The sequence below is a fragment of the Xiphophorus maculatus genome, chromosome 20, assembly GCF_002775205.1.
Source record: "Xiphophorus maculatus strain JP 163 A chromosome 20, X_maculatus-5.0-male, whole genome shotgun sequence".
Classification (NCBI taxonomy): Eukaryota; Metazoa; Chordata; class Actinopteri; order Cyprinodontiformes; family Poeciliidae; genus Xiphophorus; species Xiphophorus maculatus.
The window spans coordinates 17,690,274-17,961,873 of NC_036462.1; the positions used below are offsets into that span (position 1 = coordinate 17,690,274).

A 271,600-nucleotide genomic window follows, 5' to 3' on the forward strand; every position below is an offset into this window, starting at 1 on the left:
CATCACCAAAACTAGTTTCTGCTTGTTGATTTTATTTTTTTAAACAAATCATATGTATACGCTACAGAACATGTTGACGTTCATTCTATTTTATTTCCCCTTCTCCTGAAACAAGAGTCTGCGCCTATGACCCTCTATAGTCTTCCGCTGCGGGTCGTATGCAGTAATTGATATCTAAGGGGTTAAAAAGGGATTTCTTAGGCCTTAGTTTTTCACTAAACCACAGTTTGAGCCATTATCCACAAATGGAGAAAACATGGAACAGCGGTGAACCTTTCCACCACTGTTGATCTGCCAAACAAAATTGCTGCAACATCAAACAATATACAGAGATTGGGAACAAATGGGAACCATAGGAAAGTTCCAAGACCAAATCCACAGGTGACTAAAAGAACACAAAGACACATTTCAACTCCACTAGCAAGCATCCAGATGTCTTTGAAGTGTTTTTGGCTGTGGTATAACCTTAAACAGGTTGCCTTTGTGACTGAATAAAAACACTTTTGCAGAGAAGAAAGGGGTCAAAACTCACAGAAAAAAAGACTGATTGCCAGTTATTACATATACTTGATGGCACCAGGTTTTAGGTTTAAGAAGGTTTATTTTTCCTATATTAGATCTAGTTGACTTACATTTCAATTAATAGCTGCAAACATCATTGTTGTACAGCATATTTGTTTTTGATCAGGTTATCTTCCTTTGATAATATTTGTTTAAAAGTTGATTTTACATAACAATGCCCCCCTTAACCTTTTAACACATTTCAGTGTGAAATTAAAAAGCAAAGACAGAAGTAATTTTTTTTTTTACAAGACTGTCTAGTTTTTTTTCTCAATTATCTTTGGCAATTCCAAAATCTTATGGAACAAATGTATTGACACAGGTGCATCTCACAAATTTAAAATAAAGTTCATGTACTTCAGGTATTTAATTAATAAGATGAAATTGTGTCGATTGTATAGATGTATTATACAGAGACTTATATATTTCCAGTAGTTATATTTGTTCATTTGTATTATGAGGGTTTACAACTTATAAAACAGTTTATCAAAAATATTAAAATATTTACAAAAAGTAGTTTTAGTAGAAAAATGCTACGTTATTGACCAAAGAATTACGGGGAAGACTGCTGATTTGACAGTTGTCCAACAGAAAGTCATTGACTCCCTTCACGTGGAGAGCTCAAGTCATATAAGGTCATTGCTAAAGTTGCCAGCTGCGCACAGAGGACTGACAATAAAATTAGTTTGTATGACTGCCTACAAACCCTGACTGTAGATTTAATTAGTGTTTCAAAACCCCGGTCCTCAAGGCACACTGTCCTGCATGTTTTGGGTATTTCCTTGCTTCAGTCCAGCTGATTTCAATTGATGACTGATTAACAGCCGTTTGTTGAACTGCAGTCAGTTGAATCAGGCACATTAAAGCAGGGAAACCTCTAAAACATGTAGGACAGTGTGCCTTGAGGATCAGGGTTGGGACACACTGATAGATAATTTGAAGTGAAGTCATGATCATGTGTCTTACCAGCCACACGTTCCTCTTTAAGCCTCTGAAGAAACTCAGTCACGATGAATAGTTGTTTACTATCTACAGCAAATAAATACAGTTGGAGGTGTTCTGTCAAAAAGCAACTCCTTCTGCCCTGAAACTCTTCACCATGCCGTTTAAATACTCAGGAAACTCCTCCTCTCTTTGACCTCTACAAGCACATGCAAAAGAAAAATATAACATAATTACTAACATTTCACTTTTAGCCATAGGGGAAAGTAAGTCCACCCTTGAGTTGTACTTTACTTATGATGACATTCTAGAAAAGCAATCTTTAGTCTTAAATTGGAGGGACATTTATAAAGATGATTACCTCATGCCATATCATACCAATGAATCATTGGGTGTTTAACATTTTTCATGCCCTCCCTTTGTATTTTGGTTTAGTATTTGTTAAATCAGTATCAGTACGGTGAGTTTTGTTTTTGTTATCTGAGATCATGTTGGCTTAATTTTAGAGAAAAAAACCCCAGAGCATTATTTTAGACTGTTTTCCAGGAGATGTATGGCGCTTAATTTAGAAGAGGTTAAGCTTTTGTTATACCATCAATAAAAGTTGCACTTTACTTCCTGTGAGAGAGCCTCTATCTGAATCATCTAGAGAGACATGCTTTTCAATTAAATTTGATCAGGTGTAAGTGATATTTAATGTATTTTGTACCCCTTGGGTATTTTTTGTTGTCAAGGAACAGTCTTAAATATACCAGCTTAGTTACAAAGGATGGAGAGAAACTGAAATCAAAGTCCTTTTACAGATTCTCAATTGGTTTTGATTTGGCTTTGATAAAATAAGACTAGACTTTTATTAAAACCATTGAATTGTAACTCTGCTTGTGTGTTTCTACACCTTTGTATACCTGTCATATTCCTTGATCTGGATGAGGCTATTTTTGTTCTCTAATATTCTCTAACAAACCTCTTAGGGGTAAGTAGGCCATGAAAACAAATGTATATCACACTTTTTTAGAATTTAAATTTGTGAAAAGAAAATAAGTAACACTGTATAATTTTTGAGTATGCACTGATTTGTGTTGGTCTAGCACAGAAAATCCCAATAAAAAAACATATAGGTTTGTGACTGTAAAGCAACAAAGTGAGGAAAAGTTCAGGAGCTATGAATACTTCTGCAAGGCCATTTTAGTTTTTTTTATTTATTGGAGCAATATTAAATAGGTTGAGAATGGCTTGATTCTGTTCCACGTCTTCATTTGAGTCCAACTTGAAGAAAACATGGACAAGACTCATAGCTGATTTTTATACTTTTTCAGGTACATGAGCTCAGAACCTCTCTATGAGGGGATGCTTTCAAATAAAACCAGATCCCATTCCTCAGATGTCCATACGTTGGTCAGCAAAGCCAGGATGGGTGGTTTCCCAAGCCATTTTTAACGAAAAGAAAACTCTGTTATTTCAGCTGTCAGAAAATAAACAAGGAAGCTTAATTGCACGCTCACATCTTCCCCAAGTCATAAAGTTACAATCACCCAATATCAGTGAATAAAGCAAAAGGCTCACGCAAAATAAGATCGGTTCAAAGAATTAATTATGTGAAGTGTATCTTGGCAAAGATCTCTTCTTGTCTTTTAGGGAGAGCAATATCAGCCAGCTTTGTAGAAGTTTCTTTCTCATACCAAGCACAGGAGGCCCAAAGTTCCCTCTTAAATTCATCCAGACCTTGTTAGCAGAAGCTTATGCACACAGTGGTTTACCTCAGCAATTTCCCCCTTCAGCTGGAGGTCAAAAGTGTTGTTTTCACTGCAAGTCCAGCTTGTTGATTGTTTTAAACCCATTTCCAAAAATGCTGAGTTCTTGACAACTGCTGCAAAGTTTGCCAAATTTACTACTGGGCCAAAAAAAAAAAACTAACCACATGGATTATACTATGCATAATGATGTTTATTTGAACTTTTTTGAAAAAGTGCATTAAAGATTTTTAGTGTAAAAAGATATTTGTCTGCTCCCAGTGGAAATGACTGTTAAGTAAATATGTCAATGTTTAATCCTTTGAACATGAATTTGGATATGCATTTCAAAAAATTAGAACATCATTGGGAAGCTTATTTCAGTAATTAAATTCAGAAAAGATCTCTTTATCTCTCTATCTCGATATATATATATATGAAAGTCACGACATTGACGATAATGACTTAAAATTTATGAAAATCAAAAATTCAGTTCCTCTGAAAATCTGAGTATTGCATGGGCCAGATCAAAGAAAGAATTTTGAAATACAAATATATCATTGCCTCCACAACCTTTAGGAAACAGCTGTTATGACATTTTTAGGGAAGATGAGTCACAAAAACATAATGCCTTAGTAAGCTGGCTGGCTGTCGACAGAGTGCTGCAGCATATTCACGGAAAGGTCAGTGGAAGGAAAACATGGGGTAGGAAAAGCTGCACCAGCAACAGGGATAACCACAGCCGTAATAGGATTGTGAAGAAAAGCACATGAAAACACTTGTTAACCAGAAAAACATTAAATTCTTACGTGGACTAAAGAGAAAAAGGACTGGACTTCTGCTCAGATTCAATATCCTACTTTCAAATTAAAAGTGAACTGCAGTATTTGTGTAATACTCTAATTTCTGAAATACTGAAAAATTTGTTGAGTCACAATCAACAGAATTAGTGGAAAAATAAATACTTGGGCTATATGGCTGTGTAATAAATTAGTACACAAGACTCTCGTGATAAAATAAAATGAATGAATTAAATAAATAGATTTCTCAATATTATTATAACCTTTTGAGATTCAGTAGTTTAAGAACAGAAACATAACAGACCAACACCTGAATTTGTAATTAAAAAAATTGTTTTAATAAATTAAATGTGAAATACATCCTGCCAAACCAGCAAAGAAAAAAAACAAAAAAAACAGGATCTTCTATTTGACTCAATGCTGTTGTGTACATGTGTAGTATGAAGTCACTGAAACAAGTCCTTCAAATGTCACAACATGATATTAATCCTTCCTTAGATTAGTTTGGGTGGCTACTGATTGCCAACTCACAAAGGCCGCAGCCCAAACCTCCTGCTCCATGCAAAACAAAGCAAGACAAAATAGTGTCAAAAAAAAAAAAATTAAATGTGCACAGACAGGTTTCCCCACATTAGATAAGACCATAACGAGTACTGCTTTTATTCTAAACTCATTGAGTTCAATGAATCATACAAGAAAACAACTTGCAGCAAAAAAATATTTAGAACTCTTAAAAGGTTTCATCCTTTGTCTGCACGCATTCACACTGACATGCACACAAGCCAAGAACTCCATGAAATGAGAGGATTCAGCTTTTCCTCTCCATCCCAGCTGGCGGTCCATCCCGTGTCTAACTGCACACAAGCCACAAACAGGTCACATGCAGAGGCTCGGCACACAATGCATCAGCCGCTCCACACAGGGGCTTCAGATAATTTAGGAGATCACGTTATTGAGAGATGTTTCCGGCTTCCATCTGCAGGGGGAAAGAAAGACAAGAAAGCCGGGACGGAGCTGACTCAGCGGCTCATTCGAGTCCCTCAAGGACCGTCAGGCTTCACAGAGGATAACGGGGAAATCTACATGGATGCACGGGAAGTCCAGCTGTACAATTCCCTGAAAGGACACAGAGGGAATTTAAATGATTTGCAACAACAACTGAACTAGTGTCTACTAAATATGCACAAATCAATTGGCCAATTTTCTCTTGATAAGCTCTGATCAAAGGTCAACAAGGGAAAAACAGTATTTTCCTCCTCCACTATTCACTAAATTTACAGTCCCTAGAATTAAAAATAAGAAACAAATTAGGCAGGTCAAAGACTTCAAAGAAAATAAAACTAGTCTCCAGCAGTCAGGGAAAGTCTGAATCTTGCATTTAAAGTGCATACAAGTGAATTCACATTTGATTATAATACATTCTCTCACCTGAGGTGTTAAGTTTTTCTGAACCCTTTTCAGTTTGGCTCTTTTACGTCCATTTTTTGTCACAATTGTCTCCTCGTAGAACTCGTGAGCCAAGTCACCGTCCTCATCAAAGTACATAGAGCTGCAGCAAAAAAATATATATATACATACATAAATTGGCCTTCTAATCGATCTCTTGAGATCAACATAGTTTTTTCTCCGTCTCTGCAATGAAAACATAATCAGTTTTTCTTAGAGCAAGAAAAGGAAATATTAGCTTAACTTATTTATACCAGGTCATTAAAAAAATCAACTTACTGAACTCTTTAATAAAGAAATATTTACTCTCAAAATTTGAACTCACTTTAATTTGATTATACAATCCAACTCAGTTTATGACTCCATTATGATTCCTCACATTTATGGAGACTAAGCATATATTTACCTCCGTCTGGTAAATACGAAGGGAGTCGCTCCAGGGAAACTTCGTACTCTAGCCAGTGACTGCTCGTTTCCATCTTTGGCTGCATCATCCCCGTTGCCTGAGCCAGAGAAAGGCCAAAATCCTTTGGATTTGGAGCCACTACCCCCCATCTTCAGCTGCAGCACATTATTTTCCCTGATTCACAGGGCAGCCAGTGGTGATTTACTGTTCTCGTACGGGAGTAAATTGGGTCTTCAGAGTGGAATAGCTAAAGAAAAAAAGAGATTGAAATGTTTCACTTGAAGCAGAAAGCACACCAAGGACAATTATTCTGTAAAAACAGAACCATTAAAGATTAAAGGTTTAGATAAAGATCAGTGAAAGTGGGTGGTTTGGTCATAAAAACACAATAAGGTAAGTCACTGAATGTTCATTCAAAACAATATGGCCACCAAGTTACAGAAGCAAAACAGATGCTGCTTCCATCAAGAGTGCAAATGAAGCAAATCTCAAAAGTCCACAGAAACACCACTGTCAATATTTAGCTGGGAATTAAGAAAAAGAAAAGAATATTAAAATTGTGCATTTTTGGGAGTTTGCATACTTGTCGGAGGCATAAAATCACAAATACTGCTCACACCCAAATTTCCAACACAAAATAACTGCATATTAATATTAACTACAAGTCTCATAAAACCAGCAGAGGAAAAATAAATTACAACAGCAAAAGTAACAAATTCAACTATATTGTGAATATTTAGGGTCTGAAACATAAATTACAGACACATTTCTCATCAACATTCCTGTCTCTGATAATGACAAAAAGGAAAATTGCCCATCCTAACATTTTAGTTTCTGCTGCTCCTTTCCTTTCCCAAAAAGCATTTTTTGATTTTCTGTTTTACACACTACCTGGTAAGACATTTGTACTGATTTATTGCTTTTTGCACTGATTTTAAAATTTGGAAGCAAACATATGTTGGCAGATTATCTCACTTTTTGTACTTCCACAGTTTTTTCCCCTGGTAGGGTGCCTCTTCTATCTTTCTGATACTTTTTATGTTACTGTTAACAAGTTCACAAATAATAAAAAATACTCTTATTTTTTAAAGGTATTCTAGAAAAGCTAACATTAATTCTTGCAATGACAATAATAACAATAAATATTCTGATTAAAATATTCAGTGTGATATTTGGCTATTTCCTTTCCTCTCCTTCTCATCTCAGATGAGACGTCAATGTTGTTTGTGTGTGGTGTGAACACCTGCTGCTGTGAGATTCTATCCAACTGGTTAACTAATACATTAGCATGTGAAACGCAAGTTCATGATACTTGGAATACATTAATCAACAATTATTGCTCTTCAAATAGTCCTTTGCGACATGGATATTGCAGACACCAATATTGCAATGACAATATATAAATGATATATTGTGCAACATTTTTATATCATATACTTTAGTGTTTCATTTCTTGGGTATCATACTTCAAATGTCCATCTCTTTAAGATAAAACATAAAAGAAAAGAAAAAAAATAACATGTTAGGCATATGTTTCTATATTTTTCTCTTTGCATCCAGTCAATATATCATAATATATAGTAAGAAAAAGCAATATACAAAATAGAGAGCACATAGTAATAAAACTCTAATCGCCTAGAACTGCCTCTGATTTATTTTCCTTATGGATAAGACAAAAGGCACAAGAGGACGTCATTAGGGTTGCTGCAAATATGCCAAGAAACCACACACGGGCCAAGAAGCGTGACAATGCAACCTATTAAAGCCACAATATGTTGAGACAGCAAAGCACTGACAACTGTCTGTGTAATGCCACGCAATGTAGCAAAGATGTGGTTATAAAATCCAAGCTACGTGCTTCGAGGAAAGATGAACAACATAAATAAATGTCTTTAACATTGGCAAAGAAGTAGCTAACTTATTTAGCGGCTTTATCAAAACAGTTAAGAGACTGACCCTGTTCTATAAACTTAAAGTAGACCAGCTTCAATGTCGTTTTATGACCTGAGAGCTCCCATCGCTGTTACCTAAAGACAACCAGCGCTCTTTCTAGCATTTACTAGGTCAACACGCTTCTAAACAACATAACGTTCACCCACGTTGACGAAAGCTAACGTTAGCGGATTTCTTAGCTATTGTTGGTAGTTTCAGGGTAGCTGTAAACCTACCTAAACCGAAGAGCGTTGTGTTCACAGAGGCAAATATTCCTCTGATGAATTTGTCCGGATGAGTTGTCAATATCACCAGCGACCAAAGAGCTCGTAACATCAACAGCTATTACATTAGCTATTTGTGCTAACGGTACTGCTTCTTCAGCCGCCCTTCGCCGTATTGTTCTGTGCGTTACCGCCACCACGTGGACGGGAGGGATAAATGGAGGTCGTCTTCTTTTTACCAGCTCCATCCAGATGTTCTCTTCTTATAACAAGGACAGATGTCTTGGTGTGGAAAGATGGTCACACAGATAATTGCTTCATGAAATTATAGGTTTTATATTGGTCATATTCTCTACCTGAGTGCTTGGATCAATAAAATCAGAGAAATCATACTAATTATCAATTATAAAAACTTAAATGGATGTTTTTTTCATTATAGAGGTGGAGGGTTTTTTTTTTTGGCAATTCCCGTGTTAATAAAAGCAGGACAATAAGTTCCTCTTTTAATTCAGTACCACAATCTCCTTGTTTTGCTTTGTGGGGAAGATAGTCCCAAGTTTTCCTTCTAGGTTTCTGGGCATGTTTATTTTATTTCCATGTAACTTTGACTCTATTGATGCATATTGTAAATACTTTTTCAAGAAAAAAATATAACTTAAAATTGAAATGTAATGTAGAGCAATCAGTGCCTACATGACATTTAAATTGTATGTTTTGAACATACCATTAATGCAATTAGTTTTTATTCCTGATTTTTGTATTCATTCCTTGATGTTACAAATGTCGCAAAACATCATGTTTAATTTGTTTTCCACTATATGCAAGCATATTTTTCATATATTGTAAATCTACATATTTGCACATCATGTGGGGTTGGTTGGGGTGGGGGTAATCAAAATAAAAAAATATTAGAACATGTGTTGCCTCTTGATTTTTTTACATTTCCAGGATGACAAAAAAAACAAAATTTTGATACATCAGACGCTGGTAGCTGTCGTGGCACATCCACTTATTAGGTTTACAGGTGAAATACTCTTCCGCTCAACATCAGGTTGATTTGGATAGATTTTCCCCTAATTACAGAACATGAACTCAATTACAATCTGGATTTATTTACTCGAGTTATGTTTACTAAAGTTTAATTAATGATATAAAATACTGTTGTAATTAAAAAAAACAGAAGAAATATGAGAGGGAAAAGTTTGCAGCAAAGCATACACTTTGAAAGGATCATAAACTTAACATCACATGACCTGTAATTTATTGTGATCAGTTTATTAGATCATTTGCATATAAATACACGTACTCAACTCCAAATCACAGCTTTATTAAAGTGCCAGTATGTGATAAAAGACAGCGTGGTCTGGTGCTTTCAGTAGCTCACATTAAATGTAAACACATGTATTTCTGCTTCATTAACAAACTATAATCTGAAACATTGTCATTGCCTGAGCTCTTTCCTTCCCTTTTGCGTCACCCGTAAAGGTTCCCATTTCCGTGGCATGAAAAGATTATTCCTAATGTTGAACTCCAAGGTTGACTCTTTGTCAACCAGGGGTAGTTACGCGGGCCATTGCGTGCCTTATCATGTCTCTAGCATGAGCATAGCGATTCACAATCTGCCGCACATGCTCTTCTTCCTCGCGCTGTAAGATTCGCAAGAAGTTGTTCAGCTCGGGAAAGCTGAAGGCATCCCACTGCAAAGGAAAGACATTTTGTTTTAAGATCACACAAACCACCCATAAAATAAAGAGTTTACTCTGATCAGAAAACTCACATTTACATCCCCTGTTTCATTCTCCTTCAAAACCAGACTCAAGACTGATTCACTGGGTCCAGCACATAAACGCAAATACAGAGGGCGCTCGTCATCAGACAGCTTACGCATGAACACTACAAGAAAGCACAAAAAATATAATCAACGGTTTTCTTCTCTGCTTTAACAAAATCCTGATGTGAGGAATCCAACCTTGACTTTGCTTTTCAGCACGTTCAAACAAGGCAAACTTTGCCGGATTGTCGACCACAGTGAACTTGTTCAGCAACGCCTCGATGACTTCTCGCACTCGAGTTTCTGAGCTCACATGAAGGTGCTTTGCTGCATCTTTGGGGAGGTAGAAAGACGTCCGCCGCCTTGTCAGTCTTTCTTGCTGATCGTCCTCCTCTGTCCAGCTCTGGTTCCGAGAAGGTGGGAGGGAGATGGGGCGGAGTAACTGAAAGTGGACCTTTATGAAACCAGTGTACGTCCCATCTTTATTCTGTTAGAAATACAGATTCACTAGAGTTAGAGGGCATCATTTCTGGAGACAAATCTGCAAGTTAGAAAAATATTATGTAAAAACTGTTCAGAAGTTCACAAAAACACATCCTCAGCATAATAAAAACATAACTATGCATAAATGCAGCTGAGTTAAAGAACCTCTACCAACTTTGCAAAGAAATGTAGTCAAAAATCCAGCCACAATTATTCCAGAAGCTTGTTGATGGCATCAAAAACATTCAGATGCTATCATTAAGAACCCATAATTATACAACATTCATGTTTCTAAGAGGACCAGGACAAGCTTAGCATAAGGCAGAATCAAGTTTGCTGTGACTCACATCCACCATGTAGAGATTGTTGTTGATCTGAGCGTTGTACTCCTTCACCTTCTGCTGAATCTTACCAACACTTAACTCTTGTTTACCCGGTTCAGTCTGGTCATCCTGAAAAGGGCGAAAATGTTGGAACCAGTTACGCCAAAGGAAATCGGTTGAATTAGGATGGAGGGATGCAACAGAAAAGAATGGAAAATGGAAAAGACAGATAACTACACTGCTCAAAAAAATAAAGGGAACACTTAAACAGGTGTTTAACACTTAAAGTGTTCCCTTTATTTTTTTGAGCAGTATATTTCGAAGGCTCATGGTTGCACATCTGTGAAAGAAAGATGTAAGCCTGTAAATAATAGTTTGGTCCCTGAAAGTAAAATGAAGTGCTTGATTTATTTCTTCCTGTGACATATTTGGACAAGTATGTTTTTTAATATTGTCACCACTATTTTGCAAGGATTTTCTCTAGATGCCCACTAATCTATCTTCTCTTTGCTCTGTTCCCGTTCAGTGTCTCCATCAGCTCCACCCTAATCCTCCAGTCAGATTTGCTTCAATCAGCCAGTAAGCCAAAGTTTCACTTGAGGTTATTTTTTTAATCTGCACAGAAAACTTCAAGGATTCATTTTTTGATTCATTGCCTTTTTGATGAAGTGTTTATCAAGAATTAAATATAATAAATCTAAAACCTCAGGACATCAAAATTGAATCCTAAATGTATTTTAAATTCAAAGTCACCAGCTCAGAAACCCTTTGCTTACCCAATTCGCCCTAGCAGTAATGCATTTATTAACTATGATCTCAAATCTAAAGATTAGATTTCTTTTAAGACGTGGCGTCAGTGGCCTTCACTGACAGTAATTACACAGGAGAGTAAAGGGAGAAAGAAATGAAGCAAATATCCCTGGGACGTCTGCTCTACAACCAAAAAACATTCATTAAAATGCTCAAATCTCATTTATAGTTTATTAAATTAGGATATTATTTTCTGAAAATTTTGTATTTTTATTTTAAACCTGATGTATCATAGAATTTCCTTACAATTTCCGATAAAAGAGGAAAAAATAGCAACAAGAAAGACTTTTCTTTCATACGGAAGTCTATGGTTCTAGTTTCTTTCTTAACTGAACTTTAATTCCCGGTTTTACTTGTTCCAGAGTATCCTCAGCTTCTCAAAAAGACCCCCGTTTTAATCCCAGCAGGGGAATAAAAGGCTAATCACAACTGTAGAAAGTGACCTAATTTGATTAAAGTCCACGTCTTAAGTATCTGGATGGATTTCAACAAACCAAATGCTGGGTTTGTTTCTCAAAACTAAAGAGCTGACGTTGAGCTTGTATACATAGTCACAGACGACACTAAAAGCAGATAGTTACAAAGTAAAAATATATATTTAAAAATATAACACCACTTTACGACAATATGTCTTTTTATCAATGACAAATAAACAGTAAATAAACTGGTCAATTATTAAGCTGCAACCAAGGGAGGTAAGATGTAGTAAAGGTCAGAGAGGGAGAAAGTGACAAATGTCTTAGCATTAGTGATTGTGCAACTTTCTTATACATGCCTTATAGCTGATAGAGGATTTATTAAATGTTAATGATGTAATATCATATTTGTTAAATAATATATAATATTATATTATAAAACACTAATAAAACTAATATATCAAACATTAATGACAAGAGGTGAGCAGCAAGCAGACATGGTGGTGTCCATCTGCTTTGCCATATTAACATCGCAAATGGTCATTCAAGCATAATCAATTTTTTTGTTTTTCTCCGTTAGATTCCTCAAAAGTAAATGAAAAATCCAGCTCATTAAGGAATTAAAAATAATGACAATACTGGCACTGTGAGAGCAGTGAAAGGTGATTAGTGTTGAATAGAAATTAAACATTTCAAATTTATATTACAAAGAAAAAATAGAAAACTACGTTTAAGGTTCTTTCCACTTCACCGTGATGCACTACCATTTTTTAATTTTTGATCTAACATCAAAATGAAATACATGGAAAGGTTTTAGCTGGCAAAACGTAAACACTTAATGGGTGAATGTTATTCTGGAATGTTCATTATTATGTTCTGTTTTATGAGTTGTGTCGCTTTTTACCACGTTTGTGTCCGTCTCGATGGAGTCCTCACTGTAGTCTGTGTTCTCCGTTAACACACTCCCCTGTGTGCTGCAGTCCAGCTGGATAAACGGTCGGCAGCGGTAGTGACAAGTGTAGCTGCAGTCTGAAGGAGAGAAACAGATAACAAAAGGTGTGGTTTTGGTTCCTCTGTTTTCCTTTAACTTTGGGTGTTGCCAATCTGTGTATCTGTTCCTGTACTGTCCCACTGAGCTGTCGCCACTGTGAGTGAGACTGCATGTGACTGACAGTACAACAGAAACGCCAGAAGTAAAAGAAAACAGAGAAGCAAAGACAATCCTAGGCCCTATATGTACAAAAAACACTGAGCTGAAAGATGAAACAGGCCAGAACTTCCAACTGATAAGCTAAATGGCTTGGAGAGGAAATCTAACATCCTGAGGAATAAAACAGAAACAGCCCAAAATGACAATAAACATCCATTTCCAATGTGACTTTGGCAATAATTCTTCTTCAAAACTGCTTAAAATAGAACAGAACCAGCAAAAAGCCAAGTTTAGTCTGTATAAATAGACAGACACTGCAGTATTCAGCAACCATTACTTGCAGACATCAATTATACATTTGTTTAGATCTGGTCCAGCAGAATAACTCCAAAGCTTTGAAACAACATAGGAACAGGATGTAAAGCATCAGGCTTTCAATTTGCTTGAAGCCTGAAAATCTGACACTTTTGCTGGTCAGATTTAAAATAGATTTAAGTTTAAAATAGATCAAAATTAGACGAAGTACTCACTGGCACAGCGTAAGATCTGCTTATAGAGACCCCAGATGAATTCTCCACACAGGTCACACCAGCTGAGGTGTGTGTAGCTATAGGGCTGGAAGTCATGGCCCACTGCCCCCTCTCCCAAGTGACGGACCGGTCCCTCGATGCTGACGCTGTCTCCAACCAGACGGACAACGCGGCCAGCGCCAGGCTGACTTGGATTGACAGGGGCACAGGCGATGTGTGAGGATGGAGCGGCTAGCTCGATGGAATCGTTCACACTGAGGTCCTTCAGCTCAATCAGCTCACAGTTAGTCATCCTGTCTTCGATGCAGAAACTGAAATATCATGCAAACACTGGGTGTCCATGAGGGCGTGCAGGTGTGTGTGGAGCCAAATGAGGAAGCAGCAGAGTTGGATTTACACCTTTCCATCAGACTGAAGCATCATTTTGGATTCAGTCCCCTTCCAGAGTCAGGGAGCGTCACCGTTTGAAGCTACAAGACATTAAATAACAAAAAAAAACTGTAATGGATTTTGATAAAGCAACTTTTCTCTAATATACAGTGTCAGAAATGTACATACAGCATCACATATTTATTACTCTATGACACCCTCACAAATATTCGGTCAAATTAACTTGTAAGGCTGTATCTCAATCACAACATTTGCTACTATGAAGCTTGTCTGCAGTCAAATTCTATATCTGTTATAAACTGTTTTTGTGTCTTTATTTGATTTAAAAGTTCAAAATAATTTATATTCATGTCTATAACAATTAAACATGCAATGGACTGTCACTGCACCTACAGTTAACATAAAGAACAAACGTGAATCTGTTTCTGACTCTATCTTTAAAAACAGAAAAACAAAGGATTAACATTTGTCATCCGATGCCAGGAATCACAGAGTTACATAAAATGTGGGACAAGATGATGGGTATAATCCAGATCTATCCCTCAGGCAGTATTTACACTGTTCTTTACAAAATGTAGCAAACAGGAGCAACAAAAACTGAGTCAGTCCAACTCAGGCAGAAAACTGAACAGTTGATGGTAATATAGATATTGTGAAACAGAGTCCAGTCCTGGAAACCTGGAAAAGACTTGAGAATGTTGTGGAAGTTCACCCTCCAGAAGGACATCCATAACATACAGCCAGAGCTACAATAAAATGCTTTAGATTAAACATGACAATGTATTGAAACAGCTGGCAATAAACTTACATGTATTTGAAAGTTTATATTCACAGATGTTGCAAAGCCAATTTGGTTGAGTTTGAGCTATTTTGCAAAAAGGAATGTGCAAAATTTGAATCTCTAAACTTGTAAAGCAGATGCATACCCCAAAAGAAGGTAAAGACCTTGTCAAGAAAACTGGCATAGGGTGTGAGATCTTTCCGGGTGCATGCAGAAAAGGTGCATAGAGGCCTGAGAGAAAATAAGTAATCTTGTAGTTTGATTAAAAGCTAATTAAATTGAATATGAAGAAATAGTAAAATGAATACAAGTAATCACATAATAACCTTCTGAAATGTATTATCTGAAATGATTTCTGTAATGAATTAACTGTGGAAAGATTATGGTTGATGAATTATAATAAGTAAGAGATGTGATTGATTGTTAACTAAGGATCAAACTTGTGATAATGTGAAGTTGTAATCATTTGAAATTAATTCAAACAGGTTTAACAACAGATTTAATGTGTTTAATGAGTTATAATACATAATAGTGGGTTATAGAAAAAGAGAGGAATACAGCACAGTCCTGAAACAGGAAATGTCGCAAGCAGTTCTGAACAGATGGTCAGAGCGCACAGGATGGTTGGAGTGTTGAGTTTGGCTGAAGCAACGGAGAAAGGGGAAGCACGGGACTTTCCACTATGGTCAGCAGAAATAGATTGGGCAATGTGAGGACTTTTTCATAAGATATAGCAGATGTGAAGCAAGTCACGTAGACCAAATTTCCCCATACACACACATGGGGGAGAGATGCATAAAAAGGGGCTGAAAAGAGGAACCAGCCGTTCCCAGTCCGACGGCGCAGAAGGAGAGACAACTTGCTGAAGCAGATTGAGCCACGGACCGCACTTCAGAACCACGGGGGAGCTCGGACTTCACACCGCCAAGAAAGGACTGGGTTCCATCGCCCCATCCCTGGTTCTTCATTCGATCGTCGGTCTCGTCTCAGCCCAGCAATTACAAACTCTGCAACAAGACTTGGAGGAAGGACAAAGCTCCCTCAGGGATGAGGAACTGGGTTTTGCAAAAGGATTCGGACCCGTTCTGCTTTGTTTCTTTTCTAAAGAGGGTTTTTTCCACACAAGGCAAAGACCTCAACCAAGGATGCTAGAAATTCCTGTTGCCAAAGATCCACCATCGTCTGGGTATGAGTTGAATCTGCTCATTGAAATTCCATCTCAGAACTTGCGACTTTAGTCAGGGAAAAGAGGACAGGGTAGTATGATTGTACATGTAAATTTTATTACACTGTTTTTGAATTATTTACGATTGATTATTGATTTGTATGTCGCATATCCCTGCTTAAGCTTGCTTAATAAATTTATACTATAAAATTCTAAAGAGGTTGGTGGACATTGGAATTAATAGAGTCATTTAATCTTCGTTCAGTTCTTTTAATTAAGGTAAAACTAATGTACATGATTCCAGTAAATAGGAGGCTTCATAATTTCCTTTGGTGAGAATAAATAATGACCCTGGGACTTACATCTAAGTCACTAAACATAATCTAGCCGGTTCCAAGTGCAAGTTATGATTTAGAAAGTGGGCTACCGTTAACAGAAGTGGTTATTGGAATTATGCAGCTGTGAGGGCTACTCAGCTGATTGTTTCTTAACTGTAAAGGGTCATAACTTCTGGATTGGAGGTAGTTAGAGCTAGACGAATCACTTTCGCCACCAGTTTAAATAGATTATCTCTTATAGAGTACTTTTAGGGTAATACCCAGGTCTCAGAGATTTTCCGGACCTGTTAGACAGAGAACTGGTCAGTAGGCAGCCCTGGGTAGTAGTGAGGAGTGGGAGGGGCTGACTATTGCAGGATAACCTTCAACCTTTAGACTTTTACTTAAGAGACACATTTTTAAGATCAAGAATTATTTTTCTTTCTGCTTAACAACAACCCTATATGTTTGTCTCTCAAATAAATACCCAATAAAATGCAATAAACCATGAGGTTACAAAAAGTAAAACAGTTCAAGGGATGCAAATACTTTCGCAAGGCAGACTTTATCATTTATGGAACAGCACATAATTTTTTAAGTCATAATAATATAAATGATAAAAAAACTGAATGACAAAGCAAATTCTGAAGGTTTTGAAAACCTGATTTTCTTTTCTCTCTGCAGCAGGTGTAGGGAGGATTTAAGAGTCTGGGTGAGGAGGGATGTGGTTTCCTCTAGAAAATGAGTAAAAAGCCAAAAAAATATTTCTTAATTAATGCAGCAAATTCCTCTCAGTTTCTCAAGGAAGAATAAATTCGTTATTTCTCTGCTGCCACAGCATTATTTTATTAAGATGGAGAATACAGCAGCCTCTAAAACTGTAGTGAACGTATTTTCTCTTTGGAGCAAACTTATTGTGACTAGAATAAGAACAACCCGGGGCTGTGTTTGCCAAGTGGGTCACCACACGGTGCAATTATCCACGCAGGGCAACAACAACTCATTGTAAGCGACATCATTTAAGCCCATATGGTGTCATACTTGTTTATTACCTTCTCAGCTCAGACTTGTGCCTGCAATATTTTCACGTGATAAATTATTCACTAATTGAACATTCAATCGTTAAAAGCAGCCGAGACAACGCGGTCTAATCCCGCAGCTCAGAGTCTGGGAACGGGACAGGGAACAACTCCACGGACAGATACCCTGACCAACTGTTCACAGAAACCCCCTTACCTCGATCACTCCATCCACGCAGCTGTTCGATGGCGATATCTGCATAATAGACGCACTTTTTGTCCTGGAGTTATCAGCGAAGCGTCCCCCACCTCATCTCCCTGCGCGCACTTTGGGTTTGCGCATGCACATTGTGAGACTGGGATTATCCCTTAAGCCAAAATGTGAGCTGCATAGAAGTGGACGGAGAGAAGAGAAGGCGCTGCTGGAGGAATCATCTCTGCTGCACGCATCACATGATGTACACAGAGACATGATTTAAATAGATGGGGCTGAGGAGACAAGCTTCTGATGTTTTATACCACTTTATAAAAAATTAGATTAAATTAAAACCATTCATTGTGGTTATAGATAATTCGGGACTTCAATGATGAGTAAATAAATGTACTTGATTAAATTGTAGATTATGTTTTGTTTCATGGTTAGACTTGTCTTTCAAGTTTATTTTATTAATTTATTGGTCACTTATTTATTCTGCGCTTTGAGATCTACAACTATAAAGGGCATTATAAATAAAGTATATTAGTGTTATTATTACTTTAGGGTTCATGTAATTTATTTTAAATGACGAAAAAATAAATAAATGCAGTATTTACGAATTAAATTTCACGTAATCTAGTATTTACAGATCATACACAGTTCATTTTGCATGTAAGTAAAACAGGAGGAGACATTTTTGTTTCCAAATCGCCCACTTTTATGCGAGAAGGCTGTTAAATCTTTGATTAAGGATATGTGGAAATCATTCAATGAGGAAAAAGCCCTCGGGCTAAAATATGGCTAATGAAAAATAAAATGTGGTCTTCCTGTTTTCTACATTCAAATCAGACCTTCATCAGCGTCTATATTTACCTCCAACACTTAAACCAAATTAGTGTTTTAACACAACAGCAGCAGCAGCAGTAGTAGAAGAAGAAAGTATTTATTGTGTGGGAGTAAGCTTTTCTATAAGCCCTTAGAAAAGTCTTTGGCTGTGACAGAATTTTGATTCAGAATTGAACTCCTGCTTCAGACAAGACTGCAAGACAAAAGTTAAGAGGATATATTTTCTTAGATCGGGTTATAATTATAGAAAAAATTATTTTTCATCAGTTGGAGTTGGTTTGGAACATGAAAAACTAACAAAATTCTCTTCTAAGCATTATAGACAAATTACCTGATCCATATGGTTATTAATTCCCAGAAAGTCCGTTGGAAGGTTTGGGAGCCCTTTTTTATTCCTGCAGAAAATGATTATGTTCATTCAGCAGGTTTTATTACAGAGTTTGTACACTGGAGGCCAGTGTGCAATGTGTCCATGTGTCTTCAGCTCATGTTAATGAGAGAAACATAAAAATAGTTTCAAATGATTAAATAAGACTTTTTATTTATTAACAAAATGCTAAATTCCAAACCCCATAAATTACTTCTGAAATGAGACAGAAGTGTATTTGTAAAAACAAAAAAAACAACACATACATTTTTTAAAATCATTTTATTCACATTAAGATGCAAAAAAAAGGAGAAAGGAGAAGAAACTGCTGAATGAATGAGCCCCAGTGTGTATGTGTGTGTGTACGTGTGTGTGTAGGGGTGCATGTGTGTGTCTGTGTGGAGGCCCTGCAGAGTCACAAGCTTATTAGAGAGTAATTGGAGCACAATAACCAGTGCACTGAACTTTGTGTCTGGTGGATTTGATGGTCCAAATATGAGAAACTGTTCATGATGGTATTCTTAGATTGTACACACTTTGGTTGAATGGATGTAAATGAATCTAAAGCCACTCGGCAAAAAGAACCCAAGCTTGCTTTCAATATGAATCATTGTATTTAGAGGACCACAAACTTATACAGTCTTCAAAAGCACCATGTTGCCCGTGGGCACCATGTTCTAGAATATAATCTAGATCAGGAATCCTCAAATTCAGGCCTTGAGGGTCGATGTCCAGCAACTTCTGGATGTGTACTTGATTCAACACACCTTAATCACAAAGCTGAATTACCTCCTCAGTGCTGTCAGGTTCTCCACAGTGCTGCTAATGACCTGATTATTTGACTCAGGTGTGGTGGAGCAAAGCCACATCTAAAACCTGGATTGCTCTAGGTCTAGGAGGAGTTTTAGCCATTCAGAGTAACTGTGGACTGTTAATATGAAGGACATATTTGACCGGAGTAATCAGCAGTACAGTTGCAATTGGATTTGAATCTTACTGGTTTCATTAGATTGGAATTTTCTGAGAATCTGTGCGAAATAAATGAAATAAAATGGACTCATTTGTGTCTAAAAGAAAAATCAACATATATATATTTTTTTATTTAAAAAAATGTAGGCGAGTAATTCCTTACAGAAATAATTGTAAGGAAAGGAAGTGAAGACACAAACGACCTTTATTTTGAAAAGATTAAACGGAAGCTGCGTTTTCCCATTCCTGCAACGGGACATCAGGGCGACGTGTACGAAGAGTACGAGACACTGGACGTTTTGTCAAGTTAAAGTTATATGACTGTGATTTAATAACGATGGTCATCTGATGATCTTAAGCAGAGCTGAGCTACAGTCAGGGAAGGACTTTTAATTATCGTCACTTCCGCTTTCATTGAGTTGGAGACGATCTGACGTGATAATTTATAACATGATCCACAACAAGGAGGCTGAATCTGAAACTCGGTTTTACGGTTTTATTAGAGCAGTCTCTGTAGGACTGACTCACATAATCTCCATAGCCTTTCCTGTTTTTATTGCATTTCTCTCCCTACCTGGAACAAGTGAGTGTGGTTAAAGTTGACGTCTTTTTTTTTTTTTTTACGTCAGTTTGCATATCATTTTGTTGATCTTTAACCCCGCATGTTTTCTTTCAGGTGTGTTTTCATGGCATCCTTTCCTGATGACAGTAGCTGTAAGTTGAACCTAATTTATAAACTCAAAAAGCCTCAATACGAACTTTACTTTGTTTATTGGGACATGACTGGTTGCATGATTGTGAAGTAGAAACAAAGTTGGAGGGTATTTTTCTACCTGCTTCGCATAATTATAAACTGACTCAAAGGAAGCTGACTGCAGTGGATTTTATTTGGGAGTTTTAGAGTAATGGGGGATCAGTTACTTTTTGATGCACGTTCATCAAACATTTTGAATGTCATTAATTGTGCACTACTACCAACAAAAACCTAATTGAATACACAACAGTTGAAGTTCTGACATTACAGTATGTAGGACGGTGAATGTAAGGCACCAAGTAGATCAGAGGTCAGCGACCTTTTCCACTCAAAGTTTAGCTGCTAAAAAATAAAACTCTTCTAGAGCGGCAAAACATTATCATTATGTATCATTATGAAAGCTAGCAAATTAAACTAAAATATACTTCTATTTTCAGATTTTAGAACAAAATAAAAAATTATAGAATGAGGTGAGCCTTTTCTATAAATATTGAAAATGAAGACTTGTAGGTATTATTATTATGTTCAGATTTAGCAAAGAAACTTTCAGAAAAACTCTGAAATACATTTCCTTTTTGGCTTTGTAAGAGCCACAGTGGAGGAGCCAAAGAGCCACACGTGGCCCTTGAACCGCAGGTTGCAGACCCGTGAACTAGATGAATCACTGGACAGTTTAAGTTCTTGGCAAAACTTGCTCTGCACAAATGTTTCAAATTTTTATTGGTACAGTTATTTAGATTTTAATTGATTTGTATACCACCTCTTTTCTAACTTACGAGTCAATAATGATTTTCCTTCTTTTTGTTTTAGTTTGGCTTCTTTATGACGGAAGCCATCCTGCTCTTTTCGCCCTACGGCTCCTTCATCAAGAGGTTTCCACACAAGACCAAAGGCCGTGTTCACTGGATCCTGCAGAGCCTCTGTGGCTCCTGTGCCGTTCTGGGCCTGGCTGCCGTCTACTACAACAAAAATCTGAACGGTAAAGCCCACTTCACTTCGTGGCACGGCCTGCTGGGACTAATCACAGTGTGTGTTGTGTGTGTGCAGTCCTTGGCAGCCATGCCTCTCATTTACCACTCTCTGGCCAAAGACTGGTCCCTCGCCAAGCTGAAGCGCTACCACGCCGCGTCAGGACTCGTCACCTTCCTGCTGGGCTGCACCAGCCTGCTGCTCGGGCTCTGCTCCTCCTGGTTCACGGCGTCAGTAGGGGGGTACGCCTGGTACCTGGCAGCAATCTGCCCCGCTCTCAGCGCTCTGATCATTATGAATCAGGTCTCCAGTGCTTACGTTGCTAAAAAGCGGCTGCAGTCCTGACGGAGGCGCGTTGGATGAACAGAGCTAAGCTCACTGTACTCCTTTAAAGACTGAAATATTACTTCTCAGTTCACAAACTTTCCTGCCTTTTTTGATTTTTGATGCAATTTTTTGTTGGTGATCTTTCCATGCTTGAATGAATAAAAAGTCAAAATATGAAGAAGAGAAACAAGAGTCCTTTTTATACTTGCATACTAGTACATGCTCTTATAAAGCAACATGCATTTTTTTTTAGCGTTATGCACTGCGAGTATGCTCTGCAAGCAGAACAAATAATTCAAATAAAAAATGAAAAAACAGAAATATATACATCATTTTCAAGTACAAAAATACAATTTTGGTGGTCAAAGTGGAAAAAAATAAAAACATTTGTAATAACTGCAAGTATTTCTGTAACTGATTATTGCTGAATCTACTTGGGAATTGGTGAGATAGTTATTTAAAGGTGGAATACTGACTAATCTGATCTCACACAAATATACTTCACTTTTTTGCTTTGTTTATTTTTCTTGCACATTCTAGCACTTATACATATATACACAAAATACACCACTGGTCCTACTGACTGCACTTCATATAGAAAACTTTTAATTTAAATGAAATAAATTAATCTTAGAACGTTGTCCCTTTTAGTTGAGACCTTTTATAGCATGTCATGTTACGTATGACAATAAAATGTATGTACATTTTATTGTCATAAGTGTGATTCTTTTATATTTATTTTAAATAAACAATGAAAATAAAGTCTATTTAATATTTGAATTTAGAAAACCTATTTTGCTCTCTGAAAGGTCTCAGGTTCAGGAAATGTTTTGTCGGGTGTCTTTTCCCTCAACTTACAACAGAGGGACTTTCAATATGGTTGGACAATCATTTCCATTTTGAACATAATATGCCAAACCTATGTTCATAAATAATTTTTTTAACCCAGTTTTATCCAAAATAAATTGTTAGCTTTCCTACTACAGATTCTGTTTTTTAGCAAAATCTTGCTTTTCAATTACATTTGGCTCCTGGCGTGTTAAGTGTGTCACATTTGAGAGTTGTTTTTTCCCCCCTACATTTTGAATATATTTTCATTTTAATTTTTGTGTATTTTCGTCCCAACAATGTGAAGACAACTATACTGAAATGACTAATTGGTGGCAGGTTGCTATACCAGGATGTAAGCCTTAGAATAAAACTGTTTAGAAATAATTCAGACTGTATTAGAAGATTATTTTATTTTTGAAATAACATTGATATCACATAGTTTTTATTTGATTTAGGCTGCATGTATGAAATTTTTACTGGATCAGCCATTAATGGGTCATAGTGAACAAAAGGTAACAAAAAAATGCAGTTACAAAACCATATTTTACATTATAAATAAGAACATTTCAGACATCAAAATGAAAAACTCGATCGTCAAGTGGATTAATCAGAATTAGACGTCATGAAAAAAAACTATTCTGTAATAAAATATTCTATAAACTATAAAAAGAAAAGAGAGGGGTCAGTATAATGTACCTCGCACAGTTAATATGAAGAAATGTTCCTTATGCAAAGTGGTAGCTCCACTTTTTAAATCAGAAATCACAGGTTCTCGTGACACGCAGGAAAAAAAATCCACATAATCTTTCTGACAGACTTGAAATAAAGCAGCCGGGAGGAGACAGAGGAGCCAGCAGCCGACAGAAATCAAACAGTACTGAAACTGCAGGGACGCAGGTTCCCATACTTGAAAACTGAAATATGCAACTCCAATGGGGAATCATCTGTTGTCTCAGCTTATCCAGTGTTTCCTAAAGGCCAGTAATCACTGAGTCTAACCTAGTTTACCAGCAGAGGAAAGTGACATTTCCTACATCTAAACACCTCGAAGGCAACACAGAAACAGACACAGAAAACGAGACCTAAACAGCCATAAAGCAACCGACACTTAGTGACACTCCTGACAGAAGCTACGCACACAGAATCTAACGGCGATCATCACATAACGGCACTGTCAGTTTGTAAGGCCACCGCATCAACTCACCTGGCTCAGCCACTCTCACCGGCAGTTTTACTGATATAGAAAAGTCATCAGGTTCAAATGAAGGGGGCGACACTGACTGAAGGTTTCGTTCACTCAAGCTGTGCCGATTCAATGCTTCCTCTAAGATAAGGTAATATTTGTTCCAACAGACCTCCTGTAAATAAAAGCCTCGGTTTGCAATGTCGGGTTTAGGTTAAATGACTAGAACTGGTCAGAAATGTACACTCTGTGGTGTGAAAGGAATGGGCTTTAATAATGATTTGAAGCTGCTTATATTTTGGTCAGACTGATGATAGATACCTCTAATGAGTTAATAAAAATAAGTATATTATGGATTATCTCAAATCCACACAAGGTCAAAATTATGCATACACCCAGAGAAACCACGCACATTTTTGTAACCATCAACAAACTTAAAAATGGATATTTGACCACATTTCCAACAAGAGTAAAATTATTTGGTTAACAGGGTTCGACTTGACTTTTAAGCATATTCCATTGTACTCACTTAATGTCAGTCTGTTTCATCAGTTCTCATATACATTTTTATTTGTCGTCTATGATCATTTTCCTGCTGGAATACCCAAATTTCAACCGTCTGACTAAAACTCAGTTGCTCAGATGAAGTAAAATTGGTTCAGATGCTGAAAAACAACACTGGAACCACCAAAGCTCAGTTCTCTCATGAACTGAAAGTTGCTGGAACACCAGTGTTACCGTCAACACTGTACCCTGTTTAAAACTGCCAACCATTGTTGAGAAGAGGTTGATCTAGAGGAGCAGAGGTGAGACTTTTCAAAACAAAGAACACCATAAACTGGTGGCGGCAGCATCATGCTGTATGGATGCTTTGCTGTAAGTACATGGGTGGCAATTTCAATATTTTTTAACATCACCTGAAATGAAAAGCTAAAACTTTATACACTTCGCATTTTACAGTAGGATAATGATTGCAAGCACAAATCAAAACTGGTTTCGGAATAAATAAAGAAGGCCAACATTAAACATTTGGGATGACTTTGATGCTAACCGAATCATTTAATTAACTTTTACAACTTTTAATAAGAAGTGTGGTCAAATATCCAGACAGCATTATGACTGAAGCTTGCTTATGGCTGCAAAAAGCATGAGGTCAAGGTGAAACCTTAGAGTTCATAATTTCATTATTAGCGCTCACTGAAAAAACAGTAGAAGTAAACCAAAAAAAAATAAGTCTTAAGTATGTATTATGTCCATCTTGATGAGGAGTGCAAGTGAACTTCTGACCAATCCACAACTAAAAGGTAAAGGTGAATGAGTTAATGACGTTACTCCTTGGTTTGAGCTTCATTTGGCTTTCAAATTTGCTGCTTGTTCTCACAACGCCAGCTGTCGCATACATAAAAACAATTAGCTAACTATTCATTTCAAAACTCATTACCGTTTTGGGCTGATAAAGGAAAAAAAAAAATAAAATAAAAATAACAAAGAAAGAGTTTACACGGTACAAATCCATGTCCCCGCCCCTGTGTTGTTGACAACATGAAAGTACATTCGTTTCAGTTTGGAGGGAAACAAAGAAAATCCTAAATATTTAATTTTTATCCTCACTTATCAAAGCCGGGATGAGGTTTTCATTATGGTCACTGTTGTAATAAACAATCGCTCTACGACCGAAATCTACACACTGCACGGTATCGACTTGCAATATAAACAATGATAAAGACTGTTATTTACAAAGTATCCACATTTCCAATAACAGTGTCACAAGTATCTTTTAAACAGGGGGTTGCTACAATGTCTATCAAACTGCTAAAGACTAAAATATGCCTAAAATTCCTGCTTTTCAAGGTAATCTTTATAGTGTATACACACTGGATTGTGTACTTTGTGACAAACGCTAAGATCCCTTTATCTACAGAGATAACGGAGAACACTAGTGTTCAGCAGCAGAGTGTTAAACCTGTCCACACTCAACTGTTTTACAATTCATCGTGAGAAAAGCCAACAGGAAGCAGCTTTCGTCACATATTTAAAATGTTAGGAGCAAAAACTGAGCGCCGACACTTTGTGTAAAAATGTAGCAGAGGCTGTGAGAGCCAACCCCAGAAAGATTCGACTGGTACTTGTTTGACACATCTGTTCCCGACGCTCCCACTGACCAAGACGCAGACATTCAGCATAAGGATTTTGTTGCACTTTGTAGGGTTTACGGTTTGATTCTCGTATTTCGGGACAATGATCAGTGTGTGTGTTTGACTGACAAAGAGCATTAGAAATGGGAATTACTCATCCCTAGTGAACTTCTTCACATTTCGTCACTTTACAACCACACATTTGATGCATTTTATTGGGATCTTGTGTTTCGCACCAGCATAATATAGTGAATGATTGAGAAGTGGAAGGAAAATAATGCAGGTTTAAAAGTTTCCCTAATGACAATCTGAAAAGTTGATCCAAGGGAAGTTGAAGTTGATCCAAGCTGATTTGAAGAAGGATGGAGCTAAATACAGACCAAAAGTTATAATGGAATGGTTTAAATCAAATCATGTAGGTCTAGGCCTAGTCAAAGTCCAGACATAAATCCAATTGGGAATGTTCACTGTCCATCCATTCTGATGAAACTTGAGCTATTTTGAAAGAGAAAAATGGGCAAAAACTTAAGTATTTGATATGAAAAACAGTCAAAGAAACTGAAGCTGTAATCGCTCATAAGGGTGGAAATACTAAGTATTAACTCTGAGGGAGCTGGACAGAAATGCATACCACACTTCAAAAGATTTTTATTTGTAAAAACAAATTCACGTTTTAGTTTCCTTCGACTTCACAATTATGCAAACGGGTGTCTCTATTGTATAGAATCGCAATGAAATACATTGAGGTGTGTAACTATTAAATGACAAAATGTGGAAGGCTGTAAGAGGTATGAAAACTTCTGCAAGGCACCGGATAAAACAGAACCTGTGTGACCTCCTTATTACAAAGAACTGGCTCAGAAGTAGCCAACTTTATGTTTGAGGAATAACTTATTCACATTTAATCCATTTTAGATGTAAACTCAGAGCTGAGTTTCACATTTCCTCTTCTTGGTCACATTTGGATTCTGAAAACACTTTCAAACCATGATGGATAAAATTATTCCAGGCCTTTCGCCTCTCAGTTTTATCGTTTTTGTATAATAATTCCCATTTTTAATGTATTTTGATTATTTTCTGACTGTAAAATTGTTTAGAAACAAACAAACAAAAAAACCTGTAGTGGGACTTTCTGAAGTCCTACTGTCCCGTCACCTCTATGACGTCATCATCAGAGCTGTCCCCGCCGTTCACCGCGCTCGGGTGTCTGTCCGGCTGCGTCAGCGCGGCCCCCAGGAGGCTGGAGGTGGGGTTGGTAAAATGAGAGAGGAAACTGGGCGTCGCAGAGTTGGAGTTGGGCACGGAGAAGCCCCCCGACCCTGAGAGCAAAGGGCTGGGGAACATTCTTGGTGACGAGAGCAGTGGCTGACTGTAGCTGAGAGGAAAACCTGAAGAAAGCAGGCCGGCCATGTTGGGGTTCATCAAGTACGGAGGCAAAGTGCCAGAAGAAAGGGAGGAGGAGGTTGCTGTCGATGACATGGGAATGGTGGAGGAGGCGGCAGAGAACGCCGAGGACGAGGGAGGGAGGTGTCCGTTCCCCGCAGCCGGCTGCCTCAGGAGGTCCGAGCTCACCGAGGGGAACATGGACTGCAGGTCGGCCAGCGTTTGTCCCGGAGATTGGAGGAATGAAGATCCTCCCCCAGGCATTAGAAGCGGCTGACTCACATGACCCAGGTTCCCCAGGTTCAGACCTACCGGTGGGAAACTGAGCCCACCAGAGTTCACCGACAATCCGGGGAAATGAGCTGTGACCGAGGTGTGTTTTCCTCCTGTCTGCATGTTGTCCTGGCCACCGTCACGCTTCCGTTTGCCACCGCGCTGCGCCTCTGCGGCTGAACTCAGCAGGTCATTGCCGAGTTGTCGGCACTGATCGCTGGTCTGAGAGCCTCCCTCGTCCCCCGCTGTTGCAGACTGCAAATCTAGAAGTGACGACGATTCATTCGCCCTGCCGACAGTGACGTTGCCTGTAGACGACGTATAATGGCTGAGCTCTCGAAGGAAATCGGAGCTCAGAGGAGACGGGGGCCGCTGGTCGGCGGCGGGGGAGCGCCGCGACTGGTCCACTGGAGACGAGCAACCGTTGCTCACTGGGTGGATCAGGGAGCCTTGGGTGTCTGCTGAAGAGATAGAGATGATATTGAAGAAGATGTGGTAGTAACCCCAGTTTACTTTGAAAAAAAAAAGTCAGATAATGGCAGGAAATTACATATTAATATAAATAATGTAGAATACACACATATAGAAAGCATAACTTGATAGTGTCTATCACAAGAACCTTCTTCAAAGCAGAAACAGAGACATCTGATTAGCTACTGCGTTGTTTGTTCCCCTGCGATATAAACAATCTCTAACTTCTGAGGTAGTTTTAATTTTTACATGGAGAAACAGAATATCTGTTAGAAATCCCCCCCAAAAATCCATGAAAAATAATAAAGAAATCGCTTAGTGAAACAAAGATCACTTCCAAACAAAACACCACTTATAACTTTGCTTTGTTTATCTGCAGAGCAGTAAGGTGTTTACTGTCTTGTAGGAACATTAGCAGCATCTTCCACAACTGATGTTAAAGAAAAAGGTGGAGAAAGTGTTTCCATGGAGGAGTGTGTTTTACACACGCAACTTGTAATCAGTAGTATTTGTGCTCCACTTGAGCACCAGATCAATTCAGAACCCTGGTTGTCTGAAGGGGATTTAATTATTACTATTTTACAGGAACACATGACCTTATTTTTTCCCTTTTATGTAAAGTATTTGTTCCAGAGTTTTGATGATATTCTGCCTCTGTACAGCAAATAAAATCACCCTAAAAAGATTTGCATTGAATTAAGGATTAATTTTTCTTTCCAGGTGAGTAAACTTACAAAAATGAGCAGAGGATCATTACTCATTACCCCCACGCTGCGTGATTAAAACTTTAATACAGGCTTTACTTGATGTACATGGCAAGGAAAGAGCTTTAAGATTACAGCAATGTGTGTAGTATAATCCCTTTTGACAATTAAAAAGCAAAGTGATGTGGAAGAAGTTGATGAAACAGGAAAATGTTTTGCACCTCTAGATGGAGCAGATGCTCCAGCTGCCGGCCTGCTGATCTTTCCAGATCGAATAGCAAAAATCCTTCCATCATTCGTCCTGATGTAAGTACCTGTATTAGGGAAAATTAAACGACTGAAAAGGTCCAGTAAAATGTTCTGTTGGAAGAGGTTTCTTGATGAAGATGTTACCTTTCGATCCTCTAATGACGTGGATGCTCTCTCCTGCGCTGATGTGAGCCTGAACGTCTGTGGAGCTGTTTGCTCCTGGGATTACAATGTCTGTGGATCCAGGTGAAAGTTGCACGTTACAATGCGATTAAACTTCAAAGTGTGTTAAACATTTTACTGCTGGTAACGTCTTAAACATTCGAATTGCTATAAATCTTTCATTTGCAATAGTTATTTGTTAAATACCCGTTGTGGTGACAATCCTTTGCACGTAAACTCCTGCTTTCTGCAGGAAGTTGAGAGGAAGGCTGCCGGCAGAGCTGGAGCCGGCCATTCCCATGCTGACCTGCCGAGGCATCATCGGGATCGGGGTCGACTGGATGGGCCTGACGCTCGCAACTGGCTTGTCGTCTGGCCGTGTTATATGGCGCCTGGAAATACAAACACAAACTTGAGCTGCACTTCCAACAGTAAATGACTAATAAATGATTATGTGATAAGAGGTGTAAAGATTAATGGATTACAGATCTAACTATCTAAAAATAACATAATCAACTGAAAACGGTGAAGCCTACCAGCCGCGTTGGTTAAACGCTGCGATGCTCGCCAGCGAGTGTTCACTTGTTGGGTAGTAGGGCGCATACGACGGGCGGGAGTACGGTACAGAGGCTCGCTTCTCGTCCTCGTAGCTCTTTTTTGCAGCTCTCTTCTCTGCTTTGGTCAGTTTCGACTCCTTGCGGTCCATGAGCAGCGACTCGTGGTGGAAAGGTGGCTAAAGGGACACATCAGACCAAAAAAGATGGACTTCAGCTCCACAGGAAAGACGTCAGGGATTTAAAGCTACTGATGTTTGGAGACTTCAGATTACTTACTTATTCACCACCACAAAACCTAAAATCTTTTCATGTTAGATTTTACTGGATATACTGGAGAAATGTGTGTTTTTTTAATGTTGCGTGCTCTTGCAACCCATTTCTTATTTTGAAGCCAAATTAAACTAAAAAATGTGACTAAAGACGCAAGGTGCTTCACATAAAGCATACAAGCATTATCAGAACTTACAAATAAATGTTAGAAGTAAATTTTCTCTCCATAAAAATAGAAAAAACACAAAAAATAATGTTATTTTTAAACGATGTATTATTAAAATTAATGTGTTTTATTTGAATTTTGATGTGATAATTACAAAGAAGTGCAGTGTTGTGAAGAAGAAAAAATTTGTCCTAACAAAATCTGAAAAGTATTCAATACTTTCACAGCTCTCTGAGTTTCTACCAGCCTCATACATCTAGAGACTGACTTGTTTTGACAGAACAGCAACATAATTCTGCCAGCGATATTTCAGCACAGACAGATTCGGGGTTGGACAATTGCTGTATTGTTGTTATTGATGAGCTCAAATATTTTAAATCTGTAACTGAAAACTATTAAATTTCTGGATTTAATTAATTATAAGAACAGTTGGTGTTTGTTACCTTAGTCCCAAAAGTAACAAAAAGTCACAGACTAACGTACCCTCTACTTCAGGTTTGGACATTTTGTCGAAGTGAAGACTTTTATTTAATGAGGCCATCAAAAAAAAGATGCTGTGTTTCCTGAAAGAAAACAAGAGCTGACTGACTTTGTTTCTGCAGCGTCGACTTCAACATTCCAGTAAATTTTGCAGACCTGAAAATGTCCTTGTTTATTCAGTTTGGAGATGTTTTAGATATCTCTGTGTTTTTGCGCTCCTCAAACAAAGAGATGCATCAACTCAGCCTATCAGGACTTGAACCCCTTGGCTCATTCTGCAGCAAAACACCCAAACCTCCCGTTATGTTTGAAGAGCAACAAATCTTGGAAAATGCCTGAAGCTTCTGAAGTTGTTACACAGAGTAACGCCTTTCAAGTAACTCTACCTTGGTGATGAGGTTTGGGTAAAGCTCACAAGCTCGATATATCACCGACTCCAACTCTCTCTGCGATTCCAGTGAGCTCTTCTCAGCCTCAGGCTCCTCTTCTACAAAGTGCAGCAGCGACTCAACTTCTTTACGGGTGAAGTTCAGCACTGGGTTCAAGTCATCAACCACCCGGTCTTTAAAAAAGAAAGATAAGAGAGTTCTGTTTCAGAAAACAATGGCAACTTTCTAAGAAGGATGAAAGCTGTGAAAGAGTTAATATCCATCAAAAGATGTGAAGCTCTTACCCGACATGCCCTGTTTGGAGACCTGTCTGTCATAGATCTTCTTCTCCAGGGTGAAGTCACAGACCAGGCGGTAGATGTAGCAAGGCTTCCTCTGACCGTAGCGGTACACGCGACACACCGCCTGGGCGTCGTGACACGGGTTCCACGATGCGTCAAAGACGACAACACGGCTGGCCCCGATCAGATTCACCCCCAAACAGCCCGCTCTGCGGAAGACAACGACATTTAGCATGGAGAAGAAGCACGAGCTCCGGCTACAAGACGAAGCGGCCTACCGTGTAGAAAGCAGGAACAGCCACGCTGATTTGTTCTCTGGGTCATTAAACTGATTGATGAGACGTTCTCTCTCTGTTGCAGATGTACTCCCGTCCAGTCCTGCAGACACACATCAGCGCTGAAACAACTGAACAAGCTACATAACTCAGAAAACATTAACGGAGATGAAATATTGAAAAAGAAAAAAATAATCACTTGCTATGTAAATAAAAAGTGATCAGAGATGAGCAAAAGTGAGTGAAGCAAAAATGTGAGAAAAATAGCAGATTTTAGTGCAAAACGCTCCATGCTTAGCGACTGGTCTGGAAAAAAAAGAAGCAAAAGTTGGACAGCTTACGGTAGTAGTTGAGGTTGCGAACCCAGTTTTGGTTTTGGCTGTCGCTGGGGACGATGCCGGGGGGCATGGGTCTCTTTGAAAGGAAATCCTCAATGACTGTCAGAGTGTTTAAACTTTGGCTGTTGGACACATTAAAAATCCATCAGAACACTTACTAAGCTCAGAGGTGCAGCCAATAAAACAGGCATCATATTATTTAAGTTGTATGCAATGAATGGCTGGACTGTGAGGACTTTTAATATCCGTATGTTCCAAAAACTGGGCTGTACTGAAGGAATGTTGAATTACATATTTTAAAAGTTAAAATCCTGAGCAATCATCTTCTAAACATTTTCCAATTTATTATGAAGCAGGATTTACTTTTTGGCTTTTTTATTGCTTTCCTCTTAAAATGCATCTGGTATGTAAGACGGTGATTTGGGCATCTTGCTCAAGTATTCTTTTTATCCACTAAACGTTTCCACGTTTTGTCACATTACAATCAAAAACTTCAGTGTATTTTAGGGACATTTTAATGTGATAAACTGACACAAAAAAGTGGATAATTGTGAAAAAATACTTCAAGTCTTTTAGGATACATCTTTAACAGCTTTTCACATTAAAATACTGAATCTTTTGCCTATTTTTCTTAGCAGAACAGCTCAAGATCCGGTCAGGCTGGAAGGAGACGGTGTGTGTGATTGATTTTCAAGTTTCTCTACAGATTCTTGAATTAATTTAGATCTGTACTTTTTTGTTTCTCTTGATGTCGTTTGTTAACTAACGTCTTCTCAGGACAGATGTACTTATACACAGATTATGTAACACACAGATGGACTCTTTATATGATTTCTGAAGGCAACTGGCTGGACTGGCTGATTTTCATTCGGGGTATGAGAGTAAAGGGGGTAGTGAGAACTATTTATATGCAAAATGTTTTAAGAGAATATCATATTTTATTTGTTTTAGATGTAAAACAGGAGTAACAGAAATGCTTTTTCACACTTTTTCAGATCTGAAATTGATTAAAAACCAAATCCTTACTTTTTCTGCACAGTAACCATGTTACACTCCACTTACTGTCCAAGAAAATAGATTTATGTATAGATACATGAATGTTTTTCTTCTCACTTATGCAGGGCAGAAGACTTACCTAAAGACCAAAATCTTGTCTCTTCTCCTGACACTTTCTTCAATCAAGTGGAAGAGCAGAACAATCTTAGCTGAGTTTTCTAAAACTCCCGTCCGGTAGTTTGACATGATGTCTTTTGCCTAAGGAAGAATTAAGTGCAGAAAGTTGTCTGGATTTCCTTTGTATTTGCATTTCTTTAGCTGCATCTAAACGCCTGGCCTGGCCCTGACCTACCCATTCATATGTGATGACCTGATTGGCTCTATCTTGAGACGGATTGAGCGGCGGCAGGCTGTTGTTGCCTTTGCTTGAGTCGGCCACTTTGGTCTTCAGGCTGGCACTGGGAGCAGGGCAGCGTGGGTTACTGGCCGAGGTAATGTCATCCAGGTCCAGATCCTGCTCATTGGCCTGGTTCTCCTTCTCCAGGGCTTCATAGAGGACGTCAGGGTGATTCCAGATCTGTCCAGAAAACACAAGTTAAAGCTTTATCAAGGAATACGACATGGAGGTAGCTCTCAAAACGAGACAAAAACAGTCTGACCTTGCAGCAGACGCAAAAAGCTTTAAGTGGGTTGAGGCCGAGCCAGCCGCTGTTCCCTGCCTCTCGAAAGCGCTTCATGAACTCGGTGTACAGCGCCTTCTGAATGGGAGAGAGCCGCACCAGGATCACAAACTCCTCCTTATTTGGGAGGTGGTGTCTCAGCACGTCATGACCTCGCCTGTCAAAGACAAAAGCGACACAGACACACAGATGTAATAATAAATACCCTTCAGGGAAGCGTTTCCAAGTGAGAAAGGCTTACCTCTGAACGAAGCCCTCCAACAAGCTGTGCAGCACGTGACTACGATAGCGCATCAAGCGGACATCTTGGGGTGTGCTGTCCACGCACTGACCGTTCAAGATGGGACGCTCAAACATGTTGCTGAACTCCTGGCGCGTGCCTAGAAAGTCTGGTCTGACGAAGTCCACCATGCACCAGTACTCTGTGAGGTTGTTCTGCAGCGGGTAGCCCGTCAGAACCACCCTGCGCCTGGAGCGGATGTTCTTCAAGGCCTGCGACGTGCTGGCGTGGTAATTCTTAATGCGGTGGCCCTCGTCGCAGATCACCACGTCAGGACCGGGCCGTGATATTGACTTTTCAATCCCTGGTGGATGAGGCGGTGCAATTATTAACAATCGCTGTCTAATTCATTCGTCCTCTTTGAACTTCTCTGTATTTTGTTACGTTGCAACCACAACCTTCAACCATTTCATCTGAATTTTATGTGATAAAACAACGAGAAGTAGCACATGTTCTGAGGAACATTTACAATTAAAAATCTGAAAAGCGAAGCATGTGCATTCAGTGCCCTTTACTCTGATGCTCTTAATTAAAATCCTGTTCCACAAACTGACCCCAAAATTCACCTGTGAAAAGTGTTTGAATCCTTCCTGATTTTCTTTTTTGCCATGTCTAAGAGTTTCAGAACATCAAACCAATTTTAATATTAGTCAAAGTAACAAAAGTAAAAACAAAAAAATCAGTGTTTAGATTATTCTTAATTTAAACACTTAATAATAAGTGCTTGGGTAATGTTTGGCAGCAACAACTGCTATCAGTCAATATCAATAATGATTGTTTATTTTTTTGTTTTAAATATGTTAAATACTGTCAATTGGTGATGTGATTTTTACCGTTTTATCCAGGCCGTTTTTTTTTTAAACTGTCATGAGGCATGGAATCCGGAAATTGCTGCTGCTCAAGTTGCTCAACAGGTCCTTGCTAGGTAACCAAAGAATGAGCGAGATAGTTGATGCCACCAATCTTGCTTAGCTGGGTTAGCTTGAGCAGCTAAAGTCTTTCCTCTGGGTATAATTTTCAGTCTTCAGACGTCTACAAATGGTACTAGTTGTGCACGACTCTGTTGTTCTATCAGGCAGAATCTCTTATCTACATCAATGTTTATCCTTCTAATGTGAAAATGTTAAAGTGATATTACTACTTTTGCAAGGCGCTGTATATTTACACACATTACTTATCGTCATGGTTACCTTTCATGAGCTCTTGTTGCCTGTCCTCTTCATCCAGGTCAATAATAACCGGCCCAGCTGGTTTTTTTGTTTTCCTCTTCTTCCCCATCACAAAGCTCTTCTTCATGGACAGCAGGCGGTACATCTCATAGCCCATCAACAACACACCTCCGTCTCTGGACCACTCCTCCACAACCTTGGCCCTGGCCATCGTGGTTCTGAGGGTCACATAGATAGAACAATTAATGGATAAAATATTTCAACGTAAACGATCACACCGGTACATCGGTCGCCACGTTACGTACTTGTGTTCATCATTGAGAATGTGAACTTTGAACGTGCGGCCAGTGACGAACGTAGGGTCGGTGTCAGGAGGAAGTGCTTCCTGGGGTGGGAGCCAGAGATTAAACTCTGTCAGCCAGTTCTGGAGCGTGTTCACCTGGTGTGCGGAGAAATAAAAACATTGAGAGGTGAAACTCAGAAGACAGAAAAAATAAGAACGTAATGTTTTAAAATATGTTCATTACTTACAGGGACGATAGCTAGAACAGTGTGGGCCTCTGTGTTCCTCAGAAGAATGTCGATGAAGGAAATGACCTGCAGAGTTTTGCCCAAGCCCATGCTGTGAGCGAGGATGCAGCCAAAACCACTGCTGGTCTTGTACCGGTCCAAAGACTCGATCAGGTTATCGTAGAGAAACCGGATTCCCCCAATCTTAAAAGGAAAAATGAGGCTTACCACACACTTCCTGCGAGTTACACATTAAGCTTTACATGAAGAAGAGTAGAAAGAGGTCACAGTCATACTTGGTGAGGTTTAACGGCTCGGGCCAGCTGTGGGGTGAGGTAAACATCTTTCTCCTCTGGAGGGTGGTTGATGTTCACCAGGACTCGACCCTGGGCGTCAGGCAAGTTCAGCGCGTCGTTTATGTGAGCGCCGCTGCTCTCCTCTGAGCCGTGGGCGGCATCGGCTTCCTCGTCAGCCGACTCGCTGCTTATCTGCAGGGTGTCTTCGTCCCCCGAACTGAGCTCAATTATATCTGCAACATCATTAAGGAAATAAACACCGTTGGTGCGTCATCAAAACCCACTTGAAGGGTGGGCGATATGGACTTAGAATTTCATTGTGACAATGACAGAAATTATGACACAATCTAGTTATTACTTCTTTTTCAGGTAACCATATGACTATGAATGCATGGCACCACAAACACACATATTGTTCTTGAAAAACATTCCAATTTAAAAAACAGGCTTCTTCAAGACGCCACTTAGTTAAAGAAGTGACTGGCACAGTGACTGCATTTAATTATAGTTACAAATTTAGTGATGTTTATTGATGCTCTCATGAAATGATGGAGAAAATAGTAATAACATTTCTGATAATACAGTTCATTTGAATTCTCATTTAACATCATTAATTGATGTTTATTGAGAGAATGATAAATCAAAATTCTTATCATGATTACACATTTTTAAATGCACACCCCTAGTCATACTGCTTGAAACTGGTTAGAGCTGCAGTATGTACTCACCATCCCCAATGGCGAGGGCGGGCAAATTTATATCCGCTTTTTCATCTTCCTCGCCACTACTATCCAGACAGATCACATCCTGTTTACCCTGGAGAGCAGGAACCAACTGAGATACTTCTGCTAATAAAGCTGCCGTTTCCACTGTTGCAAAAATCGGAAGAAAACAGGAGATTTACAATTAAAATATTACAGGACAGTCATTAACAATTTCTTGATTACAAACAGTCACCCAGTTGCGCGTCCGCTAGAGATGGGGCCGGAGTAGGAAAGTCTTTCCTCTGCTGCTCCAGTCGTTTCCGCCTCTCCATCTCCTCCAGCTGAGCTGCTTTAGTTCCAGCCTCAAGCTGGTCCTCTTGCAGCAGCTTTCTGTGAGCAGAAATAAAAAGAAACAAACCTGTTCATGCACTGAAAAAGACATTACACAGCTCACCTCAACATAAAACACTCATACAGACATACCTGATGTTCTTCCTCATGTGAGCTGGCTTGGCTGGTTTTGGAGGTTTGGAGCTTTTTGAAGATTTGAGTGATTTTGTTAATTTAGAAGCTTTGTCCTTCTTTGTTTTTCTAGACGCGACTTTGCTCTCACTCGAGTTCCCCGCGCTGGCAGGAGGCTGAGATCGAGAGGCGGGTCTGGAGGACGGCCGGGATGGAGGCTCTGAGGAAGGCTCTCCAGAGGTAGTTGAGTTGGAGTCCCTGCCATCCCCATCGGCTCGACTCTGGGCACTTGCAGGTCGCTCTTTAACGAGAAAAGATTTATTACAGTTAATAACTCCCAACTATCCAAGTCTACATGATATATATTCAGACCAAAAGACAGTTAAATTAAAACACATGCCATTGTTTCAAGGGAATTTGTGTTACACAATTTTAGTCATTTTGAGGGTATGACTTTGATTAGACCATTGCAACACAAAGTCCTTTTTAAATACGGTTTGATTAAGAGCTATTTTAAGGAGTTATGGATGAATACAAAATATTGCCACTCACCAAGTCCATCATCTTCGTCGTCTCCATCATTTTCCTCCTCGTCTTCCTCCAAGTCTTCATCCTCCTCCTCCTCCTCCTCATTTTCCATACACTCCTCTTCGCTGTCAATGCTGCCCTCCAGGTCACTTTCCGAAATTGCCTCTTCAGACATGTTGTCTTCCAGGGCTGTCAAAGTATTACCTACACGCCTTCATCAGGAACTTAAGAGAAAAAAAGTCTTACCCTTCTGTCCCAGTAATATGCATCTAAAAGAAATTTCATTTATATCAGTGGTCTCTGTGAAAATTAAGCTAGCATCTGAAAACATTCAAAGTAAGTGACTGACCAACAAGGAGCTAAAAAATTTATCTTCTCAGAGCTTGAAGATGACATACTTTACAAATTGTTGAACATGAACAAACCTTGGTCACAAACATTTTAAGTTGTGCAACTATTTTCCAGCCTAACAGGAAGAAAATGGAACACTTTTGAAGTCTGGTAAGAGTATTTAAAGTAACATTTACAATTATGTTAAAATATATTCAAAATAAGATTTCTGACAATTTTACTGTAAAATGAAGGCCAAGCTGTAAGACATGTGGTGGGTTTATTTTTATGAACTATTTACTACAGTTAGAGACGTTTGCGGTGTAAATGCCAGATTAGGTTTCTCCAATAAATAACCTGAAGCTTTTTCTAAACTCATTCACTTAGTCATTGTTCCAGAAAGCTACTTTTTTTTCCTAATTCATGTCATCTACACATGTCAATTGAGTATGTAGGATTCCTATCAAATGTACACAGGATTTGAAAATATCATCTTAATTTCAAATGAGCAAAGTCTGAAACTACACTACTTTTGTTCTGGAAACTACTCATCAAAACAAGTCATTGTTATTGAATTCTTATTTCATGCCATTAAATGCAAACTGTTACTGTCCAATCAACTGATACGGAGAGTTTGTTTTGCATAAACAAACAAAACACTAAACAGAAGAAATCCAGAAATGGATGAGTGAAACATAAGTGTAAAAAAATGGCTTAATAAATATTGTGTTACTTTATTGTTATTTCCACCGATTAGTCATTCTGATGCATCCTCATTTTATTTTATCTTGCTGTTTGAACAGGTTTAGCAATAATAAAAAACTATTTATTTATTTATCCAAATAAAACATCTTGGCTGAATACTACAAGTAGGCATGGCCTGATATGAGATTCTATGATCTCCTTCAGTAAAAATACCACAGTTTTATGACATAACAGGATTAGCACAAAATAAATAAAATAAAAATAACATGATTTTATCAGTTTTGTTTAAAACAGAAGGACAACAACTGTTCCTACTCAAGTCAAAACAATGTAGCTTTATAACTGTTACAGCTGTAATTTTGATACATGGACTTCAGTCAAATGTTTCATTAAATAACTGCAACATTGAGCATTTATTTTTCCACATTCTTATTGCTTTAAATATATTTGCCATTCTGATCTTTATAGACTAACAAAAGCTAACTGGTATGATTAGGAATATTTTCCCCCAAAAAACAAAACATAATTTCCATTTGATTTTTGATGGACGTACATTATGCTTAAACTATGTGTTTAAATGCTGTATGTCTGAATTTTTAGCTAACATCCTTAATTTTGGCATTGTTTCAAATGTCTCGCTATGTTATTGTAAATTAACTTTTTAAAACATATGCCAACACAAATAAGACACAATTCTGGTCCTTTCTCTCAGTGGGGTCACTACACTACGACCCACTGCCTCAGAGATAAATGAGAAACCTAGCAGTTAGCATTAAACCACTTCTGCTGTGATGTATGGCTGTTATTGTTGTGCAAAAAAAAAGCAAACTATCGGTAATTGATTCGCTATTCAACGAGGAACACCGCTGCGTCCAGACATATGGCGCTTTCTCAAGCTGAATTAAATCTCTATGCTCGCTAATTACTAAACAACAAAGGTATTTTCAGCCGCTCGAAAACAGCTAAGCTCTTCGTGTGCTGGAGAAGCAATGTTTAACTGCACACTGAGCTACAAGAAGAGATACATTATCCCACTAATATTGATGTCCAGTTGGATGTCCCTGCTAGACAATAATCTGATAAATGTGTGGGTGTAACGTAGCTAAAGCTAAGCTAAAACACAGCGAGGCTAACACGCTCGGCTAATTGATGCGCATCAGCTGCCCTCAGATATCCAGGTGTGGTTAGAGCTCACCTTCTGTGCGCTCTGCCATTCGGGTAGTCAGCCTGCTAGTAGATGCAACCAACATTCAGTCGAAAAGTACAGTGATTGTGTGAATGAAACGATAAACGTTGCTAATTTCCATTTTTACCAGTGTGAATATAAATACTGCCCCCGAAAACGGAACTCCAACGAAGGTTCCTGAGCCCTACTTTCAGTGAAGATGGAGAAAGATGCAGATTTTTACATTTGTATCGCAAATTACACTTCCGACAACGCTTGTAAATATCAACAGACGTAATCAAGCTGACGAGTGTGTTTATACGCTCTTGCATTTTCTAAGTTCATAAAAGAAGCCACGTTTTGAAAACTTTATTTAGGAACAAATAAGAGGGCAGTGAAAAAAAATTACTGTTAATGCTTAATAAAAAAAATATATTTATTTGCTGTAATCTAACCTTTTTATTATTGCCAACCAGATTTATAAATGTCTCCATTGATATTTTTGAAGATTTGGCATTAGTGTAGAGCTCTTTGGTTGGAGGCTTCTTGATGAAAATCTTTTTCTGCCCTCAAAAGAATCTTTTGCCGCCCCAAAATGGTACTTCCAGCCTGAAGACACATAGGGGTATTTTAAAAAATATTTAAATGCTTAACTGCACAATGTAAAGACAGCCGTTTACCTCAAACTGCTTGCAGGGTACAAGCAGTTTTTTCTTCATCCTGTTTTTCTTTTTTTGTCCTAGCTGGGCATAAGTTGCAATTTTTCCAGAATATTTAAGCCAACATTTATTTTATTTTATTATTTTTACTTTAAAAATAACCAAAATACTAGTCAACAGTGTTTAATGAATAGACAAATATAGGGAAACAATTGAACAAATGAGAGAAAAACATGAAATACAGAATCTCTACATAGATTAAAAAGTACATAAATAAGAAAACACAAAGTGTGAGCCATGCTCAAGCTAGAAAAGTCAAGGAGATATAGCTCTACTGCTGCCCTTAACTCGGTTTTCTTTTTCTTCAACATGTAGAAATCACTTCTGGACCAATGTTTCCGACCTTTTTGCATGTACTTAGTTCAGACTTGTAGTTGGTCATGACAGAAAGCTGTTCACACTGAGCCAGGTTCTGCTGGAGGTTCTTACTGTTGAAAGGGATTCCTTCATTCACACTGTCGCCACAAGCTTGTTCAGTATGAGGGACTGTTTCACATCTGCCTATTCAATGCAATACATTTTTCGCTATTGTCAGATTTTTACTCAGAAAACAGACAGGTGGAAAAATAAATTTTATAGAATAATGCTGGCTTCTTAGACAGACACCTTTTATTTATGTATTTTTTTTTAACAATGGCTGTTAAAATTCTTGGTAATGGTTTTGACAAGACTTTTGTCTTGTCAAGTTTCACAAAATTACATTTTGTGAACCAGACATATACATACAGTCTGTGAACATTTGAATTGAAGCAGAAATCGCTACCGGTTAATAGACTGTATTTACACAGAAAGACATATTTATGATCAAATATGGATATTCAGTTAGTATGTGGGAATTTACTCATAGAAATGCTGCATGAAGCATTCTTTGTGAATCATTGTTTTACATTAAACTAACTATTTATACACTAATAATTATTCTATATGGTGGCAAACAAAACTTTACTATTGGTGTTACAGCTGCCTTTTATGCTTGAGGAAGCCATGTTGGATTTAGAAACTGAGGTTGGAATTAAATTTTTGCATTGAAGCTTGTAGGGGTTTTTCCACCAGAAATGTTCCAATGCCAAAGCACAACATGTGCTGTAAGTTGTTTCCTGACTTGTTCTGTAAGAGTCGTTTGGGAGAAGAAAAATCCAGCTCTTTTTGATGAGGTGATCCGAATCCCGGTTAGGTCGGACTGTTTTTTGTGTGACAACCATCTGTCGCCTTCTGATGACGTAGTTAGTCTGCGACCAGTTTTGCCTATTGTGTTTATGTTGATCTGTTTTCGTTTGTTACGCGAGAGGAAGCTGAGTTCAGCTGTAAAACATCTTCCACCGCCTCTGGACATGGACTGGAATGTATCTTAAATATTAAACTCCTCTCCACACGCTCAAAATGAACAACAAAGGCTGGCTGGAGTTGGAGAGTGATCCAGGTGAGAAATATCGGTAGATATTTAGGCTAACAAACATTAGCTTCCACATGTAGCCAGCTGGGCAGTGCAGCTATAATATAAACGTTTAGAAATTAGCCTTAATGTGGAACAACAAACAACTATCATGTAAAATAACGTTTAATATTTTGTTTTTATAGCTTCTCGGTGTATTTATTTGCAGTTTCAACTGACTTGTTTTGTTTTTGCAGGGCTGTTTACTTTGCTGGTGGAAGATTTTGGTAAGCCTTTAGTTTATAGACTAACATTTTCCCAGAGCTGCTACAAACACTAACTCTTTACAAATATAAAAAACAAATCCTAGCTTTTTAACGTTTCTCTTTGGGACGTTTCTGTAGGTGTCAAAGGCGTCCAAGTTGAGGAAATCTATGATCTACAAAGTAAATGTCACAGGTGTGTAGCTTGGTCAGTTAGGTTGCAAAACAACAACCTTTCTAGAATACACATTTGATATATACATATAAAAACATAGAAATGTTCATACATTTTTTGACAGCAGTGAAAGCGTGTGTCATTTCCTTTTCAGTCCTGTTTATGGCTTCATCTTCCTTTTTAAGTGGATTGAAGAGCGTCGGTCCAGGAGAAAAGTCAACACCTTGGTGGATGAGACCTCAGTTATAGATGAGGAAATTGTAAATGACATGTTCTTTGCTCATCAGGTAACTGTTCTATACATGGATATAACACTATGTTTATCATTGTAGCATTGTTTTATGTGTTTCTTTCAATAAGTAATTCTTGAATTTTTGTGTAGATTACTATGAATGAAAATGACACATCTATATATACATATTTAAATGGAAAGTATGTATGTCTGAGTAGAACAATAATAGTTAAATTAGTTGTAAATTGAAGATGTTTAATGTCACAATTTGGTACTCATTGTCAGCAAAAGAAGTTAAAGAAGTTTTGGAGTTTAAGTAAACCATTCAATAAAATAGTTGATACTTTGAAATAATGCTGAAGTCATGCATCCATGTTAAAAAATCTGAACAGTTACTGTATTTTGAAACAATGGACGTAAAATTTCTTTTGTTTAAAAAAGTAGATGCTCATATATGTTGATTTTTGTTAGAGTTAATGACTGAAGATTACAAAGAATATTTAAAAAGGCAACTTTTTTTCCCCCCTAACTGTCTGACATTAATTCAAACTAAGCTTTTCCTACTATGGATAACTTCTACTTGATAAATGTCAGAATAATAAAACAGGCATAATTAAAGTGTTTACCAACAACAGTTGCTGTTACATTTGGAGGAAAAAGGGAGATGCTTGTATGCCTTACAACACCATCACATCTGTGAGGTAACGATCTGGGGAGCATTATGTTGACGGGGCGATATGGGCCAGTGCACTTCACAAAAAAGATTGTATTATTATGTTGAAATATCTAAGCAACACCTTCCAATGTCAGGTAGGATGTTAAAGACTGTGTCCTAGTGATTCTTGGTTAATTACTATATTTAAACCATCAAATTATTTACAAAGTGGCTTTATAGCACCAAAGTCAATGTGCGTAGGATTCATCCTATAATGTGTAGGTACGATCAAAAGGCAAAAATGGTGTACGTAAAAAAAACAAACAAACATTAGATTTATAAATCCTTGTGATTTATAAGCAAGCACTTTACCTATATAGATCACAGCTGCACACTGAAGTTTGGGGTTGTAACATGTAAAAAAAAATCCACTGTAAAAGCTCCTTTCTACATGTAGATACAAACCACCCCCTGCCCAAAATAATAATAATAAAGTAATTCAACATTTTTATCCGTTTGCCTTTTTCTAGCTGATACCAAACTCATGTGCCACTCATGCTTTGCTGAGTGTTCTCCTGAACTGCAGTGGAGTCGAACTCGGCACTACCCTCAGTCGCATAAAGGCTTTTACTAAAGGCTTCAGTCCTGAGGTAAGTTATTCCTCCACTCAACCAATAACCTCTGCTTTCAAAGGATTTGTTTTCCACATGTTTTTTTTTTTAAAAAGCTGTTAAATATTGTAATTCTTACAACTAAATAAAACAGCATGACTTTTCATATGAATGTTACTAAAATATACATTAAAACAATACACAATATTAATTATGGTATTCTATTATTTTGTAGCATAACCAGAGGTGAGAAATTGTACCCAAGTAAGAGTAACGCTACTTCACTATATGTTTACTGAAGTACAAGTAAAAAGTGATCATCTAAAACATTACTTTAAAAAAAGTATTTGGTAAAAGGCAGCTTAAGTAGTTCTGCTTAATCTGATTTAATTTCTGAAAACAAAATTTTCATAGACAAGATAGAAACTTCTGTAAATTTTCTGGCATTTAGAGTAATAATAAAAAATAAAATAAATTACATAATTACAAACATAATTTTCCACAATAAAGAACTTTTTAAACTCTTACTTACAGTGGGTAAAATATAAATGTTAGAACTGTGCAAAGTACTTCCAGTGACTATATCTACTGTATGTTCACCTGACCTCCAAGTGGCACAACAAGCTCAGAAGATAGAAAAAAGTAGAAAAATAAAACTGGTGTCTCACCAGACACGTGTACTTTTGGTTAAAATGTGTTTGTTCATCTTTCTGTGGAGTAACCTGAGGTTGTTAGAATAGCCAGAAATTGTACTCAGGTAAGCATAGCACTTCTGCAAAATATTTCTGAAGTAGAAGTTAATAAAATACAATGCATTAATACTAGTCCTATTTGTTTTAAATGATACTTAAGTAAATGTTTTGTGTGAAACTCTTTTAGCTACATTTGTTCTGTTTAGTGTTTCCTTTTCTTTCAGCACATTCTGTATTTTTTCAACAAAATTTTCACATTGTATATATTTTTTTGCTTCCAGAGCAAAGGCTATGCGATAGGAAATGCTCCAGAGCTCGCCAGGGCACACAACAGCCACGCCAGGTAGGTTACACTTACTTTAGAAACTCTCAGATGGCCTTGGGTCTGAAGAGGGGGAAAAAAAATCCTTTTCTGATCTGAGATGTTGTGTAACATAACATGCTTTTGTACATTTATCACTTTCTCAAACTCCCTGTTTTGATGTTTCCATGGAGACCGGAACCCAGGCACCTTCCGGAGAAACAGAACGGGATCAGTGCGGTGCGGACGATGGAGGCCTTCCACTTTGTCAGCTATGTGCCAATCAAAGACCGCCTCTTTGAGCTTGATGGGCTCAAGGCTTACCCCATTGATCATGGTGAGATATATATATATATACTGTATATATGCATTATATACATAGTGCTCCACTCCTTTTGCACACTGACCTTGAGGTCTGACTCTAAGGTGAAAAACATTGCAGAACAAAATAAAACCCCATAAAAGCTGAACTCACAGTTTCCTAAAAAAACATCACGATGATTCTCAAGACTTTTGATGAAACATTTTATGGACTCACAAGACAAAATGCTTTGGAAAGTGAGCTTCCTGTTGCATCTGGCATAAGCAGGTGTTAATAAGACGGTCTAGGACTGTTTTACTTCTTCAGGGTGAATTGTCATAATTGAATGGACGATGAAACCTGCTTAAGAAAGTCCAGGTAACAGTTTGTGAAGTAAAACTCGAGTGTACCCGGGTTATATAACTCCGGACTCAACAAAAATCTGAAACCAAAATTAAGGCTTTGGAGTGGCCTAGTCAAAGTCCAGAATTGAATGAAATGAAGATGTCACAGTTAAAAAGCTGTAAAACAAAGACTTGCTGGTTTTTAAGTTCGGAGAAAAATAACATTTTCATTAGGTCCAAATTGGTTTGAATAGCTCTTTTGTCTTAAGTAATGTAGTTCAAAATTTATGATTTCATTTATCATTCACTCTGTTATCTACATTAATACTGGCAATACCAAATTCAAAGTAAAACTAAAACAAAACTATTTATGAGCAATTTTAACTGAAGTCATGTATAGTCTCATTAGGAATTTCGGTGTCGAAGGTAAATACAAATTAAAAGACCAGTCTGTCTGGAAATATAGTAGACCTTTATTTTAACTTAAGGCATTTATTCACCTTATAAATTATGTTTTTAGTTGAACTTTTTCATCACATCTAGAGTTGTTCTGTGAGCTGTTGGAGTTGTTTTGCTCTTAAATGATGTAGATTTATAACACAATCCTTTAGGGCCCTGGGGAGAGGATGAGGAATGGACCGACAAGGCTCGCCGTGTTATTATGGAGAGGATTGGCCTGGCCACTGCTGGGTGAGTCATGCACCATTTAGCAAAAGCAGTAGTGCTTTACCTTCTATGCCAGCCCTTCGGGCTTAAATCTCATACTGCTGCTCCTCTTCCTTTTTCCAGTGAGCCGTACCATGATATCCGCTTCAACCTGATGGCAGTGGTGCCTGACCGCAGAATGAAGTATGAGTCCAAGCTGGAAATTCTAAAGAGGAACCGACAGATCATTCTGGAGGGTCTGCAGAAGGTCAGGAACTGAGCCGAACTAAGTTTCAATACTAAATCACTTCTTGACTCAGTGGAAATGCATTTGTCACGTCAAACTTTACCCAAGCAAAATCTTCCTGAGCATTCCTATAGATTCAGGTCCTTGTCTTAATGAAAATCTAATAATAATTTAATAAAATATGATGTCCCGTCTTCAGATGATCCGGCTCACTCAGCCTGAGGTTGTCCACGACAAGAAGCAGCAGAACACTTCGTCTCCAGATGAAAACACCATCAAGAAAGAAGCAGATGCAGGTACTTTGCTGACTCCATTCTTTCAATTCACCTGTCTTGTCTTTATGGAACAGTGGCAAGAAGAAAGCCAATGTTCAAAGAAAGTCATAGGACATCTTGTTTGAAGTGTTCAACTAGCTAAACAGGAGGATGTGCTCTAATTAGATGAGACTATAATTTAACTTTTTGGTCTTGATCCAACACTCTTTGTAATGGAAAGCTACACCTTTACAATGAAACCTGGTAATGATGCTGTGAGGAGGCCTGTCTGTAGAAGGGGAAATAGAAGCTGGTCAGCGTTGCTGGTTGGAGCTAAATACAGGCCAGTCTTTGAAGAAAACCTGTAAAGTCTGCATAGGACAAGAGACTGGTGGACGTTCCTCTTCCAGCAGGATGATGACCTTAAACATGCCGCCTGACCTACAGGGAACGAGTTTAGATTAAAGCATAATCTTTCTTCAGAGTGAGCCAGACTGCATCTGGCTCACTCTGAAGATTCATACCAGACTTAAATTTAATTGAGAATCTTTGACAAGACTTTGCTGTTCATAAACCCTCTCCATCTTCCGTGCCATCTGTCTTCGTCTCCCATTGTATAATCCATGTCTGGGTTTCTCAGAAACGTGAAACTCAATCAGTTCTAATTCTAGATTCAGTGGACGAGTCGGGGGTTCAGTCCAAGGATGGAGCTGGCCCCTCTGGAAGCTCAAAGGTCATGGGAAAACCCGCTGCCCCCACAGGAGGAGGAGCCCAGCAAGTCAACCCCATCGTTCAGCGCCTGCCTGCCTTCCTCGACAACCACAACTACGCCAAGTCCCCGATGCAGGTGAGAACAAGCGTGAAGATATTCCAGGCGCTTCAATTGTAATGAAATTAAATTACAGCTTTCTGTCATCAATCATGGATTAATCAGGGAGTTGTTGGGTTTGGAGTTTTGTAAGGAAAATGCCATCAAATGTTGAGCTGTCTCGAAAAAATATACCGAAATATATCACAGTATTGCTTTTTTTTAAAACCCTGCAAACCTCTTATCTTCAATTGAAAACACAATAACTTTTAAACTCAATACCTTCAGTGAAAGTTTCATTTAAACTTAACTCTGAACAATTACCCTTCAAAGTCCTTCCTTTTGTATGTTGGTGTGATGCGGAAATAAAACTTCCCTGACTGTAAGCGTTTTTGCTCTGATTCATAGGAGGAGGAAGATCTAGCAGCTGGTGTTGGACGCGCTCGGACAGCTGGCCCTCCTCAGCCTCCGTTCTCAGATGATGAAGACGAATTTGATGAAGACGAGGAAGAAGCAGCAGGTTCTGCCAGTGCTTCCAGCAGGCAAGAGTTTTAGTTTCTACAAGCTTTGATTTGTTCTCAATATAAATCCAGCTGTTCAGTGAAGGCCTCAGAGGTCGAGGTTGGTTAGAGAACATAACTGAACAATCGGTACTGTGAAGTGGAAGGACGACAGCAGACAGGTCAGAGAAAAAGTTGGTAATTAGCGGCAAAGATCCATAGCTGGGCGGAGAATCTGTCTGTGGAGCAACTGTTAGTCATGCGCTTCACAAAAATTGTCTCCATAGAAGAGCAGCAGGAAGAAAGTCAAAGACAACCTTGGGAAATCTTCATGGCACTTTGCCACATGTCATGTTGGGGAAACGGCAATCAACGTGAAACAAGATTCTGTGGTTAGAGGAGACAAAATGTAACTTTTTGGCCCTGATAAGAATAGATGCAATTCTGAACAAATTACTCCCACTGTGAAACATTCTGGTAACCACATCAAGGTTACCACCAAGGTGTCTGAATGAGAAAGTGAAGCATTCAAAATCAGAGTTAACCAGAGTTTTTAAATTTAACTTTGTTATATTTTTTTACAAACAAGATTTTCCTTTAAATGAGACAAATCCTTCCAAAAATCAGAGAGGTTTGTGGTTGCGATGTGGGGAAAAAAAGTGTTAAAGTTAAAAAAGAATTCTAAATATTTGAATAATGAATACGTTTGTTTTGATAAGATCTTTAAAATATATTTTTCTTTTCTATTTATTTTTTAGATTCAGACGAAAGGCGAGCCTGCGGTCCAGAAAGGGACGGGTTGGAACTGGGATGGAGAGCCAGATTGCCCTCAATGTTTTGGCAGAGAAACTGAAGAAGGAAGCTCAAAGAAAAGATGGTGTAAACACCCCGCTGTCTGTGCGCACTGAAGGTCGCACCGGGGGGATCTGCATCACGTCCGCCTCGCAGCCTTCCCCCACACCCAGCAACGAAAGCACAGATACGGCCTCTGAAATTGGCAGCGCCTTCAACTCCCCACTGCGCTCGCCGGCTCGCTCTCAGGCGGCCACGCGTCCCTCGAGCCCAGTCGCTTCCCATCTGTCCCGTGTGCTGTTCGGAGAGGATGAAATGTTGAGGCTGGACTCCAGACATAACCGCGCCGTAAGAGAACTGGGACCTTCAGTCAGTGCATCGCTGTTGCACTTACAAGACGACGGAGTCATTTATGCTCTCCCTCCATCTGGTGAGAGAACAGGAAGTGAATGTTGCAGTCTAGTTTTCTCAAGTAAAACTTGAGTTCCTAATTTGTAAACCACATGCTGCATCTGTCTTCATTACCTGTACAGGAGATTCTGCTGAAGGCACGAAGCTCTGCACCCTTGAGAAGGTAAAACTCAAAGTGAAGGAAGATGAAAAAGACCCCATAAAAGAAGGAGATGAGGGACCATCTGTAGCGGTGAAGAAAGAAGACGAGAACGAAGATGGTGCGGAGTTGAAACCTGGCAAGGAAAAGCTCAATGTTACAGAGTCTGGAGCAGACAGCAAGCCACCAGGGGATAAGTACTCTCCAAAAGTAAGTCCTTTGTTGTAAAGTGCTGCACTACATATCCTTACAGGGCATATTTGGACTGTATAGCACCTTTAGATCTTTTTTTGCTTGTGCTGCTGGTAAGAAAGCTGATGCCTGTGATGGGTAGAAACACGTAAACACAAGCAGGGAGTCACCTCATTGCCTTTTGCAGGAGCTGCTTGCACTACTCAAGTGTGTAGAAGCTGACATTGCCAATTATGAGGTGTTTCTAAAGGAGGAAGTAGAAAAGAGAAAGAAATTCAAAGTAAGTGCATTTGTTAATTCACCTTGAATTCACTGTTTTTGGTCAAAATTTGTTTTAATTGACTTTGAGTCTAAATGTTTATTTTATTTGTGCAGATAGATGATCAGAGGAGGACTCACAATTACGACGAGTTTATCTGCACATTTATATCAATGTTGGCCCAAGAAGGTAAAGAAAAAAAAGTTGTTTTTGACACTTGTTGCTGTTTTTTTAATCTTTCTTCCCCCTCTTATTAAAATATGTCATTAAAAACCCTCTTGTGGTCTAATTAATGAAAGTTAGTAAAAGTTTTGCACAGCTTCTTGCTTCTAGGCTGTTGGCTCAAGGTTAAAAACAAAACATTTTCAATATTTAAACAAGATCGGGTGGTTATTTTTATTCTATGAGATTTGGTGTATTAAAAAAGATTAAAGAAGCCCCACTTTCCCCAATCTTCAGGATATTTAATGTTAAATTGTAATAATGTGTTGGTCTTGGGCTTAATTTGCTTGTAAGGACCTTCACTCTTATAAAAATCCTTAAAAAATTAGCTGCCTCAGGCTCATTTAACCTACCATATAGAAAATTCACATATCTCATGCCCCCAGAAAGACTTCACAGGACATGTATTATTTTTTTTTACAATGTTTTACAAACAGTTCTATTTGACCTTTTAGGTCAGGATATCTGTATTTATTTTCATGTCAGAAATAATAAAAAGATATTCAAAAAAGTGACAAAGATGGAATTGGATGGGTGGGTGGTTAATATATTTTACAAGTGTTGATCTTTAACATTGTGTTTCTTAGGCAGTTAATGTTTTTATTGCTTAGCTATGCAGATTGACCACAAGCCCAGGACCAAGTGTATTTTCTGTAGGTCTGTGTTAAACCATTATTGTCAAACTCTTGGACGTTTCCACACTGAAACCTGTTATGTGATGTCTGGATGTCTGCCCTAAGCTTTTGAGCTGTGAAGAATCTCACCAATTGGACAAAAAAAAAATCTGTCACACACTAGATAAACCTTTATCTCTCCCTATCTGTTTGACCTAAGATTAACAACAAAAAAAACTACCTTCCACTTATGCTAATATTGTCCTCTTACCTTCCCTGATATTTCGGTGCATATCCTACAGGCATGCTGGCCAGCCTCGTGGAGCAAAACATCTCTGTGCGCCGCCGGCAGGGAGTGAGCATCGGCCGGCTGCACAAGCAGAGGAAGCCTGATCGAAGGAAACGCTCCCGACCTTACAAAGCCAAACGCCAGTAATCACAGTCAAAGTCAAATGAACACCAACCAATCACTGCAAGGAATAAAATTATATTGCTTCACTTCTGAAAATCATTCCTTTCGACAGTATTGTGCTGTATTTTTTTTGTGCTTCATGAAATCTGCTTTTGGTCGTGCTCTCGTAAATGTTTGTTCGTGTGATGCTTGCATTGTTTTTATCGTCAGTACTTTCAAGCAGGTTGAGCTTATGTAAAACCTCTTCAACTGAACTGTTAACTAAAAGTCAATATTTTCTCAGTGCCAATGAAGTATTGAATGTTGTTTTTAGTCAAATACAGTTTTTGTTTTTTTACTCTTTCAGTAAATTTCTGCGTCAACACATTCAGTGGAGGAATTTATCATGTTATTTAAAACTGACAATATGACTCTGTAAGGGTTTGAAATGCCTTTCTTATTTTAAAGGTCTTTACTTGTTTATGTATCTTTAGGGGATTCTGCAGATATACACACACACAGGTTTTGTGTTTGTACCTGTTTTGGATCTCAGAGTGAGTTAAGTTGAATTTGTGCTGCTTTATATTTTTGTATATATTTACATGTTATTTGGCCCGTAGACTAAATTTGGTAATTCTCTGTGCTTGCCAGTTTATTCTGAAATAAAGTTAGTTATTAAAGCACATTAGTCTAAGCCAAATTTCTTTGACTTTTGGAGTTTTGAATGTGTCATCCCAGCAGTGGCTGATAAAAAAAAAATCAGAAGAGTTTTTATAGGTTTGTGCACTGGGTGATTTTGTGAATCGGTTGTAGTGACAGTCGCCGTACACTAGGGAGAGTAATCATTCAGACCAAGTGGGACCATTTCAGATCTATTTGCTATAAAGCTATTCATATTTTTTAAAAATATTGATCGCTTGGGCAGATTTTTAAAACTTCCAATTTAGTTTTTGTTCCGATTACATGTTCCTTTGTCATTAATTTTCCTCTATTTTTAATTTTCTGAATGATTTTTAGTTTGTCAGTTTATGCAACACAGCGGTGTTTTTTTCAACTATGCTATTTAAATTAGTATGAATACTAAGCTGTATATTTTTTTGCGTTGATATTAATTTACAATTATTAAAGGTAGAAAGCTTTAGTTTTGTGTAAATGCAAAGTTGTTTTGTTTTTGGCTACTTGACAAAATACAGGCTGTGACAGACCACATAAAGGTCATAATCAAGCATTTAACTCATAGTTTGTGTAAACTATGATTATTACTTATGGTGGTGCACATATTTGTACAGCTCTACTTGAGGTTGCTAACTATTATCAACTTATCATGGAGAAATACTATCCATCCCTCCATAATATGAAATTAAAATAAAACAAATTCAGGAAACTATAGGCAGTATTTTAATTAATTTTAATAGGTTTTAAAGTTTAAACCAAACATCGGCATTTTAATTTATCATAGTGTTAATTTATAGACAGAATGTTTAGTAAGCCGAAAAACGATCACTGACACAAGAAATTTGTAGCGTAGTGTAACCCAAAACTTAACAAACTTTAACACACAGGAGAGGAAGTGTTTGTCTTCTTGCTGTACTGTCAGATCTGGTCTGGGATGCTGCGTTGGTCCTCCAGGCTAGCTCTCAGGAATTACAGATGTCAAAACTTCAAATCTGGAGCTATGTGTATGTAGAATGAACCTGAATTTGTTAACTCTATAGATATGTGAGCAGCACATGTAAAAGAGTAATAAATTATTTAAAATATGTTATAACTGAACAATGTCCTTGTAATCATACACAGGACAATATTTGTAGTTTGATATTTACTTCTTATTTAGTGCTGGTAATTCATCATTAGTAATTTATTTCTACCACTTGTGTCTGTGCTGGAGTCAGATTTATGCATGCCATAACTGTAAATTTGCTAATCAACGAATGGCAATTTTCCATGTGTGCTTGTAAGCACAACCAATTATATTGGTCCCTCCTTCCAGACGCTCCTGAGTTTAATCTATTAATACTGTAGTCAAGACACACCTGCCAGTCTTAGTGGTAGTCTTTGAGTTGGTCAGCATGCGATGCCATAAGACAGGGGTGGCCAAATCCAGTCCTTGACAGTGTTAATCTCCATCTTAGAACTCTGCAAAGCTTGACTGTACTGTATATTAATGACTCAGCTTTGCCATTTGATTCAAGTGTGGAGTAGAAGGGACACAACTAAAAGTTGCAGGATTCTGGCCCCCAAAGAATGCAGTTTGAGACCACTGATCTGAGGGTTGCAAGATGCTAGCTCTTGAGGACTGAACTTCTACCTCCATGGTGGGACAAAAAAACTAAATAAAATCATGATCATTCTGTTTGCTCCCAGAACACAATTTCTACTGCTTATTATTAGGAATGCCTTAACACCTCTTAAGATGATTAAGAGGTGTGAAATTCACAATACGCAAAGAATCAAGCTTGGAATATTTCAAAGAGATACAATTGATGCTGTGATTGGTGGTGATTTACTGATAATGGTACAATAAATTAAATTCTGCTTATAGACCGACTTTGTAAGTTCTTTTATTATTGTGAAAACTTAGCATATCATTCATAATTATAATATTTACTAAATTTTAATAATGAAATGGCACTCAATCCGGATGTAGGGGGTTGAGAAGGGTGGTTGCGTGCTGTTTAAGATAGTTGATCGCTGTGAACGCGCACGTATGAGCCTTGCAAGTCACCACCCATTGCGTCAGCGCGCTCCTTCGGCCTCGCCGTCAGCGCGCGTGCTCCGTGCGGGATGCTGGATTGTAGGTGATGATGGCGGAAGGGGAGCGACGCTGAGTTCCATCCGAGTTTTTACCCCAGCTGTAAAAACCACCCACAACCACCGTTTCTCTCCGTCGAGACCTATCCCGAAGCAATGGGGAACGAGGCCAGCATGGAGGGGGAGGGACAGGCGGGACAGCCCGGCGCCGCCGTCCCTGCAGCGGGGGCTCCGACTTCCATTTCAGCACCACCGGACTCTGGACAGCTCATCAAGCCCAGCAATGGAGCGCCAGCCGGAGGAAGTGGGACCGCGTCCGGGCCGGGGATTAACAGGTAGCCGAGATAGCTTGGGAGGCTTCGCTATCCAAAGTGTGGGCAATGAAGCGAAATCAGGGAGGATTCATGGCAGCGTGCTGTAGCGTACATTACTTCAACCAGCAGCGTAGATATAGGCTCAACCGACTGCGTGTAGATAGACATGAATGGGCGCTTAATTATTTATTTCAATACCCTTGTCAACACTATTAACAACCTCTTCTTGAAACCTCTTTAATTTGGGCATCAAGTCTGTCATTGTCGATTTGCTTTAAATCGATAAAGTAAACGGAAGCAATCGTACGTAAATGTAGCTTTAAGCAATTTCAACAGGAATTTCTACGCCCTTTTTTCTACGATGTCTGCCCAGAGGATTCAGTATCATGAATGAAAGCGACAATTTCAGGCAGGACCGAGTGTTACAACTTGAATCTTAGAAGCATAATTTTCACCTCATATTCAAGGTGATGAATTTCAGAATTTAATACTAAAAATAAAATGAGGCGGAGAAAAAAAAAGCAAAGTGTCTCCAATTCGTATTAGAGGGGTGGGTCGGTTCTACTACAGGCTTGTTTGACGTGATTTCCAGTAAATACAGGGTCATTCTGAAAAACACACCTTCCTCCTTGCCAGCAGTAGACGTCTGTCTCCCTGATGACAGCGTTGTGTAGGATGTCACTGCTCCCATCAGATATCACCAACGTCATTGAGCGTGCAGGACCAAAACATATGCCATTGCCGTCTTAGTTACCAGATCTCATTCTCAAATTAATATGCTGCGGGATTAAAATTGCAGCTGGTCCGAAATGGGTCATTTAGTCTAGAGAAAGTGCTGTTGTATCTCCTCCCTAAAAGAAATCTTGTGCCATTTCAATATTTGTAACAACACTGCCCTCCTACTAGCATTCTCATATTTAAACCCACATTGATGGCTTAAGATAATGCAGCGTAAAATGATCAAATACTAACAGGGAACATGTCTGTGGTCGCATGTGGCAGCTTGGATGTCAGTATTTTCGGTGTGGGTGTGTTAGGGATTACCCTTCTAACAAGATCTGATATTGCCTAATTACACAGTTCAACAGTTGTAAACCTTAACACACACAGACGTTGCTGCATCGTGGATTTGCCACACCTGCTTGCAGTCTCTGTGCAACAGTTTCTGAGGCTGGCGTGCAAATAGATTTATAGATTTGCTGCAAGCGTTCCTTCGTATGGTTAAATTACAAGGTGAAGAGTTGATGCTTTGTTTGAGACTATGACTTATGGGAGGGAGAAATTCTGAGGCGCAACATTTTATGAAAGCCTTCTGCCTTTATGTGTAGTGTCTTGCAATGCCTCTTGAAATTGTTCACATCGTTGCATTAGGATTGCAAACTTTAATATATTATGGCATTGTATCTAACATACCACCATAAAACACTGTAGTGCACAACTGTGAAGCAGAAGGAAATGAAACAAAGGCCTTGCCTTTTTCAGAATTACAAATCTGAAAAGTGTGGTGTGGATATGCGTTAAAGCCTCCCTGAATCAATAATTTGTAGAACGACCTTTTGCTGTAATTACAACTGCAGACATTTTGGGGTAAACCAGCTCTACCTGTTTTGCACATCTAAGGACTGATATTTATTTTATTCATTTAATTTTTTTTTTCAAAATAGCTCTAATTCAGTTAGACTGAGAGATTCTGCATATATCAATTTTCAAGTCTGGTCACAAATTCTCAACTGGAATCTGTGATCAGAAGGAAAGGAACAATTTTCAGCTCATGAAAATGGTTTGAACTAAACGTTTATTCTCTTTGTTGTACTGGAAGATGAGCCTCCTCCCGAGGCTCAAGTTTTTTGTAGCTATAGCAGGCTTTCTTTCATTGTTGCTCCATATTTTGTAATGTCTATCTTCCTTTAAACTCCCCTGTCTTTGCTTAGGAAAAACATTTTTTTCTCCTTGACACTTTTCCCTGAAGTCCAGATCTGTGAATTTCATGTCAAATAGTTGCCTGTCAGTTGCATCTTCCACCTGAGCTGGGGTTCTCTGCAGCTCCTTCAGAGTGGCCTTTTTGTTTGCCTCTTTGATTACTGCTCCTCTTTTCTGGCCTGTCAATTAATGCAAATTGCCATGTCTTTATAGGTTTGTAGTTGTGCTATACTCTTTACATTTTCCAGAGGATGGATTGAACAGAGCTGTGTGAGATGTTCAAAGCTTTGAATGCGTCATGTTTTTATGACCAAACCCTGCTTCAATTTATTCCCTTCTTTCATCCTTGATCTGTCTGCTGTGTTCATTGATCTTCATGAAAATGTTATGATTTGTAATTGTGAAAAAAAATTTTTAAAGATCATGTTCCATCCTCTGCATGAATTGTGCACCTCTTCATGGTGGTCAGTCACATAAAATCCGTGGAATGAATACTTTTGCATGTATCTGTACTGTATCTTTGTAGAAAAGATCTCTGTGTCTTGCCTGTGTATTGTGAGGGGTAGATTTAAATGCTCATAGCTTGCTTGTTATCTCATGATTTTTTTATATCTCGATTTCTAGTGTCCCCCCTTAGGATCCTCATAAAGAGAGTGCAGAGACTGAGCGCGCTAACAAACAGAGAGGCAGAATGAGAAATGAGCAGAAGGAAAGAGAGTAACATCGAAGCACATGGCTGATTTAAATGGTTTTCTTGAGATCATGAATCTGGCTTTAACATATTCCTTTGTGAAGAACCCGTAAGAATTTCAGCAGCATTAAGACAGTGTCTGGCTCTAGACTTGATAGACGACTTTCATTTTAATTGAAATGAGTTGCCTGGTAATGCGAATGGGGATATTATATCTTTTATATTACCTTACTCAAAAGTGAAATCCACAGGACTTTTTTGCTGTGTGTTAGACCAAATTACATTACATTCAGTCACAGTAAGAGAGCTAAATCCGAGCCTTTCCAGTAGTCTTCTTCTGGCATATCTGGCCTACCCGTCTGCTCCAGTGAGCACCACAATAATTGTTTTCTACTCTTATCATAACAGCTTTCTCTAAGTGCACAGTCATCCCAACGTTGACCATTACTGAAGAGCATTCTGACACAAGCTCCACATATTTCCTGTTTACAACAACATACTCAGTGTGGTACTGCTGCACCGATCTGCCACAACATTTCTAAGCACTATAGCAATCAAAAAGGCTCCCTGAAGCAAGTAGTAGTTTTGAGATTCTCATTAGCATATGTTCCTAAGTTGTACCTGATTTTTACTCAAAACAGGGAATCAAGCAAGTGCTGTAGGCAGATCTTATTAGCCTAAAAATGGGTTGAATTCCTTAAATAATGCGTAATAATAACCCTTACACTGCACTCGTCCATGATTTTTTAACTGAATTTATAAATTCTGTCAGACTTTATATTGCTGTATCATGTTAATAAATCACGTTTGAAATTGGTTTGCCTTCCATTTTCAGTACTGCAGCAAGTGAGGATTTTAAACAGGGTTTGCAAACATTGACTTTGTTTCTTAAAAACGTGTTTATAGGTGGAGATAGTGATATTAGGAAATCTGTTTGTGTTCAGGATACAACTGAGGAGGGAATAACCATTTTATCAGAAAAGATGTTTTAGTGAATTTACAACTTGAAACATCTCTAGCTTTCTTGATGCGTTTTAATACAGCCAGTGAACATTTTGGCTGCAACATCAGCTCTGGTTTAACACTAGAGCTGAAACTAAAGAGCAACAGACATTAGCATCATGATGTGAATAAAAAATATGCCACTATTATGTTTTTATTTTAAAAACAAATCAGCCACCCGTGACATCTGGTCTACAGAGGATCTTTTTGGAATCTGTCCTACTCAGAAGCATCGGTACTTATAATAAAACTAGCCACAGCTAGAGCTCAGTAATTTGCTCTGTCTTGGTGCACTTCAGCACAACACATCCAGTGTTTTAGAGGTGACATTTGATGGGCATCAGCTGCTTCAGGACACCATAACTCTCCTCATGTGCGTTTCCCTTGAGTGTGGTTTTCATGAGGAGTTGTGGATGATCTGCAGCTACGTTAACATGAGTGATACATGGACGAGTTTTTATGACACTTAACTCTAAGGTTATTTTTGCAGAAAATTGTCTTAAAAACAGATAATTATCAATGCTTTACACATGTCAGTTGTTTTAATTGTCTAGACTTTAAGCTAAATTAGCAAGTGATGGTGCTTTTGTCACAATGTTGCAAGAGTGGAGTCTTACGAGGATAAATTTGTTTGTCATACTTATGTTGGGAGCATTTATACCTTTTTAAACTGATACAAAAGTACAAGTCTGTGTTAATAATAGATGCCTTCATGTTGTAGGACGTAATGCTCAGGCAGTACGTCCTCATGATTAATTTACCTTCAGCAGTGAGAGGACTGCAGCCTGCATAGACTTGACATGCGGAATGTTTATGGTGTCCTCACATAAATGATTTGAAAAGCAATTCTTTCTCATTATTTACGATGCTTTTATGTGCAAAAAATCAATACCTACAATACCTGGGAGAGACTGGCAGCATACTGACACTGATCCCTTGTTGGAATAAAAAAAATAATCTAAAATACACAAAAGATTGTGGAGTCTTTATTATAATCTCTATGTTTTTTCCTGGAGTTTTATTTTCATATATTTTATGCATTTTAAGTGGCTCCGAAATGCTGTGGCTTAATCTGAACTCTGGTCATCTTTCATGCAGCACATTGAGTAGTTCGTCTGCATAATTACAGTGGTGAATTTATTTTGATGTGCACAGATGATATATACCTTGCCACTGATTCAGAAAGCAGCCACTACACTCCCTGTAATGTAAGTTTTTTTTAAAACAAACTTTCCTTCTCTGATTTAAAACAGTCTCTATATAAATATAAAAAGTGTGGTAAGCTGTAACTAAAAATGTTTTGGTGATGATTGAAGCACTTCTATCCACTTTCTAAAACACATAATGATTAGTTTAATTTCCCTTGTGCCATTTTAATATAGACTTTTTAACACTTAAGACTAATAGCAAAAAATATAGCTAGTGTTCAACTGCAGGTGAGATGTGTATAATGCATATATAATGCAAAACACATGAGTGCATTATTGGCATGAATTTCAGTTGTGTACAACTTAACTTTATGTGTTTAATTTCTTACCGTCTTGTGTCAATGAAAGTAATAGTGCATAACTTATGATATATATAGCAACACATAAACATTATTTTTGACAGAAACAGCTAAAGACTGTAATTTGATGCTGTTTTTGGTGTTTGTTTATATTTGACTTATATAATATTTTTTAAAAAATGACTTTTTTTTAGTTTAAAGATTTGTTAAATGAACTGCACAATCAAATTAAAACTCAGTCTTGGTGAGGAAATGAAATCAAACATTTGTTTTCTCCTACATTTTGACATCAATAGATGCCGGCTGCTCAGCCTTCACTCTTCAATCACATTTATTTGTTAGACAGAAGGCACATTCGTGTTTTCTGTTTTGCTGTAACTAAAATGTTCTCGGGGTGTTTTTTTTCCCTAATGTCTAACTCTCCACAATTACTTGGAGGACAAAATTAAATCAGTCCTGCTGGTTAATTACGAAGCTGAAAGTATTTTCCTCTGGGTAAAAAAAATGCTTTCATCTGATGTGACATTTAATGAATGTGCAAACAACAAATATATCCTGCTGCTGATGTTATGTTTGCTGAGCAGATTTAGGGTGTCGACTATATCTCTTGTATTTATTTTAAAACTCACAATGAATGCCGCTGCCGCATGCAACTGAGATACGTTTCTGCTTTGACCTTTAAATATTACTAAATGGAGTGCACAGGATAGCTTTTCAATCCAAAGCCTCAATCTGCCTGTTTCGCTTACAGTGAAAGATGTACAAATCAATAAGAAACATGTAGCCTTGCACATAAAAGACATTGATGCAGATATACAGTATCCAGCTAAGGTTTAGCACACATATCAGATTATGATTACCGCTGCAGAATACATTTTTTATATTTTGAAAGGAAAGATTTACCTCGTTTATAAAGCAGATGAGCCAGTTTATTGTCTGGACTCTCAATGTGGCGAAGCTTTAGAAAGCCTGGATTTATGTTTTTGTTAACATAATTAATATTTTCAATGAAAAGAGTCTGCAACACAATTTGGAGGATGAAAGAGTAACACTATGCATTTAGCTAATTAGATTTTAGTGAAACAAATAATTTTTGTTATTCGAAAAATCTTCTGTTATTATGTGTTTGGATTACGTTGCTCAGGAGCCTTTTATGAAAGTCTTCAAAGCAACAGCGGCTTTTGAATTGAACATTTATTGCATCCTTTAAAAAGTATGCATATTCCTTCAATACATTGCCATTTTGCTACAACCAACAAATTCAGTTTATGTTATTGGGATTTTATGTGATAGACAAACACAACATAATCTATGATTGTGAAGTGGATCAAAAAGTATGCACAGTTTTCAAAAATTTCCAAATTTTGCACCTTTTGTACAACTGTAAGTCGAAACTAGAGAATAAAATATCTTCTAAAGTTCAGCATCAGTCTGACTATATGGAGAACATCAGTGAACATGAATTTTATTTCCACAGATTCTCAGATGGACTTTTGACTGGGACATTCTGACACAAAAATAAGCATCTAATCAGTTTTAATCCATTATTCTATTATTTAATACCTTAATTGTGCTTTAAACTTCACAACTTTTACCCTTGACTGTGTTCCTTTGTCTTCAGGATGTTGTTTGTGCTCTAATGTTCTCTTGCAAACCTGCGAGACCTTCACCCTCGGTGGGATTTGTACTGAGATGAATTTACACAGATTTTATTTCATGTTATAAAAAGTAGAAGAGTGGAAACTAATGGACGGCTCACTTTCAAGGTTTGCAGAGTTACATAGTTTAGAAAACCAAATGTTTTTTCCATCCACTTAACAGTTATGTTGAACTTTTGACTTCGTCTATTACATACATCCCCAATAAAATACATGCATGTTTGTGTTTGTAGCATGACAAAATGTGTTATAGTTTAGGCAATGGGAATACTTCTGCACCGTGATTAATACCTGTGCAAACAACAGTTGCGTTGGCAGGAGACACTCTTCCTTCTTTGATACAAAACGTATTTTCTGGGTTTCATAACTTTGTTTGGTCTCACTTTTCTTGTTTGAAGCTTCCAGCACTACTGTCTGTTTCTCATCATGTCCACTGCTTGCTTGTTAGTGTGCAGCTTGAGGATACACAGTAAAGCAAAAACAAAACCACCTGGAAACTCTGCCAAGGAAAATATAAGGCCGGTGACCAGTGAAAGACTAAATTAAATTGGAAAACATTTCTCTGAAGCATCATCTTTAATCTATTATACATTATATTTAAAAAAACAAAACAGTGGACTACAAACCTATCATAGCAGTTATCAAAGGTTGAAGTATGATTATTAGTATAATTGTTTGCCTGTGAAATATCTGTGTAAATATTTATTATGCAGGGTAAAAGTTGGCACATCTGGTAATTGCTTACTTTGCTTGGAAGGAAAAACAGACTCTTCTGTTTCAAACTGCTTCAAGTTTTTTGAAGTTGCATTTTTCTGGACTTTGGCTGCTTTTTCACAAAATTACTGTCTGGTTCTTAGAGCCAATCATAAAAGCATATTGCACAATGTATAATTTCAAATGTATAAATTTAACAAGTGGAGAACAAAATAAGTGCCAGACCTAAAAAGCTGCTTACTGCAGCTGGACAGCAAGGACCTGAGAGAGACATTGTGTTTTACTTAAACCATTTACACTGTGTCATATTTTCAGATATTTGCCCTTTAGGAATCACTGTGTTGGTCCTAAAATACAATTTTATAGGTGTCAAAGTCATGGATTGGGCTGGGCCTCTGCAGCTAATATTCGGCCAGATTCTACTCAGCAAAAAATTATTTTATTTTGTTCTTTAGGAGCAATTAATTCACTGTCTTAGGAACTTTAATAAGTAATCATATTTAATTAAAATAATAAAAGTAACAGAACAGGTCACGGTTTGAGGAAATAAAAAGACTGAGGCACAGAGATCTTCATGCAGTGAGATATATTTAATAAAATTCGCAGACTTACAAGAGCTCAGAAACAACACAAGACGCAAAGGAAACTGAGGAGGATATATATATAAAAAACAGAGATGAATACTTCCAACAAAAATGGACGAAACACCCTAAAACTCAAACAACCAATGTTCATGACAAAACATTTTCCTGCATAATAAAAGCTACCTTCAATTCGGCCAATGAAGGAAGTGTTCCTGTGACTGTTTGCAAGACACAAAGCGCGTAAAAATCCAATTTAAAATTGGATCTTTGCTGGGCTCTCTGTTTTAGATACAATAGTTGATTTTTAATCCTTAATTCTTACAACATGTCACATATATGAGAGTCAACGTGCTTAAGAAAAATAAGTAATGTAAGCATTCCTCTGATGACGGCAACATTCGTACTGAAAGTATGTACTCAGTTGCTTGGATTGTTCAGTAAATGGTTGCAGGAGCTGTAGGAGAAAATGTTATAAACATTGACTGTGACACCTTTCTTGTTTTCCCAGCTGTTGACACCAACACCTCGTTAACTAATTAGCAAGGGCATCATTGCATTCTGGTCTAAGCATTAGTTAGCAAGAGCTGTCTCTCCCCTGCAGTATCTACTCATATCTTTTGAATCTTTTCATATTTTGTCACAACAGAACTGAACATGGGATTTCATGTGACAGAGCAACATAAAGTTTAATGCTTAATTGTGAACTGGAAGAAAAATGATGCATTGTTTTTAAAATGTAATTATCTGAAAGGTGTGGTGTGCATTTGACACAAATGACAAAAAAGGTTTTTGTAGCTCTGGCTGTATGCTTATTTGTGGATGTTCTGCTGGAAATGTAAGTCACCACACTGGTACTCTGACCCCAGAGCATGATGCTCCCACTGCCACCTTTACCATGGGGTTGATGTGTTCAGGGTGCAGTATGAGTTTTCCTTTTCATATTCTGTTTTGCAAGCCAGGAAGTAAGATTTCAGTGTCATCTGACCAGAGCCTGCTGTATCCCCAGCTTGACTTATGGTAAACTTTAAATGTAATTCCTTCTGGGTTTCTTTGAACAGTGACTTTTTTTTCTTGCCAGATTTGTGGAGTGCATATTTTTGGATAATGGACTATATTGAATTGGTGTACTCTGTACACTAACCCTCTCTGAAAAGCTCTTGAGGGAACAGTAAAACAGCTGTGTATACACTGAGAATAAATTACACACAGATGGACTCTTTTTACTAATTAGATGAATTCTAATGAGTTTCAGATTTTATTTAGAGGTATCAGCGTCAGACTTGTTAAATTACTTTTGCAAGATACTCTAAAACTCAATAGTTGATCGGTGCAGTGGGACCATTCTCCACAGTTGACACATTCAGTTATGCATGACTAGTTTCCCTTATTGCTGTTCAAATAGGAGAGTGGTGTGACTCCAACTCCTGGGACTGATGGAACGTATTCCCCCAAAATGTTGAACTCCTTTTAAAGATTCATGTTGCCCTGCAGGTGTGATGCTAATGAGTTTAATTTAGATGACAACGTGATCTTGTTAAATGTAGTGCTGCCACAGTGAAGGGTGGAGGCATCTCTCTGTTGCCTTACAATGAGAGGTTTTACTCAGCCTTCCTGTTACGATGAGCTGTTGTTGTGTAAATGACTCTACTCGTTTTGTGATAATGTGAACAATTTGTTGTGTCTTCGACAAGTGTCTACAAGTTGTTCTCAGTAGATTCTTGTTTGCCTGTATCTAAAGGAATCTTATGAAAAGGTGTCTTCCACTTTCACTTTTTCTTTGTTGCTCTCATTAAGTAAAGCCTCAGGCTTTGCATAAATCATTGGAGACTTGATGTCTGAGCTGTTCAAGAGGAGGTTTTTTAAGTGAAACTACCTGATGCTTTGTGAGAACAGCAGGAGCATAATATTTATACTTACACCTTAAGTACAGAGTGCATAACTGATGAGACTGGAGAGAGAGGTTGGCCCTGGACTGTCAACACTTGTGTTGATTTTCAGGTGTAACAGACTAATAGTGCAGATGAGCTCACTGCAGTGAAATCTGGACTCCAGTGGTGAGTTGACCAAGGTTGGAGATATGCAGCAGCTCAGCCCATTTCGAAACGACTCACAATGGTTAACATTTGATGTACTTCAGCTCTTTTAGTCCTCCATTTAGTTTCACTCTCTCTTTGCTTTGGATGCCGAGCTGCTGCTGGGACCGTCTTTGAAGACGACAGGCTTGACAAAGCAAGGTATAAGTTGTTATGACAGTGGAAATTCGCTGCTCATATTTCAGTGTCTGCTCTAACGCCTAAAGGTCTGAGTGGGTGTGAAAACGGAGGTTTAAAATACTGTTACACTGGTTTTTGTCTCAGCTTAGAAACACCTATAACAAATAAAGGATTTAGCTTTTTCAAATGTCCTGTTTCTAATTGATCCTAACATTTCTTACTCTGCACTCAAATTTGAAATGATTCCACAAAATCCAAAAAAGAGTGTCAGAAGTATTAGCCCTTGGTCAGTAAACATGTTTTTCTCTCAATTTACACACAGTATAAAAATACAGTTAAATTCCTAGGTGTTAGTTGGGAAAACTCTGTGACAAAAAACAAATAATTTAGTGTACAAACGAGAAAAATAACTGTGGATTCTCACAAAGCAGGAGAATGATTAAAAAATATTTCTAAGTATTAAGAGCTGGACTGGAATTTACAGAGAACCACACAGCACAGAACCAGACTGCTGGAGCTACCAAGTGAAAGATTTCAAAGACCCTTCAAGAAAACTAGTGCGAGATGTCTCTAATTATCCCAGAACTACTGCCAAGATGTTAGCAAATGACTTGGCATGATTACAATCATTAGAACAAACCATGAACAAACATGTCTTCCAAGGAGACATCCTTTTGCATCCTCAAAAGATTATTCATACTGGAAGCATGTTCATTGGTCAACTGATCTGAAACTACAGATCTTTGACCATGGAGATATTTTTTATGTGTTAATAAGAGTCAGCTAAGACAAAGACTCTTCATCAGGCTGCCTTTAAACTCTTGGCTTAATAAACGTGTAAGAAGCCTTGACCACTTCTAAACAATTTGTCAGCATTTCGGGGAGACTTGTGACAAGACATGAATCATTTATAAGCTTTTTGACAACACACCAACAGGTTAAATGTTAAATGTTTGCTTCTTCTGACATTGATGTTGGCATCTGCTTCGGGGCTTCCTGTTTGAACTAAAGGGATATTTCTTTAGTTTCAGACAAGCTCAGAAACTGCAGAAAATTGACGACTGAAACCTCAATTGAATTATTCTACACTGATTAAGGATAAATTAAAATCCTGTTGACTCTATTTGTGAAAACAATAAGTGGTGATTCTTCCTTTTCCAGAAAATATTTCTAAAATCTTGTCTCTTGTTCTTCATGCTAACCCAGCACTGTGTATCACTGGATGTATTGGTTAACAACAGTTACTGTCTAGTGAAACATGTTAAAATAGGCATAATAAAATCTTAATGGATGCTTTAATATACTTACAGAAGGATTTAAATACAAATATAAAATCCTGACTATTCAAATAATAAAAGCACTTCAATGTTTTTAAGCTATCTTCCTTGTATTACTGTACAGATTTTAAAAGTAAAGAACAGAAATAGTATTTCTTCACTTATTCATCATGTAATTATGCCCATCATCCCCCTCAATCACTAACTTCTTCTTTCCCATAATAACTGTCACCATTCCTTCATTCTTCTCTCAGCGGCCTCCTCAATCTGTCTCTCACTCACTGTAGAAAGATTTGCGTGGTTATGGTGCACAGTGATTGCTACTGCATGGTGACACAAGCCTAATTAACAAGCGATCATTTTGGTTTGAAGATATGTCCAACCTGTCCAGAAGTGTCTCAGCTAAAATTTGGAAATATGTGGTCCAAAATTGGATGTTTAGTAAAATAAAATGGGTTAATAAGTTTTTTTTAAGCCTACATGTCGACAGTTTTAGCAGTGAGTGGCAAATTTAAAAAAAGACTCTACTTCTTGTCAGGAACTGAAGTAAGGACCTGCTTTGTTGCAAGCATGCCACACTGCAGCGTGACTTAAAATTCACAATTACTCCATGAGTCACTTTCCATGTGCTCCAGTCATGTTTTTTTTACTGACTTTGGTTAAATTATTCTGAATTATATGAAGCAGATGTCACATTTCAGTTTTAGCTTTCAGTGATTTTTGCATGATTTACTGACTTTCAGATTCTTAAAATTATTTAACTATACTGCATATAAACCTTTTTTGTGTGGACTCAATAATAAAATCAAATCTATTGCTTAGTGGTGGATTAAAAACATACTGCTGAGCATTATTCTATAAGGACAAATCAATAAGAAAATGCTAGTTACTGTCTTCCGTGGTTCTGGAGAGCTTTCAGTTTGACTTTGATATGTTTTTCTATATTTAAAGATCTAATACTCCTGTAAATTAAATTGGGTATTGTTTGTCAGATATAAGGTGGCTGCATGCATTGTACTTGGACTGTGTTACATTTGCTGCTAATAAAATAAATGACAGTGTGAGTAGTAAAATATCTAATAAATAATATAAGTATCACCCCAATACTGATTGTTAGTCAGCTACACAACAGCATACTACAGTGCAAATGAGATGAAGATTAATTATCAGTGCTTGCAAATATTCATTTGACAGAACAGCTCTGAAATAATCTTTAGAGAATTTTAATCAATATGAGCTTGTTAATGAAATATTCAGGTTGAAAAAGTAGAAATTTCTCCCTTTAGCTGAAATTGTAATATTAAGTGTAAAGAAATTATTTTGCCCCCTGAGAGAAGTATTTCCAGTTTTGCAGGAATAAAACATTAAAATCATGACTCAAATTAATTATCTAACTTATTTTATGCCTTCTTTTTCTCCCTCCCTTCCAGACCACCTCTATCAGACCCCGGGCCTAAAGCAGGAGCGCAGAGCACCCATGGGCCCGGCGACAGGTTGGCCTCCCATGATGCCAGTCAGCATGCTGCGCCTCCAGGAGGCCAGGGTCAGGGACATGCATCCAGGAAGAATCTGCAGGTTGACTTGGGGGGCGGCAGAACCGGAAGGTCCCCTTCTGTGTCCCCGGACCGTGGGAGCGTCCCCACCTCTCCTTATTCTGTGCCTCAAATTGCTCCGATGCCCAGCAGCAAGCTGTGTCCTGTCTGCAAAACCACCGACCTGATGGGCACTGGGGACGACAAGCCCAACTTCAACACCTGCACACAGTGCCGCTCCATGGTGTGCAACCAGTGTGGCTTCAACCCAAACCCTCACCTCACAGAGGTAGGCAGTGCTCAGTTATGGGATTTCTTTTACTATTTTTTAAGCTTGTTTTATTTTTGTTTGTTTGACAAACTTTATTCATATGGTGCTCATAGTGGTAGATAAGGGTTGCCAACAACAGAAAAGAGTCAAAATACTATTTCATCCAAAACATACTACTGGAATATATTAATTACAATTTAATGCATAAAAAAAGTTAACAAAAACCCCATAAGATATTTGTAAAAATCATAACATTGATATAAATGTCTTCTGTTAAAATGTCTTTAATAGGAATTTTAATATATGTGGTAGTATATGATGTAACTTAGTTATGAGCAACAAAAAATGCTGACTGTGTGTCATTGTGCAATCACATGGGAAATATTGTTATAAAGAATAGTGTAATTGACAGCTCAAGTGCTTGAGGCATACAGAATTAGAGACTGCCTGAATGAAGAGGAGAACCAAGTTGACTTTTTATTGCTTGGCTTGTAATTTTCAGGTATAAAAATGTAAAATAAAAGCCTGTCCTTGATTAATTGAATTACAGGGCATTCTTGGAACTGTTGAATGCTTGAAATGCTTTTAAAAAAGGGATCAGAGATTGTTTAACAATCTGACAACAATTATTTCTGTTTGGTAGAAACATCCTCTTGCATCTTGGTGTGTTTTTTTATTATACAGTAAAAGTATTATATCAGTAAAATATTAAATGAATGACGTTTTTATTTTTTTTTAAACATTTTAATTAAATTTTCATTCTGTGGAAAGATTTTTCTAATCGCTGATGAAGAGCAGCTTTGATGATGACTATTGTTGCTGAGTTGGCTTTGACTGCTTCACAGTCTGTAATGCAGCAGCTGAACAGGAGGGAACATGAGAGATCAGTTACATGCTGACTGAGAGCTGTGAACCTTTTGTTCCAACAACAACTTGTCTTGATTTTTTTAATCTGTTGGATATAATTTGCAATCATAAAATGTATTTGTGAACAGAAACCAGCGAATAACAGAATTTGAGGGAAAAAACCACAAGCTTAATTAATCAGGTTGTATAATTAATTAAAACAATATAAGATATTCTTGTAATTTAATCTCGACAGTACATGTTTAGTGACGTAAAGCACTGTAAACATTAAAAAATAGGTAAAAAGCCTCAAATTAAATTCATTTTTTGTTACAGTAGCAGAATCTCACACACAAAACATGGCTGCAAAGTGACATTCAAATATATTTTTCTACCTCGCTCATTATCCTCTTCACTTCGTGGGGTGGCAAGATAAACTTCATCCAACCTCAGCCTTAATTGTCACAATTTTAGTCAATATTAAACTTTTAATTGATACTGTTATTGTAGATATCAATGCATTTAGAGAAGAAGATAATTTTGGTAGCTATTTCCAAACTTTGACTGTACTTTTTATCTTGCCATGTATGTTGTTGTACATGTGAAAAAAGGAAGTGTGCTTTGTGGAAAACAATTTGTCATAGAGTGAAAGTATATGAATTATGTATAATGCAAACTTCCATTTTGTATATTTAATGTGAATTGTGCTAAAGAACATAAAATCTAGAATGTAACTTTTAGAGTTGAGGGCTTGATTTCCAGACCATCTTAGGCTGGTATTTAGGGGGAAGTCTAATGCCCCAAGTTTTTGCACATTGCCCAAACCAGAAACCATTCCTGCTTTAGCAATTAAAATAGGCCTGGTAGAAGCACCAAGCAAAAGATCCTGAAAAAAAACTATCAAGAGCTGATAACCCAGAAGAGATGCTATGATGCTTGTAGATGACCTAGCCAAGTCAGAAACTGTAGACTGAAAGGAGACAATTACCAGAGATCAGCACATGAATGAATGAATCACTCAATCTATCAATCAATCAAATTAATTTGCATTGTACATTTCCACACTTAAATAGACTAAAATGTCATAAATCAAGAAAAAAAACCTCCATCTCTTCAGAAGAGACACCCTCCACTCTGACTGAAGTATCCTAAGGACATCTTGACGAAGATTATAAATACTGGGCCTGAATTTATTTTAAGACTTTATTAATTTTTACTAGGGCTGCCAGTGAAAATGATGGAGCTGTATGTCCATCTTCCATAAAAGCTTGATAGGATTTTAGGAATACTTGATGCTACTCCTGTGAAGACAGCTCAATATATTTTCCCTGCCATTAACAATAATTTAAATCCATCTAAGCATTTATTTTAATGAACAGGTAGCTGAGAAAGCCTTTTGCGTTGATCCTAAAATAAATCACAATGCTAATATGAATTAGGCCATTCCACAGTGTTACTGTGAATCAAGTGTGGCTGTGTCATCTGTCATAAAGTTTCACATCAACTTCAATGAGTCATGTGGCAGAACTGCAACAATGCAACGTTAGTTAAGCTGGCCTACAGGCTACAAGAGGATCCGCAGGCTTATTATGTTCTGGGTTATCGAGAGTAAATTCTTATTTTTTGTACAAATGGAGCGTTGATGTACATACACTGGGTAATGGCTGTGTTTAGGCTTGGGTGCCTCAATGCGTGAGGGTAGCATAACTCTGGAGGCTTCCATGTTAGAGGAAAAGAAAAGAAAGGCGTAGGAATCGGAAGGACAAGAAAAAAAAAACTCGTGGACCAAAGCGGAGACAGAGAGCGGAGAATGGATCGTGGCAGGGAGTGAAGGAGAGCGAGGGAGTAAAGAGAACAGCGGAGGTGGGTACTTTTCAGCTCAGCCTCAGTGAGCTGGACAGATGCTGACAGGAAGAGAGACGTTGAGGGAAAGCGCTCGGCCTCCGGAGACCTGAAGATTTACCCCCATAACCTAGTTAACATGGACTGAGCCTCGGCTTTACTGCAGCCTATCTAAAATACGCCTTATCGCTTAGAAGGGAAATTGATTAAGGGCAGATCAACGTGATGGTGTTATCGAGGATGATGATGAGTCGAACTGCGATAATAGTGATGGTGGCTGGCTTGGATAGTCAAGCTGAAAAGGTCATCTGGAGCAGACAGATTTTCTTTCTATATGGTTGTATTTCATAAATTTATGATAAACTGATGAAGGAATGTCCTCTTAGATTACGTTATATGTTTTTCTATGCTATTTGGATGAATGCATTATAAATTATTATTTTTTATATAAATATTTGATCTATATTTCAGTTGGGCAAACTAAGCTAAAATGAACTAAACTAACATCTTCTTGATTCCAAATACTTACAATTTACTTGTTCAAGGTCATAAAGGTCTTGAGCATAATTTGTCCTTATCATAATAAAATGCACATTCTCTCTGGACTTTCAAGGACATTTGCAGCATTTACTCATGCCAGGATTACTCACTTGTTGACATGTTTAGTCAGCGATCATGTCTTGTTTGTAAGAGGTCTGTTTGTTAACAAATGCTTCGCTGAAGCTAAATTACCTCTTCCAGATCACAGCAATAAGAGTAGAATCTGTTATAGACTGATTATAGATTTCTTGCTTTCATTTTTGTACTACTGATATCAACAGAATGTAATTTTGTTTTTATGGTTTTAAATACTAAGTAAAAAAAATATTGAAAGCAATGTTGGAAAACAGTAATGATCTAATATGCATAAAACATTTCATTAACTATATTTTTGGAAACCAAGTTCACTTTCCAACCCAAATCAAATCCTGTTCACTGCAAGACCTGTAAATAAAAAATAACTTAAAAACAAGGTTAACAGATCTTAAAAAGCAACATATCAACTTCAGATCTAGAGATGTTCAAAAATAGATAAAAAACATGATAATTAAAAGCTAGAGTTAAGGTCAAATTATTCATATCACTCAGTCAAAACGTTTGTTTTTGATAGCAAATGAAAATGATCTCTCAAAAGATTATACAATTCTAAGAGGAGTACTAATTAATCAAAGCTTTTCCTTCATTATTTAAATTGGATTAGAAAATTACATTACAAAAATTATTTATACACATCTCAAAAATCAGTTGAAAATTTTTTCTTCTTCCATTCAGAAGAAGCATATACTGTACATAAAAATAAAAAAAGTAAAAGCAGTCAAATATGTACATTAAAAAAGATTTCACAAAAGTGACTAGTATTTGATGGGGTGATAGAACAATAGAATTACTGTAAAAACTATTTCCCTGGTTTGAATCACTGCCGGGTAATCCTTTCTGTTGCATTTCTTACAACTTTACCTAGTAACTGCTGAGATAAAGTGGATATTTTAACCACAAACACAAGATTTTCCCACCTGTCTCTGTATTAAGCATAAAGATTTTAATGATTTATTTAAAACACTTAGTACAATATGTCGTTTTCATTTAAAATATTAAGGGCTAGCCTTGTTTACGCAGAGTGACTTGGGAGACTATTCTCGAAATATAAGTCAGTGTTGTGTCAAGCAACTTAATGGCGAGAATGCAGTTCAGATGTAAACAGCAAGCAACAAATGGATGTCATGTGCCACAGTGTGTTACGGGTCTGTCAGTCAGGCTGAAAGGAACTGTTTTATTTACAGATTTAGTCTGACAATTGAGACCTGCAAGCAATCATGCAGTTGACTTCTGTTCACATGTGATAATCTTCTGCAGGAGATAACTGGGAATAGAAATGAATATGCTCCGTGCTTAGTTACGAAGAAGTTGAGAAACCAGTGATGTTGTGGAAGAGGAGCTAGAGGTTCAGAAAGACGAGGTCGTCTGAAGACAGCCTTCAAGCAACAGAGAACATGAACACACAGTGAGAGATAGTGAAAATACCACAGACACTCCCCAGACACCGTTCTCCCACCACCATACAGGAGAACATCTGCTTTATAATTGGTCCAATTTCTATTTATAGAGCCTACCCTCCTTCTGTCTGCAGCAACGGCCTGGTCCTGAGAAGCCACAGCTGAAAGGAGAGAGCAGTGTGAAAAAGCTGTGTAGCAGCAGGAGGAGATGGAACAGGAGAGAAAACCATCATCATAAATTAACCATAATAGCTGCAGTGTTTATAACACGGCAGAGCAACTGTACAACGATTCAGCACCTGGGAAGAATAGAAAATACAAAATGTGCAAATAAATAAAACAAATAATTTTTGCACAGACCCAACTGCTTCTCCGTAAAGGAGCTGGTGACACCCATAAACCACAGGAATTTTAAAACATAGACTGACAAAATTTCAATAGTTCAATTTCAAAATCTGAAGAAGAGCTTGGAGGTCTTTTAATCCTTTTTTTTTTTACCCAACAATGAAACACGCCGAGGCTTGTTTTTAACAAACACCCCCACACATATACTGGTTCTACTTTTCTGCACACAATAATTCAGGTGGCAGGAGTATTGATACATATCACATTCAGCAAACAAAGCAAAAATAATTATTTCTTTTATACCTCCTGGAATGTCCTGCATAAATACCAACCCTGCAATGTGACACAAAATATGAGTTAAACTTATCCGTGTCTTTTCTTCATCCTTTTTTTCTGTCTTTTTTTTTTGTACAAGAAACTGCATGACGGAATCAACCTACAAAAATAGCTACTTGTCTGAACTTGAACATATCTTTATTCAGGGCAATAATTTAAAATCCAGCTGGATGAGAATCAAACATGCCATCATAAGCAATGAGAATCACAGGGATAAAAATCTCTAAAGTTGACTGGTCAGGAATTGCAGGCAATATTTTACTCAGCTTATGCTACTGCAATAAATGAATATTTCATTGTAAAGGCTCTTTATTCATTTTTCACTTTGGGTGCCAGTAATTATGGTGGGCACTTAAGTATTTATGTTACCCCTTGTTTTTACTGATTGCAACCTTCAAGACATTTTTTTATCTCTTGTCTTAGAAGAGCTAAAAGTCTTATTTTATAACTTTGAGGTGCTCCGATATGATCATGAAAAGTATAAACTATAAAAGTTAAGCTTAACCATTACACTGTGAGCTCAGCTTTATCAATGTTTAAAATGATCAGTGATGAAGTTAGAGGGCAAAGAATGTCTTTTATTCCACTTACACTCACCCTTTTATGTATAGCTTCCAGGCAAGGTCTTTTTTGCCACGTATTATAGAGAACGGAGGCAGATAAAGTCATCTTGTGATAAAAGCGGGCAGCAGCACATTGCTTGGATTTAAAGCTGCAGATGTCAGAATAGTTTGTCTGAAGCAAGGTTGAAACTGATGTTGCGCAGGCATGGTGAAGACATGTCAGACTAGTAAAAATTGCTAAAGTGTATCGCCTTACTTACACTGGACGACTCATTGATGAACTGACAAATGTATCATTGCAATTTCCTGTAGATTTCCACAACATTTTAACACCTTTTCCAGTTATTTCTATTGTTAAAAGGCCTGACTTTTTTCACATTAAAGGGCGTTCTAAATACACACATGCAGAATAAGGGGAGCAGACATAGGAAAGGCAAAGACATATCATAATGTCTCCATAAAAGGTTTTGTTTTTGAAAGTGGTCATGGAGAGTAATTAGTTGTCAGTGTTTAACTTGCAGCAGACAGCAGTCATAGTAGTCTCTTTTCAAATGCAGATTCAAGATAACCTCTATAAATATTGGGTCAGATTCAAGAACTGAATGCCAGCCTTCTTTTTGAAGACAATAACTTTTAATTGACATTTAAGTTTTTTATATTATATTTGCACATGGAGGTATTTAACCTTTTAACTTTCTGCTCAACAAAGCAACTTTCATACCACTGTTCAACACGGGGTGCCAGGATTTCTGTGCCTCCAACTAACAGTTTGCACTCTAGTCTGAATTATATTACTTGTATTTGTTTTACAAGAGCCCATACTTGCAGTATCTAATACTAGTGGAAAATGAAATATAATCAAATAATGACTTGACTTTATCCTGAGGAGGTGATTCAGCCATTTGTGTGTTGGATCAGCAACACATATAAAATTTACAGGACAGATATAGTAATTATTTTCACTATATCTTAAATATTTCACTTTATTTAAATTAAATTAAATTAAAATTTTATATAAAATCATACATAAAAATGTTACTGTTTTAATTTAGTTTTTTGATTCTTATACTACAGTTCATCATGAACCAATTTAAACTACTATTACAACCTTTTCTATAATAGTGCTTGACTTGCTGAGTAATTGTGCTTTGTAATTTGTGAAGAAAAATAAGAGAATATTTAAGATAAAGACAGATAAATTTATTTGATGCATACAGCTCCCTTTACATTCCAATTTTCACATTTGTAAAAAGTTACTTTAAGCCTTTTTATGTGTAGAACTGTGGCACTCTTTGATTTCCATACAGGTTGTGTGGTCTAAGTTATTAATATTTTAGTCTCCTGTGTTAGATATTTAGATTTAAAACCTAAAAACCATGGCCCAAACATTGCTTTAGCAGCTAAAGGTTCACATGTGTATCTTCATTTCTTCCACAGCTTCTCACCTCTAGTCAAATCCTATCTGCAGCAGTGATGACGCACCTGGTAGAAACGTCACTCTAGCGCAAGTTACAAAACAGCAGAACTAATGTTTGCCAGCGTTCAAACGTAGCCAATCGGACCTGCTATAATTATAACTTCCCCTGGTAAAAATACACAGGTCTCTGACAGAAGCTGCTGAGCTTGTCAGCACCAGTAGAGCAGAAGACCCAGAGATGAGAGAGGTCCAGCTGCAGGTGACAGAGAATTGGAGAGCGAACCAAGGCATGTTCCTCCAGTGACTATAGCGGAGCTGTTTCTTTATATCAAAGCGATGGGCCAGTTCCCTGAGCCAAAGCGGAAAAACAGATTGGAGCTGTGGTGCACCAAGTATTTTATATAATTTTACGGTGTGGACTTAATAAACTCAAAGTCAGAAGTTGTGTCAGCAGCTAAGCCATTTTTATGCTTGGGATAAGAAGTTTCCTGAATCTTAATATAGAGGCAAGGAGAAGCCTAATAAAAGATTTTTTTTTTTTTACTTAAGTATTATGGTAAGTTAAAAAATAATCCTACAGGCCTATTTTGAAATAAAATAATAGTTATAATAATAATCTTGACCATAATTTGATGGTTGGAGGGCCCAGTTCTGGACCCCTACCTACCTGTCCCCCGTGTTGGTTTGACAGTCAAGAAGCTGTTAGCCAGTTAAAACCAATCTAAAACCAGTTTTGATATGGGTTTGGGGTTATTTTCAGGCTGTAGATTTAACATAATACTTAACAATTTGGAGGCCTACTTCCAAATAAATTATTCCACCTGCTTTATGTAATGCAACAGTAACTGACACCAAAGCACGCCCTCATTATCATGCTAACACCATCATACCTGGTATGTATTAAAAAGTCTTTAGGTCGGGGCGTGCCGTGGTGGCGTAGTGGTTAGCGCGACCCACATTTGGAGGCTTCAGGTCCTCGACGCGGCTGTCGTGGGTTCAACTCCTGGACCCGCGTGTACCGCATGTCTTCCCCCTTTCCTGTCAGCCTACTTCATGAAAAGGGACTCTAGAGCCCACAAAAAGACCCCAAGGAGGGGTGTAAAAAAAAAAAGTCTTTAGGTCTTAAAGCTTCATTTTGATTCATCTAAACATATTTTTAGTCATTGTAGTGAAACAACTCAGTCTTTGTCTCCTGAAAGTAATTGCTTTGTCGATGTGGGCAGCTGATGATTCTAGTCAATTTTAGAGCAAGGGCTTTTTTTCTTGATTGACATCTTCTCATTGTTTATTTTTTCTTTTCTTAACTCACTTTATAGTGAACAGTAACACTGGTGTTCAGGTTTTTGCCAGTTAATTGGCTTGATCCTCGGTGCTCATGGGTTGTTCCCACCATCATTTAGAGTGACATAATGACCACTAATGACCACTTCAAACATTTTATACCAGAGACACTCATGATCATAAGCTGATGAACAGATCAGTAGCCAGTATGAGGTTCAACCCATGACTTTCTAACTGTGTGGCTTCTACTCTGGCTGTGAGGCACAGTTGGTGCTAAGACCAGTGTCAGTGTGAGTTTTATAAATTTCTTTTTTTTTTTGTAATTTTTGATTCTTGCCTTTGACTGCAGCCTATGGCAAATGCACAGCAGAAACATAAATTTAAAGTTGTGGATGTGACCTCTCTGGAGGTTTCACAAGTAACTTCAATTTCTGGAAATGAGTCACAGTCAGTCTTAAAGTTTTTTTTTTTTTTTGTGCATTTTTTAAATTCTGGACCTAATGCCAAAACTGTGACATAAGGACATACAGTATGTAGTAAGTTTCCCCAGTAAAAGATAGGGCTGTTTTAACTGATTTCAATGCTGCCGAGGTTGTAATCCTGAGGCTCAAAATTGATTTTCTCAAGTTTCCACAGCAGCATTAACTTGGGAGAGCAAGTTGTCCACAGTGTCATGAATAAACAATCTGTAATTTTTTAGTAAGGGCACTGGAAGTAAACTTTATAGGCAGTGAGCGTCCTGGGTATGGTATTGATCTCGGTTGCAACTTCAACTTGTGATTATTTCTAAACTTTTCAAGAGTGCTGTATGCCTTACAGCTTCTCTGTTTGTCTGTTACTTATAAAATTCAGATGAAAAGCAAATAAATGTTTTAGGGGTGGAATATTTGAAACATGTTAAACACCTGGAAGAAATTTCTGTTGTTACTCAGTGATCATAGACAGATGAGGGCTATCAGGAATACACAACGGAAACAAAAATCTAAAATGTACAATACTTTGATTGTGGAAGTGTTCACACACCCTTGATATAAATATCCTCTTGAAACATTTTTGATAAAATTTTGGCATTTAATCTATTTGACTTAACATCTCTCTTCAAACACAGATTTGAACTTGATAAACTTACAATAAGTTCAGATGTTCTAGAGGAATGTTTTTGGCCATGAAAGCTGTATTTTGCAGACAAAAGGACAAAGTTATCAGTTAGGAAAAAATAGCAAAAGTTCATAGAATTGATTATACAATGGGCCTCAATAAGTTGAGAAAAAATGGTGACAGCAGTGACACAGGATGCTTCTCCAAAATTAATGAAAAGACAATATGGAAGCTGGTCAAGGAAGCTGCCAAGAGGCCAGTAGCAACACTGAAGGAGCTGCAAGATTTTCTGCCAGGAAAAAAAGGATTTCTGCCAAGTACTGGTTGTCTTCTCCATATGTCTGCATGAAGGATCAAGACTACATGAAAGATAAAATAAAATAAAACTCCCGCCTTGCGAAAATCCACCCAAACTTTGTAGGATGTGTTATTTTGAGTTATGATCTAAAAAAATGACAATATTGCGTTACAATTCCAAAATGTATGCTTGACAGAAATACAACAATGTGCATTACGAAAAAAAAAAAAATGGAAATGAATGAAACGATGGTCAGTCAGTTTTTATCCGAAACCTCCAGTGTCCAGAAAGATGAAGGTAAATTTTATTTTCCTCCTACACAGCGAGTCCAAGAATTCTTCCAAATCAAAAAATTATATCTCCTTACCAGATAAAAAATAAGGTTTTGGACAGGTAGACTAAGATTTCTGAACTAAATCTAACAACTAACAATTATTCCAGTAATAAATTAGTTTATCAATTATTCTGATGATTTATTGACTAATCAGATAAAAAGTATTAACAAATTTTTTTATTTAACCTTTTATACAATGTTTCAAGTGTAAGCAAATAAACAGATAATTTGATTGCTTTTTAAAATAAGAATGTAAATATTTTATTGCCAAAAGTGCAATAACACACTTCTCCTTTTTCTGTACACGTGATCACTTGTGGCAAAGAATTCATCTGCTGTTAAGAAAATTCGTCAAACATCAACATGTGAAAAGCTCGGCACTTTCTGCTTTCCTTAACATCAGTCGAGGGCTAATCTGTTGATTATTTTTTTGATTAACTGATTAATAATTGGATTGCAAAAGGTGCTTAATTGGAGAGATTTTATAGAATTTGAACTGGGTGAAACTAAAACTATGCCACTTGAGGAGTTATTGGCAGAACATATTTACAGTCAAAGGTGTTTTTTTGTCTTAAATGTAAAAAGTATGTGTATATTTTGTACAGTTGTGGCTTCATTACTGCAGTATGTTCTTACAGCAAATTTCACTTTTTTTGAATCTGTATTATAGGGTTAACAATTAATTGATTACTAAATGAGTTGATGAATATTTCAATAATCACTTACTCATGATTAATCTAGTTAACCTTTTCAGCCCTAACTAAATCTGATGGAAAATCTGTGGGTTTATTTGAAGAGGGCTGTAGATAAGAGATCTCCCTCTAATCACAGAGTTTTGGAAAGCTTTCAGTAGTTAGAGTGGGCAAATATTGATAAGTCAAGATGTGGCATGTTAATAGACTCCTACACTTTTGAGCGCTACTGTAGGACCCAATCAGGAAAAAACTGAACTGATATTTTTCTAATGCCTGTCTACATCTGTTTCTGCTATATATAAAAACTACACAGCCAGAAAAAATATGTTTCAAAATATACAGAGTGTGGATGGAGGCTGAACTAAAGTGTCTTAAATGCCATTTATTTGTAAAACTCCACCATTTCCTCCTGTGCATGCTAATGATGTGCTTTCTGTTGGGAAAACTTGTAAACATTTGCTTGTATTGCAGTCTCACACAATAGTGGCAGGCTGTATTTTCCTTTCTATCTGAAATATTCCTATCTAATCATTTCACAATGTTTTTCAGCACAACGCTTCTGGGTGCAGTTATTAACCGGAACTTTAGGTTGACAAACGGTGGGAACTGGGTCAGGAATCCTGCCGAGGCACATACAAGCTGATATTTGCATACACCAAAATATTTTGCAATAAGAGCTGCCAGAAACTAAATCTGGGACACTGATTTAATTATTACTCCATAGTTCACCTCATTTAAAGTCCCAGCTTGTTATTACCACTTTAGCTTCTCTCTACAATAAAGAACAACAGAAATGAGCAGACTGTCAGCACATGGAGGAAAATAATACATGCTTATTAGATCAATTTTGCTTGACAAGCTCCTTGATTACTGCTAAAAACGGCACCTAATTTCATTACTACATTTACTTTAACGTGATCATTTCAATTCCAACACTTCCTATGACACATTCCTGCTTTTAAAATGTTTGGCTACTACTTTTGTTATTTTTGAGCAGTGTAATTTCATCACAACTAGATTTATTTCGCAGGTTATTCTGTTTGCAACTCCACAATAACGTGTACCTAAAATTAAGGTAATAGAAAATAGTTAATCAATCTCTTTCAGCTTTGCAGCTTTGATGTAAATAATTATTATTACATTAAATAACGCCCAGATTTTGGTGCCATGAACTCAATAACACTTGAATTATAAAAGCTGCACAAGCATAACAGATCATAGCAAAAATCATTGCAATGCACATGTTTTAACTTTGAGATTCTGCAGTGTGTTTCAGGACTTAATGTTAGTCAGTACACACTACTTTCCCGCATCCTATTAACAATTTGGCTCCCTGCTGCGGCTAACACTGCACCAGCTCACCTGGTGAGAGGCTCTCAATAAGCAGAATGAAAAGAAATTCATCAGCCGTTTCCACACTCCACTAAAACATTCTCACTCATCTGAGTTTGTTTAAATGGACTCCATTAGCTGCTTCGACCACATTCAGGAGTAAAGCCACAGCATTTATTGAGTAGTTGTTTGTAGTGCTGGCCGGATTTGAATCAAGCAGAGATAGACAAACTCAGAGCGAAAGACAAGGAGGGAGTGAGAGAAATAGACCGAGAGAGAAGCAATGAAAGGAATTTCAATGTCTGTGGCCCAATTTGCAAAGAATTCTTAAACCACTGCATCTCAATCATCCTGATTATGAAACTGCAGTCAACTGAGCTACCATAGGCACTTCAGGGAGATACCCCACCTTGGCAGAGCTTCTTCCTTCATCGTGATCACATATAGTTTGATGATTGGAATGTTTTTTAGGGAATGTACTGCATTGCATTTAACATCAGTCAGCAAATAATAGCAGGTGGGAAACTAACTTCATCTTAGAGAACGTTGTATGGCTGTGAATCTAAAATAGCCATAGGCTCAAATGAGGTTCTGATGGAGCCACAATTTTGAGCAAAACATCAGTGTTGCATATCATGAGTTTTAAATTATTTAATATAATGATGTAACTTCCTGTTCTTCAAATACAGCTGACTGACAGTTTGCTGGAACCAAATGGGGAGGAGGAGTTTCTATTTGTCTTTCACACTGAGATAGCGATCACAGTCTGAAACTTAGGACGGGCTTGCGGTGTTCAGACATCAGACTCGTGCTCTAAACACTCTTTTGTCAAGATTTTTTGAGCTCTTGTGAGTTTCATTTGCAGCAGATCAGATAGAAAAAGGGTTGTGAGAGAAGGAGGGACTACATGCAGCAACGGTTTGAGATTTGAGAGTCGAATCCCAGACGGCTGAATTGAGTATCAGTTACCTTCATCTATATGTCAACACTGCCTCACGACTCGACTGAGACTTCAGGTTTTAACTCATGAACAATCTTTATCCCATGTAATCAAGGGTAAATGTGACTTGGTATGTGTAGATCATTTGAGTAAATTACTAATGTTGTACCTCTGAGTTACCACTGTGTAGAAATGACAGGTTGTCAGGTCACTTTATATCTGTAATGTTCCCTGACAGCATGTGGCAGTAAAAAGACTTAATGGCAGCTTCCAGGTTCGTCTGTGTTTAATAATGCTATTGGACGTGTATTTACAGTGAGTGAGGCACAGACCACATCTCTGACAGATATTACTTTTCCTCCTGCATTTGATTTAATAACCAGAACCATTGCAGATCATGCTATTATTGGCTCAACATTAAACATTTGCTGTATTATCATAATGATGATCACATGGATTACTCTCATCGATACAGAACAGTGATATCTTAATTTACCTTCCACATATCACTTTCTAGTAGATTAGTTTTAATGCAATGATGCTTTTTCAAAAATTAAAACACTTAGTGATTCATTCATTCAGAAATTTTAAATTAATTGGAGTTAACCAATTTTTACTGGTTTTTAAACTTAACTGTTTATATTTTAGTGCAGTGAATGTGCATTTCAATTATATCCCTCCTTTTAAAGTAACTCAGAGCATTTAACAGTATTTTTCACACTGGATTAAATTTATTGAAAAGGATAAAAATTTTAAATTTGTATGTTTTTAACCCTCCTGCGACCTTATCGCGATACTCAGGAGGATCGAGGACAAAGTCACATTCAGACAGAAGATCAGATTGTCAAATTAGATCTTCTATTTCCGAAACTACACAAAGAAACCTTGAAAAAGCACACATAGGGTCAGTACCAAGTTGAGGGACTAGTGACCTGAGACTTGACTTGACGATGTCTGTTGGCTCATGACCAGAGAAAACCTGCAGTATCCTTACCATGCCATTTAAAATGCACATAAAAGTGCAGTAGCTTTTAAATATTTTCTTTAAAACTGTGTTAAACCTGAACAATAGAAACTGGACAACGCTGATTTGTAAAGATTTGATGCATTTTAGTTCTCAATCTCATGTAATAACTCATATTGTGTTGATTCAAATGTTTTATATAATGGTTAAAATATTTAGGGGAGAAAAAAAATTACTTAAACTCTGCTTTCGTTTACGTCTTACCGTGCTTTATTAAAATTACCCTCCATAGATTCAAATGGGTGCTACTAGGTGGCAATAAACCTACAATCTGTTGCCATTGAACTTCTTATGTTGGTCAAGACTTAAGAAGAACTAGAAGATTATAGTTATATATACTGTGTTTGCAATAATAAATATATTATTACGTCACTATTCAGAGATGTAATAGACTAAATAATTAAAATATTTCAAATAAAAACAATATACAAGGTCAGACTTAATATATATTGGAAATACCTGCACATATCACCAATAATTGTTTTGTTTTTATTATTTGATATCTTTTTTTGTTTTTATTATTTAATAACCAACTGTTAGTGGGTCCCCTGTACTAACAGCGAGTTCCTCATGAAGGTCCCAAGCATCTTTTTGGCTCCATGTCCTGACTCATAACCTTTGACATGAGTCAAACAACATTGTACTCTCCAGAGAACACTCTTGTCTACTAAGATAGAGTTTGAATGGAGTCTATGTTTGAATGAGAGCTGGTAAAAAAGAACTGAATATGATTATAAGCTTAAAAATTGAAGCTAGAGGAAGGGGGGATAGATAGAACAAAAAATCCGATAAGAAGAAATAAAGCCATCAAAAGGAGCGCATGATTGGTGTTTCAGTGAGCTGATAGAGGAGCAGAACAGGAGATGGAGTGTGCAGTGTGCTTGTTTTCTGCTGATACAGATCAGATTTCATAAAGATCCACATGACTGCCTCATAACAAGGGGATGGAGATAGGAATGAGATGGAGATATGAGGCAGAGGCAAACAGAGACATGAAGAAATTGATAAATAGCTGCTTGCCCTCCCTGCAGCTGCTCTCTTTGTTTTTCCGGCTTGTGTTTTTCCTGTTGAGCTTTATATGATTATCCAAACTGTAATTTGGAAAGAAAGAGGATTGGAAAACAATATAAAGGAAACATTATAACATTATAACATTATAAATAAAATTTTAATTGAATCAGCGATTGGATGAAGTGTGGTGTAAGTTAGGAGTTGCCCTGATTTGTTCACCATTCATATTACTTTGACGTTTGCCATCTCTGGTTGTCTGATGTACAGTGACAACCATGTGGGCGTCATCACTCTTTATTGTACAGACTGGCAGGAGGCCAGGCTAAGGTCCTGTTGAGCCTATGACATGCTCTGTCTAAGTTACTGAATGACAGACTGACCTAATGATTGACTGAGAGCTTAATAATATTTACCATATAACAGGTGGAGCAGGTGCTGAAGCCTTCAATGCTGTCACTATAGTTTGAAAACTCTTGTTAGATCAGATTTACAATGCCTTGCAAAAGTATTCACATCTCATTTTAATAGTTTTTAATATATCTATTATTTCAGATTTCAAAGCTTTGCATCTTCTCCTAGAGTTACCAGTTGCTTCTCCTCTGATTAATGTTCTCCTTGCCAGCGTTGCTAGCATGTCTTTGTAGCTTTGGTATTGTACGGAAAGATGGTGTTTAATACTCTGAGCTTAAGATGTTGTTTTTAATCCAATTTAAACGTCTCTGCATCTTTGTCCTTGATACTACATATTTGTTCCTTAATGTACTCTAACAAACTTCTGAAATCTGTAAAGAACCTCCGTATTTATATTGAGATTAAATTTCACATATTTGGACTCTGATTAGTAATTGCATTACTTCCAAGTGACTTTGGTAGAAATGCATTTTGTTTATAGGAGTTTCACAGTGAAGGGAACTGCATGCGAATGCCTACTACACTTTTCATATATTTCATATGAATCTAAATTTTGAATACCAGGTATTTCACAATAATACACTGCTCTATGTGATTACATCACACAAATCTATATGAAATACAGTAATAATTGTCATTGTGATGTGAGAAACTTCAGCAAGTATAACTTGTTTTGCAAAGTACAACAAATACAAAACAATAAGTGCAATACTGTGGTACAAAAGTAACAAATAAGGCTCACTGGAAATGTGAGTTTGTTGTTCTGGCTTGTTTTTTCTCATTTTCCCTGCCCTTTATAGTTTTCAGCTGTAGTCTCTGGACAGAGGGTGTGTGGACATCAGACAGTGACAGCATGTGGGTGTGAGGGTTTAAAGAACAGCAATTGGAACAAATTGGCGTCACATTTGTACATGTACATGGTATATGTGGGTGTATTTGATGCCCACATACACTAAAAAGCTGTGACATTGTAGCAACGACATACTACAGTGTAGTTCCTCCTTTGGCTCCTAAAACTGTGCTGACCTCTAAAGACAAGGACTCAACTCAGCTTTTTCCACAATATCTGGCACCAAGTCATCATTAATCCTTCAAGTTCTAAGTTTTGTTGAGCAAGGATGTGCATTGATCAGATGTCATTTTCCAGAATTTTCCACAATCCCCTAATTGTATTTAATTTTTGGGAGCTAAGCCAAGATGTTGTGCTCTTTACATTCTCAGAGGATTCTTGCTGTGCTTCAGGTCACATTATCCCTGCTAAGGCAGTCACTGCAATCAATAAATATCATTTTCTTGAAGAGTTATACTTGGACTCTGACAACACAAGTCGATGATGTGTGTCAGAGCAGTATTGGCAATATTCGCAGTTCTCACTACCCATTGCTGTACATCTCTTAAAATATGAGAAATCTGATCAGTATGCGTCTGCACTCCCTCATTCCCCTCTAATGCAGCTACACTGGCGCTTGCTAGGTTTTTGAGTGCTATTCCAGATTCAGATGGTTTTGACTTGGAGAGTTCTGCATGGACAGTCACCAGTTCACATCAGTGGACTGCTGGATCCTTACATCTCCATCAGGTCCTTGAGTTCCTGTGATCAAAGGCTGCTTATAATCCCCAATAAAAATCGGAAAACTGAAGGAAACATAATTTTCTTCTCAGGACCTCTCTTCCTCTGTCAACGAGAAAAGTGAATTCAGTGGCTTCCTTTAAAAGTCAGCTAAAACTTATGTTTTTAAATTTGCTTTTGTTTAGTGTGTCTTGGGTTTTTATTTTGTTTGTTAAAGCATTTTGTAAATTTTGTCTTGAAAATACATAAAGTTTTACTTGTTTACTTTCTGATTGACTGCTTGTTGACACACAGTTCCTGTGATTTGAATTTGAAGCTGATTCAATACTAAATCAGCTTCAGTATTGAATATTAAAACATTGTAAAGAAGACCAAAACCCAAAGACTGGGTTTCCTTATGCTGAACACACTGGTTTGTCCTGATTAGAAGATATGTTATTTGTTGCATCATTGTGTGGACATAAAATGAGCCACACCAATTACTGTTTGAATAGGAATTCAAACAGTAATTTTATGCTAGAGCATAAGTTGTGGTAAGCAGCAGACAGCAGGTTAGCTATAAGATCCCATGTTTCAGCTAATTAACCAGCTAGTGTTGACTTGCTAGATTTGCATCGTTACTCTATAAACAGGAGAAGAAGAACTAATATCAGAAAGAACTTTATTGACCATCACTGTGTCCGCAAGCCAGAAATGTAACTTCAGCTTCATATGATTTTTGCTCTGACAGCATACAGACATTAATTACAGGAAATATTACATATAATAAGTAGATTTAATGAAGAACTGATACAAAATCTAGTGGGGATTCATGTTACATTTTGCTTTGGTCTTCCACCACTACATAAATCTGTTTAAGAAAATTAAAATAAATATTTTAAAATATTTAAAATATATCCGTATTCCTGAATCAAACTGATTTGCAAATCCTTATACGTCAATTGTCAACACTCCAACATGTGTTTGTTTGTTTCTCTGCATCTAAATCAAAGCAACTATTTGCTTTGATTTGATTTTTGATTTTGAAACACAAACATTTCAGACATTTTTGTGTTTGTAATAATTGACTAATCATATTATTATAGCTTTAATAGTGCTGCTTTCCATTTTGAATACTAGAAATTGGGTCATGTCACCCATTTTGTTTAAAACATACAACAACGAGCTTTTTACGTCACTTAAATTATGAATTTGATGCCCTAAAGGCAGAGCCATCCTACTTTGATACCGGTGACTCATTGTCTATGTCTCTTTTCTCACATTGATCCAAACATTGAGCAGTTAGGAAAGAATAACTAAGTGAAAAGAAATAAGTGTGCAATCTGATTATTATGCTACAGTGTAAATTAGATGTTATCAGCTCAGGTTGGAGTTTCTGAGCCTCTCGTGTCGCTACAAGATCCCAGCACAGTGGATAGTTTGTTCCCTGCACTGTGCAGTAATTCAAGAATTCAAAAGGTCCAGGTTCATGCTGTTGTAGCTAAGCTGTGAAGTGATAATATGCCTGCAAGGTTATAATAATTGTTTTGATCTGTAATTGTATTATGATAATGTACAATATTAAGTTTATTGTACAATTATCAGCTTTCTTCAGCAGCTCATTACACAGAGAGCCAAATTGTCATGAATTGCGGTGAAGAGATGGTGAGGCAGACACAGAGAACCCAGGTTGGAGTGAATAAATGATGATTTAATGGTGAAAAAGCACAAATAATCCAAAAGTCCAGGCAGCACAGAATGAGCAGAAAGCTAAGGCTCACAACGGATAGCAACTGGTAACAATCAAAAATACAGAGTTGACGTGACAAAATGAAACAGATTCGACAAGGACCCGAAGAGAAACAAGGAACACAGGTGGGATTAAATGCACAGAGGATAATCAAGGAACCAAACACAGCTGGGGACAATCAAGGGGTAGACAGGACAACATGGAGACTCAATAGACACAGAAACCTAAAATAAACACAAAGAAAAACTCAAATCACCACACAAATAAACTTAGAGGGTATGATAAGAGGTCTTGTAATTGGCAAATGTTGATATAGTTCATTGAAGTCATTATCATATATTGGAACTTAAGGTAATAGGGCACATATTCGATTGCATTGTTTGGGTCCTATTTTTGTTGATTACAAAACACACAAAAACATGTATTTTCTGAAAATAAAATGTTTATTTTTAATTCTGTACTACAAAAGAAGTGTAACAATACTGTGCATGAGAGGTGGATCATCTCTTCACTGCTGTGTCACCCTATTTCATCCCTTCCTTCCTCCATTGCATTTCAATTTATTTATCTTTTAGTTAAGTATTTTTGAATAGTAGTTAATTATAACAGAAGCAAAATCTCACTTATTTCACTTAATTGTGCATGAGTTTTCTTCGGAAGTCTTTATATTACTTAATATTTCTATTAATTCTAATTCTGTTTCAAATTTAGGCTGACTGACTTGTGTAAGACAACAGATGACGACCCCCGATCAACACAAAATTACTCTGAGCGACCTCCTGCTGATAGATATTATTTACTGTAGTCTGATAATCCTTACAGTAGGGATGGATAGATTTAGAAAATTACTTTTACTCCTTCATGCATGACTTAAAACCTCATTCAGTACTTTTGTCCCTAAATGTATTGGATCAGCTGTTATAATGAAATCAAATGGAAAATGTAGCTTTTTTTAACCATGCACTTTTCAAAGACTTTTGAGGTCTCAGGTGAAAACAAGAATTTATACTATAAATATGTACATGACAAATAAATAATACAACATATTGGATGTAAGATATTGTAACTAATGTTACACTGTCTGTTATGTTACATTATTTCTAATCTATTATATTGGCTACACTACTGCAACATGCTCCTGTCCTCTACGTCCCTCATTCAGCTCTTTGGTCATATTATTTATTGATGGTACAAATATTTTTTACCTGGAAGAATCTTATTCTAGGACTGACCAGATATTTGTCAGGTGTTTAGCCTTTCTGTCTTAGTGCCTCCCATTTGAAGAATGTTTGAAGAATGGGTTTGTGAACTTACACTGATTGACGTAGGTAACCTTTTTTAGAGCAAACGTTAAACTTTAATCTATAAATGACCCAAAATTGGCTTAAGATGCATTTTGACCTAATACTATTTAAGAAAAAGCAAACAACAGGCTTGTAGCATCACTCTTTGTGCCCAATATCTCTAAGGGATCCCCTGCTCTCTCACAGCCTTTCTCTGACTGCATTTATAATGCATGAAGACATTATGCAATGACCATGAATCCACAACATCTACAATAGTGTGGCAGCTGTCAAAGCACCAGGATGCCAATTACCTCTTATGGCCATGTGCCATCACTAACACCTTTCACTGGCCTTCTCTTCAGCATACACCTCGATGGTGCAAAAAAAGAAAAGAAAAAAAGAAAAAAGGCAGCAGAAAAAGCAAAAGAGTCTGAAACAAAGAAGAAATGATTCTGGTTGCAAAAAAGTAGGTTAGATTGTTTAGAGGATTTTGATAAGGATGGAAAAAAGGAGAAAGGCAAGAGGTGCAAATAATACATTTGGGGGAATTGTATAATGAGGGTCAGTATTGCATTATTAAAGATGTCCAAAGTTGTCACCATCTGTCACATTTATTTGCCATGCTGTTGTAAATGGGTAAACAGTGTTTACCAATTAATGGTGATGCTGAGCTTTATGGATGCTTAAATCCCTCCTCAATGAGACATTTCACATCATTCCCAATTATGAATCACTTCAATCATTTTCCACATACAAATTTCCCCCTATTCATTTAGACTGAAGGGTTTTTTTTCAGCTGCACTGGATGAGTGGTAAACAGGCAGTCAGTCAGACAAACAATTAAACGTGCATACTGCATTACAGCAAAGAAAAACCACACATTGACTGTAGTTTACTTTGTAGTTTAACTTTCTTGGATATTTTTGGATAGCAAAGGAGAAAGTGGGGTGTTTACTTAATACCCAAGGGAAAGTAGGAGAGCATTCAAACAGCACTGAGGATAATTTACTGTGTCTGTTTAAGTAAGTCTTGTTTTTTTGTTCTCATAATCTCCTGCATTTTTTGTTTTCTGCAGTATTTCCGCTAGTTTAGCTTTTCTAATAACTCTCACAATGAGAGGACTAATTTAACACTTCAGAAAACCTGCTGTTTGAGGTCTCTTTTGCTGAGTTTCAAATATTCAGATCCATTTTAGGGGGAAACAAGCTTAAAAGTAAGGGTATTTGTGCAACACAATTTGCAAATGTTCATTGGAAAATATTGCAAAAATAATTCAAATAATCTATAATGCCAGCATACAAATTGCAGAAATTGACATGTTATTTGCAATAAAACAACTAGTGCAATTAAAAAAGTAAGTACCTAGAGGTTCTAAGTTAGGAACAGCAAGGTATACTACTGTTTAGTTGCTGATTTTATTGCATTTCACTTGAGTGCTGAACTTATGCTTGAACGCAGAGTCCTCAAGTCAGACGTTTTTTCTTTTTGCGCTACAAAGTTCATTCAAATGAATTGCCCTATTTCTCAAAATGTTACATTATGTGACTAGTAGAGCAATACTTTTATACATAAAAATGAATACAAGTATATGTAAAAAACAGAAATTCTAAAGTGAAAAGGTGTTTATGTTTTTCAGCTGGATTTGACTGTACCCACAAATATAAGATAATATGGTTTAATGTCTTATGTGTTATTGAAATTGCAGACCTGAACAGATGCTCTGAATTGTTGGAAAGCTTTGTGGCTTAATGTTGAATTTATTCCTCTTTCAGGTACAAGAATGGCTATGTTTGAACTGTCAGATGCAGAGAGCGCTGGGGATGGATATGACCACACCACGTTCCAAGAGTCAGCAGCAGATTCACTCTCCTTCTCATCCAACCCAACCTGAGCCCAAACCTGAAGCTACCAATCAGCCCGCGCCTCAACCTCAGCCTCAACCTCAACCTCAACCTCAACCTCAACCTCAACCTCAACCCACTCCTCAGAAACAGCCTCCGGCTCAGCCACATCCAGCGCCTGGCCCTACCAAACAGCCTGTTGCAGGTGGTCCTGGTCATCAACAACCCAAACTGCCTCCAGGGGCGGTCCCTCTCCCTGGAATGGCCAAGGCCCCATCCCAGCCAGATCTGTCTCGAGGCTCGCCTGCCCACCATCCCCAGCAACCCCGCCAGGATCAGACTCGCAGTGCTGGAAGCTCCCCATCACGACAGCCCCCTCCCCCAGAGCAGACATTTGGGAAGCTGTTTGGCTTTGGCGCTTCCCTTCTAAACCAGGCCAGCACTCTCATATCTGAGACCACTCAACCCCAGCAACAACAGCAGCCCCCAAAACCGGCTCCCAAACCTGGGGGGCCTCCTGGTCCAGGACCCGGAGCAGGTAAATCTCCGGGACCTCCTGCACAACAAGGGCCACAACCCCCACTTCAGCAGCAACAACGACATGCTCCCCCTGAGTCTACTAAACCCAGAGCCTCCTGTCCCCTCTGCAAGACTAACCTTAATATCGGCAACGCCACTGAGGAACCCAACTACAACACCTGCACACAGTGCCACTCCCAGGTGTGCAACATGTGTGGATTCAATCCCACTCCACACCTAGTTGAGGTAAGGCTCTGAGTCAATTTTTCTTTGCTTCTTGTTTTTCAACTACTCCACAGGCAAAAGTTAGGCTTCATTAAATTATTTATTGTTTTGTTTTTGTCAGTGGAGCCAGTTGTTGTTAGCTCACAGCAAAAAGGTGTAAATCCCAGCCGAAGCTTTTCTGTCTTGAGTTTGCATCCTCTTCCTGTTCATGTTTACTCCAAATGCTGTTAAAGGGTCAGAAAATATATTTTTTTAAAAGCTCTTTAAGATTCTTTATCATTATCCTGTTTCATACCTTTGCATTCACAGGCAAATCTTAACAAATTTAATTTTACTTCAAATTGTGCTGAGGTCCTTATTTAGTTTAGTAATTCAAATCAGAAAGTGAAACTCACATTGTTCAACTTCATTGCTCACAAAGGGATATTTTCTAAGCAATAATTTGGGATGATTATAGCTTACAGCTACTAAAAACCTTAAATTCAGTCTAAGACCAATGAAAAAGGAATTTTACAACAGAAAAGTTGGCCCACTCAATACTTGGTCAGGACTCCTGGACCTTACCAAGCTCCGCCCACAACCAACCCACGTGACCGCAAGTCTCACAAGCAAAGTCTCGCAGCGCGTTGTTTCTATGTAAACATGACTGGATTAGTGCATAATTTCTACCAGATTTTCACAATATATCAGCTACTACATGGACAGAGGAACTAACAAGTTCATGTCATCATCTGGGAGGAGGTTACTGGTTTCTCAGTCACAAGCTGGTTGCAAACCTGAGGCCAGCAAGTGTCAGTCAGTTATGGTAGATCTGAAATTTGGTTTGATGACGTCAATATGAGAAGCTACAGACTGATAGGAGGAACCAAAGAGCTCTGTAAAGGTAAAGGCAAATCTTCAGAAGCTGGGATATAATTAATTTAATTTCACATAATTACCTCGGTAGAAGCCATTGTATGAAATATATTTGTTCTATTTGATGTTTGTTGTGAATGACGTAAACTCACAAACGAACGAGGTAATTAGTCCAACGTTTAGAAACTACAGCGGCTGTAATGCGCCACAGCAAAGGTAAACAAAGGTAAAATAACCCGAACAGGTGATCAATTCAAAACCACTCCTACCTTTTTACTCTCTCTCTCTCTTTGTAGTTTAAGCACACCTGTTACCGTGGCAACCGCCTGCGCCCCGCAAGACGAGCAAAGATTACGTTAAAAACATAACATTCAGTCCGTTACGATATCAAGTTTCCAGGCTTGATATTTATTTCTCGATTATTAATCAGCGCTTCCCTGAACACAGCGATGGTTGATTGACTAGCTGTACTTGGTGCTAACGTGGCTAACACGAGTAACAGTTTAGTCCAAAGCCTTTTCTGCTAAAATAAAATCTTTAGTGTATGTCAGATACAGACACATTGCATATTAATCTGAATAGCTAACGTAAGACTGTGTAGCAGACAGGCTTCAAGGTGTAGAAGTTGTATCAGTTCTGCCATTATGCTGTACTTAGCTAACGGGAAGCTAAGTGTGTTTGTGAGACGGCCACGCACGTGACCACGTAGAATGGGCATCAGCCAATGAAAAGCGGCCCCTGTGGTAAGGTCCATGTGGTTTAACACTGAAGTGATCAGCTGAGGTGTTGAGAAGGTTGCTTTAGTAGTTTTCTTGAAGGATGACACTTTAATTACAAAATTGTATTATTTATCCAGTGTCCCTGCTAACAGTTGCACTGATATCATCAATTTAACTTGGTGTAGTAATGATGTTTGAGCAAGTGGTGCTTGTGATGCGTTTTAAGCACTGCTCTGAAGAGCTTTGATTGGTTGCTGGTCTTCCTACACTTGCCAAATTTCCTGCCAAGCTCCTCACAATGATTCCCTATCTCACAAATGCTCCACAGGGTTTAGGTCAGGCCCGCTCAAACTATTCGCAGCAGTTGCTGTTGCTTCCCAAATCATTGCTTAGAGGGGAAACTTGATGCAGGATCTCCACAAACCTCGATTTTGTGCCTCTTCTCTCTTCCTCTTTATTCTTAATTTTTAAGGAAATATTCACAAGGCTGTTATTATCTGTGCTACCTGTGTTCCTTTTTCTGCTAAACTTTTTCTTTCTCTCATCTGTCCATTAACATTCTTGGATACAACACCTTATGAACTGCTGACTTCTTAGCAATGCCCTTGCAGAGGGAGTCAGTGACTCTACTGTACAATTGTCATGTCAGCAGTCTTCCTCATATTTGTGTGTATTGATGTGTTGCACTGTGTTTGATTAGAACTGATCATTTAAAAATATTGCAATGGATGTTTCCACAGAAAATTAACTGCTATTTGAGGTGTGAGCACCATATCAGTTATGCTGATTACTGTAGAATCACAACAGGTTTTCATGAAAAAAACCCCAAAAACTTTCTCCATCCTCTTTCAGTGTGTCTTAGTCAGCACCTGCTGAGTTGTGCGCTGTCAGAGTCTTTCATCTAGGTAACAGAGTGAAGTCCAAGCTCTGACTCACCTCATCAGTGATTTTGGCCTGGGGCAACACAAAATATATGACCAGTCTGCAGAAAAAAGAGCCTTATTAAGGTCAATTAAATAGATTATCTTTGTATTTATTAGACACAAAGGGGCTATATTCTTCTTGTAAGGGCCTTCTTATTGTGCTTCATGGTGGTGGGGGGGGGGGGGGGTCTAGTTGGTAAAAACAGGGTCTTGCAATACCTTCCAGAGCCAGGCAATAACAGATTTTAATTATGCAAATCAAGTCCAATTGAATGATAGCAGTAATAACAGGGTTGCTGCAGAGCGCTGGCTTTTTATGGGAATGTCTTGTCTTTCCAGGCATCTGGTTGTCACAGGCACTAGCAGAGGCCATTCATAGATCGCTATGGAAACAGAGAGATAATTTGTCTGTCAGCCATCCCCTTTCATGCTTGGCTGCTGCGATGCAGAATGTCTCCAAAAACTTTCACACTGCACTGTTCTGTATTCAAGACAGACGCATTTGTTGGGTGTGTTGCGTTTCTGCTCCTTGAGCTATACGGTTGGCTACTTGCTTCAACATAAGGTGCATTTTCTTTTGTTGTTTTTTCTCCTGCAAACTTCAGGTGGGTTGCTCAAGAGTGTGAAATAAAATGTTGAACATTTCTAAGACTTTTTATTTTTTTATCTTTGCTGGTTAGTGATATTTTGACTGTCAGTTTGACATACTGTATTCCTCACCCATTCGTTCATAATTTTTTTTCATTTCTGTTTCTCACCTTGTTTTCTCGGCAGTGTTTCGTTAGTTTTAATGTGGGAGTGGTGATGTAGCTATAGCAGAAAAAGATGCACCAGATCTACTGCTGTGTTTGATACTTTTTCTGCTTTTACTCTTGGGTTTAAAGGATATTTGTCACATTCAGACTCGGGCTGGTATGAAAATCTGTTGATATGATAACCTCAAGCAAAAATACCACCAGTATTGACAGGATTGCAGAATAACATTAAATAAATGTATTAACACGTAAACTGCCTTCTTTTAAAAAACATAATTGCAAGCAGTACTACCACTACTGATAAAACAATATCATTTATTTTTAAAGCTGCACAAGGTATTGAGTCATAGCAACAATTAACAAAGATATCAAATCATCCAATTACATGGAAGCAAGTTAAGCCTAGTGCCACAATGGAGAATAAAAGGGTTTTTAAATGAGTCTGAACATAGCATGTAGGTATGTGTTAGCTGGTTTTAATATTTCAGGAGCTGCTGATCTGCTAGGACTCATTTCTCAGGTTTACATAAAATGGTGTGAAAAAGAGAAAATATCCAGGGGGCAGCAGTTCATACCAGAACCATCTTTAAACCTACAACACATCAAACCCTGAATCACATGGGCTGCAGAACCACAAAATGACAATAGGTTCCATTTCAATCAGCAATAGGAAGTTGAGGCTCCAAATTGCACATGCTCAGAAAAATTGGTGCACAAGTGGAAAAATGTTTCCTGGTCCAATGACTCTTAGTTTCAGCTGCAACATTCAGATGGTAAGATCAGAATTTGGCATAAACAACATAACAGTATTGTTTTATTATGCCTCAATGTATAAGCTGCTAGCTGTAGCAGCCCTTTTATTTAAGAGCTGCTTAAAGAGCGATGTTTCTCTCAGAGAAACACACTTGGATATCTGTTTTAACTGCTGAGAAATATTCAGTTCAGCTCGATTAAATTCGGGTCACTTCAGTTTATTTGTATAAAGCCAATTTGCCACATTTGTCTCTGAATGTGAAACTCAATGTTGCTTCTGTTAAGGTATTAAGGAAAAAGTAAAGGTTGCGCTTCATGCTTGTTTCAGTAAGAAATGAAAAATATCAGTGACAGAATACCACCGTCAACACTGATGCTGATGATGCGAGTTGTCAATATTTTTGTTTTCAGCTGCTGTGATATCAATCATGCCATCAATGTTTGCACCTTGTTTCTCATCTGCTTCACTGAGCACTGGATCGATGTTGATTTCACTTCTGCGCAAGTCATTGTACAAGCAGAGGTTTGCCTTCTGCACTTTAACACCATCAGCCTCTTCTCTTTTATTCAATGCACTAAAAGGCAACAAAAAGTAGCTGTGGATATCTAAAAAATGTGGTTGTAAATAATGCATCTCAATAAACTAGATTATCATCAAAAAGTGGATTGATTTTGGTAGTCCAGTCTAAAAATATACTGACACAAAGTAATTGCCAGCTTACAGATTTCAGCTTTTTATTTTGCAATGCAATGTTTTAGCATATCTAACAAACCTGAGCAAATACAAAAGTGCAATTTTTAAAGGAAAAAAAAAGATCCAAACCACCATTAAAAATTCTTAGGAAGGTTCTTCACTGTTCTCTGTTTTCTCTATTTGTCAGCAATAACTTTGAAGTGGCGTTATAAACCCTTCCAAAGTTATAGACGTCATTAACTTTGTTTCTCATCTGATCTTAAGTTTCTTTAGATTTGGACATGATCTGTTGCTTTTTGGGATCTTTTTGAAATATTCAGTTTGATTAATTTCTTGATTGTGCAGGTTTAAAAGGAATCAGGCCTGGGTGTGGTGAAACTTACCTCGGCTCTCCAAAAAATTATTTTATCACAATTAATTCATGATTAATCAATTAAGGAGAGGCTATAGTGTTTCACACGGTCAAGCTGTTTAGGTAGCTCTTTTTCCCCAATTTTACTACTTTCTGTGCATTTCACGGTATATCTGTCTGATATATATCTCAGATATATTGGTGAGGGAGTAAATAGTTTTTCACAGCACTCTTAGTGTGAAACCAAATACAGAATGAATAATTTGTTCAGAAAAAGTGCTTAAATTAAAGACTGCACTAACAGACATTTGTTTGGTTTATTGTTACACAAAATTTTGGCATCATATAATGATGACATTTATCAATTTTTTACATTATTTTCCTGACAAGCTGTTGGTGTGGGAAGTGTGTTGGTATGTTAGTTTTGCATTTAGTAGGCGATTTGGGCAAGAAATGTTTATTTTATTTTGTCAACTTCTTGACGCTAAAACAAATAAAACTCAATATCATTCAAAATGACTTATTTTTTAAGAATGTATTTATTCAACACAAATTTCTAACATCTAGTTAAAATAACAACTGATATTTATGCTACTGAATGTTTTTCTTTCCTTTCACAAAAATGGATTTATAGCAAAAGAAAAGGTTCCCTTTGAGAGCTGACAGCTAAGAAAATGGTTTTGTTCAAGAATGCCACTGCTAACTGAGAGAAAACAGCAAGAGCGTGGGCTGAATTAAAAGGCCCATAACTTTGTTATTTTGTGTGTGAAATAAATCAGTGTATAATAACTTCTAAAAACATTGATTTAATGAGCATTTATGCTCTTTTTCAGTGTCTAGCCCACCCACATAATTTGAGAATTGATTAGCACATCATTTCTTGTGATGTTTTGTTGCATATGAGAATCAGATTATACTAGAAATATGTATAAAACTTTGTTTTCTGTCATGTTACAGGTGACACAATGCATAATTAATTTGAAGAGAATCAGGCTGAGCCGTATAAAAACACAGTCAGCTCCTTTTTGATCTCGGTTGAGTTGACGAGTGGCGGCGTCTGTGCGAGAACGAGTGGAAGAAACAGAGAAGGTGGGGGCAGGAAGGGATGAGGTGAAAGATTGTGGAGAAAGTGAGAATCAGAGATAATGAGTGAATGGAAACCAAATGTTTGTCACATTGCAGAATATTTCACATCAATTAGAGCTGCAACTCATGTTTGGCTCTGAGAAAATAAGATGTCCTTGTTTTGGGACTTCTACTCTCATATTATGCTTCTCAAGTAGATTAAAACCCAAAGAGTGTCATTGCTTTTCCCTTTGGATTTGGCTGTAAATATGACATACGGTATTTTTACTGATGTGTCTGCTGCTCAGTCTGATTTCCAGCACTCTAAAGTCAAACCTCATTCCTAAATTTCTTTATTATTCTGTCATTTCCCTTTATACTGGAGCCTAAATACAGAGTTACTGGGTTGGTGCTCTACATTAGCTTTTCCTCAACAGTACATACAGATAGACTGAGGAATGTTGTAATTCATCATCCCTCAGAGCCCAGCAGTGGCAAACTGTATAGCAGTATTTCTTTCCTTGTCAGTTTTCCTATGTGGCTAAATTTTTCGTCCCTATGGTTTGGCAGGCAGTGTGCTTTGACTCTGTGTGTCTATTATTATGATATAGAAGCCTGCCGTCTGTTTATAATGAGGTGGAAGCCCTGAGTGGGTCATAAATAAAACAGTGAGCTTTTCACAGAACTCTAGAAAAGGTGTAGAGAAACAGAAAACATAGCTCATCAATATTTCAGACGGTCATTGTAAATAGTTCATGGGGTGTGGAACAGTAAGAGAACTGTTTGATTCCACATGTCAGACATGGTCAGTATGCATTGATGTCTGAGTGAGCTGTATATGTCCATGCATATATCTCTGAAGAGAAATGCACACGTGTACTTGCATGAGTCCGTGAAAAGCTGTTAATTTAACTGTTGCATAAGATTTATGGGAGCATTTAACACCATGCATACAATTATTGTTTTTCTACTTGGATCTGTGCAGATCCAAGCAGGGATGCCAAAGTCAATCCTCACAAGGGTTGGCATCATGCATGTTTTAGTTCTCTCCCTGGTTCAACACACCTGGAACAAATGATGGCTTGTTAGCAGGCCTCTGCATAACACTGACATGCTGAGGAGATGTAACTACCAAAAGGGAGAAAACTAAAACATGCAGGATGGCTTGAGGAGTGACTTTGGACACTTCTATGGCTTGGAGACATTAAGATTTATCAGACTAATTTAAGTTATAACAGAGTTGTAAGTCCCCTTGATATTTTTCACATTTTGTCACAATGCAATCATAAAATTTCTCTAATAAATAAATATTTGAGCACAGGCATTTTTTTTTTTACTAAGTTATTTACTTTGAATGCACTGGGGTTTATTTAGGGTCATCAGATGAAGAAATAGACACACTGGTTAAAACTGTCAAAAATATTTATATTTAGGTCTGGAAAAAAAAGAGACCACTTCACTGAATCTCATTGAAAACCTCCTGGTTATTCCACCAGATATTAATTTCCGAACTCTTCCTGGGTTAAAACATTTGTATTGCTGTTTCTAAATAAATATTAACTTGTTTTCTTTGCTTTATTTGAGGTCTGAAAACACTGTATCTTTTTTGTTATTTTGACCATTTCTCATTCTCTGTAAATAAATACAAAACTTTAGCTTGGAATTTTGGAGTAATTCATAGAATAAAAGAACAGTGTCCATTTTACTCAAGCAAATACCTATAAAAAGTTAAATCAGGGAAACTGATAATTTTAAGTGGTCTCTCAATTTTTTCCAGAGCTGTATTTTTCTACTTTGCAGTTGTGTACAGACTGTGGCTCAGTTAGAGACTCAGTCTAGCTGACTTGCAATCCCAAAGTTGGGGGTTTGATTCCAGCTTCCTCCTGTGACATGTTAATGTGTGCGTGAGCAAGACACTTCACCAAGTTGCCTACCAATTTGTGCATTAGTATACATGTATGCATGTTTGTAAGTTCCATTGTGTGAATGTGGCTCTAAAGTGATTTATGAGTTCAGTTCATTTATCTTGTACTTTGTGTTACTCTATGACATAAAATCCCAGTAAAACACATCGAAGTATGGAGTTGTATGGTGAGAAAATGAGAAAAGATTCATGGGTTATGAATAGATGGACTTTATGCTGAGCATCTACACAGTAAACTCACTGAAAATAATCTGAGTTCAACTCACTAACTAGTCAGTGACTCATTCTTTCACTTTCCTACTGTAAGATCTAGCCATTGGTACCCAGAGGAAAATATCTATATAGTGGCACACAAAAGCGAGCTCATTGTGTCATATGCACATCTTTGGCAGAGCGGCAGCAATTACTATGCTTAGGAATGTATATTTATAACTTCAGTCACACTGTCTGCAGTAACTTAGTGCTATATCGACTCATTTTTATATGTGCTGTGAGAGACGTTTTGCTTTTTTCACAAGTTGTCAAAAAATTCCACTTAAAGCGTTCAACCGTGAAAACATTTCTTTGTGCAAAGTAGCGTGGTGCTCATTTATATGTCACTGAGAGAGGTATATCCTATCTATGTGTCATATATTCAGGATTTCTAATTTTTAATTTTTATTCTTCCACCTGGGCTGAATGCCCTTGCAGATAAAGCAGGTATTTATAGAACATATGTAGAATGTGCGCAGATTTCTTAGATGGAGACTCAGTTTGGATGAACATGTCACTCTTATTCTCAAATGTCCTGGGAATGCTTTCTGAATGTTGGCATCAGCCTTTGTCTCCCTCAGGAGCCTTATAGAAAGCCAGATGGCTGGTGGCATCAGGCATCCAAGACTGCCGTGTTCATGCTGGTTGCTCCCAAAGTGACGATAGTGCCCCGTCACATAATTCAATCCCGTATCCGCTCCCAATCAGCTGGGTACTTCCTTCTATTACTTTAATATATCTTTAAGAAGTCTGTTTACCACACTGAAACACAATACATACAACTTAATGAATAAGTACCCAATAGTAGATTCATTTTTCCTCTCAAGAGTGTCTGGAAACATGAACATTATTATAGTTATTTGCACAAAAAGTAATTTGTACTGATATTATATTTTGTTCTTAGTTTAAAACGTGTTCATAGAGTGTCATTATAGCTCAAACACAAAACCAAAATGAAGTATTCACAGAAAGTATAACACATACAAAAACATGTCAATCAAAATAAAAGAAACCAAAATTATTTCTAAGATGGCTAGAAGGCTGTTGGAGAAAAAGACGGTTATCAACCTGAGACTGGGTCTTGATAACACTTTGAAAGAGTTTCTGTTTGCATCAGGCTTTAAGTCTCCATCGACGAATGTTCAGACAGAGGTTCAGTCATCTAGGATAGTTTACAACAGTAAAACTTCATTGTTAGATTTTGGTAAAGATGATAAAATTGTGCCAAAATATGTCAGTCCTGCCCAGAACCTAATAATGCAGACAGGCTTTCTAGTCATCTGTGTGGCAAGTTTGTTGAAAATGACTTAAAGCTGATTTCTGTGTTTATAGATAATGCAAGTATTTATGGTTTAAGGCATCAGAGTACAACTTAGCACTTTTGGGAATATGTTGATTTATGTGCTAATTATGAGCAATTTTGATTTGTGTTGATTTAGGCTTTGCATGTAAGAAGGTAGAGTGTTTACAAGTGACACAAGGGAAGTGTTTCTTTGTGTGTCAAAGATAGAGACCAGAGTCACAGACTTGAGGCAAGAGTTCCACTTTAATTGGAAAACAAAAGACTTCACACTTGACTTGTTGAGACTGGACTTAGACGTCTGGGACTCACGTTCCATTAAATATTTTTATCTCATGTAATCATGGTTGAAAGCAAGCCATCATGTCAGACTGATGCCACAGCTCTGACAGGTGATGTCCATACTCTGTGAAAGGACGTTTCATTTATTAGTCAGGGACCTTCATGAACCTTGGGCTATTACTAATTCATAACAATTCGTGTTAGTGATAGCTTTCTGATAATGACCATGTGGATATTAAACTGAACTATGTATTAAATGATATGGATAATTTTAGAATCCATTTTAAAACCTCAAATTATCTCTGACATCATATCCTGTCACTGTTACGGTAGCTTTAAATACTCCTCAAAAGCCTGAGCGGTGCTTAAAGCTATCTTAAACACCCGACTTGACTTGGAGTTTCCCCTTGTCTATTTGAGATTTACTGTACTTGCTTGTTCCCCAAAAAGTCTTGAGTATGGACTTGGACTTGCCAAGTCAAATCTGAACTGGAAGTTTAAAGTTTTGGCTTTAATTGGTCTTGCGCCTCAAAGACTTGAAACCTGGACTTAACAAAAGACTTGTGAACATCTATGTATTTGTGAAAGTTTATTTTCATAATTTGATATTACTCAAATAATAAAAAGAGATAAGAAATTAAAACCAGCTAACACTTATTCTTTTCAATCTGCTCATGTGTCTTGATGGTTTTTTTTTTTGTTTGTAAGGAACTTTGTGATTTTTATCGTTAAAGGTGCTATATAAATAAAGTTTTACTTGTTAGCTAAATACATCTTGTAAATGTAGGCATCCAATTGGCAGTCCAGTCAAATGAAATTAGATTTCTAAGAACTTTTTTTTAGAAATAAGAGATTGGTTCTGAGTACATTAGAGGTTAAAATCTGACATTTATTTGTAACTGTTAAATCTTACTGTTAGAGCAAGAAGCTCGGGAACATATAGTATAATGTCAAGGGACAGTCCACATGAGGACATTGCACTTGTGTGTTAGAGAGGATGGGGGAGGGGTGATCTTGACAAAAAAGCTAATAGTTGAGTGTTACTAATCCATGTTCAGTAAGCGTAGTGATCCCCTTGAGTACAGGGCTTAACCCCACTACATCATCGTGAGGACTCACCCACACAAATAAATGTCATCTGAGAATAGTAAGACAAGTCAGATAATTAAACTGAGACAATGGCATTTTGGCTTCAGCTGATAACCACATCAGCTTGGGAGAAATTGAAACATGGAAATATCATGAGTCCTTTTATTTCTGATAAGCGTTTGAATTTTATTCAGTGCAATTAATAACATTTAGTGTGTTATTGTGCTGCCTTGTGACAGGAAGACGACGTGCAGCAATGACTGCTTCCTGTTGAGATTATGTGGCACCCAGCACAGATGGCATGCTGGTTTGGAGGCTTAAATGCCACTCACTCTCCTCTGTGGGACCTTCGTTTTGGCATTGAGCTCTTGGCTCAGACTAAGTTGCATGCTCTTGGACTTAACTTCTCTGTTCAGATGAAATACAAAGCATCTTCTCTTTTGCATTCAAGTTTTTCAGATATTTTGTTTCCTTTTCAAATTGTAAATCCGGATTTTCCAGACAATAAGTTGCTCCGGAAAATAAGTTGCACTAGTCACATTAGTCAAGGAATGCATCATGAAGAGGGGAAAATGATAAATAAGTTGCAATTACTGAGGAATTGTCAAACATGAGTGGGACCTCTTCCATATATGATCCGGTGACACATGTTCAGTTACCTGCTTTTCAACAAACCCCTAACTTTGGCTTTTAAGTCAGCCGGGAATTTCTGACACACTATGTTCTAAATCAAGGTAGTCAGTAACGACTCTGCACCACTAGTAAAGGGTTCAGCAGAGTGGAGACACATGCAGTGTTAAACCGTGGTAATAGAGAAGCAGTTGCATTGGATGAAGCAGTAATAAAAAATAGATCCACCTGCAGTGCCATTTTTGTTCATCTTCTTGGTAACTACCAGTACATGGAGATGTAACTGAACTATAAGCCTTTCCTGGCACCATGTTCTTTAATAAGTACCCATATGTGGACTCGTACCTCCAGCTTTAGCCATCTTGCTCTGAGCCCACAATTAGCTCCTGGATTCATATTCATCAGTATGAATTAACATTTAACGCATCAGTCTAAAACTACATCATGAAGAGGGAAAATATATATAAATGACTATTAGTCGTAGGACCAGCCAAACAATGAAAAAAGTAAATTAGAACTTTGGTTCTGTTATGTAGAATAAGATGTTTATGAGATCCTCCCTGACCCTGTTGGTGCACAAGCAGCACCAATAGTGCTCTTGATGAATGACTACCTGAAAAAGACAGAGACCAGACTGAAATTGAATTACCCCTCTAGTTCTTTCCTGTTTTTCTGCAAATACCCTGTCTCTCTCACCTTTTGAGTAGATGTGCTTCGAGGCCTGCAAGTGACCTTAGCGTTGGCTTAATCACCTCTTCAGAACTCATCATCTTCAAGGCCTGGTGGCGACGCTAACGAGCTTTAGCTATGCTCCAGGGGCTCCCGCCAGTGTAATGTCTATCCTCCCTGACAGAATCACAGAGGTGGGCTGGTGCAGTCTACCCACTACTAAAACGGTGCCTTTCTGTCTTAGCACATCACTTCACCCGCCTCATTGGTGCTCCGGCTCTCCTCTTGGCCGTGCAGCACCTCAGGCATGCAGCTTTTCCTTAAGGCTGGTATTGGGGCTGAGAGTTAGGAGAAAGCGCTCTGCAAGTACTACAAGGCTAGTGAGACAAATGCGAGATTATTGACGAGCAGTTGTATACCGAGAAATACAAAAACACGTAGGAGATTGAGAGACAAAATGAAAGAGATGAAGCTCACAGATTGCTCTGATATTACATTTAACTCCTTGTAATCTTCACACTGCTGCAGCTGTCATTCAGGAATAAAGAGGATCACATCAGTTGGTGAAGGTCTGAGCTCCTGACCTTAGAAGTTGCCTCACAACTGTAGCATCACTATAAAAAGTATGGCTGCATACTTTTTATATGAAACCAGGAAGATTGTGTTCCCATTCCTCCATTAGTGAAGGCACTGCAGCTCCACCTCCAGCAGTCTTACTGTAAATATTCCCCGCATTGTGAAGTATTTATCCTCTTGAACATTTTCTATTTTTATTACATTAGAACCTCAAACTTTAATGTATTTTACTGAAATTGTATTTGATAAAGTAATCCAAAGTGACACATACATGAAAAAAAGTTAAATGGTTTCAAATTGTTTTACAAACAAAAATCTGACATCTCTATTATCCCTTTATTCAGATATGAAGACCAATGCACAGAGTAGATGTGTCAGGGATAAAATTGTGGAAAAGTTTAAAGCAGGTTTGTTATAAAACACTTTGCTAAGCTTTAGACATCTCATAGAGATCTTTTTAATCTATAATTTATAAACACAAAACCTTGGCACAACTTCAAAACTACCATGATATTACCATCAATCTGAACTGTAACCTTGGACAAGAAGAGCATTATCCAATGTATTCAACTTTAGAAGAACTGCACACATCCACAGCTGAATTGAAGTAGCATAACTATTAACATACTCCACAAATTTGTCTCTGTTGCAAGAAAGCCATATGAAGCTCAGTTTGCAGTTTCCCACATGCCTTGTAATGGAATCATGAAATATAATGGAAAAAGGTGTTCTGTTCAGATTAGACCAGAACTGAGTATCCAGCTTGTAGACTTGCTGCTTGTTCTGGTTAGTTGGATTAAGCTCTCCTATAGACTGCAGTTTAAATATGCATGTATGCATAGAGTGGAGGTAATAAGAAACATTTCTGTGAAACTCCCAGACTTGGATTAAAGTTGTCATTTTACCACATTCTGGTGATAGGTTACAGCTTGTGTAACTTGTCTTGTTTTCTGCCATGCAGTCTGTGGATTGTATTTTGTTGGCTCATGGTTGTAGCTTTTTCTTGGCAGAACTTTAAAATAATTCAGAGCAAAGGAGAAAGGCTGATTAACTTGTCCTTGAGACTGACATATGTGACAAGATGAGATGTATGGGTTGACAAGACTTTGCTTGCAGTGTAAAGTGTACTTGTTTAGCTGTGTTTACTGCAGTTTCATTGTCCTCCTGCATGACAGACGTACAAAACAGGCATACCTTTTATTAGGGACATTGTCCATATTATGATTTTGGCTTGGACAACTTTTACAAGATGCAATTCACAGTCTTCATTACACATGGTATTTACTTATTATTATCTATATGATTCTGCAGATGTTGGGGGAGTGATACAATTTGTGCCAATCCCTTCTCATCTGTATGGAAAAGAATAATAGTCTGTTTTCATTAACACTGGATGGCAGTTGTTGCCACACAGGATGGCACAAGTATGTTTCATGTTTCATACAGGTCAGGTTGGTTTTCATAGCTTTTTCATTATTAAATTAAATCATCATCTGTTAAGTGCATTTTTATATACCTGGGTTATCATAGTCTGGTTTAAACATGTTGTTAATGATCTATAACTTATTGGTGTGACAATTAAAGCAAAAACAAACAAAAAAAACTGAAGAAAGCTACTGGAGGGGAGCTATTGTTCAAAGCACTCGGGATGGGATTACTAATCTACTATTGGACTCTCCAAATAAGATGCACTGTTATCAACCTGTTCATGTTCTGTATCTGATTTAATCTCATTTAAGCTGCATTTCTGTATTCATTTATTTCACTGGCATTAGGTCAGTGGGTAAATTACAGCCTGCAAATCTGGGGATCAGTGGATAAAATGGGCAATAAAACTATGCAGTCAAGCAAAACACAAAAAGGTGTATTCACTGACATTTTATTACTGTTACTGCTGTTACTTAAAAGCTCAAAAGAGCTTTTAAGTTTTTATGGAGATGTTTCGGAGAAATAATTTTAACTTTTTTAGTTTTTCCTGGCCAATCTAGCAGAGATGAGTAATAATATAAAAAACCCTGAAAGCAGTCAGCATTAAGCAGCATCTGTCAATGTCAAAATGCTTGAAGTCCATTAAGTGTCTGAACAGAGAATTTGAGATATGCTGTTCCAATGATAAAAAATGTTGCATCTTTGCCAACAGTAAAAGAGGGGATGAGTTTCTATAAGGGCTTTCATAGAAGTACCTCCTACCTTTTGTTATAGTTTATACAACAGATATTCTGATATTGGCAGTTTAGATTATTCATAGTTTGAGCTTCAGCACATTCAGTTTGAGTTACATAATGGATACTTAAAATAATGTGCCAAGTCTCAAGTTTAATTTAGACATGTTTGCGTATGTAGAGCCTTGGCTGCTAAATGATGGATACAAAGAGAATCTGGTTTGCCAAAATCCAAATAACCTATTCTACCCAAAAGGTAGAATAGGTTATTTGAAACTGAAGCGCAATAGTTTTGAGAGAGAGCAGGATATCATTTGCATTTTTAAAAGAACATTGAGATCGCCACATTCTTCTCTGTTTTTTTTTCTCAGCAAGAAAGAAGAGTGTAACTTTGATCTGCCAGAAGATACAAACACAAGGGCAAATCTTACCTGCAGTTTGAAAAGGTACCACAGAAAAAATGTAGGTTTACATTTGAATGTTCCTATTATGAAATTAGGATTGGGCACTATACACTTTTTGTGATGTTGACCTGTAATTTTAAGCCATGGTGTTTGTATCAGGGAGTCAAAAGATCATGTATAAACTTTTTTTAGTCAAAATAGTCTTGTCAGCATAGACTGTAGGTGCTGTTAGGGGACACATCAAGGTTGTATTAAGTATGTGTGTGTTAACATGATGTGAAATTGCTAAGACATCAGCAGTGACATTAGAAGGTAATTGATGCTACCTACCTGTTCAAAACAGTTTATAAGTCCATATCATACAATTTGACTTGGTATTCTACACTGAGAAATGTTTTTCAAAAATTTAATACATTTTAAATAGTAGCTCATCTTTCCAGAAACAGAGTTTCCACAAATTCAACCCGAAGTCTAATTGCTTGGAGAGTTTTGTAAAAACCCAACAGCTTCATATCAGCCTCAGCTTCAGTGAGCAACAACTATGGATTATTTGCAATTCTTTCAAAAAGAAAAGACTTCTTGTTGTTTGGCCTCAATGCATAGCACCACATTTCACAAAAACCAAAAACAGCATATCCACTACAACACGTCATAACAACTGTCTACTCTGGTGGTAGATGGGTTATGATTTGGCCTTGTTTTACAGCCAAAGTCCCAAGATGCCTTGCAGTCACAGGGTTGATCCGGCATTCTGTATCTTTATTTTAAGATCAAATGTGAGATCATAAGTCCGACAACTAAACCAGGGTGATCATCAAAACAAATATACTTAACCCTGCTCCATATCTACAACAGAATAGTGAAAGAAAAATATTTGACGTTTTGCACTGAAACCCATCATAGTCAAGACAACCTTATTAGAGCTTTATCATCCTCCTCAACTTCCAATTTTTGAGGAAAATGAATTGTGTCATTTTGTGAGTGGTACTTATTTAAATAGATTTGGCTTGAGTTCATTACAGACCCTTTTAAATGATTTCTTTGGATTAAAAAGAAAAAAAATGAACAGGGCATTTAAATTGCCATGAGGAAACTTCTTTGCAGAATTGTTTTATTTAAAACACTCTGGTGAGTTTTCAACTATAAATAGCCTGTTTAAAGCCATGACACAACATCCCAATTAAATGTATGTCTGGACTTTGACTAGATCTCTCCGTCATGGTATCTTCATGGTAGCTCTACACCCATAACATTTGACTGTAACGATAAAGTTTTATTTATTTTTGTGTTATTGTTGCATCAGCTTAAACACTACATACACCTTCCTAAAATTACCGCTCTTCTCTTCAGTTGGGAATATTTTCCCAGTAGTCTTTAGCACCATCAGTATATTTTTAACATACATGTAACATTCACCATTGATTTTAGATGCTATTTTTACTTAGTCCCGTTCTTCATGTTGAGTGATGAACACTGGCCTTCGCCATGTCTGACCTTAACTGAGCATATACAGTGCTGTGACCTTTGCTGTGACCTCCTGGATGAGACATTGATGCAGTCCTACGGTAAATTTGTTAGACCAGACACCTCTGAGATGGTTCACCACAGTTCCATGTTTTTTGTTATGATGTAAAATGGCTGTCATTATACTTCACTGGAATCCAGAAGCCTTAAGAATTGTGCAATCCTTTTTATATTGAAAGTTGTCTGTGACTTTCTCATATTTTCACAAACTTCCTTAAGTTCAACATATTTTCATTTTTATACCTTTCATCCTGCTTCATGTCGACAATTTCTATTGAAGTAATACTCTATATTGATTCAAAAAGCCTAATGTAGATTGTGAATTTCAACATAAAAAATGTTTTTTTCAGAGTTATGTTTTGATTTACCAGAGGGTGAAGGCTTATTTAAATAGGACAATATGTGTATATAGATTTTTCTCCCCCTAATAATTGAAACCATTATTTGAAAACTAGATTTTGAATTTATTTGGGTTATCTGTGTCAGATGTTAAATTGGTTTGATGACCTGAAACATGCAAGTCCTACAGAAAAGTAAATACAGAATCTGTTCGGGGACAAATCCTTTTTCACATCACTGTGATATATTAAATTTTGCAATAGCTAACTAATAATCCCCAATACTGTTTACTGGTTGCTGTATATATAAATGTTACGTTTAGTTTGAAGTGATGCCTGTCAAGAAAATATTTTACAATGTTTAGCTCTGATGCAGTGTTACCTCTCAACTTTTATATTTAACCAAATACATTTTTAATTTACAACTTTGCAAGGTATGCTAAATATTGTTGATTCATTATAGAAGAGAAGCAGTCACTGGTCTGTAAAAAGTTAATAAGGACAATATCAGTATTTTTCAATATACAAACAATGCCCAAATATAAAACAGGACCAGTAAAATCTAATTTATATCTTCACATGTGACTAAAAATAGATAATTTTCTTCTGTTAAGATTTAAAATATCTCAGCGCTCTCCAGATGGTTTCTAATTATACTCTGAGATTCCTTTTATACAGACAAGACATTTACCCCCCAGTGTGGACAGGCCACATGTGTTTACTGGACAAAAAGAGGGCACCTGTAGCCCACGTTGAAACAAACAGAAGCAGACACAATATGTAAATAAAGAGCAGAGAACATGACCTGAGCCTCTGTTACTCTGACCCTGAAGGGACAGCAGAGACCCGCACACTTAATCGTCCATGACATATTGTTGACCTGCAGGAACACACTGGTGGAGTCACCCCAACACACCCACACACACACACATATATCACGTGCAGAGTGCCACTGTTTTGGAAACCTCTAATCTAATCTGCGACTGCACACACCTTTGGACAGGACTTATTATTAGTACACTGTAATTGCCATTTTAGAACAAAGGGAAAATTCTAACACCTATCTATATAAAACTTTTTGTTTTCAATTAATTCTGTTAACATCAAGAATGAAACCATATTTTTGCATTTATCCTGATACTAGTTTGAAAATATTACTTTAATAAACATTGTCTCAGTGCCTATAAATAAAACTGACTCAATAGCCTATAAATAACCTAGCCTGTGACCTTGACGTTGGTGGTTGGAAAGAACATCCCATAAAAGATACTGACAGTTTTATCTCTGCTTCACTTTGTGTCATTGACTTGTCATTGTCTTCTAAATCTATTGTGTAATCACTCCTTGAATTGTTCATCAGACTGTACATGAGTGTCTGTGACCATATCCCAGTCCTGCTTGCTCAGTGGATGATCCTTCATTTCCTCTCTAATCCAGAGTCCTTACCACGTGTCCCCATTGAAGGAGTACCGGGGGATTGACCTATATACCTGCTGACTCTTACTAACCTGTCACAACTATGCCGTGGTTCAGCCTGGCACACTGCTGAGACATGTGCTCGGTCATGCTTCCTGCTGTGCACTTAGCTGTGTTACACCACTGCTCATTCAAGCCTTGCATAATAGAAATTGATGCAGTGGTTTAATAGTTTCTCACAGGGCTTTGACAAAAAATATGTAGTGATCCATTTTGATTTACAGTGCCTTGAAAACCACTTAGTATACCTGAACATTTCTATATTTTGTCATATTACAACTATAATCTTCAGTGTAACTTATTATATTTTAAGTGCTATACTCATAGAAATGAACATGCAAAGTGGAAGAAAAATGACAAATGGTTTTCATAAGTGATGTGATATGAAAATTTTAATCTGTGATGTGTATTTGAATTCAGAGTCACTGAAATATTATGTTATTGAGCTACAATTCACAGCAGTAAAATTTTGTAAGGTTGTCAGTCACTTCATAGGCAAACCTTTGTCCCATTATCAAGTCTGCAGCTGCTTACAGGTTTTTGTTTTTCTTTTTACATAATTGCCCTCTATTTAGCCCTAATAGTTCCAGCTGAAGACAAAAAAAAACATCCCCACAGTATGATGCTACCATTGCTGTGTTTTCAGGGTGGTGTGCATGTTTGCTTACTGTCATAACTATAATTTTGTCTATGTATTATTGTATAGTTCAGGGGACAATGGCTTGTGGGAAACTGCTAGCAGAACTTAATCAAAAATTGCATAAATTGACACCTTTTACACACATTACATGCATTGTTCTAAAGTGTGCCAGAACAAGACACATCATTGGAGTTCATCATTGCGCAGTTTTATCAGCACTATTTGCTTCTTATTAGAAAAGGTTAAAAAAACATTGGCTGCCACACCTTGGGGCGTTGGCCGCCTATCAGATTCTGCCAGTCTGTGTTTGATAGGAAATTATGGAAGCATATTTTTAGACAAACATCTTTTGCAGCCTTATGCCCTTTATTTTCTTTGTTTTTATAATTATCTCCTAACTTGTTTGGCAATACCTCAATAAAATCCCACTAAATGGCATTGAGGTTTGTTGTTTTAGGAAGACAAAATGTGGAAAAGATCAAAGGGGTGAATATTTTTCCAACACACTATATTTTGAAATATTCACCATGTTTTTATTGATTGTAAATTTACAAAACACAGAATGCAACCTCTCTACTTTCTATTTTTACGTATGTGTGTATATACACCCATGTGGTATGGAATCATATTTTTCTTTCCCGCAGTGATTCCTTTCTGGGCCAAAAACACATTGGGATATTTTCCTCCTCACCAAAACTCCTACCTGTTTGGTGTCACACCCATGTGCAAGTGTTAGTTAATAATTCACACTGACCCTGACCTTCACTTATTACAAATTAATTATGACCTCCTTCGTTGTATGCCTCATTAATCTCTGTGAGGGACATAACTCGGAGGATTAAAATGATGATTTCTGCCTTTGGTGTTACAAAGGACCGTTGCGCTCCTTTGAATTATGCTTTGTTGCTCCTTTAAAGGATGTGGACGTGGCATCAGGTTTTGTTTTTGCCGTGTCCAAAATGATTTATATTCAGGCAACAGGATGACCAAAGCTGTGTTGATGGGATAGATAACTGGGCTGTTGTTGTATTTTTGCAGGTAAGTAGTGTAAGGAGAACAGACAAAATAAATTTGGCTCTAGAGGATGACATGTGATGTATGACTGTGCTGCTGCACATGATTTATTACGACTGTTCATACTGTAACTGTCAGAGTCCCACATCTCTTATTTTATTTTTAATATGACAACCCCAGCTATAACTTATGTGTGTACAGAAAATGTTGCACCTTATTCCAACCAACATTTTATTCTTAGACATTCAGCATTATAACATTTAAATGCACTGTAGTGTCAATGATTGGGTACCTCAAACTGAAAGGACCTCCCTCTTCCCTGCACCTAAAATACACTATCTCAATGAGATCTGTGACTGCTTTTAATGATGGCTGACATTTCTTGCTCACAGCTTGTTGTCAGGTCCTGGCAAAGGCACCATGTGGAGGACTGACTCTCGCTGTGAGCTGACTGACAGTAAGAGGGCAAAAACTGAGGCTGTGAAGCTTGCTCACAGCGCTGCTTGTACATGAGTTCTTTGACTTTTTGGGCTAGAAAATATAAATATGTTTGTATGTGTTAAAAGTACAATTGGGCAGTGGTATGAAGAATGCAAACTAAAATTGATTTTGAAAGTCTGCTGTTAAATGTGTATGTAAAAGTTTGACTTTAAGAATATAGTGTTTGGTCTATAGGTCTTGGGGTTCATGTTGATGTGTGTTCGTGTGTGAGCATGTGTGTACACTTCCAAAGTCTCTTTGTGAGTGAACTCTCTGACTCCCTCCATGGGCAGGAAGTGGTAAAGCCTGTTTAATTCTCTTTGGCTCTGAAGAACAACAATCTGTGCACTTTTTTGTAGATATTTTTGTCTTTGTTCCTTGAAGTTGAAGAAAATGGTTCTCAATTTTAGTTAATAGCCAGCATTTTTAGTTGGAAGTTCCAATGAAACACTAAAAATGACAGAATAATTTTCACTTCTGTAATTGGATAGCAAAGAGTAGATTTAGATCTGAAATTCGAACAAGAATTTTTTTCAGTAAATAAATTCAAAAGCTGTAACTCATATTTTGCAGATACTTTATGTATAGTTATTTCAAGTGTTTATTTCAATAAATTTGAACAATTTAAGCTTTCAGCTAATGAAAACCAAATATTCTAGAAAAAACAGAACATTGTGTAAGATCAATAAAATACGTTTTTTTAATACAGAAATGTTGGCCAATGGTAGAAGTATGTCCTTGTACTACATAGTGTATGCAATCAATACTTGGTTGAGGCTCATTTTGCATAATTTACTGGATCAATGCTGCAAGATATGGAGGTGATCAGCCTGTGGCTCTGCTGATGTGTTAAATAAGATGAGGTTGATTTAAAAGCCTGAAGCCTGGTGTGTCCATTGTATCAAGCTGACCTCTTGATACAATGGACACACCAGGCTTCAGGTTGCTTCAGGTATTGGTTTGTGGCAGTGTTGGCAGATGAAAAGTGCAAAAAGTTTGTCAGCAGAAGGAAGCATGAAGGTCCAGGTAATCTTCTGGCAGATAACTGATAACTGCACTGATTTTGGATTTGATAAAACACAGCGGCAAATTCATTGTGAAAACCTCACATTAAACCTCAAGCTGCTTGGCTTCTGTACCTCTGAACTTTTCCTATGGACTCTGGGATCTTGATTTTTAAATGAAATGCAAACTTGACTTTCATCTAAAAGAGGACTACGGATCACGGAGCAACAGTCCCGAGGTCTTCACATCTAGGCCTGGAGGTCTGGTGTCCTGCAACTTTTATATGTGTCTCTGCTTCAACACACATTAGTCGAGAAATCAGTTTATTGGAAGGACTGTCTAGCACTAGGACTACCAGGATTTTGAAAAATTCCTATCTCTACCAAGAGGGGCCAAATTGGGTATCTTCCTAGAACTACCGAGAGAGGGCCAAACTGGGTTATTAGCATCCAAATGTGGCCAAACTGACGACTCTGAATGGTCTAATTAGCATCCCTGTAGATGTGACCATAGCCTGAGGGACCAGCAGGGGGGAGGAGAGCCAAACTGATTTACATAACAAAGGCGCCTCTTCACACCCTATCTTGGAGGGCCAAACTGGCCCCTCTCTGGTACCTAGACGAAGATTCCCATTTTGGGAATCTTTGGTAGTTCTAGTGCTAGAACTTGATTGCATTCAGCCATTTGATTCTGGTGTGTTGGACCAGGGTAACATCTAAAACTTGTAGGACACCCTCCCTGTGGCCAACTGCAGCACACTTTGTGAATCTTTCCTAAACTTTTAGATGAACTTTGCATCACAATTCTCTCAAGGCTCCAGTTACTCCCATAATTTCTGTGCCTTTCTCTACCACACTTTTTCCTTCCTCTCAATCTTTCATTAATATGCTTGGACACAGCATTCTGTAAACAGCCAGCTTCTTTAGCTTTTTGTTGTCCATCTAACCTTGTGGAAGTCAGCGGCCATTCCCATGACTGCATAGGCCATTTGAATTCTGTATTAAACCTTTGATTCCCAAAGTCTTTAGGATCAATGCTGTTGCCCCTAAATAAGGGGGCTCTTGGTAAATACCTTCTTTATTTTTCTTATTTAATACTCTTATTTTCTGAGACATTAAAGTTTTCAAAATTAACAAAAATAATTGCATGATATACGTACTCTGTCTGAACACAAGTTTCACTTTTAAAACCAAATTACTGAATAAATTTACTTTTCAATATTTCTCAGATTTGCTGAGATATACCTGTGTTCCAGATATTTCAGACTAAAGTTGTAAAAATTAAACAATTATTTAGAGTTTTAATATATTGGTCTGATTAGTTATGTGTGACATACATATGTAATTTCACACATGAATATGCAATCTAAGATGTATTACAACTTAACATAATAGAGGTATGTCAATGATCTTTTATGTTATAGCTAATTACGTTTTTGGGCAACGTAACACGACCTATCCCACCAAATGATATCACAACATCTTAGTGGAAACCATCCTAGTATAGGCTTTTTCTAATTGCCATATCATACTAGAAACCTGCTTTCATAAAGATAAACTGGTAAACCTGCATTTCTTGCTGACAGTTAACAATGTGTGTAGAAATAAAATAGTTCTGAAACAAGACATGGAAACAAATATGTGCATAATATCACGACTAAATAAATTGAAACAAAATGCAAATCTAAAATGATTTACTTTAGAAGTAATTTCTCATTTTTTCTACTTTTTTAAATATTGACTATACAAGAGAAACTGTATAAAAGAAAGCTTTTACAATTCCAATCAGAGAGAATTTTAAACTGGTTAATGTGGTTCCCGGTTTGAAATAACTTTTTGAAGGGTTATCTGGCTTAGCTTGTCTCCATAGTCCTTGCAAGATTTGATTTTATGACCCATGACTTTGCAGTTTTGCTTTGCTTTTACTGCTTTGTCAGTATTTTCAGGGGGTAGGAGGCCATCATTTTTTATTCTATACAATTTTTCATTGTTTCTTCTTTTGGTTTAGAGCGAGAGAGAGAAGAAAGAGAAAAAAACAGCCTTTAAACCTTGCATCAGTCAAAACTGAAATTGATTTACCTATATTGAAAATCTCATTAAAATGACTGAGGCATTTTAAAGGAATTTGCATCAGAAAATAATAGGTATTTGGTAGGGTTTTTAGAATAATGACTATGTTGTAATACTATTGCTGAAAACTGTGACGATAATATTACTTACAGTTAAGGTGCATTTTCTGGACTTCTGGATGATCACTATGTCCCTCAATCTCCCTGGGCTTTGGCCTCTCAGCTACCAAACATCTGCACCAGGTCTGGGTGTGACGGAAAATTAGAGTCCATTCAACTGCAATTGTCCATCCAAGTGATGTATTGCATCCCTATGATGCAACACATCATTGGGATGCAGATGTCTATCATGTATTGAACAATTGTTTATGTGGCTTCATCACATAGCAAAAGTGGAATTAAATCACTTTCCCTGTAAAGGACATAAAATCGAAGCACAGTGAAACAGTTGATAGCACTGTTGCCTTGCAGCAAGAAGGTCTTGGGTTCAAATCCCAGACCGGTGCCTTTCTGTATGGAGTTTGCCTGTTTGGTTGCTCTCCAGTTTCTCTGATTTCCTCCCACAATCCAAAAACATGACTGTCAGGTTGATTAATCTATAAATTCTCCTTAGGTATGGGAGTTTGTCCTTTTTTGTCTCCTTGTTGCCCTGCGATGGACTGGTGACCTGGCAGACTGTATTCCATCAGTAGCGCTCATGACCCCGCAAGGAATAAGTATGCTGGGTAATTGATGGATGGATGATTCAATTTTAAGGCATTGCTAATAGTTGCATTGTGACTAGATGCTAAGATGCCACTAGCAACAATGGAGCAGCTGTCCATTGGGGTGCACTTCAAAGAGCATGTTTTTGTCAAATGAAGTATAATAAAAGGGAAGTGGTTGCTGAGAAATACTGCTTCTCTAGGTAGGCTTGCGAAGACAAGTATATTTTAAATTTTTGTTTACTTTAAATATAAAGTTTGACTATTTTTTAAAGCCTACACCTAACATTGGTAATTAGAATGTACTAATGTAATTGTTGAGCTATGATATAGAGTCTATATGGAAAATAAAAGCAAGTCAGTGTTTCACCACAATGTATGAGATCAGGGAACTCTCTACTGTTGGGTGATATAAACTTACTAAAGATTCCTGCTGGATAGATCCTGAAGTTGTGCCCTTGCCAAGTTCTACTGATGGCAGCAAAAGCTTATTGGCAATCAAGTACACTGAGCACATCTGCAGGACCAGGATTGTTTTCTCTTTGGAGTTTCTTCTTCTCTGTCTCTGCTCTATCTCCTGACAAAAGAGTTGTTTCCTTGCACATTTTCTCTTATACAGGTAGAACACATACACCTATTCATCTCAAGAAAAAGTAAGAAGCTAAAAAAATGGTGTCATGCAAAATTTTAGAGTTTAACAACTTGCTAATGAAGCATTTTCCTCTGCTGGTTTGAAATCCAGGAACTTGAGCTGTAAATGTAATTAAATCCTCTCTGTAATGTGCCCCAATCTTGCTAGCAGTCAGACACACTCATGTGAGACTTGATGTCTGTTTTTGTAAAACTGTATTAACGTTTTTTATATCTACTGTTTGAAGCATCTATGCTCTTTTGGGGTTGATCACTTACAGAAAGCTAAATAGCACTCAAACTGAAGTTTAGCTTCTCCTTATTTTCCTTTCATTTAGCTCTTAATATGTTTACTTGTTTTTGTTTTATTCAACATTAATAAAGCTGCCAAGAAGTCAACATTTTTGAACAGGTAGTTTCTTTTGATCTTTTGATGCAATGCTTTAAAAACTGATTTATAGCCCGCTTACTTTCCCCTCACTTTGATACCTTACTGCAGATGTTAATTTATTTTATTATCATAGACCAATAAAGACATTGGCGCATGATTTTGAAGTGTTTTATGAAGCCCTCAGAGCCTGATTTATTACAAAAAAATTAATGACCAAGCAGCATCATGAAGACCAAGGATTACAGTATAGGTCAGGGATGTTTAAACCAGGGTTAGGTTATAAAAGAATGTCTCAAGGTTTGAACATATCACATATTCAATCTAATCTAAATGAAAGAATATGGTACAACTGCAAACTTGTCCATCTTCTAAACCTGGCAGGCTGGGTGCAGAGAGCATTAATCAGAAAGGTCTACGGTACTTGTGCTCAGGTGGGAAATCTGCTGATGGGACACCTATCAGTCGCACACTTCACAGATCATACATCATACATGTCACAATTTTTAGATTTAAATGTTTAGAAAATATTATTAAACCATGCGTCCTTTCACTTTACAGTTACGTGATTATGGTCTATGGCTTTAAATCCCTTTAAAATCTCTTTTCTTTGTAGTTGTAACGTGAGGCAACTGAACAGTGCAAGCTGTAAAACTCAGTGTAGGCATATGGGATCCATACTTTACTTGCCGATCACCTCCACAGACACATGTTTAAGTCAGATGTGCACTCAAGCTCAAATCAGCACACTCAGCAGGCCAACAGACATTGTATGTGTGAGCAGCGCTGTAATATCTCAGCAGGCTCCTTTTAGAGTGAGATCAATCTGTGAAATGGGGTCAATCTCTCCGACCTTTACCCGCTAGTCATTCACAGTGTTCAATCTCTCCTTATTTTAAAAGTGAAAGGGCAGCGTCTCGGGCTGCGAGCCATCTGGATGGAGCATTACTACAAAAATGTCCAGGGTATTCACCTTATATCATGATCAAGCCAGTATCACACTCTGATTGCTCTTCCAACTTCAGTCATGGAACTGAATTGATATTTTACATTACATCGAATGCAACAAAAGGCTTTCTCCTCAGCTGCTTTGTTCTCTGAGACTGAAACTCTGCCAGTACCTTGATGTTGCTGGGGGTTATTTTCTGTGTTATTGATGTGTTTTCTCCTGGAGAAAGGGTACAAGCCAATTCCTGCTGGTTTTCTCAGGAATTACACACAGGGCTATGTAAGCTCCACAGACTGCATCTAAGAAAAACAAACAGATAAAGCCCTATCAAAGAAAACAACCCCTGGGTATCTTATTGTAGGAAGAGGTAATTTGTAAATGCATTTTAAGGGTTGTAAACCTGCATCTCAGTCTGTGTGCACTCAGATTTGTAAGTGCATGTGTTTTGTAGGATTTGTCTTTGGATTAAGCTAAAACATTTGCAACCTGATAGAATGATTGGCAAAACCTGTTTTTTGAAACAAGGTTTAAACAAACAGAAAATGAATAGGAGCAACCTTACATTTGACAAAAATCACACTGTTCACTATAAAATAAAAAAAACACATTTAGACTGTTTATTCTCATTAATATGCATAGGATGCATTATAAAAGTAAGATTTGTTTGGTTGACAAGATAAAAATATTGTCCTAACTAACAAAAAAGTGTGAATTTATAGTATGCTTATGTTATGTATTTGTTAATCTACAGGTGATCCATGGTGTATTAAATTTAGTCATTACTTTCTTACATTCCCAGCTGTCAATGACATAATAAACTCTTAAATCTGCAGTATGTAATGTTTATAAAGAATATGTATTTTTTTTTACATATTTGTTAAAACTGCCACCATGTCATGACGGCATTTTTTTTTTTTTTTAGAAAAAAATCAATCTCCTGCACCTACTCCCAGTTCTGCTATTGCTGTCCACCGCTCCCGACCAAAAACAACCCATCATAGCCAGGTAGACGGTCTTAGTGCTGCCAATCAATCTCATGTTCTCGCTGCTAAATGTGCTAATGGCGGAGAAATAAGTTTCAATTACAGGAAAATTATTTATGTGCTGTGTTGGGCGGGCCATGATACATAGCCTGAGCATTCTCAACAGGCTCTGTTAGCAGAAAGCAATGGGGAAAGGGAGGGAATGAGCAGCATCTTACAAGATTGTGATTTACAGTGCTAAAACCCACCTCCTGGCTCTGATTGGTTGTTTCTATTTAGCATTGGGAGTAGGCAGAGGGGCTTGACGTTTTCACAGATTATCTGTTTCATACCATACTGTCATGACATAGTGATAGTTTCAACAAATATGTAAAATATTTTTCTTCAATACTGCAGTTTAGTGCACCTGACAAGTCGTGTTTAACATCCTCCTGGCACACCCACCAAAAAAACAAAAACAAACACAAAAAACCTACTGCATTTTGTCATCACTTCTTTCTGCGTTATCCATCAGCTGAGTGTTAAGGAATTCACCAGTAGTAATTTTTTTTATAACACAGCACATCAGACTGTTATGATGCGTTTCCCAGCGAATGTCTGTAATGGACTTTTGATAAGCAAAGTGGACTCAAAAATGGAATCTATGGCCACATATTAGTTGCTTGAACAAGCATCCACTCCTACATGTTGTAATCACCACTTTTCTAAAGAGAATTAATGAAGGCATGCTGTATGTGCAAGTACCTGCGACATCTTCTTCATCCCAGAGATTGTGCTTTCAGTGGCAGCGCTTTATCAATCACTCAATCAGTCCGCATTTATAGAGCACTTTCCATAAATAGCTTAGACAACAGATAGAACATAAAAACAGAAGGCAGTAAAAAATAACAACAAGCCAAACTAACAAAAAAAATAAATATTGAGCTTACAAAGCCAAACCATGAATAATGCACATACAGTAAATATGTTGCTAAAAGTGATGTTGAGTCGACGAAGAGGAGTGCTAAAAATGAAATAAGATAAAATTAGGATAAATATATAGAAATAATATAACAATTGAAATTAAAAATGAATGAATATAATATAACATATAACAGATATTGTTTAAGTAAATAAATACATAAACAAGCAGTGTATTTAAACTTATATGTTGATACTTTTATAAAAAAAATAAAAGATTACAACAATAAAAAATTTAAATATAAATTATTGTTAAATAAAATTAAGAATAAATCATTTTGATTACTAATCTACTGGGATACGACTGAATACATACAAGACACTGATTTCAAGGTATGATAATCTTGATTAAAAACACCAAAGAAGCATCAAGTATTACATATTTATTAAATTTTTAGATATAATAATATATAGCTGCTGCTATGATTAGTGTTGTATAATGATGTTGTCTGTAAAATGTATATAATGTTATGGAGAGCACAGCCACATACATTTACAGTATATACTAATGATGATGAATTAAATAACTTCTTTCTATTAAAGATTTCCAGAAAAGTCTATAATTAAATGTTACGTCTGTCAAAAGTAGTTAGATAAAATTTTTTATTGTCATTCAAAAACAGTAGTTCATCTTAAAAGATTAATTTTTTTACAGATGTACACAGTAATGGAAGACTAAAGCAAAATATGGAATAAACATAAGCTGAGTTTAGTAGAAGCATTTAAATAAACATACTTATATTATTGCTTCTTTCCTTTCTGCTTTTACGGAATAAGAGACAAGTTAGAGGAACCATTACATTGGGATCGCTAACCCTGGTATACCTGTTTTTAAATGATGCCTCACTTCAAAACAAACAATTTTGGACAATTTTTATGTGACTAACACATAGCGAAAATAGAGTTAATTCAGGTTCCCAGTAGAGGACATAAAATAAACATGCAGTTCAAAGAAGTATTTCTATGTCATTCAGGACATTTTATTATTTGTTTCAAAAGTTTGGCTTAGGCCAAGTGAAATATTGAAAATTACAGTATTTGCTCTGTTTTCAGAGAACACTGAAAGACCATCTCGGAAGCATCAGAGGCTTCATCTTATGCAGACACGATTTTCTCTTCACTGTGTGGGTTGAGGTGGGAAGCACTGCCCACATAGCTTACTGCTGTACAAGCTAAAGCACTCTACATGAATAATTTGCTACTTGCAGCTTCGTTTTGGCCTTGGTTCTCTCTCTCTTTTACCCACGCAATCGTGTTGTGCTGATTCAGGAGCAAATAGGGAATTTTGGCATAAGCCAACATGGCAGGAAGAAAGCTGTTCTATCGGAAAGGAAGTTAGGATCGCAAAGTGGTATTTTAATTAGACACTGATTCAACAATGGGAATTTTAATTTATTCTTCATAGAAAGTTCAAACCTGGTTTGTGATGGCCATAAAGTGAGAATACATGGTAAATTTTGGCATGCATCTTCAGTAAATGTCTGCTGGTCCCATAGTGAACTAGCTGTCCACAAACACAGTTGCTGGTCATGAAAGAACCAGAACAGATGGCTGCTTCTGAGAGAGCTGCACCTGTTTATATTTAGCTTCTCAGTAGAGCACTTGAGAGATATGAAAACAAAGCAAAGCTGTCACTTTGGCAAACCAATGGCTGCATCCACGCCTCATGGTCTCACTTGAGACAACAGATTTCTGGACAGAATTAGAAAGATTTTATCTTGTACAAAAAATCGTCAGTAAAAATAGCATTTATATTTAAAGGTTTCAGTGTAGGGGCATTGTCTTCACTGCAATGTTTCAGGATACGACTGAATACATACAAGATACTGATGTATCAAGGTTTTGAATGCAACCTTGTTTTGAAAGGTTACTGAACTTGAACTCATTATCTTGCCAAACTAAGAAACCAAAATTATAAGTAAAGCACTCCCTCACTGTCACTCTCAGCTTTAACAAGTCTTCAAGATTCTTACATTTAATCTTTGTTTGAAATTAAAAATATGATGGATTGGTTCATTCTTTGTTTTGCTGCACCATCAAATGTGAAATGCATATTTTCATAATATACAATATTTAAATGACATCATTACTAAAGGAATGTGCTGCATAATTTATCACTGACATTGCATAATAGGCCTAATTGAGTTTTTATGAGGTGCTATATTTGCTGTGTCAGTGCCTCTGCAAAGAGTGGTATGGTGTTCTATCAATCGCATCCTACATGTGGTTCAGTTTGTATAATAATTTCCTTCTTATGAACTCTTAACATGTTTTAACTGGCAGAGCAGAGTCTGACTATTTGTCACCAATACCAAAGTGTGTCACCAGGTACAACATTTTTTTTATCTGCAGACATTAATATCTGTGACCTGTAGAGAAAAATAAACATATAAAAAGCTATCTATATATCCACTACCCTCATCTTAAGATTTGATGCTGTTCATAAATGTCATGCTGAGGTCTAACTTCTTAGCCCACATGCAGAACAACACCAGAAGCCGAGATTGATAAAAGAGATTTATTACAACCAAAGGGAAGGGGGGAAAAAAAACAGATAAACAATCCGGGAGCGCTTGGGACTGGATCTCAGGTCAGCTAGGGAAGAAACAGACGGTAAGTTTGGGGTCGAGGAAATTTGGAGATGGCGCTGACTGGGAGCTTACCTCCGATCGGGAGGAGAAAGGACTGGGGGGAAAAACCTGGGAAATCCGGAGTCTGTTTTGAGGCGCGGAGGGCTGCGGGCTGCGGCGGCGTTGGAGGACGGACAGGTAAGTCTGAACTGTTCTGCCAGAAGCAGGCTGCCGAGCTGTAGGTTCGGAGGGGTCCTGGGCTGGATCTATCTTCAGCACGTCTCAGGTCAATCAGCTGAAAAAGGTCAGAGACACAGATGGATCAGAATTCAGGAAGCAAACAGGAAGAGTAGAGCTGGAGTGAGCCGGTACCATAACTAGCTAACAATCTGGCAGGGAAGTGTCAGCAGCCTCCTCCAGTTATACAGCTCCTGATGGCAGAATGGTTTCAGGTGCGTGGTTCAGGAGACGCCCTCAGATGGAACAAGGCCTCCAGCGCCCTCTGGTGGATGAACAGCTCCGGATCCCAACAGTACCCCCCCCTCAACGACCGCCACCTGGCGGTCCAACCGAGGAAGGCAGGGAGGAACGATAATCAGAAATCAAAGAAGGATCTAAAATAAAAGAACCCGGAACCCACATCCGATCCTCCGGACCGTAGCCCTCCCAGTCGACCAGGTACCGCCAACCCCGGCCCTGTCGACGGGAGTCCACGATCCGGCGGACGGTGTAAGCAGGATGCCCATCAATCTCCCGGGGGGGTGGAGGGGGCCCGGACGGAGGGCACAGCGAGCTGGTCAGAACAGGCTTGATCTGCGAGACGTGGAATGTGGGGTGGATACGGAGAGAAGAAGGCAGATGTAACCGGACAGCAGTAGAACTGATGACGGACTCGATCTTGTATGGGCCAATAAAACGAGGAGACAACTTCTTGGTCATGGATTTCAGTGGGATGTTCCTGGTGGACAACCAAACTTGCTGACCAGGTGCGTAGTCAGGAGCAGGACGTCTCCTCCGATCAGCAAAACGGCGGTTCCGTTCAGAAGAACGATTTAGTGCTGTGACAGTGTTCCGCCAAATGGAACGACAGCGGCGAATGTGGTGCTGGACCGATGTAACGGCAAGCTCCTTCTCATCCGCCGGAAACAATGGAGGCTGGTACCCTAAGGAGACCTCAAAAGGAGAGAGACCGGTAGCTGATGAGACGTGAGCGTTGTGTGCATACTCAGCCCAATGCAGGAACTGGCTCCAGTCAGTGGGGTTGGTGGAGGTGAGGCATCTCAGTGTAGACTCGAGCTCTTGATTCATGCGCTCGGTTTGTCCGTTCGACTGAGGGTGATAACCAGAAGATAGACAGACTTTAGCTTCCAAGGCGGCACAAAAGTGTTTCCATACCTGAGCGGTGAATTGAGGTCCTCTGTCTGATAGGATCTCCTGCGGAATGCCATGCAGTTTGAAAACGTGTTTAACCAAGAGCTGAGCGGTCTGCAGAGACGTGGGCAGTTTTCTTAGCGGAATGAGGTGGCAGGCTTTGGAAAAGCGATCAACCACAGTGAAAATGGTGGTCATTCCTTTGGATACAGGTAACCCAGTAACAAAATCAATTGCAATGTGCGACCAGGGTCGTTTGGGGATGGGCAGAGGTTGAAGCAGACCAGAAGGGGGCTGATGAGACGATTTGTTTCGGGCACAAACTGAGCAGGCCAAGACAAACTCTTTAACATCTTTGTGTAGTGATGGCCACCAAAAACGACGGGAAATTAAGGCTATGGTTCTACTGGTTCCAGGATGGGCTGAGAATTTTGTTGTATGCATCCAATTAATTAACCTAGCTCTGACTGAAGATGGAACATACGTACGGTTGGGCGGCCCAGTACCAGGATCCGGCTCGGACAACAGTGCGTGTTCTATGATGTCGGAAACCTCCCAGGAAACTGACGCAACTGTACAACTGGGGGGCAGAACATTGGCTGGTGTCTCAGACTCTTCAGTGGAGTAGAGTCGGGACAGAGCGTCAGGTTTAATGTTTTTGGACCCAGGTCGGTACGTGATGGACAGGTTGAAACGGGAAAAGAAAAGAGACCAGCGGGACTGACGGGGATTGTGTCTTTTGGCGGATTGAAGGTACGACAGATTCTTATGGTCTGTCCAGACCAAAATGGGATGCTCTGCGCCCTCCAGCCAATGTCTCCATTCCTCCAAGGCTAATTTGATGGCGAGAAGTTCTCTGTCTCCAACATCGTAGTTCCTTTCAGCAGGGGAGAGTCTACGAGAGAAAAAGGCACAGGGGTGAGTCTTTTGGTCAGATTCGGAACGCTGAGAAAGCACAGCTCCGACTCCTGAGTCCGAAGCGTCAACCTCTAGGATGAACTGTTTCGTGATGTCCGGCTGAATGAGGATAGGAGCATTAGCAAACCGAGTCTTCAGCTTTTTAAAAGCCGTTTCTGCTTCGGGGGACCAGTGGAAGGATCTCTTAACTGAGGTTAAAGCAGTCAAGGGTTGGGCTGTCTGACTATAGTTCCTGATGAACCTCCGATAGAAATTAGCAAACCCCAGAAATCGTTGAAGTTGTTTTCTATTCTCTGGGGTAGGCCAGTCTAGAACAGCTTTGATCTTCTCCTCCGATGGTCTTACCTGTCCGCCCTCGAGCACGAATCCCAGGAAGGTGACTGATGGGCGGTGAAATTCGCACTTCTCAGCCTTTACAAACAATTTATTCTCCAGCAGTCGCTGGAGAACAAATCTTACATGTCTCTTATGTTCTGACAGAGTCCTGGAATAGATCAATATGTCATCAAGATAAACAAAAACGAAAATGTTCAAAAAATCTCTCAAAACGTCATTAACTAAGGCTTGGAAACAGGCAGGTGCGTTTGACAGGCCGAAAGGCATCACTAAATATTCGAAATGGCCCAGGGGTGTCTTAAAGGCGGTTTTCCACTCATCACCCTCCCGGATCCTGAGAAGGTGATAAGCGTTTCTTAGATCTAATTTAGTGAAGACAGTAGCTTCCTGAACCGGTTCAAACGCTGAAGCTAGGAGAGGTAGCGGGTACTTATTCTTGATGGTGATCTGATTTAACCCCCGGTAATCTATACAGGGTCGAAGGGAACCATCTTTTTTGCCCACGAAGAAAAACCCCGCCCCGAGCGGAGAAGACGAGGGGCGAATTATTCCTGCGGCTAGTGACTCATTAATGTATGTCTCCATACTTTCCCTTTCAGGTTTGGAGATATTATACAGCCGACTGTTGGGCAGAGGCGCTCCAGGTAGGAGATCTATGGCGCAGTCATATGGGCGATGCGGAGGTAGAGTGAGAGCACTAGCCTTACTGAACACAGGGGCTAAGTCATGGTAGTCTGGAGGGAGAGTAGCGAGATCGGGTGGGTCCGCCTCCTGCCGGTTTGCCGGTGACTGACCCGTCGGCACGGCAGAGCGGAGACAGGTGGAGTGACAGGAAATAGACCAGGATTCAATATGCCTCTTAGACCAATTTATTCTGGGGTTATGAAGAAAAAGCCAATCGAAGCCCAGGACAACAGGTGAGTTGGCAGCCGGGAAGACAAAAAATGATAATGTTTCACGATGGTTACCTGAAACCAGGAAATCCAACGGCTTAGTTTGGTGTGTGATGTCAGGTAGTTCCTTGCCGTCTAACGCTGCAACTCTGAGGGGTGTGGCTAACGGATAGGTCTCTATGTCTAGTTGCCGGACTAAGTTTGAATCGATTAAATTTTTCTCACAACCAGAATCTATCATGGCGGATAACGTCAATGATTGATCATCAGTGAACAGTGTAGCTGGTAGCAGCAGACGAGGAGAATTTCCAGACTGTAGATGGTCCGCCAGTCTCCTCATTTCCTCTGGCGGACCACGGCTTTTGCCTTGGAGGGGCAGGTGGAGATGCGATGTCCAGATTCACCGCAGTACAGACAGAGGTTCTCTTTGAACCTTCTTAGTCTTTCTTCCGGGGAAAGCCGAGTACTCCCGATCTGCATCGGCTCCGTTTCGGCTGGTTCTGAAGATGGAAAAGCAGAATTACTGGTCTTGTCAGAACATGATCTCACAAACGGGTGGCAACTCTTGGCTCTTTCCCTATTTCTGGAGCGTAGCCTATTATCCAACCGGATGGTGAGGTTTATCAGTTCCTCCAGGGTCTTAGGCTCATCTAAAACCGCTAACTCATCCTTTATCGAGTCGTTTAATGCATGGAAATATGCGCTTTTGAGAGCCGTCTGTCCCCAACCTGAAGCTGCTGCCTTAATCCTGAAGTCTATAGCAAACTCAGCCACCGATCTTCTGCCCTGTTTCAGTTCTAGCAGACTTCGGGAATCCGATGTTTTATCTGTATCCTGGTTAAAAGCCTGCTTAAACTCATCCAAAAAGTCATCAAACGAGTATCCGTAATCTGCGGAGTTGGGAAATCTAGCCTCGGCCCATTCTAGCGCTTTTCCTGATAGATGTGACAAAATGAAAGAAATCTTTCTTCCATCATGGAGGAAGCTCTGAGGGGAATGATTGAAGATAATGGTACACTGAAACAAAAATCCTCTACACTTGCTGACTTCTCCAGAAAATCTTTCAGGCAGGGACGGACGGAAATCTGAAACTGTAGAGCGAACCGAATCCACAGACCTGGAAGTAGATTGTGGATCCGGAACTGGAGCGGGTGCTGGGGCGACCGCAGAAGCCTGTGAGCTAGTTCCTTGCAAATAACTTGCAATCTCCTCTAATCGGCGGTTTGTTTCCGCTTGACGATTGTTTAACTCTCGCAACGCGGCGTCATGGTTCTGAATGAGAGTGTGCTGTTGTTCCAAGGTTTTCCGGAGTGTTTCCGCAGGGCTAGGTTGTTGGCCAGATTGTTCTGTCATGCTGAGGTCTAACTTCTTAGCCCACATGCAGAACAACACCAGAAGCCGAGATTGATAAAAGAGATTTATTACAACCAAAGGGAAGGGGGGAAAAAAAACAGATAAACAATCCGGGAGCGCTTGGGACTGGATCTCAGGTCAGCTAGGGAAGAAACAGACGGTAAGTTTGGGGTCGAGGAAATTTGGAGATGGCGCTGACTGGGAGCTTACCTCCGATCGGGAGGAGAAAGGACTGGGGGGAAAAACCTGGGAAATCCGGAGTCTGTTTTGAGGCGCGGAGGGCTGCGGGCTGCGGCGGCGTTGGAGGACGGACAGGTAAGTCTGAACTGTTCTGCCAGAAGCAGGCTGCCGAGCTGTAGGTTCGGAGGGGTCCTGGGCTGGATCTATCTTCAGCACGTCTCAGGTCAATCAGCTGAAAAAGGTCAGAGACACAGATGGATCAGAATTCAGGAAGCAAACAGGAAGAGTAGAGCTGGAGTGAGCCGGTACCATAACTAGCTAACAATCTGGCAGGGAAGTGTCAGCAGCCTCCTCCAGTTATACAGCTCCTGATGGCAGAATGGTTTCAGGTGCGTGGTTCAGGAGACGCCCTCAGATGGAACAAGGCCTCCAGCGCCCTCTGGTGGATGAACAGCTCCGGATCCCAACAATAAATATCTTGTAATATTTAATACCACTGCCCTGATGGCATGAAGCTGGAGGATATTTGCCTGAAGGAAGTCCCTTCCATCGCTGATAGTCTGTACAACATCCAGCTGCTGAGAGAATTGCCAGTGAATATCTGAATAAAAGCTGCTATCTGGCTAGGCTAATGCTATTTGCCTGGCATTTGTAAATTTAGCATTTGTAAATTGGGATTTACAAATGCTAAAATCCAAATGAATTTCTTCTTACTTAAACTCCAAAAAGCTAAGGGTGGTTTTGATTGATATTTCTCTAGACTTTATAAAGGTATTTCAAAAAATATTTTGAGCTGCTTTTTCATCCATTTACTTCTTTTATCAAACTAAGGCAGCATATTGTGCAATGTCTTTTTAATTTTTTAATTTTAAATGTATTCACCAGTTAATGCATGTAAAACAAACAATTCAGACTAACAAATATTAATCTATAAAAGAACAAATAACCAATTAGATATGAGAACAAATAACAACAACAGCTAAAATAAACAAACAGAAAAGGAGGTACACATTAAAATGGATGCATTTAGGATAAAGACAAAGCACAAATCATAACCAAATGGTGTCACAACAAAAGAAAATTGCATTGTTGATGATAAAATCATATTTATTTTATGTCAACCTGTGTATGTCACACTCAGTAAATAACACTCTCCCTTTCCTCCTTGGTCTACCTAGTGATAATTTTAACAATTATATGTATATAAAAAACATATTTTCATAAAAGTAAGTGCAGCTTTTAAGGTTGAGGTGGTTCTGAAATAATTCACAATGGTGTACATTTTTACATCACAACAATCTGAAATTTTAAGAGGGGTGTATTGACTTTGTCTTTGTCCTACATCCTTACTTCTAAACCCTGGAGGAGTATCTCCCACCTCTCACATCATCTTGTATCTGAAGACTTAGTCAAAATGTTCTGTCACATTCACTGTTCCTCATGGACAAAGAGAGAAATTTATGTTGGACAAAGATTTCAGAAAAAGGAGGAAACGCCCTCTGACTTATGTTAATACTTATGTTCAGAATGTGGTGATAATCAAAGCAGACTGTCCTACTATAAACTCTTTGTAGGGGCTGAATCTCGACACTAAGATTTCTGTTGTGATGTTAGGATTGTTCATGCTTACTAAGTGATTGTCATTCTTTGGTTGAATGAATGTAACTTTAAGGTGTTTTAAAACTAGTAATTTATGTTCTGCTTTTTTTGGTGCTTTGGATCTTTGCACTGCAGTAAATGTCCTCCGATTCAGTCCTCGAACACCTGAATTGTTTTTATTTAATAGATTTGACAGAGCCTGTTGGTAAATCTTCCGTTTTTATGCCTTTGAAATGTGACAGCAATAAAATACATGATTTATTAGTCAGATGGTAATCAGCAGTCGAGGTGTTTATGAGGTTATTTGTTTTGTTGAACGAGTCTGTGACACGAAAACACTCCGTCTTCAAGCCTGAGGCACAGATGATTATCATTAACGAAGGGCTGTGTTACTAACATGGCACCATTGCTCGCAATAGAACCGTTTTATTCCAACGAACAGTTTCATCGATCTGTTGCATTGACCTGAAATTGAATCTGCTTATGTTAATATCCCACTGTTGATGGGTTTTGTTCTGGATTTTTAGCAGTGTCAGAATCTATAACCATGGTCCAATGTAAGACTGTGAGGATGAATGTAAAGGGCAAATCCCTGCTTCAAGAAGCAGGAGACTTTGATATGAGCCCAATCAAAGGTCTAGTGATTGTTGCACCTCTCTACAGGCACAATCATCTGTATTCACACTGTGCTCTTTTACTGTGTACCCTGTTTGAGAGTGCTTAATGTTGTCAAAAGATTAACTCTTCTTCAAGAGATGAAAGGTCTTGTTTGGACAGGCTTTCCGGTACACAGTTGTTCAGAGTGGGTCCTACTGAGTCCTTGGCACTGCATAATCACCTATAAAGCAAAAACATTAACATTTAATTTACCAAACTAGCAATTCTGTGCTCTTGTACCAACCAGTCTCCATAAAAATTCAACTCAAAGCAGGTGGGTTTTTAGCCTCATTTTGAAGAAACTCAACGTTTCAATTGTTTTGCAGTTTTCTGGAAGTTTCTTTAAAATTTGTGGAGCATACAAACTGAATTCTGCTTCTCCATCTTTGGTTCTGGTTCTGGAGATGCCGAGCAGTCTTCAACCATTTGTCATAAGCATCTGCTCAGTGCTTGAAAGGACCCTGAATGGTAGAGCAGTGTAACATCTACATAAGTATGGTAACTACTATTGTAGTATGAGGGGTTCAGGATTGAACTTTGAGGTACCCCAATTCTGTATGCTCTGATGAGAAGTTACCTACTGGCTTGAATGTTCTTTAGGTAAGAGTTGCACCAGTCAAGTACTGTGTCAGAGAGTGCAAATATCTATGTGAGAATTGTTTAAACTAGTGCAGCAGGGGTTCAAAAGGTAGGGGTTCATCCTGTTCATCCTGTTGAGCTAAACAGGAGTTGCCCAAAAGTTTAAAGTTCATAAAGGTTTACACAAATGCAGGCCATTTACCATTTTACAGCTGCACTTTAAAACTGATTCAATTCTGTGTATTCTCTGTCCTTGAAGTCCCCATAGGACATAGATTTTTATAATTTAAGTTTATAACTTAAACTTTGGTTTTTTTATTGTGATTTTGCTGATTCCTGCCTTCTGTTGTTCTTGTTTTTCAGAAGAAAGAATGGCTCTGCTTAAACTGCCAAACACAGAGGGCTCTGTCAGGAAGTTTGGGAGATATTCCACCTCCTGTAGCCCCTTCCATGGGATCTCCTCGGGCACCTGCTCCATTCAAACAGCAAACACCTCAGCAGAAAGCACCCAGTCAAGGCTCAGGGCCTAGGATTACAGGTCCTCCACAACAGAAATCTGCGGGTCCTCAAGTAAGTGGCCCTCCCTCTAATGTGAAACAGGCTATGCCTGCTCCTCAATCGAAAGGGCTCAGCCAAACCTCCCCTCAAACAAAGAGTTCTGCTCAGCCACCCTTCCAAGCTAAGGGTCAAACACAGCCTTCTTCTCAAAGTAAAGGACCTGCTCAAATTAAAGGTCCTGCCCAGTCACATGCTCAAAATAAGGCCCCTGCACAGCCTGCTAACCAAGTGAAGGGCCCAAGTCAGGCAAAAGGGCCGACTCAGACAAAAGGATCTGTTCAGCCCTCTGCTCAGACTAAGGGTCCTTCTCATCCTTCTGGTGCCAAGGCTTCATCTAGCTCTAGTAAAGCTGCTCCTAACCATAACAAGGTTTCCACACCTGCAAAACCAGTTCCTACTCAGTCTAAACCCACAGGTAACAACCAGACCCGCAAACAACAGACCCCACAAAGCCAGGAGAAGATGAAAGTTGCATCTAAATCTCTAAAAGAAGATGCCAAAGTCTTACCCAAGAAGGCTTTGTCAGAGACTGTGACTTCCCCACACGAGATCAAGATAACTGAGGAAGAAAAGAAGTCAAGACACCATGAAGTGAGCTACCTGCAACCTCTTCGCCTTCACCTGTTACTCCTGTTACTTGATTCACCATTTTATTTTGCTTTGCTCCATTTAAATAACTGGAAACATTTTTTTTAAATCATAAAGTTTATTTTTTTATATATATATTTTTTGAGCTCATCAAAACTATTGTTTTTTTATTTTAAACACTCTTTATCACAATCATTCTTCCTACTGTCCCATCATCATTTTTGGCCGAGGAGAATTTATTCAAATTGCAATATTTATATGCAAGACAATTAAGTCATCAGTGTAAAAATGAAGGAAGAGAGATAAAAAAGCTATTGCAATACATCCAAAGTATAATGGTGAAATGCATGCATCACATAAAGAAGAAAAAATGTTAAACGGTACCTTTAGGACAAATGAAAAGCTAGTAAAAAATACAAAACTAAAAGGATGAAATAATGGTTGACCTTTATGAAGTAAACAATAATGATTTCAGTGATAATTAAAAAAAACAGTTTATATACTTCTTAACTATTCAGTAAAGTGACTCCAGAGCTAAGGAACATAGACACTCTGTCTTGTTTAGTTCGGGTCCCCAAAACACTGTGTGAAAGAGTGTCTAATGTTTGTGTAGATAGTTCATACCTGACATTAACTTTGACTTGTGTCTGCCTAAAATCATTCAGCACCTTAAAGACCAATAACAAGACTTTAAATTTTATAGTGACACAAACAGGAACGGATTGTATTTTGCAAAACTCATGTAGCCGATTTTTTTATGAAATGTTGCTACCTTATTAAATTTTATGAAGACCAGTAAAGACACAATTACAATAACCTTCAGAAAATAAATCATGCACCAATTTATCTGTGTGTATGAAACGCTTTATTCTGGCAATGTTTTTGAAATGGTAGTATGATGAATCATTAGTATTTCTCACAACTGTTAAAATGGAGGTCTGACTCCACAACAATTCAAAAGTATCTTGCATGCTCTTTGGTTTTGTCCTCATTATGTCAATTTCTAATCATGAATTTTGAGATCCGAATAAAGGCATTCTCTGTTAAGTTGTTGAAAATTTTGATACATAATCAATCAATCAATCAATCAATCAAATTTTATTTGTATAGCACATTTCAGCAGCAAGGCATTTCAAAGTGCTTTACATCATTATTGATACATTGATTCAATAACTAATGGATTGCAGTCACATGATGAAAACGAAAGACCTGAGTATGCATACATATGGTAAAAAATGCTGTAAGACTTCAAATCCTGACCAAAAAGGAACGTTCAATATGTTTATGGTCTTTAGATTTATAATAGCCAAAGTGTATAAATTTTTACTTTAATGGCCAATTGTTTAATTACTTTTAATATTGGCCATATCCATAAATAATAATAATCAGATGTTTTAGTTTATCATAACATAAACCAAACTTTTATCCAAACATAATCCCACTAATGCAGATGTCTTTGACATTCTAACTTTCTCATTATTACAATCTTTTTTTTAAACAGTCATCATCACAATCAACATCAAAACCATCTGCTTTTTTGTACTTTTAGTTTTTTATCATTGCCTTAAAGGCTAATTTTCATTTCTTGTCCACTTAACCATTTCTTCGTTTTGTTTTTGAAAAGCTTTTTGTTCTTTTATTTGTTAAACAAATCACAAGCTTTTGTGTAATGTGACACTTTGTGATGACATTTTAAGCATTCCGAGCATGTTCTTTATTCTTCAATGGGTCGAAGAATGCAATGGAGAATGCGACAAAGATGGCAAACAAGCATGTAACCAAATGACATTTGTCTGTAGATGTTTGTATGTCCAACTGTTTATGTTCACTCTCTGTCAGTGTCAATTTTTCCATCTGTGTGCACAACACACTGAAGGATAAAATCAATTTGAATTAATGGAATATTATCCTAATTGTGTAGTGAAAGTTATTCATATCCAGGTAATTTAATATCATTTGTTTGTGTTTTTTTAATTAATTGAAAATTTAAATGTTACAAAAGTAAATATTTGGGTTGATTTTATCCTAAAGTGTTAAAGTACCTTGTTAGATATTCCCAATGTAATTTTTCTCTAATATCTTACTATTAGAGACCATTTCATCTGTAATGATTGCAAATAAATTGTGTTACCTACAACCACCTGACAATATGCATAAAAATGTCAATACTGATGAACTGGATGAAATAGTGCGACATGAAATATGCAGTGAAACTTGTAATGTACCTTGTATGAGTAATTATGAAGGCCTTTTCTAGATTCTAACATCCCTTTTTTCTTTCTTTCTTTAGGACTCCAATAAATCAAGTACGCAGAGCTTAAGTGACACTGGATACTCTTCAGATGGGATCTCCAGTTCACAAGGGGAGATTACAGGTCAGATCCGGGAAGAGGGAATCAAGCTTAATGAAAGAGGTGCTTCCATCCCTTCAGACATCAACAAATTAGAGAGCTCTATGAAACCTCTGCTCGAATCAAAGACTGCCTCAGACCCAAAGCATAGACCGCATTCACTTTCTGTTGGGCAAGAACGAGACTACAATCCTGATGAAGAAGCAGGAAGGGATGAATCAGAAGATGAACTCAGTTGTAAACTTCGCCATGATTATGTGGAAGACAGCAGTGAAAGTGGTCTCTCGCCATTGCCAATAAGACAAAAGAAGTCCCATAAAGACTTAACAGATGAAGAATACATGAGGAGGCAGATTATGGAGATGAGTGCTGATGAAGAAGAATTAGAAGAATATGGAAACCAGAAAACCAAGAAGACTCATAAAACCAGTGGAGAGTCAGGCAAAGAGAGAAGGCGACTCTCTCATCAGTCAAATAGTTTTGAAGAAGACAAAAAAGTATCTGAGGGTGCTTACAAGGCAAATGAAGAGGAAGATGTTGTTATGGCTGGAGGACTTCGGCGTTTTAAAACGATTGAGTTGAATAATACCAACAGCTACAACCGAGACATTGAGCTCAGTAATGAACATGACCTTCGAGAGCCAGAACTCGAAATGGAAAGTCTGACTGGTTCACCAGAGGAGCGATCTAAGGGCGATTATTCATCCACCCTACCGGCCACCACTCCCAGCTACACTTCTGGAACATCACCCACATCAGTATCATCTATGGAGGATGACAGTGACAGCAGTCCTAGTAGAAGAGCACGACTTGAAGAGGCAAAGCAGCAAAGGAAAGCTCGACATCGGTCTCATGGGCCTCTCCTCCCTACAATTGAAGACTCCTCTGAGGAGGATGAGCTCAGAGAAGAAGAAGAACTACTAAGAGAACAGGAGCAGATGAGAGATCTGGAGCAACAGAGGATTCGAAGTACTGCTCGGAAAACAAAAAGAGATAAAGAAGAACTTCGGGCACAAAGGCGCAGAGAACGATCCAAAACTCCCCCTAGTAATCTTTCCCCTATTGAGGATGCATCACCAACAGAGGAGCTAAGACAGGCTGCAGAGATGGAGGAGCTTCATAGATCATCATGTTCTGAATACTCACCTTCTATGGACTCAGAAGCAGAAGGTTTTGAGATGATAGGTGGAAAGCTTTACAAATCAGGAAATGAATTTAATCTTCCAACCTACACATCACTCTATTCACCAACAGAGAAGACATCAGCAATGTTGCCATCTGATAAAACCTTAAAAAGTGCAGAAGAGGTATATGAAGAGATGATGAGGAAAGCACAACTCATGCAGAAGCAGGGCCAAAAAGGTGCCTCTCAGCCAGACAGTGGCCATCATCTTGATGCTGGAACCTCCCTAACCCCTGGCTCTAGCCCAACTCAAGTAACTGCACCCATGTCCTTCTCCACATCAGGCAGCATGCATGCTGCACAGCATTTATCAAAAGAAACACAAAACAGAATGATGACACAGAGTGCCAAAATTGAAGGAGTTGTTGGAGTTGCCACTACCAAAGCTCAACTTAGTCAGGCAGCCTCAGCTCGGCAGGCAGGAAATGCAGTGCCTGTTGGCAACAGAGCAGTGTCCCAGAGGTCAACACAAGCAACACCTGACCCTGGATCATCATCTTTGACCTCCAAAGTCTTTTCAATGTTCAAAGGACCTAGTCCTCCAGTCTCACCCACTACTTCTCCAACAAAAAGTCCAGCACATTCACCATCTGTTCGACCCACTAGTGGTAGTGGCAGGCAGCTACCATCTTTGCCTTCTGAAGTAACAACATCTCCAGTATCCCATACTGGAGCACCTCAAAGGACAATGTCACCTCGTCTTGTACGACAGCAGTCATCCCAAGATTCACCTGTGATGGTCATAACACTAGGCTCTGAAAAGTCAAGCCCTGCCAAGCCAATTACTGTAAACTCATCCACTTCCCCCTTATCATCACCAACACAGGGCAGTTGTAAAACCTTATATAGCTCACAGCCCCCTTCAACAAGTTCGCCAACATCACCTCAAATGCATTCCTCTCAGCAGCTTAAACATTCTTCACAAATGGGGCACAATATTGAAAAAGTAAATGTTGGTATCAATGCAGGGGCCACAAGTACGCAAACTCGTGCTTCAAAGGTTGTGGGACAAAGTCAAGTACAGCAAAGCACAAATGTTGTAGATCTGAGAGCTCCAATGAGACCAGCTCCAATTATTATGACAGATCAAGGAATGGATCTAACATCACTTGCTTCTGACACAAGAAGATATTCATTAGGAGCAGAGCAGTCATCGAGTAGACACACAGCAGTGCAGCCTCTTATTATGAACCTCAATGCACAAGAGCAACCACATATTTCTGTTTCAACTCCAACAACAGTAAGTGTCACAGTTGCTGTGTCAACCTTCATGTCTCAACCCAAACAACCTGTCATATATGGAGACCCATTGCAGAACCGTGTGGATCTGGGTCAGGGAGTTGGATCAGCTGTTTGTTTAACCCAAAGCAAAGCCCCAATTACTGATCCAACTATACCCAAAATTGATGCCTGTCTGGAAAATCTTGGCATACAACAACAGCAACTGCAGTTACAACAGCAGAAGCTCCTGCAGCAGCAACAGCTCCTAGAACAGCAGCTTCAGCAGCATCAGCAGCAGTCTTCTTTTGCTCGCTATAATTTAGCCAATCAGGTACAACCACTGCTGATAAAAAAAGACCTTGTAGTAAGTCAGACAAGCACTGGTCAGCAGCACCTGACCAATGCTGCGGTGACTGCTAATGCCATTCCTAGAGTGTCTCCTCTCGCTCCACCATCAGCATCTGTGGCCCTTACTTCTAATGTACCCCGTGAAATGTATGGCGGAGTTGCCTTAGAGCTAAAAAACAAGCCAACTGTTATAAACTTGTCAACAGGAAAACCCCATGTTATGATGGTACAACTTGATGAGAATAACACATCCAAAAGTGGCACAGTTACTCAGCTGGTAAAACGAGAAGAGCATCCCCCTGCACCACCACCTCCTCCTCAGGTTTTGGATCTAACTGGACAGCTTAAACAAGAAAACCAAGTGGCTTGTTGTGATGTTGTTTACAAATTGCCCTTTGCTGGTACCTGTTCAGGGACATTCTCTCAGAAGCCGGCTACAGTGTCCTCAGATAAAAGTCCCACCACCGAAATGTCTCAAGCAGCCCACCCTCCTCAGCCACCCCAATTCCAGCAACAACAGCCACAACTCCAGCCTCAAATTACACAAGGACTACCTGATGAACACAAACTATATCCACCAGCTATAGCTTCTGCAGGGAGATTACAGCCTTCTATGTCTGACACTAATCTGCCTTCGATGAGTGATGCTGGGTCCTATCAGAATCCTCTCCAGGGAGGACTGGCTGTAGATCTCAGCAGTATGAATCAAGGTTATGATGGTGGATACCTTGGCATGGGAGCACAGTATGGATCTTACACAGATTTGCGACATCAGGGAGATTTTACAGGCCCTTCATTACCCCTTCGTCGGTATGGCTCCATGTCAAATATCAACTCTGATTACACCAGTGCTTCACGTGATCTTACGGGCTCACAAGATTCCAATTTGGCTCAGTACAGTGCAACTACTGCTAGGGAGATAAGTCGCATGTGTGCAGCCCTTAACACTGTCGACCAGTTAGGAAGCCGTTTTGGAAATAACCCTGAATTGGCAGCATATGGTGCTGGAAGAGGTGGGCCTTTAGCCAGATTAAATCTTCAACAAAGCCTAGCATCAATAAGGGCAAATTTGCTTTATGGTCCAGACAGTAGACAAGCTGTGAATGGCCAAGCCTTAACAAATTTAATCAATGCGAGGCAAGCAAGTATACGAGCCTTATACCCTACTGCTATGAGAGGTGGTGATGGCATGATATATTCCACCATAAACACTCCCATAGCTTCCACCTTACCAATTACTACACAGCCTGCCCCAGTAATTCGTCCCATGCCCCGAGGAATTTACAGACCCTACCCTACAGGTGTAACTGCTGTACCTTTGGCTAGTCTTACCAGATTGCCTCAAATGACTCCCAGAATGCCTCTTTCCACACAAGGAGCATATTCCTATCCTTCTCCAAACCAGTATCCTTTGTCTGTCACACCAACAGGAAGTAGTGTTGTAATAAGCAGCTCTCACCAAGAAATTCCAGTATACCTCGGGAAGCTGTCAACAACAATATCTGGACCAACAGCTTCCACCATTCCCCCGACACCACCTGCAGCGCACTCAGGAACACAAAACGTACCTGGAGCTGGTATACAAATCACCTCAGAACAACAAATAGACAGATCTCAATTTACTTCACAAAGTATTGCATCTTTCTCTAAAGTTCAAGGCCAATCTTCATCTGCCCAACAAGTGCAGGCTCAAGTCCAGGCTCAAATGCAGCCGCAACAATTACCTGCACAGACAGAACCCTTATCTTTGACTCAAACCCAACCTCAAACACAACCCGCCAGTCAGCCTCAACCAGTAGTTCTCTCTCAGGGACAGACACAAGCTGAAATTACCCAGGCATCAAGTTCTAAACTGTCCCCTCCCATTGATGCACAAAAGAACAAGGAAGATGAGAAACTCAATCAGCAACAAGAACAACTGCTGCAGCTAGAGAGAGAACGGGTTGAATTAGAAAAGCTGAGGCAGTTGCGCCTGCAAGAGGAGCTAGAGAGAGATCGTATGGAGCTTCAGCGTCACAGAGAAAAAGAACAACTTCTTGTACAACGTGAGATCCACGAACTGCAGACAATAAAACAGCAAGTCCTACAACAACAGCAAGCCGAGAGAGAGACACAACTTATAATGCAAAGAGAGCAGTTGGCCCAGCAAAGAATGCAGCTTGAGCAAATTCAGACCCTGCAGCAGCAGCTTCAGCAGCAATTGGAGGAGCAGAAAAGGCAAAAGACAGCAGCAGTTGAAGCAGCAGCAGCAGCTGCAGCTGCTGAGGCGGCTGCTGCATCAGCTGCAGCAGTGGCTGCAGCAACATCAGCCCAGAGTGCCATCCAAGGAGTAGTTGTTGGAGCAGGGGCCCCTCAAGGATTTATAATCTGTGATCAGACTGGTAGAGTCCTTCAGCAAGATGGGCAGAGTGTGCAATTTTGGCAGGATGGACAAGTTGTTCAAGCAGTAGTGGCTGCTCGACCCATTCATAGCTCCACCTCTGAAATGTCTTTGAGAAGCAGTGACAAACAGGGTGATTCTAAGATGATGAAAAAGCAGAATTCCATGCCTCGGTTGAGGGATGGTTCAGAGGAGGACTCTGTCAAAAGAATTACAGACAGCTGTGTGCAAACAGATGATGAGGATGGTGAAGAAAGGTACATGAATAGGCGTAGGAGAACAAGACGAATTGCAGACTGCAGTGTACAGACTGATGAGGAAGACCAGGGAGAATGGGACCAACAGCCAGTAAGGCGCAGACGATCTCGTGTGTCCAAGCACTCTGAATCTAGTGGTGAGGCTAAATCTGATGGTTCTTCCAAGGTAATTTCAGCAAGCATAGCTATTCAGACCACTAATGACTCATCATGTCAAACAGAGTCAGACCTACTTGGCAGAGTTTCACCTGCAATCCACATTACTATGGCCGAGACCTCAAAAGTTGACCTATTGCATTACATAGCAGCTCCAGAAAGAACTCACAAAGGTGAGAGTTTAGCATGCCAGACAGAACCAGAATCACATTCTCAGGGAATAGTCGCCCCTCAGCTGAGTGTCCCTACAACTATTAGCCCATACTCTACAAGTCTCCATATAGTAGGTGGAAATACATCTGACACAGCCTCTCCCAGACTCCAAGGAGTAGCTAAGTTTGAAAGGAGAAAACCAGATCCTCTGGAAATAGGCTATCATCATCAACAAAATGAGTCTTCATCTCGCCAACCCCCAAAATCTCCCCAAGTACTGTACTCCCCAGTTTCTCCATTGTCTCCTCATCGGATGTTGGAGACAACCTTTGCCTCTCAGGAGAAGCTTAACAAGGCCCATGTTACACCCCAGCAGAAATCCTTCACTGCTGAATCTCCACAACGCCATCAGACGCTGCCAAGGCCCATTAAAAGTGTGCAACGCTCTATGTCGGATCCTAAACCTCTCAGCCCAACATCAGAGGATCCTACAAAGAATCGATTTTCTCCCTATCATCAAGTGCTGTCCAATAGCCAGGTACAGTATAACATTTTTTTGTCTGATAAGAAGCATATATTCCAGGACAGGGATCCTCAAATCCAGGCCTGGAGGGCCAGTATCCTGAAGGTTTTAGATGTGTCTCTGCTTCAATACACCAGAGTCAAATACTCAGGTCATTAGCAGGATCCTGGACAGATTGACTGCATATTGAGTAGGTAATTCAGTCATTTGACTGAGGTCTGTTGAATCAAGGATGCATCTAAAAGTTGCAGGACACTGGCCAGCAAGGCCTGGATTTGAGGATTCCTGTTTTAGAATAATGTATATACAAATGTTTTTCTTTTTTTGGTTGAGTTACATTAAGACTTATATTCAGATTTATAGCAGAAACAGAAAGAAGGCCCTAATACATAAATAGCAGTAGGTATACCTCAAGAACTCACTCCTTTCACATTCTGTCCCATTATGACCCAAAACTTTAATGTATTTGATTAGAAAAGGCCAGTAAGCTAAACAAATTTGGTAAATTAAGCTAAATACAGTGCATTTCATTTGCAACACAATAAACAGCAAATGTAACTTTTCTTCCACTTTCAAATTTTCCCCCGCTTTGTGATGTTCTGTCCTATAAAATTGCTTTAAGAGACATTCTAGTTTGTAAAAGTAGCATTAAGAAATGGGATTATGGGAACCCATCTTCCCATGGGGTACAGTACTCTGTAAATTTATCTTTACAATTTAACTGTGCAAAGATAAATGGGCAAACATACAGCTTAAACGGCATTCATATACTGTAGATTCATTGATGTATATTGATGATCATACCAGATCTGGCATATAAGAAAGGAGGAAACAGAATGTTCTCACATGAGCATCTGGCCATGCCGTTAAAGCCTCTCTGCTGTATCTCCTCCCTCATCTTCCCCCTATACTTTCTCAGTCTGTTTCTCTCTCACACACTGTGTTCATGCAGTGCCTTCTATATCTGGAAAACCCCTAAAGTGCTGCCAAGAGGACACACAATGTGAAGAAATTCTGGTGCTGCTTTGCTCTCTGTGTGATTGTTAGCAGCTGGGCAAAGTCAATTAATACTGCTTTGCACTTAGACCGAAATTAGTCTTCACATTTGTACTTACAATCTGGACTCTTAGTATTTAATACAAGGCTCATATGGAGAATGCTTGATAAAATCATCATGGATCTACCTAACATTGATATTTTGTAAGTAATACAATACCATATATTTCTTTTGGATTATTATATTTTCATATTGATTGTTTGATTAATTCTTGCCTGCATGCAGTTTTCAAATATTTATGTAGCAGACTAAATACTAAGGATATTTAATCACAACACCAGAGGGGAAATTAACCGATAGAATTAAATCTTAGGAGAATAATTTTTTTCTTGTTGTCATATACCTGTTAATTTGTCAGATTTCTTGGGCTTCAGTTAACACTTTCCAAACTACTCAGATGTAGTATTATAAAAATAGCTTGTATTTATAGGACAATTACCTTTATAGAATATATTACATTATTGTGATTGAATTTATTTTTACTTTTAAATGTGGAGTTCAACTGATTTACATTTACAATAGACCTAAATGCAACGGATATAAATTAAAGCATTACAGAGCAATTTCATCTTATCTTGAACAATAATAAACTGTATTAGAAATATTGATGCATTGGACATTTAACAGCAAGTATTTTTGACAACACTGCAGACTGATTTTTATTTGTTTTTGAGATACCAAGTGTGCTGGCCTCTCCAAATATCAGTTAAATAGTAAGAAATTTAATTTACATAAATGCATTATTGTTTGTAGCTGAGTGTTTGCTGTTGTGTGTCTGGCTCTCATGGCAGATGGCCTCCCTGCAGCAGCAGCAGAACTCTCTGATGAGGAAAGTAAAGAGGACTCTTCCCAGCCCCCCTCCAGAGGAAGCTCCGCTCCCCATTGTTACTCCAGCACAAATGTACAGCTCCCCTGGCATGCCTCAGAGGGTGCTCCCAAGACCAGCCCAAGGAGTCACCAAGGCAGGTCTGTTAAGCGAATTAAAAGCAGTGGAGCAAGAGTCATCAAAGCTACGCAAACAGCAGGCTGAGCTGGAGGAAGAAGAAAAAGAGATTGATGCCAAGCTGCGGTATTTGGAATTGGGCATCACTCAGCGTAAGGAGACCATGGTGAAGGAGAGGGAGAGGAGAGAGTTAGCCTATCTGCGATGTATGGGTGATCCTCGAGACTACATGTCAGACAGTGAGCTCAATAACCTAAGAATGGGTGCGGGAACTGGAACATATGATGCTAATGGTTTACTGACAAGACCTAGTACTGCTCCACTGAGTCAGTTTACTAATGACCTCAATGCAACATCCCAGTATCCCTCAACCTCATCTTATATGCCCTATCCATACCCTCAAACTCAACCATCTACACATCAGCCTGGTTCTACTTACCAGCCAATAGGTTTCCAAACTCCTCAATACCCTTCATCTTCTGCACCTCAGCCTGGAACATTCCAGCCTCATCCTCCAACAGTCCCTGGGTACCAGAACCAGGGAACTTATTCCTCCCGCATGTATGGCCAGTCGTCCTATCAAACTGACTTCACCATGCAGCAGCATGGTCACCAGGGCTTTCATTCACCTGGTCAGCCTATGCCAGGACAGAACCTTCCTTATCCTAGTCACAGTTCCTACCAGCCTGGCCTCACCTACCAGCCACAAGCCGAAATTCTTACTGTCCATCAAAGACCGAGGCAAACTTCTTTGGCTGAACTTGAACAGAAACTCCCTACAAATTATGAAGTCATTAGCAACCCAACAGTCTCAGTGGCCACTTCTGCTCCAGATACCAACTTTGGACCAGCTTACAGTAATGCATATGGACAATACCGCCCCCCTGAGCCTGGGCTAACTCACTCTGTGGACAGTCCCACCTCTGCATACACTTCAGATGGTCTTTACACATCCAACCTGGAGCAGAATATTCCAAGAAATTATGTGATGATTGATGACATCAGTGAGTTGACAAAAGACAACACTGGACAGCCCACTGATGCTCTTGGTCATCCTGTGGGAGGGCGGTATCGCAGTGAGAATGGCTCTGTGCGAGTAACTGGATATGAGGAGCCTGTTGATGCTTATGGAAGACCTACAGGATCAGCTGGTTACCAAAGCACAGTTGACAGTCGAACCAGCACCACAGTGAGCGGAGGCTCATCTTACTACTATGATGATTATAAGCATTCTTCTCGCTCTGGTGGCCACAAAATTTCCTCCAAAAATCTTGCTCCTGCTGTAGTCTCCTCTAAACGAAGTAAGCATAGAAAACAGGGAATGGAGCAGAAGATTTCTAAATTCTCACCTATTGAGGAAGCTAGGGATGTGGAGTCAGACCTTGCTTCTTACACAATGACAACATCAACTGCAGGCACCTGTCCAGTAGGGTCAAGATCTAAGAAGCTTCAAGATGATGTCACCTACGGCATGAAGAAAAATGCATATGATCAACAGAAATATTATGGCACGAGTCATGAGGGTCTTGAAGAGGATGACCGCATGTACAGCTCCGGAAGGTCCAGATCTACAGGATATGGTATGGATAAGATTTCCTCCAGAGACACTACAGGCCACCGCAGCAAATCCTACGAGAGAGATGCTATGGAGCGATCTCACCGAAGTAGCCGCAGTGGACGTCCTCCAATGCGAACTCAGAATTCAGAAGAGGAGAGCCCACTTAGTCCTGTAGGGAAGCCTGTAGGTATGGGAAGAAGTTCTGCCATGTCAGAGGCCCACGATGTGAGAAACCAGTATGGTTCCAGTCATTCGCTGCCAGATGTGCAAGATCACCACAAGAAGGACCTTCCCAGAAGTCACGTCTATAAACCAGATGATCCTTATCTCGTAGACGACATGCATTGTGCTGTTTCTGATAGCGAAGGTAACTGGTGCTGAATTAATTCTTCTGTGATATATATTTTTTACCACTCTTCAGGTGTGATGAAAAAACTGCATGTGAACTCTGAAGGAGAACTCCATTATTTTTGTTCTCTTGTCTCTTGTCTTATTCATATGAAAAGCCAAAAATATTTTGAACATAAGTTTTGCGTGCATGGCTTTTAAGTTTTTGGTGAGTTGTGGTCTTTGCTTTTTTTTCTGTTTTTATATTTAAGTTTTTTGTTGGAATCTGCATGGCTCTGGACTGTGGAGCATGTTTTCTCACTTCCACATGAATCTGCATGCTACTCCAATCCCCATATTAAAGCAATTAATTGATAATATGTGTATTGCTTTTCAAAAAGCCTATCATTTGGGTCAAGAGGAGACTGATTGGTTTGAGAAACCACGGGAGGCCCGCTCTGATCGCTCAAGACATCATGGGAGTGGAGGTCACTCTTCTACAGGAAGACGTAATAAACATACTTACCATGACTATGATGAGCCTCCGGAGGAATACAGTCAACAGGATGAGTACAACCAGCGTCACCCTTCCTCTTCGTCACGGGACCACCGCCATCATGGCACCAGCTCTGGCAGACACAGTTCCTCTCGTCACTCCTCAGAGGACCCCAAGTCTTCACGCTCTTCCAGGACACACCCCAAAGACCCATCTGGTCGCACTGATAGCAGGACCTCCTCATCCACACAAAGAAGGAGCGGTACAGACTCTCGGTCTGCCCACGATAGCCCTCGCAACTCAGGAGACTTCTCTCGTGAGCCAGTCTCTGGTCATCACCATGGCACTGGGGGACGGAGTCAGAGATCTCAAGGTGACCGCACAATGGGCAGGAGACAAGACCCTTCTAAGCCACAGAACCAGCAGCCACCCCAGGGCCACCCAGGGCAGCAGCGATCAGGGGGTCAGGGGCAGACTGGAAGACATTCAGGTTCTGAACAACTTGATGGTAGCCAACAGGCTCAGCAGCAGCAGCAGCAGCATCAACAACAAAGTGTGCAACAACAGAGTGTGCAACAACAGCAGCAGCCGCCACAGCACAGTCAAACTCCACAGAGTAGCCATCCAGTAACAAACACTGGAAGTGGACCAGAACAGCAGCACCAGCAGCAGCAGCAGCAAGCCAAACCTGGACAAATTGCATCACAGGGACGCCAACCAGGAGTGGGGTCTGCAACAGGGCAGCCAGCAACAGTGGTAAGTAGATCTGGTTTTACTATACCTGCATCGATTAATTTTCTTTGTTGTGATATTTTTTCAGGACCAGCTTTGTAAAACATTAAGACCATTGCAGAAAACATATGTATGTAGTTTTAGATTTAGCAGTATGTGTTTTTAAAAATGAACACTTTCATTTTATTCTACAGTTTACTGACAATATTTAGTTCGAGACTTTAGTTGCAGAAAATGGCAAGTCGTAACAATAACAAAAATATTGTTTTCAGACCTCAAATAATGCAAAGAACTGAATGTAAAGAACAATGATTGTTACCATCTATTGCTATTTTGCTATGTTAACATACAGTAGCACCTACTGTGCTCTTGCTATGCTAAAACTATTCAGATTTAGCATAGCAAGAGCACAGTAGGTCAGTATTTGGTAGAGTAGCTCATATACTTAAGTGACAGCTTTTATGTTTTTTGTATGGTCTTTGACAACCTTTCACATTGCTAAGGGGTTAAGGTTACAACTTACTGAAAACTTACTCATTATGAATGCTGGCTTATTTTGGAATTCAACAGAATCTGGATTACAACAGCGGTCATTTAGAGATTCTGATTTCCGAAAAAAAAATTGCTTGTTTTGTTTTTTGGCTTTAGTTATTAGTAATTCATCATAATAATATTTATTAAAACCATCCATTAGAAATTAAGCCTGTGTGTTACTCAACATCTTTTAATGCCACAAAGAGTGTATTTAATATAGGAAATGTAAAAAAGTAGCATGTTGCAATGTAAAACCGCCTTAGAACTTTATCACAACAAGGAAATCTGGAAGTGCACAACTTTAAAAAAATAAACCTCAGTTACTGTGACAAACAAAAGTGAATACAGTCTTTATTTCTGTACACTTTTTTATACTGTTGTTATACAAGTAAAAAAATATTTATTGGAATTTAATTTGGGTGGGTTTGTTCTACTCTAACTCATGTTTTTGTTTTGTGTTATTAAAACATAAACATGAGTAATTTCTTAAAACATTAATTTATGTTTTAAGAAATTACTTTGTTATATTATTATTCACTAATCCCAAATTTTCAAGAAGAACAAGAAAAACACGTAAACATTTTTATGTCTACTTAACATTGTGCAGGGAAAAATGGATGCTCCCCCTACTGCTGCTAGTCCGGGAATGAAACCTGCAGCAGGAATCGCAGCACCACCTCAGCCTACCAAAATAGCCACACCACCGCTAACTGGCATCGGTAAGGTTAAATCCTTCTTTTTTTTTTCCAAAGATAGTTCACTTGTTGTGTGTGCTTTTTCACTTGATAATTAATCATTAGTTATTCTACTCTCTAAATTACCTTTCAAATTTTATAAGATATTTATTTATATGCAACCTTTTCATGTGTGTTATTAAATAGCGGTGATTTGAGGTGATGTATAGAAGAAAAGTTATTTTTGAAAAAAATCCTTTTATATTTTCTGCCATGATTCCTTTTACAGAGAAAGGTCATGATTGCAAGGAGGAAAGAGATCAACAACTATCATAAAAATAGTCATTGCTCTGCTGTTTATCCATCTCGGAAGGGTTATTGGAACATTATTTGAGTGAAGTACATTTAAGGCAGTTGTAAATCTATCGAAGAGTGGTAGTCCGAGCAGATTTCCCTCAAGCTCAGACCATCCAGTGCTCAGAGAAATTACAAAAAAAATGTATGAACTCCATCTCAGACTAAATATGCCTCAGTTAGTATTTTAAATGTTACAGTTCACGTCAATATGGCTTGCTTAGAAGTTGTACTGAAAGAAAGACTCCTTACTGAAAATAATACAGCAGCAAACTTGCTTTTGCAATGTTGCATTTTAACGAAACGCAGGACCTCCAGAACGTCTTGCATTATATGACGCCAAACTTTGGACTCCAAAGGAAAGATTTCTGGCAATAATGAACAGTACCACATTTTGAAAAAAAAAAGAAAACACACTTCACTTCTCAATAATATGATTTTGCTGTGAAAAAGGCTTAATCATCTTCAAAGCATACTAAAGCCTACATATAGCTTTCAACACTTCACTTTCACCAATGCTCACCAGTTTTTCTTTGTTACTTTTCTTTAATGTGTCAGCAAATTAACATAACTTAAAGCCACAGTGTAGGAAATGTGTTGGAAATCATTTTGTTATATTTCCAGGCTCCAAGGCAGCTCCTGTTGGAATCGGTAGCAAGCCTGTAGGCATAGGAAGCGCTGCAGCTGGTCAGCCCCCAGGTCCTGAAGGGGAAAATGTTTTAACCAAAATCCTGCAGGGAGGAGCAGCCGAGCAGGCAGGAAAACTGGGAGATGGTATGATTATTTCTTTTAACTTTTGTTTTAGAACTAGTCTTTTAATATTACTAGGGCAAAAAATTCAACTTTTTTTTACACGTAGTTCTGTAAAGTATGTACTTCTAAATCTCTTTTGTCAATCTGGCAGCTCTGTCTGGCCTTGGGAAAAAGTTCACCTCATTCTGGTGAAATACTAGGAGTTGAGTAAGTACATTGCAGCTTTTGTTCTCACACAAATTGATCACAATGTACGCCTTAAATTCCTTTAGACTTCTTTCAGTGCCTTGGAAAAGATTCTAGACCTCTTGATCTTCTTAACATGTTCTCATGTTATAACCACAAACTCGAATGTATTTTATTTAAAGAAAAGGTTAAAACTTTTATACATACTGTAATTTTTTTTTGTCATAGATGAGTGTTTAAAAAGTGTGAGTGGCATTTGACTCCGAACCCCCTAAATAAAAGTGTGACCTACCACTGAAATTGATTTAATTTCAATGGTAACTTGAGTCCATTTGTGTCTGATTTCATCTCAGTATAAATTCATCTGTCCAGTGAAAGCCTCAGAGGTTTGTCGATAGCATAGTTGAGATAAAACAATAATAGCAAGCTTTTGTTCCCCGTTATCTCCTTGTTAGTTCTTGTATTATTATTTTTTCAGTAAAACTTTCACCAACTATTTCTTGCCTCAATCTACTTGCATTTGGGTCCAGCCTTAATCTAAAATATTAACACACTGTAACTCTTGAGGAGATCAGATTATATAATCTGTTGATTGGAAAACGGCAAAATGTTAATCATGAATTCCACCGATATGTGATTTATGGAAGAAAGGCAAGTTGAATGCCATTATTGAAACACAATAATAGAAGGTCTTGTTTGTGCTTTGCCCAAAACCACATAGGAGATGCAACTAACATGTGGCAGAAGGTGTTTTGGTCGGATGAGACCAAAATGTAACTTTTTGGCCTAGTTCCAAAATGCTACATGTGGAAAAATGCAACTGAACTTCAGCCCAAACTCAACATCCCAGCAGGGATAGCAAAGTTATGATTGTATGACATGATTTCCTCTGGGGCAATCCTGGATGAAAATCTGTTTGAGGTTGCAGTGGACTTAAGACTGGGGCTGAGGTTCACCTTCTAGCAAGAAAATGAGTCTAAACCTGGACATGGAGCTAAGATGGAATGGTTTACATCAATTGGTAAATGGACTGAATGTATATAGTCCTTTTCTAGTCATGATAACCACTCCAAATGTATTAGAATCACCCAATAAAACATCAGACCTAAATCCAATTGAGTGTTTGGGGCAAGATTTGCAAATTGATGTTCACAGATAATTTCCATTTAATCCTACTGGGATGGAGCAAGAAAAGGGGTAAAAATGTCATTCTTTAGATGTGCACAGCTAATAGAGACATATCCCAGCAGACTCACAACACAGAGTGCTCTGAATTTAAATGCACGACACTTTCATAAAATTTTTATTTTTGTAAAAAATGCTGAAAACCATCTTTTCCTTCCAATTTTACAATCATGTGGTACTTTGTTGCTACAACACATAAAATCTCAAAAAAGTACATTGATGTTTCTTATTGTATCATGACAAAATGTGCAAACGACTGGAATAAAAGAATTGGGTGAAGCATAAATTTCCTATGAGATGCCAAACATCACAGAGAACATAATGTATGATATGCATGTGGAATAATGATACAATGGTTTCTTGCTTCACTGTGTTTTTTTTTTCTTTTAGAGAACACAAATACAATGAGATGGACTGGTTTCTTTGTGCTGGAAAACCTACGACACCATCTTAAATATATATTTAAATCCACCATGAAAAAGAAGAATGATTCTTAATGCATCAGTCAGTATGGATGTTTTTATTATTCTTTTTTTGTTCCTTATACCATTAAGCAGGTGAAAACATGATGATACAGAAAATACTTCACAAATTTAAAATTGTATTTAATTTATGCAAAATTTAACAATCGACTGAAAAAAAATAGTGAATATTGGTACTTTTATATATTTTTTCCTTTAATCAAGATTAAGTTGTTTAATCTGGTTCTCCAAAAAAAAAAATTATGTTACATTTGGATTAATAGCTTAGCGCTTTATCGTATGTGTATTTACATAGATTAGCATAGTTTATGTCTGCATAATGAGAAGACTCAGGTGAAGTGATGACTCATTAAAGCTGTGACTCTTCACCTTTCCCTTACCCCAAATTACCAAACAGAGCTGGAATCAAAGGATGCCTTGTCAGCACTGAATTCCCCAGACACGGGCTCCCGATTGAAGTGAATTAAATAAGGGGGATCGCTTTGTCAGCAGGCTGTTGCAAGACATGAGAGGAGGACTGAAGAGGCCTGAAAGTAAGTGGAGGCTTTGAAAGAGCTGTGGAGATGTCTGAGGCATCATTAGAACAATGTTAAGTTGCTAAAAGATACCTGCAGATGTTTCTGAGTGTGCATCTGCATTCCCCAACACAGATTTACTTAGATTTTTTTATGGTTTCTATGGAGTTTAGAGTTATATTAACCCCGGAAAATAAAGTTACACTCTGCTTGGAACTATGGCTGCAGAGGGGAAAGGCCAAAGCCTGAAGAGAGTGAGTCAACAGCATCTCACTCTGCACACCTGCAATAATCTGGACCAATCAAAGCGTGCTGGAATCAGCCTCAGAAAGCTAAACATGTCTTGGCTTTAATGCCAACACACGCAAAGGCACAATCTACAGAATGCGTGGCTTCTTTGAATCATGACACATGGTACGCATCATTCATTACATAGTAGATTGAACAATTTCTGCTCTGCTGAGCAGAGCAGCAGACGTGCAGATAAAGCTAATTTAAATTCTCTGTATTTAGCTTTTATCAAAACACGTCTCGTGCATTTTATATATGAAGCCAAGGCTGAGTCAGTTGAGAATCTTATTTGGCTTCAGTTTTGTTGATTAAGATTAAAATCAACAATCATAGTTTACACAAGTAGTGTATTGTGTGGAGAACCATGTTTGAGTCCAAGCGTGGTGATGGCTTTCCCAAGGCCCAAAACGGGTCATTTACAAAATTTGGGACAAGATTTTGGGCCAAAATGTTGCCCTTCTGTTTTATTCACTTTAGTTAAAAAATGTGGGGCAACTCTGGCTTTGTTGCCCCTTCTGAATAAAGGCATCCCATAGCATGATGCCACCACCATGCTGCTAGATTTTCACAGCTGAATTTAGGTGAAAATTACATAACCCAAGTAATTATTTATAGCTGACTTCTGAAAGAAGTGCATCTTGCTGGATTTTATCTGGTATCAGAGCAAAGTAGTATGAATAAAAATTGATGCACTGCTCAGAATGTTTTTGTAAAAATTATGAAAACCATGAGTCATTTTCCTGACACATTACAAGTATGCCCTTCTTGGTCTATCAAATGAAAAAAAACATAGTTGTAATAAATTAATTAATTGAATTTTTTGTAAACCAGATCAGGTGCTATGGATGAGCTTCGCAATGGACTTCCTTTATCACTCGTTCTGATTTGAGTTGTCTTATTTAGCAACATGTGTACCAAGGTTAATCTCATTTTAATGACAAAAGTTCAAAACCTTCCTGTGACTGTCTGCTAATTTCTTTTGAGGATTTTCTCTTATAATTTGAGTAGCCAAAATTGTTTATAGCACATTCTGAAACTTTAACCAGACTGAATTTTTCTTAAATTTGAAATTGCCATATATTTTTTTAGAAAGAAGCTTTTTTTGTTTGTTTTCTTTTTTCTGCACCAGAATTAGCTGCTGGCTTATATCGACTTGTTTTCATTTGATCAAGCTGAATTCTTTATTGAACTGTGCATGCACCATTAATAATTCAATAGTGCGTTGGGTGAAGATGAGGTTCACTGCCCAAATTCATCTAGAAATAATTTTAATCATATAAATATTAGTTTAACCACATTTCAATATAAGAAAACTGTAATTTATGTTTCTTCTGTGCTAGCAGTTTATTTATTACAGCCAACATTCACATTCCAGTTGTTTTTGATTTGATTTTGTTTTTTATTTCCAGGTGAGTAATAAGGAAGTGGTGAAGTTCTGGGAGAAAGCAGCGCTTCTTTCTTCATTTCTTTCATCCTGCAGAGGAATGCTCCAGCATGGACTCTGTGAGAAAGCAGTACAATCTTCACTAACAGAAGCAAGGGTAGGGGTATATTGGACAAACTGTCCATGCATGTCGCCTCTGATTCAGCTCAGCAAAAAGGAGCCTCACAGCGCCCTCTGCAGAGTTTTAATGGTAACACCACTCGCCTCTGAGGAATGTAGGTTGCACAAGGACTCCAGATTCTAAATTGATGCTTTGGGAGCATTCTAAAAAATAAAAAATGATTGTATTGCGTAGGTTTTCCTCGTCTCAAAGGAACCAGTCTTACCCGACAATGACAACATGTACCTGGAAACGACAAAGCTTTTGACAGCAACAACAAACCAACTTGGAGATTCCTTCAAAACCCTGGAACCCTGGCTTCTCCACAGTACATTCCAGTATAGAGAGCTTGACCCGTTCTCTGAATGTGTTTTTAATTTATCGTCTCTTCGTTACTGTGTCTACAGAATGCATTGTGTAAATGTGGACACAAGAATGCACGCACAAATGGAAAAAAAAAAGAAAAAAAAATCTGGAAAAAATAAGCCCATATCAGTTCTTTTTTTCACCACTTATATAAGATGCCGCTACTCATTAGGTGTTGGTTTTTTAAAGGAAGGGACTTACTACCAGCGTGCCCATACGTGTGAGAATCACACAGATGAGAGGACCAAATGAAAGAGTGGCCACGGCTCTTTATCAGCCATTGCTAAGCCATTGTTATGGACATCCTTTTTTATTGATTTGTCTCATCTTTTATTATTTGTTTTGTTTTCTTGTTCTTTTGCCTGATAATGAATGGAAGAGCCTTATTCACTTATGTTTTTACTTGTATACCTCATGTTTTAAGATGTCCATATCATTATGAATTTCTTTTTACACTGTATACTATTGTATGTATATAAAACAAATCAGAGATCTATGATGTAAATTGTCATTTGTGTATTTAATGAGTCACTCTCCAGTGAATTTCTTTTTTTTGTTGTTGCTATGTGTTTTCTTTTTTTGTAAAAGTTTATATTTTCACTTTGTATTTGTTTGATTCTGTTATTGCATCAAATAATTTGCTTCTTGGTTTTTAAAAGCAATAGCATGCAGCAAATGGTATATAGCACAATGGTATAAATGTTTTTTTTTGTTTTTTTTTCTCAATCAGTGATGGGGGAATATCAAACAAAAATCAGTAATAAAAATCTGTCAGAGGGTTTACAGCCACAGCACCACATGTACAGACATGCATGATAATGTTTGGATGCGTAAGAGCATGCAGAAAGGCCGACACACTCTCTATATATATGTCTATTACAAGCTCATACACACACCCAACACTTTGCAATCCCAGTTCCACTTCAGAGCCAAGGCTAATTGAGTTTTCACCAAATAGACTTGTTAACCTCTTGATGATTAATGAGGTTACCAATCTACTAACAAGCTGGGCCCACTGCCTCTGTTTCTGCAAGACACACACCGAACAACACAGACACAGGAGAGGACAAAAAGCAATTATCAAAGTCAAACGTTCTATGCAATGACTCATTTTGAAACGTGGAAGTGACTCACTCTGAAGCAGTTTAGCACCGTCGCTGTACTCACAACAAAATATTAGAATCATGAACAAAAAAAGGTATAAAAAAAATAAATAAGTGAAATGAAAATGTTTTTACCTGGAATCTTGTCTGTATGAATTTGAATACTGAGTATTGATCTAGACTTGTTTTTATTTTCGTGGCATGTTCTTAACCCTCCTCACTCTCCCTAAAAAATGGGGAATGGTGGGGACTTGTTGCCAAAGGGTAAACTTGTGTAGACTGTCAGTTTTATGAATGTCCACCATCATGTTGCTTTTGAAGCATGGGGTTTTGCTTGGCTTCATCTGGTTGTTGTTTATGGTTTTTTTTTTTGTTTTTTGTTTTTGTAATCCCTCATTCAGTCGTCGTGCATTTTGGCTGACCTGTTTGGCTTGCAGTGACTGTCTGTGCTGCTATGAACCTGTACTGCAGATGGTCGAGCACTTCTCATCAATTCGTGTCAGTGTACATATTGGGTGTCAGTATAACCTGTGGGGTGAATGGAATGTTTATATTGGATATACGTCATTGTTGACTCAACCCACACAGCAGCCAAGCCATTTGAAAAGTGCATGATTAGATTATTCTTGAACGTCATAGTCGAAATAATTAAAAAAAGAGAAGTCAAGCATGATTTTAAGAAGGTTTGCCTCACAAACCTTGATTCTAACTGGCCAATGATGATAATATCAGTGAGTTGAAATGTTCAGCCAGTCATTCACAAATCAGGGCATGTCATTTGGAAAGCACAAGCCTGACTGGTGGAGCTCGGCAGAGTGCAGAAACAGAGGTTGCGTAACAGCGCCTCTGTTAAGATGTGCGGCAGAACAAAGCGGAGGTGCAGTGTGGTCGATACGCGATGAAAACAGCCTTCAGTGCAGCCACGCGGATAAGCAGGGAGGCAGACGGACACATTCTCACATTCCTTACTGTAAATACAACCTCATTCCTCTGTACAGCTTTTCAGTTTGGAGTACGGCTGTCATGTGCATCCCCATGCCGTATTTGCTGCCAACTTTTATGTATAAAAAATATTTATTATGACCACGATAATGATGATGAAACTAATAATAATGATGATGATTATTATTATTATTATTGCATAAGCCTAGTGTATGTGACTGACTTGTACTGAGTCTTTACAACAGTGGAACAAAACTCGTTAACATATCCACCCATCCAGTGTGTGTAGAGTTTCTCTACGTATCATATCAAGAAGCCTTTGTCAGGCTAACAGAAGGTTATCAGTTTTGATGGATATGATCTCCGAGGTGAGACGAGGGGGGAAAAAAAAGAAATCTGGAAAATGTCATTCACTGTTGTAAGTGCAATGGGCAAAATGTCAGTCGTGTATCCATTGTGAAACCCTTGTGTTCTATTCAGTGTATTCCTGTAAACAGATAGAGTACATTTTGGTGCATCATGTCAAGTAATGTGAAAATATTGACCCTGCAATTTCCAAACGGAGAAACAAATAAAAAGAAAAAAGTTTATTGTGACTATTGTGTGCAGACTCTATGTCAAGGTGGGTGTGTGTGGTTCGCGCTTGGTTGTAGCAAGGTAAGTTTTGTTCAAGGCTTACTGCTGATGCAGAAGAGAGATCAAGAATAAGACCTCGACAGTTATGAGACTGTTCGGATAAGAGAGGGCTTTGCTTGCAGAGGTGGTGATGATTTATCCTAGTGTGGGTGGTAGAGAGAGTGAGACGTGTGAAGAGCCATGCTTGGCAATGTGCTGGGAGAGATGGAGGTGTGAGGATGATTCTGTGCAAGAAAGAGAAATCAAACTCTTCTGTCTGTTGCTTGTGGATTTGTAAATGCAAAATTCAGGAGAGTGCTATTACTATGTTGTTTTTGTTGTGTAAAAATGCAACAACAGGGTACAAAACTACGTATTTGAAGTTGTTCACATTTTATAACATTGCCACTGCGAACTTTGGTGTGGGCAATTGCTTAATGAAAATGTAGCCACTCAATACTTTAAATCAGAAATGTTTGGAATGCTGATGTATTCACCCCCCTTTTTTCTGAATTATAAGCCTCCATAAGTCACCTAATTAGTAAGTTTTAGTTCACTTTTATCATTTCAGGAAATACTACGTTGAGATTTAAAATCCCTTTTCAGTAGGGTCATGGAAAAGGGTCAAGGAAAAGGTTTAATACATCATTTTTAATATTGTCAAATACAATCAAGGTTGGGTGAACCATAAAAACATCTGCATATTTCCATATCCTCAAAACACATTCTGCAGCTAATTCCAGGAGGATGGAGCTGCAAATTAAAGAATGCTGCTTTCTATCATCAGTCCAGGCCTTTGGGATTGTGAGAATGCAGACAGACAATATGAGAGCAGAGACTTTGACATCAGATCATCTTTGCAAGAAAGTGCTCTGGTCAAATGAAACAAAGAGTGAACTCTTCGACCAAAGTACAAAACCCATTTTGCATCTGAATGCCAACCCACCCGGTGGTGAAGCATGGTGGTGACAGCATCATGACAGGAAGATGCCTTTTTTCCCAGCAGAGATGGGGAAGATGGAGGGAGTCAAACACTGACTTAAAGGTTTAAAGAAACCAGTTAGGAGCAACAAAGAGCTGGGTGGAGCTTCACCTTCAGGACAACAGCCTTAAAGAATACCTGAAACCTTTAGATAAAAGTTTTTAAAGTGTAGGAGATCTAGCACCCCCCATCAGAAAGCAATCAGACAACTGTTAACCCTCCCGGTCCCCTACTTGGATTATTGCCATTATTTCTGTCAAATCTTTGCTGCTGCCATGTTTGATGTTCCATTCATGTTTCATTGATGAGAAATTAATGCAAAACCTGATTAAGCTGGGTTCATTTTCTGTTTGCAGTATTTCAGCTTCTGGTGTATATCTGATCTTCAGTAGTCATGCTATGGGTGTACATAAAATTTTTACTGCATTTATTTCCTTTTTTTTTCTTTGTTCTTTGTCTTTAAAATATTTCTCAGTTTTTTATTTCTCAGTTTTTGGGCACAATTACCTTCATACATGAGTTTATCTGCCTACATAAAATCCAGCCATATAATCTGTCAGTCAGAAGACTTTATGCATAAAGGATTCATATTAGGATTATTTTCACTGATGTTTTCTGTTTGTTGTTCCTTACCTGATGTACATCCACTCTGCTCCACACTAAACATGTTCCAGTGCTGATATCGTATCTACTCTAGCAAGGTTTAAATATATCATTACACTTTTGGTAGAAAAACAAATTGACTTGACTGTAATAACAGGACTTTTGAGATGCCTTGTGTGGCCAGCAATCCCATCTGCAGAAGAAGACTGCCCTCTACTGGACTAGAACAGCACTAAAGGCACAAAGTCAAAAAAAATATTGTGCAGTTTCCAAATGTAGGATAATTAAAAATATTTCTAAAATAATTATTATGTGCTGATGGTACACATAATAAGATAAGGAGAAATCAAAACTGTTGATAGCGTTATATCAGCAGCTTTGACCCACAGAGCATTCTGACCTTCCAGCTGCACGGCTGCCAACAGCAAAACCCTCCAGCAGGTCATCGCCACAGCCCAGTAGATTTCACTAGAAGAACTGTACGCCTGTCACTTCCTGAGGAAGGCAGTAAACATGGCCAGAGACTCCTCCCACCCTGGACATCATCTGTTTGAGCTTTTTTCAGATGGTACAAAACACATAAAACCAAAACAAAGATACTAAAGAGTGTTTCTACCCCAGAGCCATAAGTGCACAAAGCTCTGTGTGAACTATGTAGCATCTATATAGTGTATTGATTGGATTCCTGAGTGTTGAATATTTTAGTTATTGCTGTTTTCACTGTTTTGTTTTGTTCTATGCACCTTGAGTTCTGCATTTAAATTGTGTTGTATTTTGGTTGTGCTGATTTGTGATTTAAATGATTGGAAGGGGCCTTTAGAAAGGTTGTTCCAGATGTTTTATACTAGTTTGATTTATCTATTCTACAAACTGTTGTTTGGGATTATCGTCCTGGTGGAGATGTGAAAGATCGGATTATTGATCAGCACCCACTCTGTTCATGGTGATGTTAAACTGGTGTGGACGATGACACTGGTGTAGTATCTCCCAAAATATAATGAAACTCGAATCTTTGTGATTCCTGGATTGTTCCTGAACAACATGATCAATGTTCTTTACTCTTTGGGGCAAATGGTTCAAATTTGGGCATAATTGTGTTTCCTAACATGACTATGATCCTGAACACTTAATCATGCTGCTTTTAGCTGGGATAAAGCTGAACTTTATTGAAAATGTATAGACTATGCTTTAACATCAGCTCTCTGACAAGAACCCAACCAATTTAAACAGGATCCACCCAATTTAAACAGGATCCACCCAATTTAAACAGGATCCACCTCTTCTACTGAAAACAGTGATCAAACATGCAGAAGCAGCCATGCCAGAAACTTGTTGTTGGTCATGAAAATGTTTGCGGTATAATTTGCCAAGGCCTATTTTATCACTTATTAAGGGTGTTTGTATATTTGTGACTGTATGTGTAATTTTAAACCTTTACAATGCAAATCCGTTTTTACCTTCTGTCCCTCTTTTTACTGTTTTTGTTTCTCTCCTTTCGTTTTCCTTCCTTGTGTCCTTTCTTCCTCTGTTAGTTTTGTTCTATTTTCTGTCCTTCATTTCCTTCTTTCTTTCCTTGATTTCTCTTCAGGTCCCACATTTAAAAAGCTTGCGTTGTTTAAATATTTGCCAAATTCATAATGCACATTTGTAGTTTGCATTTAATCTCAAACCACTGAGAAATGTGTGACCCTTTAACATAAAACATGAAGGATAGTTTTCTTAGACATTTCTGTATGGGTAGAACCTCTGCTTATATACAGACGGTTGTATATATTAGCAGTCTCCAGTTATCATCTAGATTGCTTGACCTCAGTGTCCTCAGATCAAAGGCATAAATGTAAAGTCATTAAGCTGTAATTGGGGTGCCTGCATTCATCCATTTCTTGAAAGCCGTGACAAGAGCCTGTGCCTCTGAAGATTAACCACTTATTAACATCGGTGGTGACCTCCGAGAAGAACTTCATGACTCATGGGTAAGTGATGGAAGTACAGGAACTTGAGGCTGAATAGTTATCCTGCAAATTTGTCATTGTTACAGTCAAAGTACTAACATGGATAACTGGAATTGGGGATCAAAATGAATTGGATTCATTGGATGACGAGCACCAGCTTGTACCATTATTTTATGATGTAACTACAACATTTTTAAGCTGTTTTGCTCCTTAAAATCTAAGGGATAAACTAATAAATCACACAAGTGATTAAGAATCCACTTAAAAAGGCTTAAGCATGCCACAGTAAGCAGATCCATAACCCAATCAGCCTTGAATCCTGCAGGCTGTGGAGTGGATGATGGAGCTAATGTGGCTGAAGGAGAGCTGCCAGCTCAGGTTTTCCAGTCTCACCTGTCACTCATCCATGTTTACTGACAACCATCACAAACAACCAGGGCAAGAAAAATAACTGCAGGGCATGGATAGGTAAAGTGAGTAAAGATTTTGTTGGGAGAGAAAATAATGAGCACACATGCTGAGTGATGTGATGGCAGTGAGTAAGGCTGAATTGAAAAATGGTGTTTAATGGTAATTTGTTTCACCGAGTCTCTCCTCTTTTATATATTTCTGTAAACAAGCCAGCTATTTTTCACAACTTAAAACTTCCCTAATAGCTTAACTTTATACATATATACAGTATATATATATATATATATATATATATATATATATATGATGAAATCTTTAAATACTTTAGATCCTTTTAAAAACTCTCATTGCCAATTTTAATAGCGCAGACAGCAAATACACCACAATATGAAGGAAAGTAACTTGGTTACGTTTAGGAGAGTAAAACAACACTTGTTAGGTTATTGTTGTGTTTATCTGGAAGAGCAGAATTACCTAAGTCAATGCAATGTTTGCTTAAGTTACTTTTATTTGTTATGCAATCAGTGTTGTGTCTTACTTTCTTTGGAAACTTGTTCACACATCTGGTTGAAATTTCTATCAGAATATCAATACAAAATTCCAATGTGTTTGCTAAAAAAATATTTTTTTCTTGTTTTCCGTAAATGTTAAAATATGACTTAAGCAATTATGCTATTAGGCTGACGATATATAAAACTTAACCTAACTCTGTATTAATTGAAAGCCAAGAGTAACAAAGGCCAGAGAGTTTCTTTGTCAAACTGAATACATTTGTTCATACCGTACTCCTTTCACACCTTCACTGCTTGTGTCCATGACACAAGAGATTGACAGAGAAAAGCAGAGAGCTGGTGTTTGTTCAGAAATGCTGATGTCTGTCCTTTAGGTCCTGTCAGCTGTACTTACAGTCAGTGTTTATAAAACGGCACAGAGTACCTATAATTTCATTTTGCCTGAAGGAAGGAGGAAGATCGCAGCCAGCGCTGCAGCCAGGAGGATTGTTCTGCTTTGAAAATGCGTACCGGGCTGTCTCTTCACACATTTATAGAGGACACTCTCACCTCTCATGATGGCAGTTATGATGTCATGAGATCAGACAGATTTATGTTACAACAGAAAAGTGCTCAGGGGATTTGCAGACAGTTATTGTATCCTCAGGGCAGCCTGAATACTATAGGAATATGCCGGAGCTTTAGCAGATAGGATATCACGACAGTTGTTTCGTTTTAAAACGCATAGCCTTGTTCTCACATTTCAAGGCTTAGATACTTGGTTGATGATATTTTTCATAGCATCTTTTGCCACGACTGTCAAAAGAGAAAATTAGTCTACAATGTCAAAGTCATGAAATGTTGGAAAATCTGTAAATATTCATCAGTTTCTAGGCGTTCTGGGTTGAATCACACCTTCATTCAGTGGCTCTCAAAACTTTGCCACCCCTGAGAAAAATCCTTGTTTGTGGGATACAGAAAAGTGAGACCACAATAAATCATTTCTGAGCTTTTTCCAACTTCATTGTACTAAAATCCTACTCAACTGAACTGAAAACCAATCTAATCTGTTACATGAAGAAGAAGAAATATTAAAAAATATTTTTTTTAATTCTCATGAAACATTGGAAAGAACGATATTTTATACATTATCATGATACATTTTACTACTTTGCCTCTTTAGTCTTTAGATTTGTCTAAATTTGTGCTCATACATTTCATTGCTCAACCAGGACTGAGTACTGACTGACTGAGTACCCACTGAGTAGTACACTGGTAGTGTACTACTGTGATTTTACCTCAAAATGAAACAATTCAAATAATACTAATTCAAAATGAATTATAGGCTATGGTGCATCTGAATAAAAAAAGTTTAATATCCTATATCCTCTTCAGACTTTGCTGTACTGTTTTCTTTTTGCCAAGGGTCAGGCAAAGGGAGTGACAAAACCTAAAGGTCCTTTAACTTTGTTTTAAATATCTTTGCTGCTCCCCAACATCTCATATCATCTTTCGCTATTTCTGAAACCAAAACTCTTGGTTTCAATCACGGTATCTGACGGTAGGTTTTTTTTTCATTTGTTAGAAAAAAGAACACAGTATTCTCAAAGAACATTGAAATGCAGTTGCACTCATTGTTAAAAAACACAATTACAAATATGTACTCATTTACTTGTTTTACAGTGGTTTGCAAAAGTATTCATAGCCCTTGAACCTTCACATATTTTATGCTACAACCACAAAATGACATTTTTTCTCTTTTTTTCAGTTAGGATTTTTTGTGATAGACTACACAAAGTAGCGCATAAGTGTGAAATGGATCGGAAAACAATCCCATAATTCTGACATTTCAGGAAACTGGCTTTATGAAATCTACCATTGAAATAAAGTCACAAGAAGCTTCAGTTGCACTTTTCCAAACCATTAGAGTAAGCAGAATGAAAAGTAACACTGTGTACATCCCTACTGTACAACATGGTAGTGGCAGCATCATTCTTTGTGGATCCTTTTGTTCAACAGGAACAGAATCGGATGGGAAAATGGAGATAGTTCAATGCAGGGTAATCCTGGTAGAAAACATGTGTAAGGCTGCAAGAAACTTGAAAATGGGATGGACGTCCTGTGACATACTGACCAAACTACAACAGAACAATTCAGTTCAAAAATATATTGTTCCTGAAGGGAAAATAAATTACAGTTCATTCAAATCAAAACATAAACTCACATAGGAATCTTGGACAAATACGGAAAAATTTTCACAAATGTTTTCCATCAGCTCTGATTCAGTTTGAGAGTTTTTGCAAAGTACTGGCGACATTTTCCATATGTAGGCATCAATGTCAGAAGAGTTACAGCTGTAATTGCAGAGAAATGAGTTTCCACAAACCATAGAGTCAGAGGGCTTGTAAATAAATACACACCACACTTTTCAGAGTTTTGTCAGTAAAAAAACATCCATCCTTTTCCTTTCAGTTCAGTTATCCTCTAGATTGAGTTCATATATTACATAAAAAACAGATAAAGTGAAAAATTGGGAATAAAGTCCAAGGGGTATTAACACTCCTGCGGCGCATTGTAATTAAATAAAACAGGTTTTGAAGCCGAATAATTCGGGTCACCTGTATGAGTTGATCCTAGACTAGGAAACATCTGTGAAAGATGAGCAGCCTAACTCTGAATATTATCATCGGCAGCACCTACGTGAAGCCGAGTTGCAGGCCGCTCTCCCGTGCTCTTTCTCTCTCCTCCCCCTGCATGTGATCCGCCCATCCCTTCCTGCCAGCTGCCACTTGCCGTATCGCAGTGATGCTGCTCGCGGCCGTGTGGAGGTGGAGAGAGAGGCTGCCCGCTGCCCAATGACAGCGCAGGATGCTGAGAGAGGCTGTTCGGCTTGAATGGAGGCGACAAGATGCCGTCCAGAGCGACCAAGGAGACCAATTGACAACTGAAAAGGTATGCCTGTATCTGTTGATATTTTACCACTAAAAACTAATATGTACTATTTTAATGTTAGAAAGAATGACGCCTGAAATACGTAACGTGTTCGCTCGCGTTTTTTTGTGCGCGTTTTTATGAGCGACACACCGGGCTAAAAAAAAAAAGAAAAAAAAAAAAAGAGAAAAGGCTGTGTCCATTTAACCAAATCGTTCCTACTCGCTTAATTAAACGAGACAATATAAGCCAGCCGGTTCCTGGAGATTAATATTACGTTATAGTCGCGAAAAGGCGATGACAGAGCGCCGTTGTTCCTAAAAATAAAGATTTCCCCCACAGACAGGTTAGAGTGTTATATTTCAGGCGAGCATGTAGGCCCGGTGTGCTGTCAATTGCTCGGTCGTGCCCTGCTAGTCTCCATTAATTCCACCTTCAGATCAAAGCTGGCAACATATTTTAATTTATAGGAGCTATTTCTGAGCAGCAAAGTCTGCTAACGCTGGCATTTGGTGACGTGAGTGCACGGGCCAATTTGGAGGCATTAACATCTCATCCAGTCCACCAAGCGTTTGAGTCTGGAGGAGGCATGGAGGCGTCAGGCTCTGTAGTAGAATGCCTGATGAGGAGGCTGGATGTGTTGCATCTGCTCTTTCATTGAAATATCAACAAGATTCCCCTACATGCTATATATTCCCCAATGCCATATAACTCCACACATGGCGTTATTTGTATGATGGCTTTTTAAATGTCATGACTGCCTCATTGAACAACCGGCTTCTTTCTCCAAAGGCAGTGCCTGTGGAAAAATCTTTGTTTCAGGACATCTGTATCCTCTCTGCTGTTTCTGCACCACTGCACAGCCAGATTCATTTCCACGTTGCCTTCACTCTGGCATTTGCTGATCACATGTACATGTATGTACTGCAGATCTCCCACCTCCAATACAGAAAGTGGGGTGCAAAAAAAAAAAAAAAAGAACATTGTGATCCAGGTCAAAAAACTAGTCACGCTCAAAACTGTGCTTTCAAAGATTCATAAAACTGAAGAAATGAGTCAACAAATGGGTGATATGGCCCATTACTCTGGGCGGCAGAGTCTTGTGGGTGCAGCATGCAAGGTTACAAGACAATATAGCTCATTGCCCTGGTTGCCGCAGTCTTGTGTGTACTTCATAGCAATTTACAGGACAATTTAAATCACTATGCAGGGCAGCACTGTCTTGTGGGTTTGTTAGAAAGTTTTAAAGTCAATGTGGCCCCTAACCCAGGGTAGCACTTTTGGGCATCCCATACAAGTTTGACAGAGGCCTTGTTTCAGAATTGGCTGTGTTTTTAATATGTTCAATTGCAATAGCTGATATATTTTCACATTTTCAGAGCCGTGTTAATAGAGTCATCGAATATTTGTTGTTTTATCAGCAAGTGGATGCCTAAACCAAATCATTCAATCCCCAACTTATTTCACTGGTGTTTTGACAAGCATTTATAGATTTGGTAACCAGCCATTTTATAGCTCTGCATTTTATATTATTATATTGATAGATTTTGAAAATGATAAATTGCTTTAGACAAATATTTGACAAATAGGTTTACAGCAAATTCAGCCACAATGTCTAGTTACTGCTTGCAAAGATAATTAAATTTCCTTGTGCAGATCTATTGCTTGGAATAAAGTAGAAAAACAACAGAATGAAATGCTGAGAAGTCAAAGTAAAACACAATATTGCTACCTATTTCAAATCAAAGCTGTAAATTAGAGAATTAAAACATTATTTTACAATAGATGCCTGCTCCTCTGCTCTGTTAGCAGTAACAACCACATTGGCTGATTATTTATATAAAAATCCCCTTACTCTTAAGTGGGAAATTGATAGGAGTGTGTAACACTGTGAACCATTGAAAAAACCCTCAATATTCTAATCGCTAAAGTTGAAAAGGGATCATAAAAGGAAGTCTATCTTCATCTTGGCTTTGTAAAGTGAGGCTTTGGTTGCTATAGAGGTTATCATCATGAAGTTGTTTTATGAAAAGAACCAAAAGTAAACCACTTGTGGACTACAGCACTCTCCACATCAATTGAAGTGACAATATGTAAAAAGCCTTGAAATAGTTTAGTCTATTGCAGAAACAAATTCTCATTCATTTTATGAAACCCCCCCCCCAAAAAAATAACAAAACAAAAAAAAAATCATAAGTTTTAATTTGAATTCATTCATTCAGTGGGGAAGAAATCCTGCATAAGAAATAATATTTTCTCACAAAAGCATCACTCATAGCAATTCCTATTAAACAAATGTAACTGAAGCATTTTGTTTAATATATTTTTTTTAGGTAGATCAGGGGCGTCAAACTCACTTTCATTTTGGGCCGTATCAAAAATCGGAATGTTCTTAAAGGCTGGTTGTGCCAGAATATATTGATAAAACCAATGAAACTGTGAAAATATCAATAAATAGCTGTTCCTCTGGGATTTTGTGATCATTTTAGGGTTTTTTTACAATCAAAATGACAGATTTGTGGTGAACATTTAGAAATGTCTGTAAGGAATTTTTACAATATTTGTGGTAATGTATGATATTAAATGATACTCTTTATCACCTGCCATATTAGTTACGGATTCAATGTTTTTGACCAATTTTAAGAAAATTTGCAGTAAAATCGGAAAAAGTATGGAAATTTGTTGATTTTGTGTGAATTTTGCAGATTTGTGAAAAACTGGAAGGACTTATTGATGTAATTTAGAGTCTAGAGGGCCACATAAAAAGCTGCGGCGGGCCACATTTTGCCCCCGGGCCTTGAGTTTGACGCCTGTGAGGTAGATCATAATTTTGTATGCATTTTCATATGTAATAGTAGGTGGAAATAAGCAGATTTGACATGGAGGCACATTTCTGTTCCACACTCCTTCATGGGGAATACAGAAAAATATTGCATTTAAAGTTAGGCAGATTTTTGTTAAGTCTCATAAATCAAAAGGTATCAGAAATTTAGTTGAAAGGAAGTTTATCTGGTTGCAAAACACAGTGAGGAGGATGATAAATAAAATTTAAAAAAGGAAAGAGGAACAAATAATTAATTACGGTAATTAAAATCTAATCTTAGTTCAAGCAGCTGTTATAAACATAACTTAATTATAACATTAAAGCAAAAAAAAAAAAGTGGAGTAAATGAAAGGATTTTAAATCAACACAAAGTTAGAGTACATGTGCAATTAAACTTCTGACACAATTCAACTGAAATAAGGTTGAATTAGGACTAAATATTTAATTTGTTAAAGTCAGTTATAGGCCAGGCCCTGAAGATAAGTCTTTTGTTTACTTCACAAAACCCACGATTTTCATACTGCAACATTTTTCTAGATTTCTTGTGGAAATATAAATATAAGTATAATAAACCCTTTAAATTAATTTACTTTAAGGAATTTTCAAATTAGTGTCAATAAATGTGGAGGTTGCTGCATGTTTCAGGCAAACTGACAGCAGTGTAAAATTAATATCAATAGGAGAAAGATATGCAGTGGAGTATAAGTCAAAGTGTCGTCATCACATCCCAGATTATTAGCTCAGGAGCCCTGCTCTGCTCACATAATTTCCCCATATAGTTACAGTTTTCCTGGAAATCCTGTTCCACTTATGTAACTAATAGCCAAGACAGCATTAAAAATGTTGGATATATTGCACAGTCTGGAATTGACATTGTTTGTGATAAGGAAAGGAACGGTTGAAAGGCAAAAAGAAAAAGAAAAAAAACAACAATGGCAGAGTGACTCCCTTAATCAATGCCCCATCAGTGGTGAGGTACACAAAAGCTGACAAACACTGACTCAAAGATGCGTCACAGGAGATGCAGCCCAACACATGAACTGATTTATCTACACTACCGGTGGATCAAAGAAGCAAACACGTGTTCATCTTCCTCAGAAGTGTGCAGCAAGCTGGCTGGAACTTATGCTGGATGCCGTTTTGTCTGAACCCCTGCTATATCCTGCTTTTCCCACTGATATATTTACCCACCAGACCTCACTGATCTGATCTGGCTGCATTTTTGAACTCTGGTCTACTGTTTGCGATATATATTTTAAAGGAGAACAAAAAGAAATGTTCTGCAAATTCTTTGTAAATTCTAGTAATTATGAATCTAACAGGAAGGGAATATTATCCCCTTGCATCAAAGCAAATGTTGCCAGCCTTTATATGATAAAAAAAATAAAAAAATAAACGCATTGGAGAATATTTTTTGTATTAAAATACCAATAGTTCTTAATTTTGATGCACTTAGTGGAGAAATGATCAGATTTTTCACAAACTGATCACAGACGAGTACAGATCAAGGTAAATTCCAGTCTGTGGGCCTTTTCTGATGCATCTCTGATGCAAATTTTCTCAACATAAAAATCAGAAAATTTTCTCATTGCAAATTAAAATTTGTTGTTCAACTGACTTATATTTAGCATTTCTACGTCTACGCTCGCATAACTTTATCTTACAGATGGGAATGACTTTATGAATTTCATGTAAAGCACCTGTCATGGGAAATTTTAGTGACTTTTGTTTATCGGAGGAACCTGTTGACACATGGATTCCTCTTTTTATGAATAATCTCTTCATCTGTCCTTTAAATTAAAGATATACAGGAATTACTTAAAAAGCAGAAAAAAAACAAACCTTCCCCTCACCACTATTGCTGTATTCAGCCACAGTTTCTTTGATTGATATTTTGAAGATTTCTTCCACCTTCATGTGATGACGACAGGTGATTTGTCTGAGCTAGCCCAGACAGAAACACCATGGCAACCGAATCTGAGAAGTGTCACCAGGAGGAGAGAAAGATGAAAAAGTCTACACGTGTATGATTAACCACCTTTTTCAACCGCTTAGACATATCGGTATCTTTCATTCTTTGACAGCTGGGGAAATTAAAAACCCTGGTTAGTGTCTTTGTCTTGACATTTGTGTTTAATAGCATTCAGTTTTTACCCTAAAAATATCGACCACAGTAAAATAATGATGCCTTCAGATTAAATAAATCGCAGCCCGTGATGAATCTAGAAATGTATTAAAGCCAAAGGACAGCATTAAATAGCCCAGCTATTATTACATGATTAAAAATTAAGTCTCCTGTATCATATTATTTTTCTTGTTACCCAGGAGGAAGAGCTTTATTTTAAAACTTGTACATTTTTGCCATTTTATTAATCTTTTGAACATAACAAGATGAATAGGCCTTTATCATTAAAAGAATGTCTGCGTGACATATGTGGTGGTTTCTGATATTTTTCTTTCTAGTATAAGTCTCAGATAAAAGACATGTTGGGTCCAGTTCTTACAGTCATACTGTGACGAGCTGCACTCTGTCAGTAAATATTTATCAGTTAGCTTATGAGGCAAGACAGTGCTGCAGAAATGTTGCTTTATTTCTTGTCCAGTATGTCTTTATTTGTCAGAATTATTGGTCTTTCTTCCCTACTTTTCTTTCTTGTATTTCTATGTGCAGACACACACACAGAGCACCAGCACCTCTGGGGACTATTTAAAGGCTTAAAATAAATGTGTTTATTACAGTGGCATAATCTCATACTGAAACTTTAGTTTGAGCACATTCTCTCAGTGGGGGAAATACACTATTTTATTTTTACTATTCATTTTAGACTTCATCATCCTTGCTTCCATTCTGACTGTGCATGATAGCAATAAGATTTAATCACACTGTTAAAGTTTTATATTATTGCCTGGATTATACATGCAATACATTTTTAGACAAGAATTTGTTTCTTTGTAGCCATTTCCTTAAAGATCAACAACAATCTGCCTTTCTTTAATTGCATGTTCGATTATCTTTGCAATTTTGAGGGTTGGCTAATAGGAACTGTGTCATATTTATAACCAAGGGAAAAAATTAAGTTATGAGTGACTTATTAAAAAGTTTCCACTCATCTCCCAGTTTTTTAGATTATGCTACTGCAACAAAAGCTGATTTGTTTTAAAGCTTTCTCCACGTCTTTACCGGGGGTGCTAATAAATTTGCTTGATCATTTATATGATAGCTAATTAACAAAGTGCCTTAAGAAACAACACTTCTCAGGAGATGATGATGAGCTTGATATCACACACTAAACTTCTAATTGGATCTGTAATGTACGGCATGGTTGTACTAAATCTGTGCTTGAAAACAAAGATAATTAATAATCAGATGGATTCTAAGTGATTAAAAATGTACTGATGTTTTGTAGAACATGTTCCTCAACATCTAAAATGCTCTCTATGGTTATGTTTGTTTACTCTGATGAAATGATGCCTATCATGATTCAAGTCAGAGAAATGTGAGACTGTAAGGTTATATTTTAATCAGTACTGAGATCTACTATAGATAAATGTTAGCCTGTGAGACATCTGGGATGATGTTGTGAAATTCCTGCAGGCCATTTGAAAATAGAGCCTCGTAAATTGGGACAGCTTGTCGCCTACGCTGACTAATACAAATCTTAGAGCTAATATAAAATTTCCTTTTCCGTCTAGAGCTTAGATTTTTGACTGGAATGTACTGTTTTGTTTTTTTTTTCTGAAATGCTATATGTCTGACAAATGCTTCTCCCCTGTTTCCTCAGATCTGACATTGATGTGACCTAACCCACCCATTCAGACATGAAATAAGTCATCCATGTTTGGTTGAAAAAAGTCAGAGCAGTCTCATTTGAGCACGCCCCTGTTAAAGGACCCTCTGGTGGCTACTCCTCTGAATCACGGGACATGTACGGCAGTGCCAGAGCTGTAGGTCATGTAGAGAGCAGCCCTGTACGGTCCCCGCGCCTTCCGAGGTCCCCCAGACTGGGCCATCGAAGGGCACACAGTGGGAGCGGGGGTAGTGCAGGGGGCAAGACCCTCTCCATGGAGAACATCCAATCACTCAACGCTGCCTATGCTACTTCAGGGCCCATGTACCTGAGTGACCACGAGGGCGTGGGCTCCACTGCCACCTACCCAAAGGGAACCATGACTCTGGGTCGCGCCACCAGCCGGGCCATGTACGGGGGTCGCGTCACAGCCATGGGCAGCAGCCCCAATATTGCTTCAGTGGGGCTGCCTCATGCTGACCTTCTGTCTTACAGTGACCTGGGCTCCCTCTCCATGCTGCACGCCCACCACCACCAGGGGGTGCCCTCGGCTCTGCTCAGGCAGGCCGTGCGGGGCAGTGGTGGCGAGCTGCTGGAGATGCAGGCCCAGCTCAGGGAGATGCAGAGGGAGAATGAGATTCTGCGGCGAGAGCTTGACCTGAAGGAGAGTAAGTTGGGATCTTCCACCAACAGCATCAAGAGCTTCTGGAGCCCAGAGCTGAAGAAGGAGAGGATCATGAGGAAAGAGGAGGCGGCTCGAACGTCCATTCTGAAAGAGCAGATGAGAGTCACTCATGAGGAGAATCAGGTGAGACCACTCCTCTCTGAGCTGTCATAATCCACTTATTGCTGCAGTGAATTTCACTCGCTGCCTATTTGTCTGCCCATTTTGCTCTGCTTTGATCTCTGCTTTCACCATGCTGTCTTTTGCAAATAATCATAGCCATCCTCTCTTATATATACTGTAGAAAATTAAAGCAGTCAATTCTGTTTTTTACAGATTTGTAAAACCTTTCTGGAAAGATGTTCTTTTATTGACATAAATATCTCTTCATCCAGTGAAAAATCTATAAGACCACAGAAAATGCAGGCACTTCAACTGAAAAGGAGTAGAGCAGAAATCCGAAAGTTCAGTTATTTGTGGCTCAGTGAAAAGTATGATGACACTGCCGACAGGTGTATTGAATGCAGTCTGGTCCCGATATCGCTTAATTTTGGTTTGTTTTCACAGGTTCAGCAGATTGGCCCCAGGGGAAGAGATGTCAAAAGGTTTTTTTTCTGCTTACCTCAGTGTGGGGGTGTAGTCATGGCCCAGTTAAATCACTTACTGACAGGAGCAGGCACAGGGCCCAGAGACAAATGTCAAGGACACTTAAACACTCCCCGTCTGTCTTCCTTTGCCTTCTCTTCATATGCTGTGACCTGCATCATCTCACAGTGTTTACTTTGGTTCATATAGTTGTTTCTACAAAAGATTGATCATCTTTCTGTATATTTTAAGTGATTATCTTGGCATAAAAAATAGCTGGATCACTTTCTTTAATGTCAGACTTCACCTGCAGGATTATTAATAGTTGGCTAGCAGTTGGATAGCATAGCCACTGGGTTAGTGGGTTCTGTCAGCTGCAAGTGGAAATGTATGACACTCTGATATTGTGTAAATTGTGAATACAGATTGAGATTTTCAGTATAAATGTATTTTCAGAAAGAAAAGGCTGAGTTCATGATGCAGCATTGTAAGCAATGCTTTGAGCAGTTTAGAGGCTGAGTTTGGCTCGCTCTTTGTGCAGGGCTTTGTTTCTGCTCCAGCTCTGTTTTCGTACACTGAAGAGACACGATTAGTCATTACTCTACCCTGAAGGGTCCTTGTGTAATACCATCAGTGGGTTTTTCCACACAGGACTTGTTGATCTTCTTATAAAAGATGGGGTTTTGTCTCTGCACATTGCTAAAGTATTCATACCCTTTGAACATTTCAATATTTCATTAACCTAATAGTATTTTTGTACCTTTTGTGGATTTTGAGGATATTTTATGTGATGCAACAACACAAAGCTATGGATAATTGTGAAGTGGAAGAAAAATAATTCAACGTCTTATATAGATGAATATACAAAATGTGTGATGTGCATTTTTAATCAATATAATCTCAGTATCAGTCCACCCATATCTATATATAAAAATGCAGTAAAATTGTTGAATTTTAAACGTATGGAGATTTTTTTTCTTTATATAATTCTTCCTCCTCATTCCAAATTTGTGCTGCTTTGTGTTAGTCTTGAAAAAGTGTTTCAAAGGTATGAATACTTTTGCAAGGCACTTTAGTCCAGTCAATTATGCAAGACCAGAAGTTTTACATTACTATGATTTGCAAAAATCTGAGTCTGTGTTAAAGCTGAATCAGCTGTGTCACCGACAGAAGCAATGCAACTCAACTTTTCACATTTCTTTATAAAGCATTGTTAAATCCTCATTGTGATATTTTTAGTTGGAACTCATAGAGTTTAGGAGCTGAATGTGTCCTGCAGATTACGAAAGCTGTTCACTGACGGGTTTCCATGGCATCATCCTTGAATCAAAGAGAGGACTCAGTGTTGCTCTCCCCTTATGTCAAGTGATATTTATATTCCTCCTGATAGGATTCATTAATGTAGTGTGGCAGCTAATAAAAGGCAGATGTGCCTTGTTTCTATAATTGGTCTATTCTAACTTGATTTCTGAGCTCCGAAGCGTGCTTACATAAGTGTATATTTACGGTGGGATGGTTTGGTCACACCCACTGGGCTTACTGAGAGGCTGACTGAGGAGCAAATTGCCTCATTAATAATGGAGAAATTTCAAGCCAGTCATTGCATCTGTCTTCTAGAACCACTTTTTACAATTGCATCAGGTGCCTTAGGCCCCAGTTAGTTTCAGCAAATACCATGCATCATTTATCATGAGATAATCAGAATCAGGGTGTATGGGCTTCTGTTTGCAAAATCTCCTGAAATAACATTCACTTTCTGAAGCATGGACGTTTTTTTCTGTTTAAATACCACCCACAGCCTGCAGAGCCTCAATCAGAAACAGTGAAGGTAATGACTAGCAGTGATGATTAGCGTGAGACCGTTTTGTGTGGTAGATTTTCATTGTGAAGAGCAACTGGTTTTGTTTTCATTGAATTGAGCAGAATTTTTGTTGTCATGCCGAAGCTGCATGAGAGCTGCTGGAGGCGAGTGTGTGAGCTAGAGCATACCATATCTGACTGAGTCATGACCACTGCTGCTCAGCTGCCCAGTCAGCCCTGATCAACGGTTCTCACAAAAATAGATCCCGCTTTGCGCCTTCTGCACATGCATGCAAGACTTAAAGTAAATCATTCTGTATCCACCCAAATTCTAGATTTATAGACATAACGTAACATCATCAACACGAATAAGCATTTACGCTTGTGTCCATTTGAGTGTTATATAATACATGGTGTGTGACGAGTGAAAATTTAATTAGAGGTAATTCCCCTGGTGTAGCCCTGTAATCAAACAGAGCAGTGCACCGCTCATGTGTGAGAGGTGAACTCACAATTATTTGTTTACATGCATGTTTTACAATTCAACTGTGCCAACCAGGTACTGCATATCAGTGCAGGAAGTTGACTTAACTTCTAAGCTACAGCAGTCACATGATGACGCTTTGTCATGTAACAACTCTAAGCTTTTGGTGTCTCTTACAGCCTAGAACAAAAATAGTTCACATTTGTAATGTAACAGTTGAAACCTTCATGTACTTTATTGAGATTGTATGCAATAGATAAAAACTAAATTGTGAATAATGGTGAAGCGGAAGAAAAACAATATATGGTGTCTTGCTACTAATAACCTGAAAAGAGTCTTGCATTTGTTTTCATTTATTTCTTACTGTTTTATCCCCAAATAATATCATTTGCATCTAGTGAACATGGAAGAAAAAACAAACAAACAAAAAATGAATATGGCACAGGTATAATTCTTCCAAAACATGGCAGTTCATATTTCCTGACAAGTAGGCAAGAGGGTCATTAATCAGACAAACGGTAAGAGGCCCATGGTAATTCAGGACAAACTGAAGAGATTAAGGTTGTGAATCTGTTGACAGGACAACTGTTAGTCAAGCACTTCAAATATCTGGCTGCCAAGAGTACCAAACCTGTTGAGTTGATGATCTCGCCCCAAAAAAGCCCCCGTGCAGGTTGCCACAATCAAAGACGGGGACGCATCTACACATGTGTTGGGGAAACAACAGAGATGGTTAAGATCATGCAAAGGAAACCTGGCCACTAGAAAAAACCTGAAGTCATAGTTTATCTGTACCCACAACTTAAGGAAATAAAAGTAGCACTATTGATATGTTTTGTGCCACCAGCACTCACAGTGGTTACCTGTGGTCATGCAGAACCTAGTTTCATCAGCCAGTGTCTACATGTTGCCACTTGAGCAGCCGCCTATAATGGGACTGTGGACCCAGAGTTTTGGAGATGCCATTAGTCGAGACACTGTATGGGAGGACACAGGGAGTTGTATCAGGATCAATACTTGTGTAGAATCACAGAGTTCTTTATTGATTGTTTCACATTATGACAGTCTTCTCTTGGTGTGGTCTTTCATGACAAGCAGAACCCTAGCAAAGTGTGTGGGTGGTATCGAATACAAACTGGTTCCAGTATGTGACTGCCAAGCGGTTGCATGAACCATCTGGCCTCATGCTAACCTACAAAGTAACCTCTATCAAGTGCTGCTAAAGCTGCTTAATTACACAATAAACAGCTTCCTCAAGTTCAAGCATTTTAATAAGATTTGTTTAAGACAAAAAATATAAAAGACGTCTTTAAAGATGGTTTATTTCTGTGCACAGTGTGGCATTTTTTTTAACGTCTCAGACTGTCAGATTTCTGCAGGCACCCCTCTTGTAACTTTGTGCTAACTGAGGGGAGGTGATGAAATGCAGCATTTGCTTGTGTGGTGTGGGTGTAATTGTGTATTGTCAGCTATCACGACACACTACACAGAGATTAGGAACGGTGTGAACAGTAGGCTGCTGCAGCTCAAGAGCTTTAGAGTTGCTCATTTACTCTGACAAAAACACAACCTCCCATGTATATAGAGCATTACATGCAGAGCAGCTGGTTCCTGTGTCACCAGATGGTTCATTCTGGAGCAGGGGTCATCTTCTAATTGCTTAAGGGGCCAAAATAATATTTTAAGGCACACAGTGTGGGAGCCAGCCTTTTATTAGGCATGTTTGTATCAATGGCCTGTTTGTGGGAAACATTTAAATTATGGATGAAGTAAGTAGATGGGATGTTCTGTGACATCTAACAGTTTATATTTGTTAAAGAAAATTACACTTTTTCTTTAATTTTAGTGAATATCGTTTATCTGTGAATAAAAGCAGAAATGGCTAAAATTATGATGAATGCAAAATAAGATAAGAAAAGAATTTAAAAAAAAACCTGATGAGATTTTGAAATTAGGCAGCATTAATGCCATGAAATGCTGCTCACCGTATAGTGCAATCCAAAAGTTAATTCCTCTCAAGCTTTTGTCACATTTTTTCACATTATATTCCAGTTTTTCACAAACTGGAATATAATTTACTGAATTGAGTAAGTTATTGTGGTAAACCAACAAGAAAGAAGCACATCAGTATTAATTAGAAAGATAGTAAGACATGGTTTATTTTCTTTTGCAACTACGAATACAAAGATTGTGCTGCATATTTATTTTCAGCCTCCCTGAATCAATACTTTGTAGAAAGATGTCTCATTGCATTACATCTGCAAGTCTTTGAGGATATCTTTACCAGCTTTTTATTTGCTAAATAGTTCAAACTTAGAATGGAGAGTGCCCATGAGCATCAATTATCAAGTCTTGTCACATATTCTAATTTCATTTAGGTATGGGCTTTGACTAGATCATTCTAATGGATTATTTTTGATGCTTTGATCTAAAATAATCCACTGTCTTTCTGGCTGTACAGTGGACCTCTGGCTTTGGTGCTTCAGTATTCGCACTTTTACCTATTTTCACTGTTGTTGTTTTCTTTTATTTACTTTCTTTTAGCCCCATCTATCTTGTCATAAACACTGTAAAGGCACCTATTAATTAAAGCACCCCACAGTATTATGCAACCACCACCATGTTACACTGTAAAGATGGTATGAGAAACACCAAAGCCACCAAAACTGGTGTCAAATGCTGCCCTGGTGCTCAATTTATAATTTCAATATTTCAGTGCCCATTCATTCTTTTGTTTTTAACTTAGTTTTATTTTCCCTCTTCAATCTTCAGTGGCAATTGACTTGGGGGAACTCAGAAGCTCAACACTGGCAAAGGTAAAACTGCCCCCTACAAGTCAGACAGAGTAACCCCTCTGCTAAATTACCACAACGCTTTGTTAAGGCATTTATATGGCAGAAGCCAGAACCTAAGTCAGTGTGTGATGTTGTCCTCAAAAGGATTCTCTGTTTCTGCACCACAAGATTTATGACAGCCAGTTACCCCCGGCTGGCCCAGGTGTCAGTACGATAAGGAGGCACAGCAGCTCAGCGTCTCTGTTTAGTGCTGGGAAACTCTCTGGGATCTCACCGTCAAGGTGTTCACTAACAGAAAGAAAAACCCTCGTGACCACAGCACCAGTATAACCTGAGTCTTGACAAGTTCACCCAAACAGCTACACCTCAGCTGTGGCTGACGTGGAGAAACTGGACGGAAGGCTGTATAGCGATTTTAAGTGACAGTTCAATTATGCAGATGCAGTCACTGGATTGTTTTCTGCATTTTGGTTTCCAAGGCAGGAGTTTATTGATTGGTGAGGAGGAACGATCAGAAATGAGAAGGATAGATCTGAAAAAAGAAGAAAAGATTTGGGGTTTCTTCTCAGTGTGGGCACACTTTACTCCAAATCTAACTACAGTAGCATCATTTGTTTGCCGTAAAAAAAAACGTATATTCTTGTATTTTTATGCACCTGCAAAATATTTTCTGTAAATTTTGGAATTATGTATATATATATATATACACTGCTCAAAAAAATAAAGGGAACACTTAAACAGGTGTTTCACACTTAAAGTGTTCCCTTTATTTTTTTGTATATGGTTTTTTTTACTTTAAGGTTTTTGTCCAGGAATCCTTCCTTTCCACTCTCATGTATTACTCTAAGATGAGAGTAAGAGCAGAATATGCTCAATGTTAAAATTATACTTTAGCATCTTCATACTGCATTATTTCTGTTGCTCTACCAAAGGCCAATGACTCAGAGAAAGGGTGTTTGACTGAAACAACCTGTCATGGCAGCAGTCAGCAGAAAATTCAGCAGCTTTTACTGGAAATGCAAACACTGTCCCCTGGTGGTTAAACAAACACTTGGGAAATGTAAAAATGATAATCTTGTGTCTTTAGGTCAGAATTTTACTAGTCTTTATTTTTCTCCTGCTAATTTTCCTGTTGGTTGTATACTTATAGGACCCTGTAGGACTTATAGGACCCTTTTGCATACCGTAAATCTGTAGAGCAAATGTGAATAAACCATGTTAATTTTCTATTAATGTATTTGCTAGATTTTAGAATCGTACAGCAAAAAAAAAAAGAAGTTCTCAGTTGTTCCTTTTACTTTTAACTTGACTATTAATGCTTCTCATTACAAATTTTATCATTAGTAAATATATTTTAACAGTTTATTGGAAAAAATGCTAAACCCACTTCAACCCATTTTTAAAATGTCTTTCCAGAAAGGTAATCCAGTCTGAGTAAAATTTGGTTTGTAAATGAAAAATCTATTTTCTGGCAGATATTTTTACTTGTTATAAAGAAAAAAAAATTATATGTTCAGCTCTATTAAAACTATGCACATCCTTTAATCTGGCTTTCTTGAAACTAATTGGGCTAATAGTTTAAAAAAGCATAATATTCTGTCCTTTTTCTTATAACAAGATAAAATGTTTGCTATCAAAACGTTTTGTTGTAAATTTGCTTTACTGACTGCAAGAGTGATAAACCAGCAGCTCTCACTTAAGACTTTTCTGCTTTATGTTGATCATCCGTTTCTATTGCATCAAGCTCTGACGCTCTGTTTTCACCACACATCTGTTTTTCTGTTCATTCTGTTCATGCTCTGCAGCTGCTGGATGCCAGGAGAACCAAGGTTTGTCCCTATGTTTGCACCGTGTCGTGTGCACAACATAGAGTCACCTTTCGTGTGCCGTGTATTTTTTTCCAGATACCCGATAATCCCTTTTTCTCCTAACCCTTTAACCTCCGTGAAGAACTGAATGATGTCCCCTCATTCCCTCAGTTCTGCTGTCCTTCTTGCCCCTTGAATCCTGATGTTTCAACACAAAGACCTGGAAAACAGAAAGTCATGTTATTGCCCCATGCCACTCCAAGAATTCAAACCATGCATTTGTAAGGTGAATGATTTCAGGAGAAAAAGCTGTTTCTGTTCTCTAAGGACCATTTTCAGTACATGGATGGATGGATGGATCTTTGTTTCTCTACTTCTTTGTTGGAGGAAAGTTATACTTCTAGCAAAACTAAACCTGGTACAAATACATGGTACCAGGTTTACAAATATCATGGTACATGATATTTGTAAATGGTACAAATACATGGTACAAATATCCTTACAGACAATATTATACACATGGGTGAAAAATGTCATGAAAATGGTAACAACGTGAAGTGTCAAAGTTACAATGTCAATCCTATAACATTAGTTTGGTAGAGTACAAAATCCACATAAGAAAATAAATGTTGTAACAAAGTCACTGGTGACATTTTCCACCCATCAAAATAGGGCTGGACGACATGGCTGAAAATTGTATCATGATATATGTTTCACATCAGGTGATATTGATAATTATCAATTAGTTTTTTGTTTTAGATATCTGAAGTATTACCAAACTGGTGGTGTGACCTTTCCTCTTTTATCCACAATATTCCCTCGATTTGTTGTCCTCATTTGATCCTTTCACTCCACACCGTTGTTTATTTTTAAGCACGTATGAGGCATGGTGGCAAAACCTTAAACTGCTGCTAAGTTACTCAACAGGTAGTTGCTAGGTAACCAAAGAGTGAGTGAGTTGCTAGGTAACCGAATAGTGAGTGAATTAGTTGATGCCACCAACCTTGGTTAGCAGACCGTGAGAGGTTGAGCGACTAATCTCTTCCTCTACCTACATCCCCCAGAATGCCGTGTGGTTCTGGATTGGAGTTATTAGAAATTATTGAATATTCTATCCGAGATATTATCTATTGATATGAATCATGTGTCTACCACAATATATATTGTTATTGATTTATTGTCCAGCCCTATTTCCAAATAGAAAAAACAAATGAACATCTTCTGAATTAAGAATGTGTTTTGATTTTTCAGACAGTGGCTACAGGACAATATAAAACATATTCTTCAAATCTCACTCTTAGGGGAACTGGTGCTGAGTTTAATCTAGTTAATATATTAACCATTAATTACACCGTGTTCCAAATTATTATGAATTGGATTTGAGTGTCATAAAGCTAAAATGTGTTGTTGTGCTATTAAATTTATAGATGATATTGTGTGTCAGGGCTCTTTGAATCACTATATTGGGTTGATTAGTTTGTCTAATGAGCTAAATTAAAGGAAATCTACTTAAGAAGGATGTTCCACATTATTAATCAGGCCACAGGTTTCAAGCAATATGGGAAAGAGAAAGGATCTCTGCTGACGAAAATCATCAGATAGTGTAGTGCTTTATGACAAGGTATGAAAACATTAGATATTTAACAAAAACTGAAGCGTTATCGTACTGTGAAGAGATTTGTGGCTGATTCAGAACAAAGACGGGTTTGTACAGATAAAGGCATAACGAGGAAGGTTTCTGTTAGACAAATTCATCGGATTAAGAGAGCAGCTGTTAAAATGCCCTTACAAAGCAGCAAACAGTTATTTGAAGCTGCTGATGCCTCTGGAACCTCAAGCTGGAGGATCCTCCAGAGGTTTGCGGTGCATGAACTATTCGGCCACCCCTAACCAGAGCTCACAAGCAGAAGCTGCCGCAGTGGGCCCAGCCGTACATGAAGATTAATTCAGACTTGCTCACTGATGACTGCTGTGCAACCCTGGATGGTCCAGATGGACGCAGTAGTGGATTGGTGGTGGATGGCCACCACATCCCAACACGGCTGTGACGTCAGCAAGGAGATGGTGGAGTCATGCTTTGGGCCGAAATCATGGGGAGAGAATCATTGGTCGGCCCCTTCAGAGTCCCTGAAGGTGTGAAAATGACCTCAGCAAAGTATACGGACTTTCTGACTGATCACTTTCTTTCATAGTTCAAAAAGAAGAGCTGCACCTTCAGTAGCAAAATCACCTTCATGCATGACAATGCACCATCTCATGCTGCAAGGAATACCACTGTGTCATTGGCTGCTATCGGCATGAAAGGGGAGAAACTCATGGTGTGGTCACCATCCTCCTCTGACCTCAGCCCTATTGAGAACCTTTGGAGTTTCCTCAAACAGAAGATCTGAAGGTGAAATGCAGTTCATATCAAAACAGCAGCTCCAACTAAAATCATGACTGAAACTTAATGAATGAATTTTAGTCCTTCATTTGCTCTTATTATATTCATTTCTTTCTTTCTTTATTTTGTCACCTGTGTTTAGGTATTTTTGTGATCTTTAGTCCTGAAGAGACATTTTCACTAAAATTAACATTCAAGACATTTTCAAGATGTTGTAACTAATGGGAGTTTATATTTAGTTTTTAGTCCTTCCATATCCAGACTAGACAGACATGTCTAGCAGAATGTTTTGAACTGAGAACTGAGACCTGCTTTTAGAGGTTAGAATCACATCATTTCTGTCCCTTAGTGTCTAATGGTAAAGCAAGAAATTCTCCCCCTTCCTGGCATTCAAAGAAATGCTTAATTGTTGTGTCAAACAGTGCTAATTCTCTGGAATTAGTTTTTGAAGATGCTGTAATGTAAGTGCTGGTGTGTCATAGGTTAGACCTTCCCAGTATTATACATTTCGTCATTGATGTTAGTTTTGATTAAAACAAATGAAATTGGATTCTGTTTTATTCCTAAACACGTCGGGTCTTTGTGTGTGTGTACACGTCCATGTCTGTCCACGTCTCCTGCAGCATCTCCAAATGACAATCCAGGCTCTGCAGGATGAGCTACGCACACAGCGAGACCTCAACCACCTGCTTCAGCAGGAGAGCGGAAACCGATCTGGCTCGGAGCATTTCACCACCATCGAGCTGACAGAGGAGAACTTCCGCCGGCTGCAAGCCGAGCACGACAGGCAGGCCAAGGAGCTCTTCCTGCTTAGAAAAACCCTGGAGGAGATGGAGCTAAGAATAGAGACCCAGAAACAAACACTCGGTGCCAGGGACGAGTCCATTAAGAAGCTGCTGGAGATGCTGCAGAGTAAAGGGCTGCCTCCTGGGCCGGGCAGGGTGACCGAAGAGGAAGAGCAGGAAAGAGCCAGGCGCATTGCTGAGGCCGAGGCCCAACTCGGACACCTGGAAGTAATTCTGGATCAGAAGGAGAAGGAAAACATCCATCTGCGAGAGGTACAATGTAACAAACAGTATTTGAAATTTAGTATGTGTCTTTGTCACTAGATGGCAGTGCTCAGCATCATAAATTCAGTGCTCTCCTGTCTGCTCCTTGTGATACACTGATGATGTAATATGTACAAAAACTGTGGAGCACTTTTGTAAATGTGGCACCGTGAACAGAACAGACTCATATGGTTTGCATTGTATTTTTATTTATCCTTTGCTCTTGTGTAGAAAAAGTTAGAAATTATTTTTGTTTTCCAAAGGAACTGCACAGAAGAAATCAGCTTCATCAGGATCCAAGCAAAACCAAGGCCTTGCAGACCATCATAGAGATGAAAGTAAGAACTTGACTACACACAGCATCTCCGCATTTGTGTGAAAGCAAATCTTGTGTGTTCATATGCTCCCATTCTCAAGCCTTTCATTGCGTTTCCCACAGAGGCTGATGTATGTTCTGCTGAATCTATTGTTGTCACTGCAATTTGCTGCAGCTGAGTCAATCACCAGCCTGACATGACATCTCTCTCTCTCTCATTCTCACACATGGAACGGTGCTGTATCAGCTTTCAGGGCTTTTGTGCTAACTTGAACAAGAGTCAACATTTCATCTTGTTTGGTTTGTTGAAGAGGTTTGCGTCAAACTGAAACAAGAAAAGGTTTGTGACAGCCAATGTGATTCTTTTACAGTCAACTCCTCACATCGCTGACTGCAAAAACTGAGCAGACTTTGATTCTGCAAGAGCTCTGGAGGTTTATGTAAAATTTTCCATCAAGATTTTTTTGGAGGATGCATAGAGGTTCTTTAGTGCGTTTTCTGATCATGCATATCTGAAATTAAAGCTCAGGAATGAACAGTTTGGAAGTAATGTTGCTCTAGAAGGACTCGGTGAATCACTAGAATTAAAGAGCTTGCAAACCTAGTAATATCTGGTGAACTATTTCACTTTTTGTAAGCTTACAGTCAGAAAAAAGTATTTTATTGGGACAGATCAACACAAGGTAATTTGTGAAGTAAAGCAAGAAGGACAAATGATTTTCAAAAGTTTTTACTAATAACAGTCAACTACCAATTGCCTGCAGAAGTAGCCCACTTCATGAATGGAGTCCACCAAGTACAGCTGTTTTGTAATAGTAGAGGGTTTGTAAAGGACATTAAAGACCAAATATGATGATGAAGAACAAGAACTTTTGCCTATTTAGAAAAAATTACCAAATTGTGAAAATTGTAGTTGTTCTCTTAATGGGTATTGCCTTCACAAAACAGTGGCAAAACAAAGGTTATTGATGAAAGAAAGTATAAATTAGTTCAATTTAATGTCATGCTGCGTATGACCCTGAGCACACTTTAGACAGTGAAACCTTTCATGTTATGAAAGGTTTTCAAAGGCTACAAAAAGTTGACACAGGGACAAAGTTATAACCTGGTATCCTCTTGTTTTACACTTTGCTTTGTACAGAGGGTCTGGGCTCTTAGCTATTGAGAAATGATGATTGCTTCCTGGAAGTGCGAACTCTATTAAAGTTTAAAATTTTACCCAGTCCCTAACACTTGTCCGTGCTGTATTTAATGTGGCAGTCTGAAGCTATGAAGCTTACCAGAAATTAACTGCACTGTAAACATCCTCCACTTAAAAGAGAGAAGTGCTAAGCTGAACCAGGTGGCTGTTAATTCAGTGTTCGGAAGCATGACCAATGTGGACTGGATGTCCTCGTTCACTTCCTCTGCTGCCATTACCAAAACTACAGGCAGACTAAAATGGAGCAGAAAACCGACATGAATAATAACTTCTCCTTCAGTTCTCTTATTGGCCCAGTTGAAATTTTACCAGAGGAATCCAAGTGAAAGCTGCACAGTGGCACACTGTTGCCTTGCAGCAAGAAGGTTCTGGGTTCGATTCCTGGCCCGGGGTCTTTCTGCATGGAGTTTGCATGTTCTCCCTGTGCATGCGTGGGTTCTCTCCGGGCACTCTGGCTTCTGGTTTTTGGACTGTGGCTTCCTCCTGCAGTCCAAAAACATGACTGTCAGGTTAATTGGTCTCTCAAAATTCTCCCTATGTGTGAGTGTGCATAGTTGTTTGTCCTGTCTGTCTCTGTGTTGCCCTGCGACAGACTGGCGACCTGTCCAGGGTGACCCTGCCTCTCGCCCGATTAGCTGGAGATAGACACCAGCAGCCCTCCTGACCCCACTAGGGACAAGGGTGTACAGAAAATGGATAGATGGATGGATGAATCCAAGCCCAGAAAGCCCAGACTGTGAAGTGAAGTGAGTTTTGAATCAAGTGGAATAGCATAGGAAAGCAATGGCCATGCTAGCAGAGCTACAAGGGATGGTTTAGATTGTGATGAAAAAATAAGATTATCCAAGTGAAAGTTACATATTAAAATATCTTGTTCAAAAGCAGAGCAAAAACTGAACATGGACCATCTGCACTCGAGTTCAGACTCTCAGAGTGTCGTGTTTCTTTACCCAAGGACAGGACAAGCAACAAAAAAGCTATGAGACTGGCTGTGAGAGCTGGCAACAGGCTGTTGTGAGACCTGACTGCTCCTTATCTAGGAGCCATATTTGGCAGATGAGCTTCAAAGTGGCAAAGAGAAACCTATTCAAAAAATAAAGATACAACAAATATACGTTCAACACAGTCACAATGTGCTGAATACAAGATCCTGACCCTTATCAAAATGAGAACCTGATATGAAAATTCATGTTCACCAGTGCATTCCATCCAACCTGGCATAGCCTGAGTTATCAAACCAGAATGAGCAAATACTTCAGTCTGTAGATCTGCAAAGCTGGAAGAGTCATATTTCTCAAAAAATTTAGCCTTAATTGCAGCAAAAGACTGATGTGAAAATATTGACTCAGGAGAGCTAAATGCAGAAGTATGCCACACCTTTAGAATTTTATTTTTAAAAAAATTTGAAAATATAGATCACTTTCCTTTCGCTTTACAGTTATGTACCACATTGTTTCATTCAAATAAAATCTTATTAAAAAGAAATGGAACTTTTTGTTTGCAGCAAAACAAGATATGAAAAAGCTCAACACACTGTAGTAAAGCTTTTAAACTAATTATAGGAGTGAATCTAAACATGTTATTCAACATAGGAAAACATCAGAGTTTCAGGAGTCTACCCACAACAAATCTTATATTTAAGCTCATGTTCATACTATTTCTTTAATCTATTTTAGACTCCTAAACACAGATGGAGAAAAGGATGTAGCTAATAAAAAGGGCATTCAATATCACTGTGACAGTGGAGAATATCAGGAACATCCAGCTACTGAGCTGCTGTAGACACCCCCTGCCTCACTGCAGAGGCCTGACATCACTTCCTCAAAATAAATCATGACATCATCGCCGAGCTGACACAGCCCCTCTCGCTTGGCTGCACCGGCCCAGCCTCCCACAGCCTGGTCATGTGACTTCAGGGCGCTCTGTACCCTGTTGATTATCATACTGGGCGAGGGAAGTCCCGCCCCCTCCTCCTTCTCCTTTTGCTGTGGAGGAAGACCCTGCTTCTCTCCTCTCTCCTGTTCTCTGTTGATGCTGATGGAAGCGCAAATAATCCTACCTCCTTCCCTCCTTCCCCCTCATCTCCATCCCTCCCTCCCGCCTTCTCTTCTTCCTCACTCACCAGAGACGGTGCACCGTATATAGCCTGCCTGCTGCTGCCATGGAAACAGGTGTGGTTGTTTATGACAGTGAGAGGCCAGTATGCAGGGATATGGAGAGACAGAGGGATGTACAGATGCAGGGACAGATAACGAGCACAATTCACTGACCAGGTCCGTGGGATAAAATCACTCTTCTCTGAAGGTACGGCGCCTCATGTCTGTTGCAGAATTGTCACTTCATTGATGTTCTTCTTGTAAGGTGAGATGCAGCAGCTGGGCGAAGTGCATGCACACGAGCGGCGCTCTACGCATTGACATTAAACTCCCAATCATTCATTTCTCATTACAACTCATCACCCATGTTGTTCAGCAGGCTGTGGCTGACCCTGCTAATGGCTATAAGTTCACAAGTTCACAAAGAGGAAGGAAGGACGATATTAAAAAAGAGAGAGAGGCAGGAAGAAGCAAGGTTGCTCTATGCTCTGCTGGAGAGGGAGATGAACCATGGCTAATCTTAAAGACGTAGTATTATTTATTTAAAAAGCCGTGAAGCTAAAGCTGGTCTCTCAGTTGCAGTCCAGAGACTTGATTCTGCATTTATCTGCAAGCCTCCACAACTGAAGCTAGAGCTTGTTACTTTTTCCTTTTTATTTTTGTACGCCTCTCTCTGTTCCTGAAGGATCAGGTTGTGCTGGATGTGCACTCAATATTTCCCAATGGTGATTAATCCTTTGAGCCGCTGCAAAGAGCTGGGTAGAAAGCTTTTGATTTCCCCGACAGATACTGCAGTTGTTCTGAGCCAAACCAGAGAGCTTCTTCCATTCACTCTTTATCTCTCTGCATCTCCCCCTTTTACCTCTCTTCTGTCTCTCTGTCTGTCCAAATCGTTGCGGTTGCTTTCAGTCTTTACATTTATTCGTGGACTCTTGTCTGTAGTTCTGATTATTTTTGCAGTACTCGGCTAGTGGAAATGCTGGTCTTGGTTTTGAGGTGTGTCTCTTTCGCGTGTTTGTGTGCAGGATACCAAAATTGCCTCTCTGGAGCGCAACATTCGAGATCTGGAGGATGAGATCCAGATGCTGAAGGCGAACAGCTTACTAAACACAGAGGATCGAGAGGAGGAAATCAAACAGATGGAGGTCTACAAGAACCACTCCAAGTTTATGAAGACTAAGGTAGAGGCCATGTGCATGCGGGTTCAGAAACAGGATTGCTCTTTAATCTCAGTTTTTTTCAGCTGAGATGATGATCCTCATTTGCTCACAAACTTTGCTTATCTATTGTTGGAGGTTTGGAGAGGAACACAAACTCTTGACTTTTTATGATGGAAACTTTTGTACACATCATTTTGTTCTTTTTATTTGCACAATTTAAATCAATAACTGATCACAACAAATCCAAGAGGAAACAGACAAAAGGTGTGAAAACCCCTTAAAGAGCTGATTATGACTGTCACCTAACTTCAAAACACATGCTTAAATTAATACAGGGTCTCTTTAAATCTGCACACATCCCAGTTACAATGCAAGATTTCTATGACATTTACAAAGAAATCGTTCATGTTTTCTAAACTTTTTCTAAAGATAAGACATGTTCTGCATGATTTAGTTGAAAAGTATTTTCTTTTGGAGGAAACATGTAAGAAATAGAAAAATTACAATGATAGAAAAAATGTGGGCAGCCTCAAACTAACACTTTGTTGAAGTGTTGGTTTTGATTCAGTTCACAATTAATTTCTTTTGAGGAAAACATCCAAACACTTTTGATAAAATGTGTTATGGTATGATGAAGACAACAAAAACGTCTCTGCAATGATTCCAAATATTTTTCACACAGAGAAAAAAACAACAACAACATTTCACTAAAAGAAAATCACACCTGGAGTGAAAGAGGATGTTGAGACCATCGTGATCTGGACCTTTTTTATCTTTTTGTTCAAAAGTATTGACACAAGATTATATGATGGCATGTACACTTTTGAAGCCACTCTATACTGTATTGTCAAATCTTGCAAGTGTTTATATATCAGTTGTGCAATATAAGAAGCAGTTGCAGGAATTGATGATTGCTCCAAGTCAATTTATCTTCCTGCCAATTCATGTCCTCTTTTCATTACCACACATTTACAATAACATTCCTTTCTATTTGCACTTCATACCTCTGAACAGAAAACATTGTACTAATATAATGAAATCATTGAGCATGAACTTATTTTTCTCTGGTGTTTTTCATCAATTATGAAGTTAGTCTTAAATTGCTTAAATCCATCTGTTAGTGCTTATTTTCCAGCAGTCTTTGCGCGAGAAATGGGGATCACCCATGATAGATCGCCAGTTCATCAGAGGGCAACACAGAAACACACAGGACAAACAAATGTGAACACACTCACCTGTAAGGTAACTTAAAGAGCCCACTAAGCCCACCAGTCATGTTTTTCTTTTGTTTTTTGCTTTGCTTTATCTTTTACATTTTTTTATGTCATGCTTTATGTCATGTTCTTGGACTGTAGGAAGAGGGTGGACTACTCAAAAAGAGCCCATACATGCACAAGGACAACATGGAAACTTCTGGCAAAAACAGAAGTTGTGACTTTAATTCTTGACTTTCTTGCTGCAAGGCCACCATACAACCCAGAACCGCTCAAATCCTGATATTTAATTGTATAGTATTAACTGAAAATGTTATTTTTCCACTGTATTTTTTTCTTTAATCCATGTTGGTTATTAACCGTTTATAAAATTGCTGACTTTTATTAAATATGACCCACTGATCAAACCAAAATAACTCCAATCAACCTCCAGGTGGTGATTCCTATTTTTCAAGTTTTAAAACCACATTTACATAACAGGTGAAGCATAATAAATTCTATTATAGACAACTTGTTAGTTAGATAAAAGGACCCATTTCGATGTTTTCAAAAATATACAGGTATAAAATGATGAAGGGAATTAAATGACCAGCACTGTGCTGCCCACAGTGCTGGTTTAGAGGTTTCAGATTGTGTTTACAAAGAGCACCCCATAAAACAGAACTAGTCACAGAGCAGCCACAGTTTTGTTGGTCTATTTTTAAACCTCTTTTCATCAATCATGAATAGGGACAATGTATAATATATGACAAATGGCGGGGAGTCAGCCCAAAATGCATTTTTAATGAGAGAAAACTGTGTTGATGAAGATAGTAGTCCAACTGCAATGTATAGCTCACTGCTCAACCAGAAGTTTTTTTCTCAGATGTACACACACACGTGGTCATTGGTAAAAACGTCACATTGCTGATGTCTTGGTTCAGTCAGCAAGCTGAAAGGATTTTTATTGTGTGTTGAACAGATTGACCAACTGAAGCAGGAGCTGTCAAAGAAAGAGTCGGAACTGCTGGCTCTGCAAACAAAGCTGGAGACCCTCAACAACCAGAACTCGGACTGCAAACAGCATATCGAAGTTCTCAAAGAGTCTCTCACTGCCAAAGAGCAACGTGCTGCCATTCTCCAAACAGAGGTAGTACAAAAAAATCCCTCACTTGTTTGCCAACTAAACAAAACACAAACATTCCCATTTCCTCCTCGGGAAATTTTAAAATGAAACATGAAACATTTCATGCAGGTGACAGTCGTTGCACCTTGTACCGTGTCAGGACATGCTATACAAAAAAATAAGCTAAATAATGGTGGCTGTATTAAGACTGCTGTCTTGCTTATACGTGTTGTAAAGATTCAGGTCAATGAGGAAAAGTCAGATAAGCAGTTTGAATGAATGGTGTTTTTTTTCTGCTGATGCTTTAGAACAATCTTTTTTTGCAAACAAGTAACTTGAGTAATCAGATAGAAAGCTGTTTACCCTAAATAGTGTTTTACAAGCTCACAAAAAACTTTTAAATTAGTTTATTTTACCTATTCCAAGTAAATCTTGCCTCAAGGCACTATACAAGAAATGCAAATGCAATTTATATACACTAATATCAAATCAAATCAATCCGTTATTTTCTTGATTTGATTTATTTGCTTCTAACAGGTTTCTAAAAACAAGAGAACAAGAAATCAGTAAGACAAAGACAAACAAGTGTATACATAACCAAGAACAAAATATATTGTTTGCTACTACTTTTCTGTTTGAAAAGGAGCAGTTAGAAGAGAACACCAATTTAATCCTACCCCTTGTCTGCAGGCAGATACATATTCAAGCATATAGATTCCAATTTGATTGGTAAAAAGTTTATAATTTAAGGAAACTCAGCCCATTTTGCATTGAGCCATTGAGTTTGGAGCTTTTCCCCAAAACTGAGCATGTATATGGCAACAGTGGGAAGGAACAATCCCATTTTGACAGGAAGACACCTTCAGATGGACGCTCAGATAATGACTGTCGGAGCGTCAATCTGCTGCGACCAACTGAGACTAAAACTGAATCACAAATGAAAGAATTTAAAGAGGCTGTTGAAAGAAAAAATTGGTGGATTGAACCATAAATAGGTAACTTTTTACTATCTGTAAATACCTTACATTTGTAAATATCTTACAAGGGTAAAGTATTTACATTTGTTTAAGTACCTTAAATTTGATATGGTAATATGTTTTGTAATTGTGTTTCTAAATTCACAAACAAATAGCTGTAACTGATGCATTTTACAGTTTTATACTAAAAAAACAAACAAATAAAACACAAATAATATGCAGTGAATTCAGGCCCTTTATTATTGTATTAAAAACATGAACTTTTAATCTGAAATGTCCAGTTTCTTACGTAGAAAAGACATCATCTGCTGCTTTGTTGTGGGTATAATTATCCCTGAGACAAATGGTATAATTGACCAGAGACAAATGTTGGAGTCAGATCGAAAGGGTTTCTCACATTTATCCCTCCAATTCTTTACTGGGCCAGAAAACCAAGACCTGGGCTCACTTTGTGCATTGAGTATGATTCCACAAATTGCCAACAAAACCACTAGTTGATAAGAAAATTTAGTTTAGTGCTCAAATATTATTTATGGGTTCAAATGACTGCTTTTCTGTCTTGCTAGGTTCTGTACCTGCCCTGTCATTGCAAGGTCACAAAATGTGTGCGAACAAAAATAACTAAATTCATACTCATTACTGTATATCCCAGTCAGGCAAAACATTGCAACAGGTGGAGTGAGGAGCACTTGTTATCGCTCCATCATGACATCTGTCATCAGGTTAGATATATTTGGCAGCTACTGAACAGTTTTTTCCTCATTGTCAATGCATGTAGAGGAAAAAATTGGTAACCACAAGGATTTAAGCAAATTGAACAAGAACCAAGCAGTGGTTGGGTCACAGCATCTCCAAACTGCAGCTCATGTCTGCAGCGTTCGTGTCTTCCAGGTCTGCAGCTATCAGTATCAATCAACACTTGTCCAAGAAAGCAACAATGTGGCCAAGGGTGGCCACGGTTCATTAATGCATGCGGGGACAGAAGGCTGGCCTGTGTGGTCTGATCCAATAAATAGAAACTCAATTTGCTGGAGACGTTATTGTTGATCCTGATAAAAAGGATGTCGAAATATGCAATGGATCACAGTTTGCTAGATAAACGTTGTTGGGAAATAATTTTTGACCAAATGTTTGACTGAACATCTTTACTAGCACCACAACCTCAACATTTGATTTAAAGAAATAACCCAGGAGTTGTTTTCTGACTTCAAGGTGAAATATCTCTCCTAGAAACTCTCTATTTACAGTATCATTTAAAAGCTGGATGAATTGGAACGTTCTTCTAAAATATTAACGGCACTGAAAAGCACATTTGATAAAAACAATACAGTAATCACTGTAACTTTTTCTAAGCTATTTGAGTGTGTGCCATTCTTTAGGTCGATGCTCTACGTCTGCGTCTGGAGGAAAAAGAGTCCTTTCTGAACAAGAAAACTAAGCAGCTGCAGGACCTGACAGAGGAGAAGGGAACTCTCGCTGGAGAGATCAGGGACATGAAGGACATGCTGGAGGTTAAAGAAAGGAAGATTAATGTCCTGCAGAAAAAGGTGAGAGGAGCAAAGAAAAAAGTCACCCTGTTTAAAAGTTGAAGTTGAGGAAAAATAGCTGAATCTATTACATTATTTTGCTATAGAAAACTCTGACCCCACTGAGGCGTGTGGGTGTAACTTGTAGTATTACTCTAGGAGTCATAAGAAAATTTCAAACAAAAACAGTGATGCAATGGGATGTTTTATCAGATTACTGTTTCCTGGACTGCAGTCACTCACTGAAAACACAAAGCAGAGTGTTTACTCTCTCCGAGATGAGTGGGAGTTTATCTGAGAGGTCTTAGTATCCAGAAAAAAGAAAAAAACAAGAAATTTACTTCAACTGCTTACTTTAAGATGTGTCTAATTATGATAACGTGATCACTAATTGACTTTTTTATTATCTAGTTGTGTCTAAAATGTTAACTTATTATTTAACTTATTATTATGATCTAACTTATAAGTTCTGAGAGTTCACAAAGCCGGGGTTTTAGATAAACTTTTCTTCCACTATTTGCTCCCTCCTCTTACTTCTTTGCTGTACTATTTTCAATGTCTTTCTACCACAACAAGTACAAAAGTGCGAAGAAGACACAGGAAATAATTTTTATAACCAGCCCAAAACCCTAACAAGATTGAGGCATTAAATCTTTAGTAACATTACACTATAACTTTTAAGAAGGTATTTTTAAATTGTTAGATGTTCAAGACGGTTTAAAAGTGCAACTACTGAGTGTAAAAAATTTAAAAGAAAATTATATTTTTTTTAACTGATGAATATAAAGAGAACTGACTGAAGTTTATCAGATTTTCTAGTGACTGACTCTGAAAAAATTTCATATATTCACAGCTATGGCATCCAGAGTTAATGTAATGCGATTGTTACATAATATCAAACAAAAAAGAAAAACTTGTGGTGCTTTCTAGTCCATTATTACATCCTGTTAAATTTTTTTGCTAAAAATGATTTTGTACTGCTCAATAATTCATTTGAGTTATGTTTGTTGAAATTTGCAAGGCAAGCAGCATCTGTATAAAGAAAATCTTACCAATAATACAATTTCAGGGCATTGTTTTACATTTGCAAATCCCTCTATACACACTGGAACAGAAAGGAAGTAAAGCCACAAGGGCAATTGTATGTTTTTTTTTGTTTTTGTTTCTCTTTATCTGGATCTATGTGAATTACCCCCAGCTTTCACAAAATACTTCATTTCAACAATAATTTTTCACTGTTTGTGTATCACCAACGATCTTGCACAATTCCTGTAATTTGTCATTTAAATTATCAGGCTAACTGTGTTATCACAAAGACCTTCATTGTGGTTGGCAGTATTGTTTAAACAGTATATCTGTCTTTGCTTGAGTTTAAAGAATCAAATTCGTATGCACAATTTGTTTCTCCCTCCTTAAGCAAATGCAGCCACTTATGTGCCTGTCTGTTTGAGTGTCTCCTGTTACCTACGTATGTTTACAGTTTCTTATCTTAGAGATTCAGATTAAATAAAAAAATATGTAAATTAAACTGAAATTTAACAAATCAAATAAAAAAAAAAATCAAACAGAAATTTGCTTTAACATAACAACATCCCAGATGTTGTAACTACTATAAAAATATGCCAATAAAGGATCCAGATGTGAATTTTCACAAAACAACAATAAATAATTACCTGTGAAAACACGACAGGAAAATGTTGTGATTCGTTTATTTTCAGTAGGTTAGATTACAGAAACAATATCTTTGCTGGTCTGACAGCTGCAGCTCATCCAAAATTTCACAGCCAGAGTTTTTCTGCCACAAGCAAACTCACTCATATTAGACAAGTTTTTAAATCACAGCACTGGCTTCCGGTTTTCAAAGGCATTGGCCAAAGATTCTGACTAATGAACTGTTTGCTGGATCACTGATTATTGATTGAACTGTTATATTAGCAAATAGATTTAGATTTAAATTAGCCTGCTAAATCTACATTTTAAAATGCTTTTTAGTGCTGGCATACTGAGCTCTGTTTGAAGAAAAAAACTAATTGTTTTTGCTTTCGTCTTTTGTTGTTGTTGTTATCCTGCAAAGCACTTTGGATAACCTCACTTACGAATGGAGCTACAGTATATGAATAAACCTGCCTTGCCTATATTAGCAAGAAAATGAAAGCTTTCTTTATTCAAACTGGTTTGTCTCCTCACATCCTGGATGTGGCCAGGATTGTTTAACATAACCTGATGTAACATAGTGATAACTTTGTTTGCACAAGAGAAAAAAGAAATTCTGTCCCTGCTTTTTGGAAAGACGTTGCAAGTATCAAATTCACAGACTCTCTCTTTCCAACATCATTTGCTGGAAAATATGTTTTCTTTGCATGTCAAAGAACAACATTTATTAGGCCTCCATTCTTATACTGGAGGCCTATAAGATAAGAATGGAGGCCTAATAAGAATGGAGGCCTAATAAATGTTGAATGTGGAATCCAAAACATCAAACATAAGATTAATATCAAACATATTCTCAAATATAAGCAGAAAGCTCAAACACAAACAATGACCTTGACTAAAAACGTAAAAGGATGTTAGCATATTTAGTAACATAACCAGAAAGGGATCAATCAGCATATTGGAAGTTGCAGTAATAGAACTAGGACTAAGACCAGACCAGCAGCAATGATTCATTTGGACATTTGGTTCAAATAAAAACTAGAAACTGAAAGGAAGAAAAAAAAGAACAAAAAGTTTATAATTCTATAAAAACAACCTGGAAATAAACTAACCTGCACGCTAGATATGAAAGCAAAGGCCAAAATTAAAACCCACTGACCACAACAGTTTTATTCCCAGTTGAATTTGACATAATTTCACAAACCTTTAGGGTTATTAAAAGCATTATCAGAAGCATAAGTCTAACATATACTTGTTAGTACTGTTTTATTCATGTAGCAAGTGCCTGTTTGCAGCATGCTTATATATACCCTTAAACCAAAAAAGCCATATTGTAAAAGATTGTAAAAGTCCTGGCTTTTTTATTGTCTTTTTGAATACATATAGCTACTTCAATCTTAAATAATGCTTTGTGCAATTGTGATATTATACTTAATGCAGTTTTGTTCTATTTGAATGAAACAGATTGAGAACCTGCAGGAGCAGCTGAGAGACAAAGAGAAGCAGCTGGGAAACCTGAAGGACAGAATCAAGTCTCTGCAGACCGACTCCAGTAACACAGACACTGCCCTGGCCACCCTGGAGGAGGCGCTCTCAGAGAAGGTGCAACATTGAGATCTGATTTTTTTTTATTGTGTTTTTTTACATCTCTTTGTGTTACAATCTTGCACATCAGTATGATCTCATAATGTAAATGCAGAAATTATGACAAGAAATGCAAATATTGGGAAAAATGAAACTTTCTGGTTTGAGGTTCAACATTCAGAAGCTTCAACTCTGGAAAAATGAACCACATTGAAAACCTCCTGGTTTTTCCACCAAATATTGATTTCTGAACTCTTCCTGAGTTAGAACATTAGCATTGCTATCTCTAAATCAATATGATCTTGTTTTCTTTGCATTACTTGAGGTCTGAAAGCATTTTTTTCCCATTATTTTGACCATTTTTCATTTTTGTTAATAAATATAACATTTTTGCTTGGAATTTCAGAGACATGTTGTCAGTAGTTCATAGAATAAAAGAACAATGTTCATTTTACACAAACATTTGCCTATAAAGAGTAAAATCAGAAACTGATGATCTTATGTTGTCTTTTTTCAGAGCTGAATTACTGATGAATCAAGTGGCTTAAAATTGTGAACTGTGTTGGATAATCATTAAAAATTTTCCTTGCATAGAAGAACTTTAATTGCGAAGCTTCAGGTTTTCATTGATTTTCTTTGTCAAAGTAAAATAAAATAAAAAATGTTAGGAACATTTCAAGACACAATCATTTTATAATGATATATTTATGGCCTTTGAGATATGACAGATTGTGCTTCAGTCATTTAATTTAAAACAAACATGTAATTATCTTGTCATCTTTTCAGAGCAATTTTAAAACATAATTTTGATATATTTTTTTTATATCGTTACAAGATCGACTGCAAACTTTAGTGGTTGAAAAGTTGCCTTTACTGTTTATTTTAGAATCATATTAACTAGTGTGCATTTATGGTTTTGTTTCATTTTGTTAGGAGAGAATTATTGAGCGATTAAAGGACCAAAGAGAGAGAGAAGACAGAGAACGTCTGGAAGAAGTGGATTCCTATAAGAAGGAGAACAAAGACCTGAAGGAGAAGGTCAACAACCTGCAGATAGAGTTAACAGAGAAGGAGGTAGGTGTGAGATCGTCTGTGCGAGGGTGTCAGGGTGAATCCACATGCCTCTCTCTGTGCTTCTTTGTAGAACATCCAGCTCTCCTCTGTGTAAGCAGTGTAGTGCATCTACTAAGTGTCTCTTTCAGCAGCTGTCTCCTCTGATTCTGTGACCTTTCACACCTGCTGACAAGGCAAGGCTGCTGGATTTAAACGTGCTTTCAACGTCTCTGCCTTCAGTCTAGTCTCATCGATCTCAAAGAACATGCATCATCCCTGGCATCTTCTGGCCTCAAGAAGGACTCAAAGCTCAAGTCCCTGGAAATCGCCATCGAGCAGAAAAAAGAGGAGTGTAGTAAGTTGGAGACGCAGTTGCAAAAGGTAGGTGTTTGTCCTTATCTTAGTGAAAGCTCACTCATCAACATGTTTTTAGGTGATAATGTTGATCTGATTAATGAAACCAGTAAGTACCAGTTCATATGTCATATGTTTCCTGAGGTGCAAAATATCTCATTTTTGGAAGAAAAAGCCACCAGATGCACTAACTGAAGCTCTACCATCCTCTGGCACATCCTATTTTGAAAACTTGCAAAGAAAGGATTTGAGTGCTTGGTGGCTCAGTTGGTAGAAAGGGCGCACCGTGTGCAGAAGCTGGAGTCTTCAATTAGTGGTGTCTGAATATTTGGCGCATGTCTTTTCCTTCTGTCTTCACCCTTTTTCCTTTCAAACTGTTCAGTGAAGTCCTCTAGTGCCAGAACATGGAAGGATTAAGTATAATCAAACAGATATGTACAGTTAGCTTAATAAAATGAACATTTCAGAAAATGTACTCTTTCATTTTGTCACAAACTTCAATGTGTTTTATTCTGCTTTGTGTGATAGATCACCACAAAGTAGTGTATAATAGTGAAGCTAAGTAAGTTTTACAAATAAAATCTAAATGTAGATAAGATTGGTGGACAGGATCAGTTTCATATGTCAGTATTGACTAATCGCTGATCTCCCAAAGTTAAGGAAAGTGGAGCTGATTTGTTGGTGGACTCCTACTTTGAACACTTAATAAAAAACTGTTCAGTATCCTTACCTAAACAGACAAACTAGGCAAGAAGAAAACCATTGTTATAAGATAGTATCAAGAAGTCTCGTTTACATTTTATAGGAAAACTAACATTGCACATTATAATGAACATGCTATCCCTACTGTGCCACATGGGCTGGTGATAACGCTCGTTTTGCATCTGACCTGAATTTATTATAAAATTAATGGAATTAGAGAAAGTGTGAAAAAGGTTTGTTAAATTTTTGGAGAACCCTAAATGAACCAAATTTAAATAAACCAGGAAATTGTACTTTGATTTTGTTTTCACTGTTGTTTTACAAACTGTTGAACATTTTTAAACTCTGTTGTTTGATTTGTTAATTCTGTTTTGGGAGTAGGAAGATGTCACTGAAAGCTTGTCTGAACAAGAATCTTGATCCAGCGTTACATAAATCACAGCTCTTTAGGATCCTGGCTGCCATCACTTTCTCTCCTCTGCTGCAAGCTGCTGTACTTTGTCACAATGCTACGCAGAACAAGGAGTCCCTCCATCTTCTTTGTCTCCATAATCCACAGACCGTCCCAGCGTCTGTCCGTCTGTCGTCATCAGTGTTTTACTGCTGTTAACCTTTAACAACACGTTCAGTGCTGAAACTGTGTTACTTTGCAATCAACGTGTATTATGTCTGATCCTACTGTTATCTCCTCTGGCTCAAACTAAGCCCTAACACTTAACTTTCCCTGAACCCTCCCACCCCTCCTCTCTAACGTCCCTTCCTCGACCCCCCTCTGTTGGCAATGTAGCAAGCTGAGCAGCTATTCAGTCACATGAACAATCCTGTAAGTCCCTCTCTTGAGGTCTGTGAGGCGCACATTGAAAGCATGAGGACACTGAGAAGTTATTTGAAATATGCTAGATGGTGATCATGGCGAGTCCCAGCACAGGCACTGCTTTCCCCCATCGACATGCATGTTGCCCATTGCACTGTGCAGGTATTACAAGCTTCAAACTGAACAGAGAGTCCTGTGCAATGTCCTCTTACAGTGATTGATGTCTGTGGGGGTGTGTGTGTGAAAATAGTGTTACACAGTCAAAGTTGTTTTCTTTTTGTTCTGTTGTATTTATTGTCACCTGAAATTAGCGCAATTCCCACATTACTCAATAACATTTCTAAGGATTTATTTCTTTAGTTTTTATTCAAACTCAGGTATTGTTTTAGGTAACGCTAATATTTTAATCTTTCATTATTCCAACAACATTACCCTTCAGCAGAATTCTATTTGTACTTGTAAAGTTTTCAGTACAAGTCAAAACGGATGCTTAAATTATCCAGATAACCATTAAAATGTGCAATTTTAAGTCAGAGGGAAAAAAACACATTTAATCCTTTGTGTTACATATATGCAAAATAATGAAAAAAACAGGTTCAATATACTAAAGTTTTTAAGAGGGATGTACAGTATATCAGCTATTTATGAGTTCTTTCTCCGACTGTCTGGCTTCCTGTAGCTTTAAGTGTCACACGCTGCATCAGAAAATTATCCACACCATTGAATTTTTTTATTTTTTGTCACATTGCAACCACAATAAAATATTTGTTGTGACTTTATGTGACGAACCAACATAAAGTAGAAAATAATTTCAAAGTGGAGGCAAACTGATACAATTTAGGTTTTTTTGTACAAATAACACCATCATCATGCGATAACCCATAAACAAAAACGTAGTGCAAACTACTGCCTTCAGAGTTCACCTACACTAAACAGAGTCCATGTAAGTTAATTTCAGTATTAAACTAGCTACACCATGATGGCTTCAGCTCTGGAGGCGCTGCAGAGATTTACAGCTCAGGTGGAAAAATGTGTTTATGTAAGAGTGGCAAAAATTATCTTGTTCAAAAATAATTCTTCATAAGTTTGCAACTTGCCACAAGCCACATAGGAGATTTTTAAAGATGTTTTTTTAAAATCACATCCATCTTTAGTTGCTCTTTAATGATGTTGTGCCTAAAAAATAAGTTCAGCAACAACAAATGTGAGACCTATGGCTGTAATTTCTCTGGTTGTAAATTTTTTTTAAAAATTGATCACAATTAATTTGAGCATTCAAGGGCAAGTCAGATCCTTTACAGTTTGCATAAAGATAGCAAAGTTTACAATGCACTTTTAACATTTAAAATGCCTTTGTAAACACACCTATGACCTCAGCTTTCATGAACTCTTGCTATGTTCAGATTTTCCATCTGCTTCTAATACAATCCACCTGCACATAAAATCTTTACTAATGTTAAACTTTGTAAGGGTGTTTTGGATGGGTTTTTAAAACTTCTTGTTGATACATCCCACATGAGACTTGAACTTTCTGGAAAACTACAACATCCCAATAGTAGCAGCATGGTAGTGACAGTATCATGCTGTGGGGTTTATCTTTAGAAGGGACTAGGAAGCTGATGAAAGTAAAAGATGGGTGGATGTAAATACAGACCAATCCTGGAGGGAATACTTGTTAAGACGCCTAAAACAACTGAGACCTGAGACCCTCCAGGAGACACATAATTTTCCACTGCTTTGTGTTGGTTTATTACATAAAATCACACAAAAATGAACTAAAGTTTGTCATTATAATGAGACAAAACGGGGTTAAACATTAACAATAAATACTTTTGCATAATCTCAATTTACTTAAAGATTGTAGCAGATGAGCAATGACATAATTATGTTTTTATCCCCCTGTAATGTTGTTCCACATGCTAAAAATATGAACTATAAATTGATCCAACTTCTTTGTCTGCACACAGTCAGTTTATAGATGCAAACACTGTTTCAGCTCTGTTGGGTTTGCATGATTCGTTGCATGTTGTTATTGTTGCAGCGCTTCTCGTTTATCTCAGTGTGGTGCTGGTAGCGTTTGTACGAGCCGTGGGTGGAGATTGCAGCTGTGTTTTGGCGGATGGCTCTGTAAAACTTTGCACCATACGTGGGTTTGTTTGCTTCCCAAGGGTGATGTGTACCTTTGTAGTAAATTTAATTGAAAATTCAATCATAGTGGTGATGAGATTTGTCGAACATGACCAAAATTGAATCTTGGTTTTGGTTATTTGTGATCATCTTGTTTTTCTGAATATTTAATAGATTTTACCAGGTTTTTTTCTGTCCACGTAGGACAAACATGCACACTGTAATGCACTCTGCATACTAACCAAGTGACAGATGACTGTGAGACTCAGAGGGACATTTAAATTGAGCTAAATAATAGCTCTGTTAAAGCTAATGAGCCAGCACCAGTAATGATGGCCTGGTTCACAATGTTTACTCTACTCTTCACTATATTGCATTCACAGAGACAGAGAGACAGAGACAAATCTACCACAAAACCTTAAAGCACAGTAAAATATTGTGAGCTGCTCTCCATGGCTCTTTCGACTCATCAATGTGAACTGACTCTGTGCATCTTTCCTTGGTACATGGATGCAGAAAGCTCATGAGGTGGAGCAGCAGCACTCGGGCCCCCGAGGAAACCCAGAGTACGTGGACCGAGTAAAGCTTCTGGAAAAGGAAGTGAGCTATTACAAAGACGAGGCAAGCAAGTCTCAGTCGGAAGTGGAGAGGCTTCTGGACATCCTGAGAGAGGTGGAGACCGAGAAGAATGACAAGGACAAAAAGATTGCTGAGCTGGAAAGGTGAGTGACCAAACTTCCGACTGAAGATGCTGGCTAATCTCTTCTACCAGTTATTCGGGATTTTGTAAAAAATAATATATAAATATTCTTATCTGTACCTCTAAATAAATGTCTTATACTAAGAAAAGCAAGCTGTCATCAAAGATGGTTTTAGTTTTATGTCAACTTATTTAAAGAAAACAAAGTATGCCTTCGGTTTCAGTTACGTTTTGTCCTCTTTTCCAGTTTTATGTTTTTCTGCTTGTGTTTTAATATCTTAGTTTCTGATTGTTACCCATTCTTTCTCAATGCTCTTGTTTGTTATTCTAATCCGGCTGAGTTAGACATTATGGTTACAGCTATTTTTTGCAACACATTGGTTTCCGTGACACAGACGAGTTTGTTTCTGTTGATGTTGGATGTGGTTTCGATATCAAGTTATAAATTACTTGTTTCTACTTGTCTATGCTTAACTTCCAGCCTTTTGCTCAAGCGTAACTATTTATTTCTTGGATGGAGTCTGTGTGGAGTCAGTTTGTTTGAAGGCCTGATAAAGCCTATGGACTCTTGCTTTCCATACTTGATGTTCAGGACAGTGTCTTTCATTTGCTGGTCAGTGACTTGACCACCATGGTTTGTGTATTTAGTTGACTTCATCGCTGTACTGGGAAATTCTTATTAAAACTCATCAATGTCTGAATGATAGATGTTTCATCTGCCAGGAATTTTAATACTTTGTCTTAAATTTGAGATACACCACTTTTGGGACCGATTGAGATTTTGTCAAGTTCTGATGAACTGATTTTGAAATCTATATTTTTACATTACAGTTGCTGTGATAAACATTACTAACTAAAACGTTAGTGTCTATGTTCATTTCCGTAAATAGAGCCACACTTTAACCGTAGCATTAAATCCTTCACAAAGTCTGAAAACAGTTTACATGGACATTTTCCTCCTTAACAACTTCCACACCGAAGAGAGATAATACCACGACCTGCCTGCATTTATTGGTCCAGAAATAAGAAGGTTTTTTAGGCTTCAACTGATGATTCACCAGTCAGCATTAAGTGTCAAGTGTAAAATGGATTGATTTTCCTCACAAGCTGATTTGTTGTGGATTTCTCGAAGTCATTCTTTGGAAAAAACAGAAATCTTCATCCTGAAGGATGTTAGAACAGAGCAATTGATTTCTGTAAATGTGCTTCTTTCATTCTTGTATTTATGTGACATTTAATCCAGATACTCGACTCTGAAATTGTTGTTTAGTTTTGGTTCAGCTGATGAAGTGGATCGCTAAACTGACCTAAGCATTGGTCGAATTGTCTGAGCCCAATATAGATTTACTGTGACTTCTTCTTCTCTCCTGTCACATACTCTCCATTTAGCACAGATACAAGTTAGATGTCAGTGATAGTGCCCACTCAGTTGAGTTATTTGTTAAGTCTTTCACCAAATATGATTAATTGAGTTTTCTTGTCCTTTTTTTGCCATCCTTATCCACTTTTTTCATCCTGTATCCCTTCTGTCTTTTGTCCCCTTCTTTAACCCCAACCATTGGTCAACCTTGTCCTCTGTTCATTTCCTCCTTTTTCTTTCTCAAATTGGATTCTGAATCTTCAATCTGTCCGTCATCTTTTTTGAAACACCCTTCCTTCTGCACTAAATTTTAAAAAGCCCCCCATCCACTGCCCCTCGCCATACTCCTCGTTCTGGAGGCAGAGCTCCCCCTGACCCACTCCCTTCTGTGTCTGCCGCCCCTCAGCAGATAGGGGGCATGGTCTGGGATTTCCTGGGAAAGTGAGTGCTCTACCCTGGCACTTCAGCTCAGTTCGGCTTCCTGATTTTAAATCTTGGACCGTAACTGCTGCAACTGCATCTGGTTTCACCTGTGTGCCTGGTCTGCCTGCTCTCTGTAGAACGCACAGATCTTTGCATTGCAGTGGCAGTTTTTGTTTGTTGTCTGTGTTTTCATTACTTACTATTACACATGATGCAAAGACTCCTGGATTCAGTTTTTCTTTTTGCTTCTTTCTCAGTGACTGTCTGCATGTGCTCCATGAATGCATCTCTTTCAGCTTGGGCATTAGTTGGAGAGCATGTGTGTGTTTGACGTATGCATGACATATAAACTGTTGCATGATAGTTTTCTAAAAAAATAATGACTAAACATACATTTATCTGTGCAAAGGTTTTAAACAGTTTCTTATTTATTCATATTTTCTTCTCAAGGACCAGAATTTCTTGTATTTTTTTATTTTATTTTATTTTTATTTTTGTAAGTGAGACCCCCAGCCAATGTTCTTCAAGCTTTAGGTGGTCTATCAATGTTTTTCATAGAGTCTGGCTACTTTTTATCAGTTTCAGTTCTGCTTCTCAAACTATGAAATGATAACAAATGAAAGCATTGTGACTGGCTGCTTCTAGCAAAGTGCATAAGGATCCAATTTGAGTTTGGGTCTTTACATAGTTGTCTGCTATCTTTGAACACAACATTAGTTTTTGCCTTGAGCTTAAGACCCTTTTTACGCCTGAATACAAAAACATGAAAGAGGAAGAATTAAAGGGCTCTTTAATTTAACAAATGGAGCAACAAACACACCTTCACTAAAAATGTACTTTTGTTATCTGTTATTGGACAGAAAATTATAGACCTTCAGAAAGCCTGAAGAGCTGTTGAACTTAATTTTATCAAATACAGAAAGTCTGTCTCCTTGTGAAACAGCTAAAAAAGATGGATGACTGAAAACCTTTGCACAGGACTGTGACATTTTAAATATTGCACATGTTGTGGGGTTCATTTTCTTTACTGAGTAACAACAAGTACTTAATATTTCTGTTTCTTTTTTGCTTGCATATGCAATGATGAAGTGTAAAGTGCAATGATTCACATCAAGGATACCACATTTTACAATTTATGGCACAAGCAATTATTCAGGTGTTTATCAAAACTGCTGCTGTTCAATTTGAGCCCATTATTGTTGTGCCTTGAAAAAATATTGATACGCCTTGAACTTTTTCACATTTTGTCACTTAGAAACCACAAACTTGAACGGATTGTATGGACATTTTATCTGCTAAACCAACACTAAGTTGTACATGATTGTGAAACATCCATGAATATATACTTGAATTCAGCGCTCTGAGTTTGATTCCTTTGGATTTCGTCTCTAAAAGCTTAGCGCATACAGAGGTACATTCTGGTGCCTCTCCATAGTATTTTTTGCCTATGTTCAATCACATGAAACCCAAATGAGAATGTATTGAAGTTTGTGGTGGTAATTTGACAAAATCAGAAAAAGTTATGGGGTCTGAATACATTTGAAAGTGAATAATTTTCTGTGAGACCTTGGTGTGATTCTTTCTGCTCCTTTTTTATTTGTTTGAGTTGATTTTACTGCACACGTTGTTCCTACCAAGTTGAAACAGCGTGGACAGCAGCATATTTTCACTCATTACACACACGCCCACCCGCACACAGGGCATTTCTGATTATATGTTGTTTTATGGGCTGTTTGTTAAAGCTTTTGTAAAAAGTATCAGTCCCCAGCTGTTAGACCTCCGTCTCCTATGGGCACATTTCACTCCTTTTCATTCCACCCATCTATCCGCCTCATTTCTGTCTGTCGGTGACACTTGCATTTCTGATTGACATTTTCCTTTCTACATCCTCACTTCGCATCTTCTCTCTTTCCCAGTCTCTACCTCCCAGTCTGCTCCAGATGTCTTCTTAGCTAACCCTAACAGACACTGAAGGAAATACTGAGAAAAAATTATCTGCATGACTAAAGCTGCTGTGCTCCTAGTCTGTGCACCATCAGGGTGGGGATGCTGTATTTTGTCGGATCTGGATGGAGTCCTATCGAGTCTGCTCTATTAATGAATCCCCTGCATTTTCAACTAATGCCCTTCTCCCTTTGTCTCCCACTCAATTAAAATATTGTTAGTTTCCCTTCCTTCCTTCCTTCCTTTCCCCTGTTCCGCGTCCTCATCTTTTGCCCGGCTAATGTTTTGCCTGTCTGACTGCATGTCTGCCACTCCCAGGCTTGGCAGCAGATGCACAGCGCTCCATGTTGTTCAGAGAAAGTGCATCCTGCAAAAGCTGTGTCAGACTGTCACAGGCTTGTCTGTAATCTCAAGTGTTGTTGGAAGATTATAGCACAGTGTGATATCCCCAAGGTGTTTTTTTAAATTTGTTTTACATTTTGGTTCAAAAACTTTCTTTACATTTTTATTTTTGCTTTTCTTCTGTGTGTTTTTTCCTGCTTCCAATGTTTTCTTCACGTGTCCTTCATCCTATTGTCTTCTACCTTTAAATCTACCTGTCTGCAGTTTAGCTCCAAGGTAAGACATTTCCCTGCAACTCTCGTAGTCCAACTCTACTGAGGTTGATCCAAACTCCTGCACTGAAACCTTTTAGCCCTCCCAACAATGACATGAGGCTCAGTTCAGATGGGATACCCATGCTTTGTTACTGAGATCATGACTGACACAGTTTCTTCCATTTGTACTCATTATGGTTCCTTGTCTTTTTATGGGTTTGCATTGTGCCCTTCTCACACCTTAGCTCCTTTAGATTTGACTTAATTACTGTTGTGGTATGGACAAGTTTTAGAAGTGTGTAATTTTACAGGCAAGGAGGTAAAGATCAGATCAAGAAGGGTTCCAACATCAAACTGGGATTACAAGGGGACAAGAAAGGCTTAGGGCAAGATCCTCGCAAGGAAGGCTCTTTAGAAAGTGGTCACCACTTAAAGGTGAGGATTTAACTTATCTTTCATAAATAATAAGTTCTGATAATGCATGTTTAAATACCTGAAGTGCCATTTATAAATTTAAATACACTCAGTAAACAATATCCATCTTTTAAGGTGCATTGATGATGTAATAAACAACTTGATGATTTTAAATAGTAAAATGAATGTGCACAAGTTTGAATCTATTGTGAAATTATTCTCATCAATTGAAGTTTATATATATACATGCACCCTACTAATATTTGGGAAAAATACCCTGAAGAAACTTCAGAGAAGTTATATTTTTTTAGCACAAGTTTTTGCAGAAAATGCCAACGTTTTTTTTCTTTTTCAGAAAAACCCATCATACATCTTTCATCCAGTTTTCTCTAAGTGGTTTAAATTGCGTCATGATTAACTGAGCACGCTTAAAGGTCATTATTCTTAAAAAAATCCCACTGTTCAAACTTTAAAGTTTTAAAATTAAGATCATGTACAACATGAACATAGTTGTGTTAAAAAGGTATGTTAAAACATTTCTCCAAATGTTTTAATGACTGAATATGGTGGGTGTTCCAACAAGACAATGACCCCAAACATATCCATTAAAAGTATTTTTGAATGATGAACCACACTAACATTAACCTTCTGAAATGACCTTGATATTGAAAACCTTGAACATTAATGAACCAGGCTTAAAAGTGCGGTCAACACCAGTTAACAAACCAATTTAAATAAATGGTGCCAGGAACTAGTTGAGAAATAAGATCATTTTTTGTGTTTTTTTCTCTAAAAAACAAAGTATACATATAAAAGTATATTTATATGTATACTCCCATATAAATAGGAGTGTGTGTATACACATCAGGGACAGTATGTGTAATTGTGACCCTGTGAGAATCATAGGACTTTCACATTAAATTCAAAACCGTGCACCAACTTCTAGTTGTAGAAGCTCAAAATTCAGATGACATTCACGCCCATAATAAGCGTATTTGAACTTCTGAGCAGCATTTCATATGTTTGCACTGAGTCACTGTGTGTTTTCTGCTTTGTCCATTGTGCTGTCTGTCAGCTGGAGGAACTGATGAGCACGTTGGAAAGGACGAGACAGGAGCTGGATGCCACCAAGCAACGTCTCTCCTCCACACAGCAGTCTTTACAGGAGAGGGACACCCATCTTACTAACATGAGACAAGAGCGCAGGAAGCAGCTGGAGGAGATCCTTGAAATGAAGTCAGTATTGCTGCAAACTTGACAGTTTCACTTTGTCCAATTAATTTCATATGTAGTATCAATTTTATATTGTTATTTGACAAGACATTGCAGAATATGCCTCTAAAACAGCCTTTGTATCAAAAAGCAGAAGTCCCAAAGCTTCATTAATAAAGATGTTTATTGTGTATGTTGTCCTCTCTTTAGGGTTTAAATTAGGGTTAATACTACATACAAAGACACTATGCATTGCCATGTGCACATTAATATACATAAACTACTTGATTTATGTCAAATCTTTAGAGGTTTACCAAACTTTGCTGATTTCACCCTCCAACTCTTTGCATAAGTGTGTTAAGTTAAACACTTTGGCTACAAATACTTAAGCTACAAATTTACTAAGCAGTGCTTTAAATAGACTTCATCCCTTCTAATTTTAAAGAACTGCTACAGGATTATATTCTGCCCACAGGTAGTTGTGAAGTAGAGTTGAATATGAACTGTATTTGGCAGAGATTCAGTGCAGTTTTAGAATTGATAAAGGTTCTACAATTTTTATATGTGTGGGTGATACATTTTTTTTTGTCTTGATTTGTTTTCAGACAACAAGCTCTGCTGGCAGCCATCAGTGAAAAAGACGCTAACATAGCATTACTCGAACTATCTGCCTCCAATAAAAAGAAGACCCAGGAGGAGGTGCTGGCCCTGAAAAGAGAGCGGGACAAACTGATGCACCAACTCAAACAACACGTTAGTGCCATTTCAAGCATTGTAAAAAAAAAAAAAATGAAGTAAATTGCCACGCAAGTTCTTTTGACCCTCCTGCAGCTCAGGTGGAGTGCAGCAAATGTCACGGTCGGACAGTAGGGACGAGTGTGGTTGTCCCGTTAGACCGTTAAAAATCATGAAAGTGCACATGGGGTCAATGTGACAACGTGCGCACAGAGTAAAAGAAACTCATGGGGTCTAAATGACACCGTCTCTAAAGACCAGGAGAAGGTTAAGAGCAAACCTTATTCTTTCTTTTGTGTTTCATTTGTTATTATCCAGGCCTGTGATTACAGTGTTTTAACTCTGCCTAATGTGTGCTGATGACTACTTGGATCATTTAAATGTGTATTTATTTTGTCTTTCAATACAAGAGATTTCTGCAAGGATTTCTAACTTCTAGCTTGTCCGTTTTCTGGAGAAAATGTAAGATTTCTGAGTCCAAATAAACAGAAAAGTTGCTCAGTTCAATTTGCGTCTGCTCTAGTGACACTGACCTAAACTGATGTAAGCACTTGCACCATAAATTTTAGCCTTTTACGTTTCAATTGCATATGGATTGCAATTGAAACCAACACAAAGTATCACATAATTGTTAGGTGAAACAACAAGGTTACATAGTTTTAAGTATATTTTAGAAAAAAATTCTTATAAAGAAAATTTGAACACTCTGACAAGTATTTTTTATTTGACTAAGTCTGAGCTACTTCCCTGTGAATCAGTCTTAATATTGAGAGTAAACTTTTATTTAGTTATAAACTTAATCTATTGACTAGTTTCAGTCATAATTTAGTCATCAAAATAGTTTTAGTCTAGTTTTAGTTCACTAACAATGCTAAAATTTTAGTTGATTAAAGCTGCGAGTTTAGTCAACAAAATTATATGTGAAGTGTAAATACTTTTTGATCAATTGACTTGAATTATTAACACAAAATTAATCATGTTTTTAATCATTTATGACATATCGTTATTGTCTGAACATAGAAAAACAAATTTAATGTCTGTATGTTTTCTGATTGTCAATAATACAAGTTGACCTGCTCTGCCTGGAAATTGTATTCACTCCACAAATTACATATTGCATTCTTCATTATTTTTTTTAATGTAAATCACTGTGAATAATGGACAAAATTGTCAGTGTCTACATCTGCAAAGTTGGTAGAGAGATGCCCTAAAAGAATTGCAGCTTTAAGTACAGTGAAAGATAAATCTACTAACCAACTTTGAGAAAACTAAATACGAATGTACGTCCTGTTTTTTTATTTTTATTTTTTATTGGAAATCTGTACCATTTTCCTTTCACTTCTTTGAGTGACATTGGTGTGTCACATAAAATTTCAGAAAAATGTGTGACTGTAATGTGAGAAAAAGTAAAAAGGTTTAATTGGTTTGAATTTTGTAAGGCACTTTCAGAGCATCACAGTACATTCAAATCTTTTGGGGTTTTTTATCATCAAAAAGAGATGTGCTTTATATTTTTGAAGAAAATACTTAGCTCCTCTAAGTTATTTTATGTTTATCATAAAATGCGTAATATCCTCATAAGTAGAAAGCAATAAGAAAAACATATGACAGTGTTTGCTGGATTGATAATAGATTATAGAACATTTTGCTAAAGAAAAACTTAAGATGAGTGTAAATTTTAATTAGTTGGATAGATGTTAAAAACCTCAGTATATTCTAAGGTTTTGTGCTTGTCCATTGGTTAGTGTAACGAGATGGTAGCTTGAAACAACAAATCATGATGTAATAATTTTCTTCTCGCAGACACAAAGCAGAATGAAGCTGATAGCTGACAACTATGAGGATGAGCAGTATCATCCACATGCTCCTCACCACCAGCCGCAGCCTCCACATGCCCAGACTCAGCCTCAGCCCCAATACCCCCATCCTCCCCATGCTCAGCAGTCTCCTTATCCACACGCCACACACCCCCAACACCCACAGCACCTGCAACACCCACAAGCCCCGGCACAGCACCCGCATCCACAGCAACCGCAGCCCCAGTATCCTCAACACGCACAACACCCGCAGCACCCACAGCACCCACAGCACCCTCAGCATCCTCAGCACTCTCAGCATCCTCAGCACTCTCAACCGCTTCCTCAGCACCAACAGCATCCACGTCCCCCACAGCCACAGCACCCGCACCAACAGCACCCACAGCATGTGCAGCAGCACCCACATGGACATCCGGCTCCACAGCACCCTCACCCCCAACACCCACATGGCCCTCCCCCCCAAGGACCTCACCCACAGCATTCCCACCCGCAGCACCCTCAGCACCCTCAACATCCCCAACATCCACACCACGCCCAGCATCCTCGTCACCCCTCACCTCATCATCGTGGAGGGCCGGCCCGTGGACCGCCACACGCAGGTCACCGTCCCTCTCCAGACCAGGTCAGTGAACACATACTGTGCAAATGACAAAATAACAAAATTGCACATCTTTCATACAATGATGTGCAACACTTTTTAGATCAAAAGTGTTTTCCAGGGTGAAACACAGGACCAACACTGTACACGACTAAAGTTAATGTGGGGCAAAACAGCATTTAAAGCAAAAACATGTTGCTCTTTCACTGAGGCTATCATATAAGACATAAGTGATGGTGTAATTTGTGGTAGAGTAAAATCAGTCAGCAGAACTAACATTGTAGGAAATAAATCTGGTCTCTAAGTATTTTCTCTTGCACAACAGGATGACGAGGAGGGCATTTGGGCATAGCTGAGACAACCAAAGCTCTAACGTTGTTTTGAGGGGTAAGTTAAGACCTTTCTGAAGCTGTTTACATTGTATATAGCAAAAACTGAACAATGATGTGTTTTTTACTGTCATACCTGATTATTGCCTCTCATGTAGGAGATTCAGTCACTACTGGAGGAGCATGGCCATCCCAAGATGTTGAAACACCACCCAAATAAACATTTATCACCTTCAGTGAATCAGTACTTCTGAGCAGTGGGACCTTTATTTGTTTGTTTTTTTTTGTTTGTTTTTTACTTTTGTCTTTTGTTTTGTTAAGTTTTGCACATTTCTTTCTGAGGAACAGGAGGCGGTACTCAGGTTTTCAGGTCCTGCATGAAGACTGGCAGCTGAGCAGGTAATTAAAATGTGCTTCTGCACATTTGAAAATAAAAACACATAAAGAGGAGACAATAAGTACTGAACATGTCAATGTTTTGCTCAAAAATATGACGATGAAACACCATCACATCCCAGTTAGATGTGATGGTGACACATTCTTTCTCACGACCTCTCTATAAACCCTGACCATTCAAGGAGTCGTCTTCTATATACTCTGATCTTCAGTTTCAATTGTACATGCAGTAGGTCTTAGCCATCGTCTGCAGACTTTATTTCTCTAAATCATCTGACAGTTTTTTGGCAGTGTGGTTGGCATCATTTTCTTGTTGAAAATATTTAGATTCTCATCAAGAATGTTCTAGTCAATCTATCCTTTCATTAGTTATATGAAGTCTATGTCTGACCTTAGACATAGACTAAGTTCAGACATAGACTTCTGAACTATGTCTGACTGTGCTGACAGTCAAACTTAACCTGTGCTACTATACACAAGGAGTTACATTTTGACATACACAAAATGTCAGATGAGGCATTTTGGTCTCATCTGACCAGAATACCCAAGTATTTCACAGGCTAATCTAAATGCTCTGCAGCAAGCCTCAAACAAGCCTCATTATGCTTTTTTTCAGCAGTGGAGCGTTGTGCAGTGAGTGTGTTTAGAGACCATTAGGCTTAGTGCATTGCCTTTTGTTTTCTTGTAGTCAAATTATTCTGCTAATTCCAGTTCTGTTTATTGTAGTGACTCCTTGTCAGAAATGTTGTGACAGTGTCTTATGTTTTTTCCACTTCTGGATTATGATCATAATTGTATTTGCTGAAACATTCAGAAGTTTAGAAATATGGCCAATTCTAATGGCATCAGTGCATTTTGTAACAATGTGGCTGTAAAGGTTTAAAGATATCTTCTTGCTTTTTCTCTGTATGAAATGCTTCTGCTGTGTTACCTTTGTAATGAGAAACCCCTTTGCAGGACTAAACCAGCTGTGAATTATTTACACTGATATTGAACGGTTACTGTACATTTTCAGCCATTTCTTGACTTTCTTTGCAATCATTTCTTTCATGTGACTCCCCAGTGTTCAACCCACACAACTTAATTTAGTGACTAAATCTTATTTTCTTTGAACATTGGCATGTTCAGTACTTATTTATCTTGCTGTGTAAGTATAAATATCACATTTCCAATCATACTTTGTTTTTATGTTCCTCACAAGGTGAGGTGAGGGCTTCGCTTTGCGTGAATAGGAAGACCATCCTCCACAGTGTTCACAAATCATCTAAAATGATGCGCTGATGGGAGACACAGAAGACAAATTGCTGCTTTAACGGACATGACTACCACAGTTACCCTGCAGCAGAGGTGTCACAGAAGTCACCTCACCTGTCTGTCATCTGCTGAATAACCCCTCTTCATCCTCATAACAGAGAATTTATGATTCTGCCAGTAAAGTTTTTTTTTCATCAAACCACATCATTTGTTTTAAAATGGTTGTTATCTTGTTGACTGTTAAAGTCAAGCTCTGACTGGCTTCTAGGCCTGACGCTCATCCTCACTGCCCTCCTGACTCACCTAGTGACATCTGACTCCTCCACGTATCTCTAACAACCCTCGGAGCGTCTTCTGGTATCTTTTACATCCAGACAAGTTGTATTTATCTTCAAGGTCTCGTGTTAGGCATTTCTTCCTATTATGATGTCTATCTTGACTAGCATGTCATCAACACAATTAAGTCACTTTAGGTTTTCTGTTGCCATTTTTGTTGGCACAAGGAAGCACTTTTTGTTCACCTATGGAGCGCCTTGAGTGACTTTCCTGCAGTGTTTCCTTTGCTGCACAAACCTCTGGTTTTGGGGTCTCATTTTTGCCTCAAAGTAGTGGCTCTCCTCAGCATTTTTTTTTCTTCGCATTACCTCATTTTAGTCAGAGATAGTAAAAGAAAAATCAGTCTATGCAGATATCAACATAGAGATAATGCATTTTTATTTTTCCATGTATGTTTGAATTAATTCTAATAGTATTTGACCAATCAGAGGTGCCAAGAGAGTGGTCAGAAGATATTCATTAGATTCTTTTGATTTTCTGTGACTATGCACCTCCTCTGTGTTGGCAGGAACTTTCACTAATGGTGCTTCTGCTGGTGCTCAAACTAAATGGTGTCAGAAGAGCTAATCAGAGCATCTTTTAGTCCTTTTACAGTAGAGGGACTTGGTCCCACAATGGGCTTCATAAGCAACAGTACAAGACTGCTTTGTATATATACTGGTTAAAATTTGGGGGTGGGGAGCCTTTGTGAACAACAATTAAACATTTTCTCCAAATCTATGGCTGCCATTAGCCTCAGAAGAGACTGTGACGCTAAGTAGACGTTTTCTCTGCAGATCTAAGTGGTTCCAGTGACACCCCAGTTTCTCGGTGAGTCCTCTCCCCTCTCCTTCATAATCTTCCAGCAGTAGCCTGTGTGACCTCCCCACACATAGTGACTTGTTTTCTCCTACTCAACAAGGTGGCCTGTGCCTCGTAAAATCTGTACACAAAAAATAGATATGCATATATTATACATATAGAGAGAAATCTATAGAGTGTGTCTATATGTGATCAAAAATGTTTAAAACTATTAAGATATAGTATATGGGTTTTTTTTTTCCTTTATGGTTATTTTTCTAACTGGCTCGAGGTCAGAGATACTTTATTTAAAAGTGCTGATGGATGAAATTTTCCTCAGATTTGTACGCTGTGATAAAACCCTTCAGCAACTTAACATTCCCTGTCTGAAAATACAGACCAATCCAGAAAAAGAAAAAACATAAAATATATTAAATAAAGTTCAGAGCGGCAGTTTATGGGAAAGTGTGTCCAAAATTATCTAGCTGTCTAGAAAAGATGCCAATATTACATTCCTTTAAGGGGATAGTTGAGAGTTTTTGAGGAGGGGTTCTGTGGGATTTATATCAGCAGTTGGACATTTTGCTTCAAATGTAGTTTACTGAACAATTTCAGTTTAGATGAAAGGAAATTATTTCCCACTGTAGAGTCAAGATGACAACAGGTCAGATTGGATCCAGTTCCATAGAACTGTTCTGCTCTCTCAAATTAACTTTCAGCAGTATGTGCACTTTCTTATCAATCTGTGCACTTTCTTATCAATCTTTGCATTAACATTGCTTTTATAGTAGATATGGGACAATAGCTTACATGAACGTTTTTTGGTATATATGCAGCGAGCTCTGTTTCCCTGAGGTTCATTAATGATGACATTGCAATTATGTTTGTTAAAATGCAAACAAACAAAAAAACTGTTTAAGAAATTTAGGCAAAACCAATAAGTGGCTCAAGTGAATGCTATTTTATTAATCTTTTTATGCTGCATTATTTTATATGTGATATAAGATGAGTTTTCTATGGATGTTCTATGTAAAACTGAAATTAATGTTACACACAATAAAGATTAGGATAATATACCTGTGCAAGAGGCATTTGGAAAAGGATATTCACAACTTCAGTACTAAATAGTTTTCACATCATGTCAGGGAATGTGATGTCTTTAAAACGGTGTTTTCATGAACCAGTACTAATGTTTTTCAAATAGAGATGCCACTTTTATTTATTTTAAGTATGTTGTCTTTTTTTCACTTGTCTGTCAATACCTATTAATTTGTTTGGACAGCTTTTTTTGCCTTTGTATATGAAATCATCATTTGAAAACTGCATTTTGTATAAATTAAAGTTGCCTTTATTTGTTATTGAGATTTATTAATGATCTAAAACATTAACATGATAGAAAACAAAAACAACGGTAATTTGTAAAAGGATATAAGCAACTTCCGACTGCTGATAACAAACGCCCAGAATTCCACTTTTAAAAATCCCTAACTATGTCTTTAACACTTAATCAACTCAGTTGAAGACCACTTAGCCTGTGGTGACAACTTTAAACAGAGAAAAGTATTTTTTATTTTGTTTTGTAGCTCTCACAGGTAGCAGTGAGATTCCTTCTGCTGCAAGCAGAAGCTTGCACTTGTAAATGAAGACTATCACAATATCCTCCAAGGAGAGGTTTCAGTGACTCTGTCTGGATGCATTTCTCCTATGTGTATTTGTTGTTGTCGTCATGTGAACTGAAGTGGTGATGTGTGTGTGACCGTGACAGCTGATTTAGGTAGAAGAACCATCACGTTGTTACAGTATTATGAGAAAATGAAGCTGACTGTTACTAATGCCCTCCTCCTTCCTCGACCCTCCCGGTGTCTGTGTGTCAAGTGTTGGTTATTGTAAACAAATGTCTCTCCATTTCACCCAAATCTTCTCAAACCAAGGTGATCCAATCTTCATTTTTTTTTACATGTGTCATTCCCACTAAAGCAGCTCCCACCATTGAACAAAAACCAACAGGTTGTACAAGACGTTGTTTGTTCGTTTTTGTTTACAAATCTTGATATAAAGGCCTTTTTTATTGTTAGAGAGACAGCGCAAACAGACAGAGGAGCATAAATCCTCACTTCACCATCAGGGGGTACTAATCCTCCATTTTCAGGTCCTTATCTACTGAATACTTGAAGTAGGGAGTTTTCCTACCATGATATAGCATACATTATTTAAACGATAGACAACATGGAACATTTTAATTGTGCCCATGCATGCTGATTTTTACATTACGTGCCAATTGAAGGTGATGGTGTATGGATAATCTACTGTACTCTATGCAGTGATTGCTCTATTGTCGTGTCAAAAAAAAAAAAATTATCTAAAAATATAATCATTGAAAGCTGAGGAGAAGCCGGAGATTGGGAGATTGTTTCCTGTGCTCAGACTAAAGACTAACAGGCGATTCTTTATCCGTGCCTAGAAGCAGCTGCGTAGATTCACCAGTCATTTTTAAGGCCTTTAAAAGAACTACAAAAAGCCAACCATATTTTTTCTTTCTTTGCTGCAATAGTCTTTATTTTATTATTTCGTTGATGAAACTGTTTGATTGAACAAATCACTGTGACCAATGGCAGATTTTTTTTTATTATTATTTAACAAAGCAAATGTCGAGTTTTTACTTTTTTATTCATTCAGTTTTGTATTTAAGTTGAGTTTTATTTTTTTTTATCATTTATGCTTACTTAAGAATACCAGTTCGAGACAGTACTATTTGTAATGGTAAATATTTTGAGCTGTACAGTAACAGACCTAGGAACAAAACTCCATGTGTGTCCAGCATGCTGAATGATCACTGGTGTGAACGTGAGCTGGTGCAGCATCAGTCCTCATCCATTTCTTGCATCTGCATTGTGCATTGTGACTGTGTGATGTTGTGTTGGAGAGTGATGTGTGTCTCACTTACTGTGTCCCCTTAGTAGACAGCCTGTGCAGTTTTGTGAGAGCGCAGCATGTTTTTTTTTTTTTTTCCAGGTGTGGGGGTGTTGCTGGTATAAATGTATTCAGAAAAAGAGAGCAACGTGCGTGTGTGAGTGCAGATAACAGAGTGTGTGTAAGTGTTATCAATGCAAAAGAGACTAATTTATTTAAAAAAAAGAGAACTTTATCAGCCAGTCGTTAAAGAAAAGAAGTGGGCAAGTTTCGAATGACGCATGGATACTATGTAATGTTTTGTTTGTTTGCTTTTTTTAACAATAGGAGGCTGTCCATAGTGCCCCAGTTTGCTATTGTCTGTGCTGTATCAGAATAATACTATTGAGTGTTGGCCAGCTTGTTTATATCCATCAAATAAAGGTGACTTTCTTTCTGTCTTTGTTGGTGATTTAATACTCTGATTTAAAATCAGCGTGCCTCATTTTGTATGCAGCCATTGCTGCCCACAAAAGCAATGGCTGCATAGAGACTATTTTACAAACCATGGAGTTAAAAAAGATTTACATTTCTATAAATACAGCAATAACAGAATAGTGCATTTACATCACTGGCCCAGTAGCCATTTTCTACAGTATGTCTTCAAACCACTGTCACCCTGCAAACACTGGCATAAGCGTCATTGTGCTGGGTGAGTTAGTGAATGACAAGTACACCACATCACAGAGTGTATTTAAAAACGCATAAAGTATCTCATCGATGTGAAAGACCTAATGTATATTTTAAGAATGTATCTCTGAAAAATGTACACACCATGAAGCTGAATGCTGCCTTCAGGATGATTTGAATACAAAATAAAAAATGTTTAATGTAAATAGTTATGTACAATAATATAGGGGTATATCTCAAATAAACAATATTATTGTAAACTTCATTTATTTCAGTAACTAAATTCTCTAACTGAAACACATTATATAAATCAAGTACATACAATATTACATTAGACCAATGAAATCATTAATCCAGAAATAATTAAAAACTGTTTTCTTAAAGCTTGTTTACAAAAGGTGTTTTTAATCGGATTAATGAGGCTCATCAGAACATTGAAGTGTTTCTGTGGCTTGTTTTCCAGAATATATAGCAGTTGTTTCAACCAAATGGATTTATTTTCATATCTGAGGCTGAATGTGTCCTTTTTATAACGATTTGGAGCATTAGCGCCCTTTTAGGATGTTGTTTAAGACACTACCACCCCTGTCTGAGAGCCAGTAACCTGCCATGGCTGCTGCTGCTCCCATGAATATTGATGTGTAGACCAGATCTCCTTTGGCTGCCAGTGTGGCCAAAGCACAAAGCAACACCCCCAAAAACATCTGCTGCAGCACCTCCACTTCATCGTCTTGGAGATCCTCAAAGAGGCCTTTCTCTTGAGCATCTGCAGGAGAGAAAGAGAGTTGTACGCTTCATTTTCTGCTGTCAACCCAAGTGTTTGAGCGTAAAAAAATCAACATTAGACTCACTGGGCAGCTGCTTCCTCAAACAAACACTGTCCTTCCTGAAGAAGCCCTCAGCACACTGACAGCGGAAAGAGCCATCTGTGTTGACACAGATCTCGTCCAGACCATGACAGGCAAGTACTCTGTCACCACATTCGTCTATATCTGAGCAAACAAAAACATTTTGCTCATTTATTTGCATGGTTTTGCGTTAATCTTGCTAAAACTCCACGTGAGGATGCTGGAAAAGGGGGTAAACACATTTTTAAAGCTCAGGAAAATACTCAGTAAAATCATACACTGTGGAGTTTGTGAAATGCTACTTTAAAGGGGCAGTAAAATCACCATTGTTTAGCTTTCTGTCATGTTACAATGTGATTCCCTCATCAAAAACATACCTGGAGTGCTGCTTTCATTATTTCATGCATGTTTGAGAAATCCTTTAATCCCCCGTGGCAAATATTCAGCTGTGCAAAATGCCTGAGTGGACCTAGTGCCGCTCCTTTTTGGAGCTTCAGTTTCCAAGCGTCTGCCTCTCAGAGCAGCCCTCCCTAGACATCCCCCTCTCAGCTCCTTCAGACTAGCCAGCAACATTTGCAAACACTAGGTGGAACTGTGCATCTGCTCAGCTCATATGTGAGCCACTTCTCAGTGAAATGCTGTTAAAAGGCTAATATAGATGTGATGTTGTGATAACTTCCTGAAGGAGGAGTTTCAGAGAGAGCAAGAGCTTCTAAAGTGACAGAAACTCAATTACAAAGTCAAATTTCTTTAAGTCATATTTGAAACATATAGCATAGTTTAACAACTGAAGTTAACATAGTTATTTGATTGTGCTATCGAATGGCATGCTGTGCCTGGCAAATAATAATACTGCCCCTTCAACTAGAACCATCAAATCTGTGGCAAAGCACATCATGCGCACTGTAAGAATGGTAATCATATCATACTGTGGGACTTTTCATTAACATGTTTTTTTGTCAAAGAATAAATCTACTTGAATTGAAGGTATGATTCCAGAGCATTTTTGCATATTTATCAGAGGCAGTTACTTCTGTTATTCACACTGACCTAAACACTTGGAGCCCATCAGTTTGTACCCAGGAGCACATTTTCTGCAGCGAGCTGCTCCACCACCCATACAGCCAACACAGGCCACATCACAGCCTGGAAATACAAAAACCTTTCATCCCACTGCATTCTGAGAGGTTACAAACACAGTCAATGAGTGACGACATTCTAAAACATAAATTAATAGGATGAGTTTTGAGGTAAAGACTTTAGAAGCAGTAAAAAAAAATGTGTTGGCTACTCTTGGCATATATTCATTTTCAGTAAATTAGAGTAATTTAACCTCTCTTGTCAGAATAAAACTACCTTTGAAAGTAACCTTTAGCAGATATTCAAAACATTTGTTTTTAAAAATAATTACTAACATGCTGCACTCTCACAAAACTTTAACAGAAAACATGGAACGAGCGTCACACACAACACTGTCGCAAAATATATTTGCAAGTTTCAGAAAACTGGAAATGTTGCAGATCAACCATGAAGTGGTCCACATATTAATATGTGTATTCAAAACAATGGTAATCATATAGAGCACATTATATTAAAAAAAACCGTTGTCCAATATACATTTTTTTTCTATGTATGGAAACTTATGGCCCACCCTGTATACAATATGTGTCACTAAAAACATAAAGTTCTATATCTGACTGATATTCTAATTTGCTGAATGGATACTTGCACCCATTCAGTAAATAAAATAAATCCTGATAAAGAACTGACCTCTGCACTCAAAGGAGCCTTCTATATTGAAGCAGTAACTGTTTGGAGAGCAGGAACCCAGCTCAGTGCCACACTCATCGATGTCTGAAACCGACCAAAACAGAAAGACGCTTAACCACCTGAGGTGTTGACAGATACTGTAAAAGAAATGATGCTCATATTTATACAAAAAGCTTGGTATGTATTACCTACACATGTGAAATTATAGCGAGCCCATCCAGGCTTGCACTCTTTGCAAAGGTCATTTTCTTGTCCTAAACATTTGCTACAAGCATGCGGGCAGCTGTTGACCTGATGAGCAGCCAGCACGCTGCACAGCCACACAGCTGGCAGCAGCGTTCTCTGTAGCCACTTCTCTTCCATCTGAGCAAGAGATAAACCTGTCAGTGTAACATCTGTTATTAGGAGAAAGGCCCTGACATCCTGGACTGATTACATCTCCATCAAGTGGACAGCAGAACACAAACAATGTCAAAAGTAAGCAAACGCCTGTCAAAATGTCAAGGTTCATGTAGGATCATGTGGCAATTTTTGTATTATACTTGATGTTCACATTTATTTTAGAGCAGGGGTGTCAAACTAGAATAATTAGGTCATTAGCAAAGCTCTGGAGACGTGATCTACACAAGGAGGAGGTAATTAAGCCATTTCATTCCAGTGTTTTGTACCTGTGGCACATTTAAAAACTGTAGGACAGTGGCCCTCGAGGACTGGAGTTTGACACCTGTGTTCTAGAGGAAAGTAATGTTAACATTTTCCTGCATTTTTTTCCATCTGTAGTTATTTTTCCATTTCAAAGTTGTGTATCCAGTCATGTAAAAATAAAGTACATGTCTAGGCAATTTCAGCATAAAACCCTCAAACCTACCACCCAGCCACCGAGTACATTTTGGGTACAAAGTAGCCTAGCTCACAATGGGCTTCTTTGTTTTTAGACTATGTAGGGTGATAATATATAACACATATCGGCAAGACTAATTGGACAATCTATGAAGGTAGAATTTTTTTTTTTAAACTGAGCGACATAGAAACAAAAATGTGTTTATGTTTGATGTCCTGCTTTTACCCAGAGATGTGCATATTTGACACGCTGTTTGTCAGATTAAAAGTACTGTCTTAAAATAACCTTCACTCTTTATTTTACTGGTCTGGTGTAATTATTCAAATCCTAAGTGTCATGTTTATATTAGCTTTAATCAGAAAAATCATCATAACAAACAGAAACAAAGGCTTGAAAATATGAGTCTATCATTAGCTACATGTATTAGCAATTTGAGTTCTTGAAAAAATGTTCAATTTCCAATAATATTTTAATTTATTGAATACTACTGTAATGTCTGGCCAGAAGTTGTACTGTCTTTTTGATTGTAGATTTTAAAATACATGACTTCCATCAGCACCAACACGGAGTAAGACATTTAAATACTTCTAGACATTCCGGGCTCCCCTTTTTTATTTAAGAAATAGATCTTCAATACAGCAATAGTATTTATAACAGTACTTGTAAACAATAGAGTTGCGCAATATAACACAATTGCCTTTGGCTTTTCAGAAATTGCATGAAATATATAAATAAAAAACCAGTGCCTACAATTAAAATCTCAAAATAAAGACAAATATTAACTTTCTGCCAAACTGATATCTAAACAACACACACAGTCAACAGAAAGTGAATTTAAGAAAACACTTTAAGCACAACAGAGCGTCTTTTTACCTCCTCGTTACACAAGTCAAGCACACAATCCAAACGAGACGCTTTTGACTTGCTACTCTGACTATTTGACTGCGAATCACATCCAAACCACCGAAGGGAGCGGGGCTCGTTGTTATCACTTATATCTCCTAACACCGCCCTCCCGGATCGTCATAAAAACTCTTCACAAACGCATCCCTGAAACTGACACTGCTCTGAACCAATAAGATCCTCTGCAACTGGTTAAGCGCTTTTAGGTCGCAAGTTTATTTTTAGCTAAGTGTGACTGGCTCATATACTGCGCCATGACCAGTAGTTTTATTTTGTTTAAGTTAAAAGACGTGAAGCTTTCTGTTATAGTCTTGTACAGTGTGTCATTATTATTATTATTATTATCAATCTTTATATATCGTTTTAAACACTTTAAGAACTTTTTGTGTAAACACTGCAATTTCCCCTTTGCGGGACAATAAAGACTGTTTCTATTATATTACATAATAATAATTTGATTATTATTTACAATTTGAAAAATTTACAATTAGGTTATATTATAGCTTTGAAGCTAGTATTCATAGATGAGTAAAAAAAACATCCCTATTTACAATTTATTTACAATAAAAATAGAAGCCATAAATTACAATTTACCTGTCTACATATTTATGTGCTTATTGCCCTTCAGATTTATTCATGACGCTGCACGTCACCTGCTTCAGGAGCATATTTCAGATTTTCAGCAAAGGACTGAGAGAAGACCAAAACACAGTCTTTCTTTAAAGAAAGAATATTACATTATAACATTATTGTAGCACTGGTTGTGTATTTGAAATGAGGTTCTGTGAAAAGGTTGTAAGCAGTTATTATACTTGTAGAAAATCGTAGTAGTCAATTTAGTATAAATCCAAAATAGTTGGTACTGGAGGATGAAGCAAGCCCCTTAAAGAAGGGCCAGTAGCAAAGCACACCATCCTGCAACAAATGTAATCTCAAAGTGTCATAACATTTTGAGGGAACGCTATTTTGTTAGGCTTAGACCGTTTGCATTGGTGGGTTATTTACACAAAAGCTGGTTTTTAATTACACAGAAAGTGAAGGTAAGAGACAGTGTGCCACCAATGACCATCTTGTGTGAAAAGTACAAAAACTGGAACATGAAAGCATTTTCAGTCAGAGTAGCTGTCATCTATAAAAGTAGACTAAAAGTAATAGTACTATAGCTGTTTAAGTACTTAAATGTTTACACATTTCACTTTTTACACAATTAAGAATCTACTTTGACTGAAAAAAATGTGTTTAGTTTTTTTCTCTGTACTAACTTCACACAGGAACATCATTTAAGGCACACTACCTACAACCTTCACTTCCTGGTTAGATAACCATCACCTTCTCTATAAATAACAGGCCAGTTCAAAATGAGGACAATTTAAAAGATTCATGAAGCAGAAATAACCTAAATTGATCTAGTGGTTTAAAGATTTTAGTTCTTTTAAGATGGCCAAATTCTGTAATGGATTTGGTCTCTGTCAATCAAGTCTTTAGATTTGGTCAATAGAACAAACTAACCTGGCTTTATACTAAATAAAGAACCCAAAATAGTTGTCTGATGCAACTCTAAGATATCTAAGATAACTGCCTAAAACCTGGCACCAGAACCTCACTTTCAAAATTCAGGACTACTTCTTTACAAACCAAAGACTGTTCAGTCCAGATAAGCATATCCTTCATGTTGATTCTGCAGCAGTATTTTTTATATGACGTCTTTTTGTAAATTCATCCACGGTGTTTTAACAAAATGGTTTTGATAACCTCCACTTGCTTCAGATATTCCTCCTCCAGCTTATCCTTGTCGTTTCTGCCTCTTCTACAATCAGTTCAGCTGTGAGCGACTGGCTCTGAGAGGGAAGCAGAAACAGAGGAAGCCCTTGAAGCAGCTCTGGAAGTCTCCCGTCGCTGCTGTGACTCTGTGTTTGGTGGGAGTCGATTTTCACCAGAACAAAGCGCTCGGCCACCCTGCCCAGCCTCTTGTGGGCCTGAATGATGAACAATGAGGCCGTAAATAGATCAGAATAAGGTGACTTCATCTGTTGCTGATCCCTTCCTTCTCCGTTGTTGTTCAAGAGGGTCCACTCTTCAGTTTTTTCTAAGGCTTTCTGGGTGAGAACCAGCAAAACCCGACCACCCATGTTGTCCAGCTTCTGGAGTTGGGAGTAGAGCCATGGCAGAGGTCCCATTGTGCATTGATCCTTCCTGCACCACTGATCCACAGACACACTGAAGCCCTGGCTACAGAGCTGGGAACCCAGCAGACAAACTGACTCTGAAACAGTGTCATCCAAATCTGGGGGGCTCAGCAGAACTACATGGCCCTTCCTGCCAACTAGAGAGAAAAAGAAAACTAAATTCAGAGATGTGCTGCATGATTATTAACAAAAGGATTTTACATAGAAAAAAAACAAAAAACACTTACTCCTTACGAATCCACCGTGCCGCCAGCTCCACACCCATTCTGCAAAAGTCAGAGTAAATAAGATAAATATACTTGAAGATTTAGCAGAGCTGCTGATTGAATATCTATATTTCTTATATTTGATGCTTCAAAAAGTATGACGCAAAGAGGTTTTAAAATCTAATAAACATGGCGTGGTTTATAGGGCAAATGAAAGGAGCTTTTGACAGATGTGCTGGGGGCAAATTCCAACACAAACACTCAATGCTTTATCATAAAGTTATAAATTATACTGTGGGTAAGTTGGACTATGCACTTTCTTTTTTGTGCGTATTTCTTCAAATTGATTTTTAAGCATGTGCATTTAAAAAAAAAGAAAAAAGAATGACCTCAAGAAGTTAATTTGTTTTGGTAATTCAAGCTTCTAAAGAGAAATCCTGGAAGGTTTAAATAAAATATAAAAAATAAAACTTACTCTTCACATAATCACGCAGGAAATGAATCATTAATGCTGTCAGACAACCAACCAGCAAAACACCGACAATCAGGAGAGTCCAGCGCCATCTGCTAGCTGCAATAGAAACAGGTTCAAAAATAACGTTTTTACAAAATTTTCAAATAAAAAACGTTGTGGCTGAATTGTAAAAGAAAGAAAAGAAACACCATCCTGCTACCAGAATTAGCAGCTAAACTTTTCAAACTTACTGTCAGACGTGCAAAATGGACCAAATTCCTGATGTGTTCTGTTTATTTTCACCTTCACAAATAATTAAAAATAGTTGAGTTATTAAACACAGCTAACTGAGCATGTTTGCTTTATGCAGATATTTGACTGGAGGGCTTGTGTAAATATTTACCATCACACACTGGGAAATGCTTTCATCAACGTTTTCAAATGCTCCTTGTTTTACCTGAAGGGTACACAAAAGTAAAGTATTAGTCATACTTTGCATTTGACAATGTTCCAGAGCTTTGTTTACAATATCACTAGTTATTTCAGATTTGAATTTCCAGAAGGCATGCAACTAATGGCGCTCATGATATTTGCAATGTTATTGTTAGAATTTTGTACAAATTTAAGCACTAAAAGTATTTAATGAATTCAAATAAGAAATGAGCAAGAATGATACAGGAGAAAAAAATAACTTAATTAGGCCAAAAACTGGTGATGATATATTTTGCTTTTTAAAGAAAGACAAAGAAATACAACACTGTTCATGTCCTTAATGCTGTTCTTACCCAAAGTCCCATACTGTTTTGTTTCCAGTTGCTCACACCAGCAAGATTTTCGCTGCTGCTCGGTTTGAGACAAAGCGACACTTCACCATCCAGCCTGCAGGGGGCAGTAAGGTTCCATAAAAGCACTGTGTTTCTGTCACCCATTTTGCTCAGGCGCACATTCACCGAGACGTTTTTCGACATTAAGTGTTGTAAAGGAGGTGGCGATCCTTTAACTGACAAAAAAAGACATTGTTACAGATGATTTACCCTCCTCTGCTTAATGTTGTGAAAAGGATGAGAAACATTTCAAAGAGACAATGTTACCTATTTTGTCAAAGTGGCATAATTGAGAACGCACAGCTCCCTCATCATCTTTATCCCATACCTAAAGATCACAAATACACCAAAGCATGTCATTAAATTAGTAAAAACAAGAGTAACTATTGATATCTCATGGTTTAGACAAAATAATAAGAGAACCTGTATGCACGTGCAAGGTGCCACAGAATGAATGGGGATGGTGGTCTGGGCCAGACTCTATTCAGGAACAGAAATAAACAACATCACAGTGTTAATGAGAGCCGGTATTGTAGTCTAGGCTACACCAAACGTTGAATTTGCTGATTCATTTTTGCTACTATTCATATTATTCACACAGCATTTGGGGGACTTAAAACAAATCAACACAGAAGCTGTCCATCCAGTTTGACAGTACCTGAGCTTTCAAGTCTAGATTACACCTAGTAGTAGACAGATGCTCTAGAGTCTTTTCAGAGGATATTTGTAAAAAAAAAAAAAAAAAAAAAAAAATATATATATATATATATATATATATATATATATATATATATATATATATATATATATATATATATATATATATATATATTCTGTTTTTTCTTCCATGTCATAGTCATGTCATGTCCTACTTTGTTTTGGTCTAATATCAAAAAATTGAACAAAATGACAAAATGTGAAAAGGTTGAAAAGTTTAGTCTTCAAAAACAACATGTTTATCAGAATTGACACTAAGCACAAAACTGAAAACCAAATAATAACCAAAGTAATTATTTTTTCTAATTGCTTTGGTTAAAATGTCTAAAATGTACTTCAGCTTTGTTATTCTGCTTTTTGTTCAACAAGCCTCAATGAATTATGAATGAATAAATCTGATTATTTTTATGTTTTGGATATATTATTACTAATATTTCCTAAACATTACTTTGACAATTTTTCCTTAAGACTTTACACATATAGTCCCAATCCCATCCTGTAACTGAACCCATTCATAAAGGTAACACTAACCAGACAGCGTCCGTTCTCCTCGTATTTGATGCAGAGTGAGGGACGGGAATTGTTGCCCACAATCTTCAGCTCAACATAATTTTCCTTGAAAACTGGATCGATGTGGAACTTTGGCACTGAAACATTGAAAATAAAATATTGTCATGTTTTCAAACATGCTCTGGAAAAAAATTAAGAGGCCTCTTAAAATGATCAGTTTCTCTGAATTCACTCTTTATAGGTAAATGTTTGAGTAAAATTAACATTATTATTTAATTCTATGAACTACCGACAACATGTCTGAAATTACAAGCAAAAGATTTTGGATTCATTTACAGAATATGAGAAATGGTCAAAATAACGAAAAAGATGCAGAGCTTTCAGACCTTAAATAATGCAAAGAAAACCAATTAATATTAATTTAGAACAATACTAATGTTTTAACTCAGGAAGAGTTCAGAAATCAATATTTGGGGGAACAACCATGAGGTTTTCAATGGGGTTCAGTACATGGTCTCTTCATTTTTCTCCAAAGCTGTATACTGTATATGTTGTACAAAAAATAAAAACTTAATTTCAGTTAATGTTTGATTTTTCTGTTTTGTTTACCTGGACACATGGGTATGTGTTGCTGGAAGGATTCCTGGGAACACACTGTGGACAAAGAGAAACGTGTATCATATTGCTGAACATGTTTTGACCTGTTGCTCAAAGGAAATCATCCGGTTCCTTGTTATGCAATTGAAACTTGGTGGTGAAACAATGCCCTCATAAGTATTGCTACATACTAACTGTTTATTTCAGCTTACATTTTGACATAAACTGAAATCATAATAAAATAAAGTATTAAGTGTTTTACACTGTACCATTCTGTTCCGAAGGTGCATCAAGTCGTATGTTGGGGTAAACGGTTATTTGGCTTCCGAAATGAAACTCGTCTGTGATCACAATGGTTATCTGTCAAGATCACACATGTACAAAAAATCTGTGAACGAGGTGCTTAAGTTTAAACTCTTCAGCCGTACAAACTGCGTGGAAATTTACAGTACCTTGCTACTGTTCTGGTGAGCAAGAGTGGTGTAATTAACTGTAAACTCCACCTTCTTGCATCTGGGTATGGTACTGGCTGGATCATGGTAACATGCCATCACAGAAGCTATTGCAACAGAAAAACCACAGCGAAGGTGAGGCAATGAAAGGACTGAGACAGCAGTGAAACAACTGATATCTCAAAAAACAACTTCTGCTTTTTGTTTTTCTTTTGTTTGTCTAATATGTGGAAAATGAATATTAAGAACAAAAGTAAAGTTATCTTTTTTTTATTTGCTGATTGTAACTCAATCATTCTGATCTATCATTTTCAAACATCAATTTACTCAATTTCAGAGTTGACACATAGAGAGGGCCCATTTTATGTAATTTCTCTTTGAAAACCAGATTTAAACTCTCTGAGAGTCATCAACTTTGTCTCTATCCAAATGTAAATATTATAATTATACTTGATTATTTGACTGGTTGCCACCTGGATTTGAAAAATCCAGTTTGCAATCAGCAAATGTTTTGCATGCCACTTGACTCCAGAACTGATCTCAAAAATAGTCATCTTACACCTTAGGTGTTGTCTTTGACAATTAGCTGAAAATTGCCTCACTGGAAATGACAATTACCAGTTTCTTTTAATGATTTACTGACTGCTTGTCGTTGCAGATCTCTTACAATAAAAGTGGAAGATATTACTAATTAACTTTTACAAGACGTGTCAGTGGTTCTCCATGATGTCCCTCATGTTCAGATTTGTCTCTGTTCCAGTTCACCTGATTGAAATTATTATATTACGTCCTCAGAATGCCATGTAGGCCTGTTAATAATTTCGTAGTAATTTCATTCTCAAACCACCACAGTCCCAGACCGAGACCATCTCGGTTTTAAATAATTTTTATGTTTTTAATTTACCTGTTTATCCATTTTTAACATTGTTGTACTGTTGTATTGTTGTACTGTGTGTTGATTAGTTAACTTAGCTATATTTCTGCCTGTATTGTATGTTGATCTGCTTAAAGTTTAATCAGTAAGACGTTTATAACAAATTTATGTCAGGTCATGATTTCTTGATTAATGACAAGTTGTCATAACAAAAACATTTTGAATAATGTCAACTTTGTATTAAAAGTGTCATGATTTACCGAATGACACTTTATGACAACAGTCATAAATATTCATGAAGACTTACTCATGTTCATGACAGGTTGTTATGTCATGTTTATGACTGTCTTGACATGTCTTATTCACAACCCGTCAAATAAAATGTTACTGAAAAAGGTTCTTTTGATGTGTTTAAAACTTGTAGCCAACCTTAAAAGCATTTGGCACATTGCAATCTAAGTTAACCCTTTCTTATCGAGTTGTTGTGAAATAAAAAAAAGCAATTATTATTATTGTTATTTTAATCCAAGAATAGAGATTGGTATATTATTGTTACTCAAGGGCAAATTGAACATGTTTGCAGATCATGCAAACATGTTGCATGATCTGCAACATGTTTGCAGATGTTGCAGATCATAGCAAAGGGGTTAAATAAAACCTTACATCTCTCAAGTGTTGTGTCCTCATTGTCATCTTCCTCATCAGTGCCAGAGTGGTTGTCGTTTTCCACATCTTTATCCATAGGGATGTTGCGGATTTCTGCCTCTAGCACAAGACAAAGTGCACAGTTTCTTTCGGCCTTACAGCAGAGCTTGAAAGATGCTTCAAACTGAACATGGTTGTCCTTTTGTTCATAAAGACCGTTTCTGATGGTGCAGTCAGAAAATGCCTTGAAAAGAGACAATTGAGAGGAAGAGATGTATGTTTAGTCAATAAAACTAAACAGACAGCAAATTTTGTTTGTTCTGTTAATAACACTGCTGTAGGACAACATGCTAGCAGATGGTTATATCTCGCTATCAGTTTTTGATTACTTTTTTAATGAAACAGTTTATCTGTGACAAGGGAAATTAAAAGTCGAAGGCAGCTATGTCGACAGTAAAAGGAAATTAAAAAGTGTCATCTTGACTGTCATCCAAGCGCTACTTCACAAAATACCTGTTGGCAAATAACTGCATCCCTGTCATATTTTATGAACTCCAAGCCGCAGGCTGACGAACACAGGCTGAAGACGATGCACCAGAGGGAAGATTTGAAAAGAAACATTTTGCATCAGAGCTCCATATATGAGGCCTACAGCATCTTTCTGTACAGACTGTTTTCCAGCAGCCTAGTCTGGCAGGTGCACTGTTGCTCTCCTTGTGATGTTTTTGGGGTTTTTTTTTGTAATAAATTAACTTGCAATAGTCCTGGCAGAAGTTGCTATGGAAGCAGTGAACCGAGACAAACAGACTGAGGCCGTGTCCTGGGTTTCAACTCTGTTTACAATCTGAGAAAGAATAAAGAGACACATATTAGGCTACTTTGTTTATTTTTCTTGAACACACACAGCAATATATTGAACAGAAAACCTATGTGTTCTACGACTAAAACTTTGTCACTTATTAAGTTTACAAGTTATCCATCTAAGGCCATTTATCCACTTAAAACTCATATAGAAAATTCCAGCAAATAATCTATGTGATTGGGAAAAACAAAAAAAGAAATAAGTAACGAGTCAATGTGAGTTTAACACTTGAAATCAAATCAGGAAAGTTATCTTGTTTAAATATCTCTTACTTACTTTGTTTAGAAGTCCATGATAAATGAGATTAATATTTCCACAGTCTGTCAAACTCCTTGCAGCTCCAACAAGAAACTAGCGAGTTAATGACTCATAAGAAATGTGCGCCACGGAACATGTCGCTCTTCTGACTCAGAATATGCCCCACCTCTTTTCTCTCTCACCTCTCTTTCTCCCTTCACTCTCTTTTCATGATCCTGTTTCTGATGAAGCGTCACCTTATCCTGGAACTTCCTGTTTGTCTGTCTTTATTCTTACGGAGTCATAAGGGTTAAAGTCCACAAGTACAAAAATGGGTTAATTTGTCTGTTTTTTTGTGTGTGTTCTAGTAATCGACGTCTATGGGGTTTGTGAACAGTGGGTAGTCTGTTTCCTCCTTACTTGGTAATCTGTCTCCTGACAAACAAGTTTATCGTCCTCATTCTTAAGAAAGCACATACCTTTGAGCCTAACTATGAGGCGGTTTGTTGACTGGGGAGTGTGCCAGAGGTTGCTCAGGAGCACCTGCCTTCTGTAGGAGCTCAACTGGTCTGACCACTTTGAATCAAATGCAAAATAATATTCTCCTCTATGGAAATGACCATGTAAATACTTAATGTTTAGTTTTGATGGTGTCTGGATATGTCACTTTTAGGAGATGGAGATTTTTTAATACAGTGCAGCCAGGGTGCCGGGGGTTACAGATTTTTAAATGACTACTGTAATTTCTAACTTATAGATTAGATATTTACTTTGTTTAGTCAACCCTGACAAAATATGAAATGTAGCATAACAAGCTCCTCCTACAGTTTGAGAGATCTTAACAAAAGGCCCTTTATTCCTCTTTATTCCTTTATTTGCATAATAGTTTGTTCAAGCCACTTCAATTTTCACATCTATATATATATAGTATATACATATATATAGATGTACATATAAAAACTGATATGTGTGGGTTATTTTGTGAGTAATTTGCGTGTTTTAATTTTACATTTGCTGTGTTTATTTGGTTTTAATTAAGCTTGCTGTGATATTTTGAAATTTAATTTTGCTATGTTACCGTATATTTATTTTTTATTCTTCTGAGGTTGCTGTGTTGCATGTTTTGCTTATTCCTATTGTGCATTCTCCCATGATTACCTAGTTTTCATTCCTAGTTCAACTAGATGTCGTTGCTGGTTTATTTGAATTTCTGTCCACTTAAATCATTTGCACCACTTGCTAATAGTTTAAATGACCAAACAAAGATGACTCAGAGCCCAGTTAGATTTTGGTCGGCCCTTTCTTATGAATATATATTTGACCTACACAATTCCCTTGTAGCTCTGACTGAATGTTTGTGGTTGTTGTCTTCCTGCAAGGTGAACCTCTCCCTCAGTCTGAAATCTTTTGCAGCTTCTAAAAGAACCAGTGTCCAACTTCACGGTCCCTTGCTAAAGAAAAGACCCAACCAGTTGGCAGAGACCCAGACAGTAGGGATCCGTCCTGTAATCAGTAGGTTGCTGGTTTGAACCTTTGCTCCATTCGTCTCAGTCACCATTGTGTCCTTGGGAAAGACACTTCCCCAACCTGCTGATGGTCAGAGGGCCTGGTGGCTCCGGCGCATGGCAGCCAACCATTCTAAACCAGGGAATCTGTGGATACATTGTAGATTACTGCCATCAGTGTATGGATGTGTGCATGAATGGATGAATGTCTGAATGTAGTGTGAAGTGTTTTGGAGACCTCAGACTTGATTTAGAGATTTATAAGTTCAGGCCATTGTAGCATTTCAGGCTGATGTGTTAGTTTTCAGCAACATATTACATGTTGTTTGTCAGAAATTCAGATTTTGGTCTTACACCAAAGCCCTTTTTTCCACATGTTTACTCCATCACATAGCTGGTTTATGTCCACCTGCAAACATGATCTCTTTTGCCCTTTTTTCAATAGATGTGATTTTTTTGTGCAACTTCTCCATAAGGATCAGACTTATTCCACCTACAGATGATGGATTCAATGGTGCTACTTCATATGTTCCAAGCTTGAAATTTTGTTTTATAACCTAATCCCTTAATCTGTCTGCTGTGCTCTTTGGTCTTCATGATGCTGTTTGTTTATTGATATTTATAACAAACGTCTAACACCTTCATAGAACATTTGTACTAATACCAAGATTAAATCCTATACTGCTTTTTATTTCAGTGTCAAACTAAAGTGGAAAAATACAACACACATTTCAGTTTGTTTTGTAAAAAAAACCCCTTAAAAATCATGTGTTGTTTTCCTTCACGTACAAAACTACACTTACATGTAGCATACATCATACAAGATAAATGTATCTGTTGTTCTTTTGCTTAAAATCTCAGATTAATAAGAGTTTAAGTTTGTGACTGAAAGAAATTGTAAAAACTGGTTTGGGAGGTATGAGTACTTTTCCAAGTACTCCGTACTCTGTACATTTAGGATGTTTTATTACCGTAGAGCTAACAGTGGAGAACAAACTAAAACACTATTGAGAAGCTGCATGAGGCACTGTTCAAACGTTATATTGTTTAAATTTCTGTTAGACATAAAGAGATGTGCCTGAAGGCATTGCAATTCAGAACAAACAGCATATTATTCTCAGAAACTTGCCTTTGCTTTCACTTTTGATAGTGGATTGACAACTTGTTTGCTGCTTGTAGTTCAAGGTTGCATTTCCTGCATTCTTTAAAGATTGCGAAGTTCAGCACCTGGGCGATAATCAGTCTAAATTACACAAAAGCCTCAATGCTACTTGTACTGTATGTATGACTTTGTCAAGGCTTTCTGCAGTAATAGTCTTGTTTAAGCTGTTTGTTACGCTGTTTATTCTTCTATGGCTTTAAATTTCTACAGGTTCTTCAGGTAATTCGCAAAAAAATACTTTGCCACGTGTTATTTTGACATTTCCTGTTTATTTTGATCTATGCAAACAGAACAAACAGAACAATGGGGAAATCATTCAGGGATGTCCTTCCAAGTGGCAACACTGTAGTCAGTGACAGGTGAGTCACAAGAGAATGAGGAAAGGATACATTTACTTTCAATCAACATGCAAAATACTTTTAAAATGTACAAAATATAAATGTAAATTGCTGTGGAGAACTCAAGCATGAACAAGAGGTAAAGTTTTACTGAACTTTATCTCTTGTAAAGTTCAGTAAAACGTTACTGAACTCTGAATGTTTGTGCTCTTGCGTCTGGTTGATTTAATGATGAACCAGTTGCAAGACTGCAGAGGACACAAGAAAATTGAAACAAAGCACATGTGGACTTCAGAAATAATCTTATTTATCAAAAGTGTTTAAATGTTGCTGGCCCACCTTTGAGCTGCAGTAGAATCAACTCTTCTGTTGTAGTTTATGAATGGGAATTTCTGACCGTTCTTCCTGAAACCAATTTGTGAGGTCAGACAGTGATGTTGGATGAGAGGCCATGGCTTCACTCTGATTGAAATTCAACAATATACAGGCCAGTTAAATTTTTCCACCCAAATTTCATGCTCCCATGTGGTTGGGAGCATGAAATGTCTTGTTATGCTGAAGTGTAAAATTGACTTTTTTGAGCTTTACATCATGCTATAATGTTATCCCCTCATCAAAAAACATACATGGAGTGTTGCCTTGATTCTTTCATACATGTTTGAGAAATCCTTTAATTTCCCATAGCAACCATTTAGCTGTGTGTAAAATATCTGGGTGGATCCTGCACCGCTTTTGAGGTGCAGCTCCTCATCTGAGCTGCAGTTTCCAAGCCTCCTGAAGGAGCTGCTGGCTAGCTCCTTCAGACTAGCAGGCAGCAAATGGCAAACAACTGGTGGACCTGTGTATCTGCTGAGCTTATGGCATAAGCTACTTCTCAGTGTAAATCTGGTAAAAATGTTGTTAACAAGTTAATAGATGTCGTAATGACTTCCTCAAGGTGCAGTTTCACAAAGAGCAGGAGTTTTAAAAGAGGCAAAGGCCCAACCTAAGGTGGTAAATCAGGAAGTAACATTTTTTTAAGTTTTTCAACAATTGAAGGGAAAACAGCTACTTGATTAAAACATATACAGTAATACTGTAATACTTTTGTTGAAACTGAGGGCATAAGCACAATTCCTGAAAGATGCAAAAGTAATTCTCCTCATCAAATAATTCCTTTCTGACTTGGCATTTCTTCAACAAAATTTCTATAACACATGTATTCATAAAGATAGATTGATTGCTAAAAGAAGAAACAGGATAGACTCATAACCTGAGGAGGTAGGACACAGTTGTGGAGGCCCTACTAGCAAGACAGAAGAAACACAATAGTAAAACAGAAGGGACACAATGACAAAGCAGAACCTGACTAAGCACAAAAGTAAACAGAAGTTACACATCTTTGAAAAAACAACAACAAGCCGTTAGATTATCTAAAATCCAAAGTGACAAAAGTAAACCAAAGTTCAATACATCAAAACAAATTCTTTCTATAATCTTTAGTTTGGTACTGATTTTCTTCATTATCTGCCCACTTTAAATCTGGAATCTGGATTCAGTACAACAACAACACAAAATGTGAAATTAATATATAGCTGCTTACATTGAACAATGAAAAACATGGAAAAGCAGTTACGCCTTCTGCAAGAGGTGACACAATCAAATTATGTTATTAGGTTATTCAATTGCTTTTAAGCTATAAACAGAAACAAGATCTCCTGCAGCATGGAGTTGGTAACAAATATTATGAAATGCACAAGGTTGATATTGTTGAAATAGTTCTTTAATAATCATTTACACTCTCGCATAAAAATGAAATAATAAGCCTGTACCAAACAGAAATTACCAGAAAGTGCCAAAAAAAACATTAATTACTTTTTTTGATTTCAAGTTAAATAGGACAATGGCCACCTATTATAATCCACAGGGTCCAAATGTTCTATTAGCCTGACCAGGTGCCAGAAGCACCTCAACTTTACGGTAACTCAGCATAATAAAAGCTTTATTAGCTGGTGTAATGGGAGAACAAAGTTTTCTGAGTCAATCCTCTTTCACAGGAATAATCTCTGTGGTGACTGATGTCAGTAACTGAAATGGGTGTTTCACATTCTCCCAGACTGAATTACAGCTCAGACCTGTGCAGTCAGATTTTACGTAAGAAGCCTCCTTTCAGTCTACGAGTGTTTCTTTGTTGTGCAAGATTCAGTGGAAACGTTTGCAAGATTTTGGAATTTCAGAAGAGTTAAAATTGAATCAATAGATATTTTAAATTAAGACCTTTCAGGCATTACACTTGTTGCTTCTCTGTCATGTTGTGTAGTTAGAGCTACTGCTGAGGGTTGTTTTTGTGTTAAGGAATGTTTGTTGTTCAAGTGTCATCTGAGTGCCCTGACTGAATGACTAAACAAAGCTTCACATGAGGATCCTGCACAGTAATTAACAAAGTCAAACTGGTTGCCTCCAGGCAGTGAATGGATGCTGTAAATCCATGATAATCTGTCCTCTGTGTGACAATCTAAACATGTTAGTTTGTTCTGCATTGCAATCCTTTTAAACCACTGATTGTCACTAAATCCAGTTCACGGCCGATTAAAAACTCTAGCACCAAAGGACCAAATAAAAGTCAAAATTCAAATTCACAAATCTGGGCATGAATATGGAAAACTCAAACATGGGCATCAAGAGGCAAAATGATGGAACTCTGTTGACTGTAGAGGAAAAAGGTTTATTTTTATTTAATTTATATTTAATTTATTTAATTTACATAAATATAAAAAAAGGTTATTACAATAATAATATCGTAATATATATTGCATATAGTAATATCTATCCATTTTCTCTCCACTATATATACTTTTATAAAAGTATTTAATTCTTCTATGAAGGCATTATATACTGTGATATATAAACAGAGCCACGATGCCACCTACAGGAGGAGTAGGTAAAGACGAGACAGAAGAAATACATTTTAAAAAATGCATATGCTTTGGTTTCACACTGACTTCACAATTTGGCATTTTTCTTATATAAAACTTTTTTTCTGCTCAAATAATTCTATCAATCTCATATTTTATTTTATACATGAGATTGTATCCTCTGTTCCAGAGAAAGAAATGTGGATGAAAGCCCTAATCAGCCAATATTTAAGTTTCTCCATTTCGTGTTATCGGGTCAGTGGTTTTGATTTGTCAATAGTTTAGCTGAGTGTCTGTTTTACTCACCTCTTTGAGTAGGCGTGAATGGATAGTTGAAACAAGACGAGACTGAAAACTAAGTATAACCATATTTGTTTTGTTTCACCAAATATGAACAAAGTGTGTTAAAAGTGACTTAGACTCACACAATACAATTATTTTTCAGATTTAATAAAGCAGATGTCATGCTCATCAAATTATCAAGTGGTTGTGATGCCAAAAAAAATCAACACAAACATACAGTAGATCACAGAACAAAATTGTGAACTGTTTTTATGTTCTGACTTATCAAGGCCTTATTTTTTATGTGTAAGAATTACAGATTTTGAACTGATTATCAAAAGCATTGAAGACTTGTAAAAAACAGTCTTTAAGAACTTCAAGAACCTTTGAAACATAAGCTAATTTTAGCATCTTTATTGGTTAGCCAGGCACATTATCTCACAGTGCCAACAAATCATTCTATCTTTTCTCTCTCTGTTTAGTTTTTCTTTACTGATCATTTCAAATAAATGAATGAAACCTGTTTACTGCCAATTAGTAAAAAGTCTTACTTAGTGGATTCTTTCAATATTAAACAGCAAATTAAGGACTACTTCCTTTCGTACTTCAAAATAAGAGGCTGAAACATAATTACAGGATATCAAACTATCAAAGAATAACTCACACTGTTGGATTGTCACCAGACCTCACACCACCAGACCCGATCAACCTTTACATTTAAGTCGTTTGTTAGAAAGTTGTTCATGTTTACATTTCTTTTCGTCGTTTATGTGGTAGATAAAAACACAAATGTGTTCACTATTCTTAATTGCACTGTCTGACCAATAAAAAAGAAGATTGTAATCTTTTTGGTACTTTTTACTTCACGCCTTGGTTATTTCTAAAATAATTTTCAACATTATTTCATAAAATAAGCTGATTTGAATTGAATTATTGAACAGTTATACAACATAAAAATACAGAGGTTTTCCTAGGACAAAGGGATTCATTGTGAACCAGCACTGCACAGTCACAGGAGAGGTCACACTGTAGTCAGTTGCAAATGAACTGAAAAACAAAACAGGAGTTTAAACACAGTCTGATTGTTGCTCTAATAGACAAATTTAAAAAATACACAAAAAAAACTTACCTGAACACTACACTATCAGGTATGCCTGGGATCTTCAGTAATGTGAGGTATGGTTGTGGTGCCACCGTAAAATTAGCTGGTGTTGAAGCTATAAAAACTAGAACAAAAACAACACAAGCTTGTCAAAACTTTGGCACTTTAAGCATCATGAAAATTTTACATGGGTGTAATTTCAAAGAGCCAAATGGCAGGGAACATTTATAAAATAACACTGCTGAAAAAAAATATTATTAAACAAAAGAAAAATCTGTATTTTACACAGAAGGGTGAACATACTCACCTAGAATCCCATCAATGTTGCTGGCAGTCGGTCTCTTTTTTAAAACAGGCCAAAGGAATTTGTTGCCGTCCCTCTGATGAACTAAGATGACGATGTGCAAGTCTTCTGCTGTAACATCTGTTTCTTGACCTCGAGCAGTCACTGTAAGACTAGAAGACAAAAAAAAAATCACAACCAGCTCTTACGTTTGGGTGCTTTTCCTTCCTACACCTTTAATCCCAAGACAGTTCTGCCTCAGTAACAGTGGGGATGAAACCCAAGGCATGCATGTTTCCCATATATCCGATATGAAATATAACAACCAATGAAATAAGGTTTTTATATTGTCTGGTATGGAAATGTGGTTATGTAAGTTTTATGTATACCAACAAAAGTTCATTCATAGTTTAGTTTGATCAGGGATCTTAATCTCTTATACTTTATCTTATTTTTAAATCAGAATTACCAATAAAAACTTTATTGCTTTAAATTTGTAGTTGAGAACAATATAGATAAATGAATTAAGATTATCTGATAAAGCTGCAAGCATGATTCATATCCATGACAAAAACACAAAACAATAGAGAGCTCACTCAGAGAGACATAAAATGTACAATAGTTTTTATTGCATTTTGACTGCTGGGGTCTTAATATCTTTATATGTATCAAATAATTCTGTAGAAGAATTATTTATTAGCTGTATGTCAGGGATCTGGTTGCATGTGTTGTGTTTCTGTGGCAGGGCTGAGCAGTGATCGCTCACACAGCTGCTTCTAATCAGTCCTTCAACAGGAGCTTAAGAGGAGCTGGTTGCCAGTCATTCAGCACCTGAATGCAACTGAAGTGGCGTTTAGTCAGCTGTGTCTCTTTGTAGAGTGTCCTAGTGTTCCTCCTAGCCTTATATTAACCTTGTAATCTGGCTCTACGTTACGTCTTGAGTAACTTCCTGGCTCTTTCTCCTTATGACACCTCTTAGTTTGTCAATGAAAGCCTCCTCATGCAAAAGTCTCCCAGACTATAAGGCTTCTCATTTCCTCTAGTCCTCCACCCTATGATGCTAGACTGTTTACCCTGTACTACATAGTCCAACACTCGGACTGCTCTCTCATCCCTGGCTCCTAACAAATCATCTTCAAAAACCAGCGACATCCTTCACTGATCTCATCCTGCAGTTTTATTCTTATTATTTGCCCTGCTCACTACTTGTCCTTTTTCTCACCTCATATTAAAAGATTCCCCTTTGACTGAGACATTTCCAGCTACATCCTGTATTATAATAAACATGTTATCTTAGGATCTTAGTTACCAAATTAAGTTCCGATGCTTCAGCTAATAACCAGTAAGTTGGACCAATCTGGGCTAACAACAATAAACTCATCAGTCTGCAACTATGTGATAAAAATATATACATAATTATCTGAAATACAGTATTCAGTTGTTGAGTTTTGGGCAAAAACCAGATATGCCTTTAATAAGATCCGGATCAGTCATAAACAATGCTGTGCTAATTTCAAGGACACCACAAGTTGTGGTTCTAAAAACATTTAAACTTGTACATTTTTACAATAATCACAATTCATGGTCACCTTCCAGCTTGGATGGGATTCTGTCCAGTGAGCCGGGTCATAGACGTTCCCTGCAGGACCCTGATTCCCTCTGGGTCGATGTCAACATAATGGTCACCTTGAACTTGGATGACAATTTTTTTGAAGCCCCCATTTGTCACTGGATTAAGCTCGCCATTCATGTACATCCCTGATTTGAAAGAAATAACCTGAAAGTTAACACTAAACAAATTGAAAAATCAAATCTCAGAGACAGTTAAAGATTAAAAACAGTTTGAGTACCGATTCAACTGCATGATGGCAAAAATAAATGCCACTCACCCTTGTTGGGATGATGAAGAAGTTTAAGAACATGAGATCCAGGCACATCAAAGCAAAGGGAAGCAGAGTGGTTCTCAGTTTTAACCAGAAATCGGTGACTGATATGGACTGATAGGGAGACAGAGACAACATTAAACAAAACTGTGGGCTTCCCAAACTTTTCCACAATTTGTCACATTACAGCCACATTCCTCAAGGTGCTTTGTGATCTGAAGTGATATTTTCTCACAGCTTCATGCATGACTGTGAGGTGAAAGAAAATTCATAAATGACTTTCTATTTATTTATTTTGCAAATATGAAATTGTGATGCTCCTTCATATTTAGCTCTGTCTAAGTTGATGCTTTTCCAGGAATATCTGAGTACATGTTTCTACTAGATTTGCACATGTAGAGTGAATTTTTTGCCAATTCCACTTGGCTCAATAGCTCATACTTTAGACATTGTGTTATAACCTAACACTTCTTTAAGCATCTCCACAACCTTCTTCCTGCCCAATCTATTTTTAATTTTTTTTTCACTTCATACTTGTGTTGCATTTCTGTGGCTCTACCACATCCTGGATGTGGTTCTGTCGCTGTTCTCCGTGCTCTTCTGCTGCTTTTTCTGCTCTTTGTTGCGGAGAACCTCACCGAACGGAGTGGCGGCATTGTTTGCTCGCGTGAACGGCTGATTGAGCTGTGTGGGCCTCTGCTGTTGCCCGGGGGCAGGCCTGTGGTCCCAGAGGGGTTGCGGAGGGGACGGCGGGGCTGCAGGTCTGGAGTTTAACGGAGGTAGAAGAGGAGACGGCACAAACCAGCGGTACCGGCGATTGTTGTGGGGAGCGTGAGGTCTTTGGGGAATAGGACAGACGAACTCACGGCGCTGGTTAGGACCCAGAAGGAGTACATGGAGTGCAGTATCTTCTGCTTCACGGAAACCTGGCTGCACTCCCTTATTCCGGACTGCAGCGTGGGGGTGCCTGGATTTTCCTTTCCAAGAGTCAGAAGAAGAGGGGCGGCGGGATTGCACTTTATGTGAGTGAGAGGTGGTGTAATCCCGGTCATGTTAACATGAAGGAACAGATTTGTAGCCCAGACATTGAACTTCTGGCTGTGGGAATGCGGCCGTATTATTTGCAGAGGGATTTTATGTCCGCCATTTTGATCGCTGTTTGCATTCCCCCATCGGCTGATGCAGCGGTGGCCTGTGACGTCATCAGCTCTACCGCAGCCAAACTCCAGACTCAACACCCTGACGTTGTTATTGTGTCTTGTCTCTTGTCTTGTCTTGTCTCTATGCTGTAACTGCGAAGTAATTATCCCCTGCTGGGATGAATAAAGTACTTCTATACTATTCCATACACATAAACTATTTCTACATGCTTTCTTATTTTTGGACAACTGACTATAAGTATATTTTTTAACCATTTCTCTATACTGAATGTCATTATCTACATCATAATGTAATACACATTGATAAGGTCTTTTGGAACAATATGTTCTGTGGAAATAATGACGGGAATGTTCCTAAATGTCATAATGTAAATGTCATTTTGTGGACAGTACATTGATCAAGTTCTTACAAAGTGAAATTCTGTAAAAATGCAGAAAACTTGCTACACAAGAAAAGTATCATTTGCCTTTTGTTTGTCTGATTGGTGCACTTTTCTGTTCAGAAGATACAACTACAGATGCTAAAATTAAGTTTATTAGTAAACAGTAGAACATTTTGTTTGGTGTTTAAAACAGAGCTAATATACTGTATGTGGCATGCATACCACTAGGAAAACCAGAAAATTCAACTTTTGGCAGTACAATCATCAGCAATTGATGATTTTCTTTTCCAAGGAACCTAATGACTTGGTGATGATCAAAATCAAAAAGTTGGAAGCAAACTGTTTTCTTGTTTTTCTTCTACATGTTGGGATTGGGTTTGCTTGTATTTTCTGTCATGAATTTATTGTTGTTTTAGCTGGAAATTATTGAAGACATTCTAAATAATGTCGATCATAACAAAAGAATTTTAACTTCATGGCATTCAAACCATACCCACCACGAGGACCTGGATGACCAAAAGCAGCAGGACCTGAAGGAATATAACCAGCATGACTTGGAGGACCAAGACCAGAAGGATTTGGAGGACCAAAACCAGCAGGACTTGGAGGACCAAAACCAGCAGAACCTGGAGGACTATAACCAGCAGGACTTGGAGGACCAAAACCAGCAGAACCTGGAGGACCAAAACCAGCAGGACTTGGAGGACCATAACCAGCAGAACCTGGAGGACCATAACCAGCAGAAACTGGAGGACCAAAACCAGCAGGACTTGGAGGACCAAAACCAGCAGGACTTGGAGGACCAGCATGATCGGAAATTGCGGAAACTCCTAAACCTCCAAAACCTATCATACAAATAAATGCATCAAAAATAAAGCACAGTCCTTGTGGATCTATAAAGTTTTGTAAAACAAAATCTAAAATAAATGTTTATGAAGTGTACTGTTGTACACAGACACAAATGAAATTAAAAAGCATTATAAAGTATTAAAAGGTACATTATACAGTCAAATGAATAATATTTGCCTGTAATAATAATAATAACAATAACAATAATAATAATAATAATAGAAACCAGTTGTATGTTAAACCACACTTCACCCTTCCTATTTTAAGTCAGTTAGGATTACCAAAATTATGTATATTTCTTGATAGAAAATGCCAGAAGAGTGGAGGAGAGGTGTGCTGATGCCAATTTTGAAGAATAGAGATGAACAAAGTTGTGGCAACTACAGAGGAATAACGTTAATGGGTCATTCAATGAAGTTGTGGAAGAGATGTTGAAGCAGACTGAGGCTAGAAGTGAGCATCTGGTTTCATGCCAATAAAATGCTCTACAGATGCAGTCTTTGCTTTGATAGAGAGGAACAGATAATGTAAGAGGGAGGAGCTGCATTGTGTTTTTATAGATCTAGAGAAAGCAGCACTTATGGTCAATAGTCCAGAGCAATGGCAAATGTGGAAAAGTGATGAAACGTATCCAAGCAGGTTGCAGCGGATAGAGAAAAGTGATAGATGTGATGTGTGATAAAAAGAGTTGAGAATGAAAGAAAAGGTGTACAAGATGGTGGTGAGACCAGCAATGTTCTTTGGTTTAGAGACAGTGGCAATGACAAAGAGACAGGAAACAGAGGCAGGTAGCACAGAGGAAGATGTTGAAGACTTCTTTGGGAATGACAAGGCTGGATAAGATCAGGAATGAATACAACAGAGGAACAGTTCATGTCAGATGTGTAGGAGATAAAGTCAGAGAACCCAGCCTCAGATGGCTTGGACATGCACAGAAAGTGGTGAATTTAACAGTAGAAAGATGCTGAGGAGGGAAATGCCAAACAGGTGGTCAAGAGGTAGACCTAAGAGGAGAGTTATGGATGTAAGACATTAAGGAAAGTGATGAAGTCAATGAAGACAGGGTTAGATGGAGACAGATGACTTTCTGTGGCCAACCCTAAAGGAAAAATCCAAAAGGAAAAAGATTTCTATTTGTTGAAAGCCAAAATAATAATATTCTTTGGGAGAAATTCCCATGACTTTCTTCAAATTCAGAAGATTGAATACATTTTCTTAGCATTTGGTGCAGTTGTCTTTTAAACTATATGACTTGGGACAATTGTTTTGGGAATCCATCAAGAAGATCTTACAATAGTTTGGTGAGATTTTGGCCCATTGGGGTTGAGATATTGGTGTGGCTCAATCAGGTTTGTAGATTGCCTTGCATTCACACTCCTTCAGCTCTACTCACAGATTTTCTCTGGTACTACAAGCAAAGCATTATTGACTTTGCTGCCATTTAGCCACGTTCTAACTAATTTTGTGCATGCTTCATAGAATACTTGGAAAATTAAACTGATGTACAGCTCCAATAATTCTGGCATTCAACAAATAGAAATACACTGCTTAATTCTAACTGACATAAAACGAGATTTTTGGTTGGATGTTGTAGCATAGCAGAGATCCAGGCAAAGGCTGTGAGTGGTGCGCACAGGAGACTGATTGACAGCGCTAAGACCCTCCTCCTGGATATGACTGGTTGTTTCTGACCGAGCTATGTATTACTGCAGTTAGTACTGGGAACACTGGGAGAAGGCAGAAAAGTAAAAAAAAATTTTCACTGATTATTTGCCTCATACCATACTGTCATAGTGACAGCTTTAACACATATGGAAAAGCATATATTTTTTTAATAAAAGTTACATACTGTAGCTTTAAGAGTTGGAATGAATAGAAGGGACCTCAGAATAATCTTTGGGTCTAATATTGATTTTATGTCCAAACAATTAAAAACATTTATTTGTGTTTAGCTTAGTGCTTGTGTGTTTGATAGGGTCATACCAGAGCCAGGAAGGGCAGCAACAGCAGGAACTTACATTAAAGAAAGAAAAACAGTGTTAAAAGAGAACTTACAGAGAAAGACAACATTTTTTTGCATGTTACAAAATATGCTCTCAGTAGAGGGAAATCGCTTGATCTAGAGCCTACTTATCTGGACATAATAAAAGAATACATCCGGTCTTTACCATGTCATGCAGATGTATTTTAAATGTTTATGCGACTGTGTTTTTCTGTTTGTTGTTGATATCCTATTGCATTTAAAAGACAATGCTACATAGAAATTAACTAACATCAATTATTTTTCCATTACCATCAAGATATTTTGATCTTGACATTTCTAAAAATCTTAGCTTCCTTGATGGTTTTACTTATTTCAAGGCAGAATATTAAAAACCTGGTGATAATTTGAGTAAACTCTTATCTATTGTTGAGTTAACAGAAAAGATTAATGTTAAATTGACATTGTATAGTTTTAACATTGATGTGACTGTAATAAAGGTACAATTTTCACTGATTTAATAGACACCAGGGTAGTTTTTTTTCTCTTCCTTACATTTGCACTGCAGGAACCATGGCCAAATTACGCAAAGTGGGAAGAAAACTACCACTAAAAACCATCCTGATAAGAAGTTGGTGCTGTTTGGATGGACTTGGAAGAAGCATAGGAGTTTTGCAATGGTAAAATGAGAAAATGTTTAAGTGAAACATTGTCTTTAACAGTTAACTTTAATGTTAAAGAAAATGTTTAAGTTGAATCTTAAATGTTTTCTTTCAGACAGCAGATGGCAGATAAACAGTTTTCCTGTAACAGTGAGATTTTCCTCCGCTATGACCGCATTGAACAGTGAGTGATTGACAATGCTAGACCTTCCTCATGGCTCTGATCAGTTGTTTTTGACTAGGAGAGGTGAATTTCTGCAGATGGCAATAGAATCACTGGGAGGGAAGGGAAGAGGCCTGACATTTTCACAGATTATCTGTCTCATGCCATAAGTCTGAATTTCCCTGTATTTAAGGTCACACATCTTCTCAGACTCTTACCATCTCCTGACAATTGTCTTCCTTGATCCCTTGATACTGCTGGTGGGTTACAAGAAAGAGACAATTTTGAAAAATATATGTAAAAATCACCATTTTTAAAATAAAGGTTACACACCTCAATTTCAAGAAAATGTGAAAGTTGGCAGTTTCTTTACAAAACGTTCTTAGCATTAACAGAAAAGACCATGTTTAAAATAATGGAGCAGCTAAAAAAGAAAGGTTGCAGTACAGCAAAGTATTTACACTATACACAGTAACTGTGTTGCTTTAATTTCTACCATTTCTTTCAAACATCAGTAGCATATTTTTTCAGTGGACTAATATGCTTTTTGTTGTGGTAAAACATATTTGAAAAAATACTTGAACTTTGATCCAAATGTCCAATACAGTTGCAGACATTTATCAAAATCGTACCTACTATGCTTGTCGTCTGGTGGTCAACCAAAATTGGATATCCTGATATCGAACCTACTCCAAATAATAGCAAAGGTCAGTAAGTTGACTGTTGAATAGCTTATGCAATCACTTTAATGATGAATTTAAGGTTGAAGATTGGCTGTAATTCTTCAGTAACTACGTTTTCAGATTGTTCTTTCAGACTTTCTATAGACTAGACTGCTCTCAGACAAAAACAAAAAGTAGTTCTAGGTTATCAATACTTGCTCAAGTTAGTTCTAGTTGTGTACATCCTTTAACCTTCTACAGTATGACTTCTGAAAGTACCTTGTACAAAATCTAATTATAGACATTATTATATTATTATTATACAATAATATAATATAATTTAATATAATATAATTATTATTATATTATTATACATTATAATAATTATTTTCCAACAGTCATTGAACAGGACAATAAACAGCTGATGATAATTTGAGTAAAATCGCCTTTGTTGTCTAGGTTAACAGAAAAGATCAATCTTGATATTTCTCAGTGGTTTGAACATTGATTTTGTTTGTAAACAGTAACAACATTGTGGTTTTGCTTGTAACAATTCTTAAATATGTGTCGTGTTTAGCCACAAACCTGCAGAAATGGACCTAGCCCTTCCTGTTAAAGAAAATGAAGATGGTATTAGAATGAAGCAAAGTTCTTAGAAATAATAACTATTTAATAATTTTTGGATTTGGAAAACCAGTGTTAGAAATACAATCGAAAACCGGTTCTAAGGAGGAAAACAAAAAAAAATCAAAAGTAAAGAGCCGACAGGAGAAGAGGAAAGTACGAGAGAAACTGGAATGAGAAGAACTGAGACAGAATGCAGCAATAATCCGTTTTACAAGGTAAACATTAACTAATTTTCCACTGGGCACAAAGTGCCTTGAATGGGGGTCCATTTAAGAGGATCTTGCCCTGGGCCCCAGATAGGCTATCAGCTGACCTGAAAGCCAGTAATATGATATTTGGACTGTGTTGAGCAAATACACATGAAGAATTCATGATACATAGTTTTATTCTAAGTATAAAACATCTTAGACACACATATTTACTTATTTACTTAAATTAGGTCATTTTACATTTATGTTTGATATGTAGTTTGTTTGGTTTGTTTCAACACAGTTTGTTTTTATCACATTTATAACCCCAACCCTTATATTGCGCCCATATTGCACACCCATGAAGATATTTGGATGTTTCCACTGGTAATATGTATATAATCTTTTTCACACTATAATTACAAGGCACTCACAACTGCAACCTTCTAGTCTGTCTGCTCCTTCATGAGTCGCACTTACCTTCTGTGAAAACTAGCCCATTGATCTTATTGGTCACAATTCATTTACATTTATTGAAAATATAGTATATTTACAAATATGCCAGAAATAATAAGGCGGTTAAAAAGTGACTCCAAACGTTTGAGAGGTAGTGTATATTTTTGCTATTGCATCATTTCGTACACAACATCTCTTTAGAAAAGTGAAAAAGCAAAAGATGATCTTTTCTCCTAATGTTTATGAAAATTTGCTTTTATAATTGAAGTAAGAAATATAAATACTTTTGATAATTGATACCCCTTTACTTAACATTGAAACATATTTTCAGAATTAAAAACTTAAACATTTTATCTGGTAATGGGGACATAAAATCAAAATACAAATGAAAAAAATACAAAACAGGGAAGCTGACTATATAAATTTAAATAAAAGTAAATTGGATCATTTCCAGTTGTTCAAATAATGTTTAAACTCTTTATCACAGTTTGACTGATTTAAACCTAAATTTGATCTTTTAGCTGATAATAACGTTCTGTGTTTTAATTCCAAAACAACATTCACATACTGTACTTAACCTACCAGGATTAGGAGAAAATCTGGGAAGAGATACTATAGATCCTGTGAAAGAAATGGATAAGAATATTAAAATGATTTTCATTTATATCTATTAGGAACTATCGTACCTTAGTGACCAAAAAGAATGAATACTGAGAACAACAGATCTTCAATAACATGTCACGGTCAGCAGTGTCTGCACTGAGGTGCAACAGCAGCAGCACTGTGGGTCTTCCAGTACAGTGAGAGGACAGCACTGGACTGAAAGATGTCAAAGTGATTGGTCGTTGTTCAGAAGCTAATCAGCTTATTCAATAACTTTGCTGATGAATGGAAAGTTGGAGATTGGCTTAAATTTCTCCAGTAGCAACTTTTCCAGATTGTTCTGTTTCAGGGGTGGTTATAGAATGACTGATTTTAAAGCAGTCATTATCTCTCATAAATTCATTCCTCTCATAGATGAGAGGAATGAATTTGTTATTTGAATCAAATCAGAAATCGGTTTAGCCTGAACAGACTTTCTGTAGACTAGACTGATCTCAGGCAAAAAAAAACAATAGTTCTAGGTTGCCAACACCTGCTCATGGTAGTTCTGGTTGTGTGCATCCTTTAAGCTTCTGCAATACGACGTCTGAAAGTATATTGTATAAAATCCAGATTCCTAGATGATTTTAACTTGTACGTCTGTTATTTCAACACAGGATAAAAAACACCTCAAGATAATTTGAGTAAAATCTTCTCCATTGTTTGAGTTAACAGAAAAGATCAATCTTGGTTTGAACATTGATTTTATTTGTAAACAGTAACAACATTGTGGTTTTCATTGTAACAATTCTTAAATATGTGTCGTGTTTAGCCACAAACCTGCAGGTAAGGACCCAGCAACTCCTGTTAAAGAAAATGAAGATGATTTTAGAATAAAGCAAAGTTCTTAGAAATAATTAGTATTTAATAATTTTTGGATTTGGAAAACCAGTGTTAGAAATACAATCGAAAACCTGTTCTAAGGAGGAAAACAAAAAAAAAATCAAAAGTAAAGAGCCGACAGGAGAAGAGGAAAGTACGAGAGAAACTGGAATGAGAAGAACTGAGACAGAATGCAGCAATAATCCGTTTTACAAGGTAAACATTAACTAATTTTCCACTGGGCACAAAGTGCCTTGAATGGGGGTCCATTTAAGAGGATCTTGCCCTGGGCCCCAGATAGGCTATCAGCTGACCTGAAAGCCAGTAATATGATATTTGGACTGTGTTGAGCAAATACACATGAAGAATTCATAATACATAGTTTTATTCTAAGTATAAAACATCTTAGACACACATATTTACTTATTTACTTAAATTAGGTCCTTTTACATTTATGTTTGAAATGTAATTTGTTTGGGTTATTTCAACACAGTCTGTTTTTATCACATTTATAACCCCAACCCTTATATTGCGCCCATATTGCACACCCATGAAGATATTTGGATGTTTCCACTGGTAATATGTATATAATCTTTTTCACACTATAATTACAAGGCACTCACAACTGCAACCTTCTAGTCTGTCTGCTCCTTCATGAGTCGCACTTACCTTCTGTGAAAACTAGCCCATTGATCTTATTGGTCACAATTCATTTACATTTATTGAAAATATAGTATATTTACAAATATGCCACAAATAATAAGGCGATTAAAAAGTGACTCCAAACGTTTGAGAGGTAGTGTATATTTTTGCTATTGCATCATTTCGTACACAACATCTCTTTAGAAGAGTGAAAAAGCAAAAGATGATCTTTTCTCCTAATGTTTATGAAAATTTGCTTTTATAATTGAAGTAAGAAATATAAATACTTTTGATAATTGATACCCCTTTACTTAACATTGAAACATATTTTCAGAATTAAAAACTTAAACATTTTATCTGGTAATGGGGACATAAAATCAAAATACAAATGAAAAAAATACAAAACAGGGAAGCTGACTATATAAATTTAAATAAAAGTAAATTGGATCATTTCCAGTTGTTCAAATAATGTTTAAACTCTTTATCACAGTTTGACTGATTTAAACCTAAATTTGATTTTTTAGCTGATAATAACGTTCTGTGTTTTAATTCCAAAACAACATTCACATACTGTACTTAACCTACCAGGATTAGGAGAAAATCTGGGAAGAGATACTATAGATCCTGTGAAAGAAATGGATAAGAATATTAAAATGATTTTCATTTATATCTATTAGGAACTATCGTACCTTAGTGACCAAAAAGAATGAATACTGAGAACAACAGATCTTCAATAACATGTCACGGTCAGCAGTGTCTGCACTGAGGTGCAACAGCAGCAGCACTGTGGGTCTTCCAGTACAGTGAGAGGACAGCACTGGACTGAAAGATGTCAAAGTGATTGGTCGTTGTTCAGAAGCTAATCAGCTTATTCAATAACTTTGCTGATGAATGGAAAGTTGGAGATTGGCTTAAATTTCTCCAGTAGCAACTTTTCCAGATTGTTCTGTTTCAGGGGTGGTTATAGAATGACTGATTTTAAAGCAGTCATTATCTCTCATAAATTCATTCCTCTCATAGATGAGAGGAATGAATTTGTTATTTGAATCAAATCAGAAATCGGTTTAGCCTGAACAGACTTTCTGTAGACTAGACTGATCTCAGGCAAAAAAAAAACAATAGTTCTAGGTTGCCAACACCTGCTCATGGTAGTTCTGGTTGTGTGCATCCTTTAAGCTTCTGCAATACGACGTCTGAAAGTATATTGTATAAAATCTAGATTCCTAGATGATTTTAACTTGTACGTCTGTTATTTCAACACAGGATAAAAAACACCTCATGATAATTTGAGTAAAATCTTCTCCATTGTTTGAGTTAACAGAAAAGATCAATCTTGGTTTGAACATAGATTTTATTTGTAAACAGTAACAACATTGTGGTTTTCATTGTAACAATTCTTAAATATGTGTCATGTTTAGCCACAAACCTGCAGGTAAGGACCCAGCAACTCCTGTTAAAGAAAATGAAGATGATTTTAGAATAAAGCAAAGTTCTTAGAAATAATTAGTATTTAATAATTTTTGGATTTGGAAAACCAGTGTTAGAAATACAATCGAAAACCTGTTCTAAGGAGGAAAACAAAAAAAAAATCAAAAGTAAAGAGCCGACAGGAGAAGAGGAAAGTACGAGAGAAACTGGAATGAGAAGAACTGAGACAGAATGCAGCAATAATCCGTTTTACAAGGTGAACATTAACTAATTTTCCACTGGGCACAAAGTGCCTTGAATGGGGGTCCATTTAAGAGGATCTTGCCCTGGGCCCCAGATAGGCTATCAGCTGACCTGAAAGCCAGTAATATGATATTTGGACTGTGTTGAGCAAATACACATGAAGAATTCATGATACATAGTTTTATTCTAAGTATAAAACATCTTAGACACACATATTTACTTATTTACTTAAATTAGGTCCTTTTACATTTATGTTTAATATGTAATTTGTTTGGTTTGTTTCAACATAGTTTGTTTTTATCACATTTATAACCCCAACCCTTATATTGCGCCCATATTGCACACCCATGAAGATATTTGGATGTTTCCACTGGTAATATGTATATAATCTTTTTCACACTATAATTACAAGGCACTCACAACTGCAACCTTCTAGTCTGTCTGCTCCTTCATGAGTCGCACTTACCTTCTGTGAAAACTAGCCCATTGATCTTATTGGTCACAATTCATTTACATTTATTGAAAATATAGTATATTTACAAATATGCCACAAATAATAAGGCGATTAAAAAGTGACTCCAAACGTTTGAGAGGTAGTGTATATTTTTGCTATTGCATCATTTCGTACACAACATCTCTTTAGAAGAGTGAAAAAGCAAAAGATGATCTTTTCTCCTAATGTTTATGAAAATTTGCTTTTATAATTGAAGTAAGAAATATAAATACTTTTGATAATTGATACCCCTTTACTTAACATTGAAACATATTTTCAGAATTAAAAACTTAAACATTTTATCTGGTAATGGGGACATAAAATCAAAATACAAATGAAAAAAATACAAAACAGGGAAGCTGACTATATAAATTTAAATAAAAGTAAATTGGATCATTTCCAGTTGTTCAAATAATGTTTAAACTCTTTATCACAGTTTGACTGATTTAAACCTAAATTTGATCTTTTAGCTGATAATAAAGTTCTGTGTTTTAATTCCAAAACAACATTCACATACTGTACTTAACCTACCAGGATTAGGAGAAAAACGGGGAAGAGATCCTATAGCTCCTGTGAAAGAAATGGATAAGAATATTAAAATGATTTTCATTTATATCTATTAGGAACTATCGTACCTTAGTGACCAACAAGAATGAATACTGAGAACAACAGATCTTCAATAACATGTCACGGTCAGCAGTGTCTGCACTGAGGTGCAACAGCAGCAGCACTGTGGGTCTTCCAGTACAGTGAGAGGACAGCACTGGACTGAAAGATGTCAAAGTGATTGGTCGTTGTTCAGAAGCTAATCAGCTTATTCAATAACTTTGCTGATGAATGGAAAGCTGGAGATTGGCTTAAATTTCTCCAGTAGCAACTTTTCCAGATTGTTCTGTTTCAGGGGTGGTTATAGAATGACTGATTTTAAAGCAGTCATTATCTCTCATAAATTCATTCCTCTCACAGATGAGAGGAATGAATTTGTTATTTGAATCAAATCAGAAATCGGTTTAGCCTGAACAGACTTTCTGTAGACTAGACTGATCTCAGGCAAAAAAAAAACAATAGTTCTAGGTTGCCAACACCTGCTCATGGTAGTTCTGGTTGTGTGCATCCTTTAAGCTTCTGCAATACGACGTCTGAAAGTATATTGTATAAAATCTAGATTCCTAGATGATTTTAACTTGTACGTCTGTTATTTCAACACAGGATAAAAAACACCTCATGATAATTTGAGTAAAATCTTCTCCATTGTTTGAGTTAACAGAAAAGATCAATCTTGATATTTCTCAGTGGTTTGAACATTGATTTTGTTTGTAAACAGTAACAACATTGTGGTTTTGCTTGTAACAATTCTTAAATATGTGTCGTGTTTAGCCACAAACCTGCAGGTAAGGACCCAGCAACTCCTGTTAAAGAAAATGAAGATGATATTAGAATAAACAAAGTTCTTAGAAATAATTAGTATTTAATAATTTTTGGATTTGGAAAACCATTGTTAGAAATACAATCGAAAACCTGTTCTAAGGAGGAAAACAAAAAAAAAATCAAAAGTAAAGAGCCGACAGGAGAAGAGGAAAGTACGAGAGAAACTGGAATGAGAAGAACTGAGACAGAATGCAGCAATAATCCGTTTTACAAGGTAAACATTAACTAATTTTCCACTGGGCACAAAGTGCCTTGAATGGGGGTCCATTTAAGGGGATCTTGCCCTGGGCCCCAGATAGGTTATCAGCTGACCTGAAAGCCAGTAATATGATATTTGGACTGTGTTGAGCAAATACACATGAAGAATTCATGATACATAGTTTTATTCTAAGTATAAAACATCTTAGACACACATATTTACTTATTTACTTAAATTAGGTCCTTTTACATTTATGTTTAATATGTAATTTGTTTGGTTTATTTCAACACAGTTTGTTTTTATCACATTTATAACCCCAACCCTTATAACAGTAACAACATTGTAGCTTTGCTTTTAACATTTCTTAAATATTTGTCGTGTTTAACCACAAACCTGCAGAAGAGGTCCTAAACAGAACCCCAGTCTCTTCTGTTAAAGAAGTTCTTAGAGATAATTGGTATTTAATACTTTTTTGATTTGGAAAACCAGTGTCAGGAATATAATTGAAAACCTATTCTAAAGAGGAAAACAAAAATCAAAAGTAAGAAGCCGACAGGAAGAGAAAATGAGAAAAAGGAAAGGAAGAGAGAAACTGGAATGAGAAAAAAGGAGACAGAATGCAGCAATACTCAGTTTTACAAGGTAAATATGTTAATTAATTTTCAACTAGCTACAAAGTGCCATGAATTGGCGTCTGTCTAATCTTGTCCCAGACCCCTGTTCGGCTGACCTGATAATCAAAATATTTCTGGACTATATTGCGCAAATACGCATGAGGACTCCACAATAAATAGTTTTATTCCACCTGTGAAACCTTTTAGTCAAAAATATTTACTCACTAAATTAGGCCCTTTAACATTCATGTTTGAAATGTAATTTCTTTGGTTTATTTCAGCAGTTTGCTTTTGTCACATGATTGTAATTATTTAGGTGATGTTTTATGTTTATGTTCATAATGTTGTATAGACACAAATAATGTTTTTAATTAAAAGATTCACTGGCAGCTGTTGCTGTTTTACAGCAGCATTATTACTGGCTTTCAATTTGGATTTTTCTAAATATTTTTACCTGTTTCAAGTAAAAAATAAATTAAAAGATTTTACTTCATTTTTGATGGCTTGTTCATGCAACATAGAATGACATACTGGGAGATACCTAAACAGATTGGGGTGTTACCTGCAATAATGTTTGTGTAGCTACTGTTTTTTGTATCCAAGAAGACTTTAAATATTAAACTCCTTGTGGCTTTAACCCAAACCTGTTAATGTCCAAAATAACAATATTCCTGATATTTGCACAATATAAAAGCACAGTCATATCTAAGGTGAGTTTGGAGCAAAGATGCTGCTTCACTGCATTCAGATGAATCTACTGAATTGGTTTGGACTCCAGATTATCAGCTCACTGTTAGTCAATGACTGTGTCAAACATTCCAAGCTCTCCCTTGCTATATCTGGCAAAAACATAAAAAAGATTACTAAAAGATAACAGAAAAAGAACTATACTTGTTTAGATTCTGATACAATGCATGACCTTGGGACAGTGGTGTTACCCCCTCTTTGGGTTTGTGGAGGACGGATTTCTCCCCCTGAGGCTTGGTGACCACCATGGATGTGAGCGGGGTAACGAAGCTGTACTTCAGGGACAGCTCCAACGCCTCTTTATTCACTTTCTCTTTCTCAGGTCCAGATAACAGCAGCCTGTATCACAGCATCTTGTCATAATTAGACAACATTATAAAGTGCAGCAAAAAAATCAGAGGCCACTTTTATGAAATTAAAAGTTTGAACAGAGTAACAAAGAGTAAAGGTCCTCACAACAAATGTTTTCTTTTTTTTTTGTTATTAAACTATATATACATTTCCTTACACTGAAATAAAAATGTTTTCCCTTTGAAAATATTTTTGGTTTGTGCTTAAGAGATGACAATGATACAAATTTCAGAGCTTATTGACTTTCACACATTAGTCTAATAGGAGCAAATGGTTATTTTTTGTGTGTGTAGTGTAAAAAGAAATATTTTACCACGTATCAGTTAATTTTGAATTACAAGTTAAATGACATTTTGCCTTCCTATGAAATAAAACCACTGATTTTCTGTTCTCAATGTATTTGTAGCATCAATCAGCAATAAATACTATTCATCTACTGTAAAGCATCTGTCAATCCATTTGTATCTCATACTGGTTTCTTAGTCTCATAGACAATGCTTAAAGCAACTGTGTTATATTTTAAAAAAATAGATTATTTTACACAATTTCAGTCAATTACAATTTCACCGTCATTTATTTATTTTCTCATTTAGTTATTTTTATCATTCACCTCTTTAACAGTCTTGGCAGTAAACCCTTAAATAAACTGAAACTAAATCCTGATTCTAATATTAGAACAAATAACCAAAATAAGGACAGAAGAGAAGCCATGTCTCACTTACTCTCTCTCCAGAAGCTGTTTCACTGTGAGGTAGGCCCAAACCCTCTGCAGAAGGTTTTCGGTCACTGTTTCACTGGGATGGTCCGTAGAACCACTTGTGTTAGAAAATGTCACTGTTCTGTTGACCTGTCAAAAATATTAATTATTAATGGTCGTCTTAGCTTTGTAGGACAGTGTAATTGTGTACTGTGGACTGATCCTTACTGAGTAAGCCACGACTTGGGGAGTGAAGGTTTCAATGTTGTTGTCAGTGATCTCACCGGCCACAACAATCTCAGAACCGTTGTAGTACTGACTGAAATTAGTCTGGGTTAGATTGGATCCACCCACATAGATCATTGTCACATCTGTTAACAAAGGAGTGGCCACTTCTTCATAGAAACCCTGTTGATACACAGTGTGATGTGGAATTAATACAGAATGAATTTTAAGTGTAAAAACCTAGTAAATGAGTTGGTGTAAGGATAACGGGTGAAATGGAGGAGGATACCTTGAGCTGTAAATCGGCATCAGAGTCTTCATAAATCCGTCTTGCCACACCATTATTCTGCAGCGACATTTTCTCCAAAAACTCAAAATTGACATCAGAGCCGAAGCCAAGACAGTAGAGGGGAAATTTTTCTGCAATAGCTTCTCTGACATTTGACTGTATTTTTTCTAAGTTAATTTCTCCTGAAAGGACAGAAATCAGGGCAAGTTATGCTCAAATTTTCTGAACCAGCAGTTAGCATCTGAAGGTAGGGTATAAATATATAGGTATACGTAATATACCTATAATACAAATATATATATATATATATATATATATATATATATATATATATATATATATATATATATATATATATATATATATATATATATAGGTTTTAAATAAATAGTTATGTAAAACCTTGTAAAACAACATTGTAATAATAATTACAGGGGAACTGAACTCACACAAACATCAACAAGGAAATGATTGTAAGAAATAATTACTATTTTATTATTTGACAAAGATTAGACATGAATAATGTTATAAACTTTGCATTTAAGTTAAAGAATGTTATGACAAATCAAGCTGCAAGGTGAAAATGCAAGATGCAGTAAAATATGTAAAAGAAATGGGAAATCTAAGTCTGGGATCAATTTAGAACTGAGTTTTAATTGTTTTAGGAAAGACAAATAAATTGCAAAAATAACAAAATATGATATAATATAGTAAAAAAATGAGGACACCCCTAAAATTATTTAGTTCTTTCCAGAGAAATGTTCATGTACTTTCACTTTTAACCTATGAAAAGAGAATGATGTAGGAGTAAATACTGCAGCTGTTCTTATTCCTGATTGTTAAAATAACCAAAGACCCTGTTTGTAGTCATCTAATTATGACACTGATCTATAAATCACCACCACCTACTGCCCTGATGTAGAGATCACACACACACTCTTACACTACAATGTTCACAGTAGTTAGGACATGATTGTTCTAACTTTATTAGAACAATAATTAAAACTCTTATTCTCTTTGAGGGAGTTGGTTTGTCATCATTAGCATTAACACACTGAAAGCTGCTGGTTCAAAACTTAAACTTTTTCTAATCTGTCTTTGATTTATCATGCCTGTGCAGATACAGGTCACTAATGAAATCATTCCTAATTATTGTTTTAAGTCCCAGTTGCTGCACTAAGAAATTATTATTATTATTAATACAAAATAGCTATACACAAACATTAATACTTAACATATTGTCTATAATTCATACTCATAAGTCATTCACAAAAAACTCAAAATATCATTCAAATCTTTCAATAAAAATTGCCAAACTCTGTTTTCAAAAGGGGTCATTGGAAATGCTTTGCTTTGGATTGTTCTTTTGAAGAACTAATTGTTTTACTTTGTGTTATTTTTGTCTAACCTGCTGTTGGGTCTCCATCTGTGAGAAATATCAGGATGGAAGCCGAGCCTTCCCTGCTTTGTGCATTCAGCATCGAAGCTCCTTCCAACACCGCTCCATTGATGTTTGTAGCTGAGAAAGAAGAAATGATGTTTCTCTGCCATCATCAAGCAAAATGTCACATTATCCATCCATCACCTCATTAAGTGGATCCATCTATCCACTCACCCACCTCAGGCTGGGGTTTTTCCCAGGACATTTTTTGCAGAAAAGCAGCTGTGCTACCAACTGCACAACTGTACAGCCTTGCATTATTCATATTTACTGAAAGGTCATACCTCCTCTTTCAAAAATACTCTGTGCAAACTCTTTAGCCCTCTCCACATTTGAAGCAGTGGCTGGAACAAGTTCTCTTTTCCAGTGAAATATGTCTTGATCAAAACAGATGATACCAAAGAAGTCGTCTTCTGTCAGGTCATTTAAAATGTGGATTAAAGCCGCTCGGGTCTGTGACAGAGGCGCATTCAAAATATTATTTACTTTGGGGTCTTCTTAAGCCTTTTCTTCAAGTGGGAGGAAAGAGATAGATCACATAAAAAGGAGATGTATAAACACTTTACCTGCTCTATTTTTCTGCCGTGCATTGAGCCACTTCTGTCGATAACAAAGACGACATTCTTCGGTATTCGGGGAAGATTAGATGGAGCAAAGTGATGGACAAAGTAACCGTCTGAAATCTAATAGTAAGTAAAGTTTGGAAAAGCAAAACAGTATGTTTGATGAAAAAAAAAGAATAAGAAGCTGACTCATATACCGAATAGCGTCGGATGTAAAATGCAGTAAAAAATAATTTTGTGGATAAAATTTTACCCTGATGTCTCCCAGTCCGTTGTCTTGGTTGACATCATAAACAATGACCAGATCTCCATTCAAACCTTGCTCTCCACACCTCTCACAAGTTTTCTGTTGGTCCACAGTTGGATAGAAGTACACCGACGCCTGGAAAAAAAAAACAAAACTGATAAATCTGATGTTGCACACTCTAAACATTATGATTTTAATTTAATTATATTTCTACTTCTGTTTTATTTAAATTGTTGATTTATCAGTTCATTTAAAATAAGCATCATAATTACTGAACCACAATCACACAAAAGTTAATTTTCTTTTACTATGAAAGGTGAAATCTTTTTGTCAGAGGTTTGATAGCAGCTAAAAGTGTGTCACACTTCAGTTCTTGAAGGCCAGCGTCCTGCAACTTTTAGGTGAGGCCCTCGTCCAAATCACCTCCAGTTAGAGTGTAGAAACGCCTCATCAGCTTTAAATCAAGTTCAACAGAGCTTGTGACCTAATTCAGGATAAGGTATGATTAAACAGAGAACCGTCTAACAGTTGAAGGACACCAACCCTGTCTGGAATTCAATAAGTTCAAGCAATGAAATAAAGTTGTTCTTTCCTGTTTGAAAATATGTATTTCCTAGTCAAAGAGAAGCCGAATGTATTCTTATGAATATTGGAAATTTTTAGATTTACACTGAATTTCATGGTCTCTGGGTTTTGTTGTTTGCTTTGATTTAGTTTCTAAATGAAATATTACCAATTTTCTTGAAGCCATGCTTGCATACATGATTGTACTTTTGTTGATGTGTGTAGGGTTGACATAAAAGTCAAGTTGTACTTCTGCAATAAGCATTTTAGGGAACACTTTGTATGTATGTTTTTACTTTCCTGAACTTCTAGACTGTGGATACATTTACACATACCATCAGAACCAGCTGTACCTGTTTGTCTGCATGTGTTTTGGTGACAGCATTAGCCAGGGTGCTCAGTCCTCCCTTCACATCAATGAATCTGATCCCAGCTTTCTCATGAATGTGCACATCCACCTAGATGTCAGAAAAATAAGAATACAGAAGACCATACAAAGGAAACTGTAGTTACCAGGGAAAGTTATAATGGATAATGAACAAACCTTGAAGTCTTTGACGGGCTGCATGGGCCGAGCGTGGATCTGCAGCTCGTATTTGCCGTGGGTTCTCTTCAGCAGCTCCTCATAAGTGAGTTCAAAGGTGACCTTTTTGTGGGCCGCCACAGTTACAGAGGTTTTAAATTCCTCCATGGTTCTTCCAACAGAGCTAATAAAAAAATAATCAGCACATGAAGTTTTGAAAATTTCAATTTAACGTTTTCAGTTGTGGGAGCTGGAAAAGACAAAAATGGCATCTAATTTAGACCTGCAGGTAAATCAATCAACTAGCTTATACCTGACAATTCCAGCACTTTGTCCAAGAAGCACAGCCTGAGTGTACTGCTGCTGAGCTCGTTCCTTAGTTTTCACAACTCCATCAAACACTTCCCCGTCCATCATCCTGCAGACACCAAAAAGCTTTGCTTACTTTGCTTAAGTTCTGCACACTTCTGTCTTAAATCCTGCATAAAATGCTTTATCTAACATTGAAGCTATCGTAAAATACATTATTAGATGTTGACGTATTAAGATTCCATTAACTTACATTCTGAATTTACTGATGAAGGCATTCTTGGGAATCTGAACATGGAAGGCAATTTCTTTTGACTGATCCATACGGTTGGCCACACGGCTGGTGATGACGGTGGTGGCATATCGACTGCTAACGGTGGAGTTGATGTGAAAGCTGTAAATGTCCCAGTCATCCTGCATGAACCCAGAGAGCATAATAATAATAATAATAATAATAATACAATTCAGACTTAAGTGGCTTATTGTCAGTCAAGCACTGATCATAAATCAGAGCATTAATAGGTCAAATATAATTGTTTAAACAAATTACCTGCTTAACAGATTAAGCAGGTACTAAGCTAAATACAAAATAATTTTATGTTGAGTTTTCATCACAGTCTGTGTGTAATCACTTTGTGTATTGAATTACTGAACTAATACTTAACTGCAAAATAAAGTACCATATATTTGCATTTTTTCTCATTTACTGATACAATTAACCAGACAATTTCAAAAGGTGTTCAGATATCCTCTAATACTTAAGGTTTCATGAGCAATAACACATTTCAGTGCAATTATAACTAAATAAATTATGAACAAACATATACACAGAACAAAGCAAAAATACAAATCACAATAACATTAACCACAGAGAAAACATTCCCTAAGTTGATCTGTTGTTGTTGTTTGTCTAAGGAAGAGATCATGACCCACAGTTAATTTCTACAAAAACAAATAGTATTTAAACAGGTAATCCATACATTCTGCTATTTTGCGGTGTGTTTCTCTGTCCTGTGGTTACTATACCTTCGCTGGTTGTGCAGCAGCCAAAGCCAGCAGAAACCCAAAGAGGACGAGCCGCTCCACAGCGCTCCCCATAGTATCTCGGAGCAGATTCAAACACAACCAGCTGGATCTTTCCGATAAACTCAAAGTGAGTTCTTGTTTGTGCACATTTTAAAAGCCAAATCATCTAGAAAGAAAAAAATAAATGAAACATACCCACACATAAAAACTCTACCCCTCCTCCACTCAGTCAACAGAAATTTGACGTAATCCTGTTATGTGCATAACCTTTAAGATTGATTCTGAATGTCCATCTTCTGGACTTTGTTCATGTATGTTTGGTGAACACCATCCCACTCATTTGAAAACCTACAAAAATTATATAACTGAGACAGTTTGACTTTACTCAGGACACAAGCTTTATTAAGCAAACAGGTATGGCACTGAGATAAACTGTTTTAAAGTTAAAATTTATTAATGACTTTAAAATATTTTCAACGGGGAACAAAGCCTCAAGGAGTTCTTGCTTCAACAGTGTTTGAACGGAACTTCTTTCTTCGCTTGAACCTAGCAGACTACTTTCCAGCGCTACTTCAATCCTGCTAATACTTGAACACTACTGAAGAAGTCGACGTAAAGCTGTATTTTTCTACGTTTTCTTTTTGTTAAAAAAACAAGAGCAAAAGCAAGGCTTTTTGACGATGTTGATAAGACAAGATATGGGCAAAATACTATTTCATAAAATCAAACATAGATAAATCACTTTGAAGTGTAGCTTTGCAAGACAGAGGAAGAAAGGATGTATGAGCCAAAAATATCTGCATTTCTTTATTAATACACAATCAGAATTATATAAACAGCAATCAATAACAACAGAAAAAATCTTTCAGGATCTATATGCATTAAAACAGTGTTTGGTAAGGTTATTGAACATTAATGGGTTTAGTTTTTACCCCTTTCACCTCCTTTAGAGGTTTGAATGTTTTTTTATTTATATTTAATTTTCTTTAAACATACTTTAAAAATGTATAATGTTTTCACCGATCTTGACTAATATTCATTTGAATGCTGATATCAAGCTGTGTAATTTTGTTTTAAATGTGCATTTGGTTACTCATTACAGCTTCCAGTTAAAGTTGTGCAACAAAGTAATCATTCAAAGTCCTCTCCAGGGCAAAGTCAGCTCCCACAAGCCAACAGGTCATTAGCACAGGATTGGCATTGCTGTAGTCAGTTGCAGTGGAGCTGAAAAAAAAAAATTAAACAACTCTGTTTTTGTTGCCAAAAAAAATTTATAATAAACAACAGAATACAAAATATACCTGGAAGCAGGAGTCTCTCTGTCTTTGAGCTTCAGTTTCGCATCAGATTGTTGCAGAAGCGCCTGATAGTCTGCTGGTTTTAAAGCTGCACTCAAAAATGCAGGACTTAGTGTTAAAAAGGTGGCACAGAATAATCTTGAGATACTGTGTTTGGATGCGCTGCGAGCTACAGTTAATGCATCTTTTCCAAACGTTCACAGTTGGAAAAAAAAAAAGTTGACTTTTTACTCACCTAAAAATCCTTCAATGTCGTCGGCAGATGGCGTCTGCCGCAAAACAGGCCAAAGGAATTTGTTCCTGTCCTTCTCATGCACTAAGATAACCAAACGCACATCCTCCACCGCAACATCTATTTCATTGGTACGCATGATCACTGTATGACTAGAAAAATGCACACAGCCTAAGATTAACTTCTGTTTTCAAGCCTTTAGAAAATCACATTCGCTCTGGTAAGAATGTCCACCTCTCTTTAGGAGTATTCATGGACTGGAAATTGTATCATTTTATTGTGTCATTTTATCATGACAAGTACACCAGAAGTACCAATAAGTAGTATTTTAATCAAGTTCCTTTGCATACTCTAATTTGGAAACTAATTATAATTTAAAAATCTATTGCAAAAAGCCCAGTATTAAATTTAAAGATAATTGTTGTTTCTTCAGTAGAAGGAAGTTATAAGTTGTAAATGAAAGAAGGTCACCGTCCAACTGTGATGAGATCCTGTCCAGTGTGCCGTGTCGTGGACTGTCCCTGTCGAAGACTGATTCCCTCTGGATCAACCTCAATGTGCTGGTCAGTGCTGATGTGAATAACGATCTTAGCGAAGCCTCCATTTGTTAGTGAATCCAGTTCACCATTTACAAACACCGCTGATACCAAGAATATCAAATAAAGGAGGAGACCATCTTAACATGGAAATATCTGAGACTTTTACTCAGAAGTTTTGAAATGAAACATCTCAGCTTGAAATGGCACAAAGAGAAATATTACGAACCCTTGCTTGGATGGTGAAGCAGTTTGAAAATGGCAGCTTTACTGACATCAAAGCAAAGAGGAACAGGTTGATTTTCAGCTTTCCGCAAAAATCTGTGAGAAACAGGAGGAGCTGGATGGAGAGAAAAGGTTTGTGTAAAAAACAGATGTCATAAACCGACACGGTCATTCATTTCAGCTACAGCTGAAATAATCTGAGTTTCATTTATGCAAATTTGATGATTATTATTATAATTCCTATAAAAAAGAATGCAGCTCTAACTTAAATAAATAGCTTCAACTGATCACAAGTAACTGAGTTACATAGATTTGTTTATTTAACTTAAATTGGATAAACTTTCTTAAATTACTTCTAAACTATTTATTTAAGACAGATCAGCTATTCTACTTTTTCAATACTGAAAAGGAAAAACTCAATACAGTATGACTTATTATATAATTTATTGTGTGTTTTCCTTTTAGTGTTGCCTTCCAGGTTTTTGCCTGATCTGTTTTCGCCAGCAGTAAATGATCAGTTTCACATCAATTTGTCCTTATGCTAATTTCTCCCTCTATTTAATAAACTTCTTGCCATTTTATTCTATTACTATTTCTATTCTTTAGCTGTTAACACACCATTCTGTACTTATGCACTAATCCTTGAATATTAGTTTTGATGAATTATGAGGAGACATAATTATTAAAGGTGCTGTAACCTGACATTTTAACTGTGAATTGGATCTGAATTTGGGCTTGCTAAATATTATGAAATAAAACAGAGCTGTCTAAAAGTATTTCTTCAACAGGGTTACCAATTGCTCTACCAGTCAGCTGGAAAAAATAATCACGTTTCTGAAGTTATGTAGGCTGTAAAAATATTTCTTCATTCATTACCAAGTGTTGTCATCTCTGTGGGCGGTAGTTCAACCATCATACTTATGAAATCATCTGTAAACAAAGATTGATGTATTGAAAGCTTAATCTCAGAGAAGAGGAGATGCTTTAACCAGTTCATTATTTAGTATATGAAAAAGTATTTGCCGGTTAACACGTTTTTTCTCCATTTTCTGTCACAATTAGGTTTCAGAACAACCAAATTCTACTATCGGTGAAATATAACATAAGTGAACTAAAAGAAAATCCTTTAAAAACTTATTACCTCATTTATTATTTATTAATTTAGTTTAAACATTAAATAATAACCAATGTATAGCTTATGTATTTAATTTCACTGATTGTGCTCAAGTCTGATTACAGGCAGATTTCTAGAATCAAATCATCATGTAACTAGAACCTGCCTGACAACATGAGGTAAGCGAAGGTGCTGTGTTTTCCTTTTAGTGTTGCCTTCCAGGTTTTTGCCGGATCTGTTTTCGCCAGCAGTAAATGATCAGTTTCACATCAATTTGTCCTTATGCTAATTTCTCCCTCTATTTAATAAACTTCTTGCCATTTTATTCTATTACTATTTCTATTCTTTAGCTGTTAACACACGATTCTGTACTTATGCACTAATCCTTGAATATTAGTTTTGATGAATTATGAGGAGACATAATTATTAAAGGTGCTGTAACCTGACATTTTAACTGTGAATTGGATCTGAATTTGGGCTTGCTAAATATTATGAAATAAAACAGAGCTGTCTAAAAGTATTTCTTCAACAGGGTTACCAATTGCTCTACCAGTCAGCTGGAAAAAATAATCACTTTTCTGAAGTTATGTAGGCTGTAAAAATATATATTAATTATTTACGGCTCAGTGTCCCTGTGGCCGTCGGTTGAGCACTCCTTCCACTACTGGTGTAATCTGTAAAGAAAGTTTGATCTATTGAAAGCTTAATCTCAGAGAAGAGGAGATGCTTTAACCAGTTTCGTATTTAGTATATGAAAAAGTATTTGCCGGTTAACACATTTTCTTCTCCATCTTTTGTCACAATTAGGTTTCAGAACAAACAAATTCTACTATCAGTGAAATATAACATAAGTGAACTAAAAAAAATCCCTCTAAAAACTTATTACCTCATTTATTATTTATTATTTATTATCTATTAATTTAGTTTAGTTCATTCACAGCACACCAGCAAAACCCTCTCTGTCTTGCTAAAAAGTACAAAATCAAGGTTTTGGAGTGGCCTTGTTAAAATTTTGACTTGAATTTGATTAAACTGCTGGGGCATGACCCTAAACGAGTCGCCCATGTAACATGTTGTATTATTTTGCATGCAATTCATGTATAGAAAATATCTAAAGGTGACAAATGAAATTTAAAAAATAAAGACATTTCATCTAATGAATTGGAAAACCTTGATTTTGTCATTGACGATATCAAGAAATGTTTTTTGCAATGCTGCTTATAGCAGAACGTTTGTGTGATGTGTCATACCAGGGTAGTCGTAAGAAACGAAATCACTTAAACCAAAGAAAAAGCCTGAAAAGAAAGAGATAATAATATTGAAATTATGCACAGTCATTTATCAGATTTTCAAAAGTAACAATAACCATTAGAACAATAAGTAGTAGATAATTATAAAAATATTTTACCTTTTCACTTTTTTAAATTAACTGTCAATGAAAGCAATATGGATTTGTAAATAATTAATCAATTCAGTAAACACAGCTCTTTCTTGAAGCAGAATTGTACCAGACACTGAAAAAGTGCTTTAAGTGATTTCATAAAATTTGCTGGTGCTGTGCCAAAATGTGATAATCTGCCATAAATGGATCGCATGCTGTGGAAATGCAAACAGCTTGATAACTGTGTTGTTTCAAATAACTGGAAGGGGTTGCAGTTAAAAATTTGGTCAAACTATATTATTGCTGCAACAGAAATTTGTCTATCAGAGACTTAGGCAGAGGTTTGTCTCCCTTAATTGATACAGCCATTCCCAGAAAGCTTGTTGGAAGTGTATAGAGTTTAACAAAAACTGCTATATGTACGAAATACTAAATGTTTTTTGTGGTAAGAGCTGATTGTGTTTATGCTGTAACCTTGCTAATTCTAAAAACAACATGGAACCACTGTGAGATATGGAGTGCAACACAATTTAAGATAAAAACAATTATCTATATTTGGCAGACCATCACTTTTTGGCACATGTCTCCAGTTCAAACACAGCAGGAGATACAACCAAAATTATTTTTTTTTGCCAGCTGGTGACTTTTTCCAAAATTTTCATAATGGTCTGAATCGCCCAATTCTGATCTTTCACCCCCCAAAAATGTGATACTAAATTGTATTTGAGAGCTTTGTCTGCCGTTTGAATGGCAGTGTCGCATTTTATCTGACTTTAACGTCACTCATGTGAGATACGCATCTAGATCCTAAATCGAGACAAATCATGAAAGAAGTCTGTTCCAGTGAGGAATCACATCACAAACTCACAACTCCTGTTTCCGACTACGCATCCAAACAGATTTCTATATAAAGTTACTGTCAATGCTCAAAAAGCCATTGCGATTACGATAGTGCTTTCCTTTCATTAGCTTACTTCATCTTGTTATAATCTCGTGACAATATCGTCGGACTCCATTACTCATCAACTTTAAAATCAATCAATGGTGGCATCCACTATTACTTACGTAAACAGTGTGCTGCTGTGTGACATCTACTTTCTTCTTCTCTGTGAGATTGTTAACTATTCACACAGAAGTGAATGGTTTGCCCTAATTACAATTACTAGCAGTATAAGTGACTGTACAAAACAAAGAATCAGATCTCGGCAAAAATCCGAATTGAGCATCAAGACCTGCTGTGTGAAAGTAGCCGTAACCTCAGCGGTCGAAAGCTCCATGTCAGAGCATTATAATGATTTTCAAATGGTTCAGGCTTCAACTTTTCTACATTTCTCCCCTCCTTATCTGTGCTGCATTCACTCTGATTAACATAACATGTCGCAAAGACTTTTTTCTTTCTTTCCTTGAGTGATTGGTTGCACTGGTGCCACATAAGGTTTATTTAGACACTTTATTGAGAAATTAGCTCTCATGCGTTACATAAAATCTGTGTGTGGCCTTTATACCAGGTGAAGAAGGAATACCAAGAGGTCCAAAGCGTCCTGTTCAAAACAAAGAGGTGATAACATTAAATCACATGCATCGGTTAATTTCAAAATTATATTGATATAATTTCTAATAATCTGAAAATGTGTGCTACGTTCACTGCTTTTATCTGATAATCCTAACCTGCCACGGAAACTTTTTTTTCTTTCCTCAAGTGATTGATTTGCTTAGGCAGACTTTTGAGAAATTAGGTGTCATGTGCGACCAAACTGATCTTTCTCAAGAGCGCTGATTTTATGCAATGCTTCTCATGACAGTGTGTGGCCTACTATACCATGTGAACCAGGTTGTCCAGGAATACCAGGAAGACCAGGAAGACCAGGAAGACCAGCGAGCCCAACGATTCCTATTCAAAACAAAGAGAAGATAATGTTCATTTAAAAATTATATTGAGAAGGTTTTATTCTGCACATACATAAACTGTAGACAAGGATATGCAAATTATTCCAAAGTGATATGGGTTTAACACTTTTAATATTTCATTTCCTGCTACTTGCGTTGCTGTAGAAATATACATAAATACAATTCCTCCAAAATTCTGCAAGAAAATTTTTACTTTGTTCACTCATGAAAGTTTGCTTTTGATGAATTTTGTTAAATTGAACTGTATATCCAGTCATTTCTCACACAATATAATCTGAGTTATCTTTTTTTGGACAAAGACTCAGAAAAAATGTTCGTTTTACATTTGGCTAATCTTGCAAATGAAAGGGTACACGTTTACCCTGTTGTGTGTACAATTATTCACAAATGGACATCTAAGCTCAATGATTATTTAAAAAATAAAAATAATGCTTTATCATCATTTCATTATGATGCATCTTACTGTCATTGAATCCATAAAAAAGATGGCAGGGAAGGAGATATTTACTGTTGGCTGGTGTGGCATGACTGTCGGACCGAACTACTCCCCCCTCTTTGGGTTTGTGAAGGACATCCATGTCCTCCCCCTGCGGCTTGGTGACCACCATGGAGGTGAGTGGGGTCACAAAGCTGTACTTCAGGGACAACTTCAAAGTATCGTTCTTCACTTTCTCTTTCTCAGGTCCAGATACCAGCAGCCTGCATTGTGACAACTACAATGTGACAACTGAGATAAACAGCAGCAAAACATTGGGCACTTTTACACTTTGAATGTTTGTGCTTTTCATACAACATTGTGAACATTATCATTCAGATGTTATATTACTGTCTGATAGCTTCTCTTAAAATGTAAAACTCTAGAGTTCATAAACCCCCTGTTGGTTAGCAGGTGGCTGCTCACACTGGACCAGTGTCTGCAACAGACATAGGAGTTCTCCTCTTCACTGGTGACCATACAGTAGTCTGTTTCTAGTGCTGCTAAAAAATTTAACTGTATATCAAATAATTTTCACACAATATAATCTGAGTTATCTTTTTTTGGACAAAAACTCAGAAAAAGACATAGGAATTGTGCTATGAATTGTGTTTGATACAACAACTGAGATCCGTAGTGTCCAATATAAAGACCTTTGATGACCTTTGTAAAACTATGCAAACAGTTTCTATGATTTGGTTGATTTTTACTGCTGCTGTGCAGTTTTAGTACATTCATTATGATGATCTATGGCTGCTCTTTAAATCCTGACTTGATATTTCAGATTCATGTGAAATGTGGATCATTAGGGAAAGCTTTAACCATTAATAAGCAGATGTTGTTTACATGACTAATATTCCAAAAGTGTGTGTGAAGTGGGCCTAATCAATCATTTTGCTCGAGCAACTCAACTTTGCTAAAATTATGTTTATGATGGACTGCTAATCCGAGTTTGTTTTAGTCCTGGTAGATTTAGATTTATTTTCAACCAAGAAGTTTATTTCTGACGTCAAATGAGACAGGCATTACTTAAAAGGTAATTCAACAAGAAAATAATGTCAATTTTGAAAGAAAAAAAACAAAGTTGTCTTTTCTTGTTTGCATTGTAATAAAAATTGTATGCAGAAAATTATTTATATCCACCTTCATAATCAATGGAAAAATCTTGGTATTAAAGCCAGAAAACCGAATAATAATTACATGTCAGCCTTTAAAATGTTTTCTGTGGTTTTTTGACAAATTGTCTTTGGCTATGGGCTCCAAGTCTTTGATTCAAGCCAGATTCAATTTAAGACTGTGACTGAGCCACTTAAAAATATTATTTCCAGTAAAGAAGCATTTGTGTTTCATTAAAAGATTATTTTAAGCCCGAATCTACCAGGGCTGTGAATAATGTTGGGCTTAACTGTACTGTAATCTTTAGTGCAATGATGTTACAAAGAACAAACAATACAGGTTGCTGTAAATTCATTTTATGAGAATCAATATATGCACAGTAATGAAAGCCATTGTCTGACTACTGCAAGTGTCCAATGAAATCAGAAATGACTGCATTGGATTTGTTTTATCTTGTTTTGGGTCAACATTGTGATGCAGAAGAACAAAGTCTCAAATTGTTCATTGATGTTTACAGTCTAACTCTGGTGTAAAATACAAGTTCACACTGAAAATCCATTTGTGTCCATTGATTGAAATTGTAGTGGAAAACTGCAAACTGAATCCTAAATAAAATAGAAACAAAAAATGAACTGTGACATATTGTACCACTTACTCTTTCTCCAGAAGTTGTTTCACAGTGAGGTAGGCCCAAACCCTTTGAAGAAGTCCATCAGCAATTCCAGTAGAAGAATCCACAAACTCATTTGTTTTAGAAAATGTCACTTTTTGTTTACTCTGTCATAATGCAAAAACAATTTTAAAGTCAGTACACAAGAACTTTTAAAAATAATCTAGAAAAAAGTCTTAATACTTAGACATTGTAGATTGATCCTTACTGAAATGGCAACAACTTCTGGCACAAAGTTTTCAATGTTGTTGTCGATGATCTCACCGGCCACCACGATCTCAGAGCCGTCATAATAATGACTGAAATTAGTCTGGGTTAGATTGGTTCCACCAACATAGGTCATTGCGATATCTGTTAACAGCGGAGTGGCCACTTCTTCATAAAAGCCCTGTTGATGTATAGATTTATGCAGTGATGATGACAGTTTTCTGCATAAAAGTGTTGGAAATAGATAAGAAGAGTATTGGTGAAATGGAGAAGGATACCTTGAGCTGCAAATCAGCGTCAGAGTCTTCATAGATCCGTCTTGCTGCACCGCTGTTCCCCAAAGACATCTTCTCCAAAAACTCAAAATTGACATCAAATCCAAAACCAAGACAGTAGAGAGGAAACTTTCCTGCAATCGCCTGTTTTACATTTGATTGTATTTGTTCGAGATTTGTCACTCCTAGAACGACACAAGAAACTGCTAGAAATATTTCCAACAGAAATAAAACCAGACAGCTATCAGCTGTCAAAAGACTACATACAGAAATATATGATTAAAACTTTTAACATATTCCTAATTTTAACAGAATGGTGATATACTGTGAATGTAAAGTGTAGTTTTAAAAAGGCTAAACTGTATTGAAACCCAATGGAGATTTGTTTGTGGTTGACTTATCTGTCAACAGTGTAGATCAGTTACAAATTTATGAAAGCTTGACGCATCACAACACGGCTCTGTGGTTTTTAACTCATCTACTGATTCTATTTCTGATGAACTGCTGCACATTCATGACTTCAATTTCACCAGTTTAACCAAAATCCAACACTTATCTGGTTTTTTGGGCTCACTTAAGTTTCTGTTTTACTTTGTAGTTTGTTAAAATTAAATATAATGACACGGTGCAACATGTAATGTGGTTTTTCATGATGTAATTTAGACATAGATCCTTTTAGAACTTTTTGTTGACTAAATTATGTAATCTTACAAAACTATAGAACTACCAGAGGGATTTTTTTTTATTATGCACCATGATTCTATGAAAAAAATGACTTGAGTACCAACAGAGTAAATATCTCATTATTAAATTAACATTTTGAAGGTGTTTGCTCTAGTGCATATGAGTGTGTTTTAAATTAACCTGATGTTGGGTCTCCATCTGTGAGAAGTATTAGAATGGAAGCTGAACTTTTTCTAGGATGTGCATTCAGCATGCGTGTCCCTTCCAACACGGCTGCATTGATGTCTGTAGCTGAAAGAAGTAAAAATAAAATTAATTAATTGCCATCCTGCTGCAAGATGTTTGAAATCCTGTGTACTGAGAAATCTCACTTCCTCTGTCAGTAATACCATACGCAAATCTCTTGGCACCCTCTAGATTTGCTCTAGTGGCCTGAACGAGTTCTCTTCTCCAGTGAGATATTTTGCTATCAAAACTGACAAGACCTAAGTAGTCATCTTCTGCCAGGTCATTCAATATATGGATTAAAGCAGTTCTGGTCTGTGGAAGAGACACACATAAGAAATAAGGTAAGAAACAATTAATCAGCATTTGTTTTGGGTGAATCACACACTGTTTGTTTAATTGTAACAAACCTTTGAAATAATTTACCTGTTGTATTTTTCTGCCGTGCATTGAGCCACTTCGATCTATAACAAAGACAACGTTCTTTGGTATTCGGAGAAGGTTTGATGGAGCAAAGTGATGGACAAAGTATCCGTCCGAAGTCTTAGAAGAAGTAAGAACATGTAAATGAGTGAAAGAGTGAAAGATATTTCAACTTTTTGGTCATGTTTTAAGCTACACACATCTTCATATCTACATCTGTATTAGTAATTGTTTTCAGGAGTGTTTTACCTTGAAGTCGCCCAGTCCATTGACTCGATTTACATCATAAACAACAATCAAATCTCCACTCAGACCCCACTCTCCACAGCTGTCACAAGTTTTCTGTTGGTCCACCGTAGGATAAAAATACACCCATGCCTGAAACAATATAAAAGAATTATGTTTTTTTATGTCACACAGGAAGCTTGGTGCTACTGTGTTTAAATGTGTGTATTTATTTGAAGTGCTTTGTATAGTTAAGTGATGATATAAAGGGAAATCATTTAAATTACTGCAATGATAGACTTTGTATTCATTAATTAACTACATAATTTGCTTATTTTCAGAGCCAGTCAGAAGAGAAAGAAAACCCGATAAATCAAAGTCCTTGAAATACTGAAAAGTTCTTCCTTATAAGATTAGGACATAATCAGAACAAAACTTTATCAGGTAAAGGATAAAATCTTGAAGACAGTATATCTAACAGTGAAATGTAGTGTTTCTTTTCAAAGTGTCAGTTCAGTGAGTTCAGTATTCTAAATTGTTTTAAGAACTGGAAACAAAATGGCATTCATTTCTTGTGCCATAGCATACATTAACAATTTTACAAATTTAAGATAAATAATTGTGCACATCATGAGTAACATGTATGTAATGAAGAAAAACAAAACATAATTCACTACTTATGATTTCAAGCTAACTGCTATGCTGAAGATAAAAGAGAAAATAGCCTTAGAACCAACAGTACCTGTTTATCTGCAAGTGTTTTAGTGATAGCATTAGCCAAGGCGTTGGTGCTCAGCCCTCCTTTCACATCAACGAAACTGATGCCGGCTTTCTCGTGAATGTGCACATCAGCCTTATTGTGGGAACAAAAAAGCAATTAGAAGCATTTATCACCACAACTGATGTTATTTTCACCATAATTGAAAAACCTTGAAGTCTTTGACGGGCTGCATGGGTCGAGCATAAATCTGCAGCTCGTATTTGCCGTGGGTTCGCTTCAGCAGCTCCTCATAGGTGAGTTCAAAGGTGACCTTTTTGTGGGCCGCCACAGTTACAGAGGTTTTAAATTCCTCCATGGTTCTCCCAACAGAGCTGAAAACAAAAGCAGAAACTGTAATTATTGCAAAATGTTAGAAGTATCGATCTTAAATATTTCTGGCTGCAGATATACAAAAACATGCATGGAGAAAGTATGGGACACCAGAAAAACATTTATCTGAGGGAATTGGGATTGAGTTACCTGACAATCCCAGCACTCTGGCCACGAGACACAGCCTGAGTGTACTGTTGCTGAGCCTGCTCCTTAGTTTTCACAACTCCATCGTACATTTGACCATCAATAAGCCTAAAGAGGTAAGAAACAAATAGCTGAAACTAGAATTAACAAGAATTTATCACAAAATAATAATTATGTAAAAATATCAGGCGCTGTCACAAGTTTTCCTTCCACTCACATCCTGAATTTACTGATGAAGGCATTTTTGGGAATCTGAACGTGGAATTCAATTTCTTTCGATTCGTTCATGCGATTCACAACACGGCTTGTGATGATGGTGGTGGCATATCGGCTGGTCACAGTGGAGTTGATGTGAAAGCTGTAAATGTCCCAGTCATCCTGTTAAACACAGACAGCAACTCAGGAGCAGACACCCAACTGAGAAACTATTCATTTTTTCTGCATTGATTATAGACTGTGGACAAACTCTATTTTTATGACTTTATTATCTAATAGTTCATATTTTCTACATACACAAGTCCTAATGGCAAACATACAAATAGTGTTTTACCTTTGTCACTTGATACGCTACTCTGTACTTTGTGTTGAAAATGAGGTTGACCTAAAATTAATGAGTAACTCAATACAAATTGACTTAGAAGAAAAATATTTGCACAACTAAAGAGACAAAACAATCTGGAAAAGAGAACAAATTCTACATTTTTGTAACATCCCTAATCCTTTTTTTCTTTTTGTAAAGCCAAGCTAGTTTTCTAAACTCGTTTCTTCTTCTTTGACAAAATGATGTACATCCTTCAGCAAATGTTACTTTTTTCTTCACAATCTACATATTCACACAAACATAAATAAATATGGGTTTTCCATAAATACATGCATAATGACTCATTTTAATGTGAATAAACTGGGCAGTTTCATTTTATAGCAACTAGTGCAAATAAATAGTTGCTTGTGACAAAAAGCACAATTTAATTCAATTTAAATTTAAACATGACATTCGTCATTTTAAATAGTATCATCCAAATCTATTTTTTCTCATTGTCTCAGCCTCAATAATTGCAGACATAGACGGCATGTTACTTAAAAAACGTTTTTGTCCACAAAATCTCAGACATACAAGCATAAACGCTCCACATTTGTTGGTGAAGTTAAAAACAGATAAAAATTCTTCTTTATTGTGAAGTTAAAAACACATTCGAACTCTGATCTGCTCTTTGAACATCTGTTTAGAAAGGAAGCCTAGAGATAGAAGCTTAAAACATACAATCAAAATGATGACGTTTTTTTATTCTTCACTGAATAATGTCCCCCATATTAAGTTCTAATAATCACATAGTAAATTCTCACTATTTATTGAAATACATTTTCGTGAATATTTATATTGAACATGTGGGATTTAACAAGAAACTAATAGCATTTAGCACAAGCACATTTGTCCTTGTGCTAAATGTTTACCAACAATGTTTTATTTAATGTAACACTATCAAATTGTATCTCATTTTATGTTAAGGCTTTCCATATTTTATTTATATATATTTATGAGTTTATATTCAAAGACAGTGGAACATATTCACAGCTTGAAGAAGCTTGGTAATAAAAGAATCATAGTGATAAACGTAGAGGTGACTCGTCATTGGGACATTTATGTTATGTTTTTGTTCCTTTATGTCACATATAAAGAGTTGGCTTCACTTGTGAATTTATTCCTGCTCTTTTTGTTGTTTCAATAAACAAGTAAAAGATTTGCAGTGGAGGCATGAAAATGAATCTACTGTTGTCTTGATTTTTCCACAACAGTTTGTTTTGTAATAGTTTTATGATTTTGTTTTAGCAAAATCTGCAATGAATTTTCATTTTAATCATATCATAATGCACATTATTATCCTTCTACCTCATAACTATTTAAACTATTTAATTGTTCTCTACTACAGTACAATGGTTTCATTTCACATAAACAAACAATGCACACAGTGGATGATCAATCAGTCCAAAACAACCTTAAGTGTTCAAAGAGACAAGGCTCTTCACTCGGTTTTTTCTGCCTATCTGAAGCAGAATTCAAACTGTTAGAACAAAAGAGGTAATTGAACAAACAGTAAGTCTGTTTCATTAATTTGTAAAAAAAATTATCCAGTAATAAAATATATACATTTATTTATTCTGTTGCCTTTCTTGTGGTCATCCTTCCCTAGGACTGTACCTTTTTTGGTTGTGCAGCAGCTAGAGTCACCAGAACCCCAAAAAGGGTGAGTTGCACCACTCCTCTCCTCATGATGGACCGCATTCAAACAGAAGCAGCCGTCTTCTGAACTCCAACAGAGTCAAAATGCACAGTACACACTTTATTTGAAAACATTTTATAGAACATTTTTCCTTAGTCTCCTCCCTCCTGTTCCTCTTTGTTTGAAATTATATTAAAAAAAACAGTCACATGGATAAATCCACCCACCATATCAGTTCCACCTTTTCCCTCCCCCAAAGTAAAATCCAATAGTAAATGTTTTGTGTGGGTGTAATCTATGCTATCGAGAAAGTAAGGCAACTGTCTGAAAGTTTACCTTTAATGACTGGGCTTCGATTTTCATTTGTTTGTGTTCTGATTTCTTTATTATGGTTTAGAGGTTCTGTCATTTAGTCCTTTATTACAGGCACTCGTCATGTTCTGTTCGTTTATCTTTGCTCACTATTGTAATTAGCGTCTTGCCATATGTTTATTTGTCTGTGTTTGGCTTTTTAGTTATTCCCTCTGTGTATTTTAGATCTTTCGATTATGTTAGTGTTAGGGATTTTCACATTTTGTTCTGTAGATCCGTTTGTGTCTAGCTCGGCTCTGCCTATGTTATTTATTTACCTTCCCTCAGTCTCAATATTTGCTTTAATCTACAACTGTTTGAGATTCTCCCTGTTAAGCTCACTATTTGTACACTAT

General features: G+C 37.5%; 11 protein-coding genes across 28 annotated transcripts; 4 read left to right on the forward strand and 7 right to left on the reverse strand.

Moving 5' to 3' along the window:
* Nucleotides 1-4,348: 4,348 nt before the first annotated feature.
* On the reverse strand, nt 4,349-8,208 carry LOC102226579 (tumor suppressor candidate 2-like). Its single transcript, XM_005807294.3, has 4 exons — nt 8,054-8,208; nt 5,886-6,132; nt 5,462-5,582; nt 4,349-5,149 (listed from the first exon to the last, which is right to left on the reverse strand). The coding sequence occupies exons 2-4, from the start codon at nt 6,032-6,034 to the stop codon at nt 5,084-5,086; spliced, it is 336 nt and encodes a 111-aa protein (XP_005807351.1). The 5' UTR covers nt 6,035-6,132; nt 8,054-8,208; the 3' UTR covers nt 4,349-5,083.
* A 1,114-nt stretch (nt 8,209-9,322) lies between these two features.
* On the reverse strand, nt 9,323-19,644 carry LOC102226324 (ras association domain-containing protein 1-like). Its single transcript, XM_014471846.2, has 7 exons — nt 17,414-19,644; nt 13,525-13,994; nt 12,749-12,873; nt 10,643-10,747; nt 10,011-10,299; nt 9,819-9,934; nt 9,323-9,738 (listed from the first exon to the last, which is right to left on the reverse strand). The coding sequence occupies exons 2-7, from the start codon at nt 13,814-13,816 to the stop codon at nt 9,589-9,591; spliced, it is 1,077 nt and encodes a 358-aa protein (XP_014327332.1). The 5' UTR covers nt 13,817-13,994; nt 17,414-19,644; the 3' UTR covers nt 9,323-9,588.
* A 162-nt stretch (nt 19,645-19,806) lies between these two features.
* Nucleotides 19,807-22,166, forward strand: LOC102236774 (cytochrome b561 domain-containing protein 2). 2 transcript variants are annotated; one of them, XM_023325757.1, is made up of 4 exons: nt 19,807-20,157; nt 20,251-20,288; nt 21,139-21,307; nt 21,376-22,166. In XM_023325757.1, exons 1-4 carry the CDS (start codon nt 20,025-20,027, stop codon nt 21,621-21,623), a joined length of 588 nt encoding a protein of 195 aa, XP_023181525.1. In that variant the 5' UTR covers nt 19,807-20,024; the 3' UTR covers nt 21,624-22,166. The 2 variants fall into 2 exon arrangements, with proteins under 2 accessions (XP_023181525.1, XP_005807390.1); XM_005807333.2 differs by having other exon boundaries at nt 19,812-20,157; nt 21,139-21,988.
* Nucleotides 22,167-22,852: 686 nt separating this feature from the next.
* On the reverse strand, nt 22,853-39,762 carry rad54l2 (RAD54 like 2). 2 transcript variants are annotated; one of them, XM_023325050.1, is made up of 22 exons: nt 39,627-39,762; nt 37,421-37,620; nt 36,890-37,169; nt 36,660-36,796; nt 36,431-36,571; nt 35,703-35,935; nt 35,428-35,610; nt 35,202-35,335; nt 34,918-35,114; nt 33,689-34,031; nt 33,427-33,604; nt 33,120-33,344; nt 32,907-33,025; nt 31,775-31,893; nt 31,437-31,536; nt 31,162-31,367; nt 30,875-31,050; nt 29,552-29,748; nt 29,223-29,407; nt 28,998-29,087; nt 28,826-28,918; nt 22,853-27,887 (listed from the first exon to the last, which is right to left on the reverse strand). In XM_023325050.1, the coding sequence occupies exons 2-22, from the start codon at nt 37,569-37,571 to the stop codon at nt 26,914-26,916; spliced, it is 4,461 nt and encodes a 1,486-aa protein (XP_023180818.1). In that variant the 5' UTR covers nt 37,572-37,620; nt 39,627-39,762; the 3' UTR covers nt 22,853-26,913. The 2 variants fall into 2 exon arrangements, with proteins under 2 accessions (XP_023180818.1, XP_014327330.1); XM_014471844.2 differs by having other exon boundaries at nt 22,853-27,890.
* Nucleotides 39,763-41,543: 1,781 nt separating this feature from the next.
* On the forward strand, nt 41,544-51,418 carry bap1 (BRCA1 associated protein 1). Its single transcript, XM_023325756.1, has 17 exons — nt 41,544-41,735; nt 41,945-41,974; nt 42,092-42,146; nt 42,280-42,412; nt 43,543-43,662; nt 44,597-44,658; nt 44,811-44,953; nt 45,873-45,951; nt 46,051-46,174; nt 46,353-46,449; nt 47,079-47,254; nt 47,624-47,757; nt 48,474-48,937; nt 49,041-49,267; nt 49,437-49,529; nt 49,625-49,697; nt 50,647-51,418. The coding sequence occupies exons 1-17, from the start codon at nt 41,696-41,698 to the stop codon at nt 50,778-50,780; spliced, it is 2,184 nt and encodes a 727-aa protein (XP_023181524.1). The 5' UTR covers nt 41,544-41,695; the 3' UTR covers nt 50,781-51,418.
* Nucleotides 51,419-53,489: 2,071 nt separating this feature from the next.
* On the forward strand, nt 53,490-153,512 carry LOC102225812 (protein bassoon-like). 4 transcript variants are annotated; one of them, XR_002754576.1, is made up of 13 exons: nt 53,490-53,821; nt 66,797-67,187; nt 89,333-90,166; nt 129,528-130,313; nt 132,601-138,897; nt 140,731-142,807; nt 143,169-144,019; nt 145,137-145,248; nt 146,182-146,331; nt 146,462-146,517; nt 148,072-148,189; nt 148,561-148,696; nt 150,379-153,512. XR_002754576.1 is itself a non-coding variant. In XM_023353489.1 (10 exons), exons 1-10 carry the CDS (start codon nt 53,643-53,645, stop codon nt 146,500-146,502), a joined length of 11,718 nt encoding a protein of 3,905 aa, XP_023209257.1. In that variant the 5' UTR covers nt 53,490-53,642; the 3' UTR covers nt 146,503-148,065. The 4 variants fall into 4 exon arrangements, 1 of the variants encoding a protein (XP_023209257.1); XR_002754575.1 differs by having other exon boundaries at nt 148,072-148,185; XR_002754577.1 differs by having other exon boundaries at nt 129,528-129,734; nt 148,072-148,185.
* A 7,268-nt stretch (nt 153,513-160,780) lies between these two features.
* Nucleotides 160,781-213,211, forward strand: erc2 (ELKS/RAB6-interacting/CAST family member 2). 6 transcript variants are annotated; one of them, XM_023324655.1, is made up of 22 exons: nt 160,781-160,930; nt 167,516-168,329; nt 175,655-175,678; nt 178,664-179,098; nt 179,353-179,427; nt 183,728-183,883; nt 186,038-186,205; nt 188,538-188,705; nt 191,802-191,939; nt 192,855-192,995; nt 193,215-193,355; nt 194,818-194,853; nt 197,488-197,693; nt 199,350-199,472; nt 202,005-202,016; nt 202,306-202,429; nt 203,484-203,644; nt 204,226-204,373; nt 206,159-206,794; nt 207,096-207,157; nt 207,258-207,498; nt 208,697-213,211. In XM_023324655.1, the coding sequence occupies exons 2-20, from the start codon at nt 167,658-167,660 to the stop codon at nt 207,120-207,122; spliced, it is 3,591 nt and encodes a 1,196-aa protein (XP_023180423.1). In that variant the 5' UTR covers nt 160,781-160,930; nt 167,516-167,657; the 3' UTR covers nt 207,123-207,157; nt 207,258-207,498; nt 208,697-213,211. The 6 variants fall into 6 exon arrangements, with proteins under 6 accessions (XP_023180423.1, XP_023180427.1, XP_023180425.1 ...); XM_023324659.1 differs by lacking the exon at nt 199,350-199,472; XM_023324657.1 differs by lacking the exon at nt 194,818-194,853.
* Nucleotides 211,812-216,648, reverse strand: LOC106699871 (cysteine-rich with EGF-like domain protein 1). The gene is made up of 5 exons (XM_023324661.1): nt 216,251-216,648; nt 216,063-216,146; nt 215,343-215,438; nt 214,296-214,436; nt 211,812-214,210 (listed from the first exon to the last, which is right to left on the reverse strand). The coding sequence occupies exons 1-5, from the start codon at nt 216,423-216,425 to the stop codon at nt 213,990-213,992; spliced, it is 717 nt and encodes a 238-aa protein (XP_023180429.1). The 5' UTR covers nt 216,426-216,648; the 3' UTR covers nt 211,812-213,989.
* Nucleotides 216,649-217,488: 840 nt separating this feature from the next.
* Nucleotides 217,489-226,708, reverse strand: LOC102236264. The gene is made up of 15 exons (XM_023325672.1): nt 226,410-226,708; nt 225,785-226,115; nt 225,290-225,515; nt 223,753-223,859; nt 223,570-223,660; nt 223,313-223,357; nt 222,725-222,840; nt 221,900-221,956; nt 221,744-221,804; nt 221,438-221,652; nt 221,056-221,109; nt 220,904-220,955; nt 220,674-220,769; nt 220,220-220,258; nt 217,489-220,129 (listed from the first exon to the last, which is right to left on the reverse strand). Exons 2-15 carry the CDS (start codon nt 225,890-225,892, stop codon nt 219,570-219,572), a joined length of 1,827 nt encoding a protein of 608 aa, XP_023181440.1. The 5' UTR covers nt 225,893-226,115; nt 226,410-226,708; the 3' UTR covers nt 217,489-219,569.
* Nucleotides 226,709-232,702: 5,994 nt separating this feature from the next.
* On the reverse strand, nt 232,703-256,674 carry LOC102236007 (inter-alpha-trypsin inhibitor heavy chain H3-like). Of its 5 annotated transcripts, none has more exons than XM_023324520.1 (29): nt 256,444-256,674; nt 255,671-255,831; nt 255,422-255,526; nt 255,130-255,292; nt 254,939-255,043; nt 254,028-254,156; nt 253,778-253,894; nt 253,496-253,664; nt 253,179-253,289; nt 251,771-251,952; nt 251,485-251,664; nt 251,282-251,406; nt 250,381-250,547; nt 248,606-248,629; nt 247,752-247,790; nt 246,483-246,506; nt 245,642-245,680; nt 244,373-244,396; nt 243,533-243,571; nt 242,265-242,288; nt 241,650-241,703; nt 241,236-241,271; nt 240,195-240,224; nt 237,860-238,207; nt 235,826-235,933; nt 235,526-235,694; nt 233,961-234,109; nt 233,681-233,777; nt 232,703-233,598 (listed from the first exon to the last, which is right to left on the reverse strand). In XM_023324520.1, exons 1-29 carry the CDS (start codon nt 256,513-256,515, stop codon nt 233,493-233,495), a joined length of 3,096 nt encoding a protein of 1,031 aa, XP_023180288.1. In that variant the 5' UTR covers nt 256,516-256,674; the 3' UTR covers nt 232,703-233,492. The 5 variants fall into 5 exon arrangements, with proteins under 5 accessions (XP_023180288.1, XP_023180287.1, XP_023180291.1 ...); XM_023324519.1 differs by having other exon boundaries at nt 241,236-241,274; XM_023324523.1 differs by lacking the exons at nt 246,483-246,506; nt 247,752-247,790 and having other exon boundaries at nt 241,236-241,274.
* Nucleotides 256,675-257,237: 563 nt separating this feature from the next.
* On the reverse strand, nt 257,238-271,017 carry LOC102235752 (inter-alpha-trypsin inhibitor heavy chain H3-like). Of its 4 annotated transcripts, XM_023324524.1 has the most exons (23): nt 270,872-271,017; nt 268,892-269,052; nt 268,678-268,782; nt 268,367-268,529; nt 268,180-268,290; nt 267,462-267,590; nt 267,216-267,332; nt 266,936-267,104; nt 266,745-266,855; nt 265,884-266,065; nt 265,607-265,786; nt 265,384-265,505; nt 263,646-263,836; nt 263,049-263,120; nt 262,735-262,770; nt 261,099-261,143; nt 260,469-260,522; nt 259,611-259,664; nt 258,739-258,849; nt 258,445-258,613; nt 257,977-258,125; nt 257,745-257,829; nt 257,238-257,667 (listed from the first exon to the last, which is right to left on the reverse strand). In XM_023324524.1, the coding sequence occupies exons 1-23, from the start codon at nt 270,953-270,955 to the stop codon at nt 257,553-257,555; spliced, it is 2,715 nt and encodes a 904-aa protein (XP_023180292.1). In that variant the 5' UTR covers nt 270,956-271,017; the 3' UTR covers nt 257,238-257,552. The 4 variants fall into 4 exon arrangements, with proteins under 4 accessions (XP_023180292.1, XP_023180293.1, XP_023180294.1 ...); XM_023324525.1 differs by lacking the exon at nt 260,469-260,522; XM_023324526.1 differs by lacking the exon at nt 259,611-259,664.
* Between the last annotated feature and the right edge of the window lie 583 nt (nt 271,018-271,600).

Bases quoted from the DNA above. Each gene is read 5' to 3' on its own strand.
- rad54l2 (XM_014471844.2), bottom strand. From the start codon at position 37,571: ATGTCTGAAGAGGCAATTTCGGAAAGTGACCTGGAGGGCAGCATTGAC. The intron at 35,936-36,430 runs GTGAGTACATAC...ATGATGTTGCAG, and splicing joins CGCCCTCGCCATTGGGGATG to ATATAATTGAGCTCAGTTCG. The intron at 28,919-28,997 runs GTAACATCTTCA...TCCCTAATACAG, and splicing joins CGTCATTAGAGGATCGAAAG to GTACTTACATCAGGACGAAT.
- LOC102236774 (XM_005807333.2), top strand. From the start codon at position 20,025: ATGATCCACAACAAGGAGGCTGAATCTGAAACTCGGTTTTACGGTTTT. The intron at 20,158-20,250 runs GTGAGTGTGGTT...GTTTTCTTTCAG, and splicing joins TCTCTCCCTACCTGGAACAA to GTGTGTTTTCATGGCATCCT. The intron at 20,289-21,138 runs GTAAGTTGAACC...TTTTTGTTTTAG, and splicing joins CTTTCCTGATGACAGTAGCT to TTTGGCTTCTTTATGACGGA.
- LOC102226579 (XM_005807294.3), bottom strand. From the start codon at position 6,034: ATGGGGGGTAGTGGCTCCAAATCCAAAGGATTTTGGCCTTTCTCTGGC. The intron at 5,583-5,885 runs GTAAATATATGC...TTTTTGCTGCAG, and splicing joins TTCGTATTTACCAGACGGAG to CTCTATGTACTTTGATGAGG. The intron at 5,150-5,461 runs GTGAGAGAATGT...GTGTCCTTTCAG, and splicing joins AGAAAAACTTAACACCTCAG to GGAATTGTACAGCTGGACTT.
- LOC102235752 (XM_023324524.1), bottom strand. From the start codon at position 270,955: ATGCGGTCCATCATGAGGAGAGGAGTGGTGCAACTCACCCTTTTTGGG. The intron at 267,105-267,215 runs GTAAATTATTTC...TCTCTTCCACAG, and splicing joins ACGGCAGAAAAATACAACAG to ACCAGAACTGCTTTAATCCA. The intron at 265,506-265,606 runs GTAAGGATCAAT...GCATTATGACAG, and splicing joins CAGAAGTTGTTGCCATTTCA to AGTAAACAAAAAGTGACATT.
- LOC102226324 (XM_014471846.2), bottom strand. From the start codon at position 13,816: ATGACTAACTGTGAGCTGATTGAGCTGAAGGACCTCAGTGTGAACGAT. The intron at 10,300-10,642 runs GTGAGTCACAGC...TATTTCTAACAG, and splicing joins ACAATCTCTACATGGTGGAT to AATAAAGATGGGACGTACAC. The intron at 9,739-9,818 runs GTGAGTTTTCTG...TTTCCTTTGCAG, and splicing joins ATGAAACAGGGGATGTAAAT to TGGGATGCCTTCAGCTTTCC.
- LOC102236264 (XM_023325672.1), bottom strand. From the start codon at position 225,892: ATGTTTCTTTTCAAATCTTCCCTCTGGTGCATCGTCTTCAGCCTGTGT. The intron at 220,259-220,673 runs GTAAGTTTTATT...TGACTTTTGCAG, and splicing joins CCTGCGTGATTATGTGAAGA to AATGGGTGTGGAGCTGGCGG. The intron at 220,130-220,219 runs GTAAGTGTTTTT...TTTTCTCTCTAG, and splicing joins GCACGGTGGATTCGTAAGGA to TTGGCAGGAAGGGCCATGTA.
- bap1 (XM_023325756.1), top strand. From the start codon at position 41,696: ATGAACAACAAAGGCTGGCTGGAGTTGGAGAGTGATCCAG. The intron at 47,758-48,473 runs GCAAGAGTTTTA...TTTATTTTTTAG, and splicing joins TCTGCCAGTGCTTCCAGCAG to ATTCAGACGAAAGGCGAGCC. The intron at 49,530-49,624 runs GTAAGTGCATTT...TTATTTGTGCAG, and splicing joins AAAAGAGAAAGAAATTCAAA to ATAGATGATCAGAGGAGGAC.
- erc2 (XM_023324655.1), top strand. From the start codon at position 167,658: ATGTACGGCAGTGCCAGAGCTGTAGGTCATGTAGAGAGCAGCCCTGTA. The intron at 175,679-178,663 runs GTTTGTCCCTAT...CGTCTCCTGCAG, and splicing joins TGGATGCCAGGAGAACCAAG to CATCTCCAAATGACAATCCA. The intron at 203,645-204,225 runs GTCAGTATTGCT...ATTTGTTTTCAG, and splicing joins GAGGAGATCCTTGAAATGAA to ACAACAAGCTCTGCTGGCAG.
- LOC106699871 (XM_023324661.1), bottom strand. From the start codon at position 216,425: ATGGAAGAGAAGTGGCTACAGAGAACGCTGCTGCCAGCTGTGTGGCTG. The intron at 216,147-216,250 runs GTAATACATACC...GGTCGGTTTCAG, and splicing joins CTATAATTTCACATGTGTAG to ACATCGATGAGTGTGGCACT. The intron at 214,437-215,342 runs GTCAGTGTGAAT...TTGTTTGCTCAG, and splicing joins GATGGGCTCCAAGTGTTTAG to ATATAGACGAATGTGGTGAC.
- LOC102236007 (XM_023324519.1), bottom strand. From the start codon at position 256,515: ATGGGGAGCGCTGTGGAGCGGCTCGTCCTCTTTGGGTTTCTGCTGGCT. The intron at 255,044-255,129 runs GTTTGTTCATTA...TCTGACATCTAG, and splicing joins AGCCCGTCAAAGACTTCAAG to GTGGATGTGCACATTCATGA. The intron at 251,665-251,770 runs GTATCCTCCTCC...GTGTATCAACAG, and splicing joins ATGCCGATTTACAGCTCAAG to GGTTTCTATGAAGAAGTGGC.
- LOC102225812 (XM_023353489.1), top strand. From the start codon at position 53,643: ATGGGGAACGAGGCCAGCATGGAGGGGGAGGGACAGGCGGGACAGCCC. The intron at 145,249-146,181 runs GTAAGGTTAAAT...TTATATTTCCAG, and splicing joins ACCACCGCTAACTGGCATCG to GCTCCAAGGCAGCTCCTGTT. The intron at 146,332-146,461 runs GTATGATTATTT...TCAATCTGGCAG, and splicing joins GGCAGGAAAACTGGGAGATG to CTCTGTCTGGCCTTGGGAAA.